The 237,665-nt window shown below is 38.3% G+C and overlaps 12 protein-coding genes and 1 long non-coding RNA gene across 21 annotated transcripts; 8 read left to right on the top strand and 5 right to left on the bottom strand.

Annotated features, from left to right (window-relative positions):
* Positions 1–6,044: 6,044 nt before the first annotated feature.
* Positions 6,045–22,627, top strand: LOC131970486 (NACHT and WD repeat domain-containing protein 2). The gene is made up of 10 exons (XM_059331888.1): positions 6,045–6,181; positions 6,271–6,359; positions 8,106–8,213; positions 10,172–10,363; positions 12,321–12,465; positions 12,550–12,686; positions 15,915–16,247; positions 16,951–17,052; positions 18,004–18,649; positions 19,021–22,627. The coding sequence occupies exons 1-10, from the start codon at positions 6,121–6,123 to the stop codon at positions 22,152–22,154; spliced, it is 4,947 nt and encodes a 1,648-aa protein (XP_059187871.1). The 5' UTR covers positions 6,045–6,120; the 3' UTR covers positions 22,155–22,627.
* A 1,355-nt stretch (positions 22,628–23,982) lies between these two features.
* LOC131969445 (probable E3 ubiquitin-protein ligase HERC6) lies at positions 23,983–43,518 on the top strand. The gene is made up of 23 exons (XM_059330450.1): positions 23,983–24,220; positions 25,651–25,801; positions 25,897–25,973; positions 26,980–27,207; positions 27,561–27,652; positions 27,731–27,858; positions 27,952–28,106; positions 28,701–28,756; positions 29,434–29,525; positions 29,641–29,700; positions 29,816–29,912; positions 30,830–31,010; positions 32,359–32,510; positions 33,647–33,766; positions 33,918–34,016; positions 34,999–35,169; positions 35,832–35,966; positions 37,632–37,798; positions 39,103–39,169; positions 39,263–39,333; positions 40,119–40,302; positions 41,654–41,756; positions 42,626–43,518. Exons 1-23 carry the CDS (start codon positions 23,983–23,985, stop codon positions 42,859–42,861), a joined length of 3,060 nt encoding a protein of 1,019 aa, XP_059186433.1. The 3' UTR covers positions 42,862–43,518.
* Positions 43,519–45,437: 1,919 nt separating this feature from the next.
* LOC131969623 (uncharacterized) lies at positions 45,438–51,963 on the top strand. The gene is made up of 4 exons (XR_009394139.1): positions 45,438–45,715; positions 49,577–49,635; positions 49,845–49,944; positions 51,845–51,963. It is a non-coding gene; the product is annotated as an uncharacterized LOC131969623 (long non-coding RNA).
* Positions 51,964–56,652: 4,689 nt separating this feature from the next.
* On the top strand, positions 56,653–75,006 carry sacs (sacsin molecular chaperone). Of its 2 annotated transcripts, XM_059330720.1 has the most exons (7): positions 56,653–56,668; positions 57,531–57,642; positions 58,241–58,387; positions 59,205–60,690; positions 61,015–61,106; positions 62,054–62,080; positions 62,647–75,006. In XM_059330720.1, exons 2-7 carry the CDS (start codon positions 57,579–57,581, stop codon positions 74,196–74,198), a joined length of 13,368 nt encoding a protein of 4,455 aa, XP_059186703.1. In that variant the 5' UTR covers positions 56,653–56,668; positions 57,531–57,578; the 3' UTR covers positions 74,199–75,006. The 2 variants fall into 2 exon arrangements, with proteins under 2 accessions (XP_059186703.1, XP_059186705.1); XM_059330722.1 differs by lacking the exon at positions 62,054–62,080.
* A 1,253-nt stretch (positions 75,007–76,259) lies between these two features.
* On the bottom strand, positions 76,260–99,730 carry sgcg (sarcoglycan, gamma). 5 transcript variants are annotated; one of them, XM_059331983.1, is made up of 11 exons: positions 99,652–99,706; positions 97,659–99,264; positions 96,835–96,981; positions 96,431–96,661; positions 89,660–89,861; positions 87,165–87,269; positions 83,707–83,794; positions 82,132–82,251; positions 79,908–79,980; positions 79,553–79,676; positions 76,260–77,676 (listed from the first exon to the last, which is right to left on the bottom strand). In XM_059331983.1, exons 5-11 carry the CDS (start codon positions 89,852–89,854, stop codon positions 77,509–77,511), a joined length of 873 nt encoding a protein of 290 aa, XP_059187966.1. In that variant the 5' UTR covers positions 89,855–89,861; positions 96,431–96,661; positions 96,835–96,981; positions 97,659–99,264; positions 99,652–99,706; the 3' UTR covers positions 76,260–77,508. The 5 variants fall into 5 exon arrangements, with proteins under 5 accessions (XP_059187966.1, XP_059187968.1, XP_059187969.1 ...); XM_059331985.1 differs by having other exon boundaries at positions 97,991–99,264; XM_059331986.1 differs by having other exon boundaries at positions 99,048–99,264.
* Positions 99,731–102,618: 2,888 nt separating this feature from the next.
* rps25 (ribosomal protein S25) lies at positions 102,619–105,681 on the bottom strand. The gene is made up of 5 exons (XM_059331297.1): positions 105,613–105,681; positions 105,009–105,098; positions 104,689–104,872; positions 102,774–102,872; positions 102,619–102,681 (listed from the first exon to the last, which is right to left on the bottom strand). Exons 1-4 carry the CDS (start codon positions 105,613–105,615, stop codon positions 102,778–102,780), a joined length of 372 nt encoding a protein of 123 aa, XP_059187280.1. The 5' UTR covers positions 105,616–105,681; the 3' UTR covers positions 102,619–102,681; positions 102,774–102,777.
* Positions 105,682–105,921: 240 nt separating this feature from the next.
* On the top strand, positions 105,922–108,783 carry trappc4 (trafficking protein particle complex subunit 4). The gene is made up of 5 exons (XM_059331296.1): positions 105,922–106,114; positions 107,314–107,488; positions 107,988–108,091; positions 108,244–108,370; positions 108,506–108,783. The coding sequence occupies exons 1-5, from the start codon at positions 105,940–105,942 to the stop codon at positions 108,582–108,584; spliced, it is 660 nt and encodes a 219-aa protein (XP_059187279.1). The 5' UTR covers positions 105,922–105,939; the 3' UTR covers positions 108,585–108,783.
* Positions 108,784–108,861: 78 nt separating this feature from the next.
* slc37a4a (solute carrier family 37 member 4a) lies at positions 108,862–119,288 on the bottom strand. 2 transcript variants are annotated; one of them, XM_059331295.1, is made up of 10 exons: positions 119,172–119,283; positions 118,176–118,352; positions 117,699–118,059; positions 116,870–117,102; positions 115,234–115,477; positions 113,461–113,619; positions 113,256–113,341; positions 112,186–112,299; positions 111,939–112,077; positions 108,864–109,530 (listed from the first exon to the last, which is right to left on the bottom strand). In XM_059331295.1, exons 3-10 carry the CDS (start codon positions 117,844–117,846, stop codon positions 109,364–109,366), a joined length of 1,290 nt encoding a protein of 429 aa, XP_059187278.1. In that variant the 5' UTR covers positions 117,847–118,059; positions 118,176–118,352; positions 119,172–119,283; the 3' UTR covers positions 108,864–109,363. The 2 variants fall into 2 exon arrangements, with proteins under 2 accessions (XP_059187277.1, XP_059187278.1); XM_059331294.1 differs by having other exon boundaries at positions 108,862–109,530; positions 111,939–112,299; positions 119,172–119,288.
* A 1,275-nt stretch (positions 119,289–120,563) lies between these two features.
* cfap45 (cilia and flagella associated protein 45) lies at positions 120,564–127,732 on the top strand. Its single transcript, XM_059331527.1, has 12 exons — positions 120,564–120,813; positions 122,255–122,365; positions 123,015–123,136; positions 123,394–123,538; positions 123,627–123,797; positions 123,956–124,134; positions 124,908–125,037; positions 125,142–125,288; positions 125,808–125,921; positions 126,888–127,081; positions 127,256–127,480; positions 127,562–127,732. The coding sequence occupies exons 1-12, from the start codon at positions 120,811–120,813 to the stop codon at positions 127,626–127,628; spliced, it is 1,608 nt and encodes a 535-aa protein (XP_059187510.1). The 5' UTR covers positions 120,564–120,810; the 3' UTR covers positions 127,629–127,732.
* A 400-nt stretch (positions 127,733–128,132) lies between these two features.
* Positions 128,133–158,309, bottom strand: LOC131969650 (clathrin heavy chain 1-like). Of its 3 annotated transcripts, XM_059330757.1 has the most exons (32): positions 157,955–158,309; positions 155,763–155,970; positions 151,839–152,107; positions 150,682–150,843; positions 150,395–150,508; positions 149,964–150,137; positions 147,377–147,574; positions 146,885–147,085; positions 146,136–146,288; positions 145,829–145,951; positions 145,382–145,519; positions 144,903–145,067; positions 144,612–144,792; positions 144,354–144,517; positions 143,579–143,704; positions 143,240–143,382; positions 142,908–143,142; positions 142,565–142,687; positions 142,206–142,351; positions 141,273–141,456; positions 140,882–141,074; positions 139,988–140,145; positions 139,691–139,855; positions 139,329–139,436; positions 138,388–138,555; positions 138,029–138,178; positions 137,778–137,909; positions 137,437–137,547; positions 137,016–137,186; positions 136,592–136,813; positions 130,874–130,949; positions 128,133–129,705 (listed from the first exon to the last, which is right to left on the bottom strand). In XM_059330757.1, the coding sequence occupies exons 1-32, from the start codon at positions 157,994–157,996 to the stop codon at positions 129,575–129,577; spliced, it is 5,034 nt and encodes a 1,677-aa protein (XP_059186740.1). In that variant the 5' UTR covers positions 157,997–158,309; the 3' UTR covers positions 128,133–129,574. The 3 variants fall into 3 exon arrangements, with proteins under 3 accessions (XP_059186740.1, XP_059186742.1, XP_059186741.1); XM_059330759.1 differs by lacking the exons at positions 155,763–155,970; positions 157,955–158,309 and adding an exon at positions 155,321–155,455; XM_059330758.1 differs by lacking the exons at positions 128,133–129,705; positions 130,874–130,949 and adding an exon at positions 134,999–135,543.
* Positions 158,310–163,813: 5,504 nt separating this feature from the next.
* Positions 163,814–168,967, top strand: clns1a (chloride channel, nucleotide-sensitive, 1A). Its single transcript, XM_059331751.1, has 8 exons — positions 163,814–164,302; positions 165,017–165,153; positions 165,565–165,699; positions 165,899–166,009; positions 166,635–166,640; positions 167,122–167,295; positions 168,320–168,386; positions 168,521–168,967. Coding segments are annotated over exons 1-8 (750 nt in total). The 5' UTR covers positions 163,814–164,183; the 3' UTR covers positions 168,522–168,967.
* Positions 168,968–169,874: 907 nt separating this feature from the next.
* On the bottom strand, positions 169,875–173,912 carry aqp11 (aquaporin 11). The gene is made up of 3 exons (XM_059331750.1): positions 173,123–173,912; positions 171,557–171,673; positions 169,875–170,790 (listed from the first exon to the last, which is right to left on the bottom strand). The coding sequence occupies exons 1-3, from the start codon at positions 173,718–173,720 to the stop codon at positions 170,690–170,692; spliced, it is 816 nt and encodes a 271-aa protein (XP_059187733.1). The 5' UTR covers positions 173,721–173,912; the 3' UTR covers positions 169,875–170,689.
* Positions 173,913–189,891: 15,979 nt separating this feature from the next.
* Positions 189,892–237,402, top strand: myo7aa (myosin VIIAa). The gene is made up of 49 exons (XM_059331539.1): positions 189,892–190,002; positions 192,055–192,168; positions 192,604–192,756; positions 194,524–194,708; positions 195,863–195,984; positions 196,196–196,338; positions 197,045–197,158; positions 198,157–198,225; positions 198,409–198,493; positions 198,576–198,652; positions 199,406–199,525; positions 202,759–202,901; positions 203,143–203,353; positions 203,845–203,980; positions 204,146–204,252; positions 208,837–208,974; positions 209,864–210,022; positions 210,806–210,898; positions 212,479–212,573; positions 212,758–212,842; positions 214,351–214,569; positions 215,189–215,296; positions 215,436–215,645; positions 216,254–216,460; positions 217,031–217,207; positions 217,964–218,053; positions 218,155–218,282; positions 218,836–218,962; positions 220,022–220,141; positions 220,843–221,016; positions 222,817–223,044; positions 223,627–223,794; positions 224,257–224,374; positions 224,577–224,703; positions 224,890–225,059; positions 225,871–226,061; positions 226,635–226,759; positions 227,137–227,294; positions 228,021–228,174; positions 228,849–229,004; positions 229,393–229,498; positions 229,581–229,694; positions 230,020–230,107; positions 231,774–231,880; positions 232,057–232,242; positions 232,446–232,562; positions 233,561–233,644; positions 233,858–233,977; positions 234,244–237,402. The coding sequence occupies exons 1-49, from the start codon at positions 189,892–189,894 to the stop codon at positions 234,334–234,336; spliced, it is 6,630 nt and encodes a 2,209-aa protein (XP_059187522.1). The 3' UTR covers positions 234,337–237,402.
* Positions 237,403–237,665: the final 263 nt, after the last annotated feature.

Below are 237,665 nucleotides of genomic sequence, written 5' to 3'. Positions count from 1 at the left end.
AAATTTTTTTTCCCCCAATGTTTTCCCTCGATGGTAGAAACAGAAAATAAAAGAGATGTATAAAGACAAATACATCAATCTAAATGGACAGAACTAGCAAATGACATTCAAATGGAGCTAAGAACAATTCTGTTGTGTGTTTTTTACTCAAAGTAAATAAATCTATCCCCCTTAAATACCCTTCAAGCCTTTAAAACTCCTTGCCTAAAGGGCAGTGTAGCACTTTTATTTATTTGTACCTTCCCTGGAAAGTAGCAGTACTTTAACACAGCATCAGAAATGAAGAGAAAAGACGATTGAAATGGAAAGACAATGAATTGCTGCAGTTTAATACAGGAATCAGAGTTTTTCCATGGTTTTCATGATAATGATTTTGGTTATTATCAAGAAAATCATGGAGAATGTCTAGATATCAGCTCTTAAATTAAACTCTTATCAGCTATTTTTGTTGTTATCATTATATTTGTCATACTGACAAATGTACCTTTAGTTGCATTAAAATGAACAAGAAATTGAAGAAAACAATGGGCTTATATTATTTTCAATGACTGTATAGCCAATATAACTAAATAAATGATGCTATGTCTTTGTGTCTGGGCTCCAAAAATTCAATGAGAGTGTAAAACTTGCCAAACGTGTCATGATTTAATTGCAGTTGGGGGTTGAAGCGAATGGACAGAGAGTCAGGGTGGTTGTGTGGACGCAGTGTTCCCCCCCCCCTCACCAGCCCTTCCCTCGCCATATATAGTCTTTATCATCATGCGTAATCAATGTGTATTAGTACAGTACATTACTGTTGTCATAGGAATGTTCTGCACAGCGTTTCATATAGACTAACTCTGCTGATTGGAATACCATGTCTGATATGTAGTGGAAGTTTGATCCTCATGTTATTACTCAAAGGGCATTGTAAATACAGTATGAAGGGGGGGTGGGGAGGGAGGGAGGGAGGGAGGGGGGGTGGAAGAAGAAGAGAGAAAAAGGAGGCTGGATCCTCCCTTCTGCTCTTCTCTCTTCCTCTCCTTCTCTCCCTCATTTCTCTAATGTCTGTTCTGCCACATACACACATCCAGTCACATTATATCACACACACGTTGCTATATCTTCTCTCATTCTGTGGCCCTTCTCTGTGGTGCTTTCACAGGCACTGACATCGTCGGTATTCACTATGTGGTGACAAAGAAAAGTTTTATTTGAGATGATACAGACTCTGATCCTGTTCGGGGTTCAGGAGTTTTTATTAATCACAGAATGAACTGTATAGCTTTTATCTCGACAGATTAGGGCTGGGCGATATGGACCAAAAGTCACATCCCGATATATTTAGGCTGAACATCGACATACGATATATATCCCAATATTTTTAGCGCAAAGTGAGAGCAAATGTTCAGTCAAAGTCAAAGCCAAATATGACATGTCACAAGTTGTTTTATTGAAACCGTTTATTTACACTACAGGCCAAAAGTTTCGAAGCAACTCAAACTTCTGTTCACAATGGCTTTCTTAAAAACCAGTATGAATTCTTTGGGTTTTTGGATGAGTTTACTGCCTGATCATACTTTACCTTTATTGAATTGAACCATTTTCCTCAATCAACTTTTAGGTATACATTGATGTTAGCAGACCATTGCTGAATAAATGTTAACAAAAGAAAAGAAGGGCTTAGTTTTAGGGTTGAGAAGATTTGGAAGAGCCACAACTTCAGTGCAAAAGTAAAAAACAAATCACAGCTTGCATTATTCGCTTTAGCTCTTTAGCTTTTGAGAGTTTGGATACAAAAATCCTAATAAATCACAATTGTGTACAAACTACCACAGAAAAATTGAAGCAGCTGAGTAAAGAAACAAGAGTACAGATTAATACATTAAGGAAAGAATGATACACAAAGTCTAAGCAATAAAAACCCAAAGACCTGATAATTATAGTAAAAATGTGACTCTTTATATAATAATCACATTTATTTTGTTGCAAAGTATAGCAATGAAACTATGATCTTTTTTTGTACAAATGTGATCTTGCTTCCGAACTTTTGGCCTGTAGTGTAAGTGAACATAAATACTGTGTAACAACAGGAGAACCTTTTTTAAAAAATCAAAGCTCCATAAAGTGCACATTTAAATAAAAAATATCTTAAATAAAAGCTGCAGCTTGCCTGGAGCAAGGATCACAATGCAAATTTGAACTATATATCTCATTTAAAAATGTATCGATATATGTTTTATATCGATGTATTGCCCAGCCCTAGGACAGATCATATCTCCTCTCATGTTCTTCATTTATAACATTTATCAATTCACCTTTAACATATATCCTTGTTTAGTTGACACACATTACATTCACAGGTATTATTTTTCTCTGTTGTCTTGCCAAGAAAGTGTTTTTTTTTAATACAGCAGAGAAAACATCCATAAAAACAATTTATTTTTTCCCAATTTGATATCATCCTTATGTTTTCCCTGGATTAATGGTGGTAGAAACAGAAAATAAAAGAGATGTATAAAGACAAATACATCAATCTAAATGGACAGAACTAGCAAATGACATTCAAATGGAGCTAAGTACAATTCTGTTGTGTTTTTTTTACTCAAAGTAAATAAATCTACCCCCCTTAAATACCCTTCAAGCCTTTAAAACTCCTTGCCTAAAGGGCAGCGTAGCACTTTTATTTATTTGTACCTTCCCTGGAAAGTAGCAGTACTTTAACACAGCGTCAGAAATGAAGAGAAAAGACTGATGAATCGCTGCAGTTTAATACAGGAATCAGAGTTTTTCTTTTCATTCTGATTCTGTGGTGTATCCTCCTTATTTCAGTGTGACTGATTTTTTTATTATTCTTCTCCACTCTTCCAAAGAGATGGAGAGATACGTGTGGACAATGTCATTTGGTGTTTTCCTAAACTTTTAAAAACAAAGACAAAAATAACTGATAATAGTGAGGGATGTTTTAGAGAGAATGTGGTTTTATGCTGTTGAGATGAAACCGGCTGTTTGCGTGTGTGATCGTTTAAACGAGAGAGGATCAGATCTGTGTGTAGAGATGTGTCCCACCTCATCCTCCATATTTATTTTAGCCATGGTTGGGCTTCACTAAATACAGTCATGGAAAAAATGATTAGACCACCTTTTTTCTTCAATTTCTTGTTCATTTTAATGGCTGGTATAACTAAAGGTACATTTGTTTGGACAAATATAATGATAACAATAAAAATAGCTGATAAGAGTTTAATTTAAGAGCTGATATCTCAAGTCAAGTCAAAGTTTATTTATAGAGCACATTTAAAAACAACCTCAGTTGACCAAAGTGCTGTACAGTTATTAAAATACAATAAAAATCATACACGAATATAGTAATAAATAAAAACAATGAAAACAATAAAATACTAAAAAAAAACAATAAAATAGCAATAAAAACTCAATCTAAAAACAGGGTTAGAGTTAAATAGTAAATAAAAGTTTTAAAAAAGTTTTAAATGGTTTTTAAATTTCCATGGTTTTCTTGAATATAACAAAAATCATTATCAATAAAACCATGGAAAATGTCTAGATATCTGCTCTTAAATTAAACTCTTATCAGCTTTTTTTTGTTGTTATAATTTTATTTGTCCAAACAAATGTACCTTTAGTTCTACCAGGCATTAAAATTAACAAGAAATTGAAGAAAACAATGGTCTAATCATTTTTTTCCATGACTGTACATTTTCAAATTAAGTACACTCACAGACGTCAGCATGGATTTTAAATTAGCTTGTAGTGTCGACGGACAATCTTGTTTCAAAATACAACACATAAAAAATTGGAAATTATTAAAACGTTGTTAAATCATGCTAGTATCATAGCAAATTTCCTGTTGGTATGCAACTCTAAAATATCTTAATTTCTTCTTTATGTAAGAAGATTAGTATGAAGTTCATTCTGTATAGTATTAATATGTAGTGTGGAGTTGGGACACAGCTTTAGGCTTCTTGTTAGAAGAGAAACAGTTTTATCTGGGCTCAAATTAATTGGTTTCCTCTTTGCAAGGTGCAGGTGAATTATGTCGGATTGATTCAGAAGTGATGCAAGAAATGAAGAAAATAAAATGTTTTGCATTGTCAGCTTTTTTGAAACATTTTGTATACAGGTGCATCTCAATATATTAGAATGTCATAGAAATGTTTATTTATGTCAGTAATTCACTTCAAAAAGTGGAAATAACACATTATATAGATCCATTACACAGAATGAAACATTTCATGTCTCAATTTATTTAATTTCTTCTAATTATAATGATTATGTATGGAGGCGTATTGCATTCACTTGAGAAGAAAAAAAACCTCATTTTTTTCTGAGTTTCAGGGTATTTTTTTTCTCAGTTTAGAGAGCAACAATAACCGCATTCATTCCTTTATTGAGAGCTCGATTTAATGGAAGCAAACATGACCGGCTTGTTTAGTTTAATCAAGTTTTACATTGATCTGGGTTTAAGACACTGGGTACCTGACCTTTTATTGACCCGGTACGGTAGAAAGTTGAAGATGGGGCATATATATGTGCGGGGCAGGAGTCACTATAGATCCACGGGGTCACTTGTAGGTTGGATGTTCTCGTGGAATTTCGAAGTATCTCGATAATTCAGGAAAAAAAGAAAACCCAGAAAAACAGAAAAAAGTTAGTCAGAAAAACAGGGGGAAAAATACTCATTTAAACTAATTACCCCGAGTTTTTCAAGTGAATGCAATACGCTTCTGTAATTATGGCTTACATTTAATGAAGACCTGAAATTCAGTGTCTCAAAACAAATTCAATATTACAAAGACCAATTTTATAAAGTATGTTTAATATGTAAATGTTGGCCTCTGAAAAGTGTGTCCATCTATATGACTCAATACTTGGTTGGGGCTGTTTGACTTGAACTACTGGAAATTTACTTTTTCATCATATTCTAATGTATTGAGATGCACCTGTAGCATCCACATGTAACAAAGTTAAAGGTATACTATGCAGGATTTTCTTAGAAAACAGTGTAAACTGATACAAAGTAATGATTTGCAGTCATTGCTTACGACCCACGAGAAGTGTGTGGTGGTGTCTGTATCTGCAGAGACTTTATTGTCATTTTGCTGTGTTCAGGATGTTTCTGTGCTCAATCTGGGGGTTTGCTTTCATATTCATTGGGCCGGGGAGGGGGGGGGCATCTTTGAATGTTGTGTTTACAAACATCAAACATCAATTCCTGCATAGTATGCCTTTAAGCGTGCTGAGGTTAGTTTCAGTTTCAGATCCAAACCTCTGCTCCCCTGCTGTTGGTGAACTGAGCAGCAGCCTTTCCTCCAGCTCTCTACGCTCTCATTTAAAACTTGTTTTGAAGTTTATGGTTTACAGCAGTGTCCAACACAACTTCCGACTATAAATGTTCAATCATTATTTCTATAAAATATAGATTTTTTTATGACTTTTTGTTGCCAGTTGCCACTTTGAACAGGATTGTTCTCCCTTTTTAACAGTCCCTCTGGTCCGCTACAGTGTTGAATTATTTGGTATGAGCCTGTTTTTTTTCTGGTTTTTATGTATTATATAATAATTATTTCATTTTTCATCCTTCAATTTGGAGCAGCTGCACGGCTGCTATTATTAACGACGTGGTGGAAACAACTGGCCTTCTCTCTCTCTTCACAGACTGTTGCCATGGTGACAATAATGAGAATAGGTGCAAAAGTCTTTCTGCATATTATTATTATTATTATTATTATTGGCTGTACAAAAAAACAAAGTTTGTATTTATTGTGTACAAATGTTAATTAATAAAAAAATATTGAAAAGGTTAACTTTGTGTTTATTGTGATTTTGAGTTTGATGGTCTGCCTTCCTGCATTAAAATGTGTGTGTTTGTGCACCTGTCCTACACATGTATCATCTGACTGTGTGTGTGTGTGTGTGTGTGGAGACTCTAAAAGTGGGTGTGATCATGATAAAGCTCTGTATAAACACAGAGGGCAGCGTTTCCTGAGTGGAGCAGGAGGGGAAAGGCAAACAGAAGTTCATAGCAGCGAAGCAGTAACTGGAACTCTTCATTCGGTGTCATTTAATATGTTAAAACCAAAAATCTCTTATTTTTCCTGAGTTTAATCCAGAGGAAGACAAATGGAGTCGTCTCCTTCAAAGTCCACTTGTGTGAAACTGTATCTGTGCTCCAACCCAGAGGGTATGTACAACACATGTCTGGAGGTTTATGTTCTTTTTATGTTGCGTTGTTTTGTGAGTAGATGTTGTTTGTGTTAATGCTCTGTGTAGACAGCGTGGTGGAGCGCAGAGCTCTGAGAGAGAGTGTGTTCCCCAAACTTAGAGAGCACTGCAGACACACACTGGGACTGGACGTCAGGGTGAGTACACACACAATATTAGATTTAATCCACATAGAAAACATGCCAGAGATAACTGTATCTGTGTGTTTTTTTAATTTACTTTTACATCCTTTACTTAACATTACAACTACTCACACTGTTAATAGCTTTTAGAGCCTTCAGCTGTGTAGCTTACTTTATTTGTGACAAAAGTTACATGCATGAAGTTATTCCTGTTCACAGTGATGTGTCCTAGGTGGAGCCTTCATTCTTATAACCTGGTGATCTACTGAAATCATGCATCTTTTTCCTCATAGGAATAAAATACAGGCATGGAAAAAAGTTTTAGACCATTGTTTTTTTTCTTCAATTTCTTGTTCATTTTAATGGCTGGTAGAACTAAATTTGGACACATTTAAAGATAACAACAAAAATACATCACAAGAGTTTAATTTCAGATTTAAACTCAATTTTCAATTTAGAGATATCTAGACATTTTCCATGTTTAATGATTTTGGTTATTATCAGGAAAACCATGGAAAATGTCTAGATATCAGCTCTTGAATTAAACTCTTATCAGCGTTTTTTGTTGTTATCATTACATTTGTCCAAACAAAAGTACTTTTAATTGTACCAGCCATTAAATGAACAAGAAAGCAAGGAGAAAACCAGGGTGGTCTAATCATTTTTTCCATGACTGTATATCAAGAGGCATGGATACAGCTTTAGAGACGGGGCCCTGTTCATTCCTATGATAGTTTCTCAGTGCCAAATGAAGCCAAAAAGTTCTGTGTATAAAACAGTTGCAGCATGACTGTTACAAAAAACAACAAACACAGAAATGAATCACCTGCCTAAACTTTTTTTCCCCAACTTAGAAATATTAAAACCATTTTTTTCACCTGTTCTAAAGACATAAAGACAGAAGAGACAACAAGTTCGACTTCATAAAATGGATCAACAGAAGTTTCCTCACTTGCCTCTCAGGGCTTCATTAAATATCTGCATCAAAAGTAGATAGATATGTTTATTCTCATTTAATTCTTTTGTTGATAGAAGGTCGTATAAAGTAAATTGCTCATGCTATCAGAGGTAAAGGCCCTGAGTCAAAGCTTTCAAGCTTTCAAAGCAGCTGAGCTGCTTTGAAAAGCCCGAAAATTAATTTTCTGTCAGTCAACTAGAGGCATAATTGACTCAGTGTTTCAGCACGATTACAGACAGATTTAAGCATCACCAAGACTCCCTGTTAACATCACTCACTGCCATCAGTGGAGTACAAAAACAATATTATTGTTTGTGTGTGTGTGTGTGTGTGTGTGTGTGTGTGTGTGTGTGTGTGTGTGTGTGTGTGTGTGTGTGTGTGTGTGTGTGTGTGTGTGTGTGTGTGTGTGTGTGTCCTTTGTCTGAGGCCATTCCCTTTATAATGCAGTCAATTCTACTCAACTTTGCATAATTAAATTTGACCAAAAAAAGCCGATGAGCAGCTGTAATGTGACTCTGTGCTCTGTGTGTGTCAGTGTGTATGAAAACACCTCGGGGCAGTTCAACCAGCTCATTGTGCCGTCTCTCTTCAGCGTCATGTGTAATTAGAGAGATGGAAGAATATCAAATGTTACTGAGCCTCCACCTGTCGATTGTTACTGCACCTCACTGTGTGCTTTTAATAACCTGATTACCATTCATCTCTCCTCCAGATTGTTGTAACCAGTGTGTGTGTATGCATGCGTGCGCGTGTGTGTGTGTGTGTGTGTGTGTGTGTGTGTGCGTGTGTGTGTGAATGTGTAGGTGATAGACCCGTTTGAGTGCAGTGATCCCAGTCATTGGCCAGATGAAAACACCAGACAGCAGCTGATTAAAGAATGCAGAGAGAGCTCCGCAGGACCTTTTTTACTGGTAAATAAATCACTGGGTTAATCTTGTTACATGTATACAGAAGAGGATTAGGGCTAGGTAGGAGAAAAAAAATGAGGGTAGGAAAAAAAATCATTATGCACTTCGAGAAACAAAGTCGAAATGATGAGAATCAATTTGAAATACAACGTTGAGAAAAAAGTTTAAATTTCAAGAATAAAGACAACTTTTGAGTTTGGTAAAGTAGACTGCAAGCTACAACCAGATTTTCCTCAATACGTCTAATATACAGTCAAAAAGTATTAGACCACCCTTGTTTTCTCTCATTTCTTGTTCATTTTATGCCTGGTACAACTAAAGGTCCATTTGTTTGGACAAATATAATGATAACAACTAAACAAGACATATTCCCTGTTTGTTTTTTTTATAATAACCAAAATCATTATCAATAAAACCATGGAAATGTCTAGATATCAGCTCTTAAATTAAACTCTTATCAGCTATTTTTGTTGTCATCATTATATTTGTCCTAACAAATGTACCTTTAGTTGTACCAGCCATTAAAATGAACAAGAAATTGAAGAAAACAATGGTCTAATATTTTTTCCATTAATACAATACTACTACACCCTATAATAGTGTAGCTATTGCTCCGTTTACAACATTGATGAAAATCAGGTTGTATCTTGCAGTCTACCTAACTCTTCAGATAGACGCCTTTCTCTAAAACAATGTTCCTTTGATGACTGACTGATATGAATTTGTGAATATCTTTCCAACTCTACTGAACACAAACAGTTTACTTTATTTTTGTCATTTCAACTTTTTTTCTCGACATTTTAACTTTTTTTTTTTAACTGCATAATGAAAAAAAAACCCTCCTCACATTATTCTATTCTCCTACCTGGCCCCAATCCTCTTCCGTAGATGTACACTGCCCTACAGAGCCTAACTGCAGTAACTACATTTTTGGTTGAAATTGAGTTATAACTAAAAACGAACTCCTTGATGTCTGTTTTATCTTGTGACAAAGTTTCAGATTTCATTTTTTCTTTATTTCAGAGAAATAATCCTGTGATCCAGTGAAGCCTTGTTTTCCTTCATTGCGTTGAATAGGGAAGACAAGAATAATATAAATTATAAGTTTATTTGCTAGAGAAATTATTATCTAGATAGTGATTAAGTAAAAAACGTGAGATAAAATTATATTAAGAGTAAAATATAACATTACTTTATAATATTAAGTCTATAATACATAAATCTTTGAATAGAGTTGTTAAACACTTTTAAAACAACATTGTAGTTACTGCACTCTGTTTGTGAATTACTATTAGTTACTATTTATTTTTTTAATCTTATTTTATTTTATTTTATTTCATTTTATCTTACCTTACTTTATTTTTTATCTAATTCATTTCTAACCTGCCTCCAGTATTTCCTCACTGCTCCACGGTGAGTTGGCGTTTCCTCAGTTTGTGCTTTGTTTATAATTGGATGGGTGGATGAAGGTGAGTGGGGTGGAGGGTTGGGGATGGGCAGAGGGCTTGTTTCTATGTTTTGTTATTTGTATTATTATTATTATTATTACTTTCTCCTTTTTTTATGTAAACACTTTGTGTTGCATCTCCCTTGTATGAAAAGTGCTATACAAATAAAGTCTGATTGATTGATTGATATTAGAACCTTTTACAGCAAAACCAGAGTGCATCAACTACATTTTTAGGGTCAAAGGTTAAATAAATCATGATTTGATGAATTGAGCATAAAAATGACATCATCAATACATGTAGAAATAAGTGTCATCACTAACCTACCTTATAACACATTTGGCTGGCCAGTTGAAAACGTTAGAAAATGTTAAAGCAATTTTTCTCAGTTTTACCCTTTGTGTAGTTGCTGCAGTTATACTTTGTAGGGCAGAATACTGGAGCATCATAAATCACCAAGTCTACTGAACAACTGCTCTGAACTACACTATCCCATACATGGCGGCGCTGCAGGCTCTGGTCGGACATAAGTATGGCACCGCCGGCCTGCCCCCCCAGGTGGAGGTGTCGGAGTACCAGCTGCTGCTGCAGGAGAGTCAGCGGGCCGGCGTCAACACCCAGGACCTAGAGGGAGTCTACCAGAGGGACGAGAACACCCTCCCCCCCTCCTACTGCCTGACACCTCCACACAGCTGCTGTCCTCAGGTAATCACACCCAACCTCAGAAATACATGATTCATCTGTTGTCCTCAGTTGGATTAAATTATAATTAAGATCGTCTCGCTAAACAAACAGGACTTTGTTTGTTCAAATGCAGCTGCTGATTAAATGGGAGCCAGAAATTATGATTGGTGCTGATGGATCTGTGTTTATGAATGAAAGAGGAAAACATAGCGCTCTCTGTGTAATATAACTATAAATTAATATTCTGAATATTTAATAATGTCATTATACTGTATGTTTACTTTCTATATATCAGATAACTTTGCATTTCTTGAGTACACATGATCATACAGTCATGGAAAAAAATATTAGACCACCCTTGTTTTCTCTAATTTCTTGTTCATATTAATGCCTGGTACAACTAAAGGTACATTTGTTTGGACAAATATAATGATAACAACAAAAATAGCTGATAAGAGTTTAATTTAAGAGCTGATATGATTTGGTTATTATCAAATAAATGTACCTTTAGTTCTACCAGGTATTAAAATAAACAGGATATTAGAGAAAACAAGGGTGTGTTGGGAAATAGTATCAGGAAACCTTTAAAATTAAATTATCTTCACCTATTTCTCCGCGCCAATCGTTTGATGGGGAATGATGAGCAGGAGACGTCAGAGTTTTCACTTTAACTTCACTTTCTTACAATACATCAAGAAATGTGCAGTTACAGAGTCTCTGGGTTCAAACTACACTTCCCTGACTTTTAGGTCAGTCCGTGCCCTACAGGTTAGGAATCGGGCTTGTAACTGGAGAGTCGCCGGTTAGGTGCCCTTGAACAAGGCACCTAACCCCCCTGCACAGCTCCCCGGGCGCAGTTATGTGCTGCCCACTGCTCCTTGCATGGTGTGTTCACTGGTGTGTAAAAAAGGTTGGTAAAGCTTTATAATAAGGTCCTTAATAACCATTAATTAACAAGTAATAAGGCATTGTTCTCGCTTTAGATCCGGTAGTTGCAAAAAGCATAGTTAACTTGTAGTTAACTTATAATAGATGAGCAATAAAGTATATTTTAATATCAATAAGCAAACAAAATAAGATTAATAAAGGCATGGCAAATACATAATGGGTGGGTCATGGGTGTTTGTAATGCCATTATTAACACTTATATAAGCTTATAAACACACAATAATGTAAACATATTGTAAGGACTTACAAGGGCCTTATTACTTGTTAATTAATGGTTATTACAAGGACCTTAATATAAAGCGTTACCAAAAGGTTAAATGCAGAGGTCGAATTTCCTCATTGTCGGATTAATAAAGTAATCTTCTTCTTCTACACGTAGGCTGGTCAGTTCATGAAGGCTGGACGCAGTCTAATTTTCCTGATCACGTTTTTATAACCTAACAGAAGTTTACTCAATAATGTAGGTTGATCTTGAGAAGGAGCCTCCTTTTCGATCCGCTGATTTGTCAGTTTGTTCGATGCGTGGACACTTCATGTCACCAAGCAGAGAAGTCAGCTAACTCTCTGCTTCGCATATCATGTCTGTGATCTGACCTGCAACAAACTTTCAAATCAGCAACTCCTGCCTTGATATGACCTGTAGAGATATTACTGGAGACACAGACTTTGCAAAAAACATCCACATAAAGTATACCTTTTTGTGATAATATAATCTTACTCTAATTTGGGCAGAGAAAGTTTAAGCAGATGGTGTAAATGTATTTAGTTTAGCAATAGTTTAACAACAATATCAGCACATGAGCATTATAGCAAAGCAGCTTGCATGATTGCACAGAGAAAGGGTAAATACACAGATAGTGACCCAGGTCCACAGAGACAGACAACAGAGACAGAATAACAGATTATTCTAACAGTCGGTCTAATATTTTTTTGGATATAACCTCTTTGGATAAATGAAATGTATATCTTTTATCCAAACTGTTAACTGACTGTCATGCTGTTGTCTGAAAAGTATCTGTTTGTTGTTCAGCAGGCAGAGGTTAAAGATGAAGAAGAAGAGATGAAGATGAGGGCTAAAGAAGAAGAGCTGAGGAAGGTGTTTCAGACCACTGTGAGTTTGTGCCTCCAGAGCGGTCTGATGAGCCCAGAGAGAGCCCACCGCTTCTACAGATCAGGTCAGATATTCTCTATGTCTCTGCGGTTGCTTTTCCTTTCTTAAATTGAAGTATAGCTGAATGTGTTTTGCTGTGTCTCTCCAGCCCTCGACGCAGATCTGCGATATGCTCTGGACAACGGTCCTCATTATGACATCATGAAGCGATGCCTGGTTTACGTCCACAGGGTCGTCAACGCAGAAGGAGAGAGAGAGAAGAGAGGGATGACGTCACAGCCAGAGGTCAGAGCCACTCAGCCGCTGATATACCTTAACACATGACTATACACATACTTCTTGAAACCCACTTTTATAGACTTGCTTTTATGCACACAGAAAAAAGAGATGTGTCAAAAAACAACACACATGGTTGTGTTGATATCATTTTGACACATGTTGTGTAGATTTTCCCCATGCCTCTGGATAGATCTGATTGGGGGAGAATAGTTTGTGTTTAATAACAAAAAACTTGGTAAAAATGTATATGATAGTACATGAAATAGCCTTAAAAACATATGAAGTAATATTTATATATTAAATGAATATATGTGAATATATCAAGTTTAAAAGTTTAACGGCCATTTTTTTGTCATCCAATGGATTCAGACGTGGACGTGGTTAACACATTAAGTAGTAGTTTTTGGTAATTTTCAGTTACACATTATCAACATATAATGAGTTAAAATGACACAAATTGTGTGTTAAATTTGACACAACATGTGTAGTCCCTAAGCACACTCACTGCATGTGTTAAAATTCTGCACAACATGTGTCATTTTTAACACATCTGTTTTTGCAGTGCAGAGGTGTCAAGTAACAAAGTACAAATACTTCTTTACCTTATTTAAGTAGAAATTCTGGGTATCTATACTTTACTGGAATAATTATTTTTCAGCTGACTTTTTACTTCTACTCCTTGCAATTTCACGCAATTATCTGTACTGTACTGTAATGCTGTTAATGAGTGATGGAAGTTGACTGAAACTGAAAAATATGTTTTTTTATTGTCCGCCTGGATATTTTTGTTAGATACAGGCCTGCAGATCATTATACCTGGGACTTCTGAACTGGAAAAAACAATGGGGTCAAAGTTTAAATATTACCTACTCCTAGCTCAAATTTCATCAAGGTATCTCAAAAAATAACTATTTTACACAGGTTTTTATAATTATCATAATAATTATGATTATGTATTCATGGAGACTCCAATAGCATCCTTGGTAACCATGGTGACATACCAAATGTCCATAAATGTTGAACCCTGTAACCTACAGTCATCATTCTGGGCTCTAATGAAAGGTGACAGTTTGAGGAATCATATCATATATCCACATTTACTGTCAGCATTACTGACACAGGGTTATTGTTGAAAAAATGCACATTTTTGGACAGGTTTTCCACTTTGAAGCTAAATTTAGCACATAAAATGCTCGAAAAGTTCGACATCCTTGTTAGCGATTTAAATCCCTCCCATTAAAGCCGTATATCATTGTGTCTGTTTTAAATCCCACTGACGGGACACAGGAACAGTAACAGGTTAATAAATAGCCTCGTTACTCCTATTTCATTTTGGCTTTTTTTCATTCAGTTTTCATTACATATTTTCATCGTTCAAAAAACACACACAAAAACCCCTATCCAGATAAAATGCTCCATCCAGATAGAGTGAATGTGACTGTGGTTGGATGGGAAGTATAAACTTATACCATTCTGACACCCTATTGGTTTGGACCATCCATCGTACCTGCACATGACACGCGTCACACTCCAGCAGAAATTCCAGTCCACCTCTGGCTGCTGTCACTCTTTCATTAACAGGTGTCAGTTAATTCTGTTGATTGCTTTGATCTGATTGCCTTTGATCTTTGATGTGATTACAGTTACAGATACACACACACACACACATGCGCGTAAGTGCGCACACTCCTCACAGATGCATACATATGCTTCAAACACACACGTGCACACACACACACACACAAACACACACACAGATAACTTTATGTGATTTTTAATTACACACACACACATACACAAACACACACACACAGGTAACTTTATGCGATTTTCGCCACACACACACACACACACACACACACACACACACATTTTGAGGTTAAAGGGCATAGTTTGAAATCTCTGAAGAATCTCATCATAGTGTACACACACCGGCAGTAGCCCCCGTGGCCCTTTCAGAATTTCCCCAGGGGAAATTTTCTAGTTATTATTATTATCATTATTATCATTTTTTATTATTATTGTGTAGTGTATTTAGTTTTTTTTGCAAAATGAGTATTTTATTTTCTATGGAAACTGGCTTTACATTATGGGTACCTGAGGTTATATACAGTCGTGGAAAATTTATTAGACCAACCCTTGTTTTCTTCAATTTCTTGTCCATTTTAATGCCTGGTACAACTAAAGGTACATTTGTTTGGACAAATAAAATGATAACAACAAAAAGTGTTTAACTTAAGAGCTGATATCTAGACATTTTCCATGGTTTTCTGTTTATTTTGTTATGTTTATTATTTCCATATTAAACTTACTTTTTAAAATTGGTCTTTTGTAATCCTTTTGAGACACTGAATTTTAGGTCTTCATTAAATGTAAGCCATAATCATTATAATTAGAATAAATTAAATAAATTATGACATGAAATGTTTCATTCTGTGTGTAATTGATCTATTTAATGTGTTATTTCACCTTTTTGAATTGAATTACTGACATAAATAAACTTTCTATGATATTCTTATTTTTTGAGATTCACCTGTACTATCCCATACTGCTTTTCCTTCTGTGCCCACATGGCGGCGCCACAGGCTCTGGTTGGACATCAGTATGGCAAAAATCTTGATAGTGATTTTGGTTATTATCAAGAAAACCATGTTAAATGTACTGATATAGAACCAGCATGCACCTGGGTGGGCCTATGGGTTTTTTTAGAGCCATGATTTCTTTGTTCTTTTGCTTGTTTTTGAAACAATAAACCATAAAGGAAAACCTCACAGCTTTGCATGGACAATAACCTTCTTTTGCCTGCAGACACCACATCCCCATGCTGCATCAGGGGCGCTTAGATTATGTTTGATTTAATGTTAGTTTTTGATTTTTCAGACAAATGTCCACTACAGTCATCACTCTTTTATTACATTGTTGGGCCATTGTAACATAGTAACTTTTCCTGTGAATATCACCAAATACACCCAGTTTGAAATACTGGGAATGTACAGGCTTTATCGGATTTCATCAGAGTTAGTGATAGATAGTGACTTTACATTTATTCTATGTAAGTGTAGTATTAAAAATGTCATTTCTGTTTATAGAGATGTGGTGAAATATACCTCACATATTTAAATTTTATAAATTATGGTTAATTTTTTTTAGAAGTAGTTAAATATAAAATGCAGGTTGTATCACCATTCCGAAGAGAGAGTGATTTTCTCTTTTTCTCCACTTGTGTGTTTTCAGGCTGCACTGCACACTTCACCCACTGAGGGACAATTACTCTCAGAGCTTTGTGACAGCTTCCTGCCGGGTCTCGTCACTTCTTCCAAGCTTCCTGTCTACACCCTGGCTACAGAGTGTGACCCACGCCACGGTTACACCACAGCCAGGAGGCGGGGCTACGCTGCGGCTCTGTGCCAGCAGGTGTTCTCAGACCTCCTGGGCTTGATTGACAGCTTGAAGGTCTCAGAGGGCGGAGAAGGTTCTCAGCTCAGTGATGCTTTAACCAGAGAGCAGGAGGAGCTGTGTGATGTCCTGTCACAATTTTATCATGTCATTCGGCCGGAGGAGGAGAAGGTCAGGATCAAAGTGTTTTTATGAATGGGTTTCTAATGTTTTTTGAATTGTTGTATGGCTCACACTTAATGGATAATAACATCTGGTGATTTATTATTAAGTAGCTAAATTTTTTTGCCAATTATAGTCATGGAAAAAATGATTAGACCACCATTATTCTTCAATTTCTTGTTCATTTTAATGCCTGGTACAACTAAAGTTTGTTTGGACAAATACAATGATAACAAAAATAGCTGATAAGAGTTTAATTTAAGAGCTGATATGTAGACATTTAGCATGGTTTTGTTGATAATAACCAAAATCATTATCAAGAAAACCGTGGAAAATGTCTACATATCAGCTCTTAAATTAAACTTAAAATATATATTTTTTTAAAACCTCTTACAACCTATTTTTGTTGTTATCATTATATTTGACCAAATAAATGTACTTTTCATTAGAATGAACAAGAAATTGAAGAAAACAATGTAGGTCTATTCATTTTTTCCATATTGATCCTACTTGAAGCCTCAAAATCCCAAATTATATCATTATATTTGTCCAAACAAATGTACCTTTAGTTGTACCAGGTATTGAAATGAAGAAATTGAAGAACACAATGGTTGTCTAATATTTTTTCTATTACTGTATTTCTGACATTCTGATAAATCCAGAAAGTCCAGGTGCAACATTGCATCACTAGTTTCCTTTTCATTCCCTGCAGGTCAGAGCCTTTGTGGAGCAGAACGAACAGCAGTGCCCTCTAGTGGTGACAGGAGGACCGTGCACAGGGAAGACAGTTCTGCTGGCACACTGTGCTCAACAGGTACAGTAAGTGGACTCAAGTGAAAATTGAGAACAGTTTATGAACACTGAAGCATTTTGTTCTTCCATTTTTCTTTTTCTCAAAGAATTTTAATAATTGTCCTTTTCTATACACATTTTCTATGTACTATTCCATCAACCTGCCCAGGGACTACAGGTGGAAAATTACAATCTGCTAGAACCTGGCACAATGCATATTCTCTTATTGTACAAGATTAATGTCCTATTGTGCGCTGTCCCTGTTTTGAAATAAATAAAATTACAAATTACAAATACAACTGTCATATAGTACAAATTAGTAAAGACAATATCCAAGTATATTGCAATAAAAAGAAAACAGTTATACTGCATACAAAGGGATATTTTAAAAGTGTAGGTGCAAACACATTTACTTAAATTCCTCTGTAGTAATCAACTCCATTTTAGGACCTTCAGTACATTATTCCAGGAAAAAGTGGCAGCATATTCAAAAGATTTTTTGCCTAGTTTTGTTCTAACCTTAGAGACCAATTTGGATAATCAATTGTTCCATTGTTTAAGTCATTTTTTTAATGAAAAATGCCCAAAAAAAGACATTTGAAAACATCCAACTGAGTTGTGACAAAATGGTGATGGTATTTTATAGACTAAGCAATTAATCAATTAATTACACGTGCATCTGAATAAATGAGAATACCATAGAAAAGTTTATTTATGTCAATAATTCAATTTAAAAAGGTGAAATACCACATTATATAGATCCATTATACTCAGAATGAAACATTTAATGTCTTAATTTATTTAATTTCTTGTAACTATAATGGTTATGACTTACATTTAATGAAGACCTAAAATTCAGGGTCTCAAAAAAATTTTATATTACAAAGGACCAAAAAAGACGTAAAGTATGTTTAATATGTAAATGTTGGCCTCTGTAAAGTATGTCCATCTATATGACCGTCTCTCTTCACAGATGAAGTCTTGGCTACCAGACTCTGATCCTGTGGTGATCACTTACTTTTGCGACCTGTCAGTCAACGCTTCCCCCAGGCCTCTGTTATCCAGCCTGTGTTATCAAATCGGCAGCAGATATCACAGTGAATCTTCCTCTGAGCAGAATCTGAGCCAGCTGGATGATTCCAGCTGTATCACTGACCTCAGAGACTACAGCTCCACCTGTAGCTCAACATCCAACATGTGTCTGGCTGAGCTTCAGGAGCGTTTCTCCTCCCTCCTCTCCTCCATGCCGTCCTCCAAACAACCTCTAGTTCTGATCCTCGATGGCCTGGATCACATCCAAAACACCTCTGCAGCTGTGATCATGGGGAGCTTCCCATCTCCTCTTCCTCCCAGCGTTAAACTCATCCTCACAAGCTCCTCCAACCCAACACAAGTCCTGCAAACTGTCAACTGTGTGTCAGAGGAGTCAGGATATGTGTGTGTTCAGCTGGGATCAGCAGACAGGAAACAGTGTTTGAAGATGTTGGCGTCACTGCTGAGCAGCTCGGGGAGGAGGGTGACATCAGGACAACAGGTGCTGGTGAATCAGGCGCTGACTTCCTGTGGTCTGACTCTCTACGCTCGACTGCTGCAGCCACACACCTCGCTCTGGCTCTCTGGTACGACTATCACAGCAAACTAACAGACACATTCCTAAAGGATAAGGCTTCAATATGTTTCTTAATATCAACAAATTACCTGAAAAGACCAAAACCAACAATTACTTTAGATGTCTTTCAACACTTCCCAACAACTTTCTCCCCAAGAAAGCAAGGAGAAAACAAGGGTGGTTTACATAATTTTCTCCATGACTGTATACACACATGACTGAATGTGGACAGGCTAAATAAATGGTTACACTTTCTGACACTCAGATTTCCCAGCCATCATAAACAATTAGACTCTGACATTTGACTATGAACAGAACTGAAATAAATGCTGATTACATTACATTTCTCTCCTTCTGTCCTTTTTCTTCTCTCCTCATCAGATTCCGATGTGACCGAGTCGTCTCTCCCTGATGCCGTTCATTCATCCATTTCTGCGTTGCTGGATCACCTCCAGCAGAAACACGGCTCCTCTATTGTGGCCCGTTGTGTCTCCTACCTCACCCTCTCCAGGACGGGGCTCACTGAGGCCGAGCTCGCCGACCTGCTGTCCAGTGATCACACAGTTCATAACAATGAGAGCCCATCCTCCAGTGTGAGGGTCATGCAAATCGACGTGGAGAGACTTCTACTGGATTTGAGGAGGTTTCTGATCAGGAGGACAGTTGCAGGGTCACATGTTTTGTTCTGGGTGAGCAGACACTTCAATCTGGTGGTGGCTGAGAAGTATTTAGGCGAGCATGAGGTGAGGAAGGAGATTCATTCAGTGATGGCGGACTATTTCAGTGGCCGGCGGGCTTGTGCAGGTGAAACACCACTTCTTGTAAAGCAGAAATCTGCACCAAACAAGGACACCAGGCAGATAGAAATAAACACAAACAGGCAGCCATCAAGCCAGCCGTTTGTCTTCGTCTCTTCTGTGAAAGAGCTCGGCCGAGTGAACTTCAGGAAAGTCTTAGAGTTGCCGCATCACTTACGAGAAAGCGACAAATGGTGGGAGCTGGAGCATGGTCTGTTGATGTCTTTGAAGTTTCACCAGGCTATGATTCAAGCAGGTCTCCTGGGAGATTTGGTAGCCATGCTGGAGGGTGAAGAGGGGTCACCACATGTCTGTTTGTCAAGGGAAAGACCACTCCTGGCAGGCATATTGAAGTCTTGTGCTTGCTTACTGCAGAGCTCACCGCTGCAGCTGCCCTCAGTGATGGAAACCAGTCTCCTCCCTCATCTGGAGGTTTTTCCTGCCCTCAAACGTTACGCCAGAGAGATCAGACAGGAGAGGAGGAGAAGAGGAAGCGGATTAGGAGTAGTGCTTTGCCCAGCTCCCTCCTCTGTTCCCTCCATTCAATGCGATGCCAAAGCCAAGGATGTTTCTGTCAGAGAAGCAGCTGCGACAGAGTGTGGGATCGTAGCAGAGATCATGGACGACGGCACGGCTTGGATCTGGAACGGCTCTGGGTGTGATGTAGCCAAAGTGTCACTGAGCTGTGAGCAGAAAGAGCTTGAGTTTGCAGGAGTGAAGAGCAGCGGCCAGTTCATGCTGCTTTCCACACAATGCAACAAGCTTTTCCTGTGGGATGTGATGGGTCCAGAAATGTTCCTGGAGCTGAAGGTAACTTTGAAAACAGCAAACAAAGTTGATGGTTTCGCTGCATATCAGAAAAAGGTGTTTATGTGGTGGAAGGATGAGAGTTTTGTGAGCATGTTTGATGTCTCCGGTGACATCTTGACTCATTTCCAGTGTCAGAGCTGCGTGACCTGTTTGGTTTGCTCCTGTGATGGCTTCTACATGTACTGTGGCCAGGAGGATGGTACTTTATCCATTTTTGACACCCACACCAGCAGCCTCCTCTGCTCCTGTTCAAACTCAAACCACAATGCGGTTACAGCAATGATCTTGTGTGAAGAGAAGTGGGAGATGGCCTGTGTTGACAGGACGGGGAGTCTAACCCTGTGGGATGTGGAGGCCAAAAGAAACCCACCCAGACTTGTCACAGAAATCTCTAGTGGGGGTGAACCTAATGACATCCTCAATGTAGATTACTCTCATGAAATCGACACTTTATTGGTGTGTCAGTCCCACCAGGTGGCCATGTGGGACACATGCGACTGGGAGCTTTGGGACCGGTTCTTGGCTCCACGGGGGAGAGCCTTCACTCAGGCTTTGCTCTCCCCGGATGGCCACCTTTTCCTGGCTTTATTAGACGCCTGTCCCCTGGTGTTGGTGTGGAGAGTCAGCACCGGGGAGTGTGTTCTCACCTTAGAAACAAACAAACAGCCTCTTAAACTCCTCAAAACGTCCTCAGATGCTGTTTGTGTGGCTTGTGACGGCTGCCTGACGGTGTGGGACTCAGGGATGATAGATGCAGCAGGTACAGCTCCGAAAATGGGGTGTGGAGTCAGAGACGTGGCAACTGAGCCAACAGGGGAGTGGTTCTACACCTCGGACGGGTCAGAGTCGGTGTGGAGATGGAGATTAGAAACAGGACTTCCACATGCTAACTTCCTACACGACGGTCCTGTGGAAAAACTGCGTCTGTCTCCGGATAACATCCACCTTGTGACGCTCTCAGTAGGGGAGATATACGTGTGGCAGACGGAGACAGGTCAGAACATCCTGCGGATCAGCGGCAGCAGAGCGACACACGTGCTGATCACCCCTAACAGTAACTTCGGGGTGAGTATCTCTGATCGGGGCTTGTCTCGGGTTTGGAAGCTGGCACATGGGAGCATCGTGTGCAGCATCCACACGCACCTATCTGACGCCCAGGTGTCTCCTGAGAGCACCTTCCTGATCGGCCGTCGCCGTGGAGACCTGTTAGCTGCCAGTCTGTGGTCCGGCTCCATCAGCAAGCGTTTCTCCTGCATGGAAAGCTCCGAGCATGTTGTTGCTTTCCACACACTCCCTGAGCAGCCAGACTTTGTGGTGGTGATGGCCGCCTCAGGGGCCGTCTACACCTGGAAGGTAGCAGAGGAGACGGTGTGCAGGCACTTCCAGCTGCCTTCTACGTTTCACTGTCAGCCACAAGACTTCCACATGTCCTCTGACGGAAGCTACGCCCTGCTGTCCACTGACAATGAAGCCATAAACCTCTTAGACTTATCCCATGTCAGACTGTGCTCCTTCAAGACCGAGGGTCCCGTCCTAAAAGCTTGTCTGGGTAAAACCGGATGCTATGCTGCCTACATCTCCTGCCCTGCCACCACCCAGGAGAAAAGCTGCGTCTGTTTCCAGCACACGAGGTCTGTGCTCACAGTTGTACGACTTGCAGACGGGGAAAGAGTAGGAAGTGTGTGTCTGGGGAAGAATCCACTGACTTTAGTGGTGTGTGAGGGGAAGTGTGTGTTTGTGGGATTTGAAGACGGGTCTGTAGGTGTTTATTCAGTTTTAGATGTCACGATCGACGGGGAGGAGTCAGTCAGGTGCAGAGAGAATATGAACAGTCGGGTGAAGCAATGCTCCTTTGACAGAGCATTCAGCTGGTTACCACTAGGGACACCTAATATTACATGGCCTTAAGATTCTTGAGTGTGCTTGAAAGAGCACACTGTATACTCTCCACCAGGCTTAATCCTAGATTGTATTCTTTCGTTTCTTCCGTGTTTTTTTCCGGCCGACTACTCCTCCCAGAGTTTTAGTCACACATACACTAAAAAGGTATCAATTCAACCGGCTCGGCCATGACAAGTGTGCTAGGACTTTTCTAAGGGCTTCGGCAAACGGTTTTCAAATTATTCGCCAAAAACACGCCAAAAAATCCCCCCAGTGTTACCCTATGGAGGGGCTAGAGTGAATGAAATCATCGCTAGAGTGCAGAGGGAAAAAAAATGTGTCAAAAAATAAATTTGGAAACTGCGCTCAAAGCCGCAAATGCCACTCTACAGAATTAATTTAGACATAGAAACAGGAAAATTGGTCTTCTCACTCACATTGGTCTGCTAAAGCTGACAGAGTTATAGTTTGGGTGTAGGATGCACAGATGATCCATCAACACGCACCCACAGCCTCATAGACCGCCATGTTAAAAGGAGGGAATATTTCTGGAGGAAAGCAGAGGAGTTTCTTCTGATCACTCTAAAAAACAATTTCTTCATTTTTCTTCACAAAACACATATGTAGACGTTCAGGAAGAACTCAGGATGCTCAAAGTGAAGTCAGACAGACAGACAGACAGACAGGCACCAACACCAGGTTTATTATCTTACATGACTTCCTCCTCTTTTCCATTTTTAACAGTTCAAATTGTTATCTAATAATGTATGGGTGAGAGTCACGGGTCAGAGTCAAACACGCTCAAAATTTCTTAAGAAATTTTCAAGTTATAAACTGTTGACTGTGTTTTTAAAGAAACATCTGTATGGATGAAAAAGTGTTGTAGCATGTATGTATATATATATGTACATACTGATGTATACATAAGAATACTGCATGTGTATGTGTTCTAACTTTTCTGGGGAAACTGCAGCACCTTGTATTTCAGTTTCAGGTTTCAGCTGGCCTGACTCCATGATGATGATGTTGATAATTGAAAATCCACCCAGCATTTCAGTTTCATTTCTGTGGAAACAAAACCAACAACTCATGTGTTTAAACTACAGCTGCTGTGTGTATTGTGAACACAATGACCATGTTGACACATGTATTTGTAATCAAATGTAATCAATCATTTACATATATCTCTGTTTCTGTATTGGAAAAACACTTTGACATACCCATATTACATTTTTTTTAATTTGTCTTATAATCATAAGAATTAAGCCTTCTGTCCTGTTGTCAGAAATGTACGAAAAATGCGTACTGTTTGTAAAATGTTTTAAAACGATAAATGCATGGTCTTTTATCAAATAAAAAAATAAAATTATTTTTTTTACCCCCATTTGATGAGTACATCCTAAACGCTAAATATCATACTTAGATATATATCTACTTAGATTGTAGATTTATAAGCAGACAGATATAAGTAGACTTATGTGTGAGGTACATTTTGTTTGTAGGACTTAAAATATCGACACCTTTTTTACCACACAAGTCATGTCATCTTGTTTCATAGTAAACTTCTGCTTCTGTCATGCTGCCTTCCCTGCGTCCTGGTAAGCTCGTAAATTGGATCACTTGTATCGCTCATCCTATTGGTGCTTGGTTTTAGTCTAAAGTAAATGACAAATTGTTCCCAGTTACAAACTTAGTTCTCGTGATGGACATTTTACTCAAACCTACTATGATGTACCCGCGGAATAAGTGGCTCAGAAGCATATTTCCGATAGTGATTCTAATAACTCCGACTTTACTTGAAGGCAGCATCAGCTGAGATAAAGTGCCGCTCCAGCAGAGTCTGTAAACACAACAGATGAGTCCAGCTGGAGACATGGTGCAGCTGTACTGTTGGGGGGACAGCTCCAGTGGACAGTTCGGTCCCCAGAAAGCCCTCAGCCCGAAGACCTGGACCGTCCCCGGGGTCATCACCACTATCTGCTGCGGGGACCAGCATACTCTGTTCCTCACCAGGGACGGAGGCGTTTTATCATGTGGACACAACGCTCAGGGACAACTGGGACAGAAGAGACCTAAAGATGGGAAGACACCAGGTAGGCAGCAGAATAGTAGACTTATCAAGAAAAATATAGGCTATGTTGGCCGATTAAATAACAGCACAGTGAAGCTAATGTGAGCTCATACAGGTAAAACGAAGAAAGTTTTAATTAAAAGTTTTTTTTTAATCTCATGACTCTAAATGCAGGATTATCTATTTTTTTTACTCTTCTTCACGAGTATGTGAAAACATTTTTATTTAAGAAGTGACATTCCTGTGTTGACTTGTAGCCTAATGATTTTATAGCATCAGTCGAAAGCCATTAATAACCACTGCATGTTTTACGCAGATTAATTACCGGAGCTGAGTTTCAGTTTCGTTTCTCTCTTGTTGGTGAAGGCAACGAAAGTTAACTTAGCACTTTATTATGTTCAGTTCAAGTCTTATGTAATACAAGAAGTATTTAGCTCATCAAGGCTACTGAATTTTAAAAAAATAAAAAATAAAAAATAAAAAAAACAGCAACATTTATTTCAATATAGTGCACTCTTGCATTCAAGATTAGATACATTATGGTGATCAGCATTGGAAGCAAGCTACTTAGCAGGGTTAACTGTTATATGCAGTTTTCTTTATTATCAATGAAGCATTAACCCTTGTGTAGTCTTAATATTCGATGTACTCCTAAGGGTAAAAAATGACCCGCCATGACTAGCGTAACTCCTAAAATAAAACAACATTATAGTATTTAAAACCACAATCTATTTTCCACAAAGAAACAACCTGTCTTTCATCAAGAACTTATGAACTTGTGAATATCTGGATTTTCCCTCTTCACAGTTGAACTGAAGGGAAAAAAATGACTTGAATTACGTATGGGCATTGTAGTTATACAGATTAGTGACAAAATACTAACCATTCCCCCGACTTTCAAGGTGTATAAACAACAACAACAAATAAATAAGGATAAAAACTTAAGGAAAATTAATCAAATTTCGACACAAATAAAGATCATTCAGTGTTGGTTTGTTTTTGTCGAGGAACAACGTGACGGGGTCATTTCTTACCCTGAAGACACCACAAGGGTTAACACTGTTCAATAAGGTTATCCAATGTTTTGATGTAAAATCTAAACTATCTCCACCCTTATTAATATATAATATAATCTTAATTTATGGAGCACTTTACAAAACACATGTTACAAACTGCTTTACAAAGACAAGTTTAAAACAGACATGAAACAACAGGTGAAAATAATGTTAGAAAATTACATAGTTCTGTGCAATTAAAAGACGGTTAAGGTTCAGGTAAAATCAGGATAGGCTGTCCAATAAAAGTCTATTTTAAGAAGAGATTTAAAAGAGATCACTCAGCCGACCTGATAAACTGACACTTTTTCTTCATTATTGCTTTGACCACATTTTAAACATTTTAGTGTTGGATTAAATGTATCACGTCTTGATATTGTTCATCATCCTGAACCAGGTCGTGTGGAGGGGCTGGGTGATGTGGTGTCCATAGCCTGTGGACAGGACCACTGTCTGGCTGTGTGTTCATCTGGACAGGTGTTCTCCTGGGGGGCAGGAGAGGACGGACAGAGAGGCATTTTACCACATCTACTGTCCAGCAGACTCAGGCAAGATACCCGTCCACTGTATATAAGATATGAAACAAATACTTATCACTGAAAGTGAATTATTTTTAACTTATTATCGTCTTATCAACATGCAGTCTGGTGCCGATACCACTTCAGATACCAGTGATTCAGGTTGCTTGTGGAAACTCCCACTCCCTGGCACTGACTCAAGGTGAGACAGTCAGTTGTGGAAAGTAAATAAGTACATTTACTCAAGTACTGTACTTAAGTACAATTTTGAGGTACTTGTGCTTTACTTGAATGTTTCTATTTTGTGTAACTTTATACTTCTACTCCACTACATTTTGAGGCAAATATTATACTTTTTACTCCACTACATTTAGCTGACAGCTTTAGTTACTTTTCAGGTCGAGATTTAACATAAAAATATAAATATGATACATTTAAATTAAACCAAATTACAGTATATTAGGTAGTTAAAATTAGACCTGCCTTGAGAACAGTATGCTGCTTACGCAAATACATCAATAATAATAATAATAACAATAATAATAATCCAGTAATATATCTGGAATATATAAAACAATCAGAGTGGGTCCATTCTGCGTAACAAGTACTTTTACTTTTGATACTTTAAGTACATTTTGATACTTTTGTACTTTTACTTCAGTAAGTTTTGAATGCAGGACTTTTACTTGTAGTGGAGTCATTTCACGAAATGGTCTAATAATAATAATAATAATAATCAGATAACAGAGTCATTATACAGTCATAGTCTAATAATAATAATAACCTGAATTTAATGTCCACTTGTGGCACTTTTTCCATTTCCAAAAGTTTTCAGTGTGGTATTAGCACTTTTACTGAAGTAAGGGAACTTCATACTTTTTCCACCACTGAAGACAGTAAACACACTGATGACATCTTTGTTTGTTTATCTTATGTTTGTTTGGTCACCAGCTCTCGTTCCACAACGTGTCACTATATCACTGTGCCAAATCTAGTTTTTCATATTTCCTGCAGGCAAAGTAAAGTACAAAGTAAATGTTCTTTAATATAGCAGGAAATAAAATATAATTCCCAAGAGAGCCTTTGGAAAAATAAATTGCTGACAAATGAAAGTATATTTAACAGTCATCCTTAGAAAATGCATAGAGATTTATGATAATTTTAGTGTATTTAAAAAGCATTTTCCTCCGTTATCTCCCTCGTTACAGGAGGTGATGTGTTCTCGTGGGGTTTGAACAGCCACGGTCAGCTGGGCCTGGGGAAGGAGGTGTCGCTGCAGTATGTGCCCGACCTGGTGGGCCCTCTGACCGGCGTAGCAGTGACCCAGATAGCAGCTGGAGCGACCCACTCCTTGTTCCTCACACTCCCAGGACTGGTGTACTGCTGTGGGGCCAATAAATCTGGCCAACTGGGGCTCAACAGGGTGGACGAGAACGGTACAAATCCCTTAACTCAGTCACAGTCTCACCTGCTCCCATTAACAAGACGGAGATTATAGATTAGCCAGTCAACACCACCTGCAGGCCATGAGTGTTACAGCTGCAGTTTTATCTTGTTAAAAGTAGCTGTTTTATTTGGTTTTAGGGCTTTTGAGGCAAGGAACACTTGTAATGAGAGCAAAACTCAATTAAAGAATTAATAAGACAAATTTAACTCACACTAGTTCCAGTTTGTGCCTCTCGTGCATTACAGTTACATTACATAAACAGAGCTACATTACAAAATAATGTCAAGTAGGATCAATATAGACTAAGCATAATTCTTTTAAATTTCTGATCATCTTTAACAGGCAGGTTCAACATCTGTATGGTGCCGGCCCTCAGACCTCTGGGAGTTTCCTCCATGAGCTGTGGAGAGGCTCACTCTGCTGTGTTAACAAAGGTACAAAACCTTCATTCATTATCACACTGTAAAGTTAATTGCATATCTTGTGACATTTTATGATGCTGAAATTTCTAGGACGGTAAGGTTTTCACTTTTGGAGAAGGAATCCACGGTCAGCTGGGTCACGACTCCTCCACTAATGAACTGAGACCCCGATTGGTGGACGGTCTGGACGGACCCGCCTCACAGGTTTCATGTGGCAGGTCAATAAAATAATTTTAGCATCATAAAATCATGCCCACAATAACTCTGAGTATATCTAAGTGCACTCCTTTCTCTGTTGTTTCTTGTCTCAGGCGTCACACTCTGGTTCTGGGTGCCTCCGGCCAGCTGTGGGCTTTTGGCCATGGTGCCAAAGGTCAAATAGGAACTGGACGACCAGAAGACAGTCTGAGTCCCACTCTGGTACAACTTCCATGGACCAGTGATGGTGCAGAAGCCGTACCCAAAGGTATGTATACATGTATAGGCAGAAAGGTGTTTGATTATCACAGGAGATGTTTGGTGCCAAAGACTTTTACATGAAGTTTAAAATTAAAGTTGTTTGGAAAAGGTTGCTTTTCTTCTTTTTGTTCTCCATCATTAACAGTTTTTTTCTCCTGTCCACTTGATTATTGATTTAGTCCAATCTTTAATCCAAATTTAGTTTATTTGATTATTTATCAATCAAGTTGTATAAATGACAAAAGCTTGTTTAGTTTGTTTAATGGATTTACCTTATTGTGTGTGTGGTGACTCCACAATAAAAGCCCTTTATTGTAGGTCTTTTTGCTGTAGCTTATTTTAGTTTGACTGAATTTCAGGGGTTCAGTTTTGCCCTTGATTCAGAATTATTATTATTATTTTTTAAATAAGTACTATGGTTTTTGAGCTCACTCCTGCTTGTCAACTCATTTAATGTAGTCTTTTTGCTACAGTAGTCCAGTCAGCAGTGAAATACTAGTTAAATACATTTTTAAGCAAACTAATTTAAAAGGGCACATGGTACTGTATAACTAGTGGATTTAAAATTGTGTTTTTATTTATTCTCTGTTTGTCTACGCAGACCTGAAAATATCAGCTGGATGGAATACAAACTTCACATACACTTCATCTAAACAGGTAATGTGTTCAACCATTAAAATACCTGAAATTTATACAGATTTTCACCAAAAAATACCCAGATTTTATTATTATTGTTGTTGTTGTTGTTTTTGTTAATAATAATAACAATAATAATAATAATGATAATACTAATAATATTAATAATAACCTGAATTTAATGTCCACTCGTGCCAGTTTTTCCATTTGTCATTAAGATTTCTGGCTTTAACCCTCCTGTTATGTTACTGGTCAAAGCTACTCATTTCAAAGTTTAAAAATCTAAAAAGAATATAACTAAAAGTATTTTTTCATAAAAATAAAAAAAATAAAAAGTGTAATATAACATTTTAAAAAATCGATGTGATGTAAAACCATTGTATTCTATATGTAGGTCTTTCCAATGTACATAAAAAAAGTTTTAACAATCATTTTTTATGAAAAACAAGTGAATTATCCTCATTGAATCATGACCTATAGAGAGGTCAAGAACACCATTGCATTAAATATTGATTGAGATGGTTAGTAATGGAGTTATTAATGAAATATAAACATTGTTTATTGGGATTTTTTGGTTTCTGACACTTTTAGATAATTAAACATGGCCCTGGTCAAACTGACCCATGAACATTATTGCTTTTTCTGAGAAATGAACATAACTGCAGGGTTAAAGTTAAATCTAGTGTTTGTCTTTTAAGGGCCGGGACAGAGGACAGATAACAGGGCGGCTCAGTGAGACAAAACTGCAAGAATTGCTGTCAATGAGACACGGCAACGTAGACGCAAAGAGGTCCTTTTTTTACAATTGTGTTTTGGTTGTAATAATGTAAATTCACATAAAAAATATCAGTCGTACATGCAGTAACTTCAGTGTTTGTAAAGTTCCTTTTTTGTTTCTTCAACAGAGAAATATCTTTGATGTTTCGGACGAGCTCAAGTCTTGTTGCAAGTTTCACGAAGGCTGAGTGAGTCAGTTTTCTGCTGGAAAAATCTGATTAGGAGAGTGGAGTAGTAAGACTCTGAATGACATACCTGTACTGATTCTGCTTCTCTGATTGAACGTGTTTCTCTTGGTACCAGGGGGCCTCCTCTAGAAGCAGATGCTCTAACTGTGGACCTGGAGGCAGCCAGCAGAGCCTTTGACCAGCTGCAGGGAGTACCATGGATCAAACAATCAGTTAAGATGTCCTTTCAGTTTGAGATGAGCCGTGTTTCCACTACAGTCGAATATCCGGAATGAGGCGGGTCTCACTGCCGAAGCGCCCCTAATTTGAATATGAGCCGGCCAGAGCGGTCTTTTGACCAGACTTTTTGTGGCCCTGTGGAAGAGCAGGGCCATTTTCTCCCCTGAAAAAAGCCTGGTTGCTGATTGGATAGAACGCTAAGCAGGATGTGACGTAGTCCTCGACGCCACAACAACACGCGCCATATTTAAAAGCTGGCGAAGTAGCAAGTAGTCGCAAGTGACAGTAATTATAAGCCCCTTTCATCGTGCGGTCCCACAATCCCCGCTAAATTGCTGGAAAGATCTGTGCCGGCTCATCGCCTCGGGGCGTTCATAGTGATCCCGCAACGGCAAAGTGAGTTTCTGCACAATTCACAGTCACAATGTTTATGATCAGCGGAGATGCTGTGCATAATTAGCCATTCTGCTTTGTTTATGATCAGCTGCTGACATTGTGCACAGTTAGGGACGGTTAGCCACAGTTGCGTCTCCCGTGTTTAATCGTCATTTATGTGACGTCACAGTCGAAACTGTCGCTAAACGATTACGTGGCGATTGAAAACCATACGTTACCTACAGAGTCTTGTAAATCCCTCTCGGGCCTTTTTGTAATGGAGACAGGCAGAGTGAGCGTCCATTTGAGAGGGAGTGGCCTGAAGCTTTCCCAGCGGCCACTCTTCCCCCTAATGGAAACGCGTCTATTGTTACTGAGATCATTTGTTCTTCTGCTTGAGACATAAATGAGACTGAGAAAGCAGGCTCTCAGCCCCTTTGGGGCACAGACATTTTGTACAGTAGAGACTGATTTAGTTGTTTAATACCAATGCATGCTGTGCAAACATTGTCTCATAGATCTCTTTTCCATGCAGGTAGACCTTAAACAACTGATTGATTTGCTGTACAATTGCCAAACTGCCCTGAAATCACCAGAGATCCTGCTGATACTGCTGACGTTTCCCCGTCTCCAAGACGAGTCCAGTGTCATGAACGAGGTTTTGCCGTTGGCCGTCATTATTTCACATCTCCCCAAAAAGACTCTGGAAACATTAAGTAAATAACTACAGCAAACTTTTTTTTTTTAACTCTTTTTACCCCAGGTTTGAGGAGATATAATGTTACAAGTAATGTTAATGTGTTTAATGGTTTGAAAAGTCTAAATAAGTTGCACTTTAACAGCATGAATATTATTTGACCCTTTCTGTAATGAAAAAAGAAGTTTTCTGATGAAAAATTAAGCAAAATCAAAAAGTAAAGTTATTCCAGCCGACATAACATTACCCTGTTTCACGATTAATTTTGTGTATTTTGTCAGATTAATAACTTTGTGTTGCATATGCATATGCATACCAACTTCATAGAATCTCTTCCATTGCATCACCAGTACTCCATTGAATTTTACATGTTAAATAGATAAACTGGGCTAGACAGTTTTAAAATGAAATACCATGATAAAAAAAAATCATAACTGCCCAAAATGTGCCAGTACTGTTTAGAAAAGTTTAGTTTATTATAATGTCAACTTAATCAATTTAGAATTTTATTTACTAAAAACGTGTAGCAATGAGACGATACATTTGGGGGTCTCCTCACAAAACCATTTCATGATTAATTGTGATTAAGTGTGTATTTTGTCAGATTAATAACTTTGTGAGATTAACAACGCCATAAGGCTGAAACCATTGCAACAAGCATGTTGTTGTTGTTATTTTTAAGTGTAAACCTGTAAACTGTTTCTGTTTTAATGTGATGTCATTGCAGCACATTTCAGTATTTGTTGCAGTCCATTTTTAAAAATGAGTTGGGATGCTGTGTAAAATGTAAATACAATCAGAATGCATACCATTTAGAATAAGTGTATATATTTGCAAAAAAAACTAAAGTTTCCAAGTTTCAGCATTATTTTTTATTTGTGCTGTATTGAATTGAATATACAGTCATGGAAAAAAATATTAGACCATTGTTTTCTTCAATTTATTGTTAATTTTAATGCCTGGTACAACTAAAGGTACATTTGTTTGGACAAATATAATGATAACAACAAAAATATCTGATAAGAGTTTAATTTAAGAGCTGATATCTAGACATTTTCCATGGTTTTCTTGATAATAACCAAATTCGTTATCAATAAAACCATGGAAAATGTCTAGATATCAGCTCTCTCCAAACAAATGTACCTTTAGTTGTACCAGGCATTAAAATGAACAAGAAACTGAAGAAAACAAAGGTGGTCTAATAATTTTTTCAATGACTGTAGGTCACAACTTATCCCACAACCTCATCTTTTTTGGAATCAGGGTTGTAAATGTGACGCATATTTTGTCAAATTGCTGAATTTGTTTTCCTGTTTTGCAGTGTGTTAAGCTGTCATAAAGGTCTCACAGTGTTGTTTGTTCTGCAGGACGCTGGTGGTCTTCCCTGCCACCCTCCATACTAACGAAGCACATCTTGGTGTTCAGAAAGGCTCTGGCCTTCATGCTGAAAAATGGCCTCTTACAAACTCACAACCCAGGAGTCAGATTCATGATGGACGCCCTCAAACTTCTCTACAAAGTCAGTGTGGTTTTATTTTAGTCATCAGTTAATTTAGTAACAGATGAGGAAAAAATCTTTTATCTTGGGAATAGGCTCATCAAGACTACAGGTACATCTCAATTATTGTCAGTAATTCAATTCAAAAAGTAGAAATAACACATTATATAGATCCATTAAACACAGAATGAAACATTTCATGTCTTCATTTATTTAATTTCTTCTAATTATAATGATTATGGCTTACATTTAATGCAGACCTAAAATTCGGTATCTCAATAATTTTTAATATGTTGTAATTACGCACCGGGGCGTCAACTATGTTGGGGTATCTGTTTAAAGATACCAATTGCCTTCATCAAGGATCACCAAAAATGTTGGGGATTAAGGATGGCTCTTTTATGAATAAATGATGACCTTGCACAGGGCGTCAAATATATTAATAAAAGGGCGTTATCATAAATGCTAAAATGCATAAATGCCGGAATGAACCTGAGCAACACTTGTGTGGATCTCACGGTTCAAAAGTGTGGTTGGATGGCTATAAGAATTATTAATAATTATCATAAACAATTATTAATTATAAGAAATGATATGACTTGATTTACTCTAAGTCAGCTCGTAAAAAGGGGCACCATCTGTAAGAACAGAAAAATATAGCCAATTCACCTAAATCAAGTTATTAAACTATCAATTTGGAACACTGATTATTAATTATGAATATAATTATAATCAAATTACCATATTAATATTTAGTAGTGGTTGAAGGAATCGTGAATTTTTGTCAAAGGAGAGGATGGCATATCATTCATAATGTACAACATTAAATAGACAGCATTCGTAATCAAAAGCTATTTATTCTAAACAAGTAAAGCAAATAAAAGCACACATCTATAACATAAGAACTACATTACAAAAGAGAAGGAAACGTGACCTCTGAAAAGTATATCCATCTATATGACTCAATACCTGGTTGGAGCTGTTTGACTTAAACTACTGGAAATGGACTTTTCATCATATTCTAATGTATTGAGATGCACCTGTAGACATAAAGAAGGCATAAAGACAGATTTGTGACCTCTGGTCTATAATAAGAATTTAAATATCATATCTTTGTAGTGTATAACTTTTTTGGTGCTGTATATTTTTTTTCACAGGCAAACAAAGCTGGGAAGTCCTTCAAAGTCCCACTCAGCACCTTTTATGTAGATGAAATCGATGGAAGTGTGGAGCTGTCCGTGGACTTAACTCTCTGGAAGCAGTTTTCTAACGTGGAGGTAAAACAGCATAGTACAGTATGAACAGTGTTGCAGTATTTCAGAGGATCAATCTGTCCTTTTGATTGTCCTTCTAGTTTTAATCTCCTAATTGGCTGCTTATTGCTGAAATTATTTGTTGGTTAATCATCTTTTTTTCTTTTTTTTTCAGGATCACCAGCACACACCGACCATTTTCTGCCGCTACCCATTCCTGTTCAATCTGGTTTGCAAGGTGGCGGCTTTTAACATCTATGCATTTATAGTGAAGGTACAGTATTAAAGTTCTATAAAATTAGATCATTTGTAAACATACATAAATGATACAGCTGCAGTTGTTTCTTAATTTGAACATTTATTATAAAGAATATTGTTTTCTTCAATTTATTGTTCATTTTAATGCCTGGTACAACTACAGGTACATTTGTTTGGACAAATATAATGATCACAACAAAAATAGCTGATAAGAGTTTAATTTAAGACCTGATATCTAGACATTTTCCATGATTTTCTTGATAATAACCAAAATCATTATCAAGAAGTCAAACCAAGTATTTTCTACATAAGGCAGGAAACTGGAAAAAAATGGAAACAGGTTCTGGAAATGGGCAACAACGAAGCACTGTCACACTCTCAAAGTGCATTTCTTTTAGTTTTAAGGTGAGCCAAAAACAATTTGATCACAGTTTAGGAACTCAAGGAACTATAAAAGTAGATTTTGTTGGGAAATTCTAGCTATCAAGTCAACAGAAATACTTTCTGTTCTGGTGGGAGAATTAACTTTATGCTGCAGTTGAACTGGCCATGAAACAAACTCAAGTCTGCAGCTCAAGTTAACAAATGTCACCACAAACATTTTTCAGTCAACCAAACAAATGCTTTACACCAAAGATCCAACAGACAGCTGGTTGTGAAGTACAGAAATGTATTGGACAAAACTAAGTCTTGAGCAGCAGTAAACCGACTTGTAAACCGGTTGTTTTTGACCAATATCATAACCAAAATCATTATCAAGAAAAACATTGGAAAATGTCTAGATATCAGCTCTAAAATTAAACTCTTATCAGCTATTTTTGTTGTTATCATTATATTTGACCAAACAATTGTACCTTTAGTTGTACCAGGCATTAAAATGAACAAGAAATTGAAGAAAACAAGGGTGGTCTAATCATTTTTTCCATGGCTGTATATATCACGTAATGCATAATGATATGAAAATTGCTAAAAGGAGATTTATTTTTTTTTAATAACAGGGAGCAGAACGTCTCGTTCATCAGTTGGCTCTGCATTGTCCTCCTGAGTTGTGCCCAGACTCTGCCACGGCCCCGGTCTTCCAGCTGACTCTGAGACGAACTCACCTGGTGGAGGACACCTTCAGACAGCTGGCTGCAGCCGACCACTGCGCCTTCAGGAGGGAGCTTGTGGTAAACACACCAGCAAAACTTAACTTAACTTAACCGGTTTTAGAGTTCTGAAACAAAATTTAGCTGCTTTGGTCTTTAGATTTCTTTATTACAGAGTAATTAAGAGTAGATTAAATAGAATCTCTTCCATTGCTTCAGTACATTGAATTTTACATGTAATATAAACTGGGCTAGACAGTTAATTAAATTGCATAATAAACTTTCAGCACATTGTAATAGAAGTGGTCTGAGAGATATAAAGATAAAATTGGAAGTCATTTTACACAAATTCACATACACTTCACCTAAACAGGTAATATGTTTAACCATTAAAATACCTGATGTTTATACAGATTTTCACAAAAAGACACAGATTTTATTATTATTATTATTATTATTATTATTATTTTATATAGTATCATTAAAAGTAAAATTGGAAATCATTTTACATTAAAAAATCACAAACTCCAAAAATGTCACCTTAATAAATGAAGAATTTTATTTACTAAAAATCTTAAATTTTTCCCACCGATTGTAGCAACGAGATGATACATTTGGGAGAAAACCATTTATTGCAAGCATGAAATAGGTGTTGAAGAAATCGTGCATGAATATTTATCATTAGAGCTGATCCACTTTGTGTTCAAGGACACTTCTTTAAAGTTATATTCTATCTTTCCTAGGTGCAATTCGACAGAAAGATAACGAATGTCGACAAAAGGGACTTCTTCCTGCATCTGTTTGACGAGCTGATAGCTCCTGAGTCTGACATGTTCATGTACAACGAGAGCCAGACTCTGGCCTGGTTCCCTCCCAACGTAAGAACATTTTACTTTTAATTATCTTTGACCACAACTGTGAAAGTGTGAAGAAAAGACAATGGGTGATGTCTGATGCCTGGTTTAACTTTTTATACACAGTGGTGGAAAGTATATTTACCGAAGTACTGTACTTAAGTATCATTTTGAGGTACTTGTACTTTACTTGAGTATTTCCATTGTATGTAACTTTATACTTCTACTCCACTACATTTTGAGGCAAATATTGTACTTTTAACTCCACTACATTTAGCTGACAGCTTTAGTTACTTGTCACGTCAATATTTAACATAAAACATACATTTTTTAAAAGTGATTAGACATTTTTTTAATTGAACCTCAGAAGTATATGAGGTATATGTATATTAAGTAGTTTAAATGAGCCCTAACTTGACAAAATAAAATGCTGCTTATATAAATGCATCAATAATAATAACCCTATAATATATTTGGAACATATAAAACAATCTGAGTGGGTCCATTCTGCATAACGAGTACTTTTACTTTTGAGACTTTAGGTACATTTTGATGCTGATACTTTTGTACTTTTACTTCAGTACGTTTTGAATGCAGGACTTTTTCTTGTAGTGGAGTGATTTCACAGTGTGGTATTAGTACTTTTACTGAAGTAAGGGATCTGAATACTTCTTCCACCACTGTTTATACATTAAAGCAGTGGTTCTTATGAGTGCATGTTGTGGCAAATCAACACATGGCTAATTTAAATATTCAAATTAGCCATGTGTTGAGGTCACTACATGAAAATGTAACCAATGAAATTACTTATTTTGACACAGCTTTTTTGACACACATTTTTAGCCATTAGTATTAAGCTAACAAGGTAACAACAGGCGGACCTTTTTTTGTTATTTTCTTAAAAGGAGGACAAATGAGTGTCCGGCTTAAGGCTGCGCCTGCAGCCGGACAGGGCATTTAAAAGCCGGACTGTCCGGCCTAAAGCCAGATGGGTGGCCACCCTACCCTCTTGTCTCTTCAGTGTTACTGGTTTCAAGCTTTCGTTTACTAGCACTTCAGAGCAAATGAAACACTGTGGATATTCTGTGGTGTTTTTTGTCATGCATGAAAAGCCATACTTCAAGAAGTCTGGCTGATATTTACGGAGCCTAGTCGGTGTCGGCCCCACTGACTGCCCCCCGTTTCTAGGCTGGTGGTCCCGTTAGGCTTTCTGGTGGTAGACCTTGGGACCCCTGCTGCTGCTGCTGCTGGAGCATTTCTTTGCAGCCATCGCTCCATTTTTCCAGCATCAGTTATAGCTAGCTGCGGTAAAGCAACAACGCGCCAGTTTTTTTTCTTTTTGTTTGTTTATTTTTTCCGCTGTGCTCACTGAAGAGAATCTCACGCGCACAGTTCAGATCACACAAACTCGGTTGATACGATGAATTTTGGACAAATAATGAAGCAGACAACAACTAAAACATCTCCCTGTCTGAATTATGTAACTTAATATTAATTTTGTGCATTTATATTTTTTTCAAAATGATTTGGCGACCCCCAGAAATCATCTTGCGACCCCCATTGGGGTCGGGACCCCAAGGTTAAGAATGGCTGCATTAAAGCACCTCATGCTGTACATTTGGCCGTATCATCAGACATCATACAGTTTTTAAATCAGACCTAATCCTGTGTTTGTGATCAACCATGCAGCCAAAAAAGGAGGAGAAGACTTATTTCCTGTTTGGCATTTTGTGTGGCCTGGCTCTCTACAACCACAACATCATCCACATGCCCTTCCCCCTGGCTCTCTTCAAGAAGCTGCTTCGAGTCAAACCGTCTCTGGACGACATGAAGGAGTTTGACCCTGTCATGGGAGAGTAAGTTTATGAATGTTTCTGTTTGGTAGTTTTCATTTGTAACATTTTATCTGCAGGTCATAGTTGTGTTAAATCATAGACTGTTTAAATAATTGACTTTGTCACTGCAACGTCACCGGTTGGTTTGTGGCCCGTTTGAGGCATCGAGTTCAGCATGACACTTGTCGCCATCTTGTTTCCGTAAAAAACTGGGAGCAGACCATATCTGGACTGTGGAGGAGCGGGAGCAGTGGTGGAAATAACTAAGGACATTTACTCAAGTACTGTACTTAAGTACAATTTTGAGGTACTTGTACTTTACTTGAGTATTTCCATTTTATATAACTTTATACTTCAACTCCACTACATTTCGAGGCAAACATTGTACTTTTTACTCCACTACATTTAGCTGACAGCTTTAGTTACTTTACAGGTCGAGATTTAACATAAAAAAACATGATCAATTAAAGGTGATTTTTTAAATTAAACCTCAAAACAGTATATTAAATAGTTAAAATGAGCCCGGTCTTTACAAAATTAAGACACTGCTTGCATAACAGCATCAACAATTATAATCCAATAATATATTAAGAATATATAAAACAATCTGAGTGGGTCCATTCTGCATAACAAGTACTTTTACTTTTGATACTTTAAGTACATTTTGATGCTGTTACTTTTGTACTTTTACTTCAGTAAGTTTTGAATGCAGGATTTTTACTTGTAGTGGAGTGATTTCACAGTGTGGTATTAGTACTTTTACTGAAGTAAGGGATCTGAATACTTCTTCCACCACTGAGCGAGAGAGATCTGACGACACTGACTACACGCCTCTCTACACCTCAACCTGACTGAGAGAAGCCGCTGCTAATTCATGTTAACATTAACTGGAGCAATAACTGGAATGTTAGTTTTGGCAAATATATATATATGTATATATATATATATATATATATATATATATATATATATATATATATATATATATATATATATATATATATATATACATTCTATTGTTCTGCTTTTCTTCTGATGACGGCTCGCCTTGTTAGTGACCTGTCAATCAAAGGTAGCCACTCCCCAAATCATAATGATTCTTTATCTTCCATTTCTTCTAAATGGGGCCATTATACACACAATTAACATTAAATTGTCTTGAAGAAGATTTTTTACTAGTGATTGAGGCCATAGTGTTTGTATTGAAATGAATGGACCCAAATGCTTCTGCTCGGACATTTGGTTCAAATTTTGCCTCCCTGCTCAGACCCGGAGGTTGCCGCCTGGGTAAATTTGATCTTTTTTTACTGTCACCGTGTCTTCAGGTCTTGGCGGTGCATGTTGGAGGACTACTCTCCTGATTTGGTGGAAAGCCTGGAGCTGACTTTCACTGTAGGTCGACTAAATCACATTCAGAGTGACTGCCAGTGTACTTGAACATTGTTGCAGGTTTCCCAATCTGACTGTAATATACGTTCATTCCAGGTGCCCTGGGGTGGTGAGGAAGTTGAGCTCGATCCGAAAGAACCTGAAAAACGTGTCACAGCTTCGAACAAGTATGTTTATACAGATGTGCTGTATTTTGGTGATTTTATACCAAGAATTAAGTGCTCCCGATGACTCCTGCCCACGGACTGCAAATTCACATTAGCTTACAGCAATTTCTGGTGCAAGTCTTTATCTTGTGCATTGTCCTTGTCAAATAAACAATTTAGTATGTACAGTTATGGAAAAAAATATTCGACCAGCCTTGTTTTTTTTTCAATGTATTCATTTTAATGCCTGGTACAACTAAAGGTACATTTGTTTGGACAAATATAATGATAACAAAGAAAATAGCTCCTAAGAGTTTAATTTAAGAGCTGATATCTAGACATTTTCCATGGTTTTCTTGATAATGATTTTGGTTATTATCAAGAAAACCATGGAAAATGGCTAGATATCAGCTCTTAATTAAACTTTTATCAGCTATTTTTGTTGTTATCATTATATTTCTCCAAACAAATGTACCTTTAGTTGTACCAGGCATTTAAATGAATAAGAAATATTTTTTTCCATGACTGTATGTAAGCATAATTATCTGCACAGTACTCACAGCAGCATGGATTTTGATGATACAAAAAAAATGATACAGAATTAAATGACAACAGTGTAACACAGTCAAATGTAGTTTTGGGCTGATTAGGAGAGAGTGGGGGCAGAAAACTCCTCCAGTTTGCCAACTGTGCCATGTAAATAGCAATGCACCAGGTGCAGGAGCACCACTTGCAATACGAGAGAACATCTCTGGACAATGTCAGTTGAAGCTACTTATATATTTTCTAATTCTGTTTCTTAATAGAAAAGAGTTTGTGGACGCCTACGTCAACCATGCGTTCAACAAATCAGTGGAGGGAGCGTTTGAATCGTTCAAGAGAGGGTTCTTCAAGGTGTGTGACATCGACGTGGTGGATTTCTTCCAGCCGGAGGAGTTGCAAGCAGTGATGGTGGGCCAAGAAAACTACGACTGGGAGGTGTTGAAGAAGGTCTGCTTAAAATCAGGAGAGCTTTTGAGTTTTTAATCTTGCAAACGGAGTCAGAAATGTAATGTCAGTCTGAGCAATGGTGTAGAAAAGAAGGGAGGAAAGGTCTTCCACACAAATAATAACAATGATCATGAATTTATTAAGGACACAAAAAGGTTTGTAGCACACTTATTATAGCAGAACTTGGGGCACATCAACATTTAGGAACATTTGGCTAGCAGTACATCATTGTGGAAGTGTAACAAGCAGTTTAATACCATTGTTAAAGGCCATGTTAAATCTCTGCATGTTGCTTTTCTATAGAGAAGCCACAAGTGGGCAGTATATGGCAGGTTACGAAATACTCTTCAGTATCAGAGCAGTATCAGAGCAGAATTTACAAGCAAAAAGTATTAGACCCTTGTTTTCTTCAGTTTCTTGTTCATTTTAAAGCCTGGTACAACTAAAGGTTCATTTGTTTGGACAAATATAATGATAAAAACAAAAAAAAATTAAGAGTTTAATTTAAAGGCTGATACCTAGCCCAAAAATGGTCAAATTTTAAAATGCCTTAAAATGTGGTAGTATACTTTGTCCAAAAATAGCGGGGAAAAAACACCATATTTTGGGATGTCAAAAAATGACCCCCTCAAAAAAAAGTGATACTATAACATGTCGATTTTTGTCAAAACTGGTCAAATTTTATAATGCCTAAAAATGCTTCAAATGAGTCAATGATAGTCTGTTTATACTCATAAGAGTTCAATTTAAGAGCTGATATCTAGACATTTTCCATGGTTTTCTTGATAATAATTTTGGTTATCATCTAGAAAATGGAAAATGTCTAGATATCAGCTCTTAAATTAAACTATTATGAGCTAGTTTTGTTGTTATTATATTTGTCCAAACAAATGTACCTTTAGTTGTACCAGGCATTAAAATGAACAAGAAACTGAAGAAAACAATGGTCTAATATTTTTTCCATGACTGTATATATATATATATATATATATAAAGAACTAGAATCTTCCCTTAAATTGCATCATTGTTTTTTCCCTATAGGGTCTCAAACAGTTCTTTAAACAAAGTTAACCCGAACTTAACACTTGTTTTGTACGGGGTCACAAGCCACAAAGATTGGAACGACTATTTCACAATATATTGTATTTTATAAGCCATAAATGTAAAAAAATATTTATGTATAAACTGTGAGATAAATGTGGCAGATCAAAAAGTAGACCCTGTTCCCTCACTGAATTATAGTGGAGTAGAAGTAAAAAAGTGGCACAATACTGCAATATTCAAGGGAAATACAAGTTCTTATTGAGTAAATGTACTGAGTTACTTTCCACAACTGTATTTTTCCAAACAGAACACAATTTATGAAGGAGACTACCATGCTGAGCATCCAAACATTGTGATCTTCTGGGAGGTGTTTGACACTCTAACGGCAGAGGAAAAGAAAAAATTCCTTCGTAAGTATTAATCCTCTGGTATCACTGCACATTTTCAGCCATATTTGTCATTTTTCACTTTTTTAATTTTGGCTGTGACACTGCAAATGACATGATTTTAGGTAGAAGTTTTTTTTCTTGATATATTTTGAAATTCAAATTTCAATTTTTCTAATGGGTCTATAATACATTGCACAAATTTACTACCCTTTTAGACCCTTCGGGCTGAAAATGACCACTTCCAAAAAAAACCCAATAAAAACTTTACAGATTACTATATTTTTCTACTTTATTCTGCATAAACCTCTTAAACAACTGCCGCCCTGATCAAAATTACCAAACATTCTAAGATTTTAACCCTTTAAATGCCAGTTTGATTGCACAATGTCACTGTTTTTCAAAAATCAAAAATTCTATCAAAAAAACTAAAACTGCATCAAAATCAATTGTTCTTAATCTTTGACATACAAGACTGTGGAAAAAAAACTAATGCCCCAGCCAAAAACTATTTATTATATGGAAAATAACTAAATTTTTTGTGATTTTTTTTTCATAAAAAACATCAGTGACATCGTGCAATCAAACTGGCATTTAAAGGGTTAAAATGTCCAAAATGTTTAAACATGTGGTAGTTTTGAGCAGGGCAAAGGTTGTTTAAGAGGTTTATGCAGGAAAAAAAGTAGAAAAAATATTAATCTGTAAAGTTTTTTTTGCGTTTTTTGGAAGTGGATTTTCAGCCCGAAGGGTCTGAAAGGGGAGTAAATTTAAATGGGCCCAGAGGGTTAAACATGATTGTGCTTATTACCATTTATCAAGTTTGACTTTACAGAGGAGTGGTACTGGTAAGTTTCAGCTGAAATATTTATATTAACATGCTTTTTTGTTGTTAGTGTTCCTCACTGGCTGCGACCGCGTACCCTTCCTCGGTATGGACGTCATCAAGATGAGAGTTGCCGTCCTGCCTGATGCCTGTGAGATCCATCTGCCAGAAGCCCTCACCTGCCATTTCCGGTTACTGCTGCCCATGTACCAGAGATACCCGGTCGACAGGACCATGCACACTCGGCTCCTCCAGGCTATCAATCACAACAGAGGCTTCTCAAAGAAAGCAGACATTACAGAATGAGGTTTTTGTAAACATCGTGCTTTATGTTAATTTGGGACTTTTTACATGTTGTGTTGTTTTCTGCTATCAATGTCATTAAGTAAGTTGAAACTTGGGATCCTTAGGAATGTTATTGAGGTTATGAAGGAACTTCACAGAAGTAGATCAGCAGCCAATGTTCTGTCTTTTAGCAGTAATGCATGTTTTGTTTTTGTTTGTCTGTGATGCCACTCTGTTATATTGTCAATTGTCAAACGCTACGTTATTATTACAGTTAGTTAGTTCTATCTGCTTAATTTAGTTGTAAACAAAAATATACACAGGCAGAAAAGTTTGAAAAATATATACATCATCACATGTGACATAGAAGACCCTTAAGTAGATTTTGGCTCAGAACTTCCAAATCTTTCTAAAGATTAAATGTGAAGTCTGTGGTTTCGGCCACGGCTACACCTCTACTGAGATGATAACCTCACTTTTTGACACTTTATTTTATTTATCATGGCATTCTTAGCATTAACTCGTCTCTCTGTTCAAATTATACAAGCTTAAATCTTAAGTAAATCATGTTGTGTGTGATTAAAAAAGCAATATTCAAATATGTGTAAATTGTAACAGGAAATTGTTTTCTTTCCATTTTACCTTAATAACATAAAAAAAATAAATGTTTCTCTTCAATACTGGCTTGCTTTTTATTGTGATTGAAAATTAAGTCATTTTGATAATGATTTAATGTTTTTTTTGTAAACCACAGGCAAACTATCAAAACACAATATTCTAATATAAACATTTCTAAGAGAACTCTGTAAAGTTGGCATTTTCTTACTATTCTTGATTTTGTAGTTAACAGAAGGCTGTTAAAGCATGTTGTCCCCTCTCTCTGGGAAGTAATGAGATATTTTCAACTCAAAGAAAATGATGGATACATCAGCTAATAAAATACAAAAATATAGCCAGTTCTATTGTGATCCCCTAAAAAAAAAAGGTCATACTACAGCTGTCGATTTTTGTCAAAAATGGTCAAATTTTAAAATGCCTAAAAATGCTTAAAATTGGTCAATTATAGTCTGTTGATACGTATTAGAGCATAATATGGCCAGAAATGACAGACAAACAACATATTTTGGGATGTCCAAAAATGACCCCCTTACAAAAAAGTCATACTATAGCATGTCCTTTTTTGTCAAAAATGGTCAAAATTTAAAATGCCTAAAAATGCTTGGAATGGGTCAATTATAGTCTGCTGATAAATATAAGAGCAGAATCAGAATTACTTTAATAATCAACAGGGGGAAATTACTTTCATCACAGAAACTCCAGTGTGAAAGTAATAAGAATTATGAGATACAATAGATAAAATAAGAGTAAAGACCTAAAACAAATACAATGTACACACACAATATAATATATACATATATACAGTTATCAGGGTCCAGGTAGGTCTACTGACTGAGGGTGTCAGACTCTGAGGGAGGAGTTAAAGAGTTTAATGACCACTGGCAGTACTGATTTCGTGTGGAGCTCTGTGGTACATATTGGTGTGAGGAGCCTTCTGCTGAAGCTGCTCCTCTGCCGGGCCAGTGCAACATGGAGAGGGTGGGAGACATTGTCCAGTATGGAGCGAAGGCCATCAGAGAGTCCAGCTCCACCCCCACAACACCACTGACCTTTCTGGTGAGTTTATTGAGTCTGTTAGAGTCTGCGAACCTCATAGCGTTTCCCCAGCACACGACAGCGAAGAGGATCGTGCTGGCCACAACAGACTCATAAAATATCCTCAGCATCGTCCAGCAGATGTTAAAGGACCTCAGCTTCCTCAGAAAATAGAGACGCCTTTGGCCTTTCTTGTAGACGGCCTCAGTGCTTCTGGTCCAGTCCAGTTTTTGATGAAAGTACACCCCCAAGTTCTTATGATCCTTCACAATGTCTACTGAGACCCCCCGAATGGAAACAGAGGTCACAGGTGTTTTGGCCCTCCTCAGATCCACAATGAGCTCCTTAGGCTTTGTCACATTGAGCTGCAGATGATTCAGCTCACACCATGTGACAAAGTTGTCAAAGTTGTTGTAATATGGCCAGAAATTACAGAAAAACACCATATTTTGGGATGTCCAAAAATGATCCTCTCAAAAAAGTCATACTATGTCAATTTTTGTTAAAAATGGTAAAATTTTTAAATGCCTAAAAATGCTTAAAATTGGCCAATTATAGTCTGTTGATACATGTAGTAGTATAGTTTGTCCAAAAAAATAACGGGGGAAAAACACCATATTTCGGGATGTCCAAAAATGACCCCCTCAAAAAAAAGTCATACTATAGCATATCCATTTTTGTCAAAAATGGTAAAAAAAAAAAATAATAATAATAATAATAAATTGAAAAGGCCCAAAGGGGGTTAATTATAGTCTGTTGATACAAATTAGAGCATAATATGGCCAGAAATGACAGAAAAACACCATATTATGGGATGTCCAAAGATGACCCCCCTCAACAACAAAAAACCCCACTAATCAATAAAAGGGGGCAGAATGAGGAGGGGCTGATCTAGTCTGTGCTGTTCTGTTTGCCCATCCCACAGGCTGTTTGTTGGTGTGGTGTGTCCCATCCGGTCCCATCAGAGCTTTAAAACGCTGCTGTAGCTTTAAGAGACCTGTGCGTTAAAACCTGCAGAAGGAAACTGTCCAGAGGTGTCCACGACTGTTAGATATCTCATCTTAAGACTTATCTAATCCAAAATACCATCTCTGAAAGTGTTCGTGTCGGGTATCGTGCTATTTATGCGCTCATTTAAAGGAAGTTATGCCCTCCGCTGCGGTGCAGAGGACAGGACAGAGATGCTGCACTGAATCTGCTGCCAGCCTGCTGCACTCCGACTGTGAGTATCCCTCTCTCTCTCCAATGCGGCATTAAGATCTAGGCTACTGGGGTGATAGGGCACTAGGAAATGTGACTTAGCAATAAGGACATTTTACGGTTATTATACATTATATTGGATACTTTTCCCAACTGGAAATCAGCGATACTTGAGAGAGACTCAAATAGGCTATGGTCTTTGGTGCCTGATCGTAATATTCGGGTAAGTTAGACGTATTCTTGCATATGTTAACTGGGTCTTATTGTAGCCTATTGTGTTCTCTGCATTATAGGACTGCTATAGAGTTGTTGTTGTTTTTTTCTTTTCAACAAAGGCGTTCAGTGAACTGAGTGCTTGTTTGACATGATGCCATTATATTTTAGGTGTTTGGAGTCCTTGACTTTGAGGTGATGATGTCACTTTTCTACGTAGGCTTGGCCTAACCCTGCTGGTTTTTGTCAAAAAGCATTTGACCACACTGAACGATGATTGTTTTGTTTGTCTTACAACCATTAGACATATTTACTTTCTTTGCTTCAGATATCAATATTAGAACATCCTCTGGATACTCAGCAACACAAATGTAGATAAATATATTATATGTTCTTATACGGTATAGAAGGTTTTAATCTGACAGGCCCTGGCTCCTAACAAAATGTGACTAGTCAGCTTTATGGGGATAGGCCCGACCCTCAGCCACTGATTTCTTGTCCACAAAGTTGATGTGCGCATCTTGGACTGCAGTGTGCTGGCGTCGGATACCTTTGGTGTCCTGGCCAGGCCTACAAGTCCCAAAATTCAGCAGCAAAACGCTCAAGCTAATCAAAGTAATGCAGCTGTAAGCAGTGACTGGAGGGAATAGGTATTAGAAGTCACTGTGACACTTACAACCTGCAATGCCATCTACATAGAGCAAGGATGTACTTGACCGGTGTCTTTTGGATGTTATATCAACAAAATATTTGGTAGTGTTGCTGGTAATTGCAGTATTTGCAGGCTGGTCCTCTTGAATGAGCCCTTTTACGATAAATTTAAATGTGGGCAATAGGATGGATATGCATGAGCCTGGATTGTGCCGCCACGTTCAATTTTAATAAATTAAAATTAATAAATGCAGTCTGATCAATTCGTAAATCAAAAAATCAATTTATAGGAAACAGTAAAGACTCAAAAAGTAATCAAAATATTACATTTACTGATAGATAAGAGAAGAGACAAGATAAGATAAGATAGAATAACACAATCAGATAAATTAATAAAAAATATGAATAAATAGCTATAAAGTTTCCTCGTAGTAACAACAATAATTGCACATAAGAAGCAAGAAGTAATATTGCACATGGAGAAGTGAACTTCAGTTTTCATTCCTAAATCATTTTATGAAGGGATTAACAGGAATTATTTGTATTATATATATTATTAATTGTATTATTACAAATGAATATCTGAAATTGTTTTAAATGGAAATGAAATAATGATTGTAAAAGCCTTACAATTGTATTTCTTAACTCTTTACTATGTCTCTGCCTGTGATATTACATCTTATTATTTTTTACTTTGCTTTGCATTTTTATTTTTCCACTTTGATTTCATAAGTGTATAATTGTGCTTCGTAGTAATTAAATGACCGCCAGAATAGCAACAGGTGTTATGATTAGGCGATCAGGACCATTTATAAACTAAATTATTACACTGGACATTTATATTAAGTGGAAAACAGATCTGAAAAAAGACAGCAAGGAAGTCTACTGGATGTGTTGTTTAACTTGTTAACCATACCAATTTCTTTCAGCAACTAACCGTCTCAACCCTAAGCCATTTCAGGGCGTTTTTGCTCTTTTTGTCCTGCATCTCTATGAAATCAGCACAATCATCATGGCTAGAAGTGGATACAACTCAAAACACAGTTCTAATGACAAAAATCATTTTTAAGTGCCCACAAGTGTTATGAATATAGGAAAAACAAATTTGGTTTCCACCTGCTTAACATATTGAACTATTTGCATTTTTACAACCTCTACTTGCAACCACTTTTGTCCTCTCCTCTCAGGTCTGTGTAAACAGCTTGCAGTTCTGTCCAATTTTCAGTGATTCAGTGATTTTGACAGAAATATCACAATTTTAAGCTTTGTTTTGGTCATTTTTTCTCACGGAAACTCACGTCACCTATGATCCCTTAAAGAACTGTCGAAAAATATAATTTCGACAATAAAATCTGTTTTACAGCTTCTTTCTATGATAAACAGTGTATTTTTGGCGATATTTTGAAGAAAACGTATGTTTCAAGAGAGTTATATTTGACAGGAGAATTCTGCCCCCAAGTGGCCGGATAAAAAAAAGAATCAATGAATGCTGCTGTAAGTTCTGTCAATCAGCCTGACCCTTTCAGCACAGCACAGCTCATTGTTTGAATGCATGGTTTGAAGCCCACCCAAGCCTTGGAAGAACTCCAACTACAAGTCACTCACATATGAATAGTTTTACTTCCGGAACACTGAGCTTGTAGAATAGGACAGAGTGGGAGCTCTTTTATTGTTCATAATAATCTCTGCAGACGTGGGACTTTATAAACTCGCACTATGTGTCAGTGGTGGAGAGTAACTAAGTACTTTTACTCAAGTACTGTACTTAAGTACAATTTTGAGGTACTTGTACTTTACTTGAGTATTTCAATTTCATGTAACTTTATACTTCTACTCCACTACATTTTAAGGCAAATATTGTACTTTTTACTCCACTACTTTTAGCTGACAGCTCTAGTTACTTTTCAGGTCTAAGTTTAACATAAAAAAATACTTTTCAAGTGATTCAACTTACATAAAAACATATTAAGTAGTTAAAATGAGCCCTATATAAAATTAAATGCTGCTTACATAAATGCATCATAATATTAATCCAATAATATGTTTGGAATATATAAAATTATTTGAGTTGGTCCATTCGACGTAACAAGTACTTTTACTTTTGTAAAACTTTTTGATGCTGATACTTTTGTAGTATTACTTCAGTAAGTTTTGAATGCAGGACTTTTACTTGTATTGGAGTCATTTCACAGTGTGGTATTAGTACTTTTACTTAAGTAAGGGATCTGAATACTTCTTCCACCACTACCATGTGTGCACTAGTATACATCTTTACCGCATCAAAACATAGTTAGTTGGGTGACTAACGGTTAGGTAACGTATGCAACAGTTAATACTTTAAGAATCGTAAATAAATCCAATCCAATCCAATCCAATCCACCTTATTTATATAGCACAATTTTAGCAAACACAAGGTTTCCAAAGTGTTGCACAACAATAAATAGATAAGACAATTCAACGAGATGAAGTAAACAATAGAACAGTAAAATACAATAAGAGAAAATACATTTAAATAGAATATATACATTTAAGTAGAATACAATAAAATAAAATAAATAAAATGTACTGCTCGCACAAAATAAAATATGCATACAAATAACAACATACAATCCTAAAATCAACACTACGTGGTGTTAAAAAACAACGAGAAGAGGTGAAAATAAATAAATAAATAAATTGGTACCATAAGTACGCTATTACGCATGCGCGGTTGTTTCTCATCAGTCTGTATCAGAAGTAACGATACCTGTACGATACAAAATAGACTCTTAAAGAGAGGGGGAGATTAGTTACCTCTGCGGAAAAGAAAGAGGTAGCTGAGTTTAGCAGTCTGTCTGACGAGATTTAAGACAAGACGGAAGTGACCGGGGGGTGAATTATCTTGCTTCGTCTGCGCAGTTTTCGCTCTCAGCTCGCAGTGTAATTCATTATTATTAGAACATCGCCTTTGAAGGAGTCGTTATGTTGTCGGGAGCGAGATAACCATGTCACTTGCTGTTGTTGTTGTTATTGTTTCCAGGAACCGTGAAATGCAGCTTTTTGAGAGGACCGTTAACGGCGCGCAACGGACACATTCAAGTGAGTGTTTGTTGGGATAAAGAGGCTGAACAAACCACCGGCACCGGCCATACACGGTTAAAAGAAAGCCTCTTAGCCTCAGACACAACATTTTAAGTGCCTTGTGTCGTGCACATCACCGAGTGAGGTTATAACACATATTTATCACACTGTTATAAAGAGCAGGCAGGTGTTTTGAGGAAAATAACGGGTTTCTTGTTTTGCGACAGCCGTTTTCCGGGCGGAGTATTCCTGCAGAAGATAGTCCAATGAATGTGTGTGTGCTGGGACACATAACAGCAACGAGATGGCCCACTGTCCAGACCCGTGGTAAGTTTAACGAAAAAATACTCCTGCAAACATTTACTGACATGTTGGACGTTAATGGCACACAGGGGGGGAAAAAAGAGATTTTTTTGGGCTTGTAATTATTATTTCAATCATCTATATACATTCTACAAAGACAAACTAATTCAGTGCTTTTACTTTAAAATAGCAGTTTTTCATGTAGTGCATTACTTAGTGAGTGTTTGTTATTATGTGTCCTCAGTTTTGTATGCACATTGAGTCATTCGTTCCAAGTAATATTCACTAAACCAGTTACTTGACTTAAATAGTTGATATTTCCAAGTAAAATGTAATTGAGGGACATCAGTCAATCTGCAATTTACTTGTGTATTCTATTAAATAAATATTGCTTAGAAACAGCCTGAGTAAAGATTACAAACACTTTCTGTGTGGAAAAACTTGCCGAGCTTTTTTTAAAGTAAATGTCACTCCAAATTTTTTCAGTGCATCTGTTAGGCCCTCCACTGGTGCTGGGCGATATGGACCAAAAGTCATATCCCGATATATTTAGGCTGAATATCGATATACGATATATATCTCGATATTTGTATTGCAAAGTGAGACCAAAAGTTCAGTCAAAGTCAAATATGACATGTCACGTGTAGTTTTATTGAAACCATTTATTTAAGTGAACATAAATACTGAATACTTTTAAATACTGAGGGTTTTTTTTTTTTTTAAATCAAAGCTCCATAAAGTGCACATTTAACTAAAAAAAATCTTAAATAAAAAAGATTCTGAAATAAATATATTTATATGAGAAAAGAATAATGGACATTACAAAAGAACTAAATATGACAAAGGGGAGCATATTTCAATAAAAACTACTTTTGACATGTCATATTACTTTGACTGAACATTTGCTCTCACTGCGATAAAAATATCGGGATATATAGCGTATCAATATTCAGCGGGATATGACTTTTGGTCCATATCGCCCAACCCTACTATGAGGCACTATTGGTTCATTATTGTTTCGTATTGGCTGCTTTTCAACCATCCTGTGCTGGCTGCCACACCCACTCCAGCTCCAGTGAATGCACCACTGTGGACTTGGCTGCAGGGGTCCAGTGCCCTGCTGCTGAATAAGCAAGAATATTTTGTTTTATTGCACCTAACGTGTTGACAGGCTAACTTACGGGTTTGCCTTACATAAGTAAAACACTGGTCTGTTCCCTTAAATAGCAGCACGGCCCATTCTAGAGTGGCTGGTAGTCAATGTAATGGTGATGGGGGCAGAGTTGACTAGCAACAAAATCACAGAGGTGGAAGGCCTGCTGATGGGAAACAGCACAAACTCTCTTGAGGAGAGGATCAGTTAACATTTGTATAGGTTTTACTCCACCCTGCAGTCAGGCTGCAGGCTGTGTGTAAATTATACAAGGTAATGTTCTTAAAATCAAAATCTAGAGCCTAATACAGATGTCTAGATGGCACTTATGGACCATTAACAGATGGACCTGGTGAGGTGTCCATTCTCATGTTTCTTCCAAACCTAAACCTTGATCAATAAAGACTGAGCAAGACTCTTATGTCCTCTAGAGTTGCCATAAAATTTGATCTTTGACCTCCTCATCTCTGCTTTTAAACTATAGTGACTATGCAGGCTTGTCAATGCATGCATAATGAAGTGCCTCAAACAATGACGAGAAAATCAAGGGTTTCACTAAAGTGTTGCATACTTGTTCAAAGTTTTAACTTAATAACACATGTGCACAGTACCTCTGTTGCTTTTCATACTCCTCTTTCTCTCTGGGTCTCTGCTGTCACTATCAATTAAAGGGCAAGAATCAGTATTTCAGGGACTTTTATGAGGATTAAAAAAATGTAAGCATACTTTTAGCCAAACCTTAAACTAAATTTGTGTCTTGATTTCTTTTAGGTTGCCACGGGTGACAGTTCGGCATGAGTACATTGGCCCGAGGTCCTACCAGGTGCCTCCCCTCACATCTGTTGAAGATGTCAAACAATTGCTCTACGAGGAGACAAACCTGCCTGTCAAAGAACAACGGCTGACTCACAATGGGAGAGTGGTATGTGGATTTTTACATTACATTACATGTCATTTAGGATTTTTCCTATAGGAGCAGAGTAAATTCAAACTAACACAAAATTGATCACATTTGGATTATCAGGTTGGATTAGCATGAGCAAGTTGTCATTATTGTCATTATCTGTGTGAGTTTGTAGTGTTTTGTACTGGAAGTCTCTGCTAAACTAGTTACAGACCCAAAAATATCATGCATGATATATAGAAAAACATTAGAAATAGCATTGCCTTTTTGTCCAAAGACAAAACACAGAAATCTAGGTTTTAAAACTGGTCATAATTAAATAAGTAGATAAGTCAGTGTTGGGCTTTTACGTTGTTGTCATTCTTTGTTGCAAGAAAAGTAGTAGTAGAGTAGAGCAATAGTTCAGTTTGTGTATTTTATACGTAGTGTTTTTGCTTCCTGATACTATTACATAAAGAGAAATAACAGAGGATTCTTTCTCTGATGGTGGATAATTGCCAGCAGCAGATCTGTTTTAATGACCCCGTGATATAACTGCAGGACAAATGATGTGATACAGACCCTAAACCGATAACAGAGCCTTCATTGTTGAGAAGCTGCAAGCGAACTTTCTATCACGTTTAATTTGTTGTTGCTGTGAACAATTAATTGAATCCTTTTGTTTAGTTATTGATCTCATGACTGATTGGAACAATGGTCTTATCTTAATTATCTTATCTTATCTGAATTGCTGGTTTATGTTGGGTTACAGAGTAATACAGTGGTTCTGCACACAGTATCACCTCAGATGACTGCAGTCAAATGATCTGACTCACACTGAGGCAACATGACTCGGCACCTCCTCTTCACTGTACTGAACTAAATGTAATAGTTTGCTTACTGCTTTCTTAGTATATTAAAATAGTTCAAGTACAAACAAAAGCTAATGTACATCTCTGGAGTAATTCTCCACTTTTATCTCTTCTACCCTGAAATTGTATATTTTTCTGTTTCATATTTTTAATGATGTGTATACAAAAACAACAGAGGGACATACCTATATCAGGGTACATTGGTGTCGGCATTAAACATGTTTGTATACACCCTTAGATTTAGATTTGTATATATATATTTATTCATTTTCTATACAATATTTAGATGTAGTCTATATAAAATAATTAAACTGACCACATAAACATAACAGAGGAAATGCATAAATAATAGTAAAAGAGAGAGGGGAAAAAGAGGGGAACATAAAATAAGGGGGGATTATTTTTTGGACATAATGAGGGGATTACATCATCGCAAAAAAGTCCATAAACGGTTGCAATTTTTTCTAGAATTTGCTCAAGTTTCCCCTTCTTGAATATCTTATTTTTTCTACCTTTATAAAGGACATAGCCTCCTTAACCCATTGTGTGCTGGAAGGAGCTGTTGTGGAAAAAATGTATATTTTTATAGATACACTATAGCAAATACTTTTTATATATATTTTTAAATTACAGACTTACAGTTGCTTCATATCAAAATCTTATTATGGATCAAACAGATGTCAGTAGTGTTAAGTTTTGTGGCAGTACCACCAGGCTCTTGTGGTGTGGTCGTTTGTGACAGTGTGTGGCTTAACATAACTGGACTTGATCCCCTGTCTTGGGGTTCAGCTGATGGAAAGCACCAGGTGGTGGTCAGTGCCCGGCAGCCCACCCTGATCTCATCGCTTAAATTTGCTGCAAGCCACACCTACAAATGAATACCATAAACACAACAAGGTCAAGCCCTACAGTTCAAACAAAGAGATTAAATAAAAATGAATACTTACTAATAGTCTGTCCTATCTGTGAGAATTTAATATTATAAACTGTTTACCAGAAGAAATAAATGAAGAAAAAAGATTTCCATTGCTCCTGCTATATGTGGGTGTAGATTTCAAGTGGCCCTTCCTGTTCTGCCTGATGCAATTAAACTGTGCAGCAGTCTGATGGAGGAGGCACTGAACCAGACACTGTACTTAGCAGAAGAGTGGTTTGCCTTTTAGGAGAAACTGGAAGGAAAGTTAGGCTTGTTTTCTGTGATTTTCAGAAGCATTCCTCAATGTAAATGCCTGTGTGTGTGTGTGTGTGTGTGTGTGTGTGTGTGTGTGTGTGTGTGTGTGTGTGTGTGTGTGTGTGTGTTCTTAATGAGAAAAACAACATTTAGTCCATTAGTCAAATGAGGTAAACACTATATACCATACAGTAAGTATACATGAGGCCTGCAACTAGCGATTATTTACATGATCGATTAATCTGCCAATTACTTTCTTGATTAATCGCTGTGGAGGAAATCTTAATCCTAACCTTTAATATGATACAAAACAGAGAAAAGTAGGGAAATTCCATCTTTGACAGTATTTTCTGCCATTTCTGCATGAAAAAAATACCTACACAATTCATTAACAAAATATTATATTTCTTTTTCTGTTGATGAACTGATTCATCGATTAATCATTGCAGCTCTAGTTATATACATCTTTGTTAGGGGAGAAAATGTTCAACTAATGCCCTGTTCTCATGATGAATGTTGAATGCACAAGACACAAGATCATTTATATATTCAATTATATTGCTGCCTCTTAGTCTGAGTATGTTTCCACCAATATCAATGGCTTTCGCACACATCTGACATGCTGAGCCAAGACTACAGCTTGTCTCATATAGCTTGTAAGCTTGTTTCCCATATTAAATATTAATTTGACATTAAAGACTTTAGATTCGTCATCTTGAATTGCACAAATGATTGATGTACTGTTCAGTGACCATGATGAGAAAGATGATGAGAGATTTGCTTATTCAGAGCTCAATTTGCCAGACAGTATGTTTATGTGCAAAGACTGCTGAGTGCAGTGGGTCACAGTGTCACCTTGAAATGCCTCAAACAGCATGAGCAGCAGGCTCACTACCGCATTGATTCTGAAAGATGCACCAGGAAAAAGATTGTCTATCACCCTAATGTGTGCAGTAATGTAGCCCCAGAAGATTTAACTGCTGCTGGGCAGAGATAATGATGATGCATTAACTTTGATGGGGGGACAGCTATAAGTCTGGTAATAGGTTTCATAAAATAGGGGACAGTTCCAGTTGGCTTACAAACTGTTTCATGAGTGCAATAAGTAATAACAGAGAGTTTATGACAGAAGTAATTTGTTCATCGTTCATTATATCCTGCATAATAACACAGTACAGGACAGTGAGTTATGGTCTCTTTAAGCAATTACTTTGATTAAGTAAAGAGCTTTTTATTTTTGTCGAGTCAGTACCTGAGTTATTGTTTCATTATCTACATATATCAGACAAGACAATTCAGATCTATCTGTTTTCCTCTGGGGATGAATGATATTTTACATTCTTACATGTGGAAGCAAAGCTGGAGTGAACCATATAGGTGCTGAGCTGCTGGCACAGGATATGAAATATACCCATTTATTTATTGAATTGCCAGAAAACATCCTATATTCATCATGATATACAGGGTGTCCATTACAATAAATAAAACTGAATAATGAATTGTGGAATTTTATATTTTTATAATGCAAATTTCATTAACCAGTTTGTAATAGTTTTTTGAAATGTATCTATTTAACTGCTTATTATGGCACAAACAAACCATTCTGGACCACGACAGGAATTAGGAACTTAGATGGTTTGATGGAGCGAAAAAGTGATGCCATCTATTTATTCAGGGAGTAGGTTTGAAAAATTTTGTCATGAAAAAATAGTTTGGCATTTACAGTTGCTTTTAATGTTTGGCTAAATCTAACTTGAGAGTCCAAAATCCAACAGCACAAACTCACATTTAAATATTTACAACTTGAAAAATGTATTACAAAAGCAAGTGAACTGACAGATGTGTGGAAATTATTACGAAATGAGGAATGGATGTTAAAGTTTTTTTGCCTTATTTAATACACCTCTACATGGGCACCATTAGTTGGTTAGAGTTAAGGTTAGGGCTGTCCAATCCTCTCTTTATCCAACACTGTCCCTGTTGTTGAGTTGATGGACGTGACGGTTGATCTCTTCCATACTAAGTTTTGTTTTGCCGAGTCTGTGTATCCAATTTTGTTTCAGTAAACCATGGTACACATTGTGCCTTCTCTTGAGGAGTTGCCATTTTTATAGAGGTTTATTTACCACTACCTATTTCATCAACAGGGTACCTGAAATACACAAATACAATGTGATTAAAAACTTTGATAACCGTTGAGTACATACAAGATCTCTCATCCATTGCCTTTATAATATATTTTTTTAATTGTAAAGAGACTTTATGGACACTGTGTATCGTTACCATGATATGATGTGAACTATATTGGGAAAGACCATTTTGACCATGTCACCCAGCCCTACTTTCTACAATAAAACACTTTTTTGTTGTTGTATGTTACATTATGCGTTGTCTCAACTTCCTGCCTTCCTAGCTGGATGACAATGTGCAGATCGGGACTTTGGTGGCTGCTGGAAGCCCAGAAGTATCAGTCACACTGGAGGGAAGAGGCCTTAAAGGGGGAGGTAGGAATAAAACCACCACATCTCTGCATAACAAGCAATTCTTGCAACAGTGAGGCTCACTCAGCTTGGCTATTCACAGGGAGGTTTGGACAGACTACACCGCCACTGGTCGAGTTTCTGAAAGACATCCTGAGGAGGTACCCTGAAGGGGGACAGATTCTGAAAGTAAGACTCATGCTACAATATTATTTCACATTTGACATGCAGTAATGGGAAAAAATATTAGACCATTGTTTTTTTCAATTTCTTGTTCATTTTAATGCCTGGTACAATTAAAGGTACATTTGTTTGGACAAATATAATGATAACAAAAATTGCTGATAAGAGTTTAATTTCCGAGCTGATATCTAGACATTTTCCATGGTTTTTGGTCTTGATAATAACCAAAATCATTATCCAGAAAACCATGGAAAATGTCTAGATATCAGCTCTGAAATTAAACTCTTATCAGCTATTTTCGTTGTTATCATTATATTTGTCCAAACAAATGTACCTTTAGTTGTACCAGGCATTAAAATGAACAAGATATTGAAGAAATCAAGGGTGGTTTAATATTTTTTTTCCATGACTGTATATACTAAAATGTACCATCATTTTTGTGGATGTTGGTCTGATACAGTTCCCCCAAACAAGTAAACCAAATTTGTTTTTGTGATAGAACCTATTTTTTATTTAACAGGATATGATCAAGATTTCTCCCAGGCAAAGCTATAGTCAATGACACTAATGTCATGGGATTTGCAGAGAGAAAATATGTCAAGCTTGCACAAAAACAAAGGGCATGGTTTTATTTTGACTTTACTTGCTGGTGTCAGCTATATTACCATACATGGTAGCAAGACTGCCAGGGTAAATGGTTGAAGTCCCACTGGGGCCATCCACTCTCATCTTGATGTGCTCATTTTACTGTGAGGCTTTTTGGATAAAAGCATCCACCGAATAAGCTGATGTCATCATTACGCTCTTAGAACCACAATAAAGGCTCTACCTTCATAAATGTATGTGATCGTTGTGTTCTGATTTAAAGGAACTGATTCAAAATGCAGAGGATGCTGGAGCCACGGAGGTCAAGTTCATGTATGATGAGACGGAGTATGGAGTGGAGTCCCTGTGGTCACCTGACATGGCTCAGCATCAAGGTTAGTAGTTACAGCCCTCAGGTTAAGTATCATTAAGCAGCTGATCTGTAGCTGATCCTCTGCCTTGAGTTTGACCTCACTGTAAACACGGAGAAGGGAAAACACAAAATACAGTCATGCAAAAAACTATTAGACCATCCTTGTTTACTCCTTGCTTTCTTGTTCATTTTAATGCCTGGTACAACTAAAGGTACATTTGTTTGGACAAATATAATAACAACAAAAATAGCTGATAAGAGTTTAATTTAAGAACTGATATCTAGACATTTCCATGGTTCTCTTGATAATAACCAAAATTATTATCAAGAATACCATGGAAAACTTCTAGATATCAGCTAATGGTCTAATTCCATATCACATTTAAAATATATATCGATATTTATTTTATACGCCCAACATTACCTTTAGTTGCACCAGGCATTAAAATGAACAAGAAATTGAAGAAAACAAGGGTGGTCTTATAATTTTTTCCATTACATGGATTTTTTAAATCCTATATTTAGCACATTACATTTACCACTATTCATTTACTGTATATGTAGTTTCAGTTGGTCTTAACTTGTTCATGCTGACGCAGTTTTAACTCGTTGTATTGCAGGTACGGCATTGTATGTCTATAATGATGCTGTGTTCACTGTGGAAGACTGGAATGGGATTCAGGAAATTGCGAGGAGCAGGAAAAGAGAGGACCCTCTGAAAGTTGGACGATTTGGGATTGGCTTTAATTCTGTGTACCACATTACAGGTGAGGACTTTCCTGAAATGCTAATTATAATTTCTGTTATAAAAAGCTGAATTTGACTGCCAAATTATTTTCTGTATAATGTTTTTAATGTTCAAATGCTACTGATGATGTATTGTAAATTACTAATTTGAGCTGTATCCCAAAATCAAGTAAGAGAAAATTATGTCTTGCGTCTAATTAATACTTTTTATTATCAATTAATCATAGCAGCCAGATGTCACTAAATCCTACAGACTGCTTGTTTCATTGTTTGGTCTAGAAAGTGCTGTAATGACACAGAAAATGGTTGCAGCCATAGATTGTATAAAAAAGCAGGAAGTAGGCACTGTGACATCATTGGTTTTTGAACTACCTTTCTGAAGTCATCTTGGGTTTTTGGAGCCATAGGTGACCATATTTGGATGAGAGGATGGAGTTAAAAAAGTTATCAGCTTGCACTAGCTTAGAGTTTCTTTTAGTATAAGCGAACACTAAACAAGACATTTTCTTTTCTTGCTTTAGCATTGTTTTCACTCTAAATGGGACCATAATTTACTAAATTAGCATCATGATGTATTAAAAGAAGACCAAAACCAATTATTAAGACCATAAAATGATAAAGAAAATGTTTACTTTTTTTTTTGCAACAAGTGGAGTCACCTCCTGCTGGCCATTAGAAAGAATGCAGGTTTAAGGCACTTCCGCATTGCCTTCACTTTTCAGAGCTGGAGATAACCCCTTGGTTGCAGTTCTAAAGCATTCACTCATTTATTAGAATAATCAACATACCTGATGTTTGATTATTTATATTTTTGGTGTTTTTCTTCTCTCTGTTCAGATGCTCCCAGTATATTCAGTGGAGACCAGATTGCCATGCTGGACCCTCATCAGACCTTGTTCGGTGTGAATGAATCAGGGCAGTGTTGGAACTTGAAGACGGACATTAAAGAGATCACAGAGCTATCTGACCAGTTCTCTCCCTACATTGGGATATTTGGGAGCTCTGAGAAAACCCTTAAGGATGCCAGCTTTCCTGGAACACTGTTCCGCTTCCCGCTCCGCCTGAAACCCTCCCAGCTCAGTGGCAACATTTACAACAAAGAAAAGGTTTTGGAGCTCTTCGAGTCTTTCAAAGCAGATGCTGACACGGTGCTCCTCTTCCTCAAGAGTGTTCAGAAGATCTCCTTGCATGTGCGTGAGTCTGATGGTACGGAGCGCATGTTGTTTCAAGTTACAGCAACAGAGAATACTGACGATAAGTTAGAAAGACCGAACGCACTGAAGACACTGGGTCAGGCCATAGACAGCTACAGCAACGGGGTTCCTAGTTCTACCATCACGTGTGTCAGTTACCAGGTCAACATAGAGACTCAGGATGAAACGGCTAAAGAGACTCAGAGGACGACGTGGCTAGTTTGTAACGGAGTTGGAGGCAGAGGAATGTGTCCTGAGCTGGACTCTCTGGCAGATGATTTAAAGTTCATGCCGAACATTGGAATCGCTCTGCCTCTTACTCTGATCAACAAAGAAGACAAAGGTGCCACATCTGGCTTCTCAGGACGAGCTTTTTGCTTCCTTCCTCTTCCCCCCGGGGAGGAGAGTGAGACAGGGCTTCCAGTTCATGTCAGCGGCTTCTTCGGCCTCACAGACAACCGCAGGAGTATCAAGTGGAGGGAAGTGGACCAGTGGAGGGATCCAGCGGCCTTGTGGAATGAGCTGCTTATAATCAGCGTCATACCTAGGGCTTACTTCGAGCTCATCACCGAGGCTATCAAAAGGGTACAGACAAAAAAGGACCAAGACTTTCCGTTGTCCCCTAAAGGGACCTATGGGGCCTGGCCAGATCCTAAGCAGGTCAAGTCCCGCTGGAAACCGATTCTTCAGCCGTTGTTTCATGACTTGCTGCAGCAGCAGGTCATCTATTCCCTCAGTGAGAGCTGGATCCGGGTGGACCAGGCTGTGATCTCAGAGCTGGACACAGACGAGGACATTTCAGAGACCGTGATCAACTACCTCCAAAGCTCAGGAACACAGGTTGCGAAGGTGCCTGATGCCGTGGACTTTGTCCTGGCTGCCTACACGGCTGAGTCCGCAAAAGTAAAGAAAGTGACTCCGTCTTTGTTGCGTCAGGTGATCAGGAAGAACAAACATAAAGGTCCCTCACAGGAGAAGCTGCAGCTGCTGGAGTTTGCTCTCAGTGACGCCAATTACAGTGACTTCATAGGATTGGAGCTCCTGCCGCTGCAAGATGAGACATTTACATCCTTTTCATCTTCCGTCAGTGAAAAGGATGCCATTTACATTGCATCTGAAGAATACCCCAGGTAGAGATGAAGTCAAATAGTCTATTTTACACAATTTCTTGTCTAAATTAACTAAATTATTTAGTCTCTCCTTAATATAAATCGAGTATAGGTGGAAAAAATACAAAATAGTACTTATACCTGAAATAAAGAGCAGTTCATTTAAATATTTTGGAATTTAAAGAGAATATTGAAGAGGTTTTGGCTGATTACATATCATATTTGCTTCTGCCTTTTAAAATCAGTCCAGCAACAAGCATCAGGCATTGTAAAGGACAAACACACATGTACACATATAATTAGGATACAAAATGTCTCACCTATTTTTCCCTTTTGTTTTTACAGAACTCTGTATCCAGGACTTGAGGGTCGGTTCATTTTGGAGAGCATCAAGCCTTCTGTAATGGACAGTTTAAATAAAGCAGCCAAGAGCAGAGGTAATGTAGAATATTTAGATTGAATGTGAATCTTTTTCCCATAAATCCATGTACATGTAAACTATATTGGTCTCAAACAGTTACCAGGAGGTTTTAAAATATTTTGACCAACTTATTTATAATCTTAACAATATGCTCTGACAATGCAGCTGTGGTTAAATTAATAGATTTTTCAGGGCAGCTTCAAGCACTTTCTAGAGTATGACTTATAATGAAGTATAAAAGGTCCCTGTGATGTCTTTGTGGGTTCATGTGAGTTCGACCATGTTGTCGTAACGCTGTGTCACCTTGCTCTGCTGCAGTGCCAGAAAGGCATTAAAAGTCACTGCTGATAGATAATTTAGGAGAGAGAGAAAGAGAGAGTGAGCATGCCGATTCATGGAAGAGTTGTTTTTGTGCCACACATTCCACTCAACCCACGAGACCAGATCCTGAGTGCACTCACTGGCATAATGAACCATGATTATGACAAGAAGGCAGTGGGCCAGGCAGAGGAAATATACTGACTGATAGATTTCTTTTAAAACCCAAAATGAAGGACATAGAGAATATTGTAATTTAGCTAGAGCAATGTGAACTCCTTACTCAATTTTTGTAGTTCTTTACGGTGTCTAAAGATATCTTTACCCTGCTGCCCACTTTGGCACCACTCCTGTTGATGATGTCAGAGGACCACTTTGGACCTACTCAGAGCCCCTGACATCACGCCATCTCCCCCTCTCCACCTATGTCTTACTCTTTTCCCCCAAAAACGGTTTTCTTCACTGTACATCTGCTGATGCTGACAGAAATCATCAGTGTTTTTAGTTACATCTGTATGTCAAAATGTCAACAGTGATATTTGGTGTGCACAGTTCTGAAAACCTGTCTTGTTATTGAAGTTTAAATAAAACAGAAAAAGAATTCATCCCATAACTCAATCCAAAATTGTGTCACTTGAATTGCAGTGCAGCAATTTCTATGGGGGTGCTCAGGTAGGTATTTCAGAGTGTGTCAGTTATTGAACCTTTTTACTACAAACCTAGATTAATGCATGACTGTAAATGAGCACCATGGTTACTTGTCGTGACGCAAAGCATGTTTAGCTTTTGTAAAATTCCGTGTTATAAGTGAAATACATTCACACATCATAATTTCGACTAATTTTACACAGGTTACCTGTAGAAGGTCATGCATTTGTCTAGGTATTTTTCTTTTTGAGAATTGATTTCCTCTACACTGAAATACTGCAAGAGAGGTGGCAGGATATTAGTATCAATTAAAAAAAATGTTGTGTGTGTGTACAGACCATGGTTTGTGCAAGTGTGTTAACAACAGCAACATGTGCTGCATTGTCGCTGTCTTGAATGTTGAGTATGAATATACTAATTCATTATTTTTTTAATCAACATTAAACTAAAAGTTGATGTGTTTTTGCATTGTTGCTCTCTAATTTATTTAGAAACTAATTTATTGGACTAACTTTGTCAGCTTTGATGATTAACAGTTACTTCTACAATTAAAACTGATGTTAATGTTGTTTTCCTTGTTATTTTAACAGGAAGAGCCTGCACTCAGCTGCAAGTGCTGAATCCTGAACGATCAGCTCGACTCATCAAGGAGATCCTTTCAACAGCCTGGCCAGCAAGAGACTTCACTGTCCAATGGGAACCTGGAAACAGAGAGTTGAAACATCCTACAGTTTCCTGGCTAAAAATGATTTGGAAGCACCTCTATATACATTTTGATGATGACTTAAGTACCTTTGAAGACATGCCTTTGATCCCACTTGTGCCACTTGAGGAAAGCATGGATGTAGTTAAGCTTCTACGTCTCAAAACTCCATCCCCCATAATTCTTGTGGATGAGGAAGAGGCACCCCTTTCTGAAAACCTTCTTGACATCATGGAGAAGCTTGGAGGAGTAGTGATAAAAAAGCTGGATCCATGTTTGCAACACCCTCTGCTAAAGAATTACATCCATCCTTCCTCTCCTGGAATGCTTCTGCAACTCATGGATAGATTGCCAACTCAACGATTATCCAGCCAAGTCTCATCTTTCTCAGGCAAAGAGAAGATTGCACTCAGAAACTTTCTTGCAGGTCTATCGGACATCACAGAGAGGGAAAAACATACTCTGCTTGAGCTTTCCATCTTTGAGAAAGTGGGGTCTTGTTCTGAAGGTACCACAACATTTACATCATTGAGAGGAGCAAGAGCTTTACACCACAGAGCCAAGTATCCACCAGATGTGAAATTATCCGTAAATCTTGTGGGTTGCTGTGACGAGGAATCAATCCGCCTCATCAAGATGCTGAATGTAGAACAAGTGAAAACAACAGAATGTTTGAAGATGATTATTCAGGATATTGAGAGAGGGTTCTACACAAGAGATGAGATAACTCAGGTCATACTTTGGTCACTTAAACATCTGGCATTTCTCAAGAATGAAAACTCAGCTGTGATTGGGTGGCTTTCCGCTCTTAAATTCATTCAGTCACCTTGTGGAAAGTCAGTCAAAGCCTCAGAACTTTTTGATCCTGAATTGGAGATTCTGCAGAATCTGTTCTACATGGAAGAGAAAAACAGGTTTCCCACAAGTACATTTACGTCTTCCCCTGATATTCTTCATTCACTCAGACAACTGGGACTAAGAAATGAAGTACAGCTCACTGAAAAAGATGTACTTAAAGTGGCAAAGAAGATAGAGGAGTTACAAGGCAGCAAGGAGCCTGAGTGGGACTCCATAATCAAAAAGGCAAAAACACTCCTGCAAATACTTAACAGACAAACCAAGCTGGTAAAATCAGCTGATGCTCAGACATCATTGCTAAAACTCAAATGGGTACCTGTCTGTAAAGAAAGACCTCCAACTTACCCTAAATCCCTTGCCTGGGTTGGAGATACTCTTAATATCTGCTGTTTGACAGAGATGTGTGACATATCCCATGCAGTGCTTGTGGGATCTTCAGTAGCACTGGTTGAACACACATCTGCCGGTATGAAAAAGGCACTGAAACTAACTGTAGAGCCACAGGTGGATCAAGTATTACAGCACTTGAAAGCAGTGAATGACTGGCATAAATCTCAAGCATTCACCACAGAAGATTGGTATCAGTTCCAGCAGATCCTGTTTGAGATTTACGGTTTCATGCAGGCTCATCTTGAGGATGCTAGAGAAGCAATGAAATCACTGCCTTTTGATTGGGTTTGGACAGGAAAAACATTCTCAACCCCTGGCCGGACAGTCCTAAAGCCCCTCCCTGATCTAGACTTGCAGCCTTACCTGTACTCCCTGCCAAAGACAATTAGAAAGTTTCACAAGCTTTTCAAGTTTTGTGGTTCAGTTGAAGAGGTTGTGTCAAGCCATGTGTTTGAAGTCATCAGCACTGTCCGACAAAGATGTGAAGGAGAGATGACAAAGGAGGAAAGCAAACATGACATCCTACTTTTAGTCAACATCCTGAGATGGCTGTACAACAATCAGATACCAGTAGATACCAACATGCATGTGCCGATTCTTTGTTACAAGGATCCAAGCAAGTTAGCAATGAAGCCCATTCATGAATGCACCTACTGTGACATTAAGGTTGATGATTTGAATGACTTACTCGAGGATGCGTCAGAGCCCATTATCTTGGTCCATGATGACATCCCCATGAAAACTGCAGAGTGGCTGAAGGTGCCATGTTTGAGCACAAGGTTGATAAACCCAGAGAACCTAGGCTTTGAACAATCAGGCCAACGAGAACCTCTAACAGTGAGAATAAAGAACATCCTGGAAGAATATCCATCTGTAGCAGACATTTTTAAAGAGCTCCTCCAGAATGCTGATGATGCAAGTGCAACAGAGTGCAGTTTTCTCATTGACATGAGAAAAAACACTGACATTCGAGAGAATCTCCTTGACCCTGGGATGGTTGCTTGCCATGGGCCTTCCTTGTGGTCTTTCAACAGCTCTGTATTCTCAGACAATGACTTCCTGAACATCACAAGGTTGGGTGGATCCGTGAAGAGATGTGAAGCAGACAAAGTTGGCAAATTCGGCTTGGGCTTCAACTCAGTTTATCACATCACTGATATCCCCATCATAATGAGCAGAGAGTTCATGATCATGTTTGATCCAAACATCAATCACATCAGCAAGCATATCAGGGACAGGTCTAATCCAGGGATCAAAATCAACTGGAGCAAACAACAGAAAAGGCTGAGAAAATTCCCCAACCAGTTCAAACCATTCATCAATGTCTTCAATTGCCAGCTTCCTCTAGCTCAGGACTCCCCATACAAGTACAATGGTACACTGTTCAGACTCCCATTCAGAACAGAACAGGAAGCCTCAGTAAGTGAAATCAGTAGTCTGTACTACAACACTACAGACATCTACTCCCTGGTTGATGAGTTCAGCATATGTGGCCATCGGTTCATTTTGTTCACTCAGCATGTTGGAAGTATGGTGTTAAAATACCTGAAATATGAAGAACCAAATCCAGCAGGAGCACAAGATGTTGTCAGCATCAACAAAAGTGTGTGGTCATCCAAATCTTCATATGGACCTCTGAGTATCCTAAAATCTGCAGCAAAGGTTATGAAGAAAGTAGCCAGCACCAACAGGGTACCTGCTGATGTTCCCAAGTCCGGCTGCATCATACGCGTTTTGGTCGAGGAGTTTCACAATGTGTTCAAGCGCATTGTAGATCTCCACTCGCCATTGTTCAGAGGCTCAGAGGAAGATCCTAACCAGTACTTTGAGATGGCTGCTAAAGGTGTGCAGACAAGAAGACTCACAGATGAAATGCCCCCAAAGGCAGTCGAGGTCACTAACTGGCTCATTTGCTCATGCATGGATTCAACTGAGGCACTCAAGTTTTCCCTCAGTGATAGTGGAAAAAGACTTGGACTAGTGCCATGTGGAGGAGTGGCTGTTCTTCTCTCGGAAGAAGAGAATCGCAAATGGACAGTAAAGATAAATACCACACCAATTGGAGAAGTGTTTTGTTATCTACCTCTCAGAATCAAAACAGGCCTACCAGTCCACATTAATGGTTGCTTTGCTGTGACTTCCAACCGCAAAGAGATCTGGAAGACAGACACCAAAGGACAGTGGAATTCTGTGTTCATGAGACATGTCATTGTCCAGGCCTATTTGGCTGCACTCACAATGCTACGGTCAATGGCTGAAAGTGGAGAACTGCTCGACTACAGCTATTACGCAGCATGGCCAGATCCAAGTCAGGTGCATGATGACTTCACACTGGTCAGCCAGGGTATCTACCAAGAAATAGCCAAAGGAGGTGACAGTGAGCATGCAAAGGTTTTCTCTGATGGCAAAACCTGGGTGTCAATCAAATATGTCAGATTCCTTGATGATGCCTTACTCTGTAGGCCAGACATTGGTCCTGCTGCTTTCAAGATTTTCTTGAAATACCTCAAGAAGAGTGGCTCACAAAACCTCTGTGCTGTTGAGCTGCCTGACTGGGTGAAGGAGGGATTTGATGATGCTGGATGTAAAGGAAAGTTGATGGAAAACACCCTGACAGAGAAGCAGTTCTTTTCAGATGTCTTTTTCCCTCACATCCAGGAAATTGACAAAGACCTTCGAGATCCCCTGATGCATTACGTATTGAATGAAAAACTTGAAGATTTTGCATCAATCCTCAGGGTTACTCCTTGTATCCCATGCTCTGGCCCCAAGAAGGAACTAGTTTTACCTTCCAGACTCATTCACCCAGAAGGAAGAGTTGCTAAACTCTACAACACTGATGATGGAAGGTTTCCTGAAGGGAGTTCAAAAGACTACCTAAACCCTGTGTGTTTAGTGAAGCTTGTGCAGTTGGGCATGGTCAAAGATGATCTGTCATGGGAAGACCTGATTGAACGTGCTCAGTCCGTTATTGATCTTAATGAAAGTGATCACACAGCTGCATGCTTTCGTAGCAGTATCCTACTCAGTCTCATCGATGAGAAACTGAAGATGAGTGATCCAGGAGCAGCTGAGCTTTTAGAAAAGCTACATGACACCAAGTTCCTTCCATTCCTGACAAGACCTGCAGGCTTTTCATTGCCATGGCATGGGAACAACTTTTCCCCAACAACAATGTTCTCAGCTAAAGAACTCTTCACAACTGAACATCAGGAGACTGTGTGTCTGATGAAGCCAATCCTAAATGAGAATTCCCCATCTTTCAAAGGTTGTGGTGCAATGTCATTGGCTGTGAAAGACTGTCTTGGTCTGATAAGAAAGCCCTCAGTTGGTTTGGTCATTAGCCAACTCAATAAACTGTCGCAATCATTTGACGGTGTCACACTGTACCAGGAGAACATAACAAATGCCTGCTACAAGTTTCTTCATGAGGAAATGCTACAGGATGAGAATGCGAAAGGACAAATAACTGAGGAACTGAAAGAGTTCAATTCTATCCTGGTGGAGAACACATATGTCAATCCCTCAAAAGTTGCATTCCACCTGAATTTCGATGCAGCTCCACATCTTTATCAACTTCCTAACAAATACAGAAACAGCTGTCGTGAGCTCTTTGAAAACGTTGGAGTACAGCCCAGCTTCACAGTAGAAGATTTCTCAACAGTTCTGGAAAGTGTAAAGCAAGAATGTGGGCGAAGGGTACTCACCGAGGAGAATTTCCAGTTGTGTCGCAGAATTATTAGTGAGGGAATATGGAGCTTGATAAGAGACAAGAACCAAGAATACTGCCAAGCCAATTATGGTGGGATTCTGTTACCTGACTCCAATTTGACACTGCAGCCATCAAAATCACTATGCTACAATGACTGCCCTTGGATCAAAGTCAGAGACTCTTCTGTGAAATACTGTCACGGGGATATTCCAAGAGAGGTTGCTGTGAAATTAGGAGCAGTCCCAAAACGTCACAAAGCCTTGGAAAGGTATGCTTCAAATGTCTGCTTCACTCGACTTGGGAGTGAGTTTGGACAGAAAGAAAAACTCACAAGCAGAATTAAAAGCATTCTCAATGCTTATCCGTCAGAAAAAGAAATGCTAAAAGAGCTTCTTCAAAATGCAGATGATGCCAAAGCCACTGAAATCTACTTTGTTTTTGATCCAAGAACACACCCCACGGACAGAATATTTGATGATAAATGGATCCCAATGCAAGGCCCTGCCCTCTGTGTATATAACAACCAGCCTTTCACAGAGGATGATGTCAGAGGTATACAGAACCTAGGAAGAGGAACTAAAGAGGCCAATCCAGGCAAAACTGGTCAATACGGCATAGGGTTCAACTCTGTGTATCACATCACTGACTGCCCATCCTTCATCTCAAACAATGATATTCTGTGCATCTTTGATCCACATGCACTGTATGCCCCTGGGGCTACATCCCTGAGTCCCGGAAGAATGTTTCGAGACTTGGACTCTGACTTCAGATCTCAGTTTTCAGATGTTCTAAGTCTTTACTTAGGCGTCCATTTTAAGTTAGAGCGCAGCACAATGTTCAGATTCCCCATCCGCTCAAAGACCATGGCAAGGACGTCAGAGATCAGTTCTGTCCCTGCATCAGACAGAATGGTGCAAAACCTTCTGGAAAAGCTAAAAACTGATGGTGCAGAGCTTCTAATGTTCCTCAACCACATGGAGAAAATATCGATATGTGAAATTGATTATGCATCTGGAGAACTGAAAGTGCTGTATTCTGTTACAGCCAAAATAACAGATGGTGATCGGCTAAAACGCAAACAGTTTCATGCCTCAGTTATAGATAGTGTGACAAAAAAGAAGCAGCTCACTGCTATCCCAGTCCAACAGATAACCTACACAATGGACATAGAAGACAATGATGGAAATTTGACCACATGGATGATCTGCAACCGATCTGGCTTCCCAAACATTGAAAATGTCTCAAAAAGTGTGATCTCAGCTCACAAAAATGAAGACATAACTCTATTTCCTCGTGGAGGAGTAGCTGCATGTGTCAGCCACAACTACAAAAAACCCCACAGAGCCTTCTGCTTTCTGCCACTTTCACTGGAGACTGGCTTACCTTTTCATGTCAATGGGCATTTTGCCCTAGACTCTGCAAGAAGAAACCTATGGAGAGATGACAATGGAGTGGGGGTAAGGAGTGACTGGAATAACAATTTGATGACATCACTGATAGCCCCTGCTTGTGTGGAACTGCTGATTCAGCTTAAGCGTCGATACTTCCCAGGTCCTGATCCTACCATGACAGTACTACAAAGTACACCGCTTCATGTTGTTAAAGATACACTGCGGAAATATCTGTTCTTCTTCCCATCCAACAGAATAGATATACAGCCAGATTGGTACTGCCTGGTTAAAGCAGTGTACAACTGTATCCATGCTGATGTGAAGCGTCTGCTACCTGTAGTCAGAGCAGCGCACATGGACAACTCTGACATGCACACTGTCATCTACATTTCATGGGTGAACACATCTGCTGCAAACAAAGGCAGAGCCTTTTTTGATAATCTACTTCAGGATGAACTTCAGCACTTGAAAAACACAGAGTACAACATCACCTCAAGGAAGTCTGTGGCTGAAAATGTCTACCGGCTGAAAACCCTGCTTCTGGATATTGGCTTCAACCTGGTTCACAGCTGCGATGAGACAGCAAATCTCTACCTCTGTTTGAAAGATGCAGGGATACCAGTCACCTATGTGACACCAGAGGATGTCCGCAACTTTCTCCACACGTTTTCATCACCGGACACGTCTTGTCATGTTGCAAAACTCCCCTGCCGTCTTCAACAGTCAAACTTCAAGCTAGTTCATAACTTGAAGCTTCTAGTCGACTATTGCTTCAAAGATGTTGAAGTAGATGAAGTAACAATTGAGGGGTTGCCTCTCTTGATAACAATGGACACTATGCTTCAGGTGTTTGATTCCAAGAGACCAAAGTTCCTGACAACACATCATGAGCTAATCTCATCAAGGAAAGACATGTTCATGAATACACTGTACATGAAGTACAGCAACATCCTTTTGAAGTCAGGAGCTGCAAAGATCTTTGACATCAGCTGCTTTGGTGACCTACTGGGATCTGTTCTTCCAAGAGAGTATCGGACAAAGATCCCTGTTAAGTGGAGGGACACCTTTGCAAGTGAATCTTGGCTGAAGAATGTGTGGAACTTCATCAGTGAAAATATCGTTGTGAAGGAGGATCAGGACGACATCAGACCCAGTTTTGACACAGTCCTTGACATTCTGAAAGACTGGGCTTTGCTACCTGGAATCAAATTCATGGCACGAGAAAAGATAGTTGTCCCTGAGCATGATGTGCTTTTGCCTTTGAGTTTGATGAACATAGCCATATTTCCACATGGCCAAAATGACAAAGTATTTCACACCCTAATGAAAGCAGGGTGCATTCAGCTTGGAGTGAACAAAATCTGTGTCAAAGAGAATCCCATTGTGCCTTTTCTGGCACAGCACACAGCAAACATTGATAATCCCTCAAGTGTTCTGAAGGCTGTGGAGTACATGATCCAGACATCTTCGTTCAAGGCAGCAAACCTGACTGACAAGGACTTTGAGGCTCTTCTGTTGTATTTCAACTGCAACCTAGCCAACCTCACACATCAGGATGCACAAAGCCTAAAACTCCTCCCATGTTTTAAATCAGTTAGTGGGAGATACATCAGCATTGCAAACTATGGAACAAACTATGTCCTTGCAAAACCCATTCCCACTGCGGACATAGACAAATGGGCTCACACAGCCTCCTTTGCCTTTCTTGCTGACAATCCTCAACTAAAAGAACTATACACCTTCCTTGGCTGTGTGCCAATTGATGACTTGGAAATCTACCTTCACCATCTCCTGCCGAAGTTTGAGAGTCTTTCCTATGATGCCAAAGTTGAGCACATTGTCTACTTGAAGGAGAGACTTTTGTCAATGGAAGAATCGTGTGAGATGAAGGATCAGCTCTATGAGAAGTTGGAGGGACTGTTGTTCATCTATGACTGCTCAAACAGACTCAGGCCAACCAAGTTTTTTTCAGACGAGACAGTGAAGGTGTTTGAAGTTATGCTACCTGCAAAGTCATTCATTCCAAATGACTTTTTCAAGAAAGTTGAGCAAGTGTCCAAACCCAAGAATGGAACATTGTTGCTCACCTCATGGATAACCTTTCTGAGAAATATTGGTCTCAAGCATGAAGTGTCACAGCAGCAAGTTCTTCAGTTTACAAAAGAGGTCAGCATCAAAGCCCAGACAGAGAGCTGGACCAAAGAAAAAGTGCAAACCATTGTTGATGTTCTCTTGAACCACATTTTCAAAGAGAGGATAGACCTGTTCCAGGGTAATTTTCTCAAAGAGCTCTCAATGATACCATTCCTGTGTCCCGAGAGAGCCCCCAAAGAACTCATAAAGCTTCATTCGCAGTACCAAGAGATGAGTGGCACACTTCCTCTGATTCGCTTCAGTGGGTCTCAGGTAAATCCAAAATTCAAGCAAACTGATATCATTCACTTGCTTTGGACAGCTTGCCCAATTCTACCAGAGAAAGCTACACCATCAAGCATAAAGGACCAGGAGGGCAACACTCTTACAGGACAGGAACAACTTGACCAAGTGCTGAACATGTTAGGTGTCAACTTGGACCCACCATTGGAGAAAGTCATAAACAACTGCAAGAACATCTGCAACATATCCAATCCAGATGATGAAATGGTGAAAACAAGGAACAAAGTTTTAAGGTCCACCTACGAGTTTCTCAATGGAGATAAAAGAGATTTCCGTTACCAGCTCCGTGGGGTTGCTTTTGTCATGGTTGAAGATGGCTGGAAATTGCTGAAACCTGAAGAGGTTGTCATTAATTTGGACAACGAATCCGACTTCAAACCGTACTTGTACAAACTGCCTCTTGAACTTGGTACCTTTCATCAACTGTTCAAACTTCTTGGTACAGAAGACGTCGTCTCAACCAAACAGTATGTTGAAGTGCTGTGGCGAATTTTCCGAAGTTCAGAGGGCAAGCAGCTTGACCCAAATGAAATGAGAACTGTGAAAAGGGTTGTTTCAGGATTGTTCAAGTCCCTCCAAAATGACCCAGTGGAAATTCGCAAAGACCTTGACAATCTCAGAGATTTGATATTTTATATGCCAAGTCATGATGGTAAATTAGCAAAATCCAATAGCTTGGTGTTCGATGATGCCCCACACTACAAGAGCAGAATTCAGGGAAATGTTGGAGTTCAGATGCTTGTGGACATGAGCCAGTGTTACCTGGGCAAAGATCATGCCTTCCACACAAAGCTGATCATGCTACTTCCACAGAAACTAAGACCAAGACTGTTGAGTAGTATTCTTGAAGAGCAACTTGATGAGGATTCTCCAAGAATGTGCCAGTTTGGAGCTCTTTGCTCACTTCAGGGTCGCCTTCAGCTGTTGCTATCATCAGAGCAGTTCATCACAGGACTGATCAGAATAATGAAACATGAGAATGACAATACATACCTTGTGAATGAGGAAAAAGCCATACGTCTCTGCAAAGCACTTTGTGAAGGATTAAAAGTTTCTTGTTTTGAGAAACTCCAGACAACATTAAGAGTAAAGGGATGCAACCCCATCCCACACAGCCGCAGCGAAACACTTGCCTTCCTCAAGAGGTATGGGACAGCTGTGATTCACCTCTACATCCAGCATTCAGACAGCAAAGACATCAATTTTCTCCTAGCACTGGCAATGACATTGAAGTCTGCCACAGACAATTTGATTTCTGACACATCCTATCTGATTGCAATGCTGGGCTGTAATGACATCTACAGAATCACAGAAAAGCTGGACAACCTTGGGGTTAAATACGACTCAACAGAGCCTTCGAAACTTGAGCTACCCCTTCCTGGAACCCCCATACCAGCTGAGATACATCACACACTCCTCATGGATCCCATGAATGTATTTTATCCAGGAGAGTATGTGGGTTACCTTGTAGATTCTGAGGGTGGTGACATATACGGGTCCTACCAGCCTACCTATACATATGCCATCATTGTTCAAGAAGTAGAAAGAGAAGAGGAGGAAAACACAAGTTTCCTTGGAAAATGCTTCCAGATTGACATCGGTTACAGTGAGTACAAAATAGTCAGTTCCCTTGACTTGTACAAATTCTCAAGACAAGATGAAAGTAGCCATGCACGAGACACCAGCGCCCCGTCGACTCCTACAAGCCCAAACAGTCGTTCTTCTGGTCCACGGATGATACCACCTGTTTTTTCTGGAAAGGAAAACCTCAGACCCCCCCCTCAAAAACAATCTCCAAAAAAGATCAAGCTTCATGCATTACCTGAGATTCTGAAAGAAGTGACCTTAGTAGTTGAACAAGCTTGGAAGCTTCCTGAGACAGAGAGAAAGAAGATAATCCGCCGTTTGTATCTCAAGTGGCATCCAGATAAAAATGCAGAGAATCTGGACATTGCCACTGAAGTATTCAAGCACTTACAGAACGAGATCAACAGAATGGAGAAAGAGGCTTTAGCGGATCAGCAAAATACAGACAGAGCTTCCAGGAGATCCTACTCCTCATCATCATCCCGCTTCCAGTCAGAGAAGTTCTCATATCAAAGGTTTTATTCGTCGTGGAACCAAGAAGCAACAAGTCACAAGTCAGAAAGGCATCAGTTCAGGGAACATTATACAAGCTATGCAGGTTCGTCACATTCTCAACGTTTCTTCGTTCCCCCTACTTTCAAGACAGTTGGAAACCCTGTGGAAGCCCGTAGATGGCTGAGGCAAGCAAGAGCAAACTACTCTGCTGCTCGGAATGATCTCCATAAAAATGCCAATGAGTGGGTTTGTTTCAAATGCTACCTGGCCACCAAGCTGGCCCTGATAGCTGCGGACTATGCAGTCAGAGGAAAGTCGGACAAAGATGTGAAGCCAACTGCTCTGGCTCAGAAAGTGGAGGAGTACAACTCCCAGTTAAAAGGCCTTTCAAATGATGTTCAGATCCTGGAAGGTTACGGTGTAGACAGCCTGAGAACTCGATATCCTGATCTCCTTCCGTTTCCACAAATTCCCAACGACAGATACACATCTGAGGTGGCAATGAGAGTGATGGAATGTACCGCACGGATTATCATAAAGCTTGAAACCTTTGTGCAGCATAAAATATAATACTGTCGTTAAAGATGACAATTAAACTACAGTATGCATAGAGCCTCCGTGGAGTAGAACACCCATGGCTGCGTGCAATACACATTATGTGTATTACTTTGAATAAAATTGATATATCCAGCTGGCAGCTTATGGTACATATGCAGTTTCTACCTGTGATCTTGGTGCTGTCGCCCATGCACAGTAAATAAATGTATGGCTCCCATCACCTTTTAGGCTGTCACAATAAACATTAGCTGTAATATGTGAAAAAAAAAATCTGCATATGCTGTACATACAAATGCCTAAGCAATATGTTTTGTTTACCAAAGTCCCCTCATTGACAATATATTCACTCTGAGTTAGATTAAAAAATATGCTGCTTTTTTTACTTTATCTTTTATAAAAAAGTATAAATATATATTTTCTTGCTACAGAAAACCAGTTGAGTGTACTGAAGGGATGCGCTTGTAATGAAGAAACAGATCAACTTAAAATGTCAAATACTGTCTTGCAACGTGTCCTAATTGCAAGAGCTCAGCAAGTCAAGGAACTTATAATCATGTTTGTACATTTTGTTTTGTATTTTTATGGTTGATTTCATATCATTTCTGTAAAAGTTGTACATTTACTGTAACATAGCCAGTCACTTGTTTATGGACAAAGCACTTTTTTGAAACTCCTCATGTACTCGCACTTGCACTTGCAGAGCGCTTGTGTTACCCCAGCAACTTGGGAGAATCCAACTGTGAATGGGAAAACTCTTTACTTTAAATGCAATTTTTTTTTCATTGGGGAAATATTTTGTTTTGTTATAGCTATGTTAAATGTTGTGCTCTATACAGTAACATTTGGTGACTGTTTTGCATCATTACCTGTTCATATGAAACATGTGTACTCTGGGGCCCTACAGCAATTCTGCTTTTACTACTGAAGTTTTGGATAGGACAGTGATGACTATAGCTCAGAATTTGCTTCAACAAGTCATCCAAAAGTTACAGAATACTCCATAGGACCGTGTGATAAAACAAAGAGCCATATATATGCTATTCTTCGGGCACAACCTTTAACAAGGTAACTTTGGCCAGCATGAAACCATGTTCATACCTTTTTGGTAATTTCAATATTTCCAGTTTAAGGAACATAGAGCAACACTAAACTGTGGTGCTCATGTGTTTTTTACTGAATTACTGGCATTTTACCTTTGATTTGAAAGACTCTGGACATACACAGACCACATATTGTAAATGTCATTTTCAAACATATTTAAAAATGTGCTTCTCGATATCTGTTGTCTTATTACACCTCAAGCCTGAGGTGAGTCAGCTGATGGTATCTCCTTGAATAAAGGTGGGAGAACCTTGTGTATCATACATGTTGGTGTACACTGTGCCATAGGAAGGCCTAATAAATCCCCCTTAAATAAATTGTGTCAGTTTTTGTTTCTTGACTGAGAAAAGACATGTAATTTAAAAAAAAATACATCACTAGTCTGTCTGATTTAAATTTTGGCACTTTGAATTGTTATTTCATATGCTTAGTGGAGAAATATGTAATCACTTAGAATGTATTCTATTTATTTTACATGGGAATGTTACAGCCTGCAGAAGCAGTTTAATATTTTTATTTAACAGAGTTCAATTATTGCAATTATGTTGATTTTTGAGGCAAGAATATGTTAAGTGATTTTTTTGACACATTTTCTTTGATGCACGAATAATCTTAAATATTAGATTTTTTTCAATATTAAAGTCAGATATGATAATGAAACAAAGGCTACAATTATGAGCTGCAATTAGTACACATTACCAATGGAAAAAGATTTGAAAGTTCACTCTTGCCTTGTGCACAAGGTTTGGGCTGATGGCCAGACCGTCTGTTTCATGCATCTTGGTGGTGCAGACTTTCTCCACTAGAGTGCACCAGAGAGCCAATAAACAGTGGACATGAAAAAAATATATAAAACAATGAGCTTACCAGTCCCTTTGTGCCTTTTCGTTCATATCATTTTAATAGAAAACATAAGACCAATTTTGAGGGAAAACAATAATATGAGAATGAAAAGCCTTGACAGACTCGTCATAGAAGAATAGCACAAAGTTTATTCAACATACAAAAAAATAATAAATACACATTACACACTTTATCAAAATATGCCAGAACATATGTGAAAATGGCCAATTATCTACTTATCAATACTGATAATGATAACACAACGCCGGGAGATATTACTTGTGCTAAAAAACAGTTTGAGATAAATTGATGCAATGTAACCATCATTACAAAATATTGCCCTTTTTGACATAGTGAACTAAGAGTCTTACAGACGCAAATGTTTAGAAACTGTCATGCATATTGTGTAAAAATACTAAAATATAGACATATTTGACGAAGGCAAGAGCAAAATTTAAAGAATATTTGCTTCCATGTTGCGGTGGTCAAAGGTAATGTTCTGTCAGTCATAGACCCTCGGCTGTCTGACGTTACTGAACAAACACAGAGCAGCTTACTTGTAAGAAAAATCTGTCTTGTATAGCTGATGCAGCAATGCATGCTTAAAAATAACAGATCAAACAATCTAAAAAACTATTACACACATGATGCCACACTAGTAATACTTTATGGTACTTAAATCCCAACCCTATAAAGTAACAAACAAAACAAGAAACAAATATGTTGCCTAGTGTTGTATAAAATAAAATCCATCTGTGAACAACGACAAAATATGAAAGAGCATTTCTCTAATTTTCACCTAATTAAATAAGAACATGCTAAACACCAAGACAAAAAAACAACATACCAAGGGCTTGGAGCCAAAAAGAAAGCCATATGTTAACCAAAATAAATATGTTCAAAAACATTCTGTCTGTTTCAGGGGATTTTTATATTTTTATTAGTCCAAGCCCTTGATATGTGTCAATTCATGTATTGCACCACAAGATAATATTGCATAGGATGTAAGCCGTTACCAGCTCCTCATTGCCCAGCCATGATACTGTGTGTGTAAAAAAAAAAAAAACTCCATAAAGCTCTGAAGTGGATAAATTTGGAACTGAGTGCCAATTTGTTTCAGCTGAATGGTTAGAAGGTCATAAATGCAGCTAAAAGGATGCATTTCATGACATCTCCAACATGTACGCCAGCAGGCATTTGTATTTTTACAGGCCTCGTTGTGCCAGTGGAATCTTAGCTCTGAGATCACAGATCCACTGTGGTATAAAGATAGAAAAAGAAAAAAAATAACTCAAGCCAGATAGAAACAGTTGTGCTTGTTGCCTCTCAGAAGATTCATCTACTGAGAGATGGAAAATCGATTACTTTGTCAGTCTTTCTAGCAGTCCTGATTCTCGTTGCAAGTGGAGGTGACCCCAGCCTTGGACAGGAAAAGCTTTCCGCTGGGACAGACGCAGACCTCGAAGAGACCCTGAGCGTTTCCAGAAACCCCTCCTTCGCTCAGGGGCAGGCTCGGCATGCGCACCGTCTCCGCATCCAGCACCAGCTGCGCAGCAGACAGCAGGAGAGCAAGGACGACACAAGGAGAACAACGGAATGGCATTGAATCAACAAGGATATATCGTTCTGCTTCATTCTTTCCACCTAAAGTGAGTGTGGATATACTCATGACAGTCTGCTGTGTATTCACTGAGTGTCAAACCAGTGCACAGGTCCATAAGGAAAATATAATAAATGTGATACAAATTCCACATTCAAGTGGCAGAAAAAACACCAGAACATGTGAACATTCAAATAACTTTTATCATTCAGGACAAGTTCACTGGAGATTAACACCCAGTTTTATCCCCTACAGCAAGACAAAGAGAGATGGGGCTGTTTTATACACAACATCTACAGTCATGGAAAGAATTATTAGACCATTGTTTTCTTCAATTTCTTGTTCATTTTAATGGCTGGTACAACTTAAGGTACATTTGTTTGGACAAATATAATAACAAAAATATATGATAAGAGTTTAATTTAAGAGCTGATATCTAGACATTTTCCATGGTTTTCTTGATAATAACCAAAATGATAATCAATAAAACCACAAAAAATGTCTACATATCAGCATATCAGCAACAAATTAAACTTTTATGAGATATTTTGTTGTTATCATTATAATTGTCCAAACAAATGTACCTTTAGTTGAAGTAGCCATTAAAATGAACAAGATATTGACGAAAACAATGATCTAATACTTTTGTCCATGACTGTATAGTGTAGTATAAATGTACTACTCACTGAAAAAGCATTCAAAAAGGGTCAAATCAGTGGCTGCGATACAGAGGTTTTATTCAACCAGTTAGCTGCACCACAATGATTACCCATCCCTGATTCAGCTGCAGTCAGTCCCTCCCCAAAACTCACTCTAAACACTTACATGGAAACTGCCAACCACAGCACCACCACGGACCTACAGAGCCCAAACAAATGTTTTCTAAATTCAAAAGGCAATGAACTCATTACAGCTTACAGAGGGAGATCTCATTGTTCCCTTTCGGCTTCATAAAGGACTCCTGGTGTTCACATGTACAGTTCAACTCTGCTGGAAGTCCAAAGGCAACTTACAGTACAGTTTAATGTCAGTTCTCGGTTTCAGTGCCTTACCTTTCCAACCACAAGCAATAGATAGATGTTACTTTTTTTTTTATTTTTACAACAAACCAGTACACAAGTAAAAGTCCTGCATTCAAAACTTACTGAAGTAAAAGTACAAAAGTATCAGCATGAAAATGTACTTAAAGTATCAAAAGTAAAAGTACTCGGTTTGCAGAATGTCCCCACTCAGATTGTTTTTTTATTCTAAATGTAATATTAGATTATTATTGATGCATTTATGTAAACAGTGTTTTAATTTTCTAAAGGAAGGATTCATTTTATCTTCTTTACATACTGTTATGAGGTTTAATTTAAACAAATGTCAACAACAATTTAATCTCAACCTGAAAAGTAACTAAAGCTGTCAGCTAAATGTAGTGAAGTAGAAGTATAAAGTTACATAAAATGGAAATACTCAAGTAAAGTACAACTTCATCAAAATTGTACTTAAGTACAGTACTTGAATACATGTACTTAGTTACTTTCCACCACTGCAACAAACCAAAACAAAAATGTGAAGTAGAACTGTTCTAATGAGCTTTCTCATTCACCATCTGTGAGTTTTTTTGGACAAAATCCGTCCCAAAAAGAGGAAAGAACACAGAGCTGCTATAGGTGAGTGAGGCTCACTTGCATGTGAAGCTCCCAGGTGTGACTGTGAGAAATTATGTTTCTGCCAAAATATACAGTATGCTGTATATATGCCATGCCCTTGGCAATCAAAAGAAGAAAAAACAGCTGGTGCAATTTGTCGTGGAGAAAACTTTTGTTTTTCTTACCAGTCCTTTACTTGACTGCAGGATAACGTCCATGTTCGAGGCGGCTTCAATGTTTCCGGCCAGCGCTTTGAGATGAACTCCTTTTGGTGCGTCCAAACTGAGAGAGCGAGTTGGAGACTCCAACCTAAAATAAAACAGCTTGGTGTCATAAGTACAGCTCATATCCTGCTCATTTATTTTTATTGAACAATACTAAGACCCTTATTGGGATCTAAAGTGTGTGTGTAGCATTTTTTCAGTGGATGTCAACTCATCTCAATGTTCTCAATATGTTTCTTACATCTCCACATGACTTTTAAAAGTCTTCATGTATTACCCAGTAACATGACCCATATATGACGGCTGAAATGCTCACCTGAGATCTTTCAAAAGTTCCGATTTCAGTGTTGGCACCTCCACTGAATGCTGGAAAAATGCTCCTTCAGGACCTGATTGAGAAATATTTTTAATACATCACTATTAAATTGCCACAAATACAACCCTGATTCCCCAAAATACCCTGTGAAAAATGTAACACAAAAATTAATCCAATGATCAGATTGCAAATCTTTTATGACCTATGTTGCATCAAATACATTACAAAAATAAGACATAATGGTCAAAGTGGGAAACTTGTTCTTTTTGGAAGTACATACACTCATTTTGAATTTGATGCATTCTGTTCATTCTGACTGGCATGGTCCCCAGAGGGTGAATACTGACTTTTACCAATACCCTGGCAGTGGTGGAAGAAGTATTCAGATCTCTCAATTAAGAAATCGTACTAATACCACACTGTGAAATTACTCCACTACAAGTAAAAGTCCTGCATTCAAAACTTACTGAAGTAAAAGTACAAAAGTATCAGCATCAAAAAGTACTTAAAGTATCAAAAGTTAAAGTAGTGGTTATACAGAATGGACCCACTCAGATTGTTTTATATATTTGAAATATATTATAAGATTATTATTGATGCATTTATGTAAGCAGCATTTTACTCCTGACAATGTAGGGCTCATTTTAACTATTTAATATACTTTTATGTGGTTTAATATATAAACATGGGTCATCATTCAATTAAAAAAAAAAAAAAATCATGTTTTTATGTTAAATCTCGACCTGAAAAGTAACTAAAGTACAGTACTTGAGTAAATGAACTTAGTTACATTCCACCACTGTCCTCTGGTTAACAACACCAGCAATTTACATACTTTAGCTTTAGTGAAACGACAGCTACTGAATAGTGAGTCCAAAAAGCCAATATCCACCAGCAAAAGAAAAAAATAATATGAAAACTTATCCTTACCAACTCATTACATTTCAGATACTGAAATATTATTTTGAAATATTTTTATATTTCTTTCTCATCACATTAGTGGAAATGGATTTCCATACATAAATGAGCATTTAGAATCTGCAGCACAACATTCAACATGTCAGATGGGAAACAATATACTTGATTGGCATCAGCATGTTGCATTGCAAGCTTGTTAGCATGCTGACATTAGCATTGAACTCACAGCACCACCGAATTTAAGTCCAGACAGACAGAAGAGCTGCTAACATGGCTGTAAACCCTGTCTTAGCTGTGTGTTGCTTCAGTTTGTGAAGCTCGTTTTAAAAAGTAAGTGCAGGCTGCTCTCTATGGATCAAAATGACCGCAGGCATAATGAAGCTATCAGCTGACACTCCCTTCAACATTAATCAGCCAGTGTGTGGTCAGTGACCCAAAACACAATCAATGCACACACTGGCCACAGAGAGACGGTGGGGAAGCAGGACAGAACAGATCAGCCTGATACTTTCTCCTTTAACCCTCTGTTGTGTGAAATTACTTATTGTGTGGTACACTGTAAAAAAAAAAAAAAGATAAACAATAGCTATTCAATAAAATTGAGGCAACAGATTGTGGGCAATATTATTAATTAAATCTAACTACGTTACAAGTTGAGTTAATAACAACTTAACAGGAAGTGAATTAAAAACTGTCAATTAAAAACAGACTAATTCTATTGTGTTGGATTCATTCAAAATTCTCTTGATTTAGAATTACATACATATACAGATTATATTTAATGTGATCAAAATAAGTAGATTCTATCTCAAACATTTTTATATTAAAGTTACTTAAACAACTGCCTCAAAATCAAGTATGCATTTATATTTAATACATTTTATCAAATATATTAAGTAAAATGAAATGACTACAAAATAATTTATTACAGTGTACAGAGAGGTTTGATGCTTCTTTCCTCAAAACTGCAGATGAAAGAAATACATGATTGGAATCTTAATGTGATGGATCTCACCTAGTGAATGCATGTTCAGGTGTAGATAACTGAGCTCCTGACATTTCATTTATATGTAGGTGCTCTTTAGATACCCAGCACTCAGCAGTATGACATGAATGATGAGGGAAACGACTGTCTGTCTTTGTCCTTGGTTGTTTCACAGATATCGGTCATCAAACCAAAGTGTTCCTGTTGTGTTCACATCTGTCGTCAATATCACTATTTTTCCCCCCCAAATTATGAAAATCATTTTAGCCAAGAGGTGCACAATATTTCCCAGGAAACAGCAGGCGGCGGCTGTCAGTGTACCTGTGACTCGTAGTTTGTCTGGTCCAATCACAGCCTGGTCGCCATCTGCAGTGAACAGCATGTTGTCATTGTGGGAGTTAATGAGCAGATTTCGAGTCTGTCCCTGAGCCTCTTTTGGACCTGCAACAACAAAAACAACAGCAAGAATACCTGAAGGCGTTTGGCAGTATTACCTGGAAATAAAACAAGTCATGAAAATCAGATTTTTTTCTCTTCTTGTTGCAAATCTGCAGCTTAACAGAAGCTAATGAGGCTCATTCATGCTTTACTGGCAAATAAGTGCCGCCTGACGGTGGTAGAAAAAGTATTCACATCTCTTACTTAAGTTAAAGTACTAATACCACACTGTGAAATGACTTGACTACAAGTAAAAGTCCTGCATTCTAAACTTACTGAACTAAAATTACCAAAGTAACAGCATCAAAATGTACTTTAAGTATCAACAGTGAAAGTACTCGTTATGCAGAATGGACCCACTCAGACTGTTTTATGCATTATAAATATATTATAAAATATAATTGTAGTCAAAATATATTAGATTATTTGTCATGATGTATTTATGCAAGCAGCGTTTATTAGACCACCCTTTTTCTTAAATTTCTTGTTCATTTTAATGCCTGGTACAACTAAAGGTACATTTGTTTGGACAAATATAATGATAACAACAAAAATAGCTGATAAGAGTTTAATTAAAGAGCTGATATCTAGATATTTTCCATGGTTTTCTTGATAATAACCAAAATCATTATCAAGAAAACCATGGAACATGTCTAGATATCAGCTCTTAAATTAAACTTAGATATTTTTGTTCTTATCATTAAACATAAAATGGAAATACTCAAGTAAATACTCAAGTACAATTTTGATGTACTTGTACTTTACTTAAGTGCAGTACTTGAGTAAACTTAGTTACATTCCACCACTGTACACTGAAGGGAAATGTGTAGATTAAAAATGTAAACTTCTCAATATACGAGAGGTTATTTGACTTCACAACATCAACATTCACGGCTCTGTGAGAGGTAAATCTAAAGCAGGCAGATCAGTGAGGGAGATATTTAACCCATTAAAGCACCTACAACTGTGAACCGGGATGCAATCTTCTCTAACAAGCATTTCATTTTTATTCACAGAAGGCCGAGAGGATGCAGGCTATGCTTTTTACGGCTTAATGATCAAGGACACATAACGGCACTGTGGAACACAGCAATTAGTTGGGTCATTTGTTGGCCTTTTAATTATGACAAAACACCCCAATGCAGCCGTTGGTGAGCCATAAAAGATGCACAAATATGATTCTCCACAGGCTCCAAGGCCCTCTGCGCAATATAGAATGACCCAGAAGCAACGGTAGCGAGAGGAATGTTGCATTTAATGGATTTTAAATGGAAATCGAAGAGATTATAAATGGAAAAGACGGCTTCATGTCACTGTTAATGTTGGATGAGAAATCGCTGCAGGACAAGTGCATGAATGACTTTACTATTGCCCTCATACATCAATGGGATACTTTGTTATGCATGAGTGCTCCATGTGTCTCTCTGTGTGTACATGTGTCCTCTTTCAGGCTCTTACCCACAGATATCCTCCCGGTGACATCACCATTTTCATCGCGGGCATTAAGGGAAACATTTTCCGATGAGTGCACGAGAAGTGAAGAGTCCTGAGGCGGAGAAAAAAGAAAAAGAAAGGGCCATTTTAACAAGCTGTGGATTTGCAACTGATACATTTGAAACATAGGAACTCGAAAATGGAAATCTGTTTTATTATGTGGAAGAGTATTTTTTAAGGTTTACACAACAAATGAGGTCAGGTTTATGAGGTTTATGAACAAGCTCTTGAAAAACTAATGACATTCTGCCTCAGCAGCACTTTGTAGCTGTTGTTTTTAGTGCTAATGAGCAAGTGTTTGAATGCTGGAACATGGTAAACATACCTGCTAAACACTGTATTTAGGCACAGCAGAGCTAAATGCTAACATGCTCACAATGCAAAAATGGCAGTCTCACAGAGCTGCTGGCATGGCAGTATATGTATATGAAGGAAATTCCCATGATCAATTATGTCTCATAAGTTGTTCCAGCAATTATCATGTTGATACTATTTGTTTCATATTTTTGTAATACATTTAACAGTTTCTGACCACATGTGAATGGATAAAAATGGTCAAACGATGCCTCCAAAATACCACATTAAGACACCAACATCTTGAGGAACAAAGCAAAAAAATGTGTTCTGGGATTTCTGCAATAATAGCATTTGTTTTTCAATTGGATGGTGAATATTTCTGTTCTGTTAACAGCTGAGAAACCCCCTTTTTGTCTAAGAAAAGCCATACATCCTCTGAATGCTCTAGGTCTCTAGTTTGTGGTTGTAAAGTTTCATGAGGCTGTGATTATCCTAGAGGTCACAGCAGCTCATTTTATACAGTGAGGTCAAGTTTAAGAAATGCTCTCAATGCAATGAAATTGCTACTTCAGGGACTTGGATCATCACACTTGAATGAGATTGGACTCATTGAATCCACAAGAGTCTCAGCTTCCCACGCAATTTATGTAATTACAAGACTGTTAAAGGGATCCCAGAAATATTTAAATACAAAATAACACATTTGTACTGTAACTTTCACTCAGATATCTTGAGGTCAGAAGTCAATGGACCCATTAGAAAATGCCCATGTCAGCTTTTTCCCCTCACCAAAACTAACCCTGGAGCGTTATTTTAGCCCCTTTCTGACGAGCTAGCATAACAGGGTGTGTACTAGGGATGGGCGTTTGGAAGAAATCTGCCAACTTGATTATCCATAACGTTAACAATCAATTAATCGCTATGTTTTTATACAAACTCCAGTATTAAAATATACATGGGCAAAATAAAAGATATATATACACAGTACTATGCAAAAACCCATTTTGATTACGGACGTTTTTATTTTGAAAGGACGAAAAGAGACTTCCTGTCAATCCTAAAACTAACTCGGTGAGATTAAATTATAAAGATAATGTCAAGGAGTTCATTGTGTTTTATGTTTCAGCCCCCGAAGAGGCATGAGGTTAGTTTTCACAGTAATCTTCATATTTAAGTGTATTTTGTGTTTAAATAAGTTTTGAATCAAATTAAACACAGTAATTGATGCTAGCAAGGTTTGATACAGTAAGCTAGTAAGCTTTGCTCAAATTAATCCTCTTGTATTTCTCTGTGTTTTATAATTGTTATTACAAGTTTGTAAACTGTAGTTTTATCCAACTTAATTCTCAGCTCATTGGCTGATTGACGTACGGCCGCAGAACTGAACGCTCTGCGTGTTCCAGTTCAGAGATAAAAAAATTAAAATAAAAAGATACACAGATCGATTAAAAATTCCATGTGATCGTTCAAATTCTTAATGACCATTAATCAATTAATTATTAATGGTCATTAATTGGTACCAATGGATGCCTTAGATCTAATGTGATATGATACTAATCTTCTCTATAGCATTATAATAGAGGCCTGAATAGCCTCTTAAAGACAGTAATGTTGGCTTGGATCGCCAGCAATCTATGGCTTATAACAGATCTAAAAAGCATTAAGATTTATCAAGCCGAAATGAAGCCATTAGTTACAGCTTTACCCCCTTATTAACCAGTTATTATTCAAAGGTCCCGCTGGCAATCCCACTGCTTTTTCTTTTCTTCCGGAGGGCATAGCTGGCTCAATTTTAGGAATATATTAAAGATACTGATATTATATGAAACTAGAAGATCTAACGAATCTATAGACCCCAAGTTAGGCATGTGACCTCTGATGTCATGCTATCTGAAGTCTCCTCTTTACACACATTTATGCTGATAACATGCAGTTTAATGCAAAAACGACAGTTTTATGAATAAAATTGCATTATTGAGCACCAAATGTGTGTAGCAAATGGTATCAACCCAAAAATTGCTGCAACAACTCAACACAGTTGAACATGGACTGGACTTTAAAAAAAGCGTACCCTGATGTTATGACTCTTTATTCACCATAAAAGGTTTCAATAAATAAATAATAAACTATTTAAGTCCATTTTTATTTGATATTTTTGACCAGAACAACTTGACACAGTGCTGAGCTTCATCTCAAATTAACCTTCAGGTTCACAGCTTTCAGATGATGTTCACTACGTCTATGTGACATTTATTGTTGTTATCTCCCCTTAAACATCCACTGCCCACAATCACCCATTCTCCAAAAAAGAAAAAAAAAAAAAAAAGGACCCCGAATGATATTTCTGTCACACTAATATAAGCGGCAGATATGACTCCAGGTAATTGAGTGACACGTGACAAACACAAATTAAGTCTTTATAAAATGTTTAAATGAGGCAGATAAATCACCACTGAGCCTCTATAGGTGGAAGGAAACCCTGTTGACAAAAAATATCCAAGAAACTAACTTTCATGTAGAAGTGGCTCACTAAATCCAGAATCTCATTAGACATCCACATTAGAGAAAGTGTCCGTCCATAAATGAGGAATACATTACCTTTTTAATGAGGCCCATAAAGAAGAAAGAATGCTAAAAAATTGCTGCTATGAGCAAGAAAAGCCATAACATGTAAACAACTGCAGCAAAGTGTTCCCATCTGCTGCTAGCAGGCAGGCCATAAACTACTTCCCACCGCAAATATCCCTGAGGTTAATGGGGAGCTCACTGCGCTACCACGTGCACTGTGTGGGACTGCCAAATTCAGTTTGTTCTGACACATCTCCCAAAAAAACTACAGTCAGAAATATGCAGTTCACTCACTACAGCTGGATAGAAACGGCTTTGAGTGTCTGCAAGGAATTAGATCTAGACACTGACAGGACATTTAGTCTGCACACATCCAACTCACAATCAAGTTTAGGTTTGGTAAACTGTGAGATGCAATAATGGCCAGGCTGTTAGGCTACTTAACTGAGCAAACAGAAGTATGAGAATGAGCTTGGAAGGAGATAGAAGAGGGAGGAAAACAGAAGGTAGACGGGGAGGAAACAGAATGAAGAAGTGCGTGTTCCTGATTATCTTACTTCTCTGGAGTGGATCTCCTGGGCGTAGACGGGGAAAAGAAACTCAGACTCGCCGTCCTCCAGCTTGACTCCATCTGAGTTTACTTGTAGGTGTCCCATCCCTTCCTACAGCAAAGACAGAGACACACGTATACATGTCAAGATGCAGCACACTGCAAAAACATTAAGCTTATCAAGTATTTTCTTCTTATATCTAGCAATAGTATCTAAATTATATTGTTTTGAGTATAATTTACCTACTGACCATAGCTTTATGTGCTTATTTAATTAGTAGTATTATTATGTGCTCATTTAATTATCTTATTGTTTAAAGATTTCTTCTTTAGGATTGACGGTTAGCTTTTTCATTATTTTCAAGCTATTTAACTGTTGAATACTAGTGAGTTTTTACCTAAAATATTGGTTCCAATTGAGAGTTTTAGTTGCATGTAGTTTGAATGCTATTTCAAAACCATTTTCTACCACCAAAACGTGCTTGTTTCAAGTATTGCCGGCTTATTTTAATGTTACTACAGTTGTGCTATTCAAGCCACAATTGCTCAAAATAAATGTATTTGGATTTTTTTCGACACATCATTTGTTTTTCCAGTGCCAAGATATTTTTACTTACTTAAACAATTCTTACAAAGAAAAATTTACTTACTGCACTGGCAGATAATTTTACTTGTTTCAAGCATGTATTTGCTTAATTGTAGTTAGCTAAGAATCGAGCAGTGGTGCAAGAAGTGTTCATATCCCACACTGTGAAATTACTCCACTACAGTAAAAGTTCTGCATTCAAAACTTACTTCAGTAAAAGTATAAAAGTATCAGTATCAAAAAGTACTTAAAGTATCAAAAGTAAAAATATTCATTATGCATAATGAACCCACTCACACTGTTTTATATATTCTACATATATTAGATTGTTATTGATGCATTTATGTAAGCAGCGTTTTAATTTTGTCAAGATAGGGCTCATTTATAGGGCCTCAAAAGTAGTGGAGTAGAAGTATAAAGTTACATAAAATTAAAATACTCAAGTAAAGTACAAGTGCCTCAAAACTGTACTAATACTTGAGTAAATGTACTTAGTTACATTCCACCACTGGAATCTAGAAGGTTAGGAAGCATGTGTGGATCATGAGACGAGTCCCTGGACACAAACATGTAAAAGGTCCCACCATTTTTCCATTTGTAGTGGATTTGCCTCTTTTTTGGTTGTTGATGTGCGCCTCTTTGTAGTCATAATGCATCCTTTTTGTGGTTTGATATCACTTTGGGGTTTTTATTTGTGCCATTTGTGTCATATTTTTGTCTCTTTGTGGTTGTTTTGCATCTGGTGTGGTCTTATTGTATGTCTTTAAAATAAGATAAGTTATGACTTTATTTATCCTGCAGTGGGGAAATTTAGCTGTCACAGCAGCTCAAGATACAGACACATAGATATAGAAGACAGAATAAGAATATAAAAAATAAGACATATACATACATTCTATACACATTAAACACATTTCTGCTATTTGGCATTTATTATTTTATATATTATATATATTTTTGTGTTGGGATGGGAAGCACTTTCAGGAAATGAAACAGATATTGCATGTTGGAGAAAATATATTTTAGCATGTTAAATGAGTTAAAGTTGCTGCATGTAGTAGTATGAAGATCAATGAATAAATATATTTAAATATGTGCAGAGATATACACAGTATAGTACAAGTGGTATATGTCATATATCATATAGGAAAAATACAGAAGGCCATTTTGTGTCTCTCTGAAGCTACTCAGTCAGTCTTTGTGATCCTGTAGTTTTGCCCCCTGATTGCAGTGATTTTGTGTATTTTGTGGTCTTTGTGGTCACTTTTGTCCCTTTTTGGTTGGTGTGCCCATTTTGTGGTCATTTTTGTGTCCCTCTGTAGTAGCATCGTGTCTCTTTGTAGTCATTTTATTTTGTTTTTTGTCATTTTGTATCTCTTTGTGGTCAGTGTGTGTCCCTTCAAGTGATATTTTGTCAGAGGAGGCCATGGGGCGGCCTGAAACCCCTGAGCCTGGACCCAGTAAGCCCAATAAGTGGTCCATCCATGTTCGAAGGTAAGAGATTCAAATTCTGTTTTACAACTACTTTATAGGTTTCCAAGTGTGAAACACACACACTAACTGTGCATGTGTGTGTGTGTGTGTGTAGGTTTGTTTCATCCCTTTTTAAGCTTCTGCATAAATCTATGGTTACCATCTGGAGTAGAGCAGAAAGCTGACAAGAGTCCATGAAACAAGAAGCACAAACTATCCTGTCTAGACAGCAAAGTATCATTTAAAGACAGATAATAGGGCCGTTTCTACTGCTAATAAAAATAAGCAGGGTCATTTGGTCAGTGTGATGAATACACAATCAACCCAGTGACACTAATAACACTGAAGATATAAAGAGAAGCATGGTAGGGAGACAGGTGGAAAAAGAAAGGAGTGAAAACCCCCAGCTGAAAATACAAACTGCCAAGATGAGTCATGCGTACCGTGTTGAACCACATCACCCTGAGGATCCAGATGGTGAGGGCGAAGTTGACCACCAGGATGATGATGAGCAGCAGAACGAAGAGGTAGAGGCAGCGCTTCCTCCAGCCATAGATGCCGATCTTGTAGACGTGGTCAGGCACCGGCCTGGGCGAGCTACTGCCCTGGGTGGTGGTGACATACTGCTCCCGCACCATCTGCTGGCTGGACACATGGTGCAAGGCAACAGAAACAGATGTTAACAGAAAAAAAAACACACACACACAACACATGCAAGACATATTGCTCATGCTGTGCAGCAAGATTGGATATGACATGCCACAGAGTCTGTGTAGTTTGTGAGAAAACAGGCCATGGACAGTAATTATTAAATATGTTAAATAGGTCAGATGGCGAAACAGAGAATTATTTTAACACAATCAACGATTTAAAAATCTACGATAACCAAGCAACCAGGTCTGAAAAGTGAAGCCTATGTGGAAGTGCCTTAAACATGCATTCTTTCTATTGGCCAGCAGGGGGTGGCTCCACTGGCTGCAAGAAGAATCCAGATTGTATATACAGTCATGACATTTTTTTTTATTAGGTCAGCCTTTTTTTCCCCTCTAATATCTTGTTCATTTTAATGCCTGGTACAACTAAAGGTACATTTGTTTGGGCAAATATAATGGTAACAAAAATAGGTCATAAGAGTTTCTCCTACATTAAACTCTTATGAGCTATTCTTGTTATCATCCTATTTGTCCAAACAATTGTACCTTTAGTTAGCCTGACTAACACCAGACTAATCACAAATGAGATTAGTCTGGAAACCACCCATTCTCTGTAGAGGAGGTGTGGTTTACGATCCTCCGCAGCCATTTATTGGGCGCTTAGAATATCTATCAAAAGCGTCTGTAGGTAGCTCTTAGCCAATTGTATCAGTTGTACCAGATGACGTAGTAGAGCGACAGAAATTGATGTTTGTTGTGTGTGTGTCTGTGAGAGTGTTGCTTGCTGCTTTGCTTCTCCAGTTCTCGCTTTCTGCAAGATTATTTATTTTCACGCTTTATTCCCCCTCATGTCATTCAGCCACACACATCCATCAACTCTCTTTAGCTGTAGATTGTGTTTTAAATAGTTTAGAGCGAAAGCTAATAGCCCCGCTACCGTAACGCCGGTGATCTCGCTACGAGCCGGGGGACAGCGGAGCCGCCGAGAGACCTTTCGCCTTTCACTCTAAACTATTTAAAACACCCTCTACAGCTAAAGAGAGTTTCGCATCTGCTGCAGCCATGTTGGATCCGTAAGAAAACTACAAGCTTCCGTCTGCCGAGTAGTACGCATCATCGTCCTGCCGTCCCTCCCCGTTCTGTGATTGGATCCCTAAAACAGGGCTAAGAAACCTCTCTGGTTGCCAGACTGCCTAGAGGTTCGAAATGAAATTCGAGCGCGCAAGGCAGTATGGGTATACCCAGGCTAACCTTTAGTTGTACCAGGCATTAAAATGAACAAGAAATTGAAGAAAACAAGGGTCTAATCATTTTTTCCATGACTGTAAGTCTATGAGAAAATGACCCTACTTCCCTCTTGATATGTTACCTCAGTAAACATTTTCTTCACAAGTTTATAGTTGCAAGTATCCAATACAGCATGATGTTCATTTTGTAAATTATTGTTTCATCTAAAGTAAAATATAAATGATATATATCACACATATCCTGTAAAATCTGAATTCATTGTGTTCAGTCATTTAGTTGTATACACACATGCAGCCTAACTGCCTCTCTATACAATGCCTTGTTCACACAGTGCACAGGATATCATTCATGAGCCCAGAGCTTGTGCACAGACCCAGTGGATATCTGGCTCATTGCGCCAACGGAAAACTTGATGCAATTTCCAGCAGCATTTGAAAAAGTCAAAAGTCAAAGGAAAATGCCACTTATTACAGAGCAGAGGTAGTACTTTCTCTCTGCACAGCAGCAGGCCATCAGACAAAAACCAAGGAGATAAATGTCAGCATACTTCAAACCGCAGAAAGTATTATAAGTTATGACACCAACGGCAGCTGTCTGTATTCAGCTCACGTGAGGGCAACAGAGCTCCAACTGCAGGACTGCAGAACCTGCAAGCAACCCACCCCCAGTCAGCACATTTGGACCCTCTGACAATGTGACAACAGGGAACCTCAGGGACAGATTTCACAACAACACGGGAAATGTGTGTTTGAACACAGCGGAGCCAAGGACCGCACAGCCTCACAGGGCTGCAGAGAGAGGAGCGGTGTCACTCTGTTGAATAATCTGCATTAATAACCAGACAACAGGCTGCAGAGAAAGCTGCTTTCATCGAGCACAAGGCCTGAAGAAAATGCTGCCGGTTGTGGATTATTATGAGTCAATAAAACAGAACAGGCAGAAACAAAGACGGACTGCAGCTTTCTCCAAGCAACAGACTGCTCCAAAACTTCATCAATACTGAAGAGCCGCCACATCTAAAGTTTATAGGGAAAATTCTCTAAGCAAAGATGTATCTAGGTTGTTTCAGCAGTGTTTTCTGAACCTGACAGGGACTCAGGTAGCCAGGCTGATTTACATACCGGACAGATGTTGCATCTTACTGCCAAAGTAAAGGCGTTTTCCATCATGTTAAAGGAGCCACTTTTCAAAGCTAAAAAGCCATTCTTCTTTCACTTTAACAGATGTTCAGCAGGGGACATCACCACACTGTGTATTCCATGTGTTGCAAGCAGAAAAGTGCTGACAGACTACGGCTCAATATGCTAATTTATCCTCGTGTTTGAATGGAATCATATGATGAAAACATATACATCGCAATAGTGCTGCAAGATTAGATATGACATGCCACAAAGTCAGTGTAGTTTGTTAGGGGTCAGACAAAACAGATCATGTACAGTCACTATTAAATATGTAAAATACAGAGAATTATTTTAACACAATCAACACTATTTAAAAATCTACGATAACAAAGCACCAGCAACCAGGTCTGAAAAGTGAAGCCAATGTGGAAGTGCGTTAAACCTGCATTATTTCTATTGGCCAGCAGGGGGTGACTCCACTGACTGCAAAAAGAAGTCAGATTGTGTTGATTGAGTCTATGAGAAAATTACCCTACTTCTCTCTTGATGTTACCTCAGTAAACATTTTCTTCACAAGTTTACACTGCAAATTATTTTGTTCTTACCAAGATAAAAAAAAAAAGATTTAGAAGTATTAGATCTTTTTTTAAGAGTTTATATTTATTTTTTAAGTGTTCAACATGATTATTTCTAGATTCAACAATCTTAATTCAAGAAATCTTGTCAAGTGAAATTATCTATCCATGCAGCAAGATAATTTCCTTCAGATTTAGTGGTTTTATCTTGTTTTTAGACACCCCTTTTTGTAGTGTATACTCAAGTCCTCAATACAGCATGATGTTCATTATTACAATAGACAATTACGAGGTTAAATTTCTCAGAAAATCTGATATCTGATAGGATTTTAAGGAGATACCATCTGTAGATTGTGGTTTTGTTTTTACATCACACTTTACATTGGCAGTCAGTTTAAAGCAATTAACAAACTGGACTCTTTCAACTGGCAACTCACAAGCTTCTCCAACCTTTAAGCTCCATTAACCAGAATAAATAGTGCATAAAGCTCAGGACAGGGCTCTCTCTGCATAATAATCGTAGAAATAATGTGCAAAGGTCCACTTTGAACCTAATGCTGATTAAAACAAATTGTAAGAGAACCACAAAGGCTCTGGCTTCATATACTTTTAATGAGTGACCAGATGAAATATCGTGATAATATTGTTAATATATGAAATAACCATATATATCAGGATAAAATACTTATTGCACACCCTACACAGTTACAGACTGTGCATATAATCACATACTGTTAAAACAAAGTCACAAAAGTTGTGTTTCTGTAAATAATGAAGCAGATATTCCGCCCTCACAGCGAGGCGCAGTGAATAAAAGCAAACATGCTCGCTGCTGGGGTCTGAGCTCACTGAGGTCCAGAGAGCCGATAATAAAGGCCTATAGTCTCCGCAGCTTGTTTCTTGCTGTTTGCAGTAAACACAGGGAGGAGAAGTGTCGGCATAAAAGGCTGAGAGTATTTCTATGACCGAACCTGCCTCTCCACAGGACCTGTCACATGGCCTGCAAGCCCCGCTGTGATGAATAGCCCTTATTTCGCCACCAAACAAATGAATCTCCCCTGAAAAAAGAAAAAAAGGGGAGGAAAAAATGACTTTGTGCCATTTCCACAGGGGAGAGGAGATCAAAGTTTGATAAGTAGTCAGTTATTTAGAATGCTCATTTTTCCCTGCCGCATCTCACCTCATTTGTATTTACTAATCGTACTTGTGAGAGAATAATACACGAAGACAAATTGAATCGCAGCAGTGCAGCAGGGAAACAGCAGCTCAGAGTGAGGCTGTATGCTACAACATGATGCTGCTCAGCTAATTTCATGAACATTGAAATTGGATTGAGTCATTACCTTTGCTGAGGAGCAGTGGTGGAATGTAACAAACTACATTTACTCAAGTACTGTACTTAAGTACAATTTTGAGGTACTTGTACTTTACTTGAGTATTTCCATTGTAACTCTATACTTCTACTTGACTACATTTTGAGCCAAATAGTCCTTTTTACTCCACTACATTTAGCTGACAGCTTTAGTTACTTTACAGGTCGAGATTTAACATGAAAAACATGATATATCTAAAGTGATGAGACATTTTTTTAATTAAACCTCATAACAGTATATTAAGTAGTTAAAGTGAGCCCTATCTTGAGAAAATTTAAATGGTAATCAAAACAATCTAATAATATATTTGGAATATATAACACAATCTGAGTGGGTCCATTCTGCATAACGAGTACTTTTACTTTTGATACTTTAAGTACATTTTGATGCTGATACCTTTGTACTTTCACCTAGTAAATTTTGAATGCAGGACTTTTATTTGTAGTGGAGTAATTTCACAGTGTGGTATTAGTACATTTAAACAAGGGTGGTGTAATATTTTTTTCCATGACTGTATCTTCCAAATATACTTAAATGAGATTTTAAAATAAACTAAAATAAAGGTTTTGAATGCTTTAATGTCATCTTTGCCATTTCTTAATGTGCCCCTCTGATTAAACACTGGCCCCCACAGTAAAATTTGAAGAACCGCCACTGATTTTAACAGTTATCAACATGTAAAATACAGACATTTTCCTTGTAGAGTCCATGTTGACTCCAAATTCCGACTTGAACACACCAAAGTCAGAAGAACGACTTCCCATCTCAGGACATGGGACCAAGAAGCACATGAATGCACCATTTGCTGTGCCATTCTAGTTTTTTCTCCATTGCAGCTCAAAAGAGGACTAAGATTAATCAGTGGCTGTTAAATTGACCGATTCCATTATCCCCAACACTACACCTATTACCAACCACAGATCATTTGCGTGTTAACATGTTGATCAGCCGACTCTGCACTACAGCAGTGAGGGTGGATTTCTTCATTATGATCTTAATGAATTTGATCTAACCCAGTCTAATTACTTTAAATTAAGACATTAAGAGGCCTCTGCCCTGTACTCCAGCAGCAGTGGGAGGAGGAGGAAGCAGCTTTGAAGCTGGATCTTTAAAGGCGTCTTCCACTGGGCTCCAGTTTCACTGTTACCACCACCAGCCCTTCAGCCACACACTGCTCCTTCCATAGCAACCCAAATAAACACTCCCCGACAGTCTCGCTGCTCAAGTGCCAGGAATGCTCAATTTATGGGACTTTATGATCGGAAATACAGCCTGACCTTCAATGAAAATAGTTTTTGTCAGTCCCATGTTGTTTTTTTGTTAATCCCCCTGGTGATAGAAAACTTGTTCTAAATTACATTCTCGATCTTAAACTTTAATATGGATCCTACACCTCAAGAGAGACAACTAAATTCAAGTTTCAAAGGCACTACAGACATCTAACACGGTCCCTTGTTCCCAAAGAGAAAGAGCCCTTGGTTCAGCACTGTTAGCAGGCCAATTTATCCTGGTGCACCCTCTCAATTAACCTTAAACAAGTGATGCTCCTCGCCTGGCTCTGTCTCCATTTCTCTGGCCGGACAGGCTAACTGCTCGCCTAAAATCCACAGGGTCCGGCTGTAAATGAGAATGGAGGCTTCCATCTGAGCCGAGGCTTGACCTGACCAAATGCCAAAAGTTTCAGGGAGTTAGGAAGGCTCAAATTGTGTAGCTGGAGGACATTTGCAGAGAGAAATACTCAGAGGAACTCTGCGTGTGGAGCGATCGAAAGCTGAGCACAGGGCTGGAGTTTCTGTCTGGTGAGTGGCCGGCGTCATGTCTCCACTCTGCTGTGATGCCTTAACTTCTAAAAATAGGACATGGCATTGTGAACTAAATTTTAAAAAAGCAGCAGAGGACACGCACACATACAGTATAGGTAAAACTAATGGACAATGATAAGACACTGGAGTATTGTTTCTAATAACACACGAAACACAAGTGAGGTGCTTGTTCCCTGAAGTTATTTTTGTATCCCAATATTGCTGGCCATGTATGGTAAAACTGCCAATAGCACTTTTTCCTAATCCCAAACTACTGCTGTAGGGACTACAAATTGATCATGACACCAAAGAAGGAAAAACACTCAAGAAATTGTTTAGTAGGTCAAAGGTTGCCATTATTAAACACTATCTTAAAAGGAAGTTATGAAAGAAACTAAATGCCACAGAGTATTTGTGAAAGAAAAAAGGGCAGAGCACTCACCGTTGTGTGTTCAGGCTCAGTAGTCCTCTTTCCTATGCAACAGTAACAGAGCTCGAGCTGGTACGAGCAGCCGGAGCAGCAGCAGAGCTTGAGCCCCTCACACGTCTGTCTGTCAGCCACTCAACAGCTGCGTGCCATAAATCCAGCTCTGGAAGTAGTTGCCCTGGCTGATCACCACGAGACGGCGCTCCCACTCCCCTGCATACCCACACACTGACTCCCTCAGCCTTCCTGCAGACATTTGAATATCAGCGTGCATGAGAGAAAAAACAGAAACACAGAGGAGGAGGGGGAGGAGGAGGAGGAGGAGGGGGAGGAGAATTAACCATCAGTGGAGAGGTTCAATCTCTCTCACACACAGAAATCATCCGTAATGACCAGAGGCAGTCGTTTGTCATGCATACCAGTGAGTCACTTTCACTGCCCAACCCAAGGCTCTGTGCAGTCTGCTCTAATTTGAGACTTCAGTCATGGCTCTCAACATAAAGTTAAGCTGGTGTTTTAGATAGCTGCGCTGGTTGACAGACAGGCAAGCAGCAGGATGGGCGGACCTTGAAGAGGGCAGTTAGTAAGTCAGAGTGGAGGAGCAGACAGGCAGCAAACAGCGTATTAATAGACAGGAGGGCGTCAAGGTTGCAGTTGTTCAAATGGAAATCATTCAGGCATGGTTTTGAATTACTTCTGTAACAAAATACAGCTCATTTTAAAAGGACTTTGTGCATTTGACTTAAACAAATAACTCAAAGTCTTCCCTTTAATATCACCAAAATATAGATAAATCATGCTGTTAACATTTAAATGAACATAGTATGCTATACTGACAAATATATGTTAACCCTCTATGGTACGCATTATGATGCCATTTAGGAAAAAAATGTTTGGAATGTTTTTTTTGTTCTAAAATAGACAAAATAAACAATGTGAAGAAATTTTATAATTTTTTATTTTATTTTTTTAAAGTTTTTTATGGTTTGTTGCCCATAGGCAACATTGTACAATAACGGTGCACAAGTGAAAAACAACATTTTTTAAAAATTATTATTATTATAAAATTAATTTAATAAACGTGTAATACATAACATTTTAAATTTAAAAACATTATCAACAGAACTTTTTTAACCGGTTTCTTGTCTGAATTTTGCCTGTAGGCAACATTGTACCATTGAACCAACATCCCATTGAAATGAATGTAAGTGTATGAAACTATCAAAAATGAAGGTTTACTCACCTATCAGTGGGAATATATATTTTTTCCAGATGGAAAAGGGCAAGGAAATTATATTTTTTATAAAATGGCAAAACTGTTTCCTTTGGAAAAGTCTGCTAAATAGGGTTTCAATATGGCCTCCTAGAGGTCATGTGACAAACTAAAGCATTGCTATTGGTTCCCTATACTCTTCCCTCATTTGTATAGTATTGCATCACTCAAAAAGATGCATTGAAGAAATTTGACAGGCCAAAAATGGGTATGTTGCCTTGGGGCAGCAACGTACCGTAGAGGATTAAAGTGTCGCTATGAGACTTTCAATAAAGCAACAATTAAGAGAAGATGACCATCACCTGGGGCATCTGTCGCCGATGATAACTAGATTGTTTGTGACAGTTTAGGAGTCCTGAAGCTACATGATGATATTGCCGACTGAAAGAAATAAGTATCCTAACCCCATGTGCTCAAGAACAGAAGCTGTAAAAAAAAACAGAATTAAAAAGGAGAATTCCTGCTTGTCTTGGTTTAAAAATCTGCACCATTTAAAGGCAGTGCACCCACACAGGTGTTTCCTGTTATTGGCTAATTAGAGCTCTGCTCAGGTTGATTTTGGACGGAGCTACACTGTGAACAGACAGTTGCTATATCCCAATGTCAAGGATCCTTCATTGGTTGGCTCCTTCCTTCGGAGTCGGGTCCTCCAGAGACCCGGCCAGAGTCCTTCCTATCACTGGTATAACGCACAAATGGAGCAGCCTTCCGAGTGTGCAGCTGCGCGTCATTACGTAACTGGACGTTCTGCCTAAATTCAGTGCTGACATGGATGTGGCTTTGGCATCAGCACAGAAGATGCTTAAAAGGTTGAATCTCCACGATTGAGCAAGTAAATCCTGGCTGAATTTGGCCGCTACTTAGTTTTATAAAAGCAGCGGCACATACCCAACACCATGGCGATGTGTTCTGTGATTTTTTTTATTTTATTTTACAGTACAATAAGTTATAAATAGAAATAAAGGATAATAGCGGACAGTCGATCCCTGTTAACACAATAAACAAATTTCTAACTTTCTGAATGGCATTGCTACGTGTACTTTGCACATAGTACATCATCATCTGACGCATATATATTAATTAACATTAACTTTAGTGACCGAGACGGCATCAATTTAGTTTATCATCTTTTAGCTAAATATACTGGCATTTGTTAATGCATATGTTTTGCTTGACTTTGAACACAAGTTTTGTAAGTTATGTGATAACAAATATTTAGTGTAAACAGGAAATACTTCTATATGTAAATTCCTATCGTGCCGCCGGGGTCGCTGTTTCTTCGCTTGCCATTTTTAAATCTCCCAGTAGACTGGTGTGCGCAATGCATTATGGGTCGTGGGGCGCACGGAGGATACCCACATGCATCCTCGGAATTTGGGCAAAAGAAGGACTCTGTCCTCCGGAGCATCCTGGACATTGGGACAGTCCTTCGACGGATGTCGAGTGTCCTTCAAATTTAGCCGTTTGAGGATCCTCCTTGACACTGGGATACAGCCAGTTTTTTACTCAGGCAAAGAACAATGGCTCCATTGGGATGCAGTTGTCATTAATGCTTCCAATCACACCGGATCATTTCCTGCAAGAAAAGTCAAAATGTGTGAAAAAGGGCCAGTTTTGACTTTTAGTAGCATGAAAATTCACAGGTGTTACTGAAAATATTTACAATTGCTGTGTTTAATTAAAATATCAAAACTTGATAGAAATAACTACAAACATTAAAAAAGGTAAAATAAGTTACTAGTCATCACACATTCAATTACAACCTACAATGAAATGCCTAGTGAGTGACACATGAGTTGAAAAACTGACAAAAGAAATGATTACATTTAGACACAGGTCACGGTAAAACTGTAAATATTTTCACCAGTAAGCCTTGATGGTGTGACTGTTAGTTAACATGCAAAATACCATGACCCTGAAATTGAAGCAGCTAAATAGAATTCAGTCATCATTAGGTACTTACTCAGGTCCTGTACATCTTTGGTGACCCACACAGCTGATCTGAAGGACTGTGTGTGTGTGTGTGTGTGTGTGTGTGTACTGGACTTAATTCACATTTCCCTGACTCTCCTGTTTGCCTTTTTTGCACCTGCTCAGGTGGAACTAATTACATCTTAAAGGTACAGTCACGTCCATCTTCTGACCGACAGTATTACAGTATATTTACTCCCTCTCTCTCTCTCCCAACTACGGCCCATACAATAGACAGATTCCAGCCTGTGTGTTTGTGTTTCTCCAGCAGATTCACATGTCAGAGTTCACCTCAGTTCAGTTTTGACCATGCAGTTGTACATGGTCTGCCAATAGAAACAACAATTCACCGTCATTCCAGCTTTGTTGTCCTTGAGCTGTGGGCTGTTTGTTTAAAGACAGCACTGCAACATTTCAAATTCCTTGTATGTTTACACATGCTTGGCCAATAAAGGTGATTCTGTTTCATTATAGCATATTGAAAAAAGTTATCATTCTGCCAATATCATCACCCTGCTTTAAACCATATCACACTATCAAACTACAAACTGCAAAGCTCCAAACTGTGTAGACCATTTTAACCCTCTTATCACTTTAATTTGCTCCCCTTTCAGGCCCTTAAGACTGAAAATGTCCACTTCCAAAAAAGCGTGATAAAAACTTTACAGATTAATCTTTTTTTCTGCATAAACCTCTTAAACAACTTCCACCCTGCTCAAAACTACATCAAGTTTAAACATTTTTGGCATTTTAACCCTTTAAAGGCCAGTTTGATTGCACAATGTCACTGATGGTTTTTATGGAGAGAAAAAACACCCACAAAAATGTAGTTACTTTCCATATAATAAATATTTTTTGGCTGGGGCATTACTTTTTATCACAGCCTTGGATATGTCAGATTAAGAAAAAATGATTTTGATGCATTTTTAGCTGTTGTGTAGTGTCAGATTTAAAATTAGTTTTAAAAGGGTTTTTTTCTTTGAAAAACAGTGACACCATGTAATCAACGGGCATTTTATGCAGAAAAAAGTAGAAAAAAATATTCTTAAGTATTTTAAGTTTTTATAGCATTTTTTGGAGGTGGACATTTTCAGCCTTAAGGGCCTGAAAGGTTAGTAAATTTGTACACAGTGTATGACCAATTACAAAAAATGAAATTTGAATTTCAAATTATATAAAGAAACAAAACCTTCTTCCAGGGTTAATTGAACTGAAGGATACCTGACCATACCTTCACATCGCTCCACCCACCTTTAACCTGAGCAGAGGACTAGTCAGTCACACTTAATAAAAACAAGAGTGTGGGTAAGCAATTAATAAATATAGCAATTTTGAGCAGGCACTCAATTTTCAGTGCTGCAGCAGGGGAATTATGTCAGATATGATTACACTGATTGCACATCCCAAAATGACAGGAAAGTCACTTAAGGCTGGTTTTATGAGCATTCATTATGCACACACTATTTAAAAAAGCAGGTTTATATCGTGAGATGTCAGTGTCTTTGAAAAACTTGCAGTTATATCTTTATTCTCACAGGCAGATAGATGTTGGAGGAGCTGATGGGTGGTGCATCTGTCTGTGGTGTGCATCCTGCAGTTGTTTTGCTGTAGCTGCTCGAGGTACTGCTGAGCAGTGACAAAGGGACGTCTGACAGCATCCATCACAAGACTCCTGTGTCTTTCATGCCCTGAGCAAACATCTGACAGTGGGGATTGCTTCATTTCATGCCATTTCTTATCAATATCTCATAACCCTTCACTGCCTGTGGCTTTTAGCAGACAAATGGGAGACATTAATGATAAATCCCTCGCACCGAGTTAGAAATTACCCATCTCACGCTGAAAACAAGATCAGTTAAGTCAAGACGTCTCTTTGAATTTATTGGACGACAACACTAGGTACACGCTGTAGAAACGGAGGGCTTTCATTACTGATGATGCCAATAGAAACTGAATGCAACACACACACTCAATGGAGGTGTGAACCCATCCAGCAGCACAGGCTGAGTCAGTACAACAATCATCCCGTGTGCCGTTGAGAAAAATGTAAAGCTTTGAAGGAACCAACACAATGTAAAAGGCATATGCATTTTCAAAAATATTTAACTTTTAGTGTCCACATGGGGAGGTTTTCCACCCACAGAGCCACACTGCTTTGTTGAAATACAAAGATGTATCATAGCTAGAGGATAAGGCATATCTTGCCATCATAAGGCCCTTTTAACTTTAGTGCATTAACGAAGCAATATGCCTCATCTTTACAACGATCCACTCCTTCTGGACCATTTTTGCCCATGCACATACAAGGAGCCCCTGCTTTGTGTTATAACCACCATCAGACCCAAGTAGTGTCTCCAATCATGATTATTGGCATATTTTGACAACATTTTGGACACTGGTTTGTACAATCAACTCATTACAACTTTTTCAAAGCACAAGGTAGACCTCCACTTCTTAAACAAGTACCTTGGTCAAAAGTTTAGGCCTGCAGTATTCTTTTATACCAGACACAAAGCTCAGAGTAGCCACAAGATATCCATGTGAATATGTTAAGTATGCACATAACTTTACACAGAAAGATCAGATCTGACTGAGAACACCATGAACCACAAACCTGTGCCATCTCTGCAGTGCATGTGTTGTCCTGACTTTATAAAAAAAAAAGCCCTCTTAGCTACTCATAGCCTTTAGTCTGTTTGAGGTTTTCCCTATTATTTTCTTAACCTTTTCAAATGTTTGGTAAATTTGTTGGGTATTTTTTTCTGGCTGCTACACACCTGGTTGTATAAAATACAGTGTCTCTGCAGGTTCAACAAGTAAAATTTAAGACCATAATGAATACAATTTAAGACCTATTTCACATCCAGAATTTAAGACCCTGCGGATACCCTGAAAATACCAAACTGGCAGGTAATCCAGTTATGGACATGATTAACAGTAAAAACAATTACAGCAGTGATTTTGTCTTTACACTTTTTATTCACCTTTTATTACAAACAGCTCAGAGGAAACACAGGAGAACCTGCAAGACAAGAAAAAGTGGAAAAGGTCAGTGGATGCTACTTAAAAAAAAAACCCAAAACAAAACACCCCACAATGTCCAGTTTGTCGTACCTGATTATGCCTTCTCTGCTGCTGCCTCCTCATCTCCACCCTTGGTGTTACGTGTGTAGATCAGCTGCGCTCTGTGTTTGGACACCAGTTTGATCATGCCTGGAAGACAAAATAGGACCACACTGTCAGCACATTCATTTTTATCCACATTAACGATTTCATGTTCACATATTTTAGTTACCCTGCAACTCAGAGTGAATGTGGGTGACAGATAATTTCAAATGTCAGTTTAAGTGTCTAAAAGCCTCAGTTACACATAGTTTCACATCCATCTTCTGTGCCATTTGCCTTAAATAGAAAAGGGCTATTTATCTCTGAATGGTAATAGAACATCTAAATGTGTGGTTTTGTGCAAACTCCACTAAAATGGAATAGGTAAGCAGATTCATTCAAAGTTCGTACATAATGCATTTTGCAATGAAACTTTGATGATTTGTTACAGGTGGCGGGATTTTTATTTACAGACACTGAACCAAGTTCACCATTTGATATCTAAACTGCCTGACATCTGATGGGATACAAGAATGTACCACAGAAAAATGCTTTGAAACAGCATTCACTGTGGTACATCTTGCTTTTATCTAGCAGTTTGTACTTTGAATATTTTAAAGAGGGTAAAGGAGTTCAAAAGAAATGACAAAAACAATGATGCGGAGAAGATTTGATGTTAGCAACAACAGTCACTACATATCAACCATGAAAATCACTGTCATTGGGGAACAACTGATGGAACTGGCACATAACACTTGGCATGAAAACGGAGCGCATGAGCATTTATAAATGTTCGACAGTAAAACAAGCAGTGCCAATGACTTTGGGGCATATTGTTGGGATGAGCCTAATGTTGCATCACAATATGGTAGATGACAAACATGTTATTGTTGCCTCTGATGAGGATATGAGTTCTGGCAGATTAATTACTCAAAAGGTTAAAGTGAACACTAAGCTAGCTCTGACTTCACTTCTATTACACTTTAAAATACTGTATAACTCCTCCCCTTTATGTAGAGAAGAAAGTCAATATGTCAGAAAAACTGACTAATATTAACATGTACAATACAATTTAACACCACACACTATTACGTTCATTATCATGTGCAATATATCTGTATACTTCATCCTGCCATGTCATCTGGACATTAAATTCCTTTTAATTCTTGAAAAAAAAGGTGAAAATTAACTGACATGACCTAATCACACAATTAGTAAAGCCTCTTTTACAGATGGTACCAGGTAACTTACTAGAGTTAAAACAGCACTAGTGATTTTAACTTTTGACACATGCACTACATTCAGAACATTGCTGTGTTGCTGCTATTCAGATGGACGGTCCAGCAGATGGCTATGTAATAATGTTGAACGCTATAACACTTGGGACGAGGCAACTTTTTCAGGCACATGACAGACGAGTTGTTTTTGTCCAGTGCCAATGTTGTTAATTTAATATTCAACAACTTCCTGACAGAAGTACTTTTAATAGATACTTGAATCAGAAGCATCTACACAAGCACAAATTAAAAAAATAAAATAAAAAAAGCATTAGTGGAGTCTTGCGATCGGTTACTTGTTCATGTGGAAGCTACTTTTGTCAGACAGACTAATCCTTTGCATGCTTGTCCCTGCAATGATAATATTTTCATTCACAAAACAGCTGTTGCAGCATTTTCTCTGCAATATTACTAGGTATTGAGGTTGCAAATTGGTGGTAGATTTTCCTGAATAGCAATCCCTGATCCCATTCATACATCAACCTGTGCAGGAAACATTCCTGAAAAATTCAGAGATAATTTGTGAAAGGGGCTCATTTTTCCTCCCCAAGGCAAGCCCCATTAAACCAGCCTATCAAGACTTCAATCGACACTCAAATTGTCTGATCCAGTGGGCACTGTGCAGGAATATGGGCAGATAAATTCACCTTTGGCAAGGAGCTCCTGGAGGGCGTTCCTGGCCAGGGAGCCACGGATCTTCAGCCTCTCAGAAACAACCGCGGGGGTGATGAGTTTGTAGTTGGGAACTTCTTTGTACAACTTATCGTAGGTTGCCTTGTCGAAGAGGACCAGGTTGTTGAGCTTATCCCTCACTTTTCCCTTGGACCACTTCTGCTCAGAACCACACAAACATTAACACAATGAGTAAAGCTTTATAGTAGACCTGATCCAAAAAACAAAAACAAAAAAACAGCAACGACATCACATATAAAGGACCACGTCGGGATTAATAACAGCCGCTGTATACCTTCTTCTTGGCTTTGCCTCCGGACTTGTTGACTGGGTCCTTGTCCTTCTTGGACTTCCCAGAGTCCTTCTTCTTGTCTTGCTTGGGAGGCTAAAAAAAGATGACAAAGTTATAACCCTTCACATTGTCAGACTATAGCTAAAAGAGAAAACACCCGGCTGATGGACAGATCCAGCAGCCTGAGGTTAACTCAGGCAGGTCGGCATGGGGCGGCCTAGTCGGCGTCCTGAAGCTTTACAAGCCTCACGATTAACATCAGCTATTCTTACAACAAGGATGCGTTATAATACGTTAGGTAATGTTATCATGTGTGCATTTATGTGGAATTATCAGTGACAACTTTAATCGGCTCGTTTTCTGTAAACAGTGAAGCAGGAAAGCATGGTGGGGTTTGCTAGCTAGCTGGCTAGCTAACGGTGACTAGCCTGTCGCTAAATGACTCAAATTTAACAACTTAATGTTCCTCCACACACTGCTGTCGTTGTTAAGAAAACCACATTGCTGTCGCCAGATAATCCGAATAATTACAAATCGACACAAGTTACGGAGACATGGTGTTTTTTTTGCAATTACTTTCGATAAAACGTGTAATAATGGTCCTCACCATGTTTCCTCGTCAAGATGTCGGAGCGAAAGGAAGTTCACCCGTGCTAGAGCCCCTTAGACAACCCGTAGATACGGAAATGGGAGAGGGAATTATGGGAAATTGAGTTCTGCGTTTTATCGTTTTAATTGTTACCATCTAATTAAATTGCTGGAAAACAGTTTTACCGACATGTTTGAGAGAGATACGACGATTTTAAAAAATCACCCAACGCCCAAACCAGCTATATATCAGCTGTTTGTTTTGTGTTTACCGTATTTTGTCAGTTTTTCGTCACGTGACACCATGTGACACCGCTGTCAGTCAGCTGGGCTGGACGGTGTAAAGATGGTGATCTTCAGTGTGTATGTGGTGAACAAGGCTGGAGGTTTAATCTACCAATATGACAACTATGTTCCGAGAGCAGAGGCCGAGAAGACATTCAGCTATCCCTTAGATTTAGTGCTCAAACATCACGATGAAAAGGTGGTTGTATCTTTTGGACAGCGGGACGGAATCAGAGGTAACGTTTAGCATGTCGTCAGCTCATATTACTAGCTAACAGCTAGCTTGCTACTATTAACTCTTATGGAGTCTTGGGCTATTTTGCCCATTTATTAATCCTTTTCATCTTTCCTGTATACACCACCTAAAAATGTTTAAATGCCATGTTGGTATATTTTTTTTCAGCACAACCTAATCTATATATCTATAATAATAATTGATTTTTTATTCTGACTTACCGGATCAGCATTTTGAACCAAAAAGAAACAAAGAAAAAACAAATAATTAATGTGATCTTGTGATTGTGTGTGATCCTGTCATCCAACTCTGTTTTTTTTCTAATGTGACTGTATTTTATTTGTGTCTTGTATGTTTAGCGTAACAATTTTGGTCATTTTGTGTATTTTTTAGTGATTTTGTGTATTTTTTAGTTATTTTGTTTCTTTTTGTGACTCCAGAAGGTTAAATGGACCATCGTATTTACCAAGCGTTCATTTAGACTTATTTGGATAGTTTTGAATGGAATACTTTTATAATGATAATTTTGCATTGAAAGTGGCCTTATTGTAACATTACAGATGCAGTATTTAACCATCAGGCTGCATGACTATAACCATAATGGCATTATACTCTTATACAGTCTATGGTTATACAGCACAAAAGACACTGTTGCCTTTCTTGAGTATTTTCCATTTTATGTAACTTTATACTTTTACTCCACTACATTTTGAGGCAAATATTTTACTTTTTACTCCACTACATTTAGCTGACAGCTTTAGTTACTTTACAGGTCGAGATTTCACATAAAAACGTGATCAAGTCTAGTCAACATCTAGTTTTCCTAAAATTGAACCTCATAACTGTATATTATGTAGTTAAATGAGCCCTACCTTGAGAAAATTCTGCATAATGATTACTTTTACTTTTGGTACTTTAAGTACATTTTGATCCTGATACTTTTGTACTTTTACTTCAGTAAGTTTTGGATGCAGGTCTTTTACTGTAGTGGAGTAATTTCACAGTGTGGTATTAGTACTTTTACTTAAGTAAGAGATCTGAATACTTTTTCCACCACTGCATTAGCCATACTTATGCTGATTTCCTAGAAGTGCATAGCTTATATATTGCAGTGAAATACAAGGCCACAGTGAGTAAAATATAAAAAGAGCCTAAAACATTTGGGGTTCAGAGGGTTGAAACTGTGTTTTCATTCTCCAGTGGGCCATGCGGTGCTGTCCATCAATGGAGCTGATGTGCTTGGCAAGAACACAGCAGACGGAAAGGACATCCTCGAATATTTAAAGGATCCATCAAATTATCCAGTGTCTATTCGCTTTGGACGGGCACGCCTGAGCTCCAATGAGAAACTGATGCTGGCATCCATGTTCCACTCGTAAGTCACATCTATGGTTGATGGAGAGCTCTGGGTCTGATGTGTTTCTAACTCGGGACACAAAGATCCTGTTTTCTACACTGATAACCAGACTCAGGCTTCCAATAGACAATTTCTCTATTTATACTGTAACGAGAGACTGTAACTACACATTTATTCATAACAGGAGACATTCACACACATTTTTAGGCTTGTGAAAAAGTAAAGCATTTTTTATGTGGAATTTGTCAGTGATCAGAGTAAATATTGTATTCACTGTCCTCTGTGTGTCCACATGGGGAAATGGCTTCACTCAATTAATTACATGCTACTGCATCTGTCTACCAAACCACTTCATATGCACCTGTGTCCATGTTTAAAACTGCAAGCCTTATAAATTCGCCTCATATATATCATGATAGGCTATTTTTGGTCTGTTTGTTAAAGTTGATGACTGTGCTGATCATTATCCCTATCTCAAGCATTAAGTTGCGTATCTTTGTGTGTTTTCCTCCACCAGGTTGTTTGCTATAGGTTCACAGCTGTCTCCTGAAGTTGGCAGTTCAGGGATTGAGATGCTTGAAACGGACGTCTTCAAACTCCACTGCTTCCAGACTCTCACAGGTCAGTAGTGAGTCAGTCATGAGTCATTACAAAAAAAAAAAAGCACAGACAGTGAGACAGTTATAAAACGACCCCTCGGCGTGACACATTTACATTTTGTGTTTGACAGTAGTTATTTTAAACTGATGTTTTTCTCATTCCATTTCTTTCAGGGATAAAGTTCATCGTGCTGGCGGACCCTCGACAGTCTGGTATTGATGCATTATTGAGGAAGATTTATGAGATCTATTCAGATTTTGCCCTCAAGAACCCATTCTATTCTCTGGAAATGCCAATCAGGTAATAGAGAGCATCAGTCTCCTAATCTTTAAAAAAAGAAATCTTTTTAGATTACATATCAAGTGTCCACTCTCAAACACTTGCACGTCCAGTTGCTTCGGTCCTCTGATGTCACTGTAAATGTTTGATTTTCAGGTGTGAACTCTTTGATCAGAATCTGAAAAGTGCACTGGAAATTGCAGAGAAAGCTGGTAACTTTGGAGCTGGATCTTGAGCCACAGAAGACGAGATAAAATACGACGTGTTTTCTAACCAGAACGACTGTTAAGGTGGTTATAGTTCAACTGTAAAGGACAAAAAACAAGTGGATTTCTGTTTCTTTTCCATGTTGGTATCGGACCGGCAGTTAACACATTGTAAATATGTTTTGTTTTGTAAATACTCAAAAAATAAATAACACACTGTCTCTTAAAGCTTCATATTTGTTTTTGGGTGCATCTATATTGAATTACAGATTAATCTAACTGTAGTCGACTCAGCATAAACTTAAAAGTGAATGAAAAAAACTTAACAACAAAGTATAATTTATTCAAGCCTTTGACTCTTCTCATATGTAAGACCACACATTTTGCTTCCTACAAAAAATGTGAATTGATTTCATTCATGATTCAGTATTACAAAGTTGTTGTTTTTCAAACACAGATATTGTAAAGTAGACCAGTTTCTAAACCAATTTTGTGCTCTTGTCACCTTTCTCTAGTTGTGTTTCTGCCCCGTTTCATTATATGACATACATAATGTGCTTTATGTCATTTACATTCCATTGTTGAGTTGTTGAGATGCCCTGTTTACAAAAAAATACTGTATTTCGAAAAAAGCACCTTTCAAAACAGGCTTTAACAGAAAAAGCTCTAAACTTGTCAGAGCTGAGTTTTTGTTTCTGTTCTGTTAGACGGAAAATACTGTGGTATAAAAATCAAGTAAGAAAAATATGAAAATACAACAATGGCTCCAGGTGTCCTCCGGATGCAGAGGTTGAGGTGTGATGATGTTTTAGTCGGCCTTCTTGGACACGTGACCCATCTTGGTGCGGACGTTACGCAGCAGGAAAAATCCGATCGTGGTCACGCCACACGTGATCTCTGCTACCCAGAAGGCCATCTCCCAGCCGTGGTGCTTGGCGATGGTGCTAAACGGGAGACCAGACAGGAAGCCACCGACTGAGGAGAAAATATGCGCAAGTTCACACAAAGGATTAGCAGATTTCAAAGTCTGAGACCGTGGGCCTCCCCTCTAACAAAACTGCAAAGTTTAGCATAATTCCTGATGTCTATGGGATCATGAATATGTTATTTGACTCCACAGACACTCTAAATCTGAGCCAAGATAGCCTAATATTGGTGTTTACCATAGGGCAAGGCAGGTTTATTTGTATAGCACCTTTCAGCAACAGGGCAATTCAAAGTGCTTTACACAAAACATTAAAAACATTTAAAAGAGACATATATAAAATGACATTCCAATATAAAAATTGAAGACTAAAAATAAGCAGATAAAATATTTAGGCAAAAATGTAGAAGTAAATTCAAATGTAAAATTTTAAAAATGTTAAATGTATTTTTTAAAATATCAAATTCTCTATTCATATCACTAAACGAGAGGAGTCAGAAAATCACAAATGTAAAAAATGTAAAAGCATATTCAAATATAAAAAAATTAAGCTAGGACTGCAAGCAGTACTGAACGGGCCCTCGCAGTCCACACGTGTTGGGGCATGCTGCTATCAGGGTGTGTGAGTTACAGGGACCAGTCAATACCACCCCCATGAATTTCATTGCCTTAAGTGTTATGGTGTGGGCACAGTGCCAAATATTAAATTAGACTGCCTCCAGAGCGCCACCTAGGGGCGGATCAGTAATACCTTAAAGGGTTATCCTCAGGAGGGCATTGACAATAATTGTACAAAGTTTTGTGTTAATCCGACCAACCGATCTGGAGATATAAAATACTTTAATTTAAAGAGCTCCACCTAGTGGTCATCACCCAAAATTTTGCAGAGATCAAACACTTCCTGTTTTGAACGAAATCTGCAGGAAGTTATTTAATAACTAGAGTATTGTTTGGGTTATCAAATTTTTTTAATAACTTTTTGTTATGAGGGTCCATAGATGCTGTGTGCAAAGTCTGGTGCGAAACGATGAAATTGCCTAGGAGGAGTTCGAAAAAGTAGGTTTGCAACATTTCGCGAATTTGCGAAAAAAAACAACCGGCAGGCAGAAATGGGCGTGGTCTATATCACAAGATTCAGCACAACTCAGTGAACGCGATAAATTTGAATGTGCGATAAAGTATATGGGAGTTATTAGCCAAAACGCACGTTCCTTTATTATAGCGCCACTTAGTGGTGGAAATTCAGGATGACAATAGATTATAACATTTTTCACCATGTGTGACTGATATTAAAAGTTTCATGAGTTTTGGAGTATGTTCAGGCAGTGATAAAAGTTCCAGTGCAGCTAGGCAGTGGCAAACAGAAAAGTCTTCAGTCTTGATTTAAAAGAGTTGAGAGTTGCAGCAGATCTGCAGTTTTCTTGGAGTTTGTTCCAGATATGTGGAGCATAAAAACTGAAAGCTGCCTCTCCACGTTTGAATTCAGACTGCACTCAATACTTAAAAAAGGTATTTTCTAATAAGGCATTTATCAGTTTATCATGGCTGATGCAGAACAGTCCTCATGCCTGAATCATTCTTATGTGCAGATTTGATCTTTGTTTATGATCTTTTTTTTGTGGCTTCATCAATACTTTTGTACTTCCCATTTGTTCTTAGGTAAGGTCAACATTTAAGAGTGCCTTGGACCACTGTAAGCTGATAAAAACTAAAGCTGACTGATGTTTTTTCTTTAAAAAACCTTAAGTGAACCTTCTGGGAACATTTTACCTGGAGTTTTTTAAAATACCCTTCAGGGAACTGTTCTTTCTCTGAAGTTTTTCCTGAACGTTCCCTAAAGTTCTCTGAGGGTTTATAAAATAATCTTCAGGGATTTTTTTCCTGAAGGCTACATGTTTGCTGGATCTGGGTATACTAAAAGGCTGATGGCAAGCTTGTATACACACCTGAAAAAGTGCAAAATTACCACAGCCTGCACAATATTACAATGCACCATGGTGTGACACCAGCTGAAGGTATGAGGGTGATGGTTTCTTGGGACCTGACCGCAGATGTGGTGCTGAAACCCCTCAGCGACTAGTTTAACCTTTTTAATATGCAAGTAGATCACTTTTATGAATAAAATATCGCTTCTTGAACTATAAAAAAGGCACTTACTGAACTGTACAATTTTAAAAAAAGGAATATATTTTCTAATTTCTCCTAAATTGGGCCTACTCTAGGCATACAAATTGCAATGGCATTTAAGGGTTTTTGTTCAATGAAGGTGCCTAAACAAACCTGATTCATCAACATTCTGTTGTTGGTAAGAACAGACTTGACTGCTGTATGGGCTTCATTAAACCTACATAGGATTTTCTTATTTTTCTCATATTGCTGTGTATAAGAACAAAAACAAGAAAACATTCATGCATGAGGCCCAATGTGACGATTCTGAAATAAGAAACAATCAACTTACTGTTGGCCATCAGGGCAACAATGGCATGAGACGTCCCACAGTAGTTGGATGGAGCGCTTTCATTGGCTATAACTCCAAATAAGGCGATTGGTCCATAAGAGGAGAAACCAAAAGCAGCACCTAGGCCAAGTATCCACACCTGAAGGTACATGAGATACATCCATGAAGAGGACATGCAGTGTGTTGCATTAGAGGTTCTCTCAGTGAAATATGTTTGTCCAATGGGACTGGATCTTAGAACAGGTACCTTTGGGCTGTCAGGAGTCACCGTCACTCTGAACAGGTACATGGACACAAACATCCCAACCATCATGCAGATCAGGATGAAGTGGCGAGGGTTGCCATAGATTTTCATGCCTTGCTGTACAAAATAAGGAAAAAGGGAGTTGGCTGTACTGGTTTTTCCATTTAGTCACAAAATGGAGATCAAAAAGCAGAGATTGTCATTTTTAGGGCCGTGAGACGTCTGAGACTTGGAATGGTCAAAGAGGGGGTCCTAACACTTTTTACCTTCTGCGTACTGAGTGACCTGTGTTCAGCTCACCCTTTTACAGACCCAGTCCCCTCTGTGCTAATCAGTAACACATATTTCACCATATTGTTTCATTAGTAGGCTCAAGATAAGCTACACGACAATGTCAAAATTTCATGTCACCATTACCCAAGTCAACTCCAAGGCAACTCATGACATTATCCCAATTTTGATCTCATATATAGTGGATGGAAAAAAAATATTAGACCACCCCTGTGTATTCATTGCTGATATCTAGACATTTTTCATGGTTTTCTTGATAATGATTTTGGTTATTACCAAGAAAACCACGGAAAATGTCTCGATATCAGCTCTTAAATTAAACTCTTATCGGCTATTTTTGTTGTTATCATTATATTTGTCCAAACGAATGTACCTCGTCATGATCCATGATAATTCTATATTGTCCCATCGCTATTCAGGAGTAACTGAGAACAGCTGTTGTTGTTAACTTTCATCTTGCAAAAAAGAAAAACATATAAGAAGACAAGCCAGGAGTAATCACTGTGCTGGGTAGTTATCATGAAGTTGTCCTGGCCTATTTGCCCTACAAAAGTCTTTTGGGATTTGTTGCAGCCGTATTGGTCAAAGTTAGTTCTGATGCAAACAGCTGATTGTAGAGGCACATTTGCAGATACGATATACTTGGAAATAAATGTCCAGAAGTAGACTGAGGCAGGGTGATTATGGTGATCATGCCATACTGTTGGAAAAAGTTATAATCAAAGCTGTACAATAAAAAGAAATCTTTAAAATCATCCAGATATGTATATATGTAGACTCACTTTGGCCACTGCCTTGTCAGAGAAGTAACCTGCTGCCAGGCTGCCCAACAGGCCTCCAACCTCCAGGGCACTCATGTATGAGCTACCTATGAAGAAGAATACAGTGATTCACCAGAAAAATAATAAGATAATGAAACTAAACTCTCAGCATATGTCTCAACAGAGATCCAAGGTGTCTACTCTACTACTACCAACGTGTCCATACCCATCAGTGTGGACTGGCCCTTGTCCTGGATCAGGAACAGCTGTCCCCAATCGGTGCAGACCGTCTTCACCCCGAACACCACCAGGTAGGACACAGACAGCAGCCACAGGTAGGGGGACAGCAGGAACTCAGACAGGCTGCTTTCATCACTGGACGATCCTGGACAAGCAGATGATTGAGTATTATTATACAGATGTAGTGATCACATTAATGCATGTGTTAGACACTGCTCACAGGAAAGACATGTGAGGGGCACACTGGGTACAGAGTCCAGGTCATCACCGACCTTTAGTCACAACACAAGAGGCACATGATGTGCACAAACACACACACACCTGGACAATGCACACCTATATGTTAATCGAGTATTGCTGTTTAAAAGGGACCATTCACCCCAAATCAAAAATACATTATTTACTCTCTTAACTGTAATCAAAATGTTGGCAGTAGGAACTATTTTCTTTCTAGTATATTTGCTACATGAAACTGCTCACAACAAGGTTTGGGGATTATCTTAAGTAATTGGGTCATGACTTCTGAAAAGAGACATTCCCGTCAAGATTTCCACATGTATTTTTTGTTGCTTTGAGCACAATGAGCCTAGTACGGCTGAACAAGTAATCAGAACTTTATCAAAATCCCAATATCTAGTAGTGCAATATACAAATAGCAGTTGGCACATTATTTGTTTAAGGCAAAGTATCATCTGCACTCTACTCCTTAGACACTTTAATATTTTTTTTATATTGCTATATTTATATTTATATTAATTATTGTTATTTTTACCTATTTCATTCATGGTTTTCTTATATTATCCTATATTGTGATTGTTTTTGTAATTGTTTTTGCAACTATCTAGAACCAGAATTTCCTTCTGGATAATATATATCTTATCTCTTAATCATAACTCCCAGGACTACAAATTGAATTCTAAAGACCTAAAATATCTTTAATTGGTACATATCTGCTTAAAAAAAAACATGATCATTTGTTTAGTGGAGAATGATGACGCAAAGATGTAGCCTGGAAAACAGTCGTATCTGCCAAGCTTACGTTTAATTTGCTCTGGTAGATGCATCTGGATTCTCTCCCTTTGAGACAGGCCTGGCCTTCGTCGGGCCAATCACAACTGTTTACACAATGAAGGGCGGGTTTGATATAATGACGGTCAGTGTCAATCAAGATTCTGTTTCTGCGTTGCCTATTTCTTGCCTCAAATGTTTTCAGAAACACATTTTAGTGTTCTGTTTAGCTGCATTGTTTGTGACCAGGCCATGTATTTCTTTCTTAAAATCAGTCCCAGCTCCACCGGAACCTGCACGGCCACTCAGCACTACGTCACATGTTTCTCTAATCTAAGGGGGAATGTTTACATAGTCAATCTGCACACCTTAATAACTCCACTTGGAAATAACAAATTAACTGAGATGTTCCAGACTAATATGCACATGAGAATTAGTAAGGCGATACCAGCTAAGCAGAAATTCCCTTCAGCATCGGAATTATATCATAATTGTATTATCTGTCAAAATGATTGTAATTAGCTAGTTAGAAAAAACAGTTCCATTATATTTGAGAGAAGGGAGAGATCTCTCTGGCTGATAAATAGTATTACAGGTAAGAGGAAAAATATGTTTTTGAGGTGAACCGTTTCTTTCAGCAAATAAACTACTTCTTACTTAGTCACAGTCAGAGAAAAGTAGTGCCAAAAGAAACTTGTGCATTTTGTTAAACAGAAGAATTATTAAAAGTCATCAGTAAAGTCCGTCTCACCTCCTTTGCTCTTCTTGGCTGCTGCCTCTACGTTGGGCAGCCCCACATCCTTGGGCTCATTCTTGATGAACAGCAGACAGAAGAAGGAGGCCACCACACAAATCATCCCAGACACGGACAGGATGGTCCTCCAGCTGTAGCTCTGGGTCAGCACGGTGGCGATGATGGGCCCCAAGCTGCCAGCCAGATTCATGCTGCACGAGAGAATGGCCCACCACGTCCCGAACTGAGAGGGCTCGAACCACTGACAGCAGAGGAGAGGAAATAATAATGATGAGTTGACAGAAGTATAATTATCTTGAGGGATGTATGAATGAACCGGTGCAATATTAAAAAATTGACAGCAGTCACTTGACAGTTTCCATGTTGAATAATGTGACAGGCCACAAATCAGTGAACTCAAACAAGGGAAGGGTTACTGTTCACTCATGTTGAACATACATAATTAACACCAGTTTCATCTCTGAGTTAATGCATTGCAAACATCGTCTGGTGAATACTAAGGAAGAGCTGTGCAGTATATTGTTATAATATCAATATTGTGATATGACACTTGATATTGTCTCAGATTTTGGATATTGCAATATCACATGCTTTGTGTTTTCCTGGTTTTAAAAGTTGTTCTAGCTTTTTCTATTATTTGTCCACCGAGTCATTTTACTTATGATTATTTCTCAAAAATCTCTGTGTAAATCTGTGTAAATATGTTGCAAAATCACCTACAAAATAATCACAATAACTACACTATACACTACATTTTGCTGTGTCTTGCTGGCAGTTAAACTACTTTCATACTAGCATCATGATTCAACTTGATTTTTTCTGTGTAGTTAATAATGAAACTACAAACACTTTTCGGCCTTAATTTGAATTCTAACATCGCTTCACTATTGTAATAGTTTGTCCAGCCCTTGGTACTCTGCTGGATTATCAGCCCAACTGTGAAAAATATTTGGCTTCAGTTTTTACTGTTTTGATTCTGAATCTGATTGCTATTTATTAACAAATGTTCACTGAAGTTGTTGCATGAGTAGTTACCTGTCTATCTAAGTAATCCTGGACTCTAGTTACTAGAAGACACGTGTCAAACATCCATCCATCCATTTTCTTCCGCTTATCCGGGGCCGGTCGCGGGCGTGTCAAACATTGTATACAAAAGCACTTTTGTTTTCATTTCACTTTTGCAATAAACCCAGTTGAGCAGCATTGTTTACTGGCATGGGACTTTTTTTATTATATTTTGTTATAATTTTCTATTACATGTACATTTTCAATCTTCAGATCTTCTATTTTTTTGTTTTTTTTAATAAAGTAGTTTTAACTTATTTTTCTCAGTGGCATTAATAAACAATTCTCCCGAGGGTAGCTTTGCTGTAGTTCAACTAATTACTCCATTATGAAGTAGTTGGTGGCTTTGCAAAGCTTTCAAAGTAGCTCCCTTAACATGGCTGATTTATTTATATATATATATATATATATATATATATATATATATATATATAAATATAAATATAATAAACTGAACCCAGTTCAGTTAACTATTATGGTGCCTATTTGTTCTTTCGAACACAGGAGAGATCTTGAATCTGATGTCAGTATATTGCAGCAGTGATATACCGGCTCATGGCTCAGGTACCTTGCGCAGCACCCTGCCGCAGGGGGGCCAGCCGAGGCCCTGGCCCAGTCCGTTGAGGAACCACAGGGCAGAGAAGACAGCGACAGTGGAGGACCAGGAGAAGACCACGTTGATGCCTCCCACCATGCACAGGCCAATGGAGAAGAGCCAACGGGCGCTGATCCTGTCTGACAGCACGCCACTGATGAACTTACTGATAGCGTAGGCCAAAGACTGACTGCTGGTGATCATACCTGGACACAGGGAGGGGAGCAGAAGAAGAGTTTACACAGAGTAGATAAAACCTCTAGTGACACTTTGTGCTCCAAAATATCACTGACATACAGTCATGGAAAATAACAGTAGACCATTGTTTTCTTCAGTTTTGGCATTTTCCATGGTTTTATGGATAATAACCTAAATCATAAATAAAACCATGGAAAATGTCTAGAAATCAGCTCTTAAATTAAACTCTTGTTATTATATTTGTCCAAACAATTGTACCTTTAGTTGTACCAGACATTAAAATGAACAAGAAATTGAAGAAAACAAGGGAGGTCTTATCATTTTTTTTCCATGACTGTATCTTTAAATGACAGAGCTAATACATAATGCATGATACAAGCAAAAATAAAGTGAAATAAAGTGTGTGAGAATGAGCGAGTCAGTGTAACAACATGTATGGACGTTAGACACGTATGCTTATTATGTTGACATTTAGGGAGGTAAATATTTCTTCCAGCCTTTACAATTTTCAAGATTTAAAGAAAATCAGTTATGACTTTTGGAAGAACTTGCAAAAAAATTGACAATCAAGCATAAAGTGAGTGCAAAATCAAGAGTGTCATACCCAGGTCATCCTTATCCAGCTTAATCTCTTCCATTAGAGAAGGCATCACAAAGGAGAAGGTCTTTCTGTTGAAGTAATACAGCGTGTAGCCGACAAACATGGCCAGAAATATAGTGGCTCGGTAATATCCATAACTTGCTGTTGCCATGGCTGCAGTTAGTCCTAAAAAATGTCAAAAAGTGGAAGAATAGAGGACAAATCCAGAGGAGGGAGACAAGCTCCTGTTGTATGACAGACTTGTGCTGCCTTTGACGGTGAACTTTGCTTCAGGATCCACTGTGGAGGATCAGCTGCCTGGGAGGTTAATGGTCAACTTCTGTGCCCGGGAGCTGCTTTAATCTGGGTTGTATGTGCTGCTGGCCTGCCAGAGAGAACGGAGAAGGAAATCAATCAGTTAGTGACATCAGCGCTGTAGACAATATGTTGTTTTCTTTAGACATGTGTTTATTAAATGGGTCAGTCTACTTGAACAATGACCTAGGTGTTCTTTTCATCAGTCGCTGTTTGTCCATTTGAGGATGTTATGGACGGAGTCCTCAGACTGATGTGGTTAATGATCCACTGTGGAGTCCAATGGGTACAGCAGACCAGGAGGGAGGCTCCTCTCCAAGTGAGGGGGTGTGTGAACTGTGGTGATCCTCAACAGCAAAAGACCTATCAGACACAAATAGTGTGTACAAGATTTGATCAGAGTTTTAAGAGAGAGAGTGATCAGTCACTGTGGGGCAAATGAAAGTAAACATGAGTAAAACCAGTGGTGGAAGAAGTATTCAGATCCTTTACTTAAGTAAAAGTACTAATACCACACTGTGACATGACTCCACTACAAGTAAAAGTCCTGCATTCAAAACTTACTGAAGTAAAAGTACAAAAGTATCAGCATCAAAATGTACTTCAAGAATCAAAAGTTAAAGTAGTTGTTCTGCAGAATGGACCCACTCAGATTGTTTTATATATTCTAAATATATTATTAAATTATTATTATTATCATTATTATTAATGCATTTAAATGAGCAGCATTTAACTGCTGTCAAGGTAGGACTCATTTTATCTATTTAATATACTTTTATGTGCTTTAAGTTATGAACATGCATAATCATTTTTACATTGATTATGTTTTTTATGTTAAATCTCGACCTGAAAAGTAACTAAAGCTGTCAGCTAAATGTAGTGGAGTAAAAAGTACAATATTTGCCCTTAAAATGTAGTGAAGTAGAAGTATAAAGTTACAAATGTGGAAATACTTAAGTAAAGTAAAAGTACCTCAAAATTGCACTTAAGTACAGTACTTGAGCAAATGTACTTAGTTACATCCCACCACTGTGTAAAACGCTTATCTATCTCAAAAGTCCAAGTAAAGCTAAAACTTTACATTTATAATCGTCCATGCTTCCCTTTAGGTAGCTGCCTGTGTAAATGTGAGGCATGTAGTTCTACACAAACAGTTTTTCAGTGGAAGCAAACCACTACTACCTTTGGATGTCCTCATTTTCTGTGCAGGAAGGTGATTAACCTCACAGCTGCTTTTTCACAAAATCACGTTGCATCAATTTTTAATTGCCGCGCCGACATGTCAAAGCTGCAAAGCAGAGAGTAGAGGAGTGCGTCCAGTTTCCGCATCATGTGGATCAACTGGCGCCGCCCAGCCACGGAAGTATGAACACCACTGACCATCGTTTTTGATTTGAAATAAATCAGTAACATAAAAGCGGAACCCACATAAATTCTGCTGTGACTTTGTAGTTCGTGTAAGCGTTCAACTTCCGCCTGGCAAAGTAGTTCTTGAGTGCAAAGCATGCAATTATTAAGTGTGAATGTGTAAATAAATGTGTCAGCTTGATGCAGATGTTGGTAAAAACACTAAGCGAAGCTAACAAACCATTTTTAAGCTACAGGGTACGAGATAATAGCCTACTATCGTCAAACCTTATTAGTAGTTACAAAACAAAGTAACATATAAATAAATAATAAATGGTGACAGACTTCTTCCGACAACCATATCTGCGTAATGTTAACTACGGAGATGTATTTATTCTTTGAAAATAACATTATTCAAATTGTGGTACATTAAGAATAATTTCGTCACACTGTTAAACTAATCGCCGAAGTCATTTTTTGTCAAAATTGTTTTGTTTTTTTTCCCTAAATCATCTCCTCATGACGCCGGCCACATATGGTGAAATTGTCTACATCCTCAGTTGATCAGATCATGTGATTTTACCCCTTTAAGATCATCAATTCTTTGACAATTTGTCACATTCATAGGCATCAGATAAGAAACCAGCAAAGAAGAGCTAGAGGGAGATTGTTTAGTAATCAGTTTAGTTTTTTTTCAGTGTTTTGTTGTTGACACTAATATTGGTAACACTTTACTCTAAGCGTTAGAGTAAAGTGTTACCAATATTAGTGTCAACAATATCCTTAGAGTCTAAGGTGTCTACATAAGAGTGACATGAGCGTGTCATAAACATGACATGGGATGTGTCATGAACATTAATGACACTTTGAAGTAACATTAATGCTCATGATACTTGTCATCTCATGTTTCTGACAGGCTTGTGTGACTCTTATGTAGACACCCTTAAAATAAAGTGTTACCATATCTTGCTTAAGTCACAAAGGCATGTTCAAAAAAGTCTTTTATTTCTCTTAAGTTACAGAATTTACACAAAGTGTTATTACTATGCCAATAGCCATCCTTTGTTACATCCTTTTGAGTGAAATGATCAATAAATGTCATATGTTACACTTTCGGTGAAGTTTTTTGTGTTTCCTGCAAAACTTGAAAAAATTAGTTAGGCGATTATTTTAACCTTTAACAGGGTGACGATATTCAAAAAGACACGTTACGTCATTACGCACTCGCGTTTGTTCCCATGGCAACAGATAACAAACACTTTCAATTTATCAAGATAACGTCGTGAAGTCGTCGAGTTTATGAGTAAGCTAGTGACATTTATAATAACTAGATTAAAAAAATTAGCTTGTAAACAGCCTTCGAAACGTGTTGACAACGAACTAGAAACGTAACCGTTTAACACAACTATTTTTTTGAGACTAACGTTAGCTGTAATTCATTCTCTGTTGCCCTGTTGCCCAGTAACCGAGGACCATGGTGAGTAATAACAAGCTCTGTATCTTATCACGTGGCGTTATGCTTGATGCTAAATCTTAGTTTTCAAATGACTCACAGATTAGGAGAGTTTCGTTATGAATAGGGAATGGCTGTATTCACACATGTAGACTGCGGTCAAGTGAGCCCTCATTTGAGACTAGCCGTCCCTATATAATGTAGTGCGGCCGTATTGTGATATTTATGGTAACTATATAATGTAGTGCGCCTTATTGTGATATTTACGGTAACTATATAATATAGTGCGCCCGTACTGTAATATTTATGGTAACCATATAAAGTAGTGCGCCTGTATTGTAATATTTACGGTAAATTCATTGAAACTGCTCCAAGCGAGCTGATATTAAGGATAAACACTTTACTGTCATTCTTTCTCACTTTTTTCAGTGTAAAACTGTTAGCTGCAGAGGAGATGAAGTATTAACTTTTCATGAACCCACCACGTGAAATAATCAAATTGCGTCGCGCCGAAAATGTATTTGTTGTGTCAACATGCGGTTTTCAGTTTTCAGAATTAAGTGTCACACAACCAGGCCCAAATATCAGATGAATATGGAAATACGATTAATTGCATGATTTTCACAGAACTGTGAATCACTGTGGATTGTTTTTAATAAAACGCCTTTAAATATACACTGTACAGTAAAATATTACATTATATTAAAATTAATTAAACTTGTTTCCAGTCACTATTTCCACTCCAGGTTAATTATACAGGACCACAGGTATATTCTCACAAACGTACAGGACTTTTCACTGGAAAATCATAATAAAATGCACTTGAATATTTACTATACAGTTAAATATCACATATTAAAAAAATATCTGTATCCCAAATCGGACACTGTTCGGCTAAGATCAAAATTTCGCATTAACTACTAATATAAATGGTCAAGTCATGCTTCCTAATAATTAAACGGTGTGAAACTAAAGCCTCTGGTTTACCAGAGTCGGTGCTGTGTCCTTTCTGGTTTCCGAACTAACTCATGCCCGAACTGTTGTGTGCAGCTGTTTTCTGCCTCATTTAGCAGATTTGTCACATATTTTATAAACATGTACAGCATGGGTCTCAAACTCACTTTTAAGAGAGAGAGAGTGATCAGTCACTGTGGGGCAAATGAATGTAAACATGAGTAAAACCAGTGGTGGAAAAAGTATTTAGATTCATGTTTTTTATGCTAAATCTCGACCTGAAAAGTAACTAAAGCTGTCAGCTAAATGTAGTGGAGTAAAAAGTACAATATTTGCCCTTAAAATGTAGTGAAGTAGAAGTTTAAACCTACATAAAATGATAAAAAGTACAAGTACCTCAAAATTGTCCTTAAGTACAGTACTTGAATAAATGTACTTTGTTACGTTCCACCACTGTGAATGGGGAACGGCTGTATATTCACACATGTAATGTTACTCTGTGGCCCTGCAGAGACCGGGATCCAGCTCCACCAACTCAAGGAGCAGCTCCTACACCCGCCGGTACCGTCTGCGGGCCCCCACCTCTCAGGTGGATGAAACCCTGTTTGGGAGCCCCAAACCGGTGAGTGAGTGAGCCAAACACTGTGTGACCCGGGACAATGCAATTGCTGAAAAGTGTGTGTTGTTTTTTTAAATTTGTAAAATGTATTTATTATACCATCATAAATTACCCTGGCCTCATATCATCAGTTTTACACTGTAAAAAAAATAAAAAATAAAAAAATAAAAAAATAAAAATGTGGCAGCAAAAGTTGCCAAACACTTACCATCAAATAACATATGGACATAATTTTTTTTTAAAAAAGGATAATATAAGTTACCGTAAATATCTGGATTTAATATTTTGGATTACCATTTTTTTAATGATGGCAAGTATTTGGCAACATATATAACCATTTTTCACTATTTATTTTGAAAAAAAGTACATTAAATTTTAAAATTTAAATAATAAAGTTTTACTGTAAGAAAACAGAAAGATTCCTTCATTTTAGATCCAACAATATGATGTGTATATTTTTTTGTATTTTTTCATAGCTTTTTATATGGCATTTGCATTTAATATAGAGAAAAAAAAAGAAAAATCCTGTTAAATAATACAGTACATTTCTGTAAAACAACTTAAGTTTGTGGGGTTTTTTTTATTTTTTTTTTAACAGTTTATGGTGTGACTGTTAAGTATTTGTGAGATGTTGCTAATGAACTCTGTCCAGACATCACCCCAGTTAGACAATCATGGAAAGTCAGCCACCAAGGCTCCAAAGAGTCCCTCCAGGAAGAATCAAGAAGGAGAGACTGTTCAGATCGTTACCAAAGACCTCATTCGCCAACTCAGGTACACTCACTGCTCAACTCCAATGATTGTCTCAGTTTGGTATTTTAGATTTAAGCAGCTAAATTTATTTCAGTGGGTGCTATGCTGAGCACGTAATGATTATTTACTTTATAATCCCTATTATTCAGAGCTATAGCAGGCTATATCATAGAGATAAAACAATAAAATAAATGTCACAATATTGTAAAGGTCCTCACTTTTCCAATACTGAAACTCATAAGGCACACATAACAATTCTTCACTTCTTGTTATACGAGGGTCCCATTTAAAGATCCTTCCGGAGAGTCCATCATCCTACCATCAGCTGAGTTTGAGCGGATCACTTCAACATCCCACGTTCTCACCAAGGAGGAGCGGGAGGCCCTGAGAGAGGCATATCAGAGGAAGAAGGAAGAGGAACTTGTAGGAAACATGAAAAACTCAAATAAATATTGACCTTTAACCTGCAGATGTACAATAAGACAATAAGCCCATGACTTTTTTCATCCAGAGAGTTGCAGAGGAGCAGAAACGTCAGATCTTTGAGGCAGACCTGTCCCGTAAGAAGAACCATGTACTGACCGAGCTGGAGTTAGAGGCCCGGGACCGTGCAGGGCACCTGGTGGAGCGGGCCAACGCCTTGAGGATGGAGCAAGAGGATGAGATCAAAAAACTCAATAATGTAGGAAGCAGCTGTAGACATGTGGACCACAGAAGTTTCAAAATGTGCCTGAAAATGAACCTGTCAAACATTAGTCTTACTGCTACGTTCTTATATAAATTTCATCAATACATCATTACTTCTGTGTGTGTGTGTCTGTCTGTGTGTGATCCCTTCAGCTGATTCTGGGTGCTCAGTGTCAAGCTGTACGTGATGATCAGATTCGTGAGAAGGAACAGATCCAGGCAGAGTTGTTAGAGGAGGAGAAGCGACTGGATGCCATGATGGAAGTGGAGCGCCGCAAGGCCTTGGAGACGATGGAGGAGATCGATGAGCTGCACAGACAGCAGAGGATCAGGTGAACAGAGCTCTACTGGGAAACACACACACACACACACACACACACACACAATCATTCACGGGATGATTTTTGCACATAAATGTGTCTCTTGACCCAACCCCAACCTTCTAGTAAGATCCCTTTTCCTTGTCATTCCTTGATTGTCTTAAGGATATCAATTGGATGGCCCAAAACTTCCTCCACCTCAATAACTCCAAAACTGAAATCATACTGTTCAGTCCTCCAAACACAATTTGTCAATTCCAAAAGCATCTCGGTCCACCGCCAGAAATCTGGGAGTCACATTCGACTCAAACCTCAGACCCACACATCAGAAAAGTTGTCCAGTCCTGTTTTTTCCATCTACGCTCCATCTCCGAAATCAAACCCATGTTGTACGTTGTAACCCTCTATATCACTTCTTAAAACCCACTTTTATAGACTCGCTTTTACGGTATGTAATTCTTTCTATATCACCACTTCGTCACTTTTTTACTCCTTTTACCTTTTATTTTCTGTGTATCTGAGAATGTCTTGTGATTGTTCCTCCTCTGTCTCTTATTGTTTTTCTTTGAATGTAAGAATTGTTTTTAGCCTTATGGCATCATTCTCTCTGTGATTAACTGCTCTCTGTCCAAGCACCTTGTAAGCTGCTGTTTTAAAAAGGTGTTTTATAAATAAAGTTATTATTATTATTATTATAATTATTATTGTTATTATTATTATTTTCCACTCAACAGTAAAGTCTTTCGTATAGTTATCATGTGTGTTGTACCTGTGTCATATTCCAGTGGAATGCAGAGAATTTACGACCAGATCCGCCTACGTATGGAGGAGAAGCAACTGGAAGACAACATGAAAGAGCAGAAGAGACAGCAGATTCGAGAGAACCTGGAGAAAATGAACCTGGAAGACCTCCAGGTGCAGAGTCAACGAAACACAAGCACTGAGAATGAGGACATTTGCAGACAAACACATGTACTCAAGAGACTTTGTTTCTTCTCTGACTGGTTGTTTCCTCCCAGGCCCTGGAGAAGAAGAAAGAGGAGCAGAGGCGTCTGCAGGAGGAGATCATGCGTATCAATAACGAGACGGTGCGGGCCAAGGAGCAGAGGAGGGAGGAGGAGAAGCTGGCCGACATGAGAGACATGGAATACATCAAAAACAAAATGGTCAGAAAATAAAATTAGACAAACAGCAAGACAGGAACAGCTTATACCCGTTATATTCAGTTAAATTACTCTAAATAACCACAGGTGCATCTCAATAAATTAGAATATCATAGAAAAGTTTATTTTCGTCAGTAATTAAATTCAAAAAGTGGAAATAACACATTATATAGATCCATTACACACAGAATGAAACATTTCATGTCTTAATTTATTTAATTTATTCTCATTATAATGATTATGATTATTATTATTACATTTAGTGAAGACCTAAAATTTAGTGTCTCAAAAAACTTTTTAAATTACAAAATACCAATTTTAAAAAGTATGTTTAATATGGAAATGTTGGCCTCTGAAAACTATGTCCATCTATATGACTCAATACTTCGTTGGGGCTGTTTGACTTCAACTACTGGAAATTAACTTTTCCATCATATTATAATGAATTGAGATGCGCCTGTATTATTAGAATATATTGTTCTTCTCCAAATGTGTGTTGTTGTTTTTTTAATCTCTCCACAGGAGCGTGAGGCTGAATATGAAGCAGAGCAGAGACGAATCAAGAAGGAGAAGGAGCTGGAGATTGCCAGGCTGAGGGCACGGCAAGAAAAGGCTAAAGAATACAAGGCAGAGCAGGTGAGGAGTAAAACTACCGCCACAGAGGTGGTACCTGGTGACTTTAACCCTGTAATAGATTAAAATACACTAACCTTCCATACAGAGGGCACCTTGCTCAGAGCAGGTTCACACCTTGGTGTGACTCTCAACAACCAACTGTCCCTCAATGAGAACATCACCGCTACCACCAGATCCTGCAGATTCTTGCTGCATAACATCAGAAGAATCTGTCCGTTTCTCACCCAGAAGGCAGCTCAGGTCCTGGTCCAGGTCCTGGTCATCTCACGCCTGGACTACTGCAACTCCCTCATGGCAGGTCTGACTGCCAAAGCCATCCGACCTCTGCAACTCATCCAGGATGCTGCTGCTCGATTGGTCTTCAATCAACACCCCTCCTCTCTCCCTCCATTGGTTACCAGTGGCTGACACACTTCAAGACTTTAACTCTGGCGTACTCCGCTGCAAATGGTTCAGGCCCAGCTTACATCCAGGACCTTGTCAAACTCTACACTCCTGCCCATCCTCTCCGCTCTGCATCAGCCAAACAGCTGGCGACTCCCAACCTGCGTGGGTCAACTCGCCTCAAAACCTCTTCCAGACTTTTCTCTGTTCTGGCTCCCAAATGGTGGAACGAGCTTCCCACTGACATCAGGACCTCAGACAGCCTAGACATCTTCCGCCGCAGGCTGAAGACCTACCTCTTCCAACAATACCTCGGTTAAGTCATGGTGACCTAATTTAAATGGAAAAAAAAACAAAAAACCTCTTCCTCTTCAGCATATAGCACTCTTGTTACGGTTACAGTTGGCTCTTAAAGTTCTGTACTTACTTGATTCCTGTGGTCTGAGGCTAGTACCATCAGGTTCAATCACTTATTGTAAGTCGCTTTGGACAAAAACGTCAATTGACATGTAATGTAATACAGATAAATGGGAATTAAACAATTCAGTTTGTTCAAATTTGATGTGTTTGTGCGTTTGAAAGGATGAGCTCCGTGCCCGGAGAAACCAAGAAAGCGCCGACAGAGAGTGGAGGAGAAAACAGAAAGAGCTCGCTGCAAAGAAAGCTCAGGAGGAAGCCCTGCTGAGGGCAGCTCGTTCTGAGCAGGTTCACTGCAAAGAGCACTTCCTGTCCATCGAGGCTGGCCGCGAGAAGGCAGAGTTTGAGAGGGTGCTGAAGTAAGAAACAGTTTTTTTCACGTCATGAAATTGGATTACCTTAAAGTAACAGTAGAATACCACTTAAAACACATGGTAGGGTGGTTCAATCAGTGTAGTAAAATGCAACTTGTTTCAATTTATCCATACCAATTACACATTCAGCTTATTGTTTTTCCGCCTTTCTCGACACAGGGCACAACAGGAAGCAATAATCAAACAGAAGGACCAGGAGGAGAAACAGCGTCAGCAGGCACAGCGTCATGCAGAGGCCATCAAACATCAGGTGAAGGAACGTGAGCTCTCAGCCATTGCAAAGCGCAGAGAGATCTTCAAGGAGGCCGACCGGCTGGCTGAGGAGGCCCAGCAGAGACGAGTTCGCCTCGATGAAATCAAAGAGAAGAAGCTGAAGGAGCTGAAGTGAGTACTGGCGAGTTAATGGGCCTTTCATGTAGCTGATATTTTAACTGAATAAACCTGTTTGTGTTTGTCAATGTGCAGGGCTACAGGTCTCTCCGAAAAATACTTTGTTGAGGTGGAAAGGAAGGCCCGGACCGGTGCACTCTGAGTCACTAGACTGGATTCAAATGGTCACATTTTAACACATTTCAAGTATTAATGTATGAAGATATATAACAATGTACCAATAAAGTTTGCCTTTGACACTTTAAATGCTTTGTCAGCTTTAGATCATTGGTATATACTCATTTTCAAGTAAAAAAATAAATAAATGTCTACATAGTAAAAAAATGGGGCAATAAAGATATATAAATGAGCAAATAAAGTTAAAAGTTAAATTTTGGGGGGACTTATATTTCATAATTCCAAATTCATTAATTTCATACAATTGTATTTATAATTATATTTATTGCCTCATTTATTTTGGAATGATTTTATAGCCATTTAAAACATTTCCCCCACATATTTTATTATTAATTATTGACTTAAATAGCATTCCCTCATTCTTTTTTGAGACTTTACAACTTCCTCTCACACAGACGGGAGACACAATACAATTTTTAGTTTTTATTTAGGCTAGAATTTCCCTTTCAGTTGAGTCATATTCTTCCACTTATCAATGACAGATCCCCTTTATTATTAATATGCATGACAACAGAAAGGAATTCAACTTATGTTAGGGTTAGGATGACACTTTACACACACAGCTTAAAGCATGTAAGGAAGTTAAGTACATCAAGGTAAATACAGGCTCTTATTCCAGACCATTCTCCACAAAGAACTGGATGTACTGAGACTTATTTCTTCATCATAACCATCTAAACACACAACCTACAGGAGTGTTTATGGATCTAATCGAGCTGTCATTAGGACACCGAAGGTTCCTCCAGCCTGTCTGTCGTCTTCTGCCTCCTTGTTTGTTCGTGCTGCTAAGCATTAACGGAGGAGAAAAAAACAGGACAGGAAGAGTGGGTGTAGGACAGATGGGTGGGGGGGTATCCATCTAAAAGTTTTCAATTCTTCATGTTCATATCTGTACACGCAGAAAAAAGTAATGGTGACCGAGGGAAACACTACAACACCTGGCATACACGGACCTCAGCACGAGGAGGGTTCCGAGTAAATACACACACACGGTACGGTAAAGGGGTCAGGGGCCCTGGGGTTTGGTAGCCGTGGTCCCGTCCTTGCACATACACAGATACAGTCTCACACAAGCACTGTACACGGCACAAGAGGTCACCTAAATACATGGAGCCGATGAAGGAGAGCTAACATCTAGGAGGGTGGATTGGATAGCCCAATACAGGCTGAAGGGGTTAAAATTCTTATTTAGACCATCAGGTCACACTCGCACGCACGCAGGCACACACACTCACACACAAACACACCCTCATACACAGTGACATACGTCTGTATGCATTTAAAACTCCATAAAGCTACACGCCTGTGCAGAATATACTATCATTACTTAGTGTTGCTAGCTATAGCCATTGAAATGGCAATATATGTTCAAATATTATATGTAACCTTTTTTCCTCAGAATATACAATGATGAAATGCATTATACAGACAAACGAGACAATGTTAGCTGTTCACATGTTCAGTACATCAAAAGTAAGAGCTTCTCTACATTAATTTCTTCACAAGTGCAAAATCCAATGCTCCTCCACATACTTCAAAGGTTCGTTGCTGAGCTTTAGCAAGTCCACTTCTGCACAAACCATAAAACAATAAAAAAACATGACAAGAACATAAACACAAAAAATTCTAAATAAGTAGTCATAAATATGGAATGTGAAAAAAACAAACAAACGTGTGGTCCGATTTTCTTTTCAAACAATACAAATAAAAGTCCTTCGATGCAATTAAATGTTTTCTCTTGTAACAAGACAACGTAATAAAAAAATTGTACTCAAAACCAGAGTGGGCTGTTTGCTTGCTTGTGGCCCCTGTTGTGAGTAGAAGACCATGGGAAGCTGGTGAGGAACACAAAGAGAGAACGACAGATGGAGGGAAGGTGTCGGGTCAGGTGGTGGTGGAGACGTCGGGTGTTCACATGCCGTAGCCAAAGCTGGGCTGTGGCGGCTGGCCGTAGCCGGGCGCTGCTGTGTAGCCGTAGCCGTAGGGCTGCTGAGGAGGCACAGCCACGTTGGGCCCTGCTGTCAGCATGAGCTGGGGTGTGCCTGCAACAGAAAAAGCCGAGGTTAAACAAACAGTACTGTGGTGATATTTTGGGCTGCACAATGAATAGAATATTCATTGTAGGTTTTTTAGGTTTAGGTTTATTTGCACAGTTAGAATTACATAAAATGACAAAGATAACAAATAGTGTAAAGTTCAGGGAGAGACAGAAAACCCAGATGGGCTTATTTAAAGCCTCCACCTAAATTCCATAGCTATAAGAAAGTAATAAACTGATAATAGAAAAAAACATATGTATAACATCAACAAGTTATAATGACAATAACAAAACAATAATATAAAAACAAAAATATGAACATGATATAAAAGTGTATTTGTGTGTGAGTTAGAATTTTAAAACAGCAGTTAAATGGGTTTTTAGACATCTTTTGAAACATTTTATAGAGATGGAGTTCTTTGCCAGATGGGAAAAGGTATTTCATAAGTTAGTCCCTAAATTTAACATTTAGGTATTGTAATACAATACATTGCAATTGAACTATTTAACGGCATTTTGTGTCCTCAAAATTAAATTCAATCAAGAATTGTTTTGACCAATCAGAGAAAATTCTCAGTCTTCTCACTTCAGTCTTTTTATTTCTCCACAATGAGAGTCAAACCCACAGACTGACCAACACAGTATTCAGTCAAACTGAACTCAACTGATATCAAACATGCATGGACGACAACTGCAGCATTTTATTAAACTTTCAAAAACAAGCCGAACTTTGCAGTTTTATTTCGACAACTTCCCGACATGAAATCCTGACGTTTGGTGCCTATAGATTCATTAGATCATATAGTTTAACATAATACCAGTATCTCCAGCATATTCCTAAAAGTGAGCCTTAAGGCCTCCGGAAAAAACCCCAGTAAAAATACTGACGGCTGTCGGAACACTAAATATGGATACTTGGCGGCACAAATCGATATAATATAGCAACGCAAAATATCGTGATACTATGTGTACAGTGCTTGTGACTTGTGTCTGTGCAGCAAAGCAACAAAACTAAATTTGTTCATCCACCTGGAAAAAAAATGAATGAATAATTGTGATAAATAATCTCAGTATTGATTATCATATTGGGCACAATGTGTAACCACATTTTCAAAAAATTTCTGTTTTCTTTACAGGAACACAATTACAAATCAGGGATTAGTCTTTTTTACCGTAAACAATGGGTTGGGACTCAGTAGCCTGCTCCTCCTGTTTCCTCAGAGACTCAGAGGCTTCGAGTTTGTCCACCTGTGGAGAACACAACAACACCGACGGGTCAGACTTTAGTCACTCTGAGGCTGACGGGGCTCTAGAAGAGCTGAGACGCCGGGTTTGTAAAAACTGACCTCTGGGTTATTTCACTGGCTGACGGATGGGACCATTCCTGACAGGCGAAGACGAATACAGTCCAGATTTAAATAAAAACAGGCTGCCGGGGGCAGGCCGTGCTAATGTGTTGGGAGGCCCTCTCCCAGGCAAAAGGATTAACTACAGCTAGAGAGCTAGTGGCTACTCTATAGAGCTCAGCTACAATAGTCTATCAGATAGACGTCAACTTCTTTGTGGAAAGTATTAGGGATTAGGGGCAAGACAAAGACAAAAACAGCTACTGGGCAATAATGGTCCCACCATCCAGCCACCCAAATCATCTACTCTAACATGTTGGAGATGTAGAGTATGTAGAGAACCAACCCCTCACCAGAACAATACTGAGACCAACATTCATGTTTTTCACCCCTGTTAGCTAGCCTCCATCTCTGAACAGAATATCATTTCAAAAATTAACATAATTTGAGTTAAAGTTGGATGCAGACCAAGAGGCAACTGGATTAGCCTTCAGTAGCAATAAGGATTTGGCATGTGTCAATAATAAGTAATATACACATTTCAGCTGTACCTATAAATCTAACAGAGGTGAAGACTTAATCGCTCAAGACTGAGCTCTAAAGATGTTTAGGTATGACTAAAATACAGTTATTAAGTAAAAGTTGAGGCTGAAATATGCGATATGTGCCTCACCTGTGTGTGCTACCCCGTCAGTGCATTACACAAACACTAATGCACACTTCATTTCATCTTTGTACATTTATGGGACAGTTAAAGTACTGAAAGGAACTCTTACTCATATTTTTAGTCTATGTTGGGGTTAAAAGGATAAACATGAACTGAGAGCGAGTGTGTTTATTTGAAAATGCACTAAATTACACACAAGTTAAAATATAGTGTAAATGATCCATTTTGAACATAGCACTGCATCTAAGGGTTAGGTGATTAACAAAAAAATAAAAAAATAGACTTTTGTGACAAACAATTATGAAAACAAGATGAGGTAAGAAATGGTATGAATATTTTGCCACATTCTGTTTCACAATGTTCTCGTTTTGTCCTGTGTTATAAATCCAGTGCACCTTTTATAGCAATGTGTTTTGGCCCATTTTAGCATTACAGAGTGAGTTACTGACAAGAATATGTTGAATAAAAATTGCCATAAATGTTGAAAATATGTCAAGTTTTCAGTAGGTTGTGGAAATGTACAGTCATGGAAAAAATTATTAGACCCTTGTTTTCTTCAATTTCTTGTTCATTTTACTGTCCGGTACAACAAAGGGTACATTTGTTTGGACAAATATAATGTTAACAAAAATAGCTGATAAAAGTTTAATTTAAGACCAGATATCTAGGCATTTTCCATGGTTTTCTTGATAATGATTTTGGTTAGGATCAACAAAGCAAGAATGAAACAAGGGTGGTCTAATACTTTTTTCCATGACTGTATATATACATTTACTGTATATTATTTATACCTTTTTATTTATTTATTTTTCATATTTTGAATTAGTATTCAGTTGAATTATGGTCAAAGTTCAAGAAAGGCCACAATTACTATGAAAAATATTTGCAGGTATAATTGGCTGCAATTGCCACCATTTGGAAACAAATAGTCTGCAACAATGTTAAAACTTTGAGAAGCATGCTCCCGGCCCTCACATATACCCCAATGAAGTCCTCCTCTGTGTTCCAACATCTACAAGAAGCAGACAACCTGCTAGGACTGCCTTTTCTTTGGTGCTTTGGTATTAGCTCAGCAGCTCAGAGGCAGCCAGTGACAGGAAAAGGACGACAGACAGAGCTAAGACAACTCCAAGAGTTAAGCAGCCAGCAGAAAGCTTCAGATATTACCCTCAGCTGTGACAGTGTGCAGTTTAAATACCGATCTAATCTGTTAAGGACAATGATAAATGATGCTACAGTGGCTTTGGGTTGAGTTCTCTACATACGGTCTGGTTTACTACTATAGTCAGTCGATCTGGTTAAGCAGGATGTTTTGAGCAAAGACAGGCTCTTGTTTGGTTTCAGAAGAGAAGGGTTGAGATACATGCTGAAGCGGCAGTTGAGTTATTTTCCTCTTTAAGAGTGCATGAGAGAGAAAGACAGAGCAGCAGAGAGCATAGTGGAGGGAGTGTGAAACAGGGTGGAGGGGATGGTTTTGTACAGCCAGATCAAGGTTTCCAAGAAGCAGGCACAGCCAACAACCATGTCTCCTAGCCTGGCCTGAGTGCTGCTGATGCTACCAAGGGAGGGGAGACGCATGCTTGCTGCTCTACGTGTATTTCCCCCCCGAAAAACACACACCCAAACAGATTATTTGCTCTCATAAAGTCAAGCTCTTTGTTGCTTTAAGAGACCACAGCTACACAAAGAATACCCCGGTCTCATAATGCCTGTACTGTTTATATTTCTCCTATGGCGTTAGGATAAATAACGTGTACAGACAAACATGGAGAAAAATAATAGAAAGGTCTCCGAAAGAATGGTCACTTCACTAAAATAACACCTCACTGGCGTACTTATATAAGGTCTTACACTAAGCTGCAGTCTATGCTGTCCACATAGATATAAATATGCTCTCACACCTCTCAACATATACAGGTACATCTAAAAAAATGTGAATATCGGGAAAAAGTTCAATATTTTTTGTCAATTATTTCAGAAAGTGAAACTTGTATATTATATTGATTCATTACACAGAGTGAAATATTTCAAGCCTGTATTTGAACTTTTTCACAATATTCTAATTTTCTGAGACACTGAGTTTTGTGTTTTCATTATCTCTAAGCTAGAATCATCAGAATTACAAGAAAAACAGATTTGAAATATTTCACTCTATGTGTAATGAATCTATATAATGTATGAGTTTCACTTTCTGAAATGATTGACAAAAATATTGAACTTTATGATATTCAAATTTTTTTAGATGTACCTGTACATACAATCAATAATGCCTTGAAACAGCCTTTACATGTCTACAGGGTGATAGCTATGCTTCTTAAAGTGGCCCCTACGATGCTGGCCAGCAGCAGACTGCAGCTGAGTGTTGTTACAAGACAGTTTAACATTAGAATTTATCTACAAGTCCGGTGAGAAGAAGGACCTGACCACAGCAGGTGAGGTTGTTATCCAGAGTGGCGCTCTTCACCCACACCAAAGGACAACTGATGGGCGTGCTGGCTCAAGCTGATGGCTCAATGTAAAGCGCTGTTCATTTTCTAAATATAGCTTATTCATTTTAGGTGGGCTTTTTTAAAATATTTTTTAGGTAGATAAAATAGGCTTAGCCCTGTTTACAGCAGCACATTATTTGGTTTCTGTGCCAACTGCCATATACAGGTGCATCTCAATCAATTAGAATATCATAGAAGGTTTATTTATGTCAGCAATTCAATTAAAAAAGTGGAAATGTTACATTATATATATCCATTACACACAGAATTAAACATTTCATGTCTTCATTTATTTAATTTCTTCTAATTATAATGATTATGGCTTACATTTAATGGAGTACTCAAATTTTAATATTATAAAAGACCAATTTTTAAAAGCATGTTTCATATAGAAATGTTGGCCTCTAAAAAGTATGTTCATCTATATGACTCAATACTTGGTTGGGGCTGTTTAAATTGAACTACTGGAAATGGACTTTTACATCATATTCTAATTTATTGAGATGCACCTGTGCTATAGGTACTACACTATGACTATGGATTGATACATTTGGTAATAAGTCAGGGTTGTGTTTACTGTTTGTCTCCTGCAGACAAAAAGTGAAGTGAGGCTTGGAACAAAACATTTCTTGATAATGATTTTGGTTATCAAGAAAACCATGGAAAATGTCTAGATATCAGCTCTTATATTAAACTCTTATCAGCTATTTTTGTTGTTATAATTATATTTGTCCAAGCAAATGTACATTTAGTTGTACCAGGCATTAAAATGATCAAGAATTTGAAGAAAAAGGGTGGTGTAATAATTTCCATGACTGTATCCTGTAAGAGTTGTACTGATCCTGAGCTGGTTAGCTTTATTGGCTACTGTAGCAATATGCCTCAGTCTGGACACCTAACAGCAGCATGCCACCACTTTAACAAAAACATATCTTCACAGTAATCTGTTAAATGTCTCAGTAGGTGAATGCAACCAGCACTTATCTATGTTGAATTAATGCAAAGGAGGAAACAGAATTGTAACACAGTGTAGAAATAGATTTGTGTGCCTGTCTAGTTCACTAACTCTGATCCAGGGCCTTCACTGACTAGCAGACCTAGCAGAGCCCTGAGGTGTGGGTGTGAAGAGCCCCGCTCTGGAGTCTCGTGGGTTGGTAGGTGATCTAGTGGAGATGTGGAGTTTACAATCAGAAGCAGCAGAGTGACATGGGGGGAGAGGGGTCATGCAGTTTCTGCTAATTTCACTCCTCCAAACTACAGGCTACAGGACAGGGGAGAGGGGTCAAAAAGAATGATTAGAAAATGGATTCGACTTTCACCTTTTCCTTTATCGCATCAACCTGGAAAGGAAATTCAGAGAGGCAACTTAAGGAGGAAAAAAAAAACAAATGGAAGTCTCCCAAAAATAGAAATTGACAGAGAGAAGAGCAAACACAGGGCTTGTCACTTAAAGAAAACACAAAAATCCTGAGAGACAGATGCGGGTAATAACGCCACTTTTGATACAAATGCAGACTTGAGATCACTCATCCACCTTGTTGCTTACAACAGTGTAAAAAAAATAAAAATACACCTTCACTAAGAGGCCTATAATAAGTTTGACACTTTACACTTAAACAAGATATAGTACATACTATACAGTGCTTAATATAACATGTAAGGAAACTAACTAACTAGAAGATGTCAAACAAAAATATTTTGATGTAAAATCCACCTCATTTCAAGTTCAGCAAATAAATGCAACATTTTTTTTTATTTAACAAATGCTTCACTCAGGTTTGCTGTCTGTTATGAAAGCAGTAGGCGGGTTGTTTTTATGCCATGTGACAGAGATAAATGGCAAGACGTGCAACACAGCTTTTATGAATCTCCTCTGGAACACATTTGTATGGAAAAGTAGCTTGAATGAATGGAAACCCAAATGAAAAGGAGAACACCAGTGGTGACACATGACTGACAGAAGCATGGGAAGATGAGCATGAATGGAGGAAATAGGCAACACCGAAGAGGGGGGGGGGGCTTTATCTTCAATACTGTCTGGAGGAAACTGTGTGATACTGCCTATAGTTTAATAGTATTTGCAAACCTTGATAGTCCTTTTATTGGGTATCGGGGAAAAGTATCTGAATATTGAATTTCTTTTTTTCAGTGTCAGGTGTTGGTCTTCACAGATAGATACAGGTTTGCAAATACTATTTCACAAGTATTAACACCTGACAGCAAGAGAAAAAAAAACAGTCAAGGTGTAGGTAATCTTGCCCATCTATCGTTTAATTGCATTGCATGTATTGCAAAAGGTATCTACAGCATAACGCAAATTACTTTTCTCCACGAAGAAATCTACTGTCCTGATTCACCAAACACACTGGTTACCTCTGGCCAACCCACCTTAGAGAGATACTCCCTCATGACCTGGATGAAGTATGGCATGGAGAAGTCCATGATGTTGTGTCGCCAGGCCGTCTCCAGCACCACGTCGGGCCGCAGCAGGTCGTAGCAGGTGAATAGGCAGGCTGCAAAACACTCCTTCTTGTCCTCCTTCAGGAACCAGGCAAGAAGCTCCTCTGCCAGCTCGATGTCTTTGGACTCTGATGCGTACTGCATGGCATCCTGCAGAGCGGAGAGCACAATTACAGTTCAATAAATTAACTTGGGAAAGGTGTCTACATATGACATGTTTACGATGGCCCTGAGAGCTCACAGTGCAAAGGCATGCAAATACACAAGCAAATTGAGAAAACATCTTCATCAATTTGACAACATTATATTGCTTGGAAAAACAGCAATAGATGTATTTTTTTAGTGCATGCACCTTGTAGAGCTTGTCCTTCTTGCAGAGCTCGACACTCTGTTTCCAGCGGTTGTTGCCCTTGAACAGGTAGGCTGCGATCCTCCTAAACTCAATCAACTCGTGCTTCTCCAGGCCCTGGGCCAGTGAGATGTTATCAAAGTTGTCATAGGCATCGATGGAAGTACGAAGGGCCTAGAAAAAAAGAGAGATAGAGCAGATTATAAGATTATAAGACACAACTGGAAATGCATCGCAATAATAATAATTTATCCTGCAATTAAAAATTTTGATAACTGAATTGCAACTTCAGAGAGCGCTTTCAGGGAAGCAACACATCCAAACTTGTTCTCATCTCAGCAATCAGAAAACATCCGAAACATAGAAAATACATACACATATATATATAATATTGTACTATCTGTTACAATGGAAAATATCATACCGCATAGTCTTCCTCAACGATGAAGAGATTGTTGAGAGCTTCATTTACTGACTTGTTGTTGTGATTCTGGACGGACCTTAGGTAAGGTTTAACCAGAGGCAACTGTTTGACCTGAACAAAGAATGAAAAAAGATAAATCATCAATGCCTATTTTCATGTATTCTATTATTTTGTAGGTCACCATCAAATTACACTGTCTATCAAAAATCAACTACTGCAACGGGGGAAAAGTCACTCAACTTTACACAGCATTCATTTTTATCATTTCATTTGGATATATTTCAGAATTGTGTACAACCTAACACTTTTAAGAATAGTTTATAGCACTAATGGCCCAGGACCTTGCTGAAGAAGTTGACTGCGCGCGAGTGGTCCAGCCTTGGAGAGAGAACGATGAGCAGGTCATTCAGTAACAAAGGTTTGAACTCCAGATAAAAGTGGACCGCCTTGTAGTACAGCTCCACATTGGCCACCTACAACAAAAAACAATTAAATTAAACATCTACAAATCATTTCTACCACAATAACTAGTAAAACTTGCTACCAGAATGACAAACAGCATCACTAATCAGATATTTTTGTTTGTTTTCACCTTGGTGACAATGTCTTTGAACTGTCCCTCCTTCCAGGCGTCAGATGGGTGGTTCATCATGGTGATGATGGCGTTGTCGTATTCCTCATACTTGTCGTAGAGGAACACCAGCTCCCCCCAGAGGTGGGCCTGCTCTGCTGCCCTGAGAACCTGATGCATAGACGTTGCCACAGGTTAGTTCATGAACTCATTAAAAATGGTAAAAAGGAACTTTTTTGCAGCTCATGCAGAGAGAGGCCAGTAAGACCAGATCAATCAAACAGTTGCGATACAGACTGATACAAGACGTCCTTCTATAAAAAAAGAGTATCAGGTTTATGTTGTCGAGACGATAATAAATTATGCTTTCTCTTGCCTACCTTTGGAATGTTGACGCGGGACCAGAAGAGCTCCAGGTGCTCCCTCATCTTCTGGGGTTTGAATTTGGAGTAGAGGATGGCCAGCTCAGTGAACATACCCATGTGAGCACGCTCCAGTCCCAGGGCGGCCTCCAGCATGGTGATCAGCTCCTCAAAGTAACCGCGGTCCTGCAGGGTACAGACGGACTTAATGACACTAAACCAGTAATATAAACAAAATTAATACTGCAAAACCTGAAGACCTTACTTTCATAACACATTTGTTTTTAGTAGGGATTGACGTTTGGAAGGAACCCGCCAATTTGATTATCTATAACGTTAATTATCAATTAACCTGCTTGCATACATGGGCAAAATAAAAGATATATATATACACAGTACTATGCAAAAGCCTGTTTTGATAACAGCCGCATTTATTTTGAAAGGACGAAAAGAGACTTCCTGTCAAGGAGTTCAATGTTTTATGTTTTAGCCCCCGTAGAGACATGAGGTTAGTTTTCACAGTTCGTGTTAAATATATAATCGATCATCGATTAATTATTCCCGTACCTAGTTTTAAGATATGTTTTTAACACACAGATTATTTCATTGGAGACTTTGAGATATTGGGTTAAATGTTCCCACTTAAGCCAATAAATTGCAGGTTCTGTTGAACCAACACTAAAAAACTAATATTTAGTGTCATAAAAAGGTGCAACATAAAGAAATACCATTTGTAAGCTTCAAAAAATGTTTTAACTGCAACTTGTGTCTACTGTACATTTGAGCAAGATATTGATATGCTGACAACACACTGAGCACTTCATTCAGCTAGGCCAGTCTGACCATAGAAGCTGTGGCCAGTCTGACCAGTTTGACTACACCTGACACATATACGTTTCATCTGTATGACATGTTGACTATGTATGTACAATGTTCGGCAACCTCAGCTCCCTGTTTACCTGGTAGTAGTTGATGAGTTCCTCCAGTTCATCTGCATGGACGACAATATGCAGGCCACACATCTGGGCAAGACGGAACTCTTTCCCATCTACACACGCAAAACACACCTGGAAGAGAAGAGAATCAAATCAGACAATGTGTTTAATAAAGGCAGGTGGACTCTATTCTTCAGTGGACTTTTTCTCCATCAAAAGTTAAACTGTTAATTTCGGCAGCTATTTTAGATTAAGTCTTTAGAGAGAGATGCGCGACATTGTGTTATCTTCACCATGTGGAAACAAGACGTTGATAAACATACTTCAAAGTTTTCGTTCATGACATCAATACTGGTTAAAAATTAAACTGTAGAGTCTTTCCTCACCTCCTTCCAGGTGCGGGTGCTGTTTGCCTTGCGAGCTCCGTCCACGGCGGCCTGGTACTCTCCCAGGTGGACCAGAGTGGAGGCCAGACGGCCAAAGTTGGACACGTTGTTGTAAAGCAGTTTTGCTGCCTCGTACATCTTGTCGTCATAGCAGCGGTCACCCACCTGAAAGGAAATAAGAAGAGCATAGTCAGCAAAGTATCAAACAGGTGAAAGAAAGTGGTAAAAGCAGTGTCAGTGTGTGTGTGTGTGTGTGTGTGTGTTTGTTTGTATGTCTGTATGCTTCCCAGGACCTACTTGCTGAATGTGAGCATTATTGGGTCCGTTGATAAACTCCTCCAGCTCAGCCAGGCGGTTGGTTTTAGCCAGGGCAAAGATCAACTCTGTTTCAACATACGACTCACGCGCCTTCTTACGGGCCATCTGCAGAAACTTCACCAGGTCCTCCCAGTTTCCTGCACACAAAAATCAACTCTGATGACTTTCCTGAGGCAATCAGTCTACTGTATATTAGAGATGGGCGTTTGGAAAAAACACGCTAACTCGAGCATCTATAACGTTGACTCAATCACCATTTTTTTTATTCAAACTCCAGTATGTAAAAAAACAGGCATACATGCGCAAAATAAATGATATAAATACACAGTACTATGCAAAAGCCTGTTTTGATAACGGACAATATTTTTATTTTGAAAGGAAGAAAAGAGACTTCCTGTCTATCGTTAAGATTCATGAAGTTAGTTTTCACAGTAATCTTCATATTTAAATGGGTTTTGTGTTTAAATAAATTTTGGATAAAATTAAACTATTTATGCTAGCAAGGTTTGATACAGTAAGCTAGTTTTGCTCAAATTAATCCTCTTGTATTTCTGTGTGTTTTATAATTGTTATTGCAACTTTCAGTTTGCAAACTGTAGCTTTATCCAACTCAATTCTCAGCTCATTGGCTTATTCACGTTTGGCCGCAGAACTGAACGCTCAGCGTGTTTCAGTGATACTGATACGCAGTCAAAGATAAAATTTAAAAAAATACACAAATCGATTAAAAATTCCATATGATCGACCAAATTCTTAACGACCATTAATCGATCATCAATGAATTAGTCCCATCCCTACTGTATATTTATCAAACACATTAGTCATCTATAAAAGCATCAAATGAGCTAATATGACGGACAAAGTTCCTCTTACCGCTCTGGGCTGCAGCTTGTCCCACCTCCATGTAAGCAGAGGGGTCATCAGCCTTGATGTAAGAGTCAATAGCTTCTTTGACCAGACCCTTCTGAAGCTGGGCCTTTGCCAGCTGACTCCACACCGGTGGCTCATTGCAGCGCTCAGCAAACTCATAAGCTCTGTCCAAGTTACCGATGTGCTCAATCAGAACCTGAACACAATGAGACATCGTTCAAATCGGGTCACATAAAGCTCAAAAACACAATGCTGGTCGCCATGATAATAAGGGTTAACATCAAGTTAAGTGATTCCTGAACAACATGCCTGTCTTAAAACTGTACACAACCAGAATAAAAGCTTTTAGGTTGATATCTTGACTTTTTTAACAGTTGAGCAGTAATCCACTGACCTGTACAGCAGAGGTGTTGACATCAAATTTTCTAAAAATAGCAAAGGCCTCCTCAAACAATTCATTGCTGATGGCGATGTTTGCAATGTCTGGGGCATCGTAGTTGTCCAGACGGTTGATATACTCCATAACACGGGTCCGATCAGCTTTAATGGCTGTCAGGATGAGGAGATTCTGGAGGTTTCTGGAGAGAAAATAAACAAAATACAATCTTGCTTAATTTCAATGTGGTAAAAAAGAAAAGCAAAATTCCTTTTTGAACGTTTTTGAATATGATCAGAATTCAAGATGTTTCTTCAAAAAGGAAATTTAGGCTCAAAAGACTTACTGCCTTAAAAATATCTTAGATTTTTTGGAGATTTCAGCTGCATGTTTCAGAATCAAAATCACAAAGAATGTAGGTATAGGTATTAGGGCTGGGCGATATACGTCGATATAAAAAATATATAGATATATTTTTAAATGTGATATGGAATTAGACCATATTACATATCTCATTATAGTTAATATTTTCTTGCTTTATATATAAATGCTGCCCTTAGTAGGGTTTGTCATATTTAGTTCTTTTGTCATATTCGTTATTCTTTTCTCATATAAATATATTTATTTCAGAAAAAGATTGGCCTATTTTATTTCATAGGCTATTTTTATTTAAGATTTTTTTTTTTGTTAAATGTGCAATTTATGGAGCTTTGATTTTAAAAAAAGGTTTTCCTGTTATACAGTATTTATGTTCACTTAAATGGTTTCAATAAAACTACTTGTGACATGTCATATTTGACTTTGACTGAACATTTACTCTCACTTTGCAATAAAAATATCAGGATATATATCGTATATTGATATTCATCCTGAAAATATTGGGATATGATTTTTGGTCCATATCGCCCAGCCCTACAGGTATATATAGTAATAGAGGTAACATCAACCCACCTGTGCTCGCTAAAGACAGAGTTATCCAGGACGATCTTCTCCAGAAGCTCAATAAGCTCATTGGGCAGGTCAGCGGTCATGAAGGCCTTGACTGTGACGGACACCTCTTCAGGATCCTGGGTCTCAGACAGGGCTGTCTGGACAACCTGCAGGAGAGAGGGACGACAGACTTGATGCACTTCAGCTGATAATTTAAGTATACATACAATATAGCATATAACAGTACTAGTAGCAAATTGTTAAATTAATCCAAAATGACAGGACAGGACAGATATGAAAGCCAAATTAAGGTAATGGTAGCATTTTTTTGTATTAAGTATATTAATAGTTTAGTATCAGACACGCCAAGGGAGTCGGACCTGGTCAATGAGTGGTCTTCTGTAGTTGTTGGTCTCCAGCAGCACGCTCGCCCACAGCTCGGGGTTCTTGCGACGTACAAGGTAGCGGGACAAACTCTTGAACAGTGAGTTCTCATTGCACACCTGAAGCACAATAACAAAAGAGTTAACATGAGAGGCAACAGCAGTTCAAAAATGTCATGAAAGTAATGTATGCACATTGGAACAACTCAAATCATTAATAATAGAAAGCAGTGAATAATATCTAACCTCAGATTATATGAATTTGCACATCATTTACAGCAAAGTGGTCAAAACTCTCAAAAAGACCCTTCATGAAAGTAAGTTTTCAGTTTAAACTCACATGAATAAGTTCCTGGTCACACTGCCCTCTCTCATAGGCCACACAGGCCAGGTGTGGGTCTCTCTTCTCGCAGTACTTGCCCACCACACGGCTGTCGTAATACGGGTTCTCCCTCAGGAAGCGCTCAGGATTGTTGTTGCTGTCGATGTAGATCTTGGCCAGGGCATTGTGGGTAGCAGGTTCCTCACAACCTTCATGAATACGAGCCTCTAACCAAGGCAGCAGCAGCTTCAGTCTGGAGAAAGACACAAAGTCAGGATTTGACAGTACTCTAGCAAAGTGAGAAGAGAAAAATGGCTGACTCATAACTCAATTAGTTCATCTCTTCTTACCGATTTCTTTTCTCCACTTCAGCCACCAGTTCATCTGTAGAGAACTGCCCTCTGACCACCATAATCAGGTTCTTAATCACATCCTCAGCACAGTCAACATCCAGTAACCCTCCAATGACCACCGGCAGACGGCTCGGGTTAACCTGGAAAAAATGATCGTATAGGCATGAGGCGAGAGGAAGGAAAACAATACAGATGCAGTTTTCAGTCAGACGCAAGCCAAGATGCACACATGGCTAAGCAGAATTATTTTCAGTTAAATGTGACCTTATTTACCATTCTGGATTTTAAAGAAATCAACAATATATTTTTTTACAAAACAAAGGAGTAGTACTGTACCTTCTGCACATAGATCTCAATGTATTTCTGCAGGCTGTTGCGGTACAGGTACAGAACCAGATCGTGGACAAAATCAAAGCGGTCACACACAATGATCAACGGCAGCTGGTCAGTCAGCTTGGCTTCCTGTAGAGATGCATGTTAAAGAGGACATAATATTAATTCTGGTTCCTGCTTCCAGTAGAAGATGTTCACATGCTTTAATATTCAAAAAACATTTCATTATTCTCATTCTGTCCGTCTGAATAGACCTGTATTCCCCCTGAGTCTGAAACACTTTTTTGAGACGGGGGCTAAAGAGACAGCCGCTAAAACAAAGCCCAGTCTGCTCTGATTGGTCAGTATTTCTGGGTCTTCTTCAGCTGGCATCTCTGTACTGTCATTGCAACCAGGGAATGACTGTTACGGCACTGTAGCTGCACTTTCTACCTACGTATAGTATAGTTGATTAAAGGGGAGCCAGTGGCAGCAGTGCAGCAGTATAAATATCTGGCCACTGTCCTGGGACATTAAAGTTTTACCTTAACCTTGTTGTGACATCACAACCTTACAGAAATCACGATGGCTCATTTAAAGAAAAAGTTTCTGAATATGGGCTGTGAGTATTTCTCTGTGTATTGATGGAAATCTTTTATAATACGTGGACTTTAAAATTTTTGTGTTGGCTAATAAAAACCAGCTTTGTTGAATAATAACAATAACAGTCTGGATAACTAAGTGGCAGAAAGGTTAGGTTTATAATGAAATGTTTAGACTGCATCTGCATGTTTCTGACCTTAAGGAAGTTCTTCACACGTTCAGGGTCGTAGCAGTTACTCTCTCTGCAGATTCTCTCCACCTCTTTGATCTGGCCTGTCTTGCAGGCGGCCTGGATATATTTAAAGTGGACCTCTGGATCCTGGCTGAAGTTCACAATGGAACCCAAGAAATAGAACAAACCTGAAAGACAAAAGAAAAGTCAAAACCAGCAACAGAAATAAATGCAACCGTCTTTTTAAACATGCAACATGCTTGGAAAGTATTCCCAGCTTACCTTCAAAGCTCTTGAACGACTCAAAGAGTTCAGTGAGGGACTGCGTAGTGAGCTGCTCATGGTATTTGGAAGCAACCTGGACACAGATCTGCAGGTTCTGGCGGATGTTTGCAGACAGCATGGCCCTCAGACACTCCAGAGAGTCCTCCACTGACAAGGAGCCAAAGAAATTCACCAACCACTGCAGAGACAAACAGAAAGCCATCAGCAATACAAATATAGAAAACAGTATTACACTGATGTTTTTGTTGGTGTTAATATGTTTCTGGTGCTCCTTGATCTGTGTTGTACCTCTGGATTGAGAAGGTGTGTGTGCACCACGGCGCGCTTAATATCGTACAGGTCAGTATAATGCTCCAGCGCCCTCTGCAGGAGACCGGCCTTTTCACACAGCTGTGCCACATGAGCTCGATCATAGTGAGTGAACATCTGGTTGCCCAGGATGGCGTCTGCAACCTGCAAGACACGACACAGGGACAAAGACATTTCAACATTGTTGGAAGCTTTGTTAACAGGAAACTTTGCTAATCGCCAACAGGAAGTAAGATTTTTAGTAAAAGGAAATTTAAAAAAAGAGACTTCTTAAAGAAGAAAGAAACCTCAAGGGTTATTTTCTAAAAGCATTATTTAAAAAAAAAAAGCCTGATCTGGATAAATGCTGAATGCAAATTATTAAAGCTATATAAAACGTACAATCATGAATTTGCAACTGAACAACATGAGAATTGTGTTTATTTTGGCTTTTAGACTTCATTAGCTAATTCATGTACCTGTGGTGCGTGCACCAAATTCATTTCCAGCAGACGTGTCTGCAGCGGCCCCTCCATGGGTCGGTTATTCTTCAGGGCATCTAGTAGGAAGGATGTGCACTGCTGTATCAGGTTGTACTCCATGAACACATCAACGATCTGGAAACACAAAAGAGAGAAACATGAATGGGAACTGTCAAACCTTCTCAACAACACTGCATGTTTGGATTTCTTTTTCAATGAATAACAGCTTCCTAAAATGAATTGTCTAGGTTTTGGGGTACAGTTCTGCTTCTGAATCTGCAAATTTCTTGAGAAGAGCTCCCTAAGATCTACTACAATGAGCTCTGCAAACATCTTGGTGAAAACCTCCCAACATAATGAAACCCATTTCATATTTTTGTCAATCTGACATCTAGGTACTTGTATTAATACGGTGATATAATAAGGTAACAATGTATTTTTTACCTGTGTAATGTCAGCAAGTGGCTCTTCATCCTGAACCAGCATCTGGGAGAACTGAAGACCCTGCTCTGGGCTGATACGCATTACGTTCCTGAGCAAGAAGATCCAGTCTGGAGTGTAGCCCACCTACAGACATGGGAGGGACAGACCTTTAAGCATATAGCCTTACAACTGTAATGGAACCATGTAAAAAATGTAAGACAACATGACAGAGAAAGTCTTTTGAGGGATCACTCTCTCTCCCCTCTCCATACCACAATTGTCTGATAATAAACAAGATAAACTTGAAATAACAAAATCGGCCACAAACCTTCTTGGCATAAAGGACAATCTTCTGGAACTGTCCGGTCTCTGCAAAGCACTGAATGACCTTGTTGGGGACGTTGGCTCTGAGGTAGACACTGAGGGCAAGAGTAGGGTCTACAGACTTCACCAGGTCTCCAAGCTCCTCAGAGCACTCCAGCTGTAAACACACACACAGAGATCCATGGTTTAGAAGAGAGAAAGTCCAAAACAGGAATCAGTATCAAGGGAAACAGCACAGATGCACTAACACCTATTTCATGCAAACAAAATGACCAAACTGGCATTTATGTGTAATCCTCTGGCCTCAGCACTGTGTTTAAAATGCAAGGAATTTAGGATATAGTCACATTAAATGAAAGCACTATACTGGTTTTCAAATTTGGAGTCAAACTATCTAACAAAAATGCTTAGTTCTTCAAAAACACAGATGATTCAATGCTCAAAAAAACCCACACATAATTGAAACCAGCAGGATAATGGTATGTGTAGAAGTGGAGGAGCCATCTGACTGACTATTACTCTAAGCTAAAATGTGCTCTTAAGTTTGGGCCAGACAAACTGTGTTTCTTCCCCCCAAATAATAGATCTCTTGCTTTGCGATACATTTTTAATGCTGTGCGTGCTTAGAGTTAGTCAGGCCAGCACTCAAGCTCTCTGGTGACCATTTTCCAAAGAGCTGATGTGTTCCTAAACATTTTCAGGACAAGATAGGATACATATTTTCTTCTATTAATCCACCCACTGAACACACACCTTGTCTTCTTTCAACCATTTCTCTAGAAGCTGCTTGCGACCCTGTTGGAGGACAGGCCTGCACAGCTCCAGAGACTCAAACTTATTAAGTTGGCCTTGATCCAGCAAGATGCCAAAGTATTGGAGCAAGGGGGATGTCTGGCCTGGTTGGGCCGGAACACTCTGGAACCGACGGATGGTGTCCGGGGTCCGCAAGATACCCTGGAAAAGAAGAAGTGATTAAGTGACAGTGGAAGATTTGATGTGAGAAAAGCCACCTTTGAGCTTTGCCTGCAGTGAACATTGAAAGACTGCATCCTAAGGTAATCCATCTAACTACTGTTAAACCATTTTGGCATGCAAATCTAACCTATCTACATAAAACAGTTTATTGTCACACTTAGCTACAGAGATCTGCTTAGTCTTAACAGTCTGAGCTTGTCTTAGTCAAACTGTAAATAATTTCACACTGTTTGACCTTGCTCTCCGTGCACAGTGACACACTGGCAGTACCTTGGGTGCGTTGGCCGCCACCTTGGCAGCTTCTGAGTAATTCCCCGCTGCAAACAGGGTGTTGAACTTGCGGGCAAACAGCTCCTCAGCACCAGCAAGGTTGTTGCGGACAGCCATGCGGAGAGCCAGGTCTGCATTCTGGAGCACATTGGTGATGTAGGGAATGATGTTTTCCTCCTCCACGCACACCGACAACACCTGGAAAAGCACATTTACATGCTTTATTATCTGTACACAACAGCTACTTAATGGATGGGATTTAAAGCAATGCAGTTACGAGGCACGTTACATATTAGGTGTTTGTTTCCTCATTCCTAATTTTATATATATATATATATATATATATATATATATATATATATATATATATATATATATATATATATATATATATATATATAGTTAGTTAGTCATTTCCTAAAGCAATATTGCATCTCAATAAATTAGCTCCAACCAGTCATATAGATGGACATACTTTTCAGAGGCCAACATTTTCATATTAAACATACTTTTTAAAATTGGTCTTTTGTAATATTACATTTGTTTTGAGACACTGAATTTTAGGTCTTCATTAAATGTAAGCCATAATCATTATAGTTTGAATAAATCAAATAAATTAAGACATGAAATGTTTCATTCTGTGTTTAATGGATCTATACAATGTGTTATTCCACCTTTTTGAATTGAATTACTGACAAACTTTTCTATGATTTTCTAAATATAAATAAATATAATATACTTTGAGATGCACCTGTATGTAGAGATATGAATATATAAAAGTAATGATTCTTATATCCTTATACACCCACACAAGCACCACAGATGCTACTCCATGCAAAGTGAATGGAATTACTATTAATTATTTGCGACAATTTGATACCTGCCTTTATAAACAGTGCACTCTTATTTACAGTGGAATGCTGGCACATATTTGTACACATCAACAGAAGTTAAAGTAGACTTAAGTGAATTAAATCCTAAGACGTGCACTTGTCACATTCCTAAATTACGGAGAGGGATTGTGTTACATCTTGTGTGCATGTGTGCGTGTGCGCAATACACTGAGCTGTACACAGTAGACCTGCAGGTCAGAGCCAAGTGCAAAAACAGGATTAGATTGTGTAGTCTGCTTGGCCGAGCTTAGCCCTCCTGCTGTTTATGTCACATGCTGCCTGACACCGAAGATTCTGCTACAGCTTGTTATTTTCAGAGATTCCCTCCGTCAAGGTCATGTGACAACGCCCAAGGACCCACACTGATAGACAAAAGGGCTGACAAACCACAGGGAGAGTGAATCACCAACAAATGTCGGCACTCACAGGCCAACATAGGCAAGAATCTGATGTGCATACACACATACTGAGTCTCAAACTGTCACAAATTTGGAAATAAACATGTAATTTCATATATGCATGTGTGCCTATGTCCATTTTTTGGGGAAAATATTCTAAATTCTTTTTTTTTCTCCTTGTAACAATATGTATTGTAAGACATTCATGAGGTTTAAAATGGTTGCATTTATCCTCTATTTCAAGCCTTCTAAAACATTATTTGCACAGCCAATGTGCATAAGAATAATAATAATAATAATCATATCGTCGATATATCATATTTTAAATATAAACTTGTAAGAAACCTAAAGGGAAACATTTTCAATAAGCCTGGCTATTCTATGGACAATTACTAAAGGCAAAATAAGGAGGAAGGATTAAAAAAAAAAAAGTATTGACTCATACAAAAATAATCTCATTCATTACTTATGATCCACTAGAAGTGTGTTGTGGTATCTGTATCGGCACAGACTCTGCCTGTATTTTCTCTTTTCTTTTCTTTTAATTTTGGTGCGTTCATTTCTGGGCATAGCCTTTGGGCCATTGGGTTTGTAGTCTTCTGCAGTGTGGGGCTGGACTCTATAGAAATGTAGCAACCAGATGTCAAATTTGTAGGTATACATTCAAGAGGAAGCTACTAAAATGGGGGACACAGTGCGGAAAAAAAGCAAATATAGCAAGGCGAAACAGTAAGCAGACAAAGCTTGTTCAAAAACGAGAGTGAACCGGGTTGGTTCCCACCGTGGCCAGGGGGCAAGCACTTTTGGTGTCATTACGCCAACTTGTGAAAGTTGTGTTTACAAATAGAAATGGACAAATCTTACTCATTCTGCCTCTAAGCAGCTGATTCAATTCCCAAATGCAGAGTTCTGCATTCGCTGAAGTCATTTCACCAGTCAATCCAAAAACCAATCTGCAAAACATAATGGCTTTTGATTGTCTGATCTCAAAGGGCATTTGCATTGCGTCTCTCAAACACTGCTTACTTTTAACATTTAACAATTAAAATGTATGTTTAATCCAAGAGCCCAACTATGGAGAACTTATTTTGTCAACCTCATATTGTTATAGTCATTATTCCATACTTTTGCTGACTAACATGCATGTATAGACTGTTTGTGATCCAGTAAGATCTTAACATGAACCCTACCTATGCTATGTCTGCTGTTGTGTCTTTAAGAATGTGCCTACACGAATAGTAAAGGAACATTGGGAGCCGAGTGTCATCACAGATGTCAGGGCAGGTCGTTAAGTACCTGTCCTTTCCTGTTGACTCCAATGATGCCTGCGGTAGGCTCATGGGGGGCGGTGACAAAAATGGTTTCCCCGCTGATCCTGTTCATGTAGATACAAGTGCCAGTCTCCAGGTCATACAGGTGGATGTAGCCATATTTGGTGATGAGAAAGACTACATCTTGCTTAGAACTGATCTAGATGTACAGAAAAAGAAATCTGGTTACAAAATGTGAATGATAAACAAAAAGATTGGTATCAGAATATGCCTCAAAAAGACATTGAACCCAAAGCTAATTAAGTATTGCCTCACAATAGCAAGTCCTGTTTCTGATAATACCCCTTATATACCCTGAAATACCCCATTTCTTAATTTTAAATGCAGTGGTGAATCAGTGGAGAGTGTTTTTTTCCACCAGAGTGTGGGAGCAGTTAGTAGCAGTAGTTTTTGTACCTGCATGGCAACAGGAAAGTCATTCTGGGCTTCTGGAGGAAAGAAAACGTCCACAGCTTTCTTTGGAAACGGCTGGTTCCCAGTTGGTGGAGTCCCAACTTCAATAATATGCAGCTAAAAGCAAAAGAACAGAGGCAGAGTCAGGATACAAGAGCCTCTAGCAACACAGTAAATTTGACTGGGATTCTGCATGCTTTCAAATGCTTATTGATTTCCACTTTTCAAATGAGTCTATCCTGATTGCTTAATTTTTGCAGTTGACAGCGTACATTGGGAATAAATCTTACCTTTCCTCCTGCCTGTCCTCGCACAGCAAAGCAGAAAAGGGTGGACTCTTCAGTGTTGCCCTCCATCTTGAACTGTGCAAAGCCAGCGGCGTGCCCCTCGATGGGCTGAGACACCTTTCTGTCCACAGAGTACAGCTGCATGGCTCCGACTACACGGTTTTGCTGAAGGGGAGAAAAATCCCTCAGGTTAGGGCAAAGGCATCTGTGATTTATAGTTGGTTTGTTTTATTGATTCTTTAACACCTCTGCTTCCAGTATTACTTAAACCCTTGAAATCCAAGATAAAGTCTGCTGTTCATTAGTTCTGAAAGCTCTGTCATTATTTGAGGTTTCAGAAAAGTCTTTACAAATACTAGATGTAATAGTGTATGAAGGTAATAACGGTGAAATAATGCCTAAATACACTGGACATAACAGAGGTGCTGCTTTAGCAATGCTATTCTTAAAACTTTACAATTAAACTAGGAGAGTCTTAGGTTAGCAGTAGTGGAATAGGATTAATGAATATTAACTGAGCATCCTATGGACTGACAAATCAACACCTATTCAATCTATCCAATAAATAGACTGCAGAAGACCCAAAGAGAAGTTAGTTCCCAAAATCAAAGTTTCAACAATATTCGCTCCGTTTACGCAACACTGTAGGAACACTGACTAAATGGAGTTGAATTATTTCATTATTCATTTTTTGGGGAAAATAAAATATTTCAAATGCAAACAATACTTTTTGGTGGCTGAATAACACTGTTATTTTTAGTTTTGTAAAAATGCCCATGAGTGAAGGATTGAAGAAATTACCAGATTACTATAAGTATGCCCATATAGTAAACAGGTGCATCTCAATAAATTAGAATATCATAGAAAAGTTTGTCAGTAATTCAATTCAAAAAGGTGAAAAAACGAAGACCTCAAATTCACTGTCTCAAAAAAAAAATAATATTACAAAAGACCAATTTTAAAAAGTATGTTTAATTAAAAAATATTGGCCTCTGAAAAGTATGTCCATCTATATGACTCAATACTTGGTTGGGGCTGTTTGACTACTGGAAATGGACTTTCCATGATATTCTAATGAATTGAGATGGACCTGTATAATTAAACTGTAGCACTGCTGTCTCCAAAACAATAATTTGATAATATTTTGTGAAAATAATAACCTGTGCTGAAATGCCAATAAGCAGCAACCACTTCTGTTTGGCGTCAGTGCGGTAGTTGATGATCTGGCAGCCTGCCAGGCTGGAGTGACGGTCGAACACTTTGATTGGCTGAGAATCGCCCTCCATGCTCCAATGGTAGACTGCATTGTCTGTGACCAGGGCAACGGTGTTGAGGGAGATCCATTTCCAGAAGGTCACGTCATCTGTCATCGTGTGAGCCTTCATCTTGCTCTTCATCTCAATGTTGAAGATCTGCAGGGTCTTTGCCGCTGAAAATATTCAGAGCTAAAGGTTACATACAGTGATGCAGATGGATACTGGAATCCCCCCCAAAAACAGTCTAATAATAATAATAGTGTAAAAAAACAGAAAGAAGCAAAATCAGATTAGTGACTAAAGCTACCACACACAAACCACAGGAGACTTCGGGAGTAAACATACAGTTTGGGCATACCAACTTCCAATTGCTGGAGAAATGTTGGCAATAAGGGTTTGGTTTAAGTAACACCAAAGGACCATACATAAAGCCAGTACCAGAGTCAAAACAAGAGGCAAGACCAACAAAAGAGCAACCACTGTTGGATCTGCATTCAGTTAGGTCTGATGCATAAAAATGTCAAATGAAACCCATTCAGTTGAGCCAAATATGCAAACCTCTTGTGATAATGTGAACTGAAAACTCGTCTGTTAAAGAGATTACGGCTGCAACTAACAATTGTTTTTATTGTCAATGAATCTGTTAATTATTCTATTATCGATTAGTTGTTTGGTCTATAAAATGTCATAAAATGGTGAAAAATGTCAATCAGTGTTTCATAGAGGAGTAACAAAGCTAGAAATTATTCACATTTAAGAGGCTGGAATCTGCTGGAACAATTATAATAGTTGGTGATTTATTTATTGATGCCAACTGATCAATTAAGTGATTAATCTTTGCAGCTCTACAACAGACTTTACTTAAAATTCAAACAGACTGAACTGTATTTGGATTGAAATTGGCAGCACTGCATCAAAGAAAATGCATTCCCCTCATTAATTTCAATGTGGCCAGTGTGTTGACCCTATACAAGATCCATTTGCAGTGTCAAATGGGTATCACTACTCTTGACCTTGTTACAATGGATTCTAAAAAAATTTTGTTGATGTAATGATGTTGGTGTAATTATATTACAAAATCTGGTCTTTTAGGATAGAAAACGATGTGCGGTAAACTTGTTGCTCTATTACTCAAAGAACTTCCTGGATCTAATTTCATCATCCCAATGGCATTTGTAAATAGATGCCTGCATCAATATTGCAGTGCTATTTTAGCTCTATAGGCTCACTGGACGCTCAATCCAGATCACACATAATATTACTACTACTACTACTACTACTACACTTTCCGTGCTTATCAACTGGATCCAGAATGGCTTTCCGTTGTTATGGTACAATCATCCAATTCTCTACTGATCTTTTTCACCAAATCCAGATTCATTATGAAATAAAGTCCTGAAAAAAATGATGCCCAGTGCAAGTCAAAATTAGGCCTGTGTCCAGCCCTCCTCTCCCACCACCTACTAGAGAAAAAAAAACTCCAGGCATGTTGTTACAGCTCTTAAGGAATTCACATCGAAATGTAATCCTTAAATGAGGGATGTTGGAATTTGGGTTGGGTCTGAATGCAGATTAGCAAAAGAAGACCACAAAGCACACAAACAGATGCGATGATGGAGAGGTTGCTGGACGGATGCACTCACACCCATTCTATTTTTTAAATAGTTTCACTGGAGTAAAGACACGCCAACATTTTGGGCCAAAGACTTATATTTTACATTCTATCAGGCCCAAGCAAGCCTCAACTAAAACTAAACCCATCAAATGTTAATTCTGCATATGAGTGACAATGAGTACAGTGACATTTCTGAACAAATGCTTTGGTAGTTCTGTGATTGTGAACAGTACAGCAATAAACACACGGCCTTCTTAAAATACAATGACAAGTAAGTAAATTGGCAATCAGTCTCTACAGCACAAATTACACACTAAAAACAAGTCAGCAAGGCCAGATAGCAGTATCAACCAAACCACATACAGTGTATGATCCAAACACAGGCCAAAAGGCGGAAAGTAACTGATAGAAAGCACCACATGTGGCTTTAATCTCTGCTTTGTTCTGGGGCTGACAAGTCAAGATTGTCTCTACACATTTATTTGATCTATGAGACAGGTGTTGCAGGTTAATCCATGATCATTCTCAAAATCCTGACACTGCAACTCTCGTAGCATACATGATGATGCTAAACCACAGAATTAACATACAAACAGAATAAAATAAAGGTCAGTTTCCGCTCAGTCTCACTATCTTGCCCGCTCACACCCAGGCTTCCTTCTTCTTCATCTCTTATTGGAAGCTGGAAAAGAACCAGACAAGCCAACTGTGCTTTTCTAATTGCCACAGTCTCGTCTTTGATTTTACCACTGGGGGCGCCAAAGTAGGACATTTTCTATTCAACATAGCAGAAAGTAACCCAATGGAAATTTAGTAAATACAACCTAAATATCACAACAAAGCCCAAGGTCAATTATCGAGAAAATTGTAGGAATGTACTGTCCAATGCTCACTGACACTATAAAAATATAAGGAATATACTTGATAACAACATCACAGGCCAGTGGCATACAATTCTAATAAGAACAGCTAGTTTTGCTTTTGTGCTCACCATGCACTTGGCCAACTTCATAAGAACATGACCACAACACAGCCAATACATAATGACCTACTATTTATTCAAGACTAACCTAAATGTCACTGCTTGCTTGGTTTTCCCCATTGTATAAATCACCATAGCATTTTTTCTGCATGTTTTAGCCCTTTTACTACATACATACTTAGTATACATTACTACCAACCATTTTCCAAGGCACATAATCCTTTGTAACATTTCTGAACATTAAACCAATTTTCGAGGGGATGCCAGGGTTTTTTATCTTCATTTATAGGATTTTTTTTCCTTAAAAGACAATTTCTGGCAGAGATGTGTATTATTTTATGTGGGTGCATTCAGATTGTAATAGACAGCTTAAAAGTAGCACAGGAAATGTATTACTGAATGTTTTTTTGTTTATAAAGAGACGGCCAGATTTACGCCTTTTCATGCTTTTCACACCGCCTATGTTTGACCTCAGCCATTTGTTTGACTAGTTGACTTCTGGGAGGTTTTCTCCTCCAAGTCAGTGTTATCATTCTAAATACGTTTCAGAAAATGGTCAGCTGTAATATAAAATATATGTACAGCAAATGGGACAACACACACACACACGAGAACAAAGGAAAAAAGAAGATACAGTCTTTTGAGCTGCCCTCTTAATTTTGCTATGCTTGCTTGTGTATTTATTATAAATCCAAGCATTCATTAAAATGACCAACTGTGCAAACATTTCAAGACAGTGCAAACAGGATTACACTTTTGACAACTCATGATATGTAAAATTCAACTCACCGTCTGCAAACATAAGAAAGCAGTAGGAAATGAAAAAAGAGCAAAAACAAGCAAAATAGACAAAGCATTCATGACAGCATGACATTTTACTAACACTAAGACTACGGCTGCTTTACTAAAATATAAATTTGTACATTTAAATTTGTTAAACTTGACTTTAGTTACTCAACCTTTTTTGACAAACATAAATGGGGTGGTCTACATATGAACATCAAAATGAAAAGCAGACTGTGACAGCTACATAACTGATTGACAACACAAACAAAATTTACACAAATGACCCAATGTATTAGAAATGCACCATAACAAGGTATTTGACCGGCCAAACTTTAACAGTTTACTTTTTAGTCTATAAACTTCCAGAAACTAGCACACTCCTCTCTAGGTGGCACATAAGGCTAACTGCTAACAGTGATAGATATGCATTTCAGCTACAGCTTACCTTTAAGGGCAATAACTTTGCTGGCAGGGTTCATGATGGCGCTGTCTGCTGAGATGGGCCTGCGGATGGGATTGTTGGGGTCAGCCATATCGATGATGACAACCTGGGCCTGCTCACCCACTTTCTCTCTTATACAGATGAACTTGTCGGACTCCATGGTTAGAGTGCTGAATCCAATGTTGGCTGGGTTGATTCCCAGGTTCTGGAGCTGAGATATGAATGCATAACTTGTTTTAATAGCAGCCAATGGCCACAACAGTTTACTACAAAAAAAAATCTCAAGTATAATACAATAAAGTACAATACTTATTCATATTGTGGTCTTTTATGTAAAGGTCCCAGACATGTAGAACTGCAAGTAACCAGGGGACACCATATACCTTATACCATATACCTTTTGAATAACACATATAAAAATAAAACATAAAAATGTTAAATTAATTCTAATTATTACTAGGATTCCTTCAAATTTATTTTGGTCTTTGAGATTCACAGGGGCATTGATGTTATAATCATTATAACACACTTTGTTACATTTATACAGTGCAATCCTTCAAGGGTAATAACCGTTATGTGGCCTATCTAACAAATAATCATTTACCAGCTTATTGGAATCACCTAGCTAAAAGGACAGGTGTTTCTATAATTTTGTATTTTGTGAGCGTAGACTAAATAACAGAAACAACTCTCTCAATATAAAAATATCAATATAATAAACTATTAACTGAGATTACACAGTCCCATGACAGAGGGTAATCCAAGGTGCATGGTTATAGTATATAATTGCCCTCTACTTTGAATATTGAACTTGAGGTTTTAGTGAGAAAAATAAGCACATCTTGTAATCCCATACAGTCAGAAGCCGAAATGTAGAAGCTGGGCTCGACTTTGAACTGACTAATCCGTTTACAGGTATTTCATAAAATTACACTGTACATGTGTGATGGAGAGAAAAAAAAAAGATGTCATTACTGACAGTAGGGGTGGACCACCTCGTTCACCTCCAACAGCTGAATGTGGAGGCAACACACACAGGTGGAAACATCCAGAGAATAACCTGAGAGTCTCCCTTCAGCTGTATAAATCGCCTGTCGTGACACAACCTTGCACTGTGCAGCTGACCACGGCTTCACAGCTCCTAGCGAGCTTCAGCACATCATCAACATCACAGGGTCTGTGTGATAATAACATTATACCCAAGCGATACACTCTGATGCAAGCCAGCTCGAAGACTAAACACACAGCTACGATTAACAAACGATGGATGACGTGACTCCAACATCATCACGACACACATATTATAACGGATAGCTAGCTATAGTAATAGCTATTTGCACACTGAAACTATCTCACATTTATTTTAGTCTTGTGAATTTACATACAAACTCTGGAAGGACATTGCCTCGTTTGTTAACACAAATATTTTCACTGGTTTTACTTACTGATGCATATTTTCTTTAAAAAATGTTTTTCTTTTTACCAAATACCACATACACAAATGTAAGTTTTCAAGTAAAAAAACAAATTTATTTTTGTTGAAGTCAGAGTTTGAATAGTATATCCCAACTTTCTCCTGTCTATAAAACAAAAAAGCTGTGAAGACTGCCAACATATGCACTGCGTTTAATGTATTTAACATGTATTCTTGCGTCGGTTTATTTTATTATTTATATGCTTGTTTCATTCTTTTCCATTTAATTAATCTTCTTTTTTTTAATTTACTTCCATTTTATTTTTTGCATTGTTTATCTTTCCGTAACTCGTTTCTTCTTCTTTGTAACTGTGCATTATATTGCTGTTTGATATAAATACAAAAAATACAACAAAAATATTTTAAAAAATAGTAATAGCTATTTGCTAACCTAAATGTAGCAATGCATAGGTCAGTAATGCACAAACGTGTCACTGAAGGTCATGAATGGTGTTAAATGTTAACTAAATCCTCCCTGTTGGTCGTTGACAGCTAACAGCATCAGTGCAATGAATGAGCTGCTAGCCTTGAGTATATATCTCTATGGCCTGGAGAGCTAGCTGTTAGCTTAGCCTAAACGGGGGAGGGGAGGTCATTCATTTGCTGCGGGTATTGACGTTTAGCTTAGCTAGCAAGCTGTCAAACGCTTGTTCAGCGGGGGTAATTCAACAAATAACGAGAATGTTGCTAGTTCATATAGCTACCGGCTTTGCTCACGTACCTGCAGGTGCTCCTGGAAGCGGATAGGTAGTATCTGAGCCATGGTGATGGTTTCCTGCAGCTTCTCCGGAGTCCTGAATCCTTACAGCTAGCTAGCTACTAGCTACCGCTAGCTACGACCTCCTCACTGTACGTGTAGGTCGGAGCCAGTCAGTGAAAACTAAAAAAAACACGATTAAAGGTAATATGCGGTGTTGTTAATCGTGTTTCCGGAATCTGGTGGCAGTAAAAATGTTAAATATGTCCCCCTTCTGTGTATGTTTTCTGCACTGCATCGATGGATAGCAGTGGCTGATCTTCTGTCTAAAATCCGCAATGGCGGCGGAAACGGCTGAGAGCTTCCTCCCCGTCCGGAAGCATCCAGGAGCTCTGGAAGAACACTGGCCACATATCACACATTATAAGTTTTTTACCCAGTTCAAACAATTATTACAATTTTTGTGCTTTTTTAAAATACAGTTTCACATATTGTAGTCTATTCCCTTGAAAACAGCTCATAAACCGCCGATGTACGTCAGATCCGTTATAAAATAGTAATCTAACGTTACACTACATTGTTGACTGGAAGAAAGCATGGTTACTGCCTTATACATTTTGCATCTCTAATTAGATTAAAGAAATACACTTTAACATTTTACACAAAATCTACCCTTGCAATGCAATGCTATCAAAATTAATGGATATGGATAGTAAATGTGTCTTCTGTGATGTGGAGGAATCTATTGCTCATGCATTTTGTGAATGTAATGTAGTGCAGGATATTTTGGATGGACTTGTGAAATAATTTATCTAACTTTCTTAGTGTCTCATACCGTTGACCAAAAAAGATGTTCTTTGTTATTTTACTCATTGTAACAAATCTGTTGAATTTGTAACCAATTTCCTAATTCTCTCTTGTAAGTTCTTTATACACAAACACAGATTTCTAAAAGCTAAGCCAAAGGTGTTTCTACTTGAATTCAACTACCTCCTTAAGTCTCTGTGAATTGTAAAAGACAAAAAATGAACTATTTCTTCAATATTATGACAGCCTGGTGAATGTATAACCTTAATTTCTAATAACTATATGATTTTTAAAAATCATTATCAGTGAATGCACAGACTTTATGTACTTCATATTCTCTGCGTGACCAATGTATGTACCTCTTTTTTTTTTTTTATTATTATTTTTATTTATTTTATTTCCTACGACTATTTTTCCTGATTAGTTCTTTGTTTTGTGACGTTTGTTTCTTGTAATCCCTTTTTGTCTGACCTCATGATTGTAATGTTCCTTAATTGTCAACAAATACAAAAAAAACATGTTACACTACATTTACTAATTACATGACAACATATTGTTGTTGTTTTTTAATCTTCTCTTTATTGTTTTTTTTCTTTTGTTCACATACAAAAATAAAGAAGGTACATGTTCATTTATGCTTGAAATCAACACGAAAGAACAGAATGGTAGTAGAAAAATAAAAGCAATACATTTTTTTTTTTTAAAAACAAACAAAAAAAACCTCGGTGGAGTCAAATCAAATATACAAACAATAATAAGGTTTACAAATAAAAGAGATAGATTAAAATAGTAAAAATATAACTTGGAGGATGTCAAGTTTTCTAAAATTTACAGTTGTTAATTTTTCATGGGATTATATTTAGTATAATAGTCCATAAATGGCTGCCATATTGTGTAAAAGGTATTTATCTTACCTCTCAGGGTGAATTTATTTTGAACTTTGGTATCAGCCTATATACAGGACATTCACAGATTGCAGGGACGAATGTTTATCTTGTCTTCATTATAAAAAAGTAACTGAACTGTTTAAAAGGACTGTGGTCCAAGTCTGACTGCAAACAACCCTCACAACATATAGCCTGCACAAAATTAATGCAACATGCAGTCATGGAAAAATGATTAGACCACCCTTATTTTATCCATTGCATTTGTTCATTGTAATGCCTGGTACAACTAAAGGTATATTTGTTTGGACAAATATAATGATGACAACAAAAACAGCTCATGAGAGTTTAATTTCAGAGCCGATATCTAGACATTTTCCATGGTTTTCTTGATATTCTAGATTTCTAGATATCAGCTCTTAAATTAAACTCTTATAAGCTATTTTTGTTGTTACCATTATATTTGACCAAACAAATGTACCTTTAGTTGTACCAGGCATTAAATTAATTGAAGAAAACAATGGTCTAATATTTTTGTGCAGGCTATATGTTGTGAGGGTTGTTTGCGGTCAGACTTGGACAAAACAGTCCTTTTAAACAGTTCAGTTACTTTTTTATTATGAAGACAAACAAAATAATATATATAAAAACAAAATAAACAACAAAAAACAGTATCAAAGATATTTTTTGTTACAATGAGTGCATCTCTAGTATCCAATGAACAGAGCAGTTTTGATTTCAGTGTAAGAAATTTTGTGCAATACAGCCCATAGTTCATAAAATTTAATTCATCTGAATTCAAAGAAAACCTGTAACAGGGAGCAAAAAGATGACTTAAGACAATGTAATGTATTTCAAGAAGCAGCTGTATTTGACTATAAAGGCCTTTCTAATCCAGTGTCTCTAAGATGTTTTCTTAATATTTCAGTGTAAAAAGCCAAGATCATTAGAAAAAAGAAACAGTAAACCCAAAACAATCATTGGGGGAAAAAGGAAAACAAAATCCCCATTCACCAAATATATATATATATATATATATATATATATATATGTCTCCCATTGCTAGGATCTGAAAGTCCACTTGACAGAGAGACACTGCAGTAGTCAGGGAGTTGGGGGTCTCTGATCCATCCTCGATTATTGTTGTTTTTCCAACCTCTAACTACCATTAGAGGCAATAACCTAATAGCAGGTGTCTGAGCAAAACTATCCGTAACAGTGTTTGAGGTTAAACAATTGTTTGTCAACTGAGAAGGAGGAGAAGACACAAGTAGCAGGATGTCTGCAGAAAAGAGGGTTAGGATGAGTGTACATGATGACGAATTCTCCTGCAGAATGTTGATTGACAAACAGACAGGTCAGTGGTGGAACAGTAATTAAAAGTATTCCAAGGAGCTTTTTACAGGTTATTAAACAGTCTCAGTTTTAAAAAGTCAACCTTGGTCGGTCATTTGGCAGATGGAGAGAACTGCAGGATTTGGAAGGATTTAAAACTGATCCTGAATTAGCCCTCTTCTTCCTTCACAGACATGTCTAATTTTCGATAGAATATATAATGCTAAAATATATTTTCTCCAATGTGCCATATCTGTAAAATGCAAAGTACTCTCAGGAAAACAAACAACACAATACTATATATTAATAATAAATGCCAAATAGCAGAAATTAATGTATAGAATGTATGTTTATGTCTTATTTTTATATTCTTATTCTTATTCTGTTCTTATATCTCTGTGTCTGTATCTTGAGCTGCTGTGACAACTAAATTTCCCCTCAGTGGGATAAATAAAGTTATATCTTATCTGATCTTATCTTATAATGCCAGACAAGATTTTACCTCAATATATAAATTTACATTGTTGGCTAAAACAAAGTTTACTTAGTTTCACCATTTTCATATTATAGTTATTAATCTTACACAACCACTAATAAATACATTTGCTAATCTCGATGCAAACAACCCTGACTTATTACCAAATGTATCAATCCATAGTCATAGCGTAGTACCTAAAGTACAGGTGCATCTCAATAAATTAGAATATGTAAAAGTCAATTTCCAGTAGTTCAATTTAAACAGCCCCAACCAAATATTGAGTCAGTCAAGAGTTTAATTTAAGAGCTGATATCTAGATATTTTCCATGGTTTTCTTGATAATGACCTAAATCATCATCAAGAAAACCATGGAAAATGTCTAGATATCAGCGCTTAAATTAAACTCTTATGAGCTATTTTTGTTGTTATCATTATATTAGTCCAAACAAATTTAAAAAAAAAATAAATTTAGTTGTACGAGACATTAAAATGAACAATACATTGGGGGGAGTCCATGCTCTTGGAGGTGGAGTTATTCCTGTTAGTGAGACACACACACACTTGCTTTTTTAGAATGAAAATGGAGGACATTCATACACAAAACAACTCGGCAGAATTTGTGCAGGAGTACTTTTTCCAAAAGCATCAAATAAGTTTATTGTGACTGTGACTGGGATTACTGGTACATACTGGCCCTGCTCTCACTGTCAGATAATAATGGATTTGGGGAATTAACTGAAAAGAACCCAACAAGGCTGGAGATTACTGCCGGTGAAATGACTAAATGTTCTTTAAGGTACTTTCCTGCAGTTATTCAGGTTTGTGGGGATCCCTTAGGAAAAAAAACACCAATTACATCAAATGAAATGTTCTTCAAACAGGCTCTCATTACCTGTTTAATTTCTAATCAAGTGATATCTCCAAGATCCTGATTGAAATACTTGTGTTTAGAAAAATCCCCTTAATCTTGATCATGACAGTGATTTTATATAATTTATGAGCTCATCAGGACACGCAGTGCTAACCCTAACCCTAACCCTCTAAAAAGATTTTTACAGAGCCAGAATTGATACTTTTAAACTATTTCTCCAGATGTGTTTTCTGTTATCATGATCTGACACATTTGGACACCATGGACTCTAAAACCCTCAACAAACTCTTTAAGGCAAGATGAACCAGCCCACCTGTTCTACTAAAACAGTGGAGGCTCATGCCACCAGCCCCAAATCATTCCACTGAACCTGCTGTGCATCTGTGTTCAGCACTGCAGCAGAATAAAAAAAAAAAAAATCAGTCCAACTGATGTGCATTCAAACAGCCACAGCTGGATGTGAATGTGGCTCCTTTCATTTCTCTGTTGTACTGTTACTGTAGTATTGCTGTAACATAAATGTCTTATAAGTTATTAAAAACAACATCCCAGGCATTTCCTCAAAACCACACTGTCTGTGCCTTATTTTCATCTTTAAATCAATAAGGTTAGGGTAGAATCGTTGATGTTTTTACCCTTTCTTTTTTCTATCTTTGCTTTACAGTTTGGTATATTCATTTATTGTATCTGTTTACGCTGCCATCTGGTGGTTACGTTGTGTAACTACAATCAGATCATGCATGCGCTGCCCGACTACATTACATTTCGCGTTCGTCAAGTTAGACCTAATTACATATAAGTAGTACATCCGGTTAAAAAAAAGATTAAAAATCTGGAGAGAACGTCTACGGAGGTCTGTTGTTCTCATTTAAAGTTGTATTGTTTTCAAGTTCGTTAGAAATAATAATTTAGCACTGCACTTAACATTTTAGGACCTGTGTGCTTTGTATAAAATGCACTGCTATCCTAACTTTGTGCTGCATGTTCTCAGCAGGTCTTGATTGAGAATGAGACCCAGTGTCTCAATGTGATTACCCGTATAAGTAAAGATTTAAAAAAAAAAAAAAATGCTAAAAACACAAAATAATATTTTTAGAAATCACGGGATGTCATTACGCAATATGACCACCAGATGGCAGGAAAAGCTCATGATTATAAACCTGAAAAGTCAAAGTAAGATAAAGTCAGATTCTTAATGTAATTAATAATGCAAATATTGTTAATATGATTTTTTTTTTAAGTTTACGGGTGTACAAAATCTATCTTCACATTCGTCGAAATAGGTGATAATATATCACATTTATTTATGTATTAACTTTTTAACATTCGTAATGATTGTCTCAATTACTTTAATGCATTGTGTAATTCTGAAATGGTTTCCAAGTACAATATAGGCAACCATAAATCAAATATGGTGTCCAAAAACAATGTTTGTTGGATATTTTTGTGCAGTATTCTCAAACGTAATTCGACGTATAACATGACGCAACTACGCATTGTTCGAGGTCGTCACGTGATTTGTTTTCCTTTTTTAAAACGTGTGGCTTCGTTGTGCATCTTGCCGCGATATTTCATCTTTGAGAAGTCGACACTAAGGAGTAGTAGCATCAGGAGCGTCAACAGCAGTTTGCTGACTTATGTATTTACAGACTTTACACCGCCTGAGTCTGGTTGTGTTAATCCGGGAGGAGAAGCGAACAACTCGGGTGGCAGTTTATCCGCCTCCAGCTGTCGAGCGTTCATTTTCTAAGAAGTTATCCCTGGTTAAATTAGCAAGCTTTTGTGACACGAAATAGGTCACACAGCTTCTTGTTGACAGCAGAGTCCGGTTTCTTTCCTCCTCCGCCGCCTCATCCAGCGGGTCCGCAACGGTTGACAATGGTTTTACTGAAAAACCTCCGTCCTCCCACCGAAGGAGTGCGGCATGAGCAAGCCGAGACCACAGCGGTGATGGACGGCCAGAAGCTCGGCTGCGGCACGCTGTACGTCGCTGAAACGTAAGTGATGCACGTGGCGCTTGTTTTCTCCTTTAAATCACTGGTTTACTTGTGAGGTCAGTGTTCAGTCTGATGTGTTATCAGAGTTTTATACAAGCATGGTGTTAAAGGACACTAATATACAGGACAGAAAGTGTAATAACAGGTTCATGCTACATAACACCGCCACTCCTCGTGCTAACCACTTCCGGAGTAATCACTTTCAAAATAATACCAATGCCAATTTGTTTTTGTTGTTTTAATTGATATATTCGCCAAAACCAATCAGAAAAAAAGACTCAAAGCACAAATGCGTTTTTGTAACCCCTTCCAAACCAGTATCCTAATCTAAGCAAACTCTTAACCAATTTCTCCAACTTCTTGTTTCTGTTGTTTTTATTATTGCCATCAAGTTGAATGATTAAGATTTCACCCTGGTGCTCTGGGCAATTGAAACAGTCATTTTGTCTTTTTTAAAAACTTTTTTTAAAATATATTTGTAGCTAAAACGGGTCATCTATTTAATCTTTCTCGTGAGCGATCACTAAATTTGGTAATAGATAAATATCCATAGTTTCCAAAGCTACGAAAGCTGTTTATAAGAAAATGTGAAATTAAACCTTTGTGGGCTTGTAGCTTTGTCTCTTTCCCTATTTTTCCTGCAACTGTAAAATGGCATTCAGTGTGCATTATGGACCAAGAACTGTCAGCTCTATCTGTGCTTCTCTTCCGCAGGCGCCTGTCCTGGTTTGATGGGTCGGGGATGGGTTTCTCTCTGGAGTATCCCACGATCGGCCTGCATGCCATCTCCAGAGACGTCAGTGCTTACCCGCAGGAGCACCTGTACATCATGGTCAACGGCAAACTCACGGGTGAGAGTGAAACAAAAACATTTGTATTAAAAGATCAATTGGTGAGTCCAAAAAGTAACCACTTGCGTGGCTTTACCAGCAAGGTTCTCCACTCTGCTCCACTTTAAATATATGCCAAGTTTTTGATAAAGCTGCAGCATGTTGGGAATGTTCTCCTCACTTTGTGAAATACAGATACAAAATAATTATGATGATGAATGTATTTTACTCAACTAAAACACAGCTGGAAGACAAAACACTTTCTGTAATGCTCCTTGTGTGGTATCAAGGTGGGCAGAGGATTAAACAAAACCAAGTCACAGCCGGAACGTGGCACATTGGCTCATGTGTCCTCTGACCTTTGATGTAATGACCACAAAAAGATTCTAACAGTGTGCACCACCCTTATGTTTTCATCCTCCATCCTTGCAGGTGAGAATGAGGCAGAAATGGCAGAGAAAGCAGCTGATGATGAAGACGAGGACGACAGCAGCAGTGGCGGTGGTGATGATGATGAAGAAGGAGTGATCACAGAGATTCGGTTTGTGCCAAGCGACAAAGTGGCATGTGAGTGATCACACTGAGGATTGTGGTCCGACTGATGCATAGACTGATCTTGTTCCTTTACTGAAGCCACACATTGTTGGTTTTCATAGGATTTGATGACTGTTAGAAACAATATAAAATATTAAGAGCCTTATCATTTAACACATTTCTTTCAGCACTGTCTCTGATGTAGCATCTCATTTGTGTGTTTTATATACAGTGGAGCCCATGTTCTCAGCAATGTGTGAGTGCCAGGCGCTGCACCCTGACCCAGAGGACGACGACTCCGACAACGACTTTGAGGGAGAAGAGTACGACGTGGAGGAGGCTGGTGAGGAAAATCGCATGAAGATGCACACATACAACATGCAGGCAAACAGTGTTGTGATGTATAACTTAATGTGTTAGTTTTGCAATTAATGTTATTGTAATTATGACAACTCGTGTAGATTGAGTGGGATGGCATGAATTACTGTAAGCTATACAAGCGGGTGTTAATTGTTTACATAGAGGCAGCTGTGTCTGCATATGTACCGTCAGGTGCCCCCTGATTTCCATTTGCTTTTGTGTGCTTTGATTGTTGCAGAACTGTGTGAAAATTATTCAGAGCTGACTTCAGCAATGATTGCCTCCTCTGTCTCAAAAACGGATTTATCTGAACCTTTATTCCTGTTTACAATCATTTGTTTATTGGGTTAAGGCATTACGTAAATATATGTGCTGGTGCACCAGTGCAACAAAAGTAAAAGTAAGTCTGTAGCCCTGAGACTCAATGGGAGTTTTGTTCAACTTCTCTCCACCTCCTGTATTTCTCCCTTCCTTTTACATTTTGGACACAAGGGTTTTAATCTGACAGTATAATATATCATGCTGTGGACTCGATATAAAACATTGACTCTCCTTCTCCTTCTGTCTCAATTTGTCTCTCCCTGGATGTCGGGACTCTTTGGTTGCAGAAGCAGGTAAGACATCCAGCATTCATCACTACACATTTACACAACCTTTCTACTTTATGAGCAAACCCGAATGTAATCAACAGTTGTTTTTTTTCGCAATGAAAATCTGCAAAATTTCGCTGAATGTATTCATGCTTCTAATTTGCTAAACAATATTCAAAGCCCCTGCGGCCAATTCAGTCAACTAAAGATAAACAATGCATCTGTTATTTGAGTTTTGTGAGTTTTACTGGACGCAGGTGATTTTATCAAATCTGCCGCATATGAGATAAACATCTGTGATTGACCGGTTGATTTATCAATGAACACTTTAAAATGTATTCATTGTTGTGTACAACTACTTTTTGTATTAAATATTTATAATATATATATATATATATATAGTTTTAGTTCTCATAAATCCTATATAGAGACCAAGTACAGTTACTGTATTCTATATGAAGCATGTTGCTGCTGTTTTAACCATTGGCTCTCCTTCACTACCCAGAACACGGCCACGCTGACATCCCGACCTTCTACACGTGTGATGAGGGTCTGTCGGCACTCACACAAGAGGGCCAGGCCACTCTGGAGAGGCTGGAGGGGATGTTAGCCCAGTCAGTCGCTCAGCAGTACAACATGGCCGGGGTCCGAACTGAACAAAGCAACGCTGAATTTGAAGGTTTGAGTCAAACACATACAGCATCACTCTGATTGTAGATACTGATTTATTTATTTTTGTAATAATAAATAATGAAAAAGAAACAAGAATTGACACCACTATTATAATGGATACAAATAGATATAGTTCCTGTTCCCAAATCAAACCCTTACCTTTTGAATGGTGGAAGATATGTCATACAACCATCCCTCAAAGGAAGTAGGTCACCAGTTCATGAGAATCAGTTTTTTTTGTTACACCTGATGTAAAGAACTGTTACAGAGGCCTAGAATGCAGGGTGGCCTAGCTCTTCCAAATCTTTGTTATTATTGGGCCTCAAATGTTCAAAAAAATCATGTATTGGCTCCACACTCCTGATACAGACCGGTGCCATTTCGAAGCTGCTTCTTGCATTTCAACGTCTCTTAGAGCCCTGGTCACCTCCAGCCTTCCCATCTCTATTTCTCAATACACCAAAAATCCAGTGGTCATAAATACCCTCAAAATATGGTTTCAACTTAGACGTAACTTTGGGTTTAATAATCTTCTCCATCTAAGTTCCATACACAATAATCACCTTTTCCTCCCAGCTAGATCAGACTCCGAATTTACTCTCTGGCAAAGACAAGGCATTTATAAATTTAAAGATATGTATATAAACAATATTTTTGCTAGCTTTGATAACTTATCACATAAATTTGGCCTTCCTCGGTCGAGCCTGTTTCGATATTTCCAAGTCCGCCACTTTCTTCAGCATCATGACCCCAACTTTCCATACATATCATCACCTTCTGGTTTAGATGCTTTGCTTTCATACAAAAAACAAAAAACGATGTGAGCATTGGTCCAAAGTTTTCTTTTGTGAATGTTGTATTTTTGTACATGTCCTGTACTATCAGCGCTCAATAAAAATAAATGTCAAAAAAAAAAAAAACCTGATGTAAGTTCAGAGTAGCAAAGGAGAACAAGAACTCGATCACGCCCGATAGTTTAGTTATGTACATGAGAATTCCAGTCAGAAATCTTTGTTTGCTGTTGTTGGCAGATGGTATGGAGGTGGATGCAGCAGCGTTGGAGGCCGGTCAGTTTGAGGACGCAGACGTTGAGCACTGGTAATGATAACAGTGAAACTAAACATGAAATAACATATATGATAAGGAGCAAAAATCAAACATTTTGTCAATAGATTCAGATGATTAGAATACGAGAAGTCTGGTTCAATCATGTTTTATCTCACTTTCTGTAGAAGTCATATCAGCGGCCAATCAAAGCACCATCATGGGATTGAAAAAGAGGACAGCAGCACTTATTTGAGGCTTTCAGCTCTTACTCATACTCTCTTGTCAAATAAACTGTTTCCCATGTACTTTCACTGCTTTTGTAGCTTCCTATGTTTTCTCCTGTGTGCTGCATTGGAGGTCATAAGTTGCATTGTGTTCTTGGTTTTCTGCTCACCTTCATCTCGACTAATTTGTCCAAGTCATATGAATAAAGTAAAGCTGTATGCAGTGACTGTAGATTATTGAGGTGCAACCCCAAATGTGCACATCCTTTTGTTGACTGTAACAAAAAAGGAAAAAAAAAATCTCTTTTGTACCTAACGACCAATTTAATATCTGATTTTCCTGCAGAGGAGAGTAAATGTCTTTGTATTAAAATGTCAATAAATGCAGGTTTTTGTATGAAAAATGTATTTTTTTGCTTTATTTATTTTTAGATTTTGTCTTATTTAATCAGGTAAGTCCGGTTAAGATCAAAAAACCCATTTTACAAGGAAGACCTGGCCAACATGGCTGCTTGAAAAAGTACAGACATCAATAAGTACAAGAAAACAGAATAAACACATTAACATGATGAAAATATCAGTATGTCTACCTACACCGATGAATGCTGACTGATTCATTTACCACTTATGCAAGCTTTAAACTCAAAGGTAAACACTCCTCACACTCATTAGTCCAATCTATTTTATTTTTGTTAAAGAGTTTTGCACAGATTTTGTGTGGTTGCTCTTATAGTAGGTTTGACATTTTACAGCTACAGCACCTCAGTTAAGTCTGATACTGGGTTAGTGAATTTTTTTGTTTCAATACAAGCTTTAAAATCAGGCAGAACCTTTCTGTTCATTCCAGTAGCGGTAGTAGTATTCCAGAAAAATATTTCATATACCCCAATTCAAGTCAAATGCAGCATTCCAAAAATTACCAAGATGTCCTATTGTACCCAGTTGCATTTTCATTAAGAAAAAGTCAGGAAGACCAAAGTTAAATTCATTTTGAGGTTGATATGAATATCCAAACCAAATGTCTTTGCATTACTTACACTTAATGCACAGTTTAATCCATCTTTCCAGTTTTTACAGAGAATTGAAAGGCACCGGTTAAATCTGTGCAAACACTAACAGATCTGTGTACACTGTGTTGCTACAATGTGCTTGGCTCTGGAATGTCATTGAGTATAAACATGAATAGAGCCCGACCGATACTGGACTTTTGGGCCATTCCCAATACTGAAATTAAGAAGTAAAAGATTCTGATATTGACATATCGGCTGAAATTTTTGTTTCTTAGGATTGTTTTATGCATTATAATCTGTAAGAAAAAAAAAGTTGTTAAAGTGGTGCATATGGAATACATCTTTCCGATTACAGATATATCTGTGATAATATCTGCAGTAGATACCGGTGATATCTGTGTCCATATCAGCTGATAGAATCGTCCGACCGATATAATGGGCTCTAAACATGAGTTATATGCTGTAGATATACAATTTCTCTGTTAAGCACTTTGTAACTTCGTAAAGAAAACTGATACAAATAGTTATTGTTATACTCAGAACATACAATTCTAAACTTTACATTATAAATGTCACATTCTATTAATTAGTCAATGCATATTATTGCAACTGCAATACTTGTTTGCGCGACTTGACATTGACATTGACATGCTGTAATCTGCCAAAAAAATCATGCAAGTACAAAGCAAACCTTGTTGGTTCATTATTATCATTCATATTATAGCAACAGATGTTTCACATTTTCAGTGTGTTTGATCGGTTGTAGAGATGACATTGGCTCTGTAAAAGTGTTACAGTGTCTAAAAGGTTAAATCAGTTAAGCGTTAACTGAAAGGAACTCAAGCATTGCAGTAATTGTAATTAATGTTCAACCTACCACCTTGTAAAGTAAAAACGTGGTCAATCAGTTTCTGCAGTCCTGTTTATGAGATCGATTTTACAAAAACACTACATTTAGAGTCTTTAGTTTTGTTTTTAACTTCTAAGATGTGCTCTTGAGGTCTTGGAGTCTTAAAGTGCATATTAGTGCTGTTATTCTTTTTCTAACTTGTGGTGACTTTCAGTCCTATAAACATCTCGGTGTGTGCTCTGGGTTTAAAATGCCGACAGCTGGCGGTGCTCATGCACTCTTCTTGGTCTCCGTGGGGAGATGGAGAGACGGTGATCTGCTTAACAGCCGCGGGACAAGTTTATCAAACAGCAGCACTGAGCTCATCATACCTACAACAGCAAAAGGTAGAAGAGGAACAAGTACATTTTAATACTTAGAGAAGATTTGCTTTGCTTTAAGAAACTTTCTAGAAATTGGCATTAAGAACCTTGTAGCTTGAAACTATAGATCAATATAGTATTTACAGTCACTGCTACTACTAGGGATATACTGTACTTTTTGCTCCACTACATTTATTTGACAGCTTAGTTTGCAGATTCAGATTATTAATACCAAATATAATCAACAAATAAATTATGCACTGTCATAGACTAAACTACCAAGCAGTATTGATCATTTATAGGTACTTCTTTTCAACGCAAAACATGATCTTCTATTCTAAATTTAACCAAGTAGTGTTTCACTTCAGCCACATGTTGAAACCAGTTTCACAATATTAAATGGAATAGTCATATTTTTCAAAAATATCATACAAATAATTATGCATATGTTTTTGTATGAAACCTTGGTAGTTCATGAGTATTAATTAACATCACATTCAATCAGTACTTCCCAGCAGTATACATCTCCAGTTAATATGACTCGATAACTTGTTAATATGAAATTAATGTAAGGTTTACATATTAATTTTACGGAACATCAGTTTTATTCAGCTAGTTTTGCTAAAATCAAAAATGATAATTTTCAACTTATGTTACTCACTAGGGCAGGCTAGAAAAAAATACTCAGGACCTTTGTAAATTAATTAATTGGGAGTTTTTTGGGGTTTTTTTGACCTGTGGATATCTGATATCAGTGTGTATCTGTGGGTCTTACCCAACAGGGGGCTGAGCCAGTAGACCAGACAGTACTCCAGGAAGGAGTGTCCACTGCAGCGGAACTGTGTGGAGAAGGCTAACGCCGGGTTAAACACTGCTCCCGTCACACTGCCACCTGGACACACACACACAAATATGAATAAACTTTTAAGGACCAAAACTGCATCCACTCTTAATTCATTTTAAACATCTGTGAAATATTGAAGAGGACATGAGATTACATAATAATTCTACACAAGTTTTTGCTTACAGGAGTGTGTTCACATTGAAAATGTCACAGAAAAGTCAGTATGCGTGAAGAATTTGCTTTCATGTTCAAAACAGCAAATTACATTAATTGCATTCCATGCATGGGGGGGGGGTCTCTAAAATATTGACAGTTTGTTTGCAATGGATTTCTATTTTTTGGTTGTTTTTTTTCATCACTGTGGATAATGTGTAAAATTAATGGGCTAATGATGTATGATTCGTGCAAGCGCCCTTTGATAAAGATGCCAGCATGCATGCTGTTCCTGACATCACCACCGCGGCGTACTATAAATCACTGTCTGTCACTCTGTAAGTCATTCAAAGATGAGAAGAAAAACGTTTTTTTCTTTAAAACCTTAATGAGTCTTCTTCCGAAACTCTTTTGCTTTGTTTTGTGATAAATAAAACCAAGCAAAGTGAGCTCCTCCAGAGCCGATGGTATAGTCAAGTAAATTTTATTTTTATAGCCCAAAATCACAAATCACAGATTTGCCTCAAAGGGCTTTACAGACTGTACACAACACCCTCTGTCCGTAGATCCTCACATCGGCCAGGGAAAAACTCCTCAAAACCCCAAAAAACAGGGGAAAAAGAAGAAGAAACCTCAGGGAGAGACAGAGGAGGGATCCATCTCCCAGGACAGACAGATGTCCAATAAATGTCATTGTACAGGACAGTTCGCACACTGACTTTCCCTACTCTTTGGCAGCCACATAACCCTCAGGTCAAGTGATGTTAGGCTGTGTGTATGAATGCAAGAATGCATGGTTGCAAGCACATAGTTGGTCACAGGAATTGCTTATTTGTGCATGTTTTATCATCCTGGCCACAAAAAGACAAATGCCAGATTTTTGACAACAGTTAGAAGACCTATGATTGGCCAGTTAGGTAGATTTTTATGTAGAAATTCAGCTGAGGAAACTATTTGTGGTTGTAGCATACAATTAATCTTCCGATGGTGATGTCTGAGATGTATGATGGCTTTGAGATATATGCACAAACACTGTTATACAAGGTAAATGATGCCCATCTGATATGTGAATACTCTTCAGTTTCACTAACTGGGTGGTTGCCAGTGTATGGTGATTAAGTTTGTTCATTATGGTGTATGCAGCCAGCTTCATGTCATTATTCTGGGCATCAGTAGCTACAACATTTAGGGTGAAGGGTTGACCTCTGACCTCACATTATCATGTCAGTAACTAGGCTACAGTTGGACTGTGTTTACATATCCTTAATACAATTGTTGTATAAAACATAATTATTCACATGGCGATGACAGAAGAAACCTAACCCTGAAGAGTCAGCATTGTACCTGCATAGACGACTGATGCGATGACCGCAGCTACTGCGTGCACGCGGTATTTCTCCTCCACCGATCGCGTGTGCGTTATAGCAGACTGAACCGCAAAGGCGCACCCGAGCTCCACGGCAGCGGCCTCGAGGAGTGGCGCGTGAATGGGGCTGATGCACCGGTAATCGTGCAGCTTGTGCCGCATGTGCACTTCCGACAACCCGATACCCCAGATCACCGGCACCGCAGCGCGCGCGGCGGCTGCCGCAGCGAACTGGCACGCGATCCGTCGCAGGGCGCACCCCCCCGTAAGCTTAGCGTGGTATACGTGCTCGAGCGCACCAGAGGGGTTGCCGATGGCCCCGTTGAAGGTGAGCCCGTGGACTACGGCCGCGAGGTACGTCAAGGTGAGGGCGAGGCGAGGCTCGATCCCGCCCACCTCGGACAGCAGCTTCAGCTCGTGCGTGCAGCAGCACAACTGGAAGGTGGACACGAGCTCCATCGCGTATACCGCAAGCCCGGTATCCGCGAGGGCCCTGCTCAACAACCTGCGTATCGCGTCGCTGAGCGCCACGATCCCCACGAGCAGCGACAGAGACACCGCCACGTCTGCAGACATGTTCTCGGCTGGTGTGCGTTCTCAGTCGGGGAGTGTCTGATGCTTCAGCCGCTGGCAGACTCCACTGTGTGCATCCAGCTACTGATGCCTCCTCTCCAGACTCCAGTCTTTCTCGCTTCCTCTGACTGAAGGAAGCCTCGGCTATGCCGGGCTGCTGCTGCTGCTGTATCCCGGAGGATGCGGGGTCCAACCGGGAGCTTGAGCTTCAGTACCGATAGTTCACATGGTGCGGAAGTGAATGAATTCAGCAGCTTCCCCCCTCCCCCTCATCCTACTGTGGTTTTCATATGTGCAGAAAAACATTTGGGTGAGGACATTTGGGAGTAAAAACATGTAGAGGGAGTTAAGATGACAAAGAGGAGGAGACCTCTTTTGGACCCTGAAAATTTAGGATACTTTGACAGTCTATCAGGCTGTGACAGCAGGCAGTCAAACCCTGACATCATGTGTAATGACAATAAATACATGCACTCCTCAGACAAAGAAATACACATCATCGCTACTCCTTTACTGTCTTCCACCCCCCCCCCCACACACCTCTCTCCCACATCCACATTCTTCCACATGTCCTCCTTATGTTCTTCTTCTCCCATCCTGTTCTCTAATTTCTTCTCATTTCTCTCCTGAAACACTTGTCTTTCCCCTGTCCTCTCATCCCTCTCTGTAGGTCCTCATCTTTAGTCTTCACCTGGTTAACATTTACCTCCCAATGCCCAATCCAGATAAATCCGATGCAGTGTCCAAACATTTTTTGTCCCTTTTCAGTCCTTATGTGAGTGTTCTAGGGATTTTGTGGACACGATACATCCCCTGTGTTTTATGTTTGTCATGGTTTTGTCTTCAATGTGAAAAGCTTGGCCTTCACAGAAGAGTTCTTTACTCTCAACACTAGATGTTGCTGTTCCCTTATTCATTTCCTCATTCAGCACTATGAAAGAACATGATTACACACAGGCAGCTTAGATCTTCTTCAAGGATTCAAATGTGGTCCACCTGTCTGTCTGTTCACCTGGGATGGGGAGGCTGAGTGGACTGGTTATAGTGGGAAAGAAGGCTGAGTGGACTGGTTTTTAGTGGGGCAGAGGGCTGAGTGGACTGCATAAACTGGGGCAGAGAGGTTGAGTGGGCTGATTATTGTGGGACAGAGAGGCTGAATGCACTGGTTATAGTGGGACAGAGCGGCTGAGTGGACTAGTTATACTGGGATGGAGAGACTGAGTAGACTGGTTATAGTGGTACAGAGAGGCTAAGGGGATTAGTTGCACTGGGACTGAGAGTAAACTGGCTACATTATGCTTCAAGAATGAACAAGCAGACTTGCAGAATGCTGTCCAGAAAGGTGAGAACAACAACAAACACAGTTGTCAACAACCACTGTTTTGGTGTGTGATCGTTTGTGTGTGCGGGTGTGTGTGTGCAGTTTTGTGTCCAATTACAACCTCCTCTATGTTATACCTCATCACCCCCCACTGACTCTCTCTCTGCAACAGGGATCAGTGGCAGTGAATGAGCAGCTTGCCGTTTCACCATTAATACCAACAAGAACGAGGGAGGGAGGGGGAGGAGGGAGTCATTCACTCACTCCATATACCTCTGTACCTACCTTCACATAGCAGAGAGGAGAGTGAAACAAAGATCTGCCGAGAGGGAAGGAAGAAAAGTCACACTGACAAGACAGAACAGAGAAAAGGGGGGAAAGAAGGCACTTTTACATAAAAAGAGGAAAAGGTCTGAGGTGGGAGAAAAGGATACAAATGAAGATGTCAGTCTTTTTCCTGCTGTGGGATTGACATGTTTCTCTACACTTCTTCTCCTGAAGAAGGACCCTTCTGTCTTGTGTCATCTACTCCTGCTCTTCATTCCTCCATCTGCTGAGGAGGACTTCTGTGGTACATAAGAGTAAAACTGAAACAAAGGGAGGACAGAAGAGTGAGAGGGCGCAAAGAGTTCAGATCACACAAAAGGGTAAGGACAAACCATCAGTCAGTCGGCTTAAAGAGGAACGCTGGCTTTATGCATAATCTTCTTACTGTGTGTGTGTGTGTGTTTTAAAGGACCACTGTGTAATTAGCACTCTGGTCCAACTGATCTGTCTGTCTTATTTCTTTAAATATTTGCAGTTGGATATAAGAAGTTACATGTTTCTCTGGTAATGTATAGAAATGTGTTAACAATAACTAAACACAGACACAACACACTTTGAACTGTTAGTGATTCAATGTTTAATCAAACTGCAGTTGCAGTAGCAACACTTATGGTAGTGCTAGTGCTAGAAGTTTACATTATTGTGACAGATATCTTTCCAAATAATGTAAAAATCTGTTTTCAAATGAAAACCAGTTTTGTTTGTCAAGCAGTGTCATCAATCTGCAGTTTTACAATGACTTTCTTTTTCAATGGATATCATGATCTGTGATGCTACTGATCCAGTAATCAACTCTTACCAGTTTGGGACTAACAATATGGTACACTACAAGTACATATGAGTTGTTGTGTTTTTGTTCAAATACTGTATAGAATTACCTCTTTGAAACAGCTGACCTAAAAGTATGTTTTAATTGAATTTTTACAATTTAAATCTGCAATAAAGAAAACATATTAACAACATGTTATAGAACATGTCTCTGATTGGATAGATATAGTTTTATTGGTTCTTCTTTTTTGTTGCTACAGGAAAATATACAGTGTGTCTGTGTTGGTTTGAAGAAAATTGTGTACCTTGTAGAAGACAACAGTTTACTAAGACTTTTTTTCTATTGACAAGAAAATACAAATCCTCCAAATGAAGCAGAATGCATTGCTGGTCCACTGACCCTCCTGCACGGCACATATAAGTATTTCCTGATCTGATGCCATCAACAGAATGGCACAGCCGCTTCAAATATTAAATAAAAATAAATACATATTTTGATTACACACAAGATTAGATTTGGTTGGCTTTAGGCACAAAAACAACTTGGTGAGGGAATATATTTTGGTAGCAGATGATTTGTCCCACTGCACTTTAGTAACACATTCAATTTCAAAACATATACTGCTTTTTGTACTTTTATGTCTTTTTGCTATGTAGCAAACTTGTACTGAAACATCTTTAAAAGTGAAATGACTTAACAAAGTCTGATTTTATCCTTATTATTTCTTGCAGTCCTTGAATTTGATTCGACAGCAGGTTGGGTTTGACTCCTGGTCCCTCCCTGGGTACTCACAAAGCTTTTACACTCTTATCTTGGTGCATACATTACGATATCATTTTCTGAACTGGGTGTAGCCACGGGTCATGTCAACATTCATATTCCAACACAATCTGCTGATGTGAGTAATTTCTTGCTGAGAAGAAAGAAACATCAATTACTTTTATTTATTGATGTTTTGGCTTCTTGGGAAATGGAAACAATAAACGTTACCTATTTATTTATCAAGCAGACATGGGGAAATAATTGCAATTAAGTTGTTTTTCCATGTAATGTGTATGTTTATGCTTGCAATTTGTTATGTTAAGTGTTCTTTTAACTTCATTTTTATTTTTCATATTATTTTCATATTTATTTTTTTAGCTGCCAATAAAACAACGTCATTAGCAGGTAATCAAAGAAATCAGATCAAGAGCAGACACCCTCAGATATTTAAAAGTAGTTTAAAAGAGGAAGAAAGTTTGAATGCTTAATTTTCTGCTGTAGCTTGTTCAAGGTGGAGAGAAACAGAAGGCCATTTTACCAAATTCTGTACAGATGGAGAAAGTAATGAAGCTCTGGGAGCATCCAAACCTCCTTTGCACATTTGAAGCCCTTCAGCTATCACTTCTCATTTGGGTTGACCCAAAAAGTTACTCATAGTCAATTGTTAATGATTAGATGAAGAAGTTCGATATTGGTCCACAGCTGTACCATTAGAGGGTTTTACTCTGCCAGTCTGCCTCTCTCAGTGGGGTTTGGTGGTGTCAGTAGGCAGTGAACAGTGGGCAGGAGTAGTACTTAATTTCACAGATTGTAGTATGGAACATAATACAAAAACATACTGTTCAGGCTGATGAATTAATGTGTTTGTAATGTGTCGAGGGCATTGGCACTCTCAATATGCTACATTACATCTTTCACATCCACTTCAGCAGCAGTTGGCCTTGTGTGTGGAGGTGAGAAAGGAGCCAGGGTTTGAACTTCTCTCTCAAGAATGTTTTTTTCATTCTTTACACAACAATAGCAGCATATCCATCCACCTGTTTTATGCAAATATTCAATATCCATTAAAAAAAACTGGAATATGAAATGCAAAAAATTTGAAAAGATCTTGAAATATCTCAATGAAGGTTAGTGGGAAACTGGTGTAGCTATAAAAGCAAAGTGTGTTAAAGTGCCATGGAAACAGATTTAGCAGCAAAGAGCAGACAGACACAGTTACAATCTAGCGGGTGAACATAGTGGAGCATTCAGCAGCTAAAGAACCAGATATTTCCCTCTGGAGTTGGGTACGGTTTTCTCTTTTAACTCCGTTCCTGCTTTTCCCTTTGTTATTATCTTTCTTATTTCTCTGGCATAACTTCCAGCATCTCTCTCTGTATCATTTCCCCTTGCTTTTAATTTTTCTCTCTCTAAATATTCTGTCTCTGTTGCAGGATATTTACATTTAGCTGCCTTGGTCAGGAATAAACTTGGATGTGTTTAGGCCACACACGCACACACAGACACACGCACGCACACACACACACACACACACACACACACACACACACAGACCATGGCTGCACAACCTTTGTCCCAGACCTCTGCTGGGGTAATTAGATGCTGAAATATTGATAGGGTGTGTGTGTGTGTGTGTGTGTGTGTGTGTGTGTGTGTGTGTGAGAGAGAGAGAGAGAGAGAGAGAGAGAGAGAGAGAGAGAGAGTGGGGCACATTTTTATTTCATCAGCAAGCAGCAAGTACCCTTACTTATCATTCAGTATTGGTATTTCTACTTTCGCTAAGTAAGCTTCAATTTCAGTTTGTATAAAGCTTAAAACTGCCCAACCCACGGCTCGACCCACGTCCAGCCGGTTGAGATGCTCATCACTAAAAAACGTCTTCCCTGATTTTTCTGGCTGAAAGATCTCATTGTTTGTGACTCCCTGTTGCCCACCATTTAGTGTAAATACCACAATGATTTCAAGACCCTTGATTATAAGACAGGAAGGAGTGTAGCATGAACTGAGCTTAAGGCAGAGCCAGAAAGCATGCAAGTGCATTTCCCAACAGATGCGTAGAAGTAAAGCCTGCAAAAGTGCACCATGTACTTCTTCTTTGTGTTTAGTGGCAGATTGCAAACAAAAAAACATTGTAAAATGTGCATGTCATGGCAGACATCTTGCATCAGACCGTGTATTATCTGAATGCTTTTTGTTCAATTTAAAAAACAAAACTGCATTTCCGAAGCCTGCATCCAAAAGAAACCCACAATTACCCCATTAACCTGCACTCAATATTGCTTTTAAACTAGTGTAGCACAAACTTTTCAGTTCATAAAGTAAAGCAGTGCCTAAACATCGTGTTGGAATACAAAACATTACTTTTCGTGTAAGAGTACAAATGATATATTACAACACATTATTTCTATATTTTTCCACGCAGCTGTGACCTAGTGTGGTATATAGTTTCTCAAATCATTTGATTCACTCATATAAAAAAATACTGAACACTGAATTGTCACTACAAAGTCAAATAACTGTACTGACATGCACTAAACTCTTTAAAACTCTACTTTGTTCTTCAGGTGTAACCTTGACTCCCTTTTGAAAAGGAGTCTGAACAAAATGTCTAATGAGGTTGAGGTGTCACGGCTGCCATGTGTCAAAAGTCAAAGGATCAAACTAAAGCTTCATTAAGAAAGGCTAAATAATTTACAAGGGCTAATACGTCTCCACTTCAGCACCCCCCCGCACACACACAAACGCACACACACAAACTCAGGTGTTATTTTACCTATAAAAAAAACTCAAAGAAGCAGCAGACACATAAAACTGTGCTTGTTAAAATTCTGTAGGGTTTAGTTTGGTTAGAGTCAATGAAATAGAAGAACACAGTCTACTAATGGAATCAAAATAAAACGTTGTAGGTTACATGGTTTACAGTTTATTGCCTGTGTACTGACAATACAGACAACTATTGTCATGAAAGACTTTGTATGATTTCTGACAATAACTTTTACAGTTTGATTTGCATATCCTTTAAAATAGGAGTTGTGAGCACCAATCACATTCGGTGTTAGGAAAAAAAGAACAGAGTTAAGCTTGAAAAACACTTTCAGACATGCCTTCCAAAAAACGGGACACAAACACGGATCTCCTGGTTTAAAAGTCCTGTGTTCCCATGTGTTTCCCACATGACATTGCTTCATCACTGAACAAAATTAAGTGCGATATCCAGTGCATTACTTTTCATTTAATCACAATGGACCATTCATGAGAACTGCCTAATCAGGAAATGGCTTAAGATGCAAAAGTTGTATTTATAGGTATATAATTAGTTGATAAAAAACTTTCAAATCAAAATCAAATTTGAGTGCTACTTTTGAGAATAAGGGAAGTACCAAGTGACAGGCAGACCAATATCACCATCCCTAGAGTGGGCCTTGCACGTGTGAGTGTGTGTGTATGTGTGTGTGTGTGTGTGTGTTATTCACCCCTGGAGCTGCTCTGGACACTGTCATCCCAAAAGTAAACAGACAGTAAATTAAAATCTCGATGAATAGATTCTTTTATGCTTTGTTTAGACTATTATTGACAATGTTTCAAAACAGCGAAGCATGGCCGGCTACATTGTTGTTGAATCTTGTTGCTTTGGTAATCCTTGACATACTTATGTCATCACAGTCTCTACATTAGCCGTTGTGCACATAAAAATGTACATAATAAAGGCCAACCCCCGCAACAGCTGGTGAAATAAAATATACAATTGGTTGAAGCTTCACTGCTTCAATTGAGAGCTGTAAAACTCAACTTTGATTTTTAATGTGTCACACTCGTTATGCATCGACAAGTATCAGGGCAGCAGTTTGTAGCTTTATGTCACCAGCTTCCGTTCAAAATGACTCATAGCCTGCTGCTTTGTCAACGGTGGTCTTAATGTTGCACTATCATTCTCTCTGTCTTCCTCAGGGTCTACAGGTGACTGCTGATGTCCAGTCATAAAGAAAGAAACCTGAACCATGGTCATTCTGCAGCAGGTAAACAAATAAACACACACACACACACACACACACACATGCGCGCGCACGTGCACACACAACACATAACTGAACTTTTGCAAATTTATAAAGTATGTCCACCATGTGCGGTATGTGTGTGCGTGTTTGTGCTTGTTATAGTGAAGCTACAATAACACTCATTAAGGATCAGCTACTCATTATGCAGCATTGTTACCAATGAATCGTCTTTGTAGTCAAATGCATACACACACACACACGCACACAAACACACACACACACACACACACACACACACACACACACACAATGCATCCAGAAATTTGTGTGTGTGAGTGTGTGTTATGTGTGTGCAAGCATGCGTTGCCCTTATTGTCGGAGTTTTTGATACTCAGTGAATGCGTTGCTGAACTTGTCAGCCTTTCTGATCGACTAATCAGCTCTGACAATGTCCCCCCGCTGTGGAGGCCCACATGGGACGAGCCAATAAAATAACACACACACACACACACACACACACACACACACACACACACACACAGATCAGATCAGCCATCCCCCCTCTCTGTGGATGTTTGTTTCATCACACACACTCTGACCTCCATTCAAACTGTGCAGGTGTAATAAAACTGAATTGGACAGAAAGTGTGTATAACTAGTGTGATCACACACGACCTTGAATTGTTCCTATACGGAAGAAGAAGAAGAAGAAGAAGAAGAAGAAGAAGAAGAAGAAGAAGAAGAAGATTTTTTCTTGTGATGACTAAACATTTGTGGCTCATGTGGAAACAAATTTAAAAAAACATTTTTCTTCAGCCTGACAGATTTTATGAAGATTCACTTTCTCCATCTTTTGTCTTTGTGCCATTTTTGATTTTTTTTTTTTTTTTACCAAGCCATGGATATTTTGCATCGGATGTGTCATATATTTTGCGGATGTCTCTGGATCTTTTTTGAAATTTTACAAAATAATATCAAGCAACTGACACATCAAAACAAGATGGAATCATTCATGTGTTAGTTTTTAGCTGTTTACACTCAGAATGGCAGATCTTAAGTAGACGTGGTATACCATGACAAAGAAAATGGACAGGAGGGGATCTGATTGGACGCTGGAGGGCTGGGACCCGAATGTACGTCGTCTTAGCTACAGATACAACGCCCTCATCCAGGTAAACTCAGGCTGCAGTCAGAAGAAAGGGTGCTTCTATACTTCTATATTGTGTGTGTGTGTGTGTGTGCATATGTGGTTCTATCTGTACTTTTGTATCTTTTCCTTTAATGCCATCTACCTGCCAGGGACTGCAGATGAAAATTAACCTTTATAGGTATATCTGGCACATTTACATGATGGACTTAAGTACTCATGTTAATTTAATGCACATTAATTAACACAAGCACTTTTTAAAAATGTTTTTATAATCTCACAAAGCCTGTTTTGTTTGTTAGCCACCGTTTTGTTTAGTGTTTGTTTTTGTGTCTCTGCTTTGTTCTGTGGAGCGTTAAATTCCACTGTGGTGGAGAAGGGGCATTAACTTGTTCATTACTTTATTTATTCAGCAGCTCTCTTTCATTTACTGGACAACCATAATAGGAACAGAAAAGGGGCAGCATAGTTGTCATGCCAGTGGATCTCTCTTCCATTGATCGATTTACTCAAGTACTGTTCTTAAGTGTGTGTGTGTATATATATGTACTGCAGAGCACTGCTTTCTAACTGGTGACAAAAAGTTTTATAACACCATCAGAGGGCAGTCCCATACCTACAGCCTAGACAGACACTGTAGAGTATGCAGTAGTGTGGTCTGTGGTGAACAGTGGTGGAATGCAACTAAGTACATTTACTCAAGTACTGTACTTAAGTACAATTATGAGGTACTTCCATTTTATGTAATTTTATACTTCACTTCACTACATCTTGAGACAATTATTGTACTTTTTACTCCACTACAATCAGCTGAAAGCTTTAGTTACTTTTCAGGTCAAGATCAAACATAAAAAAGCATGAACACTGCTTACATAAATTCATCAATGATAATAATCCAATAATATAACAATTAGTGGGTCCATTCTGGACAATTGGTACTTTTACTTTTGATACTTTAAGAACATTTTGATGCTGATACTTTTGTACTTTTACTAAAGCAAGTTTTGAATGCAGGACTTTTACTTGTAGTGAAGTAGTTTCACAGTGTGGTATTAGTACTCTTACTCAAGCAAGGGATCTGAATTCTTATTCCACCACTGGTAGTGTACTTGCAGACCCCGGAGGGAGCTTGTATAACTTGTAGTAAACCTAGTACACAATGAGGGTAACAAGATACTACAAAGCTGTGGTTAGCGAGACTTTAGACTGAGCTGAAATTACAGGATCTAATAAACACAACATGAGCCCTTGTACCTATACTTAAGTTGAATATTTTTATTTTCTGATACTGACTTATTTCTGATTTATACTTCCTAATCTTCATTTGACCCCTGTTATGCACTAGATACATATAAAACATATCTGTCTCTAAAATAAGAGGATTTACCACAAAAACTTTGAAGCTATAATTACAATCACAATTATCAAATCCATCCAACAAAAATATATTTGTGTCACTGTATGATTTTATTGAAATCAGATAAATAATAAAACAATAACATAAAATAATCACTTATACATTTAATTTTCTAACACTCTAAAAAGGGATCATTCTGCAATTTTACTTGCTACTTTAAGTACATTTTGCAGATTTTGCTCTTTCACCACTGATTATTTCTTGAATGTTATAACAATATTTTCCGAGCATACTTGCTTTGTTCTTTTGCTGACTTAGTGGAGGCAGAATGGAGACAAAATGTTAATGTTTATTGTCCACTGAAGCAGAGAGGAGAGCCAGTCTGTCTGATTTTATGGGCGGTTTTATTCAGTTACAAATACCAGATCATTTAGCCTGTCACTATATCTCACCCTGTGACCTTTGATTTATCTAAATGACCTATCTAAATGCAAATGAGGTGAGCTGGAAGTGCCTTTATCAATCACATGTTCTCTTAAAAAGTAAAGTAATTGGATTAATCTGGGTTCCAGTTGTGTTGCGTGATAGTCTAAATGATCCTTTGGGCTGTGTCATTTTAATCGGGACAAATTATTTAGGAATACACTGCTACTAGTGTAACTGCCAAGCACTGTTTTCTGACTCTTGTTAAAAGGTTTTGAAACACAACAGCAGAGGGCAGTCTTGTACCTGAAGAACAATCTTCAACCTGCAGGTAGATATTGTGTTGTGTTGATATTGTGTGGTCTGCAGTTGTGAACACTAAAAGACCCTGGAGGGAACTTGTATAACTTAATCGTAAACCTGGTACACATTAAAGCGAACAAGATACTACAAAGCTGCAGCTGACAGAATCTGAAAAAACAACATTAGCATTTGTTAACATTAAGTTGCACATAATAATACATATAAAAAAATAATGAAATTCTATTTAATATATGCTTGATGGGGCATTTTTTATGGAGCCATCAGTGTTCTGAAAAAATAATATTATATGCACATTAAAGATTAAACATAACAACAACTCATTGCCAGGCACACAACCTTGTTTTGGTTCACTGTCACTGCTCTCAAAGCAGTGTTGTCAGAGAAAAACCTATAAAAAACAACAAGTCCTTGAAAAACCAAACTTATCAGAAAAACATCAGTGTGATAAGAACTAACTAAAATGACAGAAACCATCTAATCGGATATGAGACAAGCTGTTGAACATAGTGGAGCATTTAGCTAAAGAGGCAGACATTTGTCTTGGGGGTTGGTAGAGGCCAACAATAGAGCCAAAAGAGACTGAAAATTAGGCTTACATTTACAGGGCCATTAACACAATTTGAAATGGATGATGATTTTAGAGTTGTGCTGCCACATCCTCCAAGTAGCCAAAAAAATAACAGGTATTTCAAGTTTGACAATACTTCAAGGATATTAATTTATCTGTAGTAACTGACTAAAAAACAATTTAAAAGAAGATATTTTCATTGATTATCATTTTTCATTCTATATTAATTAGTGAAAAAAGATATGTATAAAACAGAAAATTAGGGGGAGAGGTGGGGAAGACATGACAAATGTTCCCCAGCTGATTTGAACCGGAGATGTCTAGTTCACAGTTGTCGTCTGAACCCTGAACCATTTTTTCTATCTGTCCTCTGTGTGGTTTGTTACCTTTTCGACACAGGAGTGACATTAGCAGGCGTAAGTGAATACCCGGCTCATGTCTGGCCTAAATTATTTACCTGAAGTAAGAGATGATGAGAACACACACCCATCCACCGCAGGCTGCACGGACATTACATCACTGCTGTCCTGCTCACACCACTAACACCATGGCTTGTCTCAGTCACGTTTGTCTAAAGCACGGTGTGTGTGTTTGTGTATGTATGTGTGTGTGTGTGTGTGTGTTCTTGTACTTCCTACATAGTGAGGACCGGAACATGTTTTTAACCAACAGAGTGAGGACATTTTTGTGAAACGTCCTCACTTCTTTAAATTCTTGTTCAAGAGTTAAGACTTTTTTTAAGGTTAAGGTTAAGGTTACTAATTAGGTTTATGTTAGGGTAAGGGTTTGGTATTTAGTTGTGAAGGTGATGGTTTGGTTAAGGGTTAGGGTAAGGGGCTAGGAATTCATTATTCCAATGAGGGCCCTCACGAAGATAGAAGTACAAGTGTGTGTGTGTGTGTGTGTGTGTGTGTGTGTGTGTGTGTGTGTGTGTGTGTGTGTGTGCGTGAGAGAGAGAGAGAGAGAGAGAGAGAGAGAGAGAGAGAGAGAGAGAGAGAGAGAGAGAGAGAGATAGAGAGAGAGAGAGAGAGAGAGAGAGAGAGAGAGAGAGAGAGAGAGAGAGAGATTATAGTTGGAGCTATGGTGGGAGTCCTTTTCTCTGAATCTGTCCAGTGTATAAGATATACTGCAAAAAAAATTGTTGTGTTAGGATTATGAAAAAAACTTCCGGACCTAACTTCCAACAATGGGACACAGACACCAGTCTCCGGGTTGAAAGAGTAGGGCTTTGACCCATCTACCCCCCACCTCCCCACACGCCTACCTGTCAGCCCATACAAACATACAAGCCATACAAACTAGTCATTAGCCTGAACAACTACATGAAAAACTACACCACCTGATTGTGTTACAAATAACTTGCAACAACTTGGTGTACTTATTAAGCACAAGAGAGCTCGTCATTCTGCTTTATCTGAAGAATAAATGTACAGTAGAGGGAGGTTTCTCCAGAGATTTTTTTATTTATTTTGTCAGAGATTTTGTTGTCGCAGAACCACTAACAATTTAGATATTTTGCTGCAGTTTGCAATAATGCATGTATTGCATGATGCCATAAGCCTGGGAGATGAAACTGAACCACTCCACTGGATTTTCTGATAATTACTGGGTCATGAGTTAACATGACCCAAGTCCATTTGCTACAGTGTCTGGTTAGTTGACCTGGGGCTTCATCGATCTTTAAATGGCTTGTGTAAAAGGCCTCTAAAGGCCTATGAATTTAAACAACTATGTCAATGTGAGACTGATGGTTGTGATGGTAGCTGTCATGAAAGGCACACAAATTCAGCTCTGCAAAGTAGCAACAGAAGCATTGTTTGTATCAGCTGTTTGTTAATAACTTTTAAAATGTATTTTCATACAAATTCATGTATCCATTTGTCCCAATTTAAACACTTTAAATAACATGTTAATAAAGCATTTGTTTTTAAAAAGAAATAGTTCCTCCTGGCTGCCTGCACTTACTGCAAGGTGGTTGCACTGCAAAATAACATACCAGCTTATTCTTTTTTTGGTAACGCTTTATAATAAGGTCCTTAATAACCATTAATTAACAAGTAATAAGGCATTGTTCTCGCTTTAGATCCGGTAGTTGCAAAAAGCATAGTTAACTTATAATTAACTTATAATAGATGAGCAATAAAGTATATTTTAATATCAATAAGCAAACAAAATAAGATTAATAAAGGCATGGCAAAGACATAATGGGTGGGTCATGGGTGTTTGTAATGCCATTATTAACACTTATATAAGCTTATAAACACACAATAATGTTAATAAGCATCAATGGTTATTACAAGGACCTTAATATAAAGTGTTACCCTTTTTAAAAAAAAAAAGATTTTATATTTTTAGATTTATTTTTATAATTTGGCTATTATATTTTTTTATATATTTTTTATTTTTATTTTTATTTTATTTTGAGTTTTGGTCTCGTATAGCACTTGAGAGAGGCAGTCCCCCAACATCTTCTCCATTGTTAGGCCACCCAGAAGGGAGAAAGTGACTTTAAATGTTTCCATTTTTGTAACAGATTTTAGCTAGCTATAACTAGCTCACTGTTTGGCTACTTTGTAAGGGTTGAACAGCTTTTTTTTTTTCTCAGATACGGAGTGATGTGTTGTGTTTGCCATTGGATGTGGTTCTGGTAACTCTGCTAACAACCATCAGATGCTTAATTTGAGCTGTAATTTAGCTTTGGTTGGTGTTCTGTAGTTTGCCTTCAAGTCATCAAAATCATCATTGGAAAAGCACTAAAGTCTCCATAAGACAGTAAGCGATGTGGATGATAGTTGGAAGAAAGAGGTGAAGAAAAAGACAGACATAGGCAGAGAAGAAGAAATGTAAAAGAGGAGACAAAAAGACGGACACCAAACAGATCCTCTGTGTTAAATAATTTAACATGTGGTTTCTGATAGTTGGCCCTGCTCGCTCCTGTTAACTCTGTCACAGGCAGGGTGTGTGTGTGTGTGTGTGTGTGTAACAGGTGCTTGGTGGTGTAATGTTCAGGTAGCTCAGTTTGCCAGACGGAGTATTTACTTAATTAAACTGACATATATGTAACACACACTCAAACAACCATTCATCGCACTCGCTACAGACAGATGACAGAGTAAGTAAGAAACAGACAACACTAAAGCTAAATGCTAACTAAACAATGACAATAGTAGCATGTTAAAGTTAACTTGCTACAGCTGTTTACAATATTTAGCACATTCACATCCTAACATTTGCTATTTAGTACTTAACATGCAGCACAGCAGAGGTCTGATGGGAACATTGTGAGTGTTGCAGAGCTTTTGCATGAAATACAATTTGGGCCTTAGGATTGGGGATCAAAATTCTTACAGTTGATTGTCAGGGAACCATGAATGTGTGACCAAATTACACAACAACCCAACCAACAGTTGCCGAGACATTTTCACGAAAAACACAAATTTCAACCTGCTGGTGGCACTAGAGGAAAAGCATTCAGAGTAGGAAGCATCCTCTGGGAACTTCTGTACAAAAATACATGATAACCTATTTTAAAGTTGTCAGATATTTTAGTACAAACATAAGTGGTGGGCTGATGTTGGGTTACTTTTGTGTCTTTTTTATGCAATCAAATATAATAGGTTTGAGAGAAAATCGTCCCACACTGCAAAACAATAAAATAAAGGGCAGTAAAATAAATTTGTGATTAGAAATATATTTTTGCGGATCAAAAACCTTTGTCAGCTTATCCAAAACTTCTTTTGCAGACCCAAAAGTTTTTGATGCAATAGTTTTGTTAGCTGTTGAGCTGAATCTCATGGGCATGACCTATACCAATAGTCTATATGCTAGTTTGGATCAGAATGACGGCTTTGCAACATCTACTGGTAGCGTACGGAAAAAGTGAATTTCTTAAGTCCATAGAGAGGCCCCACGTCATTCAGCTCAAAATCAAGCAAAACTTTTGGAATGAAAAGTAAGCAATTTGCACTTGCAAACAAAAGTTTGTGATAGCCATAATCACAGGGCAGGTATACAAATGATTTTTCACTTTTGTGAACATTGCAAGACTGGGAATTTGGCCGTGTGCTCTTCAACGGCACTTCTAGTTTGTTTGTGTTATTTGTGACTTTGGTATTTTAAAGGGTAACAGAGCGTGCCCGTCACACAAGACCAAGACAAGACTGGCAACAAAATATGCTCCCATTCATTGACTACTAATTCGCTGCACAAACCATGCTGGGATATCTGGTGGCGCAGACCAAGTTGAAGAAGTAGAGCAGTTGCGAGTTTATACAACAATGTATAAACAGTGCTCCTTACAGTGGGCATGCACCTTTTGGATTCACCAAAGTCACACAATAACACAAACAAACAAGTTGTTCTTGACTCATTCCTTAGTAATATAGTTTATATACTCCATTGTAAAGTTTTACCAGCATTAGTAATATTGTCCTCTTGTTTATCGTGCATAACATGCAGAATTTACATTGCAGTTAGAGCCTGTAGTGTATTTATCCATACAGAAATTCAACACCATAGGACACACCTGAGGCGGAAGTGACATCTTGTTGCCATAGGTGACAAGGGAGGTTGTGGGGGGCTGGGTTAACAGTGTGAGTGTGTGAGAGAGAGAGAGACAGGGAGAGAGCAGGAGGATTCTCCCAAAATGTTACTGCAGAAGAAACTTCAAAGAGATCTCAAAACTAGCAGGAGGCTGGATTTTATTTGATATTTTTGATATTTCCTCAACGTGGACGAGAAATATACAGAGAGACGGCACTGAAGGTCACAAACCAGGATACCTGACTCTATTAGACTATAAGACTTTTATATTTTTATAGTTTCATACTTCATCATTTTTTTGTCATCACTTAAGTTGAACACAGGAAAGAGAAGCAGAGGTGATGTTTGACCGTGATCTGATGGAACTGAACCAAGGATTAATCAAATCATGAAGATCTTCCATGTTTTGTAACAACCATATGTGTTGTCCTGTTGGTCCAATCAAGTCTTAGTTTTTTATTTTACGCTGATATTTGGAAATTGTTCACCCGTGTATATAGGGAAGAATTAATACAAACATCTGATCAATTTACACTCCTTTCCACCAGTGCTTGTGGATATTTTTCATGTTTGTGTGGAATAGAAGCCTGCTCAGATCAGATATCATTGTCAGACTGTGTGTGAGTTTGGACTCTGCACATGAAAATGTACAAGCGACGGGAATATGTTGAACTTTATGAGAAGGACCTGGCCAAATGGGCGCTGCTACGCAACGTCAACACTGTGATGAAGCACAGCACACTGCTGCCGGTACGCAACTGTGTGTGTATGTGTGTGTGTGTCATGAGTCATTATTGCATGTCTGTACTCTGTGGGATGTGTGTTGCGTAAGAGACATGCGTATGTTGCCTTGTTTCATGCATCAAATATTAATTATATTTCTCTGTGGCCTTGTTGTGATACCTGTGTATGTGTGTGTGTGTGTGTGTGTGTGTGTGTGTGTGTGTTAGTGTGTGTTACGCTGTGTCATCTAATACTGCAGAACTGTGTGTTAAAATAATTATGCATGAATCACAAGACTGTTGTTTTCTCTTTTGAATCATAATTGTATATCTGAAAATGGTGTTTAGGTTTTGTGTGTGTGTGTGTGTGTGTGTGTGTGTGTGTTTGTGAGTGTGTGTGTGTCTGTGTGTGTGTGTGTGTGTGTGTGTGGCCATGTATTTGAGAAACAGATGACTTTCAACACTGTAGCAGTAGAATAGAAGCAGTGCTTTAACTTCAGTCTTGTACATCACAGAATTCATGAATTTATTAGACTATTATTCGCTTTCTTTCCAAGAGCTTATTGAGATGATTATTATCATTACCATATCCATCATTACATTATAGGAAGTAGCCAAAAGTTGGTTATCTTATCTTAGAAAACACAGGGAAGAAAACAGCTAGCCCGGTCCTTCACAAAGGTAAGAAAATCAGCCCACCAGCAACTCCAGAGCTGTTGGCAGTCAACCACTAATTAGGTGATGGACTCGCTTTGAAGCCCTGAGTGTTACATTTTTGCTGCTGCCATCTTTTTTTTATGGCTGTCACCATAATGAATGGATGAGGAGCCAGAATGTCGCTACGTTGGTTAGTAAGTGGAAATCGTTATTCAAATGAACAGTGAACTCCTTTTGGACTCTTTGTATTTTACTGAAACTGAACAAAAAATGTTTAGCTACCAAAAGGTTCCTATTAACTCTGAGACGAAAACACACACATGACACTGTGGTATAAGTCTGTCAATCATAAGGTAGCTCCGCCCTAAATCATATCCAGCTTTAACATGTTTTTTACTCATAATGGGACCATCATTTCTATAAGAAATTCACATTGTATGGAAGAAGTTGTTTGGATCAACACAAGGGGATAGGAAATCAACCCATTAGTTCATTTAAATGTGGCTACACTAATTTATTCTCTACAATTTTTCATTAGGAAAAGGAAACTTTGGAAATGGATAAAAAAAAGCAGGGTTCTTCATAATAGTTGGATAACACTTCAGAAAATCAGAATGATTTATTAAACACCATTAAGGTTCAGGCTCAAATTGGTGCTGGCATGAACCCAGATAGAATAACTTTCCACACCTTTCAGGTCGACAGGGAGTGGAAGTTTGATGTTAGGTTTACAGGAAAGTATTCCTTTGTTTGCTCATGGCGTTCATTCGACTCTCTGTACTAACCCTTCTTTCTTCTCCTACATAACAACTGTCTGCCGGTTAGATGTCCTTCCTGCCCACCTTGACAAATTCCTGGTATACATTTTCTGTTTGCTCCTTTCCAGAAGCTTCCTGCACTACAGGACATCACCAGGGGTTCATTTCAACCTTTTCAGACTGCACCATTTATTTAAATTCCAGAATCAGTTTATCAATCCTGCCAAATGTTAATGTAACAGCTTCAATAAAGATGGTAACGGAAGAAAAGGTCAGCTCATACAGCTGTACAGTAAGATGATGTGAGACCATTAACCCAGTCTGGCTTGGGTTGAAAAGGTTCATGTCTCCAGACTGCATTAAGCCTGGTCTAGGTGCAGAGTGAAAATGGTTATGATTCAGTTATTTAAAAAAAAATAGCATGCATTTTAATCAGGGGTCTGATCATTAGACAAATATTAAATTGAAACTTATCAATCGCAATCATGTAGATGCTGTAATAGTGGTAATAGTGTAAAAAGTGGTTCTTCTGATTTCTCATGCGATCATCCTCTTTCCTGTTAATCTAACCTTGATTAGAAATTTTGATTCTCTCTCTGGCAGTGATTCAACTAAATGACCCCAATCCCAATCTGTGTTTTGGCCTAATTTTTTTTTCTTTCCAGGGCGACTATGTCTGGTTGGACCTGAAGACTGGTCGGGAGTTTGAGGTGCCAATCGGCGCAGTGGTCAAACTCTGTGACTCAGGACAGATCCAAGTGCTGGATGATGAAGGAAATGTAAGTGCTGAAAAATGTATTCATGTGTGCTGATGTTAGTCCCCATATTTATGTTATATATCATGAAATGCTCAAATTAATCTCCAGGTTCTCAGCTTTCAGATGATGTGGCACTTCTATGTGGTGTCAACCCTACAGAGGGACAAAAATGGCTCTATGTGGGTCTCTTTAGTGTCTTTAATGTGGGAACCAGTTTAAATATAACACACTGATGTGGTAAAAATATAATCCCAGTTTGGGATAAATAAAGTCTATCTATCTATCTATCTATCTATCTATCTATCTATCTATCTATCTATCTATCTATCTATCTATCTATCTATCTATCTATCTATCTATCTATCTATCTATCTATCTATCTATCTATCTATCTATCTATCTATCTATCTATCTATCTATCTATCTATCTATCTATCTATCTATCTATCTCACCAGGAACACTGGATCTCCCCTCAAAATGCCACCAACATCAAGCCAATGCATCCCACCTCGATTCATGGTGTGGAGGACATGATCCGCCTGGGAGACCTCAATGAAGCCGGCATCCTCCGCAACCTGCTCATCAGATACAGGGAAAAACTTATATATGTGAGTACTACTGCATTACTGTCAGCTGATACTGATATACTGTACACCACCAACCTGCTAATCAGATACAGTGAAAGATCTGTAGTATATTTGAGAATATCTGATTGTAATGTTGTCATTAATAAGTGTCTTTGTTATTAATGAAAACACACATTATTGCGCAACACATTCTGGCAGACTACTAATTGTTTGAAGGATCCTCAGTGTTAAGTGACCTTTCAACTTGTTGGGTGGGTTATTTTCTTAAAATGTTTCCACATTGAGATACTCTTGAAAGACTACCAGAGATTTAAACCTTTTTCCACAGCTTGAATGCCACTCCCTCAGTATTACCTGTCAAATCAAACCTCAGACATCTGCTGTTTTCTACTCTCAGCTAAATGTTTTGCTTTTTTATTCTCCCTTTTGCCCTCCTTCCTTCCTTCCTTCCTTCCTTCCTTCCTTCTTCCTTCCTTTCTTCCTTTTCCTGTTTCCTCTGAAGACAAACTGTGGTGGCAGGGTAAGGCAGCTCCTTCATGTCAAGTATGTCTAAAGAGAAATATGCGACAGCTAATAATAATTCACTTAATATATGTATTTAAACCTGCATAGGTTCATAAATAGCAACATGCAATGTATATCCAATTCAACTGTAAACTGCATGGTTATTGCACGTTTTGAATGTTTCATATTACTAGTGTTCTGTCTCATAAACTTTAACTGAAAATAAATCATAGGTTTTATTGCAGAATGTCACTATTATAGTGCAGAAATATGCAGAAAATACAGTTTGTCGTGACTTAAAGCTAAATGGGTTTGTAGGGAAAAAGATACTTTTCTTAAACGTCGAGGCTTTGGAGGTGTCATGTTTCTGCAGGACGAGTCAAAATGCTTCATGTGGCTTAGCAGTAACCAAGCTCAGCACTGCAGCCTGGGTGCAAGCTGATGTCTTTCCAACATGGCCGTCTGTTCTCTCGTAGCGAACACTGATACGTTCTCATTGTCATCTTTCACCATCGGAGCTACGAGACCTGCGTCACCTCATCTAGCCTGCGTGAGCAGACAGCAAAGAACCTGATGTCTTTAACAGGCATTTGGTTTTGTTTTTAACTTAATATGAATTTTAAAAACCTTTTAAAAACTGCACATAACTGTAGAAACTACTCAGTCTAGGAGTCCGCTGAAAAGAGTTTCATCTACAGTACATCTACATTTCCCATTATTTGCTTAAAGTTACTTAAATAACTTTTTTTTGTCCCAGGGACAATTCAAATAAACATGATACCCTGTCTCTAAGTGAGCTTTCAATTTTACTTCAAAACAACTTAACAAATGAATGAAACAGATTCAGGCTAAAAGCAGTAGAACAGATTGTGAGCATGTGTATGCATATGCATGGGACTCGTAGTATGAATATGTAAATTCCTGTGTATGCACTAACATATATGTGCCAATGTGTGTTGATGTAATTATTTTTTCATTCAAAATGATTGTTTGACCAATACTAATCAATCACACTGACCTGTTAATCAGCTACATGAATCAAATGATTCAACATCAACAAACCACTGAATCTCTGGCAGAGGTGGAAATTCTAATTTATGATACTAGTATTTCTATGATAATGCTAATTTATACTTCTACCCTACACTTCATTTAGGAGGTAAATGAACATTTTGCTCCCCAATATTTATCGGACAGCTGTAGTTACTTTTCATATGTTGCTAAATATATTTTAAAAACCTTAAACAGCCCTATATCAGTTGATCTTTTCCTCTCTGTGTGCAGACATACACTGGCTCCATCCTTGTGGCCGTCAATCCGTACCAACTGCTGCCCATCTACACGGCCGACCAGATCCGCCTCTACACCAACAAAAAGATTGGTGAAATGCCACCCCACATCTTTGCCATTGCTGACAACTGTTACTTCAACATGCAGAGGAACAACCGCGACCAGTGCTGTATCATCAGGTAGGAAAGCATTCAGACCAATGGCAAAAGTGGTTGGTAATCTCCGATATGTGACAAAGGTCTCAGGAGGGATCAGTGTGTATGGAGTGAAATATCTGAACAGCTATTGGATAGAATACTGTGCAATTCAGTGTAGGCACTCAGAGTCTTTGTGATCTACGAGTTTAAACCCAGTACAGATACAGATACAGATATTGTGTACTCATTCATCCATAATATTTACCATGTTTAAATATTTCCTGATTAAATCATACGTTTGTTTATTTCATAGTGTATTTATAAGGTAAAGTTAAAAAATATATTATTATTATTATTATTGTTATAATATTAATATTAATATTATTAAATCATCTTTTTTTTTTAACACCGGTACAGTTATGAATTGTAACTCTATATTTGCTGGAAGACGAGTTTACATAGTAATTTGACAAACAAAGCAGTGCAGTTACAAGGAACCCAGAGGCAATATAACAGCAGAACGCCAAGTAGTAAGGCCAAACAAAAGCAAGATACATTTAAGGTCAAATTAAAACAAGCAGGCAAGAATGCAAACAAAATGTATACACAACAGTTATTACAAAAGTAATAGTACCACAAAGACAACATTTCTTTAAAATGGCTCTGTAGAAGTGATTTAAAAGAAGCCACTGATTCTGCAAGCCTTAACTCCTCAGACAGGTCATTCCAAAACCGAAGGACGATCACCTTTTGATTTAAGCTTAGACTGTGAAACGGCCAGAGGATGTGAGACTGTGACTTGTCTAAAAGAGGGTCAATATCTCCACTATGTAGCTTGGAGCAGGGAGTCAGTGTGGAGAAGCCAGTGTTGGGCTGATGTGATGTTGTCTGTTAAAACCAGTCAGAAGCCTCAGCGCTGCACTTTAAACCAGGGTGACTTTTATTAAAGTCATCCTAAATGCAGGAATTACTTTTTTATAGGCTGGAGTCTGAGATAGGATTTGGGAGATGACTGTTATTTGGAGGAAGCAGGTTTAAATATGTTATTAAAAAGTAAGGTCTTATAGTATACAGTACTGACAATAATATCAAAAACATTCACATGATATTCAGCCATTGAGAAGCTGTGCTGTATCCTGACTTTGTTTTATCACAAGTTCATGTGTGTGTGTGTGTGTGTGTGTGTGACATGGTAGTGGTGAGTCCGGAGCAGGGAAGACAGAAAGTACCAAACTGATCCTGCAGTTCCTGGCAGCCATCAGCGGTCAGCACTCCTGGATAGAACAGCAGGTCCTGGAGGCCAACCCCATACTAGAAGGTAGGAACACACACACACACACACACACACACACACACACACACACACACACACACACACACACACACTTAAATACACACATACGACTGGGGTCACACTCACTCATCCATGCGTCCGTATGACATCATCACCTTTGCACTTTAAATTACCTTGTGTTGAATTGTGCTATACAAATAAACTTGCCTTGTCTTTGGTTTTTATCATCTTCCAGCCTTTGGCAACGCTAAAACAATCCGCAATGACAACTCGTCTCGTTTTGGGAAATACATCGACATCCATTTCAACAAGAGAGGAGCCATAGAGGGAGCCAAGATAGAGCAATATCTGCTGGAGAAATCCAGAGTCTGTCGACAGGTAAAGCACACAATGGAAACAATTGTCCACCTGCTCAAACTTTAGACTCTTCAGGATTTTCTCAGCAAATAACTTATGACTATGATTTGTTTTCAGGCATTAAAATCACTAAACACACACACATGTAGAAATGATCAACCCTTAGAGCCCAACATCGATCCATTTTTTGTGCTTTTTTTGGGTGGGTGGGGGTCGTAAGTCAACAGTAGCTGCCACATGGAAGTGGTGTACAATATTTTTTAATTATATTGTGTTGCTTATTTCACAATGATACCAAAGCATTGTGATTGTGGTTGTTATTACATGCGCTTTCATCTCCTCCATTTCTTTCTTTCCATATCTAATGTATTTCATGACATTGTATGATTACATTATAGTGTGTGTATGTTGCATATACTGCGCATTGTTACTTAATTTTAACACTTTAACACTTCATTCATTACTTGTATATGCATACTGTGCATATTCAGAACTATACTTCTGCTGCCAGAGTTAAACCACAGAAATGTCTTTCACACAAATATTTGCACAACTTACTAATTATAGCATCAGGTATTTAATTGTATGTATTGTCTATTGCTATTTTCAAAATATAATATCTCATTTTTTTATGTAATTCATTCAAAAGGTGTAGTTTTTTCTCAGTTTTTCTCTGTGCTGCTATAAAATGTGAACATCATGTTAATCATTTTTCCTCTCTCTGCAGGCCCATGATGAGAGGAACTACCACATCTTCTACTGCATGCTGAAAGGCATGACGCCAGATGAGAAGAAGAAACTGGGACTGAGCAAGGCCACCGACTACACCTACCTGACCATAGTGAGTGTAACATTCATCCCTGAGCTGTGTCAGTCATGTCTTTATAAACCCGTGGCTGTTGCGGCGCTCAACTATTTGACATTTGCAGTTAGTCACTTAAATCAGAGCAACTGTCAGGATATCCTGCTGTTCAGGTATTGCATAACGACAATGAGCTTAAAAGGGAAACTTCCCCTTAAAAACTGACAAAACAGATGTGAAAAAGTTTGGATACTTCCACAAACTATAATACAAGTTTGATAATAAATAGAGTCTCAGGGATGTAAAACGTCAGCTCTTAATGTCAGATTTGAGTCATTGTAGCTCCAGTTTTTACCTCACATGTAATATTAACATTACATTTGATCACAGAGCTGAGCTTCTGTTTTAAAAATAAATAAAAACCTGGTGATCTTTGCAAAATCACAATAATGTAATAGCACTTGTAGCTGTCCTGATTATATTCTTATGTGATAAGAAGTTGAGATACTTCCACCAGCTATAAAATTAGTTTGATAACAGAAGAGGTTTCAGGGATGTGAAACACCTGACAACATATCAATTGTTATGTTTTGTCTTTTACACTAATTAGAATATAAAAAGACAACAAAAATGGGTAACGCTTTATAATAAGGTCCTTAATAACCATTAATTAACAAGTAATAAGGCATTGTTCTCGCTTTAGATTCAGTAGTTGCAAAAAGCATAGTTAACTTATAGTTAACTTATAATAGATGAGCAAAAAAGTATATTTTAATATCAATAAGCAAACAAAATAAGATTAATAAAGGCATGGCAAAGACATAATGGGTGGGTCATGGGTGTTTGTAATGCCATTATTAACACTTATATACGCTTATAAACACACAATAATGTTAATAAGCATCTTGTAAGGACTTACAAGGGCCTTATTACTTGTTAATTAATGGTTATTACAACAAAGGACCTTAATATAAAGCGTTACCCAAAAATGTTCTTTTATTCCCACAAACTGAGTCCATCTCTCTGTTTCTCTGCAGGGTAACTGTACAGTGTGTGATGGCCGGGACGACCTGAAGGAGTACTCCAACATCCGATCTGCCATGAAGGTGCTCGTTAAAATACCACACACTGATTATAGTTAAGCAAAGAGACATTATTGCCAACTCTATGTAAAACTTTATAGCTTACTAGCTGCTTTAGTAAAACTTAGATCCTCTTGTATTTTAAAGAAACTGGGATGTGATTCATTTTCTTTTCCAACCAGGATTTCCCTTTGCTCTGTTCTGCAGGTACTGATGTTCACAGACAAAGAGAACTGGGAGATTTCTAAACTTCTGGCTGCGATATTACACATGGGAAACCTCAGATATGAAGGTAAAATGACAAGCACAAATAAGAAAAAAGAATATTTATATATATATTTATATTTTGACTTTTGTGATTTATTTGTGTGCAGCTCGTACCTACGACAACCTGGATGCCTGCGAGGTTGTCCGCAGCCCTAACCTCACCACTGCTGCCACGCTGCTGGAGGTCACGCACGCACACACACACACACACACACACACACACGCATGCATGCACACACGCATGCACGCACACACGCACACACGCATGCACGCTCACACGCACGCACGCACACACTTTTTAGAATTGAAATATATGTTAGATATACTGTACTTGACAGCCATTTATGGTCTTTTCTCATTCTTTCTTGAAAAGAAAGAGGTTTTCGGCACTTTTAAGCTGTATTATATATAAATAAGAAAAAAGATAAATCTCAAGGTGAGGAGCAAAGAAAAAAGAGTATAAACAGGACATCCATGCTTTTATGCATGGGGTAACTTTGTGTTTGTATTATGTAATCAAAGAGAATACTTTTGATTGCAAAACGTTTCAAACTAAATTAAGAACTAAAGAGCAGAGCTATGGACACTGCAATTGAAAATATTAACTGCAACTGTTTAACTGCAAGTAAAATAACTTTAAAATGTATTAATACAAATCAAAAACCTTTGTTTTCAAATCCAGAGGTTTGCTTTTTAATGCAAACCTCTGGATTTCAATTATTTAATTGTCAATTGTTTTGCTCTTAAACATATTCTGTTTGCTGCATAATAACGACACAAAAGTAGCCGAATAAACAACAAATATTAATAATGAATTAATAACTATTCAGGTCAGGTATTTTGATAGCTATCAGCTACCTTTTGTTTAGATTATATTTAATTTCAGTGTGGCTTGAAGATGAGTTGAGGTTGAATGTGTGTGTGCTTGTGTGTTCAGGTGGATGGTAAAGATCTAATGAACTGTCTGACAAGTCGAACTCTGATCACCAGAGGAGAAACTGTCTCCACCCCGCTCAGCATGGAACAAGCTCTGGATGTCCGGGATGCTTTTGTTAAGGTAAAATACTGAATTATCAAAACTTATTTCAATACTGTCTTTTATTCAACACATATGGCCTTAAATATGAGCCAAAAACTAAGATCCATTACAGGAGGTTATAGGCACCCTGTAGAGATTTCTAGTCAAACCTGTTGAGTGTCTGAAGAGAGTAATAGACCAACACCATTTTGATTGATTTCCCCTTGTTTGCACGGTAAAAATACACAATTTAGCAAAATTGTAACATTTTGAGATGTCTTATCAAACTTCCCAACAGCTGTTCAATTGATATTTTCAATTATCCTTCATGTATTTTCTCAAGGAATCATTGAGGGCAACCCCTCATTAACAATGGTGTTGAGAGTACAGAGAAAACACAAAACAGAGTACAGAGAAAACACAAAACAGCACAGACAAAAAACATGCAAAAACATTAAAAACAGTTACAGTGAAAGGCAGAGTTATTGGTTATCAGAGTTTTAAACTGGCCCATAGTTATAATTGTGTTGAGTTTGAGTGAATGTTGTAAGATGTTCCAGGTAGATGCAGCAGAAAAAGTGAAAGCAGTTTTTCCAAATTCAGTATTTGTCCGGGGAACATTGAGCATTAAGCATTAATCACTAGAGCGTGTTGGATAATTACTATGTGACCAGTTTAATAAAGTGCTGAGGTATGGTGGCATGTTGCCTATCAAGACTTTATAAATGAAAAGGAACCAGTGCATGTCTCGTCTCACAGATAAAGGTGCCCATCCCACCTTGTTGTATAGGATGCAATGATGGGTGGAATAACTGTCACCAGTGATGAATCGGAGTGCCGAGTGATAAACAGAGTCCAGTGAGGTTAGAGTGGAGGCAGAGGCTTGTCTATAGATAACATCAGCATAATCCAGAACTGATAAAAAGACAGCCTGAATGATCCGTTTCCTACAAAACAGAGGGAAGTTTGTTATATATATCTGTATAAGTATCCGATTTTTTGTTTTAATGTACTTTTAAGTATGTCAATATGAAATTTGAATGTGAGTTTTTGATCTAACCAGACGCCCAGATATTTGTATTGTGAAACCCTTCCAATGCTGTGACCTGTTAAAGTGGTGATATGTAGACCATCTTCTGCAATATGTCTGGCTCTTGAGAATATCGTGTATTTGGTTTTTGCTGAATTGAGAACTAATTTTAGATTGAGGAGAGAATGCTGTAGTTTGTCGAAGGCTTGCTGGAGAGTTTCAATGGCTGAACGTGCAGTATTTGAGGTGCAATACAGAACTGTGTCATAGGCGTAGAGATGGGCGTTACAGTTAGTTATAGTGGATGTAATGTTGTTAATGAAAATGGTAAACAGGGCAGGACCCAATATTGAACCTTGTGGGACCCCCTTGGTTAATGGTAAAAATCAGAGCGTTGGATGCAAGAGTCATACATTGCTGTCTGTGGGATAGGTAGTTTTGGAACCATTTACATGTACTAGAGTCAAAGCCAATGTTACTGAGTCTTTGTAGTAGCAGAGCATGGTCAACAGTATCAAATGCTTTTGATAAATCGGCAAAGAGGGTGGCACAATAATTTCCTTTGTCCATGGCACATATAATATTGTTTGTAACAGATGTGATAACAGTAACAGTACTATGTTTTGATCTGAAACCAGATTATAGAGGACTCAGCACATCATTTAGTGAGAGGAATGTTTTGAGCTGATTGTTGATGAGAGATTCTAGAACCTAGATTCTAGAAAGACAGGGCAGTTTTGAAATTGGTCGATAGTTGTTGAGGTTTGATTTATCACCACTCTTATGTAGTGGGAAAACATGTGCTGATTTCCATATTTGAGGGATAACGCCAGGAGAAATTGACAGATTAAACAGGTATGTAATTTGGTCTGCTATATGAGGAGCACCAAGCTTTAAAAAATAAGGATCTATTTTATCCACTGTTGATTTCTTGCAGTCTAAACCCTGTAGTGCTTTGATAACAGCATGAGACGTAAAAGGGTGCAGTGTAAACAGGGAGGTGTGGTTTGAACAGTGGTGGTTTGGAGAAACATGAGGCAGCAGCTGACCAGCAAGACCAGGAAAAACTATATCAAATTGGTTTCCAGCAGCAACAAAATGTGCATTGAAAGCATCACAAATGTCAGATGGATTATCTATCATACAGTCATTTGATGTGATAGAAGGAGGAAAAGATGCACATGATTTGTTTTTCTTTCTCTTGACTGCTTTCCAAAATGTTGATGGGTTTGTAAAAGAGCTAGAGATTAAGTCAATGTGATAATTTGATTTTGCTTTTCTTAAGGTGGAAGTGCATTTGTTCCTTAATTTTCAGAAAGTAAGCCAGTGAGCTGCCTCATTGGTGCGCCTTGCTGTGGCCCACGCTTTGTCTCTTGCTTTGAACATCAGTGCTAGGTCAGTTGTGAACCAGGGGCTTGTTCTATTTTTAACTCTATGTTTTTTTATGGTGCATCTTTATTGATAAGTGACAGAAAGGAATTTGTAGAATAACAGAGCTTAATCTATATTTGGTATTTTATGTGTGTGGTGAATGTTACTTGCAGCATGGTCACAGAGAAAAGCCTCCCCGTTCAAGTGTTTGAAGTTTCTTTTGAGGATAATTTTGGAGCATGATTTTTCCATTTTTCCATTTCTGACACAGGCTACAGGGCAGTGATCACTGATGCCAAGGCCAAAAACACCAGAAACAGTGATTTTGTCTCTCATGTTAGACAGAATTAAATATATCAGTGTTGAATTATTGGGGTTCTTAAGGTTAGGCTCTTTAATTAACTGTGTCAACCAGTTAATATTAAAGTCACCCAGGACCAGCGTCTCAGATTTGTTCTACTGAGCGATGAGGTCAGCTAATGAATTGATTGCGCTGAAGGTGGTCTGTATGCACCCCCAACATGGATGAAATTATTACTGGATAAGTTGATTTTGAGAGCGATAAATTCGATGATATTTCCTGGAATACACCTGAAAGAATCACAATTTAGGAAAAATGAATAAAAACAAAGATATTTGATTTGTTTTCCTTCATGTAAAGACAACATTTTAAGTATTTTATATACTGCTTTCTTGACATTCATGTTTTCTAGCATGCAGTCTTCTTCTTCCCTGTCTTTGTTGGCACTGGCAGTGTGAAATCATTGCCACGAATGTGACTTGTGTCACCCTCGAGGTCAGAAACTCTGGAAGTGTTGCATGGTGTCTTGACTTGACTTGTGTGTGTGTGTGTGTGTGTGTGTGTGTGCAGGGAATTTACGGCCGTTTGTTTGTGTGGATTGTGGAGAAGATCAATGCAGCCATTTACAAGCCCACGTCCTCACAGCCAAAAGCTCTCAGACGCTCCATCGGACTGCTGGACATCTTCGGCTTTGAGAACTTCACTGTCAACAGGTACACTGCACACACACGCACACAAGGCTTTCTCACTTATTGACTTAATGAAGCCCCCTTTTCTCTCAAAAGAAGACTGCATTAATCATTTTTGCTCTTACCTTTAGTGCTATTTATCAATCTGGAGTTGTTTCTTAATTCTTTATATTTTTTATTTTATTCACCTCCTCCTTCATGTGTTCTTTATCTGAAGTGAAATACTGTTGTCACCCTCACACTTTTCTCTTCCTCCTTTCTGCAGCTTCGAGCAACTGTGCATCAACTTTGCCAACGAGAACCTGCAGCAGTTCTTCGTCCGTCACGTCTTCAAGCTGGAGCAGGAGGAGTACAACCTGGAGCACATCAACTGGCAGCACATCGAGTTCACTGACAACCAGGACGCTCTGGACATGATCGCCATCAAACCAATGAACATCATCTCGCTCATCGACGAGGAGAGCAAGTTCCCCAAGGTACAAACACTCAGAAACATGTGGTCAATGCTATACACATGTTGTAGTTTGCAGCTTGTTAAATAATATCCACTATCTGAGTTTAAAGGAGTAGCCTATTCACATCATTTACTTAAGAAAATGTAGTAATACCACAGTTTAGAAACACTGGTCCCGCATTCAAAAAAGTAAAATGTATTGTCAAAATAATTTAATAATAATAATAACTAATTTATAATAACTAAGTATTCAGAATGGCCATTCCAGTATAATATACATACATACATACATACATATATATATATATATATATATATATATATATATATATATATGTATATATATATATACTATCTATACTAACATTATGATTACGTATGCTTTAACATGTTCATCACTGTGATGTAGCAGATTGTTTAGATGCAGCTGCTTTTAACTAATTTATAAACTGCTGGATAGCTTTATCTATAATTTATAATATGTGTGTGTGTGTGTGTGTGTGTGTGCTGCAGGGCACGGACACCACCATGCTGAACAAGCTGAACTTTCAGCACAAAGTCAACACAAACTACATCCCCCCTAAGAACAACCACGAGACTCAGTTTGGCATCCAACACTTTGCTGGAGTTGTTTTCTACGAAACACGAGGTGAGAATTACTTCATACACACCAGGAGCGACAATGAAGATGCTCCTCCATTACTGTATGAACACATGATAAATTTAATGAAGCCAGTTAGGTGTGTTTCCTTCTGTTATTACAATTTATGTTTGTGTGTGTGTGTGTATGTGTGTGTGTGTGTCTGTCCTGCAGGCTTCCTGGAGAAGAACAGAGACACTTTATATGGTGACATCATCCAGCTGGTTCACTCCTCCAAAAACAAGTTTATCAAACAGATCTTCCAGGCTGATGTTGCGATGGTATGCGTGTGCGCGCGCACACACACACACACACACACACACACACACACACACACACACACACACACACACACAATGACTGAAACATTAATACAATACGTCAGTGTTTTTAGTTTTTAATCTTACAGTTTTTGGGGCAGTGTATAGTCAGGAAATGATGGAGGAGTCTAAAAATCAATAATAAGCAGTTAAAAATTAAACAAAATGTTCACTCATAACAAAAAGAGAAAAAATTGAAAACAAACAAAAGTGGTTGTGGATCAAAGTGGTACAAACAGGAAGCTCCGCTTTATAGACACCACCTATTCTTCTTCTGCATGTTTCTCAGTAATGTCCAGCTCAAAGCTAACATTACCGTCCTCTGTGTCTTCCCTCTGTGTCTGTGTCTGTGTCTGTGCACTTTCTCATCTGTTTGCTGCTTCTTGCCAGTTTCTGTGTGGTTACTCTCCTGGTAATTCAGTAGGTCTTCCTGCCAGAACTCTTCCCAAGGTAAAATAAAAAATATATATCCCAGTCCCTCCAAACACTCTCCATCGGTTCATCTTATTCATCTTGATGTATAATAATAATAATCATCATCATCATCATCATCATCATCATTATTATAATTATTGTTGTTGTTTTTATTATTTTATATTTTATATTTTACATTGCGTTTTTTCATGTTTTATTGTGAAAGCATCTACCGGAAGTGTTACCAATGTTGTGATATTATCTGTGTAACTTGATATATTATCCTGATGTAATTCCTCACTGTGTCCACAAGAGGGCAGTAAGTGCCAGTGACTCAACCGAAAGTGGCCTTATCTCCCGGCCATAAAACGTTTTTTTGTTTGTGTTTTTTAAATAAATCGTAGTAATCCAGATGTAAAAGATCCTAATCAACTTTTATTTGCAAAAATATTATTAATAACGCCACAAATTGTAATGCAGTTCTTCACTGCAACCACAAGAGGGCAGTAATCACTCGTGATTACTAGTCAACATATAGCCTGATCTCAGCTCCACTCGTGTAAAGACAGACACAATAAAATACCAATGTTGGGAATGGCAGGAGCAAGTTTTCCGCGAGTTAAGAAATTTAAATTATCTATTTAAAGTGGGCGGCGGCCATGGAGAACTTCTTTAACAACTGGAAGTCATACTGAGGAGAGCGAGTTTTGGTGCCGCTCTGGCTTTTAAAGCCACGGTGACATCACAGGATCTCTCTGGCCTCAACCAATTGGGCTTGAGCTTAGGTCCTGTGCTCAGGTAGCCCCAAATGGTCTCTTAACGGGGGGTCAGGTCCTCGTGGCCTCCCTTTGTTAGAAAGGGCAGGGGACAGGCTTTTCTTTAGTCATGCAGGCCTCAGAAGTAAGGTCTGAAAAGACCCATGTTGGCCCCAGCCTTTGTTGTCAGAAGCACATGGTAAAACCCCAACACTAACATTTCAAAATGAACCCCTGAAAATAAAAATGATCAACAGAGAAAGTGGGCTTGTTTTATGTTGATAGACACTAATCGCCTTGTGACTTGATGTTTGTTTCCAATAATGTCATTAAGCTAGCTTGGCGCCAAAAGTCCTTATAGCTGAATCTAAGTAAAAGTAAGGAGAAGCACTAATCTGGTCACAGAATTTAACGGTGATAGAATCCGGTGTGAAATTACGATAGATATAATTTAAAAAATTAAAATGTATAGGGGATTTATCATATGCTACTTGAGAACAGTTACGTGAGCTATGGCTTCTTTCTTTTGAAAACATTCACCGAAAGTGGTACCAATGTTTTAATATACTAACTTGGCATATCAAGTTGATGAACTTCCAAACTGTGACCACAAGGGGGCAGTATGACTCGTGATTCTACAATCAACTACATGTAGCATGATCTCCAGACCAGAAAACTGTATTTTTGAATAAATCAACTAATCTACTAATACATGTCAGATGTGTTACTTGCGATATATAAACTTCTAGTAAATTGTACACTTTAATATTACACACAAAAAATATTTTTGTTAACGCCACAAATGTATTGTGTTGCAGTTCCTCTGTGTGGCCACAAGAGGGCAGTAATGAATCATAATTCCACCGTCTACTCCATGTAGCATGAGCTCCAGACCAGAAAACTGTAAAACTGTCTTTCGCTAATACAGTTGTTGAATATGTTCTTTGTAATAATTACATTTGAAGCATTGTACATATAAATATAACTAACGATTATTGATAACACCGCACATTTATTGTATTGCAGTTCCTCACTGTGACCACTAAGTCAGTACATACACGTTCCCGTAATGTAAAGAAAGACACAATAACATACAAATATTTCCGTATAAGACCTTCAAAATAAAACAATTGAAAAATGAAGTGCAGCGGCTTATTCAAATGTGTGCTGACTTTCTAGGGAGATACCAATAGCGATGTTGACTCTGTTTGTTTACAATAGTCAGTTACCTAGTTAGCTAGCTACTAAAAGTCCTAGATAATGACAAACACTTATCTGGTCAGAGAATTTACTGGGAATGCAGCGCAGCACCTTCAACTCTGACATTAAGCTAGCATGTTCCTGGAGCAGCTAAAGTTGACGATAGCATGCTAACTATAGTTACTCTCTGGACCAAGCATCTATTTTTCTGTTTCTTCACGTAATAAATGGACACAAATATTGTATCAATAGCGCAACTTTGGACGGAGCTGGACTCATGGATTAAAGTAAAAAAAAATCTTCTGACAGAAATTTTATCCGCGCTAGGTTAGGTTACTTGACACCTGCTTAAGAAATACTTATGCATAAGAATACGGCACCAAATGCAGCCATCATATTTAAATGCTCAACCAATAGTTTTTAACAGGAGGACTTTAAACAGCTGTTCTATTGCATCTATTGCATTTTTCTCCCTTTCAATTTTTTTTTTCAGCAAAGCTTGTCTTTACTCTCTAAAATAATCAAGCACCTACATAACTTTTCATAACTGTTTTTATTTTCCTTATTATTTCAAGTAAACCTTTTATATATAAGAAAATAGAAATAAAATTAAAAAATCAACAAGCCCCAGGATTAAATAACAATGGGTGCAAATCTCGATAGTGCTTTGTTTAGAAAATTAACAACAAACAGAACAAGCATCAAACAAACAACACCTGTTTGTTCACAACAAGCACCAGACACTCTGCACAGTTAGCGATTCTGGTTAATTCACCATCACTATGTTTATGATCAGTGGAGATGCTGAGCATAATTAGCCATGCTGCTTTTGTTTTGCAACAGTTGTGTCTGCCGTGTTTAATCCGTCGCGTATGGGATCGCGGTCGAAACTGTCGCGAAGCGATTAAGCTACGATCTACAACCATACTTCACCTTTAGTCTAGTAAATCCCTCTGGAGCCTTTTTGTAATGGAGACACGCAGAGTGAGTGCACATTTAAGAGGGCGTGGCCTGAGACTTTCCCAGCGGCCACTCTTAACCTAAAGGAAACACGGCTATTGATCTCATGAGTAGCCTCTGTGAACTCAAAATGAGGGAAATCCGTCGTAGTGACGGAAAACTTTAATCCATGTGGACTTGCTGTTTCTCTAGTTTACAGTTTTTGTGGTAAGCTAGGCTAAATATGTCGCGAAGCTATCACTGAGAAGCACGAAACGCGTCATAACTCCTGGTAAGAATTCCCATCAATTAAATGTGTTTTCTTAAAAACTTAAACTTTTATATTTTGATATAAAACCTCATAAATTGCACTACATTTGCCAGATGTGTTGATTTTGAATGTCTGTGATAAACTGAAGGATGAAGTGTTCCTTTATGTGCTGAGAAAACAAGATATAAAAGAGGTAAAACTACCAAAACCATAAACTTTTGCAGTAAACACATTAATGCAGCAGTAAAATTTTGGTTTCCAAAAGCAGAAAATCTGCAATGTTCAATCACCTTATAGTTTGAGTAATTAAGATACAATGCAGTTAGTGCTGCCTTGAACTAGTGAACTTAATGTGTCACTTATAAGCTGTATGTTGTGCAGGCTTTGCAGCATTATTGTTTGTACAGCCCAAAGATACTGGGGTATGGGACTGGGCCGTGGTGGAATGGGAAGAGGCAACATCTTCCAGAAGAGACGTTAACTGCCTCAGCTGTGTTAACATATTTGCATTGTATAGTTTTTAATTAAAATTTAGAGGAACTTTTCACCCCATAGCCAAACTTAATTTTCTTCACCATTGTCTCTAAATGCCTGTGCACACTGAAGTAAATGCACCTACTCACTAAAAAGCCTTTTCTCGTTCTACCTGCAGCGAGCATATTTAAATATCAATAATGCATCAAATATTAAAAATGTAAATTTATTTTTGGGGGGCACATTTTGCTGTTGTTTGCTGATGTCAAATATGGCCAAGAAATAGTTAGCCATATCCCAATCTCTTGCCCATGGCAACCTAGAAATGAAAATGAGCCCAGAAGAGGAAAAAGGTTAGAGTGAGAGCTCAGGAAGAGAGAAAAAAAGGATTGTCATTGTTTCTGACCCTGACACTTTCTTCACTGTCTCACTTTGTTTGTGGGCATGTGACTGTGTGTGTGTGTGTGTGTGTGTGTGTGTGTGTGTGTTTAGGGGGCAGAGACCAGGAAGCGTTCGCCCACTCTCAGCAGTCAGTTTAAACGGTCTCTGGAGCTGCTGATGAGAACTCTGGGTGTCTGTCAGCCTTTCTTCGTTCGCTGCATTAAACCCAATGAATACAAGAAATCCATGGTGAGTACCTCCTCTCTGTATGGAAACAGAGTATAATGCGATAGAAAAGGCTGATGTTTTTAGGGATTTTAGTTGACAAACTGTGCAATAGAATGTGAAACCACACGGTTACTACTCAACTGACTTTGCAGCTGCTGGAAAGCAAAACATTTCTTAGAAAGTTCACTTAATAATTATATTAAAAAGATTTTATGATGTAGACAAAATAATCTAAACATGTATAGTCTAATTCTGAAGTCACTTAATGCTCTCCCAGCTACTGAGGAGTCAAAGCTAAATAACATTTACAGTATTTAATAGCTTGAGAATGTTAAACATAGTCTGACCTACGTTTGTGATTTTCAGGAGGAGTTAAAATTATTTCCACCACATGTTGTGCGTCTTCCTGTTATTTTGCACAGCCCTGCAGATTGTTGGTTAATCTGTTTTGATTTCAGACTGCTGTCTTGCACAATATAGGAGAAGTTAAAGGGAAATTAAAATATATTCAGTAATTTGTTATTGGAGACGTGATTAGAATTTCATCGTACTCACTGATAGGAGGTTGCAAAATAAAAATGATCTTCATACATTTTAACACAATATTTGTTTGACATTAATTTCTTTCTACATGGAAAACAGGGAAGAAAACACCAAATGAAGTCTCCTGGTCATTTTGTTTAACTTGAAGATGTTTCAAACCAATAAGTATCAAGATACAGTAGAAATAAAACATAATTAAATGAAAATCAAAGGCAGTTTCACTAAAAGTCTATTTTTTTTATTTTCAAACACCAAATAAGAAGTCTGAGATGAAGCTGTGCCATTTTTTAAATTAGTTTGACCACAATATATTTTAAGGTATGAGTTTATTTTTTTGTCTGTAAATTCACAGTGTTTGTGTGTGTAGTTGTTTGACAGGGAGCTGTGTGTGCGTCAGCTGCGGTACTCCGGTATGATGGAGACCATTCGTATCCGCCGCGCAGGATACCCCATTCGCTACACCTTCGTGGAGTTTGTTGATCGTTACCGGGTACTCATGCCTGGAGTCAAACCAGCGTACAAACAGGTAGAGTGGAACTACAGATGTGTGTATGTGTGTGTATATGTGTGTGTATGTGTGTGTGTTGTTGTTGAATTAGCCTGAATATAAGACAAAAACAAACAAAACGGGGCTTCGTTATATATTCAAGGACTAAATAATTATGTTTTAAAGCAAAAATCTTTCAAAAAACAATGTACAACATCTGCATCCATAAATTCTGCCTTTACAATAATATTAATAATATTCAGAGAGTTATTCATTTAACTATATCTTCATTGTAGAGGTTGTAGGTTGCAGTAGTTTTGAACATTATATTAAGAGGTGTTTCTAGTATTTTGGCCACCCAATTTACATACATGGTAATGCCGGAGTATTAGAAACACCTGCCAATATAATGTACTCCAGTACAACGCCACCCACTGTGACTTCAATAATAAACATGAAGTAGAATTATTACCTTTCTGACAATCAACAAAACTTGAAAAACTACAATCTTTGTAATTGTAGAATTAATAGCAGAGCTGTTTTATAACCCAATACTGGTATACCTAATGAAGTGGCCAGATGGTGTACATCAGTCTTTGATACACACACAATACTTGTTAGGAAATAAATTTGCTTTTCTCATGGTATTTTTTCAATTATGAGAAAACTATATAATATCACTAAACATGCTCTTTAACATTTTTGTTGTGATGTGTAGCATGTTAGCAGAGCTGCTAGCTGGCTGAACAAGTGAATGTTTCAAGCACACACTCTAAGTTAAGACATGTTTATGTGATGGTTGTTGTGTCTCTGGACCATCAGGAGGACCTGAGGGGAACCTGTCAGAGGATCGCTGAGGCGGTGCTCGGCAGAGACGATGACTGGCAGATGGGAAAGACCAAAATCTTCCTCAAGGTACTCGTGCATTCAAGGGGACTTCTCTTTAATGACAGAGACATGATTCGATGAACAATAAGATGAAACAATAAGATGATTGGTTGCAGTGTGGGAAAATGTTTATTTAGGTTTTATGGATATCAGTCATCTATTAGTGTCTATGAACAGGTGTAGGTGTACCTAATAAACTGAGTGTTTTACATTATTGTAATAAGGTGGTTTGCCTGAGCTTTACACTCTTTATGTCAGATGAACCAGTTCATCCCAGTAGTGAGACTCTGCTGTGATTGTTTCCAGTTCACATGTCAGCTGACAGGAAAGACTGTGTGTTTGGTTTCCTGCTGTGTGTGTGTGTGTGTGTGTGTGTGTGTGTGTGTGTGTAGTATATATATGTTACTGTGGGTTTTTTAGACTTTATATCATTATTTGTTCTGCGTGTGTGTGTGTGTTTTGGTTTCCCGCCCAGTCAAGACAGATTTTGTCCAGAGGTCAGAAGGCACATCCGTTAGCTAGCTGCCACACTGTCTCTTCTATCCCCATAAGTTAAATGATGATATCAACTGATGATGATTTAAGGCTTATCTCTGTCAGGCCTCAATGCTCAGCTGGACAGGAAGTAGAACAGGAAGTAGAAAGTGCAGGGGGTTGAAGGCAGGGCAGTACTCACACTTCCCCCAACAGGACGGACGGACAGATCATAGAGAAATAGAAGATTAAAGCTTGTAGGGTAAAAGTGCTATAGCTGAAAAATGACAAAGGCAAAGTTCATGTTTGACACTTTCAGAACACAGTCCAAAACTTTTGTCTCGACTGAAATACACTCACTGTCCACTTTATTGTGTAGCAAGGTGTGCCTAATAAAGTGGCACCCTTTGTGGTCTTCATCTGCTTCAATGTTGGACATGTTGTGTGTTCAGAGATGGTCTCCTGCAGACCTTGGTTGTAACAAGTGGTTATTTGAGTTCCTGTTGAACCAGTCTCCATTCTCCTCTGACCTCTGGCATCAACAAGCATCTGGATATTTTCTCTTTTTGGGACCATTCTCTGTAAACCCTAGAGATGGTTGTTAGATCAGCAGTTTGTGAAATACTCAGACCAACAACCATGCCACGTTCAAAGTCACTTAAATCACCTTTCTTCCCCATTCTGATGCTCGCTTTGATCTACAGCAGCTGGTCTTCACCATGTCTACATGTCTAAATGCATTGAGTTGCTGCCATGTGATTGGCTGATTAGATATTTGCATTAATATCAACAACTATTATATAGATTGTTCAGACAGTTATGTTTCAGGGGGTGACTTTACTGATTATCTTATGTTTCATCTAGTGCCACCAGCAGGTTGATTTTTCTGGACGGACCGTTATAAAATTATTTGAAACATTAAAGTCCCCTCAGGATAAAATGTAAATACTTGGTGATCCTCTAACTTTTCATCAGGTCAAACTTTCACTCAGCCTTATACTTCTTTTTCTTGGATTCTGCACTTCAGTTTGAATTTGACTTTTTAAGTTATTAGAGTTTCAAACAAATGAAACGGAGTAGCAGAAAGTGCCATTAGTGTTTGTTATGTATAAGTTCTCCCTCCTGCTCTGTAGGATCACCACGACATGCTGCTGGAGATTGAGCGAGACAAAGCCATCACAGACAAGGTCATCCTCATCCAGAAGGTGGTTCGAGGTTTCAAGGACAGGTAGGCCTTAAAAAACCTGCTTCCAGTCTCTGTATGGTTTGATATAACTGGAAAAGAGGTTGACCCAGTCTCATGTGTCACTAAAATCATTGATCAGATTTGATGAAACATATTTATAAATCCATCTGTTGATGTTTTGTCACGTAAAGATTCAAACAGAAGTCATTTATCATCCTGTCATCAGATCGAACTTCCTGAAGATGAGGAAATCGGCTGTGTTGATCCAGAAGACGTGGAGAGGGTATCACTGTAGGAAGAACTATGGAGCTGTGAGGAACACACACACACACACACAAACACACGCACACACACACACACACACACACACAGACACACTCACACACACACACACAAAAGATCAAAGATCTGGTCTTGTCTGCATCAAGGTTATAATGGTTTTGGATTTTTCATTAGTTTTAATTTCGTTGGCATTTTTTGTTTTCAAATTAAGTTCGTTTTAATTCATTTTTAGAGTGAGTTTGCTAGTTTTTATTTTTATTTTTTGGAAAATGCTTAGTTTTAGTTTAGTTCTTATTGTTTTAGTGTTAATTTTAATTTTTTGTAATGTGGTATTTGTTGGGTATTTGTTGGGCATAGACTGTATATAAATAATGGACGTAGTGACCGTGACTACTCATTGGTTTGTGGCCCGTTGGTAGCATCGAGTTCAGCGTTACACTCGTCGCCATCTTGCGTCGCCATCTTGCGTCGCCATCTTGTTCCCGATACGGGAAGCAGACCATATTTGGACATGTGGAGGAGGAGAGGGAACTGACGACACTGACTACATGCCTCTCTACACCTCAACCTGACTGAGAGAAGTTGCTGCTAATTCATGTTAGCATTAACTGGCGCATTAACTGGGATGTTAGTTTTGGCTAGCAAAAAACAAAAACAAAATGTACGTTACTAACCTCAGAAAACTGACCAGCGACTCCTTGGAGTGTCTGTTAGTCCAACCAAACACTGAACAAGACATTATTACTGAACAAAACATTCAAATAAACTGTCATTAAGTGAAAATACAGTGAAAGGGTCAAAGTTATGAGACCAAACTGCTAAACGTCCTTTTTTATATCTATATAGTGTTATATATAACTTTATTGACACGTTGCCGTGGATACGCATTGCTCTGCTTTTCTCCTGGTGACGGCTCGCCTTGTTAGTGACCTGTCAAACAAAGGTAGCCACGCCCCCTATTTTCTTCTAAATGAGGCCGTTATTTATGCTATTAACATGAAATTCTTGATGAAGATTTTTTTGCTAGCGACTGAGACCATAGTGTTGTCCTAAAAAAAATTTCTGAGGTAATAAATCAAGTGAGAAGTTTTCTAATTTTGCATTGAAATTAATGAACATAAATGTTTTTGCATCCAAACTTAGCACCCCTACTGGAATTTTTGGTAGAATGCAGTTTAAGGCACTTCCTGGTTTGCCTCCCTGCTCAGACCCGGAGGGCCCTGATCTCAACCGAAAAGGATTACATATGAAAAAAGTTGACAAAGACGAAAACGAAGGACATTTTCACAATCATTTTAGTTAGTTTTAGTAAGTTTTGTAACTTCACAATGCATTTCAGTTAGTTATCGTTTTTTTAAAAACTCGTTTTTATTTTTATTTCAGTTAACGAAAATGTTTTTTCAATTCTAGTTTTGGTTATTTTGTTAGTTTTCGTTAACTATAATAACCTTGGTCAGCATCAGCATGTAATTATTTTTATCAGAAAAGGCTGAAAATTAATCTTTCTTCCTCCCTTGCCATGTTTTGTGTCCCTCAGATGCGAGCGGGCTTCTCTCGCCTCCAGGCTCTGGTTCGCTCCAGGAAGTTGTGTGCATCATATCATGTGGCCCGGCAGCGAATCACAGGCTTCCAGGGACGCTGCCGGGGCTACTTGGTGCGCCGGGCGTTCAGACACCGGCTGTGGGCTGTCATCACCATCCAGGCCTACACCAGAGGCATGATCGCTCGGCGGCTGTACAAACGGCTGAAGGGAGAGGTAAACACACACGTGAATATGTGAAGTGAAATAAAACAAACTTTTAACGATAAAGATATCAATGACGGCAAAAAACAAATATACACCATGTCAATAATGTTAAAGGTTAGGATCATAAAATAAACAGGTTCTGATTTGAATACTTCTCCCACTAATGTACACACATAGTTTCAATGTTTTATTTGAATCCACCAAGTAATCACTATTCACTCTGTGTACATTTTACTACACTCATGCGACATGTTTCCACCAGTTTTTCTGCAAAGTTTGTGAGTCACCAAAGATTCACTCTCCCTTTTTTTTTATTTTTTTTTTTACTAATTTGTGCAATTTAAGTACCTCTTTACTTGTTTTCCTTTACTTTAGCAGTCCTTCACCTCAGATTAATTTAATGATTTATTTGTTGTTTTTATTTGTTTTCAAGTAATTATTTGCTTAGTTCCCTTAAGTTGTTGTTTCATCATTATCACCTTAGTTGTCCCTGTCCCATGAAAAGACTTACTGCTTTTAATTCAGCTGAGATGTTATAAAACAAACAGCCCACAAGGGATGAAGCTTGGTTGTTTTTGGTAGCTTGCTGTTATTTTCTCACAGTGGACTCCTTTCTCTCTCGCTTCAGTATCGCAGGCGGCTGGAGGCTGAGAAGATGCGTCTGGCTGAAGAGACCAAACTGAGGAATCAGATGTCTGCAAAGAAAGCAAAGGCCGAAGCTGAACGCAAACACCAGGTGGGAGTTCAACAAAGAAGTTCTGACACTTATAGACATATAAAAATGAAATCAACAGGATATTGCCTGGTCTTATTCAGAATGTTCATATGCACTCAAGAAGGAAGGTTATCTCAGATATGTGATATATATTCTCTAGGAGCGTCTGGCCCAGCTGGCCAAAGAGGACGCCGAGCGGGAGAAGAAGGAGAAGGACGATGCTCGAAAAAAGAAAGAGATGGTGGAGCAGATGGAGAAGGCCCGTCAGGAGCCCGTCAACGACTCTGACATGGTAGACAAGATGTTTGGCTTCCTGGGGACAACAGCCTCTTTCCCAGGTCAGGAGGGACAAGCCCCCGCCGGCTTCGAGGTGAGCCAACTAAATGTTTTCCTCCCACTTTATGAGATAAAATAAATCATTTTCTCTTCGATGCCAGAAAACCCCCCCAAAATCCAGTAAACTTGTATACATAGTACAATTATATATAATACATTTATTATCTTATAGTATTTAATATTTAAGTTAAATTATTTTTATATTTTATCATGTATTTTTTGTATTCGGTTCGAGGTAGTATCACAAAAAAGTCTTGAAGTTTTTTTTTACTAATTTGATTTTAATTTTAGCATTTTTTACAGTGCAATACCATTTTGATGCAGTCTCACATTAAAGAAAATTGTTTTTCTTTATCTAGCTATAAGTGCATTGAAATTGTAAAAAAAACAACAATTCGAAGTAACCAGATATGTTGAATAACACAGAGTGGGTGGATGTATGAATGTATGGCATGTAAATAGTACAATATCTGTAAATAGATATAGTATAAAATGTATTAACCGGACCACAACAGTGGTCACTTTTTCTGAGAAGGTTATAGAGGCCCAGAGTTGTCAGAGAATTGTCTCTTCACCTGAAGGAGAATCTCTGTCAAACTTTCATTCTGGAGGTTCTTACCTGAAGTCCTGTCTCCTCTGCAGGACCTGGAGCGGACCCATCAGGAGCTGGAGGAGGAGGATCTGGACGAGGCTCTTCCTCTGCCTGAGGACGATGAAGAGGAGGATTTATCGGAGTACAAGTTCGCCAAGTATGCTGCCACCTACTTCCAGGGCACCACCACGCACACCTACGTCCGAAGGCCTCTCAAACAGCCTCTGCTGTTCCACGACGATGAGGGAGACCAGCTGGTAGGTCACCTTTGATCCCCAAAACAACCTTTAGTAGTTTTATTAGATTAGATAACTTAGTTACATTCAACGAATAAAAACATTCAGTCACAATACCTCTGGAGAACTATTATAGGCAACGCTTTATATTAAGGTCCTTGTAATAACCATTAATTAACAAGTAATAAGGCCCTTGTAAGTCCTTACAAGATGCTTATTAACATTATTTTGTGTTTATAAGCTTATATAAGTGTTAATAATGGCATTACAAACACCCATGACCAACCCATTATGTCTTTGCCATGCCTTTATTAATCTTATTTTGTTTGCTTATTGATATTAAAATATACTTTATTGCTCATCTATTATAAGTTAACTATAAGTTAACTATGCTTTTTGCAGCTACCGGATCTAAAGCGAGAACAATGCCTTATTACTTGTTAATTAATGGTTATTAAGGACCTTATTCTAAAGCGTTACCCAATTATATTTCTATGATCAGATGCTACATGAAAATCATTGATTTCTCAAGATAAGATTCTACCTGAAAAACTTGATAAATAAAGATATGTCTTCCTTTTTCCGGCCCAGGCTGCTCTGGCAGTGTGGATCACAGTGCTGAGGTTCATGGGAGATCTGCCGGAGCCCAAGTACCACACAGCCATCAGCGATGGAAGCGAGAAGATCCCCGTCATGACCAAAATCTACGAGACACTGGGAAAGAAGACCTACAAGAGAGAGCTGCAGGCGCTGCAGGGGGAGGGGGAGGTGAGGTGGATGGGATGAGATTTATATAGTTGATGTTTATAAATAATTAACTGGAGCTGCACTGTAATGTCCTACTATCAGCCATGTCCCCTTCCTCACATAATACGTGGAGTTAAGCTGTGCATTTTCATCTTGTCCCTGTTGCTAAATTTACAAATATGCTTTTTTTTTAATTAGTTACTTCATAGTTTTTACAAAGATATTGATGAAGAGGGTGCAGACTTTCCTCCAAAGGCAAGTTTTTTAGATTGGGAAGATTTAGTCAGTAAGACAGTAAGTGGCTGTAATACACTAAGAAACTTCTAAACGAGTTTCTCATGTGCACTGTAAAAAAAGATAAACAATAGCTACTCAATAAAATTTAGGCAACAGATTGCACGCAATATTATTAATTAAATCTAACTAAGTTACAAGTTGAGTTGATAACAACTTAACAGGAAGTGCCTGTCATTTAAAAACGTACTAATTCTATTGTGTTGGATTCATTCAAAATTCTCTTGATTTAGAATTACATACACATAAAGATTATATTTAATATGATCAAAATAAGTAGATTCTATCTCAAACATTTTTATATTAAAGTTACTTAAACAACTGCCTCAAAATCAAGGATGCATTTATATTTAATACATTTTATCAAATATATGAAGTAAAATGAAATGACTACAGAATAATTTATTACAGTGTGTGCTGCTAGAAACAGCATCTCTGATTTGTCTCCTTCCTGTTTCCTGTCCTGTTTTGTTTTGCCTCCAGACACCTCATGCTGACGGCCACAAGAAGAACAGTGTCCGACACAAACTGGTGTCCCTCACCCTGAAGAAGAAATCCAAGATCACTGAGGAGGTGAGACAAGGGACATTACAGATGGCAACCACCATTCTGATGGTTTCATCTCCAGGCACCATGTGGCAGAACTACAGAAGTAACAGTTTGATGCATTTCAGGTCACCAAACGCCTTAATGATGGGGAGTACGGTCTTCACGGCAACAGCATGCTGGAGGATCGGCCAACATCCAACCTGGAGAAACTTCATTTCATCATCGGCAACGGGATTCTGAGACCAACACTGAGGTACACAGAGCTTTTTTACTAATCAAATATAGACACACATTGGGTAAGAAAGTATTACAAGAAGTGTATGTACATGCATCTTGTCCTCCATGACCCTTTCCACGCCCCATAAACCCCATTTACACACACACACACACACACACACACACACACACACACACACACACACACACACACACACACACACATAGTTTCCTGCATTTTTACTAAACTTACATAAATATCAATTACATTATATGCATCAGTACATCAAAGTTTGTCTGAATTAAAAATATATATATCTTTACTGATATTATAATACAAAACAAAAATCGTTTTCTAGATTATAGCAGCAGAAAAGAAAAATTAACAATTTATTTAAACATTTCCATGTATGCAAAAGTGTCTGGAAGAGCCTGGTGAGGGTTGACTCGTTTGGGTCTCAGATGGCTTTAGTGCATTGAGAGAAGAGAGTGTGCAGCTGTTGAAACATCCTGGATTTGACATTTAACTAATCATCTAACTGTGTGTGTGTGCGTGTGTGTGCGTGTGTGTGTGTGTGTGTGTGTGTTAGGGATGAGATCTACTGTCAGATCTGTAAGCAGCTGAGTCAGAACCCGTCTAAAAGTTCTCACGCTCGTGGCTGGATCCTCATCTCTCTATGTGTCGGCTGCTTCGCCCCTTCAGACAAGTTTGTCAAGGTCAGGATGTCCAAAACGTTTTAATTTAAATATGCAGAAGAAAGATGACTCAGAAAATGAATGTGTTTTCACAGCTGTTTTTTTTGTTTCATGAATATTACATTTTCAAGCTCTTTTTAGCACCATTTCCATAGATATGTAATGTAATCACAACACATGTACAATTCTTCATATATTCTTTTTAAGTTGAAAAGCCTTTCCGAGTTGTACTTGATATACAATGGCATACAGTTTGTCAAAATGAAATAGATTTTCTGAGGAAAATAATCATTTAACCCATTGAAGCCTGGACAGCGGATATGTCGTTTTGTAGTATTTGTATAAGCTCTCAAATACTTTTTGAATTTCATTTCTATCTGCTACAGAGGCTGAAAAATCTATTATTTAGTAGAATCGTTGACACTTCTGTTGAATTTCCAGAAAAACTTCAGGTTTTAGGGGCTTATTTTAAAATCGCCCAGAGGTTTTACAGGCGTTTCAGGCCTCAATGGGTTAAATTAACAGTTAATTGTTGAAATAGTCAATAGATTCATCAAAAGAAAAAAGTAATTATCGGTAACCCTCTGTTCACCTGTGTGAGTGGAGATGAGGCTCCACAATGATTGAGATTTATAAGACTGAATAAGGAGTACACAATTATTCTTGTTCGTTTTGCTGCCTCCCCCTCCACATCCGTGCAGCGCAGTCCTTAAATGTTTTTAAATCTCACTTAAAAACCCACCTCTTTTCTCTTGCCTACAATTAAAGTTTTTTGTTTTGTTTTGTTTTGTTTTTTTCCTCCGGCAAGTTCTAGGGAATAGTGTCCCCTAGTAATCCCACAATGTTTCTAAAATTATCCCATCTTCTTTTAATTTATTTTAATTTTAATTTTTTTTTTTTTGTTTCTTTTTTACCTTTGTCAATTCTGTATTTTATTTCACTTTTTGCACTTTTATGTGAAGCACTTTGGTGCGGCTCAGCCGTCTGTAAATGCGCTATATAAATACATTTGACTTGACTTGACTTGACTTGTGTGCTTTTTGTTCATGTGAAATTTACACCTTTTCTTGTTACCTGCAGTACCTGAGGAACTTCATTAGCAGCGGGCCGCCTGGTTATGCTCCGTACTGTGAAGAGAGACTGAGACGAACATTTGTGAATGGGACGAGAACACAACCTCCATCCTGGCTGGAACTGCAGGTACAAACAAAATGTTTATGGGAGGTTTGTTTGTTTAAAATTAGCAGCCCATGTGCAGCATTTTTCAGTCTTTTCCCTGAATTCTTCAGTATGTAAATTGTACTTAGATAGCCACCGGTTAATGTTAAATAATTGTAATACTGTTTATAGTTGAGGATATATGGAGTGTTCAGCTCTCTTATCACTAATGAGTGTGAAACGTTTTAATTTGGCTAATTACAACAGCAATTTGGCTTCATGGTTTTTAATTATTAGTCCAAGCCTGTGCTAAACTGTATGCACCAATACTCGCATTACTGATTAAAAAACCCAACAGATTTGTGTTGTGTTTAGGAGCAATTTCAGTAGAGGGAAGATTGAGTCCATGAGCATTGAGTATGTCCATTTGAGAGAAAAGCACCTTGAATGCACCGGTCATATATGCTGGCAACTTTGCTAGGAAATTAGCTATATGCTTCACATAGACATAATTACAGATAAAAGGGCAGATATAAGTAATCAAAAGCATAGTAGACAAAACAATTGATTTAAAATTAATTAAATAAGCAGTTTATAAACACATTACTACTGTAGAGGTCAACTATAATAAAAATAAAAAAAGGCTGCTTAGATCTAAATTAAGGAAAAGGTAGTGTGATAGAATGAGTAGAACTCAGTAATCCTAAACCAACTTGGCTAAAGCTCTGAAATCTGTTAACCAGGCCACTAAGTCAAAGAAGCCCATCATGCTGCCGGTGACGTTCATGGACGGCACGACCAAAACTCTACTGACGGACTCGGCCACTACAGCCAAGGAGCTCTGCAGCGCCCTGTCCGACAAAATCAACCTGCGGGACCGCTTCGGTTTCTCACTGTACATTGCATTATTTGATAAGGTGGGTACACACACACACACACACACACACACACACACACACTTGAGGACCAACAAAGACAACATGGTAACGAATAGTATGGAAAGGACAAAGGACCAAAAGATCCTAAGATGATTCAGTTGTGGATGGAGAAAAGTAACAATTTACCATGGTCTGTGTAATCCAACAGGGGAAGACAAAGTGTGTTGTTAACAGCCAGCCGCAAGCTTGCACTGCCTCGGCAGGTCAGACAAAGAGGTATTGGATAAGATTAGATTAGATTGACTTTATCAATCCCACAGCGGGGAAATTTCTTTGTTACAGCCGACCACACAAATTTCACCCAAAATTTAAGATAAAGATAAAAAATAACAATCTAAGAAAAAGACATTTAACAATATACAATATACTATATACAACTTAGTGCAAATTAAGTGAGGAATGTGCAGAAGAGAAAGAAAGAAAAACTACAACACGTTCAGGTTGTGCTGGTGTTGTACAGTCTTATGGCAGCTGGAATGAATGACCTGCGGAGGCGTTCCTTCTTACACCGTGGATGTAATAGTCTGCTGCTGAAGGAGCTGCTCAAAGACCCCACAGTGTCATGCAGGGGGTGAGAGGGGTTGTCCATGATGGATGCCAGTTTGGCTAACATCCTCCTCTCGCCCACCTGGCCCCATGGAGTCCATCGGAAAGTTTAGGACGGAGCTCGCTCTTCTGATCAGTTTGTTCAGTCTGTTCCTGTCCCTGTCCGTGCAGCCCCCTCTCCAGCAGACCACCGCGTAAAAAATAGCGGAAGCCACCACAGTCATAAAAGGTCTTGAGAAGAACCCTGCAGACACCGAAGGACCTCAGTCTCTCTGCAGGTAGAGACGACTCTGGCCCTTCTTGTACAGGGCGTGGATGTTATCGGTCCAGTCCAGTCTGTTATTGAGGTTAACACCCAGGAATTTGTAGTTTTCCACTACCTCAATGTACAAACCCTGGATGTTCAGCGGAGTGAAGTGTAGCTTTTTCCTCCGGAAGTCGATCACCATCTCCTTCGTCTTGCTGGTGTTCAGCTGGAGCTGGTTGATCTCACACCAGCTCACGAAGTCCTTGATGGCCGTCCTATATTCCAGATCGTTCCCCTCCGAGACACATCCAACAGTGGCTGTGTCGTCGGAAAACTTCTGGATGTGGCAGTTTGATCACAGCCAGGTTGAGCACCACAGCGCTAGTGATCCCGACTTTGCGGCTGGAATGGGAGAGGAAGACCAGTCTTCTCAGCAGATCCCATAGCAGCAGCAGCACACCCCACAACAAGAGAGCAACACCATAAGTACAGGGCAGCAGATCTCACAGCAGCAGCAGAACCTCCCACAGCAGGAGAGTAACAACGCAAGCACTGAGCCCACAAGATTGGGGGGTGGGGCTGCACAATGGTACCATCAGAGGTGCGACAGGAAGAAATGCTGAGCACATCACATCTAGGACCATCATTTGCCTTTGTTATTTGTAAAAACTTTAAAACAAAAATAAATGAAACATTAATGAACAGCATGGATGCAAACATTTTTCTTAATGCAATTCATCTTCAGTTATATTACACTGGATTGATTTGAATAACTTGAATGTTCACTGTGGGCAAAAAAACTTGATGTAGATACTTTTTAATAAAAAAAAGTGATAAATCCATATTATATTTTTTAAACCCTGAATTATAAAGTGCAGTTTTTACAAAGTTTACAAATATGTGGTTAAATAATTAGCACTGGTGAAGGAAATTTAAAAAAATCATGGTTTGTAGTAACAGAGTAAGTCTTTCTTCTCTTTCTGCAGGTCTCCTCTTTAGGCAGTGGGAACGACCATGTGATGGACGCTGTGTCGCAGTGTGAGCAATATGCAAAGGAACAGGGAGCCCAGGAGAGGAACGCCCCCTGGAGGCTGTTCTTCAGGAAGGAGATCTTCACGCCCTGGCACAACCCTACAGACGACCAGGTCGCCACCAACCTCATCTACCAGCAAACCGTCAGGGGTGTCAAGTTTGGAGAGTACCGCTGCGACAGGGTGTGTTTGTCTTTGTCTTTTCTTTTTTATTTTAAAGAAATAATTGGACATTTTGGGAAATATGCTTATTTGTTTTCTTTTTGAGAGATTTTTACCACTGTCACCTCTGCAAGCTTAGCACAAAGACTAGAAACGGGGGGAATAGCTAGCGTGGCTCTGTCTGAAAGTTGTCATGTAATGCTCAGCAACTAAACAAATAACAGTTTTTCTCAAAATGGATGAAATTTTGGCCATGTCCCCCACCCCGAACATACCCCCACCATCATCAAAATGCCCCAAAAAAACGTTAAAAATAGATGTTTAAATATTCCCTTTAAAATGACTGTCAGAATTTTAGCCGGAAGTAGAAGAAAACCTCCCTTTGTCATATAAGCATCTAGTTAACTTTAATCATTTAACTACCCTTTGTAATAAAAGATGTGGAAAAAGACATGTGGGTAATAATTTGTAAAAGAAGAGGTTCATATTAATCATTTTCATCAAGTTTATCAGTTTCTATAGATCTTTAAATATCCTTCTTCATCTTGTCTGCCTCTCTTACCAACATTCCCTTGCCTTTACATTTTTTGTGTGTGTGCCCAGGACGACCTGGCAGAGCTGGCCTCTCAGCAGTATTACGTTGACTACGGTTCAGAGATCCTTCAGGAGCGCCTGCTAAGCCTCATCCCCTCCTACATCCCGGACAGAGAGATCTGCACCTCCAGGACGGTGGAGAAATGGGCTCATTTCATCATGGCTGCACACAAAAAGGTGCTGGTCCACGTCCCCCCAGTAAATTTATCTAGAGGCAGGTTTCAGCCAGGCTGCTAGGGGTGGTCTTTTGGTCCATCAACAAAAATAACTTTAGAAATTATAAGATGGATTGCCATGAAATGTTCAGACAATCGTGCTCCCAAGAGAACGAATGCTACTGACTTTGGTGATCCCTTATCTTGTCTTCTAGCACAAGCACAATCAAATCAATCTTGCATCAAATGCTGATGATGTTTTTACTTACTGTAATATCATATTAAACACCAATATCTGTTTCTGTTACCTTTTAAATTGGCTTTAAATATACAGGGAATGTTCTGCTTGGTTTGTTTGCGATTACATCGGAGGGAAATAATTAGGAAAAAGAAAACAGCTCACTGCATGTAACACTATCTACTCATAGCTACTTCTTTCTTTTCAAAAATAAACATTATCAAACATCTCTCTCTGTCTGCTCAGGGCATCTACACCCAGAAGAGGTTTGACACTCAGAAGGTGAAGGAGGAGGTAGTGGACTTTGCTCGTCACAAGTGGCCTCTGCTCTTCTCTCGCTTCTACGAAGCATTTAAGTTCTCAGGTGAGAATCTCTGACCTCTTTCACACCTGACAAGTTTTGGGCACAAAACGTTATTTATTTAATTTATTAAGTTCACTTAAATTTAGTTTGCCACAAGTTACTTTTACTCATAAACAATACACTATTACTGAAGTTTTAGTCGTAAACCTTTTCCTTCCCGATTCTGTGACAGTGAATCCTTCTTCTCCTCTCTGCCTCTCAGGTCCCAGTCTGCCTAAAAACGACCTGATTGTTGCCGTCAACTGGACCGGGGTTTATTTTGTAGATGAGCAGGAGCAGGTCCTCTTAGAGCTCTCTTTCCCAGAAATCACTGCAGTTTCCAGCAGCAGGTGAGGCATGCTGGGAGTTAAACCCCTGTCCTTTACTCACTTCCAGCTCTCTCTACATTTTCCTATCTCTGTCAGTAGCCGATTCCTGTATTTTTTATTATTTTTTGAGTCATTTTATTTCCTCTTCGAGAACTTTGACTATTGTTGCATTTAGCTGTTTTAGTGGAGTACTTTTTATTTTTTCAGGGGAGGAAAGTTGCAGAGTCAGAGTTTCACTTTGGCGACCATCAAAGGAGACGAGTACACCTTCACCTCCAACAACGCAGAGGACATCCGTGACCTGGTGGTGACCTTCCTGGAAGGCTTGAGGAAGAGGTCGAAGTTTGTGGTCGCGCTGCAGGACAACCCCAATCCCAGTAAGTCCCAAGCAGAGATAGATAACACTGCTTTTATTTTGGTGTTAGTTAGGAAATTTTTGTTCGTGTGTTGTTGCTGAGGGAAAGTGGAGATTTAAATACAAAGTGTACTTCTCTGTGGATATGATGAGAATTTCATACCATAGTTGCTTAGGTGACAGTAAGAGGGCGGATGAAACACATGATTAATAATTAGAAAAAAGGTTTAGATGATTCAGTAATTAACAAGTAATAAGGCCCTTGTAAGTCCTCACAAGATGCTTATTAACATTTGCTTAAACACACATATTGCGTGTTTATAATCTTATATAAGTGTTAATAATGGCATCAAAAACACCCATGACCCACCCATTATGTCTTTGCCATGCCTTTATTAATCTTATTTTGTTTGCTTATTGATATTAAAATATACTTTATTGCTCATCTATTATAAGTTAACTATAAGTTAACTATGCTTTTTGCAGCTACCGGATCTAAAGTGAGAACAATGCCTTATTACTTGTTAATTAATGGTTATTAAGGACCTATAAAGCGTTACGGATGATTCTTTGGAGTCTGAAAAGTTTTTACGTTTTTATTTCATTGTTAAAACACAATAAAAACATTCATAGTATTACTCTGAATGTACAATGGCAATTCCGAAAAAGTTGGGATGCTGTTAAAAAAAACATAAAAACATAATGCAATGATTGGCAAACCCCTTGGGACCTACATTCAGTTATTCATAGTACAAATGCAAGATGTCTAATGAAGACAGAAGTTTAAGTAGAAATAACAATAAATCCTCTCACTCTGTTTTTTTCCCCCAAAGCTGGGGAGGAGTCTACATTCCTGAGCTTCCTGAAGGGAGACCTGATCCTGTTGGACCAGGACACCGGTGAGCAGGTCCTCAACTCTGGTTGGGCACATGGGGTCAACGAACGAACCAATCAGAGAGGAGATTTCCCAGCTGATTGTGTCTATGTCCTGCCTACAGTGACCCGACCTCAGCAAGAAATAGTGGTGAGGAAAGAAATACACATCTAAGAACTTTTATGAAATAAACTTGTATTTCTTTGACTGCTGGATTCTTAACCTTCATTTCAGTGTTCTTTAATTAAAAAAGGTTTGTTTTTTCAGAAACACTACAGCAAAAAGCCAAAAATATTTCATATCAGAGTTTTTTTTTCCATTTTCCAAAGAGCGAGAAGAAGAGGACAGATATTGGTAGCAACAAATAAAAAACACTAACTTAATCCAAGTAAACCCCAAAAAGTAAAGGATTATAACGAACAACTGAGGCCTTTCATATTGGATATCACAGATTTATTTGCAGCGGATTAAGAAAAAAGAAGAGCCAAGAGCTTTAGTGTTTTTAGTCTTTGGTCGGCAGCAATAAGAATTACAGTCTTTTGTGATTTTTTAAAATTATTTTTTGCCTGTGTTTTGCACACTGAAAAGTCTAAATTAAATCTGATCTGATTTAATCTGAAGACATCTGGCTGGTTTTTTTTCATTTGAACATGACCAACGTTAATAGTTTTAAACAAAATCGTCAGTCAAATTAATGTAATCTGATTTAATCCAACCCCTCAGGCACTAGTAACAATGACACCGGACCAGAGACAGGAGTCTGTTCGTGTATCGCAGCTCATCATGCCGGAGAGTGACGGCAGGATTAAACCCTACACACTGGAGGAGTTCTCCTATGACTACTTCCGGTACACACACCCACACGTGTATACTGGGATTGAAAAACAATTGAAAAGCATATGTCTCCTAGCACCACACGATAATTCTACTTCTCAAATAATTGTCCCTAGCACTTATTGATGCACTAATAGCTCTTATTGCACTATACCTTGATTGTTTGTTTTTATTCTTCCTGTAAGTCGCTTTGGATAAAAGTGTCTGCTAAATGACTAAATCTAAAATGTAAATGCATTAGACACAGGTATGTGCGCATGCAAACATACACCATACAGGTACATCCATTGACAAGAGCACAGAAATGCAGTTTAGTTTTACCTCTATATATGTTTTCAGTCTGTTTTTTCTGTTATGTCCCCATGTCTCTAATGCAACCTGCCTCTTCCAGGCCTCCTCCCAAACACACCCTGAGCCGGGTGATGGTCACTAAGAATCGTGGGAAGGACAAAATGTGGAGCTGCACCAGAGAGCCTCTGAAGCAGCCGCTGCTGAAGAAGGTTGTCAACCACGAGGAGCTGGCTCAGGACGCCTGCATGGCCTTCATAGATATCCTTTAAACAGCTGATGTGATGCAGTTTGAGACAATCATGACCATTTCAATTCATTTTCTGCAGCTTGTTTCACAAAGCAAGTTCAGCTAACTCAGCTTGCTCCTTTGAGGTATCTAACCTGGTTGAATAAAGCTGGGTACTGATTTTTCTTTGTTCACTCTGTTAAAAACCCACCTCTTTCTACGCACAGGCTCATAGTTAAATTTGTCAACACAAACAGCAAGTGCAACATACACAAATACCCCCAAAGCAGTACATGAAAACACTTGAATTAATATATTCTTGAGCTTTAATACACATATTTCAACATATAAACCTGGCCCCTCTTTAATGTTTTCATGGTCAAAAAATAGAGAATTGTCCTGTGCCCATCACATATTTTTAGTCAAGAAAATTAAGCCATATTTAATAATTTTATGTTGAAAATGTCAATATGTCTGTCTTAAAAATCTCTGGTGATCCAATCTGCTTACCATAACAGCGCTACATTGAGAAACAATGTTGCAAACCCTGGCATTGACCTAACATTTTTTTTTTATCTATGTTTAAATTTTGTGTTTAATTAACACACATTTTCAGTGTGACATCAGAATGTTTCTAAGATTTTGTTGTTTATGTAGTGACCCAAACATGCTCTGTGATGCTCTGTTTCACATCAGAATACATTCAACATTGTTATTCAAGCCAATCAGGTTGTTTTATTCCTTGACGTCTGTCTCACCTATGATGAAGTACATGGGCGACTACCCGTCCAAACGGACACGCTCAGTCAACGAGATGACAGATCAGATCTTCGAAGGAGCTCTGAAGGCCGAACCTCTGAAAGACGAGATCTACTGTCAGATCATCAAACAGCTCACTGACAACCACGTCAAGTGTGTAAACTGACGCCATTATCAGCCTACACTGCAAAAAAGCCAACTTGTATTTTTTGCCTAAAACAGTGATTTAAGTTGGTAAAACTTGGAAATATAAATTATTGACATTTAGTAATATACTAATGTAAGTTAGCACAACAAAGGAAGCCAGTTGTCTGCTCAAAAACAAATTTGTGAGTTGTTGTTACTTTAAGTTGGGGTTCACAACAAGGGACAATAGTTCTGCTAACTCTTATTTCTTTGTTGTGAAATGCAGGAAAGCGGTGAAATTTGGTCATTAGCGAAAGCTAGCGGCGCTGCTTGTTACAGCTACAAGAGTAGCCATTAGCGTATCAATGCTAACTCAAAATTGTGGTCGCAACATTAGCTGACATTTCATAGCGGCGTGCCAATTCAGCACATTGCAGAAGTTAGCAGAAGTAAGCATTAAAAGTTATTACAATGTAAAATTCAGTTCAAAGTTCAAAAATCTCAATTCAGAGTTGAGCAAACTCAAAAACAAAACTTAAAATATTTAGTTTAATTGTCCAACTTAAAATTTTATCGAAGTTTGTTGCCTTGAAATTTTGAGTTCACCCAACTTTTCTTTTTTTGCAGTGTAATCAGTTCATTTCAATATGAATGATAATATCTTGATACTAATTCAGGGTTCACTCTTTTGTTTTCCGCAGGTACAGTGAGGAAAAAGGCTGGGAGCTGCTGTGGTTGTGTACTGGTCTGTTTCCTCCCAGTAACGTGCTGCTGCCACACATCCAACGCTTCCTCCAGTCCAAGAAACATCACCCGCTCTCTGGAGACTGCATGCAGAGACTGCACAAAGCTCTACGGTAAAAATGAACACCTCACAAGTATTAAAATAGAAATATACTTAAAGCTCCAAAAGTAAAATTACATAATGGCTGATTTCAGATTATTTATATTACTGGATAATAAAACACTATTATTGTTGGATTAAAGTGTTCATTATTTTTTTATTCATGTTTAAGCAGCCACTAATTCCTTTGAAAGGGCTCTATATGAAATAATAGAATTTAGCAACAAGTTTTTTCTAGCTTCAAATTTCAAATTGACAGAATTAAAAGAGTCTATATTTACAAAAAAAAGTTTATTAGTTTGAACATCAAGTATTTTTCTTGGGTAAATGTGTTTAGTTACTTTTCACCACTGAACTGGTTCAACTTTTCCTTTTTATTGTCAATGTTGTGATGCTAACAGTAACGGATCCAGGAAGTACCCGCCTCATCTGGTGGAAGTGGAGGCAATTCAACATAAGACAACCCAGATCTTTCACAAAGTTTACTTCCCTGACGACACAGACGAGGTTAGACAAGCACAAACAGAAAATATATTGTAATAATATTCAGTGTTTGAAAGTCTAAATTGTTTTTGACTGAAACCTGCAGGCATTTGAGGTGGAGTCCAGCACCAAAGCGAAGGATTTCTGCCAGAACATCTCAACCAGACTGTTGCTCAAATCTCCTGAAGGCTTCAGCCTCTTCGTCAAGATCTCAGACAAGGTCAGAGGTCAAGACTGTTTGTCAGAAGTTCAGAGGAAACACAAAACTTTGTTCTATTCCTTTAAAAAATATGTGGCGTTTGTTTAATTTTTGCTGTCACTAGTGTCCTTTGACCTCCTTATTAACATATTCGCATTTAATGTACAATACAACATTGTTTCCTGATGCAACAATTTCTATCAATGCTGTTGTTCTGGAGGTTTTTACGTTGAGAAACTTCAATGTCAACAGAAAAACTCTGTAATTTCTGTCTAAACATTTAAGAAGCCAACTCTGTTTGAAGTATCAAGCTGATATATGTATGTGTTTGTGTGTGTGTCTGCAGGTGATCAGTGTGCCAGAGGGAGATTTCTTCTTTGACTTTGTCAGACATTTGACAGACTGGATCAAGAAATCTCGACCAGCTAAAGACGGTTGGTACCTGCATCGGGACAGATTGCAGAAGTCCCCTCAGGACACCTGAGGCACATTTCAAATCAAAATGTTTAAACAGGCCACGCCAGCACAGGTGTTTGATAAGATATGCCTTTATTGATCTGCAGAGACAGAATTTAGTAGTATCTGCAGCACAGAACAAAAACAAGTATGCATATGTGTTGGAAGATAAAAAAAATATCATAAGTATATCAAATACAAATAACAACAGAATAAAAATAGAAACTATAAAAGAACAATTATACAAAAAATTACAATGCAAGCCTTATACAAACAGTCAACCAGAGTTGTTGTATAGCTATTAGTGCAATACAGTCTCACACAAAGTGAGACACAGTGGTGTGATTAACAGCAGTTGAGTATAGTAGCATATGTAGAATAATATAGTACCAACTATAACACTGTATACCAGAATACCATAGAATATAGTGTGGGCGGCAGGCAAAGGCAGGTTGCTGGCCATGCTGACCTCTGGCTTTAACGACTGGCTCTAAATGGTAAATGGAGTGCACTTTTTATCCAAAGCGCTACACACTACACATTACGCTCATTCACCCATTCACACACACATTCATACTGGTGTTAGAGGCTACCAGGCCACACTGGGGCCTCCTGCTACCATTGGGAATTAATTAATTCACCAATGAACGCAGCATCGGGAGCCATTTGGGGTTCAGTATCTTGCTCAAGGATACTTCGACATGTAGGCCGCCATGGTCAGGGATCGAACCACCAACATTTCGATCAGTAGGTGACCACTCTACCAACTAAAGCCTGATTTCCACCGGGCGCGTTACAGCTGCGGAACGTCAGCGCTGTGGTCGCCGTTGCAAATAGGTAACACAGAGCATTTCCACCGGGCACGCTGCGGAACGTTACAGCAACGTCTCAGCATCGTCTCTCCGCGAGCATTAGGACTTCTATTTTTGCCGTGAGCCGCTGCTAAACCGCGTAAATCTCAACAGAGCAGATCGCACCAGACAGGAAGTCCGACTCAGAATCAACGTAAAACACTTCCGCCCCCTTTCAAAATAAAACACAATAGTTCATGCAGCCTAAAACTACTTCACATCAACATTATGTTATGACTGGGGCACCAGATCGGCAATCAATCAATCAAAGGGTCTCAGAGGATCGGTGACACGGACAACAAGAGACTGATTGTTGAAGTGGAACATCATACAATCATTTATGACATAACATATTGTTTTTATAAGGATAGATGGTCAGATCAACAGATCGTTCACATCAGAGAAGCAAAGTAAGCTGTTGGTTGTTGTTGTTGTTGTTTACTTTATACACACAGTTTATCCATAGACTGTATAAATAGCGTTTAGAGTTTATCACGGGATCTTGCGGTCTCCCGTATGATCAGGATTATCGTGTGTTCTCGTTATCTCGCGCGTATACGGCTGGCTCGCTATGCCTCCGTGCCGCGGCTGTAACGTGCCTGGTGTGAATTGACGCTGGGCAGAAGACGCAGCAAAACCGCGGTGGAGACGTTCCGCGGCTGTAATGCGCCCGGTGGAAATCCCCAGTGAGGCTCTAGGGACGTGGACTGCAGGGTTTTTGAAACATTATGACTTTTATGATGGTGTCTGAACAAATCAATTAATTTGACCTTCTTCCCATCCCACCATGCAGGAATTGTTCCCTCTCTGACCTATCAGGTCTTCTTCATGAAGAAGTTGTGGACCAACACAGTTCCAGGAAAGGACTCCTTTGCAGATTCCATCTTTCACTACTACCAGGTTGGTCTAAATCTCCAAAAAAGCGCTTTAAAAAGCAGCTGCATGCTACCAGGCAGCGAAAAATAACTTTCCTTATGCTGCCTTGCCGAGTTATTGAAAGCCCCTTTATACCAAAAATGTACCTTTGTGTAAAAAATGACAACACTTCTTCCCCCTCATTATCTTCTTTTGATTAGGAGCTGCCTAAATACCTGCGTGGCTACCATAAGTGTTCACGAGAAGAGGTTTTCCAACTTGCAGCTCTTATCTACCGTGTCAAGTTTGAAGATGACAAATCGCACTTTCCTACAATTCCCAAGATGCTTCGTGAGCTGGTTCCACAGGATCTAATCCGTCAGATGTCACCAGATGACTGGAAAAGGGTAAACTCAATGTATTCACTGTCTATGAGATGTTTTTGCTAGAAAATATGTTATTTTTTCCTGTAAGCTAATGAAGCCAGTTGCTGTATTTGTGTCCATCCTGAGTCTAAATTTGACATTAAGTTATAAAGGATTGAACCGAGTTCAACAAATAATAGTGTGTGTGTGTGTGTGTGTGTGTGTGTGTGTGATGATGATTACAGTCAGTGGTTGCATACTTCAACAAACAGGCCGGTAAATCGAGAGAAGAAGCCAAACTGATGTTCCTAAAGATCATCTACAAGTGGCCGACCTTTGGCTCCGCCTTCTTTGAGGTCAAGGTAAACACGCTGCAGCTCACTGGGGCTGACTTCATCTTTGTTCTCTTCTTGTTCCTCTCACTTGCATATTGTCCTTGTGTCTCATGGGAAATCCACAGAGTGTTTTGACCTGTCTCAAGGAATAAATACGCTTGTGATGCATGTCACCAGTCTTTTTTCTTTTTTTGGAACTCTAAGTGAACCATAACCCCTTAAGTAACATTTTCATTGCAGGACTTTTACTTGTAACAGAGTACTGTTACAGTGTGGTGTTAGTACTCATACTTAAGGAAAGGATTTAAATACTTCCTCCACCACAGCTGTGTCCCTCTTATTATAAGGCAGCGCCACTCACGCTAGTTAGTCCCTCCCACCTGACAATGTGTCTAGACTGCAAGCATTTTAAAGGCTTTTCCACTTGCACGTCTCACGCACCAGATATGCTCTCATTTTAATCCATGCAACTGTCTGCACCATGCACGACAACAGGTGTAAACGCAAGGTTGATCCTCAATAAAAAGAAAAGGCACTGAATAAATCTATAATCATCTACATTTTGCAACCTAGATGGAGGAGAGTGTGCTGTCTGCTGAAAGCCAGCAGCACTCTGTCAGTTTGTAATCCCGCAGACTTCACTGCACTGGCTTTTGATCAGCTGCTGGGAAGCAAGACACAGGAACATCTCTGGTCTTAAGGAGCAGCAGGGTTTGCTAGTCTTTTTTGCTTCTTAACTCTTTTAAATTCATGGGCAAGACAAACCAGTATAGACAGTTGCTTCTGTGTCATGTGAAGGCTTGTTTCTGACATGACGTATGGTCTGGACACGAGGAAAGGGGGAGACATGCAGTGAAAATATGTAAGAAAACACCCAATTAGTCTAACGAGATCCTTAAATTATATGTAATATTTGCAGAGAAATAATACTGCTATATTTGTAAAAATGTATAATACAAAAGATATGATAGAAGATAATTGGATATTTTGAAAGTCATAACGACATAAATCTCTTTTTTATTTAGCAAACCACAGAGCCCAACTTCCCTGAGATCCTGCTAATCGCCATCAACAAGCACGGAGTCAGTCTCATTGACCCAAAGACAAAGGTTTGTGTTTGTGTAGAAATCATTGTTGCCCCCTCACTAAAGGTCTGATGTTTTAGGATTTATTTCAATGCTCAGATTGGTCTTTGTATGTTACCTGTACTGCATTTCTTTCATTTCCTGTTGATACAGCACTTAATGACCACTTAAGTATAGACATTATCAGTCAGAGGCTCTGAAGGTTGTCAAGGCTTACCTTTCCCTGTGTTTGTGCAGGACATTCTGATCACTCACCCCTTCACCAAGATCTCCAACTGGAGCAGTGGGAACACCTACTTCCACATCACCATCGGCAACCTGGTCAGAGGAAGCAAACTGCTGTGTGAAACCTCACTGGTGGGTGGCAACACACACACACACACACACACACACACACACACACACACACACACACACACACACACACCAAACAGATAATACAAGCAGGTATTTCAGGAGTCTCAAATGATTTCCAGGGCTGCAGCATGAACTAATATGGGCTGGGTTAAAAGACAGTAGTATTATTGGAATGCACCCTTAATTGAGCACAAATCTGTAACACATTTATCATGTGTCTGTTCATCGTTTTTGTGTATGTGTGCATGCTTCTATTTCACCTGCAGGGCTACAAGATGGACGACCTGCTGACCTCTTACATCAGCCAGATGCTGACCACCATGAACAAGCAGCGCTCCGGGCGGGGCCACAGCAAGTGAACTTCTTACTGGCAGGAGGCTGCTGAGCTCATCCGGCTCTTGCGCCCCATTGGCCAGCCCTGCAGCTGGGGGCGGACCTTTGCCCACCAGCTGTGGAGGATGAGCCGCAGTCCTTCTGCTAGCTCTGAAGGGTCAAAGCTCACCGGGGAGAGTTCAGGCGCCAGCAGCGACGACCCTGGCGAGGGCCCCAGCAACTATCACCATTACAACTTCAATGAAGATGAGGATGAGCCGTCAAGTGAGGATGATTACCTTTAAAAACTCTCCGTCCTACAGGTCGGTCTTTCTGGCTCCTGATTCAACACTTGTGTTCACTGAGTACTGCCGTCATGTTAACCTTCTTTGGTTGTTCCAGCTCAAAGATTTGAATGTTTAAGCAGTTTAGGACTTGGCTAACTAAAATACAGTAAACTTTATCTTTTTTTGTGGGCTGGAATGGGACCTAACACATTTCAAAAACTACAAATGAGCCTGAATGACAACAGCAGCTAGTAAGCTCATCAACTCATGATGATGGAGCTCCTCTGGGGTCACTTGGTAAACAGTGTTCTTGGATTAGCGATTTTGGGATCTCTATAAATGTTAAATATGCATGTTTTGGTTTAGTTAGAAAGAAATGTATTATCTTTCATTTGAACCCAATTCTGTTCAACAAGCACAGACACTGGGTGTCTTAGAATAAAACCTTTCCCATTTCCTCATGCGTTTACTATGAGCTCTATGAATAATGTAATTACAGCTATGCTACTTGCAGTACCCTAATAGCCTATCTAACATCAGGTAAAATAGGAACATATAATAGCATGCTAGAGAGCTGTTTTTTGTCTAAAATGTATTAATTGGCTCTGATTTTACAGAATTTTCATGTGAGCCTTTTTCTATAGTAATTACCAGCTAGAAATCACACATCAACAGACATAATTATAAAGACTATGTCCTAGTAACTACTTTCAACTTGGTTGTATTTTATAAATGGGTCGCTACTTCACGGGGAAAATCTAATTTGCGCTCTGATATAAAACCAGATAAAGTAACAGTGGGAATCCAAGGGCACAAATTACATGATTTATTTTTTCTACCCTGTAACCCCAGATGGGCTCTGTACATGTTGCATACGTGTGGAGTTTAGCAGAAACTTTAGTATTTAATTGGTTAATCCATCCATCAATTTTATGCCTTTTATTAAGTAAAAGTTGTACTGTACTGATAAATGTTATATAAATGTCAATAAATAGGTGTAGTTAATAATATTTGTAGGACTTATCATTCTTACTGGTTTATCTTGTCTTTGATTGGTATATGAAAATTAAATTCTATGTGGAATTTAAAAGGTTTTAAAATTTAATTTAGTGGACACTGCAGGAACTCTGTTGTCAGAGTTAATATGCACATGCTACATACCATGCTAACATTAACATTAAGCTCAAAGTCCAACTGAGTCTTAACTCAGAGGGGGGTCAAAGGTCAAACAGTTATGTTTTTGTGTTTTTTGTTCTTTCTTCTTGATGGTTAAATAACTTTGTTTAGACAAATAACCTTTATGTTTTTCTCTGTCCTTGGAACCAAATAGTGTAACTGAAGTGACATTAGGGGACCTGAGCTCAATTATTTAAAAGTGTATGACACACTATAAACAGACCTGTAATGCATTTTGGTCTGATATTTATGCCTTATACCGTGTGTACCAGTTTCATATGGGGATTTTGTTTTTTAATACTTAATAATACTACTTTGTTTACACCTTTTTTTGTTTATAGTTGTAGATTATTATCAGCTATTCGTGTTTAATTTTAATTTTCCTGCCTTAATTGTTTCTCTACTTCTGTTGAGATGGCATTACCCAGTAGTGTGCGGCTGCTGTTCCTATGTTGAATTTGTAACTTATCTTAGCTTAAGGTCTACTTGCTAGATTTTTCTTGGGGGTTTAGTTTTGGTCATCCGGGAAGTTTGTAAATATGTCACAAAGATGATTTAGTGACACAAATATGGAACTTTGGTCATAGATGATTGATAATAAGGTTAGGGATTAAGAAAGCCAGTCCCATTTGAAAACCATGAGAAGCCGTTAGAAAGCTCAGGAAAAAGCTAGTAAGTGGACCTCTGGCTAAGACTATTTGTCAAACTAATTTCAAGCTTAACAGTCCTGTGGTTTGTTAGTGTAGTTATAAATGTCATTTGTCTTAATACACACTGATTATACTGGTTAAAAATACTGTGCATTTATAACCAAGTCTAGATCTTCCATCTATGTGTTGTAATACGTTTTTTTCAGCATAGTAAGAAACCTGCAGGCTGAAAAAGTTAGCAAATTGTTGCAAATAAAAACCACTTATCTTTACAAAATCTTACAAAACCTTTAGGAGTAAATAGCTTTTTACTAAAGATGTTTTCGCTCATAAGTCAAAGTTCAGAATCATTCTTCAAAATAACTAACCTTCAGTGAAATAGGAAAAGCAAGACACTCACCAGGGTAAGTAAGGAGTTTTCCCATTAGACAGAATATATGCTGTAAAAACAGAAACATTTTTGCTTTTCCACCACCAGCGGCCTGGTGACGACTACTTGTTCGTTTTCCTATTCTGTTGTGGCAATTGTTTTGGTGAAATTCAGGCCTGCCAGTCTGAAATCTGCCCTTTTTCTGGTGTGAAGGTGTTTTTGTGCGTGTGTCCGTCAATATGTGTTGATGGGACGAACCCTTCATTCATTAATCTGCACTGGTTATATTTTGTTTGTAAAGTGAACAAATAATAAACTGGTATTTTAACAGTGCCAACCATTTAATTTGATAACTATCTTCAGTTTGTTGTTTTTCTTTGTGGATACATGCAAACTTGGATTTTTAACCTGTTCTGTTGCTTATTTTTATTGTTTTATTGTCTATGACAGTGTAACTCCGATCCTCTTGGCTTCCTGTAATGTTTCCATGGTCTGTGAAATGTGTGCTCTCACTTTTGTATAAAACATTAAATAAATTGGTTTTGACTTGATTGATGTAAGATAAATTAATTACCCTTGTTGCTCACAATGAATTTAACACAGTTGAGACAATGAGTATAGTTTCTCCAAAAATGGAAAGAACGCTGGAGAATATCATCTTGATCATGGTAATAGAACTGTATGTGCAAAAAATATTAAGAAAACATCATGTTATAAAATGTCAAAAAACTGAAAAGATGTCATAGTATTATATGTCGGAAAAGAGTAAAAAATCTGTCATAGTGTAGTTTGTCCAAAAATTAAAAAAAATGCTGTAGAGTAGCACGTTAATCATAAAAATAGTATTGTATGTCCATATCAAGAAAACACCTTCATAAAAAAATTGGAAAAAG

This window comes from Centropristis striata, chromosome 4 (genome assembly GCF_030273125.1).
Source record: "Centropristis striata isolate RG_2023a ecotype Rhode Island chromosome 4, C.striata_1.0, whole genome shotgun sequence".
NCBI lineage: Eukaryota > Metazoa > Chordata > Actinopteri > Perciformes > Serranidae > Centropristis > Centropristis striata.
This window is presented reverse-complemented; position numbering and strand designations above follow the sequence as displayed.

Bases quoted from the DNA above. Each gene is read 5' to 3' on its own strand.
- myo7aa (XM_059331539.1), top strand. From the start codon at position 189,892: ATGAAAATGTACAAGCGACGGGAATATGTTGAACTTTATGAGAAGGAC. The intron at 195,985-196,195 runs GTAGGAACACAC...ATCATCTTCCAG, and splicing joins GGCCAACCCCATACTAGAAG to CCTTTGGCAACGCTAAAACA. The intron at 204,253-208,836 runs GTATGCGTGTGC...GTGTGTGTTTAG, and splicing joins TCCAGGCTGATGTTGCGATG to GGGGCAGAGACCAGGAAGCG.
- LOC131969650 (XM_059330757.1), bottom strand. From the start codon at position 157,996: ATGGCTCAGATACTACCTATCCGCTTCCAGGAGCACCTGCAG. The intron at 142,352-142,564 runs GTCCGACTCCCT...TCTCTCCTGCAG, and splicing joins GAAGACCACTCATTGACCAG to GTTGTCCAGACAGCCCTGTC. The intron at 138,179-138,387 runs GTAGGCAAGAGA...TCTATGCATCAG, and splicing joins CCCGCGTCAACATTCCAAAG to GTTCTCAGGGCAGCAGAGCA.
- sgcg (XM_059331987.1), bottom strand. From the start codon at position 89,854: ATGGTGCGGGAGCAGTATGTCACCACCACCCAGGGCAGTAGCTCGCCC. The intron at 82,252-83,706 runs GTAAGAGCCTGA...TTGTTGTTGCAG, and splicing joins CACCGGGAGGATATCTGTGG to GTCCAAAAGAGGCTCAGGGA. The intron at 79,677-79,907 runs GTGAGCATTTCA...GTTTTATTTTAG, and splicing joins GAACTTTTGAAAGATCTCAG to GTTGGAGTCTCCAACTCGCT.
- aqp11 (XM_059331750.1), bottom strand. From the start codon at position 173,720: ATGTCTGCAGACGTGGCGGTGTCTCTGTCGCTGCTCGTGGGGATCGTG. The intron at 171,674-173,122 runs GTACAATGCTGA...GTGTGTGTCCAG, and splicing joins CGCATCAGTCGTCTATGCAG to GTGGCAGTGTGACGGGAGCA. The intron at 170,791-171,556 runs GTAAGACCCACA...TTGCTGTTGTAG, and splicing joins CTGGCTCAGCCCCCTGTTGG to GTATGATGAGCTCAGTGCTG.
- cfap45 (XM_059331527.1), top strand. The intron at 125,289-125,807 runs GTCAGAAAATAA...ATCTCTCCACAG, and splicing joins AATACATCAAAAACAAAATG to GAGCGTGAGGCTGAATATGA. The intron at 127,481-127,561 runs GTGAGTACTGGC...GTCAATGTGCAG, and splicing joins AAGAAGCTGAAGGAGCTGAA to GGCTACAGGTCTCTCCGAAA.
- LOC131970486 (XM_059331888.1), top strand. From the start codon at position 6,121: ATGGAGTCGTCTCCTTCAAAGTCCACTTGTGTGAAACTGTATCTGTGC. The intron at 12,466-12,549 runs GTCAGATATTCT...GTGTCTCTCCAG, and splicing joins CCACCGCTTCTACAGATCAG to CCCTCGACGCAGATCTGCGA. The intron at 16,248-16,950 runs GTCAGGATCAAA...CATTCCCTGCAG, and splicing joins TTCGGCCGGAGGAGGAGAAG to GTCAGAGCCTTTGTGGAGCA.
- LOC131969445 (XM_059330450.1), top strand. From the start codon at position 23,983: ATGAGTCCAGCTGGAGACATGGTGCAGCTGTACTGTTGGGGGGACAGC. The intron at 25,974-26,979 runs GTGAGACAGTCA...CCCTCGTTACAG, and splicing joins CTCCCTGGCACTGACTCAAG to GAGGTGATGTGTTCTCGTGG. The intron at 32,511-33,646 runs GTCAGTGTGGTT...TTTTTTTCACAG, and splicing joins CCCTCAAACTTCTCTACAAA to GCAAACAAAGCTGGGAAGTC.
- trappc4 (XM_059331296.1), top strand. From the start codon at position 105,940: ATGGTGATCTTCAGTGTGTATGTGGTGAACAAGGCTGGAGGTTTAATC. The intron at 106,115-107,313 runs GTAACGTTTAGC...TTCATTCTCCAG, and splicing joins ACAGCGGGACGGAATCAGAG to TGGGCCATGCGGTGCTGTCC. The intron at 108,371-108,505 runs GTAATAGAGAGC...TTTGATTTTCAG, and splicing joins TCTCTGGAAATGCCAATCAG to GTGTGAACTCTTTGATCAGA.
- clns1a (XM_059331751.1), top strand. From the start codon at position 164,184: ATGGTTTTACTGAAAAACCTCCGTCCTCCCACCGAAGGAGTGCGGCAT. The intron at 165,154-165,564 runs GTGAGAGTGAAA...CCATCCTTGCAG, and splicing joins GGTCAACGGCAAACTCACGG to GTGAGAATGAGGCAGAAATG. The intron at 165,700-165,898 runs GTGAGTGATCAC...TTTTATATACAG, and splicing joins GCCAAGCGACAAAGTGGCAT to TGGAGCCCATGTTCTCAGCA.
- sacs (XM_059330720.1), top strand. From the start codon at position 57,579: ATGTATGATGAGACGGAGTATGGAGTGGAGTCCCTGTGGTCACCTGAC. The intron at 60,691-61,014 runs GTAGAGATGAAG...TTGTTTTTACAG, and splicing joins GCATCTGAAGAATACCCCAG to AACTCTGTATCCAGGACTTG. The intron at 61,107-62,053 runs GTAATGTAGAAT...CTTGAATTGCAG, and splicing joins TAAAGCAGCCAAGAGCAGAG to TGCAGCAATTTCTATGGGGG.
- rps25 (XM_059331297.1), bottom strand. The intron at 104,873-105,008 runs GTATACAGCGGC...GGTTCTGAGCAG, and splicing joins GAGGCAAAGCCAAGAAGAAG to AAGTGGTCCAAGGGAAAAGT. The intron at 102,873-104,688 runs GTGAATTTATCT...TTTGTCTTCCAG, and splicing joins CCAGGAGCTCCTTGCCAAAG to GCATGATCAAACTGGTGTCC.
- slc37a4a (XM_059331294.1), bottom strand. From the start codon at position 117,846: ATGGCAACAGCAAGTTATGGATATTACCGAGCCACTATATTTCTGGCC. The intron at 117,103-117,698 runs GTATGACACTCT...CCCTGTGTCCAG, and splicing joins GCTGGATAAGGATGACCTGG to GTATGATCACCAGCAGTCAG. The intron at 113,342-113,460 runs GTATGGACACGT...TCTTCTTCATAG, and splicing joins GGGCCAGTCCACACTGATGG to GTAGCTCATACATGAGTGCC.